This window comes from Melanotaenia boesemani, chromosome 11 (assembly GCF_017639745.1).
Source record: "Melanotaenia boesemani isolate fMelBoe1 chromosome 11, fMelBoe1.pri, whole genome shotgun sequence".
NCBI classification, from domain to species: domain Eukaryota; kingdom Metazoa; phylum Chordata; class Actinopteri; order Atheriniformes; family Melanotaeniidae; genus Melanotaenia; species Melanotaenia boesemani.
The window spans coordinates 23,609,753-23,851,865 of record NC_055692.1 but is presented as its reverse complement, the minus strand read 5'-3'; the positions used below and the strand labels follow the sequence as shown (position 1 = coordinate 23,851,865).

At 38.9% G+C, this 242,113-nt stretch overlaps 16 protein-coding genes across 35 annotated transcripts; 13 read left to right on the top strand and 3 right to left on the bottom strand.

Moving 5' to 3' along the window:
* The first annotated feature begins 9,411 nt into the window (after nt 1–9,411).
* Nucleotides 9,412–15,677, top strand: ube2d4 (ubiquitin-conjugating enzyme E2D 4 (putative)). Its single transcript, XM_041999878.1, has 7 exons — nt 9,412–9,691; nt 11,132–11,195; nt 11,345–11,376; nt 11,480–11,557; nt 11,684–11,789; nt 12,730–12,823; nt 13,059–15,677. The coding sequence occupies exons 1-7, from the start codon at nt 9,668–9,670 to the stop codon at nt 13,102–13,104; spliced, it is 444 nt and encodes a 147-aa protein (XP_041855812.1). The 5' UTR covers nt 9,412–9,667; the 3' UTR covers nt 13,105–15,677.
* Nucleotides 15,678–16,415: 738 nt separating this feature from the next.
* On the top strand, nt 16,416–30,597 carry dbnlb (drebrin-like b). 4 transcript variants are annotated; one of them, XM_041999403.1, is made up of 15 exons: nt 16,416–16,602; nt 20,586–20,641; nt 20,871–20,983; nt 21,072–21,146; nt 21,570–21,719; nt 22,201–22,278; nt 24,308–24,459; nt 25,808–25,862; nt 26,068–26,139; nt 26,432–26,555; nt 26,854–26,976; nt 27,279–27,353; nt 27,542–27,600; nt 27,688–27,775; nt 29,917–30,597. In XM_041999403.1, the coding sequence occupies exons 1-15, from the start codon at nt 16,520–16,522 to the stop codon at nt 30,051–30,053; spliced, it is 1,440 nt and encodes a 479-aa protein (XP_041855337.1). In that variant the 5' UTR covers nt 16,416–16,519; the 3' UTR covers nt 30,054–30,597. The 4 variants fall into 4 exon arrangements, with proteins under 4 accessions (XP_041855337.1, XP_041855338.1, XP_041855340.1 ...); XM_041999404.1 differs by lacking the exon at nt 27,279–27,353; XM_041999405.1 differs by lacking the exon at nt 26,854–26,976 and having other exon boundaries at nt 16,418–16,602.
* A 3,786-nt stretch (nt 30,598–34,383) lies between these two features.
* arid5a (AT rich interactive domain 5A (MRF1-like)) lies at nt 34,384–44,243 on the top strand. Its single transcript, XM_042000611.1, has 7 exons — nt 34,384–34,469; nt 35,592–35,647; nt 38,574–38,742; nt 38,868–38,920; nt 39,584–39,681; nt 39,769–39,928; nt 40,023–44,243. Exons 1-7 carry the CDS (start codon nt 34,466–34,468, stop codon nt 41,241–41,243), a joined length of 1,761 nt encoding a protein of 586 aa, XP_041856545.1. The 5' UTR covers nt 34,384–34,465; the 3' UTR covers nt 41,244–44,243.
* Nucleotides 44,244–44,849: 606 nt separating this feature from the next.
* On the top strand, nt 44,850–52,593 carry gins4 (GINS complex subunit 4 (Sld5 homolog)). The gene is made up of 8 exons (XM_041999098.1): nt 44,850–45,122; nt 45,261–45,347; nt 45,948–46,061; nt 48,463–48,560; nt 49,053–49,141; nt 49,276–49,366; nt 49,490–49,596; nt 51,383–52,593. The coding sequence occupies exons 1-7, from the start codon at nt 45,027–45,029 to the stop codon at nt 49,584–49,586; spliced, it is 672 nt and encodes a 223-aa protein (XP_041855032.1). The 5' UTR covers nt 44,850–45,026; the 3' UTR covers nt 49,587–49,596; nt 51,383–52,593.
* A 503-nt stretch (nt 52,594–53,096) lies between these two features.
* Nucleotides 53,097–54,543, top strand: zgc:77112 (uncharacterized protein LOC406459 homolog). Its single transcript, XM_041999097.1, has 3 exons — nt 53,097–53,139; nt 53,278–53,329; nt 53,537–54,543. The coding sequence occupies exons 2-3, from the start codon at nt 53,316–53,318 to the stop codon at nt 54,381–54,383; spliced, it is 861 nt and encodes a 286-aa protein (XP_041855031.1). The 5' UTR covers nt 53,097–53,139; nt 53,278–53,315; the 3' UTR covers nt 54,384–54,543.
* A 465-nt stretch (nt 54,544–55,008) lies between these two features.
* LOC121648762 (phytanoyl-CoA hydroxylase-interacting protein) lies at nt 55,009–63,031 on the bottom strand. Of its 4 annotated transcripts, none has more exons than XR_006012031.1 (6): nt 60,360–63,031; nt 58,073–58,249; nt 56,425–56,599; nt 56,122–56,239; nt 55,376–56,019; nt 55,009–55,330 (listed from the first exon to the last, which is right to left on the bottom strand). XR_006012031.1 is itself a non-coding variant. In XM_041999095.1 (5 exons), exons 1-5 carry the CDS (start codon nt 58,745–58,747, stop codon nt 55,473–55,475), a joined length of 1,041 nt encoding a protein of 346 aa, XP_041855029.1. In that variant the 5' UTR covers nt 58,748–59,934; the 3' UTR covers nt 55,342–55,472. The 4 variants fall into 4 exon arrangements, 1 of the variants encoding a protein (XP_041855029.1); XR_006012030.1 differs by lacking the exon at nt 60,360–63,031 and adding an exon at nt 58,724–59,934; XR_006012032.1 differs by lacking the exon at nt 60,360–63,031 and having other exon boundaries at nt 58,073–58,554.
* polr3d (polymerase (RNA) III (DNA directed) polypeptide D) lies at nt 62,709–70,292 on the top strand. 2 transcript variants are annotated; one of them, XM_041999093.1, is made up of 9 exons: nt 62,709–62,830; nt 63,554–63,712; nt 63,875–63,918; nt 64,005–64,159; nt 64,265–64,389; nt 64,477–64,636; nt 68,982–69,226; nt 69,303–69,455; nt 69,601–70,291. In XM_041999093.1, the coding sequence occupies exons 2-9, from the start codon at nt 63,560–63,562 to the stop codon at nt 69,715–69,717; spliced, it is 1,152 nt and encodes a 383-aa protein (XP_041855027.1). In that variant the 5' UTR covers nt 62,709–62,830; nt 63,554–63,559; the 3' UTR covers nt 69,718–70,291. The 2 variants fall into 2 exon arrangements, with proteins under 2 accessions (XP_041855027.1, XP_041855028.1); XM_041999094.1 differs by having other exon boundaries at nt 62,804–62,896; nt 69,601–70,292.
* Nucleotides 70,293–70,647: 355 nt separating this feature from the next.
* LOC121649420 (glycerol-3-phosphate acyltransferase 4) lies at nt 70,648–83,690 on the top strand. The gene is made up of 13 exons (XM_042000242.1): nt 70,648–70,784; nt 71,533–72,150; nt 73,974–74,043; nt 74,143–74,443; nt 77,291–77,365; nt 77,459–77,548; nt 79,648–79,741; nt 79,880–79,995; nt 80,192–80,247; nt 80,339–80,424; nt 80,559–80,687; nt 80,947–81,026; nt 81,966–83,690. The coding sequence occupies exons 2-13, from the start codon at nt 71,983–71,985 to the stop codon at nt 82,072–82,074; spliced, it is 1,374 nt and encodes a 457-aa protein (XP_041856176.1). The 5' UTR covers nt 70,648–70,784; nt 71,533–71,982; the 3' UTR covers nt 82,075–83,690.
* Nucleotides 83,691–84,851: 1,161 nt separating this feature from the next.
* On the top strand, nt 84,852–101,404 carry inpp5l (inositol polyphosphate-5-phosphatase L). 3 transcript variants are annotated; one of them, XM_042000278.1, is made up of 16 exons: nt 84,852–85,326; nt 89,625–89,666; nt 89,927–90,027; nt 90,489–90,576; nt 93,229–93,292; nt 93,850–93,953; nt 94,175–94,227; nt 95,732–95,851; nt 96,118–96,202; nt 96,307–96,402; nt 96,494–96,568; nt 96,833–96,906; nt 97,014–97,125; nt 97,590–97,658; nt 97,744–97,803; nt 99,776–101,404. In XM_042000278.1, exons 1-15 carry the CDS (start codon nt 85,267–85,269, stop codon nt 97,783–97,785), a joined length of 1,185 nt encoding a protein of 394 aa, XP_041856212.1. In that variant the 5' UTR covers nt 84,852–85,266; the 3' UTR covers nt 97,786–97,803; nt 99,776–101,404. The 3 variants fall into 3 exon arrangements, with proteins under 3 accessions (XP_041856212.1, XP_041856210.1, XP_041856211.1); XM_042000276.1 differs by having other exon boundaries at nt 99,757–101,404; XM_042000277.1 differs by having other exon boundaries at nt 99,623–101,404.
* Nucleotides 101,405–102,483: 1,079 nt separating this feature from the next.
* nkx6.3 (NK6 homeobox 3) lies at nt 102,484–106,659 on the bottom strand. Its single transcript, XM_041999933.1, has 4 exons — nt 106,508–106,659; nt 104,351–105,673; nt 103,700–103,869; nt 102,484–103,326 (listed from the first exon to the last, which is right to left on the bottom strand). The coding sequence occupies exons 2-4, from the start codon at nt 104,763–104,765 to the stop codon at nt 103,096–103,098; spliced, it is 816 nt and encodes a 271-aa protein (XP_041855867.1). The 5' UTR covers nt 104,766–105,673; nt 106,508–106,659; the 3' UTR covers nt 102,484–103,095.
* A 957-nt stretch (nt 106,660–107,616) lies between these two features.
* LOC121649182 (E3 ubiquitin-protein ligase NEURL3) lies at nt 107,617–111,201 on the top strand. The gene is made up of 4 exons (XM_041999814.1): nt 107,617–107,788; nt 109,615–110,124; nt 110,244–110,408; nt 110,542–111,201. The coding sequence occupies exons 1-4, from the start codon at nt 107,764–107,766 to the stop codon at nt 110,715–110,717; spliced, it is 876 nt and encodes a 291-aa protein (XP_041855748.1). The 5' UTR covers nt 107,617–107,763; the 3' UTR covers nt 110,718–111,201.
* A 3,099-nt stretch (nt 111,202–114,300) lies between these two features.
* sorbs3 (sorbin and SH3 domain containing 3) lies at nt 114,301–136,382 on the top strand. Of its 8 annotated transcripts, none has more exons than XM_042000041.1 (22): nt 114,401–114,416; nt 117,612–117,780; nt 123,246–123,316; nt 124,039–124,224; nt 124,362–124,434; nt 124,758–124,891; nt 124,999–125,062; nt 125,744–125,782; nt 125,859–125,946; nt 126,894–127,002; nt 128,904–128,957; nt 129,116–129,223; nt 129,852–129,907; nt 131,258–131,328; nt 131,754–131,815; nt 131,942–131,988; nt 132,211–132,325; nt 132,425–132,550; nt 133,691–134,230; nt 134,361–134,452; nt 134,544–134,650; nt 134,941–136,382. In XM_042000041.1, the coding sequence occupies exons 3-22, from the start codon at nt 123,296–123,298 to the stop codon at nt 135,000–135,002; spliced, it is 2,154 nt and encodes a 717-aa protein (XP_041855975.1). In that variant the 5' UTR covers nt 114,401–114,416; nt 117,612–117,780; nt 123,246–123,295; the 3' UTR covers nt 135,003–136,382. The 8 variants fall into 8 exon arrangements, with proteins under 8 accessions (XP_041855973.1, XP_041855975.1, XP_041855976.1 ...); XM_042000040.1 differs by lacking the exon at nt 114,401–114,416 and adding an exon at nt 116,718–116,846; XM_042000039.1 differs by lacking the exon at nt 117,612–117,780 and having other exon boundaries at nt 114,301–114,416.
* Nucleotides 136,383–136,699: 317 nt separating this feature from the next.
* pdlim2 (PDZ and LIM domain 2 (mystique)) lies at nt 136,700–169,138 on the top strand. 3 transcript variants are annotated; one of them, XM_041999982.1, is made up of 11 exons: nt 136,700–136,899; nt 137,119–137,144; nt 143,909–144,035; nt 145,814–145,965; nt 148,773–148,842; nt 149,481–149,629; nt 150,751–150,814; nt 163,179–163,297; nt 167,321–167,466; nt 167,850–167,961; nt 168,633–169,138. In XM_041999982.1, the coding sequence occupies exons 3-11, from the start codon at nt 143,943–143,945 to the stop codon at nt 168,823–168,825; spliced, it is 1,098 nt and encodes a 365-aa protein (XP_041855916.1). In that variant the 5' UTR covers nt 136,700–136,899; nt 137,119–137,144; nt 143,909–143,942; the 3' UTR covers nt 168,826–169,138. The 3 variants fall into 3 exon arrangements, with proteins under 3 accessions (XP_041855916.1, XP_041855915.1, XP_041855914.1); XM_041999981.1 differs by having other exon boundaries at nt 137,115–137,144; XM_041999980.1 differs by having other exon boundaries at nt 137,109–137,144.
* A 6,144-nt stretch (nt 169,139–175,282) lies between these two features.
* Nucleotides 175,283–210,328, top strand: adgra2 (adhesion G protein-coupled receptor A2). The gene is made up of 19 exons (XM_042000375.1): nt 175,283–176,302; nt 192,674–192,745; nt 201,159–201,230; nt 202,113–202,184; nt 202,284–202,355; nt 202,659–202,822; nt 203,194–203,407; nt 203,598–203,762; nt 203,865–204,063; nt 204,160–204,309; nt 204,422–204,583; nt 204,756–204,956; nt 205,101–205,290; nt 206,566–206,774; nt 206,860–206,987; nt 207,079–207,202; nt 207,291–207,439; nt 208,092–208,181; nt 208,330–210,328. The coding sequence occupies exons 1-19, from the start codon at nt 176,001–176,003 to the stop codon at nt 209,747–209,749; spliced, it is 4,155 nt and encodes a 1,384-aa protein (XP_041856309.1). The 5' UTR covers nt 175,283–176,000; the 3' UTR covers nt 209,750–210,328.
* Nucleotides 210,329–211,358: 1,030 nt separating this feature from the next.
* Nucleotides 211,359–226,723, top strand: rab11fip1a (RAB11 family interacting protein 1 (class I) a). 2 transcript variants are annotated; one of them, XM_041999408.1, is made up of 6 exons: nt 211,359–212,087; nt 219,833–220,269; nt 220,405–221,344; nt 222,558–224,306; nt 224,975–225,080; nt 225,324–226,723. In XM_041999408.1, the coding sequence occupies exons 1-6, from the start codon at nt 211,738–211,740 to the stop codon at nt 225,525–225,527; spliced, it is 3,786 nt and encodes a 1,261-aa protein (XP_041855342.1). In that variant the 5' UTR covers nt 211,359–211,737; the 3' UTR covers nt 225,528–226,723. The 2 variants fall into 2 exon arrangements, with proteins under 2 accessions (XP_041855342.1, XP_041855343.1); XM_041999409.1 differs by lacking the exon at nt 222,558–224,306.
* A 1,029-nt stretch (nt 226,724–227,752) lies between these two features.
* prlhr2a (prolactin releasing hormone receptor 2a) lies at nt 227,753–231,693 on the bottom strand. Its single transcript, XM_041999410.1, has 3 exons — nt 231,551–231,693; nt 229,847–230,327; nt 227,753–229,071 (listed from the first exon to the last, which is right to left on the bottom strand). The coding sequence occupies exons 2-3, from the start codon at nt 230,305–230,307 to the stop codon at nt 228,435–228,437; spliced, it is 1,098 nt and encodes a 365-aa protein (XP_041855344.1). The 5' UTR covers nt 230,308–230,327; nt 231,551–231,693; the 3' UTR covers nt 227,753–228,434.
* Nucleotides 231,694–242,113: the final 10,420 nt, after the last annotated feature.

Genomic DNA, 242,113 nt, shown 5'->3' with positions numbered 1-242,113 from the left:
CCAGGTAATGAATCACTAATAGGTTAAAGTGCTCAAAACACAGAGGACATTTAACTAGAATAATCTAACCTTATTGGGATACCTGCACTGTTCTGACTTGGCTGTCATATCTACATTAGACACTAAGAACTCACTAAATATGCAGCAGAAAATATATTCAGCAGTGGAAATGTTCCCTGAAACAGCTTATCACCATTATAGCCAAGGGCTGAACTACATGTATCACTCATCCAGTCTCACATTGTGCTCTAAAAACAAACTATCCAGAGATCCTCAAACTATTACCAGCTGTCACATCCCTGCACCAGTCTAACTCCTAACCCGATATGATGGGGCAAGACGAGGTGAGGGTCAGGCCTCAAGGAAGACTCATAACATGTAACTTAAACTGGGAGCATTATTCATAATTGCCTGCAGTTGAAAAATGAAGATGGCCATGTGTTGCACCTTTTGTCTCTCATGTTACCTTCGTCACTTTCTTATCTTACATGAGATCCTACAACTCTTCACAAAACCAATAACAGAGCAAAGAATATTAAGATACAACAAATATGTGAGGGTGGACGACAACCCAGTGTTTCAAGTCAAGCAATCAAGTCAGTCAAGTAAAAATACTTCCACTTAACAATACTTCTACTTCTACTTTTGCACTAACTCATGCACAGATTCTCTGCTGATTAAAAAAAAAAAAAAAAAAAACTGTAAAAAGAAAACAATCACATGTTGTTTAACATGAAACTATCCAGCTGTGTATAAAAGTTTTTCAACCAAGTCAAGTGTTCATTATCAGTAAAATCTTCACCACCGTCAGCACTGTCTTTCAGTGCGGGTAAACCATGAAGGCAGTCATGAGAAGAAAACATTCTCTTTTAAAGGTTTTACATACCAGGACACTGATAAAAAAAAAAAAATCTGGTACCTATCATGTCTTAAACGTTGAATACAACCTCAGATGCATCACGTTTTTATTAAGAAATGCTAAGCTAAAATTAAGAGACAGTGTGTGAAAAACTATAATCTTAGTGATTCCAGTTAATAAGTTAAGTTAATAAGGCTCTATAGAACTTTGTCTTAGTATTTTCTCTGTCTCTGTCTTTCTTTTTCTCTTTTCCTCCAATAATGTCCTCTAGAGTTTCTTTGCAGAATCAGCCACTGTGCCCGTTTAAAACTGCCAGTGTGTTTATATCCGCTTGCTAGTGTGTGATGTGGTGCATAAAGCGAAACTCAGCTGCAGCGTCATGCAGAATCCCAGAAGCAAAAGTTGTTGAGTGCAGTTTCTCAGCCTCAAGATGCTGCTGGGCAGCAACGGCTCCAGAAATGTCCATAATAAATGTCATTGTGCCATTAAACAAGTCCGGAACGTGAAGTTTTAAGGTTGAAAAGTTACATAGTGCAACTTTAAAGGCATCAGTAGCAGCCAGGTGTTGTGAATCAAATGCATCCGATCAAGTGATCGTATGCAGATGTGAGGATTTCTATAAAAACTAAAGTTGTGGCAGTTCTCTGGTCGGCAGCAGGTGTGTGTTAGCACAATACCAAGGAGGAAAGACATCAAAAATGATCTTTTAGAAGTAATTGCCGTTATTCATCAACCTAGGAAGGCTTATAAGGCAATTCTTTTCTTTTTTTTTTAAAAAAGAGTTTCTATCGGTCAACAGTGAGAAAGATTATAAAGATTATGATTCCAGCTGTCAAGAACAGCAGTGGACAGGTGATGGTTTGGGTTTGTTTTACAGCCACAAGACATAGGACATCATGCAATTGACCACTGACATCTCTATGTATAAAAGTATTCTCTAGTAACGAAAGTAGCCATCTGTCTGACAGCCTACACTTGACTGAAAGTCAGTCATGCAACAAGTGTTGCAACGTCCCAATCAAAGTCCAGGTCTCACCTTAATTGAAATGCTGTAGCAGGATCCTAATAGAGTTGTGTGTAAATGAATGCCTGCAAACCGAAGCAACAAGTGTGTCAAAATTCCTCCACAACAGCATGAAAGACACAATGAAAAATTTGTTCCTTTAAACTGTTGCCAGAAGGTACTTTTACAAGTTATTGAATCAAAAGGTGTACTTAGTTTTTCATGCACTTCTTGATGTTTATCTTAGTTTTTGGTTCTGACAGAAGGCAAGTCCTCTAATATGCAACAGTTCTGAGCACTTCCTTTGTCAAGGGGAAATTTCTATAAATTAATTCTGCAGATAAAAAGGCTACACAAAACATTAGGCAAGAAACAAGATTGTTGATAGAAGCTTTCAAGTTTTTTTTAATTTCCTAACCATCTTTGAGCAGGCTTTAGTTCTGTGCAGATAGACAGTAATGTAGAGATCAACTGGCACAGAACTTAGCAATGGAAAAAGCATTTTGAAACCATTTGCACTTATCTGATGATGATTAAACCTTTTATTACACTTGTTACAGTGGCTGGTGCACAGTACAGGAAGTCTAGGTTTGGATACCCATAATCAATATTCCAGATATCAGAAGGCTATAGAAGCCCCAGAGACAAGTCATCAGGTTACAAAAGAGATGAGTTCCCAGACTTGTCAAGAGGGAACTTAAACTAATAATTGTGCAACTGAAACTTACCCTAAACTTAACTCATGAGCATGAAAAATTAAAAAATTTAAATCTCAATGTAGACTTAAAAGCTAAGTTGGGGATGGAAATGAGGATAAAATTAGTTAAACTTGGAGGTAATTATTTAAGGTTGTCCTCTTGGAGTGGGACAAACCTCTGCGTTGTTCCCATAGATATCATGAAACGTCCTTAAAAGTAGAATCCTTTGATTTAGAAGCTGTTCTTTGTGCTGGCTGATTACACAGAAAATATTTTCAATAATGCAAAGATCACATTTTTCCATACAGATGTTTGGTTAATTTCTATTAGCCAACATGAACAATTGATTCATTACAAGTAACTGTTTCCATAACTGCTGATGAAGCATTTCTCCATATAAAGTAAATAACAAATTCCACAGCTATATTGTCACTTTTACATAACATTAAGTTTCACTTCTGCTTCCTCTATAACTGTACTAACAGATAAGAGTGCAGAGAAAAGCTAATAGAACCCAATGCAAAAATCATCTGGAATACCACTCAAAGCTCTAGTTAGCCCCATAAAAATGATAAATGTGTCCCTGTGAATACCCAGGGAATACTACGTCTACTCATCCCATTCCTTAGTACACTGAGGCACAGGACAGGTTGCAGGCCCCAAAACTCTCCAGTTCAAGATACAATAAAAAAAAACAGAAACTATCTTTCACAAACACAAAAACTAAAACAGGCAGACGCTTTAGCTGCTGTCAGTTTGTTGTTAAAGTGAGAGAAGTTTCATTAGAAGCAGCGGGTGTCTCTGTTTAACCATCCAAAACTTTTTCTTTTCAGATGACATATTTAATTATCATGCAAAAAACACAGGATTCATCTGACTCTTTATGTAAAATGCTATGAAAAGGTCACTGCAATCAGAGGAGCAGATTTGCGCCATGTCACAGCCAGTGTCTCAGCTCCACTTGTGTTTAAAACATAATGCATAATGCAACTACCCCTTTTCTATCTGCTTTTTTCTATTTTTTTTTTCATGATAAGATTAATTCTTTGTTTGCCGTTTAGACTGAATTGGACAAAGATATGCAAAGAATGTATGTAAAGAACAGAGCTCTAAAAATGAACTAAAAGCAATCAGGATGTTCAATATGAAATAGTCAGTCAGAGCATTGTTGTGGTTTCATTTCCTGAAACTCTTGATAATGACATGGATTTCCAATAAAGGACAATGTGACAAGAGGCTATTTTAGCATTTTGTTTTTTAAAAGGAGTGCGTGTGCATTTGTGTGTGTATGTGTATGTGTGTGCATGTATTTCTTTATCTTGCCTCACTATCCAACCTCTTACCTCCCCTTTTGGGCCTTTAGGAGCATCCTGTGACCTCTGACCTCCTTGACAATAGAGGCCAGGACATTTCCCAGTGAGCGCTGATGGAGCCAACAACAGGAACATGAGGGGTGCTCCTGGGAAACAAACTGTTTATTGTGCAGCAGGATGGACAGCCCCCCATGCCCCAGTCACTTTTACACACAATCACAGACGCTAACTACACACCTCTGCACAGTAAATCCAGTCAAACAACAGGTGGCAGCTTTAAAATCTGAACCTTGTTGCAGCAGTTATGCTCCGATGTCTCATATTTTCTGAAGAAAGCATCTGCATATGTGTGTGTGCGCTTGTATCTGGCTGTAACATAAGTAGAAACTTAACAAGGATATTTGCCTTTCACCTACGTCATGTCATGTTACAGTTACATAGATACTTTTTGCATCATTTATCATTAAATTCCATTCTGTCTGTTCCAGCAAGCAGCCCACAGAGACGTGTACATGCTGTTCCAGTTGTTACTTTCCGCCTCATTTCTGCACTGGCTTCAGCTGCAGATAGTAAGTTTATATTTAGTCAAACTTTCTATTTGAAAAGAGTACCATGTCATTTGTTGGTGCTGCCACTGCCTGTCTGTTTTGGAGGAAATCCCTTCTTTGTCTCTCAAGGAAGCCCAGCAAACTGGAAAAACCTGAATTTATCATTTGAGCTCAAACAGCTGGAAAACATTTGATTAGGGAGAGTCACCACTAAATGTATTAGTCAACACTCACACTAGTTATTACCATTGCTCTGGAGACTATTCATTGCAAGAGCAGCCCAGTAAAACAGTTTCCAGAGCCACCAATCATCATGCCAGAAGTGTGGTGCAACACAAAGACACAGAGGGCCCCAGGGATTGCTCTATAAGAGCTTAACCCCAAAGGATTACTGGTTCTTTATGACTATATGTGTGGTTCTGTCTGTGCTCCACATGATGTACATCTGATAAGGGTGGATCAGATGAGGATAGGCACAGGGGACTGGATCTGATCTCATTCCTTTTGCTCTCTCTGAAGAGACATTAAATCATGATCACCAGAGAAGAATAAAAAGAAAGAAAGAAAAAACTCTTAAATCATTTTTGGAGGATGAAACCATAACTGAGCCTCACTGAGTCTCAAGAGAAGCACAAGAAAACATTACAATAACAACTATTTTTAATATTAACATCACATAATATTGTTATGCTATACTTGTTTCATCCAGTTTTGGGAAATAAAACATGCATGGATAAGAACTTTATCTATTTTCATCAATGTCTAAAACACTGCTAAATGAACAATTATTTAACAAGAATGGCAATGATCTAAAAATGATAACTTCTCAAAATTTGTATTTATGCAGTTTTTCATTTAACATAGCATATACTGTAGTACTAATTAAATAAAGATTGTTTTTAAAATGTGGTATTTGTATAAAAAGCTTGAGTGAAAACCCCTTCTTGCAAACAAAAAATATCATGAAATTAATCCGGCATGCTTGTTAATTCCTTTTGATAAGCTTTCCTTGAATCTACAAAGTATATGATTGCGTTGTGTCAACCTTGTAAGATGATAAAGGAAGGAAAGAAAAAATAAAACAAACATTCATGTACCAGCTTGTTTCAAAAACTTTTAAATGGAATTTGAAAAGCTAAAAGTAAAGAAAAAAATGTATATAATTTGGGTAATAATTCTGAAACTTTCCAGGTCAAAGGCCATCTTAACACTGACCAGCAAAATCAAATCACAGCTAAGGAAATAGGCTATGAAACTCTGATTGCTCCATACATAATGACCCTTTTTCCAGTTGCTTAGCTCAAGAATTATTTGATTGTGCAGAGTGCTGACTTCCCTACAAACATGAGCACTGCTTGCACATATTGCCTGTGTGTATAATCAAATCAAGACCACTGATACAAGAAGTGAACAAATATCTCTTAGTATGTAGGAACAATGGATCTTTGTTCCATAAGAAAGTCCTCAGAAAGCTAATAGACTGACCGAAGGTAGAACACCTCTGGGGACTGTGAGCCTAGCTTGTGCTCAGCATTAATTGGTTGTGCTTTTATTGGATAATTTAGGCATTAGCAAGACCCATTTAAGTTAATTTTGAAAATGACAGTGAGCATATGTGCATTGTCATGGCAGCCATGGGAAAAGTGCCATTGAGGGGAATATACTGAAGCTCATACACCGCTTTAACATAATTGCTTCAACGAGGGTAATGCTTTCTGCTATACAGTGGAACTTTCATGTGACCATAAAGGCAGATCACGGGGGTCTGCTGAGTCTGTGGTTTCAAATAACAGCAGCATAGACTATATTCCTCAGGAGACAGGTCAACTGAGCTTCTACCCCCACCCATATCATCCCACTTCTGCCATATTCACACCTTGGGTCATACATTAGTTGGGAACTTAAGGGCACCATTCTTGTAACTAAAGACTCAACTTCCTGGTAAAGGTGAGAAACTTGCCCAAATGCTTCAATGATGCAAAGCCCTATAGAAATGAACACATATATTTATTGCTTTGAACTGTTACAAAGCACAACAAACCACTTGATAGCTGAAATCATTACTGTCACTGGCAGCTACAAATCTTGTTGGTTTAAACAGATAGTAGCAAGAAAATCAACATGATTTGAGATTTCAGTGGAAACTGCTGCCGTGTGAGCCTGGGAGGCTTTGTGTATAGAGGCTTAAAGACAACAAAGTGTGGGCTTGACTGTGTCTGAAAACCTCATGCTGATAAATGGCCTCTCCAAGTAGACAAACTCAGAAAACAAGGCCCCTGCTGCACCAGACCCAAACTGCTACCTCTGCTGCTAGCTGAATCTGATTACTGGCAAGCCCTGAGGACAGGCAGGTCATTGAGAGCACAGAGATGAGCAAACAATAAGATATTATCTGAAGGAATCTTCAGTTTACCAAAGGAAAATGGTCCCTCTCAGTGTCACATTGACGATAGGATCCTCAACCTGACACTGAATCAGCCATTTAAGAAGAATGAACACTGCGACCCATTCATACATACTCACTAAAATAATGAGAGCTCTTTTTTCACCCTTGTTTAAGACATATAAAGGGAAGCTCATGAGTCTTTGCTAGACAAGGCTGAGCAGAAACCGGAGCATGCAGCTGACTCAGATGAATATGCCTTTACAGTGATTGGGTATTGAATTAACAATTCTACAGACCTTTTCCTCTATTCTTTATGCACTTGTAAATAATACACTTGTTTGGTTTTCATTGTATACTCATCTATTGTTATGCACGATTGCACTTGAAAGAAATAATATGAATTCAAAACTCAAATTGGGTTGTTGCATGCAGTCTTTAATTTGAAAATAAATATAGTAAAAGCTTGAAGAAACACCTTGCGGCAAAAGCTTATCTTCACAATCTAACATAATGCACTTGTGTAATTTCTGTGTACTTGAGCTCCTTTCAAATAGTGACATCTTGTGGACACCTGGTTTCAGCTTACATGCTAAAGTTGGTGTTTAATAATATATTTTCAATACATATAAACTTTCTGATCATATGAATGCATTTAAACTGTTGTAATGACTGCATAATTACTTAAAGGTTGACACAAAAATATTATAGATAAAAAAATACTTTCACAAAGTGACTTGATACCCAATAAAAAAAATTGGATGGGAACAGGCCAGCAGTTTGCAAATATTTATTTTGAAACATATGTGCATTTTTTAATGCATTTGCAACATTCGGTATTTTTGCAGTTGTTGAGGTGTTTTAATTAATCAGATTAATTATCAATGGGTGTGTATCTTGACTGGGTAGAAAAATAGAGCATGCATGTATTAGAAGCAACCTTGCACTGGAACAAGTGTATATAGATATAGAAAATGGATGGGTGGATGTTTTAGAGATAAAAATGAAGAGAGCTTCGCCCATTTCAAATTCATGTTTCTCAAGGTGAAGTTGTATGTTTTCTAGGCTACAAGGCAATGGGTGTGATCAACGCTCCGGAAAATTGCCTTCTATAATCTTTTCCTTAGCTCCTTAGCCTTGACCTCTAGAAAAACAGACGTGGTTTAAAAAAAAGGTAATAGGAAACCTTGCAAAGGACTTGGTAACATATAACAGCACTGCAGTGACAATCTAACCACCTCTACACTAAGCTGTGATATTCATCTTTAGTGTTAAAACTACTCTTGTTCAAAACATATTTCACAAAAGCAAATTAATAACTTGCGTTTCATGTTCTTATCCCATTGTTTTTTAGAGGCTGTATATAATCATCTTACAATGCACAGATAGGCTATAATTTATATAATACTTCATCATCAAGTTTGGTCATTCAAAAGGGGTAAAGTAATCCACAAAATTTCAATATTTTGTTGTCACAGGCTGCTTACATTCTTTTCTCTTCTCAGTCAGCACTGTATGAACATAAACAAGCAATTCTTTGACTGTTGTGTCAAGGAATTGTGAGGCAGAATTGTCTCATTTCCTTTCATAAAGAATGGTCCAGTCTGTCCTATGCTTTATGACAAAGGGAACAATGAAGATCATTTTATAAACATTTACAGAATTCGTCAAGCTTTTTATCAGGACTGCTATTCCGATACAACCATTTTATTTTTTTTAGGAAGGTTCCTAAACAAAAATTACAAATCACTGGCTGAACCCCTAAGAATCTGGAAAAATCTTTGAATGCAGAAGACAAGCCTGAAAACCAAAACTGAAAGGCTGCAATCTTGAAGCACTCAGGCAGCACTACATTGCTTGATATTACTGTATGACTTATGTTGCTTGTTTTTTTATTGGTTGTTTTAATTATTACTGTCTGTAATGGAATTTGGAATGTTGCTCCCTTGAAAAAGAGATTTTGTAATCTCAGTGGGACTTCCCTGGTAAAATAAAGGTTAAATAAAAATAAACAACTGAATCTGAAACAAATCTCTTGTACAAATAACTTTGACTCATTGACACTTCTGATGTAATCCACAAATGTTAGCCAAAACTCCACTATATAAAGAAAAATAGAATGTAACTAGAAAATGTAATATCAGACTGGACTGACATGAAGTAGAAAACTGCCCTGTGGGTTAGTGAATCAAAATTTGCTAATCTGTTGAAAACCAAGGACACCTCTTAATCCAGGATTACAAGGACAGGATATCTGCACATCTGTAATGCAACATTAATACTAAAATGGCAACACCATGCTGACAACATATTTTTCAGGGAAGGCCTTTTTTATTGTAGCAAGACAAACCACATTCTCTGGAAAGCATTACTGTGTAGTTTCAGTTAATGACACTTTCTGGTAAATTTTAATCTTAATACAAAATAGGATATAAACCCTATATAAAGTAGTAGTGCTTCCACTTGTAGTGAAATAAGTTGAGCTCCAGTAAATGGACCCCGTTATAACTTCTGAAATCAGTACTTTGAATTACAACAATGCACGTTTTGGACTGAGTTTAAAGAAGTCTCGCGATATTAACCGTTTGCCTGGCACGGAGAGGAGTGGGGACGAGAGAGAGAGAGAGAGAGAGAAAGCAAAATATCTCGGCTGTCTCGTAGTCTGAAGAAAGATCAGTCTATATCACACAGTTGGCCGCATTGGTTTTATTAGAGCCCAAACATTCAAACTTGCTAAATGTCAAACGTGATTTCTTGACTTTCCCTAAAGAGAGAGTTGGAAGTACGCGGCCACAGAGTCAAAATTGTATGTGTCAGGGGCTAACTGTTAGCTGACAGGCTAACTAGCATAGCCATTGAAGCAATGGCGTTGAAAAGAATTCAGAAGGTGAGTATATTTTCTTCGTGTGTCCGATATACTTTATAGTGATTCTGGTTTATCAGTTTGGCACACTCTGTTTAAATAATATCAGTGCATAGCATTTTAAGAAAGTCGAATTAGCCATAGCAGTTTGTTTTTTGTGCCCTCTTTTAAAAATAATTCAAAGACAAAGGCGAGCTAGCTACCGGTAGCCCTGTTGGTGCATTGCTACAGTAACGGTGGCTCTCAGTAACCGACAGACTATTCTTTTATTTGGAATTTAGACGTTTGTTAGCATTAAAGGTTTGGTATTACTTTTGGGCAGTTGCTAAGCTATGTCAATATTGGGTAAAAGCTTCATCGACAAGGCAACGTTAACTTAGCTGTTAATGCTAACGTTTGTATGTGTGGTCTTTGGGTTGCTTAATTGGCATGCACAAGATTTGCCATTAAATTCCTGTCTTGCCACTTGACTTTATCCTTGTAGTTTGTCACCAACACTGTAGTGATGATGTGTTTAGTCGCCGAATGACAGCTGCTTAATGGTTGCCAAAATTGAACCCTAGAGTCAGTGTTGCCATATATGGAATGGCAAATGGGGCACGGAAGCAGGCCATGGTGTGTATTTATATAACAGAATAGATACGCTTCCTTTCAAGAGATGTTGAATAACGAGCTTAATTCTATTTAAGCATCTAGTGTTTTGTTTTGTTTTTGTGCTCTGTCGTGTTAGCTGTGATACTAATGGATCTTGGTCACTTGCAGTCATTACTTATTTACTGAGGTTAACGTAGAACAATATTTTTTTTCTATTGGTTATAATTTGTAGCAGTAAATTGCTACTTTTACGTTTTGTGATCTTTGTAGTCAAGCTCTACAGGCTAATCTAAACCAGTGATAAAAATTCTGATGGAGTCTAATGTTCTATGACAGTCTTTTTTAAATGTTCACAGCTGGGATTTGGACCTGCTAACACACAAACATTAAATAGACATGAAGAAATAATAACCTAGCTTGGACTTGAGGTTCAGCTCCCCCTTGTAGGCAGCTACTAGCTTTAATTTTAGATGGCTTAATTTACTCAAAGCCATAAATATTGTGAATCAAACCTATTTACAGCTCTAATTCCATGTTGCTTTCCTACTAGTTGTTTATTCAGAAGCACTTCTTTTGACAGTTTCATTGTTATGAACATCTTTTGAAATTATTATTGAGTATTTAGATTAATTATCAAACACCACATGATCATAGTGGGTGTATTTTTTTTCTTCTAAATAATAAAAGAAGCTCAGTTGAACATTTGCTCTAGAAGGATGGTGCTTAGTGTCACTCTGAAGTTAATATTGACATAAAAGGAATAGGAAAAGATGAGTAAATCAGTTATATTGGTATGACAGTTATACATAATTACTAGTCTCCATATATAATAATAAAGACTAAGTCTGCATGTGATTGTCTTGATTTCAGGAACTGTCAGACCTGCAGAGAGACCCTCCTGCCCAGTGTTCTGCTGGACCGGTTGGAGATGATTGTAAGTAGCAAAACAACTGCTGAATGCCTAAACATGGTATTTTGCTTTGTGTGACATCAATTTTTAAGATTAACTTGGTAGAGTTTCACATTGTATAACAGGAATTTTAATCCAACATTATGTCCTCTATTGTTTTTATTTATTCCCAGTGTTTCATTGGCAGGCAACAATAATGGGTCCTGTAAGTAACACATTACATCAACCCAGCTTAAATGCAGTCTAAATATGCAAAACTCTATTAAATTGTTTAAAACTATCTGAACTTGTTTCTGTTTTTATTTCAGAGTGACAGCCCTTATCAGAGTGGAGTGTTTTTCCTCACCATTCACTTTCCGACAGATTACCCCTTCAAACCACCAAAAGTAAGATTGTGTTTCATATGTTATCAGCTGAAGCAAATAATTTGTTTAAATTCACTCTGTTATGGCAGAGTGAATAATTGACTGCATAAGATTTTTTTTTCTGCTTTTTTTCATATTTTGGCACAGGTTGCATTCACAACAAAAATATACCACCCTAATATCAACAGCAATGGAAGTATTTGTCTCGACATACTGAGGTCACAGTGGTCACCTGCACTTACAGTATCAAAAGGTATGGTTTACTTCTGGGTCATTATTTTTGGAATTACTGTTTGTGTTATTAGAATTTTATTAATCGGAATATCACACTTTAATTATTACAAGATCATTTTCTACTCGTGTTTGTCAGAATTTCAAATTTCTAATTTTGGAATGGTTCGCTGAGAATCTAAAAAGTTTCCACAATGACAAAATATTTGTCATTTATTTACCACAAAATAAGTTTAAAACTATTAAAAAAAAAAAAAAACATTCATTTAAGGAGTTTCTTCGGCCTATGAGATGAATTCCTAAACGTTTCAGTTATTCTTTAAAGCCGTAACAATTTTCATTTTGACAAAAAGATGTGATTTAAAAGTGGACTTGGGCTCGAGGCTCACCTTAGACTTTTTGTCACATTCATTGAATCCTTTCTAAACAGTTTTGACAGGGCCCACTGCTTCCCTACTGGGGTATTCTACTTCAGGCATCAGGTCTTAAAATGTATGAGTTAACGGGTCTTAAATTGAGGTAAATAAAACCTTAGCTGAACAACACTTATCGTATTAACTCATGCTGTTTTTTTTAACATTGACAAAGCTGAAATAGACAAGCAGCATATGAAATACCATATGAAGCACATAATGCAAAATGAGCTTTCCCAATTTGATTAATTTACATCACAGTAGTTATGGTGCTTGATAAGGGTCATAAAAGTTTCACCATGTTCAGATAGAAAACAAAACGGTACCCGTCACAAATTTACCAGCCACCTGGCTTTTGACGCTGATTTTTCTATCTAAAAGCCTCATATTTTAGCCACAGTTGACAAGGTTGACATTTTTTAACTGGATATTTATTTAAGAAATTAAAATGGCAAAAGTTTGGCAAAAAGTATTAAGTGGCCTCCACTTGTATTGATTGAGTCTGTGAATTTACTCTAACTTTTAAGTTTCTGGTGTATTCTTCCACAGTATTATTGTCGATTTGCTCTCTTCTTTGTGATCCAAATCCGGATGACCCTCTGGTACCAGAGATTGCCCATACATACAAAGCTGACAGGGAAAAGTGAGTGCAAAACATAAGTGTCTTTACCACAGCCCTTGATTGATCTTGCTACCACACTAACTTCAATAAAAAATAATAAATAAATATATATATATATATATATATATATATATATATATATATATGTGTGTGTGTGTGTTATTAGTTTGCAAGTTAAGCTTATAACCGGTTTAAACTTCACATTTGTTTTGTTGTTTTTGCTATTGTTTCTTTTTTTTTTTTCCTTTTCCTTCAGGTACAACAAATTAGCAAGAGAATGGACACAGAAGTATGCAATGTGAGGACACCAGAGAGATCAAAATACAAATGAGAACAAAAGAACAAGAAAGGATTTTTAACTTGAGGCAAATGAGCAACAGAGGGGGGGGAAACAAAACGATACAACGGCCACGAAGGAAGTGATACAATGAGGTACAGTGCCACTTGGCTTTCCATGTGCTGAGCTGCTACCATGTGCTGTCCTTCATAACTTGTATGGATCTGCAGAGCAGAACGTGATGGACTCCTAAAGCACTCCCATATGGAATACAGGAATTTCTTCAGTCCCTAAAGCCACACTCGAACTTTACACTGTTACTCCTGCTATTGTGATTGTTACCTTTTATTCTTGCTGTTCATATATTTTACTTTCATTGTCAGTGAGTCATATCATTATGCTTCTCAGTGGCAAAATGTTTGATTTAGGAGATTTACTCTCCCTTCATTTCAGAGGTACTGTCTGTGTCCCACTGGATGTCTTGTTAGTACTGTATTTCCATGTATTTAGTGGCCTTTCACTGTTATGTTATTGGTATGTGTGCAATTGAGGCAGAATGTTCCACGTTGAACACAAAATGGCATAGTGCCATTACCAACAGCTTAACTGTTGGCATTTACTGTCTCTACCCCGAAACAATGTGAAATGCATAAAAAGGATTAGTTTCTATCATCCATTGCAATTGAAAATTAAACAGTATTTTGCAGTTTTGAGGACACTGGAGAGCTGCTTTTTATGAGTTGGCAGGCCCAGACATTGTAGGACTTCATTGGGTAAAGGTCAATTTTCATTTTTCACATATGCTTTCATTGCCCTTTGATCCTATATAAGTATCCATCAGTGGCTCATATAGTATAGTACTACTGTCATATGACTTGTTTTGTTTTGCTATGAACAGTTACTCTTTGGCATAAAGCTCAGCTGTGTGCCACCTCCTCAGTACAGTAACTCAGGTATCAAACCACATCGTCAGCCTTGACAAGCATCAAACTATGATTTAAAAAAAAAAGGAAAAAACAGGGCACATGTAATTCTAGTATAAATAGAACTCATCTCCATTCACCTGACAACAAGCCAGTGTGTCCTGAAGAGGCAATGTGATTTAACACTAGTCTTGTGTTGCACAAGAATAGATGCTGTGTAAGAAGTACTGTCATTCTCACTATATATCTCCAGGTTTCTTTGCTAGTTTCTTTTGAACAACCCCAGGTTTTGAACAACTTCTAAATATTGTTGTGAGACATAAATGATCCTGTAATGAAATGGCCTTTGGTTTCAGGTGGTGTCCCTTGTTCTTAAAATGGGGACTTGAACTAAGTTCACATTTTGCAGAACCTAGTCATTTGAAATCATAAACATGTAGTTACTTGAGGTGAATAAACACAGTAACTTGCCATGGCTGTTTCATTTGCTTTAAATAACAGGTGATGTGGAGCTTTGAATTTGTTCATTGTCATATTCATGACTGGGTCTGCAAATGTTTTGTTTAATTTTGGAATGAATAATTCACACTGACAGTAAAACATTTGGTCTGGGTGAAACATTTGTGACTTTTTGTATTGTATCTTTGAAAGCTTTAGTTTTAGGCTTATTTTTCTCATTTGTGTCACAAAAAATGGAACATGATTGTGATGTGACATAATGTAATAGTTTTAATATAGTCCATTGTAAGTGCAGGAAAAGGGTAGATGAAAAGTGATTTTTAAAAAATCAGGACTCGTATGCTGACGCTGCCATTATAAAGGGAATTGATGGATATTAAGAGAAGGAAGAAATTCTGCTATTAAGACATTAAATCAGTTCATACAGAAAAGTTCATAATTAAGCATGATGGATTCTTGAAACTTTGATTGTAGAATTAACACCATGATTTAAGCACTAAATATAGAATTTATAGCTGCTGTAGAGTAACTAGTCAAAACAAGTCTTGAAATACAGTATTATACTAAAAGTGTTTTGCAATTATAGCCTCTAAATGCAGGAAAAGGCTGCAAGATCTCAGTTTATGCATTTTCTTCTGTTAATCTAATGGATAAGCAGAAGAAAATGGATTTCAGCTGTATTACAACTAATTTGATCCCTGCTTGCATTGTAGTTCATCTGGCTGTTTATTTGAGTATCTTCCAACTGTCTCCCTGAATGCAGCCTCAAATCATAATGCAAGAGATGCTACATTGACTTCCCTTGTCCAGTGTGCTTAGTAGAGTTTAGATGGGCAGCTTGACATGCTTTGCACTCTGGAAAAACCTTCTCACAGCCATTGGCCAGATATCAGGGATTTCGTTACAATTCATCTAACACCTCTAATTAAAATTCTAGCCTTAACCCTCATTTTATATATCGAGAGGATGTGTCATAAACTGTAAATTTGCTAACAGGGCTGTATCCCACAAACGGGCTATTCATCTCATTTAAAGACATGGAAAATCTGCTTGAACAGTACCACAATCTGGCTTTTCTCTGAATGCAGAACCAGCCTTCATGCATCTTAAAATTTGAGGCAAGTGTGCTTCAACTGCCATCATGAACCTACATGTCTTCACGTAGTATAAACAAAATAACTGACCTTGTTATAACAATAAAACTAATCTTGGTTTATTGCTGTTTGCAGTTATTTGTGTGTGGGTGGGTATGATGGGTAAAACCTTGCAAAGAGAGGAGCAACTGCTTTTAAAGAAAATATATCTTCAATAATATATGAAAAAGTACAAATTTGGTTAAAACGCCAGGCAAGGACAATGAAAATGGCATTAAGATTTGGCACAGACTCAGAAGAATCACTGTATGAGCCAAGGAAGCACAAGGCAAAGGGCACAGTTAAGACAGGTAGAGCCTGCATGAGCATATAGATAAGTTTGCTCTCTCTCTCTCTCTCTTTATATTTGGAAAATCAATTACTATATATATAATGTCACAAGCCTCTAATGCATAATACACAAAATGTTGAATTTGGATTCCTTTTTGTCACAATGTACATTAAGTTATGGGGCCTTGAACACGTTTTTGCCTAGGAACTTATTTACTTAGAATAAGTGATCAGAGTGGGGCGCCACCACTTCGCTGGTTACCTGTGTGCTCTGCATCCTGGGGTACGTTTGCTAAATTTGCTCCCATGCCAGGTTTATACTGTGTAGACTTAAAGAATCGTTGCTTGGGGAGTTACTTAAATTTTACACACTTTGCTTAAGTGATGAACTGTTGTATCTTAATGATTATTAGAAATAATGCACTGATTCAAACCCGAGTTAGCAGTTATTAAAAACTAATATAAGATCCGCCCTTTCGAGAAGTCACGTTGTATCATATGCAGGATACTCCGGCAGAGATGTAGCCACTAGCTAAACTAGCCTCCAACAGCTGAAAGTCAGCATCATCGCCACTCCTCCTGTAGGAAGGGCGCTCCCCGGATAGCTAGCTGGCTAGCTGTACTCAGCATAACGATGGCAGTAAACCTCAGCAAAAACGGCCCTGCATTAACTGCGGCATATAAAGAAGTAGTAGATGAAAAGTCCAATACCAACTGGTAAGGAACAATGTTTTGTTTTTTTGTTTTTTTAAATTCGTGCTAGCTTTGCGCTAGACGGTTAGTTAGCTACAGTCTTTGCTAGCTTTCTGTTAGTCGTCAAGTTAGTTAACGTTAACATTTGTGTTGGATAAACTACCTTAGAATTAATGTTGATTAATGCAACTGTGTTAACTACAGCAGACTTTTTAGTTTTTTGATAAGTAATAAGGTTTGGGTAAGTCTACTTTGATCCCTTCACGGTCTAATTTTATCCCAGTTGGCAGTCCTGTGTCCTAATGTTAAAGATTTGCTAACGCAATAGCTTGTAATATTGTTAATTAGCTAACAATTTGACACCCTGACCAACTAAAATGGTTTGCGTATATTTTTAGCTTGAGTTTAATTATATCATTGGTGAGAATAGGGTATGTTTCTAGCTTCATCACCCACTTCCTGTAAAGATAGGTGTTGAACATGACCAAATAGGAGACCAATCCAGGAACTTCCTTTTTGCATTACTTAACGTTAGAGAAGTGTTACCTTGTGGTAAAAACCTTTTGACAATTGCTGGTGTGTTTAATGGTGACCTTAATTAATTAATCCAAGGGGTCATTTGCTCAGGGAGTCCTGCTCACTCTAATTTCCAATGAATGTCACACAGTTTTAAACATTTCACAGCTTTCTTTTCAGTATCTTCCTTGTGGTGCAGTATTTTTATGCATATTTTTCTAAGTTGTGCTGACAGGGGAAAGTAAAGAGATAATAAAGATGTGGTCTGTTGGTGACTAATTTCAGAGAGACCGACTCCCTTTTTCTGCAGAAGTGCTGCATGCATTGTACTGTGAGGAAGTACTGGTCTTCTTGATCGGTTTGTTCAGTCTCTTGAGAAACAACAACAAAAAACCAAAATAAAACTAAGATCAGCAATTATATATACAAAAAAAAAAAAAAACTTATAAAGGACTTAAGAAAATAATGTGCTAAAAAGTAATAAAACTGAATAAAATGAAAATAAAATAACATAAAATAAATTTATATAAAATTAAAAGATAAGCTAAAAAGGTAGGTCTTGAGCCTCTTTTTAAAAACAACAGTCTCTGTAGCCCTGAGCTTCTCCAGCAGGATGATCCACAGACGAGGGCAGCGGTCTGTTGTCCAGCTGCACTCCAAGAAACTTGTATTCCTCCACGACCTCAACATCTTCGCCCAGGATGTAGACAGTGTTTTGTTCACTCCTGTTTCTCCTGTAGTCAACAATAATCTCTTTGGTTTGTATTCAAGATAAGATGATTGTTACAGCACCATCTCACAAACTGACTGACCAGTTTTCTGTACTCAGCTTCTTGGCCATCACTGATGGACCTACAACTGCAGAGTCATTTCTGTAGATGACAGGACTCATAGTTGTATTGGAAGTCTGAGGTATGAAGAAAAATGTTGAGTCTACAGTCCCTTGTGGTGCTCTAGGTCTACTGACCACCATCTCAGACATTCAACTTTTCAGTCTCACAAACTATGGTTTGTTTATGTAGTCATAAATCCAGGAGGCTGTGGAGGTATCCACCTGTATTTTCATGGAGCATGGCAACGCACTTTAAAAATCAAAGAACATGATTCTCAAAGTGCTGCCTGATTTGTCCAGATGAGAGTGAGCTCTCTGAAGCAAGCAGATGACGGTGTTCAACCCCAATGATGATGGTGTTTTCACTTGCTTATTGAGGTGAGCCAATAACGGTCTCTCAAGCACTTTCATGATGTGAGATGTTAAGGCAACTGGTCTGTAGTCATTTGTTTCAGATGGTGGACATATTTTTAAAGCACTGGAACAAGGGAGCATGTTTTTCACAGCACACTTTTCTGACTCAGGCTGGTGTTGAAAAGGTGCTGAAGAATTCAACGTAGTTGTTCTGAACAGGTTTTCAGAACCATTGGGCTGACAAAAACCTATACCTGCAGCCTTGTTCTGGTTCAGTTTCTAGTGTTCTTTCTTCACCTGATTGCAGGAGACAGACAGGCTAGAGATGGAAACAGAGGAGGTCTCAGTATGTTATGTTGAAGGAGATGAGGTTGTGTTAAGGTCTATGGCTGTGCTGTAGGGTGACACGGAGAAAGTGTGACGGAAAAGCTGGAGACTAGGCTCATGAAAGGTGTGTGGTCTTTTTGACTGGAGGCAGGGGGTCAACTGAACCTATTTAAGAACATGTTCAGCTCATTAGTTCTGTCTAGACTTCCATCTGTCTGATCCCCCTTTAACTTGAAGCCGGTAATATTTTTCATTCCTAACTACACACCCGTCACGTTGTTGTGCTGGAGCTGACTTTCTAACGTTTTTATGTAGTCGTTCTTGGACTTCTTAATCTCTGTTTTAAGCTGTTTTTGCGTTCTCTTCAGTATTTCCCTGAATGTTTTCTTTTGGATGTTTTACAACTTTTCAGGTCAAACTGTTTTTATTTTTATTCTGTGAGCCATTCCGTCGACAATGAATTTCCATTGGTCTGCAATGGACAGTAAATTTTTCTAAGTTTCTAATGGTGATCTAGGGCTTGTTAATTGGGAAGCATCTCACTGTTCTTATTGGGACGATGCTGTCCACACAAATGTTTAAATCATTCAATCAGTCAGTTAATCAAATTAGTATAAATTATACATTCTAATCTGTCACACACTCAAGTCATTGCATTGATGTAATCTTCATGTGGTTCACAGAGGACATTCCAGTCTGTGGTCTCAAAGCACCCTCTCAGAGCATCTTCAGCTTCATCAGACCAGGTTTTAATAGTCTGTGTGATGACTGGTTGCTGCTGAATGATTGGTTTGTAGGTGGAGGTGAGAAGAACCAGATTATGGTCTGATGTTCCCAAAGGAGGCAGGGCAGAGAAGCTGTATGCATTTTTAACATTCACATAAAATAAGTCCAACATCTTATTTTTTCTGGTGGAACAGCTGACAAAGTGTTGGAATATTGGTAATGTTGCAGAGGGAGATGTTGGGGAAGTCTCCGGAGATCGCAATGAATGCATTATGATGCTGTTTGTAGCGTAGCAACGACAGAGCTGATGACAGGCTATGTCTGCAGCATTACCAGGGCCGTTACCAGAATAACACAGGTAAACTATGGATGAAAACTCACGGCCAACAGTTCGATGTCCCTTTTGCAGATCTTCTCCTTTACATTGAGATGTCCAAGACGGCACCAGCGGTGGTTAAAAGGCAATGCAATTCCACCTCCCTTTTAGTTTTATGCTGATTTTCTCATGGCAGTCTGCTTGTAAAGTCTTAAAGTAGTGTACAGATACATTAGATGTGTTCATGCAGCCATGTTCCAGTGAAGCACATAATACTGACCTTGTTAGCACTTTGAGCTCATCCATTTTGTTAGCTTGTGATCTCATGTTCATCAGAACGGTTTGAATTTTCCCCACTTTTCTCTCTGCCTTGCTTATAATAGTTTAAATAGTCTTTGTGGTGACAGGTTTCTGCTGAATGATTGGTTTGTAGGTATCAATAACTTCTAGCTTATTACAGTTATCTAGTATTGTCTTACTTTCCATTACCTATAATAATATATGTTTTAGTCAGATCGCAACCTTAAAATGCTATCGAACCCCCACTGGCTTCAAGAAGGTAGCTTTTATGTCTACTTTCAGAGTCCCTGAATCCCTTTGAGATAACTGGGAAATGGGTCTGTTTTGAACTGCCAGTAATAAGTTATCTTCATTGGGCATTTAATAGCAAAGAAAGTAAAAAAAAAAAATTATTGGTGCAGGGACAAGCAGCCTTTGAAGATTGCAGATGTGGCTTTCAAGAGGAAAGAAGAACAGGGTTAAAACTGCAGCAATATTTATACTTCTCTTCTTTGCTTGTAAATGTACTAAGTGGCGATGGTGTTACCATCACAGATGCTTAAAATGCGTGTACTAAATATATCTTGTATAGTTCGGTGAGAAGTGATGTGTATCAGCTCTAGTGTTTAAGTATCTTTGCTCTGGTGTTATCTACAGGGCCTTGTTCACCTATGAGGGAAACAGCAATGACATTCGTCTGGCAGAAACAGGGGGTAAGTAAATGACTAGATGTTACCAGGTTTGAGGATCTCAGCAAAAAATCATCAGATGTGTGCAGGAATCTCTGCCAGCATAGAGTTACAGTGCTGAAATACTGGCACAAAAGAATCGCTTGCCTCTGCTTGCTCAGCCCATCATTTGCAAGAGGGTGGGGGCACATGTCCACAGTTGCTCAACAAACCACAGTAAACCTTTGACATTTTCACAATGTTTATGTGTCAGATGGAGGACTGGAAGAGTTGGTTGAGGAACTCAACAGTGGAAAAGTGATGTATGCTTTCTGCCGAGTTCAGGACCCTAATTCTGGTCTGCCCAAATATGTCCTCATCAACTGGGTTGGTGCTTTATGTCAGTCTTTGTATGATTGACTGTTTTCTCTGAGGGGACCACCCTTTTACTTGTAGAATAATCATTTTGTTTCAGACTGGAGAAGGAGTAAAGGATGCCAGAAAGGGAATATGTGCAAATCATGTCCTCTCCATGGCCAATTTTCTTAAGGTAACGCTGAATGTTTAATGCTCCTTTTTAAATATGCCTTTTAATTTCTATTATTATCTGGAGTTACCAAGAAATACTTATGACATGGCAATATTATGGCTTTACAAAATGACATAAATTGAAATAAGTGTAGCCAAAAACTGACACACAGCATACCGCTGGTATTATCTTCAAGAGATTTTGTATGTGTAAGAAGTTTGAAAAGTTGTAAAGCCTAAAGTCCATGGCGAAATTAATTATTCCCTCACACTGTAGGATTCTTGAATTGTTGGTGACGTTCATGTCATACCTGCTTCAAGCAGGACATGTTCTGGGTGAATTGTGTAGGATTCGAGATTGGAAAAATAAATAATAAAAACAAAACTAGGGATACTTCCTGTGCATCTGTGAATTGAAAGGAACTTTTCTTTGATTCTGTTTCAGGGGGCTCATGTCACAATTAATGCCAGAGCAGAGGAAGATGTGGAACCTGAAGCGATCATGCAAAAAGTGGCTAAAGCATCAGGAGCAAACTACAGCTTCCACAAAGAAACCTCGAGCCGTTTCCAGGATAGTGGTCCTCAGGGGCCTGTGGTATGCACTTCTGTTTGTCTGTCTTTGATGGGGAAAGATAACCAGTGGAAATGATCTTAACGTGACTCTTCAAAATGTGTATACAGTAGAAATTTTATTTTATTTATTTATTTTTTTTTGGACGCATAAAGACAGCTCCTAAAAAAGGTTTTCAGATGTTTGAAACTGTCCTGATATAATGAACTAAAGTTGGTCATCTTAGTCTTTTTTCACTTACTTTTTTCATAATCAAACATTTTGATTTATTTTTTCAAACAAAGTAAATACTCAGTTGATATTATACATATATCCTGATATTTCTGTATATATGGTAAAACAGGAGAAAAATAAAGAAATAAGCTTTTTTTTTTTTTTTTATGAAAGTATTCAATTATTGAGGTAGTTCTGGTGTGAGACTAGACAAATACACCGCTGTATTTTCTAATAATGTTGAACTATGCCATTATACTTACCATATTAAGTAGTGTTTTTCTTCCTGCAGGGTTCAGTGTATCAGAAAACCAACGCTATGTCAGAAATCAAGAAGACCAATAAAGACAACTTCTGGGCACAGGCAGAGGTACACTCAAAGACTTTAATTAACCCAATACACACAAAAGGTGCAGAATGCATAAAGCATCTCAAAATCTTCTGTCGCTAATTTTATTTTTGTGTGGAATGTCTTGCAAGTTTTTTGGATCCCTGACTCAACAAACCTGCTGCAATTCCTTGAAATAATTACAAAACATTGCAGCTTTGAAACATTTCCCACAAAATGCCATTAACTCAGATGTTCAGACTCTGTAACAACTTATTGTGTGAATGCTGGAAGCATTCACACAATAGTTTTCCTGTTTCTCTTTATTATTATTCCGCCATTTTTCGGCACCTTTCTCCTTCCGCATTTTTGGTGCGATTTCAACAATTTTGGTATCAAAACGTTCAGGAGATGGGTGCTCGGACTTTTGGTACTTATAACTTTTATACTTTTTAAAATATTTAACTTTAAACACAAATATTTTGCCATTGAAATCAATGGAAAACGTTTCAGCTCATTCAAAAACTTCCGCTTCTTTCAAATCCTACTACTTTTACATACTTTCAGCTAGAAACACCATTCAAACTTTAAACAACTCACAACAGATTGGGCTATTTAAAAATGACTTTTTTTGCCGATATGTTTTACGGTTTTGGAGTTATGGAAGTTTAAAAATCATCAAAATCTTGATTTTCAACAAAATCTCTCCCACTCTAGCACACTCTAACTTTTCAGCCTGCTCTGCCACTCAAACAAATTCTCATAACTCCTACAATCTTGGTCGTAGAGACATAAATTATACACCAAAACGGAGGGATTTAAGTTGGCTTCGTACAGAACCAAGAATGACAAAGCTGGGACTTATAGATTTAGAGCTAGGCCTCTCCAAGCGAGCAAAAGTCTACTTTTGCTCCCATTGACTTCCATTCAAATCAGAGGCAGGATTCTGGTTCAAAGTGCTTTTTTCCTGTGTTTTTAACTCGCCACCATTTAAATTCTGTTCGAAGTAGGGAAGAATAAATTACATCCCTGCGTTCCCCAGACCCTCCTGGCGCTCACGGTGAAAGAATTATTTTCATAACTCTTATGGTTTTATGTCAGGAGCGAGGAGTTCGGGAGGTGCGCAGAGTGATTCGGCAGTTCAGCTCTGCTCTTCTCAGTCTGTGTGCCTGACAGTTAAGTGAGGGGCCGTTGTCATGACAACTCACTGAGTGCTCTCAGCTGTGAGCAGCCAGCTGAACTATTGATCCAGATTATGGACTTCTCACCTGGTTTTGTCCTCCTAATGAGTCCAAGAATTACTCTCTGTCCTCTTCTCCTGTCTCCTCCTTGTCCTTCTCATGACAACAGGCCACATGTACTCCTCGATCTCTCCTCCTCTGTCTGTCCTCTCATCATGTCCTTTGCTGCTCACTTACATGATGGACTGTGTTTAAACTGCCAATTCAACTCTGTTTCAGCCCTTTCTGCCTTTTACAATCATTTCTTCTACATTCAACCAGTTCAGCACCTTTAATATTCACTTTCAGCTGTAAATCCTTTAACTATTGACTTCAGCTGGTGCTTAAGGAAGCAGACTTCAGCCATTTTCAGCCATGTTTGACTATCTTAAGCACATTTTACTTCAACTTTACACCATTTTAACTACATTTAAACACCAGTTTGAGCTTTAAATGCTTCCAACTATTGACTTGGGCTTCATATATACTTCTTCAACAACCATATTTCAGCCCTTTTCAGCCATCTTCAGCAATCTTAAGCACATTTCAGTTCACCTTTTCAGCCTTTCAGCAGGTTTTAACTCCAGTTTGAGCTTTAACTTCTTCAACTTTTCACTTCAGCTTAATAAATACTTCTTCAAAAAAGACATTTCAGCCTTTTTTAACCTTCTTTAACTATCTTTGAGCATTTCAGTCCCATCGTTCAGCGTGACAGCATTCACACGTGCTGTTATGCTAATAACAGCTTTTTCTAGTTTTGGTTTGTTTTCACATATGTTGCACAAAGATTGTGCTCCCTTTAATCTTTTTAATGAAATTAGCAAATTGTAGAACCATTTTTTGACTTTTAGAAAGAAGAGGAAAAACGTCGACAGGAGGAGCGACACAAGGCTGAGGAGGAGCGCCAGAAGCTGGAAAGGGAGAGGAAAGACAGGGAGGCCAAGGAATCGGTACTGAGGGAGAAAAGGGACAAGGAGAGGGCCTCTCAAATCGAGCAACAGAAGTAGGTTGAAACTGCTGTAAAATGTGGATTGGTAAAGACTATAGTAGTACTAGGGGTGCATCGGTACATGTATTAGTTTTTGGATTTTTCTGTATGGAACAGAGGCGTACTGAGTTCCCATGCGGAGGAGTAACTGCCTTGCACTGTAGCTACAGCCTCTGGCTAGCAAATGTTATTGCTCGTGACAGTTTTAAGCTGAAACCAGAACTGGAAGACCCTCTTCCGTCGTTAAAATCTCCTGTTTGGGAGCACTTCAGCTTCCCAGGGAAGTATGCAAACGGACAAAGACAAGTAGATACGACAAAAGCAGTACGACAGTCTTGTGTCCAGCAGTGATCCTCTGTCAAGATTAGTTTGTTAGTGATTTAAGTTAATATTTGTACAAGTTTGAGTAAATTATCTTTATTTTTCTTTTGAAACATCCATCCCCTCCTTATAATATGTATGTGCAGATACTGTCCATTAAAATAAAGGGGACATATCTCTATTTATGATTCATATTTATGATTATTTATTTAAGAATCTTTTATTAGATAATTTACTGCAAGCAGCTTTCATTTTTGGTTTTGGTTGAATGTTAAACATCATTTAACATATTCCTGTTTACACCAAAGTTAAGCAGTTTTATGTTTTGTGTTTGTTCCCTTAGGCCTGGTACACACAACGATTTTTGGGCTGTTTTTGTTACGATAGGATTTGTCCCGATAATCCGCTCCGAAACAGGTCGTAGCCGACAATTGGGAACATGAACCATGTTTAATATTTTAGTGCCGATTTCTGAGGAACGCCGAAGACTCGTGCATTGTGACTGCGTGGATGGTGACGTGGCACAGAATGTAGCCAATCAGAGAGCGAGCTGGCTGGGGAACATGGAAGTAAATAAAGTCCGTGTTCACGCCGTCTCCAGTCTGTTATTTTTTTCAGTTGTGGCTTTTACTGTTAACAATAATCTCAGGACCGCCATCGTTCCCTCGTCCTATATATCCCCTTCCATGCTGTGTGTCGTGTTTTCCGATTGTTGCTATGTTTCTTCTTCTTTTACTTTTTGCCGGTTGTTGCTATGGTTCTTCTTCTACGTCTCAACGTTTGTCCGGTTTGGAGGACTAGATTGTAGATGAGTTGCGGGACAGCATCGTCATGTGTGTGTTCTGTGATTACATTTTCGGAGCACACCACACACATTACAATCAAAACTGATCTTTTTTTTTTATCTTCACGTGTGATGTCTCGACCAGATAAAAAAATCTTAAAACCATAGCATGTACTGAACCGGGATTTTAGCGTACTGTTACATCCCTAAATACTACCCATCAAAATTCTCAAGTAAAATTTTCTTTTGTTTTATTAGGAAGTACCAGCAGCAGCTGGAAGCTGAAAGTAAAGAGCAGGAGAAGCAGCGTTGGGTGAGTGTTACTCACAAAGTTGTGCTTTCAGCTGTGATGTCTCTTGACAGAGACGTGAAGACCTGGTGCTAAGTGTTGTAGCCATTCCACATGTCAAATTATGTTGATTATTAAATACATTTTGGTTATGCACACATCTTGTAAAGACTTAAGTCAGGAAGGTAGCAAATGTCAGCAGTATCATCATTAATATCAACATCATCAGGAGGACCAGCAGGAGAATGAGGCAGCCCAGAAGAAATCAGTCAGGAGAGGTGAATCATTGGAGAAGGCCAATGTGAGTTCCCCCTTTCTAAAAGCCTTCTCTTTCCTCGAATCCAATTTCTTTGTTCTTGCCTTTCTCAAGAAAAGCATTTGCCTCTTCAAACCGGAGTCCTTTGAAACTCAGAAGAACACGGATGTTTCCAGTCTGTCTTTCATGTCATCTTCATGAAAGATAGACTGGAACATTACAATGAGCATTTTTGTTTGTTTTATTATATTTTTTTCTCTATTTCTCTATATGCAACACTCACCACCATACTGAAAACCAATTTTTGGCATAGTTTTTTTTTTTTCTCTGTCTCTAGGAGGCTGCCTCTCTAATCTCTCAGCGTGCTGTGAACCCCAGAGAGATGTTCAAACAGAGAGAGCGGGGAATAACTCCCAGTGACTCAGATGTGCCCCATGCTGCCCCAGCTAGCCCTCAGCCAGGTATTGACCCAGCATAAACAAGTCACTTCTTAATATTGTTAAGATATCACAATATGTTTGTGGCAAATGTGACACACATTCACTCACATTACTGCAAAGCTTTGTCAGCCTCTTCGTCTCCCAATAACATCGGTTTCTCCAAGTTGAAACTTTCCATCAGACTGTTTATTGTCTCATAATAATGTTTAGCTCTGTCACCATAGTGCTGTCTGTTCCTCTGCTTATTCAGTCTGCTCTTTGTTTTTCTCTCTCATCCATCTGTTTGCATGTTTTGGGGTCATTGTGTGTCTCTGCTCAGGGCGTCTTCAAAGCCCTTTTCTGTCTAAGCAAGTGTATGAATCTGAGCAAGCCAGCTCACCTCAGTGCCAAGCTTCTCCTTCTCCTGTGCCAGCAGGCTCCGCCTCTCCTGTCCGTGCCACAGGTGTGAGCTTAACACGCACACATAGACGAAGAACACTTAGACCACTTATTGGGTTTCACACTCAGTCTTAACAAAACCTCAATGTTCCATTTTCATTGTTACACCTGTGTGTCATCATCCTCATGTGTCTTTAGCCAAGCTTGCATTTAGATTACTTTCTGGATTATTTTTATTACTCATTAAGTGCAACACACCAAACACGCCCCTATGCCTGAGTTTGGTGGTGGTGTTCAACCTGTGTGGACTTGTGAATGTTTTCCATTGTGTACATGCATGTCTGTGCTTGTGTTTTGGGTGATAAGAACCTGAAGTAGATGATGGTGAGTCCAGGTGTGAGTATGATGAGCAGGAGCCAGCCCCCCAGCAGGAGTGTAAAGGTGGGGCTCATTTCATGCATATCAGCCTAAGCCTTTTATGGATCAGCTTGCCATCCATTCCATCTGCTTTAATAGAAAAATGTTGTTGGGATGCAGATTTTTCTTCTTCCAGCTGCTTTTGCTGCCACCTGCTGGCAGATCACCACTCCTGCTCAGACAGTTATTCTCATGGCAGTTTTATTTTTCAGAGGAGGCACCGGCTGCCAACTCGTATGTCCAGGAGCCCGTTTATGAAGAGCCTGCTCAGGTGGGTGTTTAGCTCCTTGTATCAGGACTGTTTCCCTCCATCATATAAGGGAAATTAAAACAAAAGTTAATGATGTTTCTTGAGCAGGTGGAGGAAAGTAACTCCTATGAGGTGACTGCAGAAGACACAGCAGATAAAGGCATCTGTGCCAGAGCCTTATATGACTATCAGGCTGGTGAGTTTTTTTGTTTGTTTATATTTTTTTAGGTAAGATAAAGGGGTGGCTAGATATTTTTGACCAGTAGACCTTTTATATTACACTCATTTAATGGATTCTTTTTTCAAGTAAGAATCAAACTGAAGATGATGTGGGGTTCAGGATCCCTCAGAACTGGTCCCAAAAACCATGCAAGAACGATGAGCTGAGACTGATGATAGGTTTTTATTGAGCTGCATGAAACAACTATTACAATGACAATCCTTTCTCTTCATCAGCTGCTATAAGTCTGCAGCAACCTATGACTACAGGCTAAGAAAGTTATGCTACTAATAAATGCTGCTATTTTACCATTACCAAAATTGTATTCCACCAATGATCATTAACATTTAAATCACACATGCATTGTCCATAATGCAGCTACAGTTTGGCTTCTGTGTGCGCTGAAGTTTAAATAATCTGGGCTTGTGAATGGGATTATTTTTAAGAGTTAAACAGGCGGTTGTAATTTTGGAAGATGTTCTTTTATGGCTTAGTGTGTGGTGTGTATATGCGCTTGCATAATTTTTTTTTTTTTTTTTTTTTAAGAGTCTTCCAGACTTCCTGGCAATTTTTTTCTATAAAGAATGGACCATTCAGTCTTCACCAGCAGCCTTTTTTTCTTTCTCAATTTATGGCTGAATCTACCTATGTGTATCAGAAGCTGTCAGCCATGGGAAACATATTTTTCGTACCACATTTTGTTTTCTTAACGTTCTGTTTTGTAGGTTCTCAATTTGAGGCTTTCTTTTATTAGACACCAAATGTGAAGAGACTTCACAGGAAACGCAGGGTGAGAATAGTGACATGCAAAATATGACATGCAAAACAGACTTTTGGCCTCAATTATGCTATTTGGACGCTGCGGTTATGCGGCATATGCTGTAACTATTTAGCTACTGGTGCGTCCCCCCATTTCCTTTCGTAGTCTGCATTATTTTCTTCATGCAAATAATAAAAAACCATGGACCACCTCATGCTAAAACCCTGCTTGGTTTTATGCTTTCAAAAAGTGAGACTCTCATCATCAATAATGTGTTCTGTCCTTCAGTAAAGCCAAAGTTTAATTAACAACATATAGCCTTACTTTTTTTTTTAAGTAGGGACAGCATGTGGACATTGACCACCTTTTTCATGATGTTTTTTAATTCGGAATTAATTATTCAGAATTAAATAATTCTGGAAGTAGTAATTCCAAATGGAAGTTTACATGGAAAACACGATAAATTGCCTTTATTCAATTCCGCTTTAGATCTGCGGGTTGGGAGGAGTTCAGATTGGATAGGGGGCGGACTTGACGTATGAACGTCTACCGGAAGAAAACAAACGCCAGTTCCTGCTTCTTTTTGTTTCGTCTACAAGATGGAAGACCATATAATAAGAATTTTTTTTTTTTAATAATTTTTTTTCCCGCTCGACACTAGCATACTGCTTCACTTTGGTCAGCTGAGGAGGAGAAGGGAGGGTAGAGCACCGTACCTTTAGCATACAACTGTAATTGATTTTAAGCGGAATAAACGTATACATGATGGAGGAATTATTCAATTCGGATTTAAAATCAGAATAAACCAGCCACTTACTTGGCTGGTTTATTCTGGTTCGAAATTAGGTGTTTAGAAGGTCATTTTAAAGAGGATTTATTCTGAATTAAAGAGGAATTAAAACTCATGTAAACATGGCCGTTCACAATGAATCGGAATGTTCAAAGCCTCAGGGAACCCTGAGCTCTTTGCAGAAAGGTTGGGAAACACCAGCAGTGGAAATTTTTATAATAAAAAGCTACAAACCACAAAATCAAACTTATCTTACCACCTTTCCTGAAAAGTTGGCATGGTGTCTGTAATGTAAGTAAAACAGAATGCAGTGATTAACAAACCTTTTAAACTTTTTTATTTAAAGACTACATAGAATGCAAAGTAAGTGTTGCAACAGATGTATGTATGTAAAAAGTATATTTATTGTTGTGTAAATCTAGGAGTGATTTCCTGTTTATAATCTTACTGTAAAGTGGAAGTTCTAGTTTTATGTACATATGATTTTAAAACCACTGTTGAAATCACTGTTTTAAAACCACAAAGTCACTATGCTCATGCTCACGAGACTTTTCTCTGCTCTTTCAGCTGATGACACAGAGATCTCTTTTGATCCCGATGAAATCATCACTGGAATTGAGATGATAGACGAGGGCTGGTGGCGAGGGTATGGCCCAGACGGCCATTTTGGAATGTTCCCGGCCAATTACGTGGAGCTAATTTAGCCTAGCACACACACCCTGCACTTTCCCACAGATCACCAATGAATCGGGCCCCGAGGACCTCAGCAGTCAAACAACATAAAGCAAAGTCAGTCCTCCCATACAAGGGATAAGGCTGAAAACGAGCATACGAGGCTCTACATTGCAGACCAACAAACACAGATAAAAATTGTGAGCTAAAAGAAGATACCTCGTCATTTCAAGAAAGTAATTCCATTAAATTGTTGATGTTATACACAGCTGATGGCATAGTATAATAATTTGTGAAGACTCATAGACCAACCAAAATTTCCCTAATCCCCTCGCTGCCCCCAAATACAGTAAGTCTCTTTACCTGTAGATGTGATGCAGTACATCAGCCCTTAAGTCTTAATTTCAGTTGTGAGAATTAATAGCACTTCGAGATCACATTCCTTACAAAGTGGCTTCAGTTCTATTTCAGGTATGATTTTGTTGTTACTTGTAGCAGATGCTCCTGTCCATTTCAGGAAAAAAAAAAAAGTGGTACCAGCTACAGCCTAATTTTTCGCCTTGTTTTTGCCTTTCTCTACCGGCAGACTGATATATCCTTTTTTTTTTTTATGTGATTGAACTTCTATGTGAATTTCCAGCCTGTACTGATCTGACTGTGGTTGAAGTGTATTTTTAAACAAGCAGGTGATATTTGCTGTGTTTTGGATGTTGACTATAGTAGGGTAACGCATAAAACGGCCAAGTTCCTTTTTTAACTGTGAGAAAATAGTTTTCGTTTCAAGTCCTTCCTCATTTGGACCACGTCATTTCAACATCCTTTTCAGGGACAAGCTAAAGAGAAGATCACACAAATCAGCATTAATTTCCACTTAACTTGGATCTCGCTGGGCTGAGGTTGAGTTCGAGCATAAAACTGATCTCTGATAACTAATGTGACGTTATGATGCCAATAATGAGGTGTGTTAATGCAGTAATGCTGTGTTACAGACGATCAGTGACATTTAAACAGCTTGACAACAAAATTTATGCAACTTTTTTTTTAATCATAGCGCAAAATTGTTGCTTTTTGAAGCTTTTGGGGTCACAAAAGGAAAAATCTTTTGAAAGTGCACAAAAAAAGGGCATTGAATATCCATTGCATTATTTGTGGTTGTTTTTCCAGAGTCTATTGTAATGCACACATTCTTCATAATAAAAATTTAAAAGAGCAAACTGTTTCTATTTTTTTCCCTCAAAATCTAGATCAATAGTAAAGAAGTTAGATATGTAAGAATCTTGAGGGATTTCCAGAGTTTAACTGGAACTCAGACATATACTCACTGGCTTTGCTGTGTAGTCAGTTTCCTGGAATGTGGCGACAGCTGGGGAATTCACCTCTTAATGCATAGGTTTCATTTTCATGTGAAAATCTGATTTTACATCTTTCAGTTAATTGATGTTTAGGTTACTGAGATAAAATCAACTTTACTGTTCCGCCACTGGTGTTACCCACCGGTTTATGTGAGTTTTTTTTTTTTCTTTCTCAGAAGTAAAGTCAAATTCAGCTTTGACATTAATCAGCTTTTGTGCTCAGCTTATGTTTAACTGCCTGTAATGATGCAACATTTTAATAATAGGTTATTACCTTTCAGTATCCTGCCCTGTATTAAAGTTTTTCTGCTTGTATATAATTTCAGCTGTAGCTGTTCATATTTTGGCAAGAAATGAATCAGCTAATGTAGTTTCAGAAGAAATTCCACACATACCCACCTACTCAGTTAAACTATAAAGATGAAAATATCAGCTCCCGCTGTTAAGCTTTTACACCTCTGCTTTAAATATTCAATATACTTTTGAGGGTTTGTTGCTATCCTAGAAATAATGCTCAGTCTCATCTGAAGAAGCTAATTTTCCAAGTCTGCTCTGGACTGAAATCTTATGTTAGTTACACATTTGCTGACTGTTCCCAGGAAAATGAGTCACTTCAGATAGGAAATCTTTTCTGTTTTGAAATAATATTCTCTCCACTTGTTCTCATTTAGATTGCACTGCCCTCACCTCAACCTCATATGTTTATGTCAGTGAAAGTGTGAAATGAATAAGTGGGGGTTTTCTCAGTCTTACAGCCCATGTTTTTGCTCATCATCTCCACATTTGTTGGCTGAAGGGAAAAAAAAAGTTCTCAAGAGTTCTGCAAAACATATTGACACGGTTACACAGAATAGCGCCTGGTGCATACTATAAATTACAAAATTAAACTATTTTGAGCGTCACCACACTCAATATTTCCAAGTCATTATAGGCCTATTTACTGTATTGCTCTGTTTTTAACCCTCACCTAATGAAGTCTAGATTTAAATTTAACAAAAATGCATAGAATAAATGTCTGCCATCTAATCTAAATAACCAGCAGCTTGGGGCCGTTATTTGTATGTCTTAAGAAATAGGTTCAAATTATATGAAAGCTGCGAGGAGAAAGCAGAAGAACAGAGAACTCACAAAGTTCTTCAAAACAAAAGCAAAGATTATTTTTTTCTTGGGGAAAAAAACAAAACTGAGATTTGGGCAGTTTGTAGATATTTGGTTATTTTGACATTTAGATGTTAATCAGTTTGAAATGTCATTCTCTATCCGCAACAGGTGGAGGCACAGGGCACCCCCCTTTTTTAAAGACATCAAAAACATGTGGTGGAAACGTGGATAGTGTCAACTGCAGCTTTTCTTTACTCAACTGAATCACAAGATTTTACTGAGCTGAGACAGCTGAAAGAAGATGAAGGGGGGGGCAGTGCAATTTAAGTTTGACCTGAAGACAAGATCTCAAAAACTAGTTTTAAACCTATGGAGTGCATCAGGTTTTTTTTTTTTTTTGGAAATTCATTAGTTGTGCTCAACCTTGATTTGACTTGCCAACATCTTAAAACTGCAGACAACTCCCTCTGACTCATGATTAGCAGTCAGCAAGTAAATGACTGTTTTTTTTTACCCGCTTGCCACTCACTTTAAATGGAAAAAGCTGCTTCTGCATTGTTCTGCCATCTTATTTTTAACCAATATCTCTGGGCAATGGTCTGTAGAAACTGTTTTAAAGAAGTAGTACATTCCTTCTTCCTTAAAATCTTAAATCCATGCAGTAACAGCCAAGCAGCCTTGTAGCTTTCATTTACCCACATGTGCGTTGTTAGATAAAACTATTAGCTGTTGGGAGTCAAAACTAAATTAGATGCTTGTCTGTGACTTATAGATTAAATTCGGCTGCAGCAGTTAAAATTACAACCTCACATTTAAGTCAAATAAAGTTTTATTTTATTGTCTTGGACATGTTATATTCACAGATCAATGTCACAAAATCAATTGAAATTGTCCCTGTTTTGTAATATAATAAATTAACATTTTGAGTCCTGCATTTATTTTTTAGGCCACTGCGTGAAAATGAGATACCTGTAATAACAGAGAGCTTCTAGTACAGGCAGATCAGATGAGGTCTCCAAAATGGCCAGCTTGGGTTTTAAATGGTTAAAGAAGAAATATGTTTCCAAATGCAAATCTGTTGTGACAATTTATAAATGTTATACTTTATATGCAAGCAAATAATCTCCTTCTTCATGCATTTTTAACACCCCTCATGCACAATAAAACCTTATAGAAATATCACTCTGATTGTAAGTGTTGTAGTTTTACTTCCTTTATTTAAGAGTTTTAAAAATTATTGTTTGAGTAGACATCCAGGAACTGTTGTGACATTTTAAAGCATTTAAATCTTTATTTGGACATTGGTTGAGTGCTATTTTCACTTCCTCAATTTCAGAAATTTAGCTGAATTTGAGCCATTTCTGTGTCATGGGTGGCCGCATGTTTTTTTTTTAACAAGATATAAGTTCTGTCAGAAATAAACACATCCACATTGTTACACAAAGGATGAAGCTATTTGTTTTTATTAGTGAGTACTGTTTTCATCTCTTTTTCCTTTCTGTTGTACTGTAATATGGAAGAAGAAATAGAAAGTTGATAATCATTTAAAGTTATTTTTTATTGTGAATATAAATAGCAAAAATACACACAATCTAAAAAACATTAGTTTCATAAGCGTATAAACACAAGACAGCAAGTTAATATTCTTTACACTGAAGGCTCAATTTGACAGATTATCTTAAAATTGATTTAATCCAGCACAGCCAACAATTTAAATACAGCTGCTGTTTTCTTTTTTCTTTTTTTTTTTTATCTGAAAATCAGAAGATGAAACAGAGAAAACAGATATTCTGAGACTTGAGCAGTTAAAAAAAAAAAAAAAAAAAAAAACTCAGTTTCCCGGCCTCATTTGCAGTGGTGTCATCAGTCAACCAATGAAACTGTCCTGCGGAGACATCTTCCTATTTCGTGGTGTTGAGCTGAAGAGAGTGTCGCATGAATTACTGTCACAAAACACAGTGAAGCCAGCGACTAGAAGACAACTTCTGGAAATGGGTGAGCATTGCCTTTATTTTTTTATTTTTTATTTTTTTATCTAAAACCACAAACTATTCATATTTATTGAATCAGTTTGTTTTAGGCTGGTACTTTAAAAGTAGCTCTATACTTTTAAATATTGACACTTTTCTTGACTTTGTAGAGTATATAAAAAGTTCTGCTTTTTCAAATCTACATTCATGTATATTGTTAGAAATTTTTTCATTAAAGTCATTTTACAATCTTTTAACTTGTTAGGTATTTATTGATTAGAATACTATTTGTCTTGGCTCAAACCGCCGTAGCATATGTGTCTTTTAATACATGAAGTTCTGAAAAAGTACAGGCAAAAATATTTCATCTTGTGAAAAAGAGAAGTAGGAGGCTACTGAAAGCAGAATTAAAGGTTCAAGCCACAGCACAGGAAACAAGTGAACTCAATAGAGAAGCATATTGGTTTAGCACAAAAATGATATCACTGTGGGTGGAGGGCTACAAGGTGCAGTTGGTGAAGAATGACATCTTATTTTCTGAATTACACCTCACTCCCAGGCTTGAGATGTCAACATTAATGTTTCAGTTTCCCCAAAAATGCAAATGTAAGTGGTCCTCAATATGAGGATGTGTGAGAAAAGCAAATATATACTGAAGCTCTAAAATACAAAGAACATGTAAATGACATTACAGTATACACTTTTTTTTTTCTTTTCAGTGACAGGGCTAATTTTATCTTACCACCTCTTAAATACTGGTTCTCTACTGTTATCGAGGTGATATGCTTCACTGGAATTATATCCAAGAGTTGCCAAATACTGTAGTTTTAGTGTTACATTACTCTACAGTGCAGCATACAAGTGGTTGTGTTCTTGAGCAGGAAGTGGTTTTGCAACCTGTGGTTTTTATATCACACTCAGTCAACAATATATTCTACAGATTACTATTTTGTGTGTGCATGTGCGAGGGAGTACTGATCGATTAACTGGCTGTTGCACCAATTATGCAGAGTTCATATTTGGTCATTTCTGCATTGACTGTTTGCTGAGAAGAGAGTGTGTTTGGCCTTTTCATTGCGGTTTCTTTGAATTTAGATTCACACAACCAATTGATATTTTTCTTCTTTTCCTTGTCATTTGTACGAAGCTCAAGAAGACCAGAGTGAGACGTCACAACAAACAGCAGTCAGTGATGAAGAAAAGGTAAGGCCGAAACGGTTACAAACTTCAGTTACTGCTACTGAAATGTCATAATACTTGTGAAACATTGATCCTCTGGCACCATGATGGGCAGTTTCCATCAGTTACAGTTATTCTATGACTGCAGACAGGACTACTCAGAATGAGTAGTGTTGTGTTTTCGTTTCCCTTTTTTAGTAGATTCTAGACAAGTGCTAGGTGTGTGTATGTGTGTACAGCTGTTTAATCTTTTTCCTGATTGTGAAATGAGTAACAAAATAAACGTGATTCTCCATTTTTAGAGAGATAAAAAGCTCATGCGCATTTCTCACAATTCAATATTTTATTGTGCATAAAGAAACTTTAGCAGCCACTATTCTGGTAACTGAAGTGAGCGATACAATATGAGAAGCACAAATTAGCTCATCAAATTTCCAAGGTCGATGTTAGTTGAAAGCCTGGTGGTTTCTGTGGTGACTTCTGCCCTGCAGATAGCATCAATCCTTAACGCCACTGACAGTCATTGTGAGAATCGCATATCAACACACTGACATCATCACCCACACAGTTTTCCAAAAAATTTCATCGGTGAAAATCAACTGAATGTTTCACAATGATATTCGCTCTACGGTGAGGAGTGAGAAATGCAACTAAGGGGCTACACTATATAGCTTCTAGCACAGACGTTTCCTGTAGGCAACCACTGATGCATAAACCCGAAACTTTTGTGAATCAGACCGAAAAACAGTGATGATGAATATCATGTAAGATTCCAATAAAATGTTTTTGATGTGCTCCTCAAAGTCAAGTGATTTTAGATGCAGCTGCAAAATAATCATTTTATATGTAGATTGTATCACATTTATTGACCAATCACTGATTGGAAAATACATGCAGTATGTAATATGGCTTTCAAACATTTCCCTTTGAAGAAAAAAAACATAATCTATGCAGTGGGAAAGCAGATGCTTAAAGTGTTCTGATGCAGAATAAGAGTGGAAAGTCAGAGTTGCTGGCTGTTAGCTGGAAACAGCAGTGGAGCCACTTAACTGTGACTCAGTCGGGACTATCTGGGTTAGAGCCCAGCACCTTCACTATTACTCACTTTACAGGTTTACTTCTCGGAACCAGGAACCACATAGAGGAACTCGATTCAATATGAAACCGCCTTGAGCTGGTTTGTTGTACAATGAGAGCCAAAGCGTGTAGCTGTGATGATTCAGAGTATAATATTGACATCCACTGTGGTCTCCACTGACATCCAGACTGCTCAAATTGATCAGGGCAGCAATGATGTGAGAGTTCACATTTGAATATCTAGTATGAATTCTGAATTCTTCAATTTCACTTTGATTAATAATCTAGTCAATCACAAGCGACTTGAGACAGATGTGTAACTATACCTCAATACCTGAAGCAGGATAAGAGTGAAAAGCCAGAGCTGTTGGCTATTAGCTGGGAGCAGCAGAATGGCCACATGTAGCGGTGATACGACTACAGTGCTACTACGTGGGTGCAGGACAAAAAGTGAGCTCATTTCAAATATCCTTGTTGACAGATTTAAAATACTCTACATCAGAAAAGTAGAGGGTGTAATAGTCTATAACAAAGAAAACATTTAACCTGTTGCCTTGGACTTATTAAAAATAATATTGAGTGAACCTGCAATGACATGTTGTGTTGTAGTGCTATTTGTTAAAGCATTCAAGTAAAAACTGATTAGTGCCCACATGATAACAGTAATACTGTAGTACTGCCAGTAATTTACACCACCTGCATTAAATTCCCCGTGTGAAGAAGAAGAAAAGAGAGAGAGAGAGAGAGAAAAAAAACAGAACAGTTAGAGAGGACATCACCTTTTTTTAGGTTTTTCCCATCTATGGTTATATTACTTTTTTCAACATGTGAAATGTGTGCAAAGGTAAAAATACCTGAGTCCACATCAGAGAGTTTTTTTTCTCATAAGAGATGCTTTTTTTGGTGAACCGGGTTTTTCTTAAGTTACATATTTACATCAGCACATACCGCAACTGTTTAATGCCTGCCTACACACACACACACGCTTAAAGAGACTTGAGCTAAATGTTCCTTTTTAGACAAAAGGCTTCAAGATATGCTGCAGCAGTGTGCAGCAAACCAAAAAATAAGCTTGTTTGTTTTATATTAATGCAAGTAAACCTCTCTTTGAAGGCCCCAAATATAAAAACAGGAATTTCTAAAGGAGCCTAACATGGGCTAAGTTTACCGTCCTTGGTCATTTTGACTAAAATGAAGAAAATGCAATAACATTAACAAGTTTTTTTTTTTTAAGGTCCTGTCTAATACTTCTGCTTTTAAAATATTCTTTACTGAAGTTCTTATCTTGCTTGCCTTTACTGTTTTAGTTCTCTTTTCTTGAAAACCACAAACATTAACATTGTTAATATCTTATGCTTTAGTTTTGAGAAGTGTGATGTACCTCAATTCTTGGTAGCTTAAAATCAGCCCTCTTACAACACTTTCAGTAGCTCTGCAGAAAAACACCGACATACAGCAAACACATATTTTCCAGATGTTATAAAACATTATATAATCTTAGGAGTAAATATGGTTTATTGTTACCAGTATTTATTTTTTACTTTAAGTTTGTTTTTCAAAGTGACATTTGTGATACTGGTGATTGACAACTCTAGACCAAAAACCCCACAAGTCTGCTGCTTTTTCTCCAGACAGGATGTGCAGCGGTTATCTATTGAAAGTAGCGGTAAAACCCTACTCTCTGATTTTGATGTTTCATTTCAACACTTGAGTCTCATGAGATGACTATGTTTCTTTTTTCCCCATCTATCATATCATGCCTTCAACTGTAAAACGGGTTTCTATACAGTGTGGTGGTACATCACATTTACGGTAGAGGGAAAAGTTTGATGAGATGTATTTCTCAGAGACATCTGCTTTCTTCTAATGTCAGGCTTCTCCCTGCGTAATTGAAATTCACGACTCTACAACTGAATGTGAGGAAGAAGTGAGGCCCAACAAGGTGGCCATGGAGGAGAAAACATTTGTGTCACGTTTGTATTCTTTTATGAAGGACAAAGGTACACCCATAGAAAGGATCCCACATCTGGGCTTTAAACAGAGTGAGTTGGCATTCATCATCACTGTACTCGCTGTTTTATGGAAGTAATATTTATATGGAGTTGGGATGAAAATAACCAGATAATCATGTTTTTTTGTTTGCTTTGGTTTGTTTTTCCTCTTGCAGTTAATCTTTGGGGGATCTTTCAAGCTGTTGATAAACTTGGGGGCTATGATTCTGTAAGTTCCTTCTTTTTTTCTCCCTTCTGTTCATGAACCTTTAACTGGTGCATGAGGCTTTAGAGTTTATTGGTTTTTCTAAGTGGAAAACGAGCAGGTACTATATCATACTGGCTTTTACCACAGAACAGGACAATGCAGCTGCTGAGCTCTCAGAGTATCACACTCTGTTGTCTTTGATGTCCCCATTGTTGACAAGTTCTGAGAGTGAAACTCATATTGAAATGGAGCCAGATAAGGGCGACAGTTGACCACCACATAGAGACCGCCCACACAATGTGCAAGCTTACAAAATGAAAGTGCTATTTTTCTTACAAGAACAAGTGGATATTGCATTTAAAGTATAATCAGTCACAAACCTTAATTTAAGATACACGTAAAATTACAAGTTGAAGCTGGGATGCTTCAACCAAACCACATTATGACAAGTTATCTTTCATCATTTTATTAATATAACTTTAAAAAAAAAATCCTAAAAAAGAGCAATAAACACTGGAATATTTCATCAGATATCCAAACACATTAAAGAGCACTTATCTATTTACTCCTACAGAATGTGTTTGGCACATAGATTGTATATAAATTGTGTGGGTAGTTTGAACTGCTGCATAATGAAGCTAATGCATGTGTGTTAAACCTGCATTATTTTTCCGGCTGTCACAGGTGACAGATCGTCGACTTTGGAAGAAAGTGTATGATGAGCTAGGAGGAAGCCCAGGTAGCACCAGTGCTGCTACTTGTACTCGAAGACACTATGAGAGGTGAGAGTAAACCAGTTTACCACTTTTTTTTTTCCTTTTTCTTTTTAAATTAGGAATGAAATCTGACGTATGCTACTTATCTGACAGGTTGGTGCTTCCCTTTGAAAGACATATAAAAGGAGAGGAAGATAAACCCTTGCCTCCGAGCAAACCAAGGAAACCATACAAGAGAAATCTGGAGAGCAAAGTAAACAAGATTGAAGAGAAAAGGAAGAGGACTCATTCAGAGAGAGAAATGGATTCTGAGGTACCAACAAAAACCTCTAGTGGAAATCTAATATAACAAAATTGTGCTGGTTTTTACTTTTGAGTGATAAAATGTTCTCTGTATTATATTCCAGTTACTACCCAAAAGAAGTCCAGATGCATCCTGCCAAAGTGAAGCAATAATACATCCTCATATTGCTCTCTGGGCCCCTTCTGACAGATGTCACTCAGATTGTTCTCAGTCAAACAGAACCACCACCGACTGCTGCCCTTCTGTCAACGGCCACATTCTGCAGATCCCTGCATCCAGCCGCTGGGTTTCTCATATCCCAACTGCAACTGGAGAGGTGATCTCTCCTCTTGAGAAAAAGAAGCGAATGGCTCAGGCCAGTCTTAACATGCCACTAAGTTCTCAGAGAGAGGACAAAGAAAGGCCTTCTGTCATTCACTGCTCCCAGTCCCCAGCCCGGGCTTCTTCTAGCAGAAATGATAACTCCTCTGATGGCTCTCCCCTTCCTTTATCGTCCTCATCTTCCCGCAGTCCCTCACCTCTGTCTGTTTCATCAGAGGACGGTTTAGTAGAAATGGGAGATAAATCTTCACCAAGCTCAGGAGTACCCCACAACTGTTCTGGCACTGTCAAAATACATGAGGATAATACGTCTGTGAGTTGCAGAAGGACATCTACAGACCCTGCAGGACAGAATAAGGATACATCTCAAGCCAGCTCCCTAGCACCAACCACTGACTCAGTAAATGGCCAGATTAAAGACTCTGCCTGGAAGGCTAATTACAAAGGGACAGCCAAACATTTCACACATCCTTTCCTTTCACCCTCCTCTTTCTCAACATCTACCTCTAGTTTCACCAAAGTTATTCCAAAATCTGGGCAGCTTCTGCGACCCTCTCCTATCCGACCATCTTATAAAATTCCCCAGAACAGGCTGCCTCAGCAGGACAACTCTCTGACATGTAAGAAGCTGAACAGCATTAGTCCATGGCCGTATCAGGCAGAGAAGAGAGAGAGATCCAGGACAATGCCACAAAAAGTTTCTCCAACTCAGCATAGTCTGCCTTCATCCACTGCCACTCTGCCGACATCATGCGTCCTGTCAAGCTATGACAAATCGGTGAGGGACTCTCGGCGGCAGCCCCCATTACACCCTACATTTCTCTCCCACAGAATGAGACTACCTCAATCTCCGCTAATGTACCGTCACATGCCAGTGGGTTTAAGTCACTCTGCCCTTATTGGGCCTACTGTGTACCCATATCCCTACCCCATTCCTCTGCTAAATCCCCAAGCTGGATATACCATACCTGCCATGAATCCCATTTATCCTCACAAGTTGTGATTTTCTTTTGCCACATTCAGCTACTTAATGGGTAACTAGGCCTAGATATTTTGATGAGTCCTACTGTAGCTAAAATCGAACCAGTGAGTGGGAAATATTTCAGTCCCATATTTATGGTGTGATGTTAAAGCATGTTTGGTCATGCATGACAGAATTAGCCTATTTTAAAAAAAAGAAAAGAACAAATAGCCTACTGTGTCCAAAAACCTATTGCTCTGTTTTCTAGCTGTTTTATTACCACAAGCTACCTGGCTGAACTCCCGCCTGTTCTGCTCTGACACTGTCAAATGCAATAACCTTTCAGAACTTTGTACTGAGTCATAAAATTGTATTATCACCTGCTCAACAGATTACCTGCACTGCTAGCTGCCTTGTGCCAAAATTTAACCCCAGATCTGATCCTTTAACCAACTCAGTAACAAACAGACTTCTGCCACTCTTTAGGAACTGTTATGGACAAAAAATCTTTCTTTTATGTATTGACCAAAGCCTGTAACAACTTTCCACATCACATCAGAACAATAACATCACCAGGACTGTTTAAAACCACTCACAACCGCCATTTGGTGGACAGTTACAGCTGTGACCACTGATGTGGCCCCCACAGCACCCTCCAACTGCTGCTTTCTCACTCTGTAGTGAGTGATAGTATTGTCATTGAAGATGTACTGTGTGTTTCTGCAGAGCAGGAACCTGCTGAAAATCAGTTTTTGCTGAGTCAGGCCAGATTGCTTTTAATAATTTCCTGCATAAAATAAATAAATACATTAGCACCAGCTGATTACTATTATATTGCAAATGGATGAAAGGTCATATTCAAATATTTTTGAAAGTCACTATTATGAGTACAGGAATAAATGATCAAACTTGAACTACATAAAGGTGGCTTAAACACATGCACATGAGTTCAAGATGTTTGATTTAGTCTGCTTAAGTCATATCTCATTAGTCTTTGGTTGCACAGTTTCTTTACTTTGTTTTTGAAAACAAAAAAGTCAATACTTTGTTGTACTGTATGTGAAATCTATAGAACATGATACAGTTAAGTTTATATACACCTTAAACCAAAATATAAAATACGTGTGAAACGGTTCAAGGTCTACAGAATATACACAGATTGTATTTACTTTCTAATGTAATGAAAGAAAAATACAAAAGAAAAAATAAAATAATTAATATAATTTTTTTCTGTTGTTTTGATTTTATGGAAGTGTAGCGCTACCACCCATTGGGAAAAAATGTGGACCCTATCACATTATAATGTGATAGCTTTATTGTAACAACATGTAACGTGCCACGTTTTATTTTAAGAATGCAAAACAAAGTATGTAGAGGCTGCTGCAACCTAAAAATATTGGGGCTAAGACATTTCATGGAGATGCAAGAGCAGAAACATTTCCGGTCTTTTAGTCGAGGATTATTGTTATACTTCGATTTATTGTTGTACAAATAGTATGTGGGACAGCTATGAGCATGGTACCTCACCTGCTCATGTGCAGTGAATCCACGTGTGTTGTGTTGCTCTTGGTTAAAATGTACTAGTGGTTACACCTATGTCCCAGCTGTCCTCTGTAAAGCCAACAGGAGGACTTGGTGTGGTTTAAGGGTGCAATGTCAACATTATCACAGTGTCATCCAAGGTGTAACAGCAGATTCTCATCGTGTCTCAGCCCAGCATGAAATACAACTAAATCACATTTTGTAAATTAGATATATCTCTGATCTACTGCATGCACAGTTACCTCATTTAAAGGTTAAAACAATAGGGTGCATATTTTTATAATAAAACTTATAGCATTGTAATGTCATATCTTTCACATTTTACAATAACTGGAAATCCCTGCACGGGCTTAGGAACACTTCTGGAATTCACGATCTGTAAACACAGTTTGCTGTGTAATCCAAAAATTTGTCATAAAGCCAAATGACAAACACTGCTGACTTTTCTGAGCCAAAGCTCATTTAAAACGGTCCAAGGCAGAGTGATAAATGGTAATGGTAAAAATGTCTCAGTTTCAGCATCTGATACATTGATTTTGTTCTTATAAAAATAAAATATGGTTTTGTGAGATTAGTAAAACATAGTATTCTGTTTTTATTAACATTTACATTCCAACTTTTTGAAAATTAGGGTTGTAAATACTGCAGCAATATCACAGGAGATCTCAGAATATACTTTTCTTATATATTTTTTATATCATGAGCTATAATTGTCATCTTTTTTATTGATCTGCAAAAGGTGAGTGCAGCTCAGGTGTTTTCAACCCTGCAGGTCTGATGTAGACAGGCCTGCAGGATGCTGCTGTGGTCTGGGATTTTGAACATCATTATGGTGGCAGTACCACAACGGATGCAAGATCATCAACGGTGAAAATAACAAAGAACTCTGTTGCAAAAGCAATGAAGAGGAAAGAGAAAGAGGAAATACACATATTATATTATGCTGCATGCCACAAAATGGTTTAAAACAGCTGCGGCAACTGAAGCAGATGGCAACAGTTTTTTTAAATGCACAGCAGAGCTGAAAGAAAGAGTAATATGACACGCTGATTCTGCAGATGCCTGTGGATATCTTTATTTTTCTATTATATGTATATGTAATAATTTGCCTGTGTGACATTTGTTTCTGTTGTGTGTGTGTTAACTTGTTTTTATGACCATGACAGGGACGGAAACCTCACTGCATGCCAAGGTTTTGGGGCTTCCTGTAAATGTGGGAACAAAAATTTGGTCCCCATGGGTACAAAGGGATTACGATTAAGACTTTGTTTTAGGTTTAGAGTAAAGGTTAGAGTAAGGCATTCAGTTATGAAACTTAAAGTTAGAGTAAGAGGCAAGAAAATACCCCTGTGTCAATGGTAAGTCCCTGTAGAATGTAACTCTATAACCCATGCTTTCACTTTCTAAAGCAGTGGTAATTTTTTAATAACATTCAGAAATGTTTAAACACACGTTACTGGCACACAAGTCCATTCACTGAAAATCCTTTGAATGAATGAATGAATGAATGAATAAAAATTATTTGAATACATTGTATTGTATGGTGCTCGTCCTTGAGGGGAGGCTTGGCAAATGCAGGTGAGGAAATATTGCATTAGTTCTTAAAAGAATCATGTTTTTTTTTTTTTTTTTTTGGTCATTGTTGGAGATCTCAGTACTAAAGTTTTGTGGTATTTGACTATCTAGTGTAAAAGTGAAAAGGTGAAATTAGTGTGGTTTATTATTTCTCATTTTTATATGAATAGAGGCTTACTCAGAAAAAAGTGGTTCAGAAACACAGGCTAAACTACCAAAGTTGAAGTGAAGAAAGCGGCTTCCCGTGTCAATGCGTAGCCATTTCCCTGAGTTCCCTTTTTCAGGCAGCCTTGCGCCCTTCATCCTCAAGATTTCCGCGGCAGGAAAGGTAGAAACGTGATTTTAAAAGAAAAAACTGTCTTCTTCAATGTTTACTAACTACAGCTTATATGCTCTTTTCTAGTTTATCGACGATAAACTGTATTTCCTGGTATACATCACATCGTGTATTTGACAGTACATGCCTTACAAACAAAACTCAGGAGTTAACGAACTGCATAACTCTCGCGAGATTACTTCCAGAGGCGCGAATAAACAAGAGTTTTTTTCCGTACGTTGCTGCTGTAGTGTTGTCAGAAGTCGAAGCTCTGAAAGTTTGAGTGTATTAATTGGTTTGAGTAGCTTTAACTTGTAGTTTGTACGTTCAACATACGTTTTTTTTTTGCCGTTAAGCACTATTTAGTCCATTTGCTTTTAAAAATCAAAACTATGTCGGACGCTTTGTCTGATGACGGCAGCGACATCAACCAAGATAGCCAGGAGGATGTTATGACCCCAGCGGAACTTATCGCCAAACTGGAAGAAGTAAGCGACGTTAGTCTTAATTATCCGATTTAACAGTGACATCCAGGGCCGTAGACCTTCTGCAGCTTCTTCGGAGTACCACATTTAATAGCCATTTAGCACTGCTTTCATAGTTGTTCTCTTCTGTGTGACTTGCAGGCCTGGCTGAATGAGAAGTTCTCCCCGGAGCTGCTGGAGAACAAATCAGAGGTGGTGGAGTGTGTGATGGAGCAGCTGACTCATATGGTAACTAATGGCAATGGGGCTGATTCTGATCTTCACAAATACACGTCTGTAGTGGTTAAGAAAAAAAAAATATATGGAATTATTTAAATGAAAAGTATTAGAAATATGCTGGTGATTAATCATCTGAGCAAAATTTTCCTTTACTATTCAGGTGGAGCTAAACCCCACCGCTTTATATTCTTGAAGCAGTTTACATGACTATATTTAAGGAGAACCTATTGCTGTAACTGCAGGGGAGTTAAATAAAGTGAAAACTAGAATATCTAGAAATTTTGAGAAAGGTGTCAAAAGAAATGCCTAGACATAATTTGGTTCACTTTACCATGCTGTGCAACAAATAAATATTTGAATCTTTACTGATTTCTACCAGCATGACATTAACTGCATTAAAGCTGTGGATTCAGAGGTCGGCATCATCTCTTAGATATTTCTTTAATTTAAATAATGAAGACATACCTTTGGTGAACACTGGACAATAAGTGGATTCTAGTAACACAGTCAGAACATTACCCAAATCTGAATATTTTTCCAGACTTTGTAAGTCATATTGAATTAAATGATTATGGACCTATGACAATGCTGTACCTTTTCCACCAACAGGAATCCAACTTGCAACGAGTGAAGAAAGGCGACGCGAAGGCCAGCGTCCATCGTATGGAAATAGAAAGGATCCGCTTCGTCCTCAGCAGCTATCTTCGTTCTCGTCTGCAGAAGGTTTGTCTGGTGGAGACAGTAAGACAAAGCTCTGGGGCCTCATTTATCAAACTGTACGTAGCAAAGCAAACTACAGGTGGTGTCTGCGGTACAAAAAGCAAATGCTGCGGACTTCAACTTTCAGATTTATAAAAACCTGAGCACGCATGTCCCATGCCCGTTTCCGTTTACCAACTCTAAAGCGGGCGCACGTGAGGAAACGCCTTCCCACGCCCACACGGTGGCTATAAGTAATCAGGTGGATGATGTCTCAGGAGGGAAAAAGAGTTAAGAAGTGGAATTCTTCGGGGTGTGAGACAGAGATCCTGATGGACCACATTGACAAATGTAAAAATGTTTAATTGGTGAGCACGGCGTGGGCATCACTTGTGTTAGAAAGGTAGAATAGTGGCAGCTGGCGGCAGATGCTGTCATTGCAGTGTCAATAGGGAAGACCCGCCAGAGGCATTGGAACATACGACTAGATATCTCAGTCGGTAGGGTAGGGCATCCGTCTCCCATACGGGAAACCGAAGTTCGAATCTTACATGGGTGATTCGCTTTGGAGAAAGTGTCTGCTAAATGACAGTAATGATGCCGGTAATTTAGTCATTTGTTTTGATTTACAAAAATTTGTACAGGTACAGCTGAGATTGGTAGCAGTTTATTTAGTGTTAAATAATATTCTTTCTAGTTGCTGGGTGCTCCAGCTGGGTGGACGGTGCAGAGGGTCATAATCACATCAAATCAAATCAAACTTTATTTATATAGCACCTTTCATACATAAAAATAGCAACTCAAGGTGCTTTACAGATAGTAAAATCCCCCAGAACCCCAACCCAATAGCAGCAAGCCCCACCCCCCCCCACCCCTTTCCATCAAACACACACACACATCACAGAGGGTAAAAGCAAGTTAAAAGGACCAAGGAAACACTGTCGTAAATTCTGGGGTCTAGTGGTGTGGGGAAACACTGAGATAAAACACTGTAAAACCAAATCTAAAACAATCTAAAAACCAACCTGGGTATAAAAGTAATATTGCTAAGACCCATAAAATAAGAGAACCCGTGAAATAAGAGAATCAGAATGATAAAACAAATACATAAATGATAAATAAATAGAAGCTGAATACAGCCTGTGTGTTAAGAATAAAAAAAATGAATAAATACAATAGTAATAATAAAAGTAATGATTAAAATGCTAAACTAAAAAGGTGGGTCTTGAGTCTGTTTTTAAAAATATCCACACTAGGTGCTCCCCTCACATCCTCAGGCAGGCTGTTCCACATACGAGGGCCATAGAAATAAAAGGAGGACTCGCCGTGGGTTTTTGTTTTTACTCTGGGAACAGTTAAAAGGCCAGTACCAGAGGACCTGAGGGGTCTAGTGGGCTCATAAGATAAAAGCAAATCAGATAAATAAGGTGGGCTAAGACCATTAAGAGACTTAAAAACCAATAAGAGAATCTTAAAATCACTTCTGAAGCTGACGGGGAGCCAGTGTAGAGACTTTAAAATTGGTGTGATGTGGGCCCTCTTTCTGGTCTTTGTCAACAGACGTGCAGCTGTGTTCTGTACAAGCTGCAGCTGGTTCAGGTACCTCTTTGGAAGACCAGAAAGAAGAGCATTGCAGTAATCTAATCTTGATGTGATAAAAGCATGAATAAGTGTCTCTGCACTGGCTCGAGAGAGAAACGGCCTGATGCGGGAGATGTTCTTCAGATGATAAAATCACAGCTATTAACCAGGTGGACAAGGAGTTGTGGGAAGTAAAGACAATCTTGACAGAAATTGGGACAACAATTAAAAAAAAAAACATTGTGTAAGAATAAATAAATAAATAAAAGGAAATCCACCTCTTGTGTGTTTCATTAGCATTGCATCACTTCTAGACCTTCAGCCTCCTGGCAGCAGACTGTCCGCCTTATTTAGCTGGATGGATTTTATAACATGTACGTTTTGTTTCATAGTGATAGAACATATTTTAGTGGTTGAGGTTTTTATTAATATCATCTCCTTTTTTCTTTAAAATCCTGTTTGTTTATTTTGCCCATAACGTACGCTATTAGAATTAATATCGAATGTGCGTCTTAATTCATTTCTGCAAACAACTTTAATATCTAACATGTGGTGTGAAAGGTAATAGTGGATTGTGCACAAAAGTCTCACATTTCACAGCATTTTCTTGATTTTATTCTTTACCGTTGGTGTCGCTGTTTCCAGTTTCCCATATTCTGTGCGTTCGCCTGGGTCAGTTTGCATGGAGGTAGGAACAATTTCTCGTCACGTTTAGTTTTTAATAAATGTCAAAAGTTGACTATATTTGGCGTATGCTGGTTTTTGTTCTTACGCAAGCTTGATAAATGAGGCCCCTGGTCTTTTTTTGACAGAATTGACTGAGTTTTCTTCCATTTTTGTCTAGATTGAGAAGTTTTTCCCTCATATCCTGGAAAAAGAAAAGTCTCGAGTTGAAGGAGAGCCATCTGTACTTTCTCCTGAAGAGTTTGCCTTTGCTAAAGAGTAAGTATTCTATAATGATGCAAATCAACCCGCGGTCTTCATTAGCTTCCCATTAGTTTTCGGATCCAGTTTAAGATTTTATTACTTGTTTTTAAGCTCTAAATAATGTTGCTCCGTCTTATTTGAAAGAACTGCTGCACCAGCATGTTCCAGTCAGAGCTCTGGGGTCTTCTGCCCAGCTCCTTCTGGAGGCTCCACATTCCAGGCTTAAATCCAGGGGTGACAGAGCTTCATGTTGGAGCTGCTCCGACTCTTTTTGGTTTTAAGTCCCTTCTTAAGACTCATGTCTTTGCACTGGCCTACAAACACAATTGAGCTTAACATTTGTTTTAACTTTGTTCTTTTGTTTGTTTTATTATATATTATTTTATTGTGGTCATATTTTTACTATTAGTTTTTTTTTGTTTGTTTTATTGTTTAATTGTACAGCACTTTGGACAACTGAAGTTGTAGTAAATGTGCTATATAAATAAAATTGACGTTGGCTTACAGGTACTGCGCCAACACAGAAACCTACCTGAAGGCTGTAGCTCTGAAGCGCATGCCCCCCAACTTACAGTCTGTGGACATGCTCAGAGCAGGTAATAGCTTTTTAAAGATTATTAACATGCTGTCTGTCTTGGTCCATGCTGGAAATATTTCCATTTGCAAGCATGGGAGATGGTATGACATTTTGATTAACTTTTTATTCTCATTTGCTCTGATGTATTCCCAGTGCCTGAGCCCTGCTTGGACTCCTTTGTGTTTCTGCGGGTGAAGGAGAGGCAGGAAAACATCTTGGTTGAGCCTGAAACAGATGATCAGAGGTGCTTAATCCTTCTTTTCTTTTTATGTGTTGTTATTCATTTTAGCATCCAGAAGGTGGCAGTGTTACCTTTCTGCTTGGATATTATAACGACTGATAATATATTGGTTGTCTCCTCGATCAGAGAGTATGTTGTGGATCTTGAAGAGGGGTCTCAGCACTTGATGCGGTATCGCACCATTGCACCACTTGTTTCAAGTGGAGCTGTGCAATTAATTTGAACAATCTGAGGTGAGTAATAATGAGTCTGCACGGTGCTACCGTTCTTGTTAACTCGTAGTGCCCTTGCACATGCTCATACACACATCTGGCAATTCTTTTCTGCAGATCTTACATAAGCCACTGCTTTGCAGTGACATCTACATTTATTTTTAGCTCACATTTTTTGCCTCTTGGCAACAAAAAAGTGTTTATGTTTGTAGTATATGATACTTGGTATTTCATTTACAGCTAGGCCCAGAAATATTTGGACAATAACACAGTTTTAGGTTTAATTCAAGGGATTGAACAAAAATATCCTATGAAGCATTTAGGAATTGCAATCGTTTTTATGCAAAGTCTCATTTCAGGGGCTCAAAAGTAATTGGACAGTCAACATTTCTGTAAATAAAATGTTTATTATAAATACTTTACAGGCAATGACTACCTGAAGTCTGGAACCCATGAACATCACTAAACTCTGGGTTTCCTCCTTTGTGATCCTTTGCCTGACCTTTACTGCAGCTGTCTTCAGTTGCTTGTTTGTGGGTCTTTCTGCCCACCCCCTCTCTGAAATTCAGTCAGTCAGGTTAAGATCTGACGAATGGCTCAGCCATGGCAGAATATGCCTTAATAAACTCCTGGGTTGCTTTCACAGTATGTTTTGGGTCACTGCTCATCTGTACTGTGACTTGACATCCAATCAACCTCCCTGAATCTGAGCAGAGAGTGCATCCCTGTAACTAACTGTTAGGTTTCATGTGGCTGCTGCTGTCACATCATCAATCAACACCAGTGACCTGGATCCATTGGAAGCTATGCGTGCCCATGCCATCTAACTGCCTCCACCATGTTTTACAGAAGATGTGGTGCACTTTGGATCTCAAGCTGTTCTAATCCTTCTCCATACTTTCTTCTTCCCATCATTCTGGTACAGGCTGATCACACTTCTGTCCAAAAATATGCTGTTCTAGAACTGAGTCAGCCTATTCAGATAGTTTTTTAGTAAATTTTAACCTGAACTTTCTCTGATTAATGGTTTGCACCTTGTGGCGAACCCTCTGTATTTGTACTCATGAAGTCTTCTCTTAATTGTAAATTTAGATTCTGATACACCTACTTTCTGGAGTATTCTACATTTGGCCGGATGTTGTGAAGGGGTTTTCATCCCTATGGAAAGGATCCTGCCAACACCCACGTCAGTTCTCTTCCATGACTATCCAGATCTTTTTGACCTCCCAAGCTTAACAGTGCTGTCTCTTTCTCTCAGAATGAACCAAAACTTTTCTTTTTCTCACTCCTAACATTTCTGCCATCTCTCTGATGAATTTCTTCTTTTTTTTCTGCCAAAGGAAGGTCTGTTTTCATGCATGTTGTGGGTTGACAGCAACAGATTACAAAAAGAAATGCCACACCTGGAGTCGACTCCAGACCTTTTTACATGCTTGATTGATGATGGATTCATGAGAGAATTGCCCACGAAATAGCTTTAAAGTTAACCATCCAATTATTTTTGGTCTCTTGAAAAGAAGGCATGAAAGGGCTGTAATTCCTAAAATTTTCCTTCAGTTTGGATGTGAATTCCCTCACATTAAAGCTGAGAGTCTGCACTTTATGTCCATATTGATTAGATAACTGTATCTTGAATATATTTCGGTAAACAGCTAAAATAAAATTTGTCAGTACTCAAATATACCTATATGGACCTGACTGTAGTTACAGTACAATTCTTGAGTATAATACAACGGCATGTCCGTTGGTGAGTGTGTTTTTGCTCCACAAGATCATAAAAATGTGCATTTGCTTATTTTTGTAACAGAACCTTCACAAAGAAAGATCCATTTTCCGTCAGAGAACACTCCAGGAAGACACACTCTTCTTATTCACTGTCGTCTGGGATAAGGACTAACTTCTCTGATGCAAACAGTTATTTTACAGACTGTGGCTTCAAGACTTGGTGTGTTTCAATCCTAGTTTATATTAAGTGAAAAGTGACAGCCGAACCATGTTCGGCTTTTGCTGGGGTTTTGTTCGGTGGGGATACACCCATCATTTTGGAGATGTTGTTTGTAAGACGAAAATATTATCAGCTAAATTTATCACTATATCAAAACCACACATCATCTGATCTTATCTTTGCTGCTCACTAACGGGATGCATCTGATGACCTCTAGATGAAATTTAATCAGTGTACTTGGTATCATGACTCTTGCCATCCCAAAGCGTGGGTGCTCATGCGCATGTATGTGTGAATGTCAACTGATTTAAAGCTTTGAGTAACAGTCACTCTTGCATATGTGTTTTAATGTTTAATCATATTAATTCTGCAAGTCTTGACATTGGTCATGCACCCTTCAAATTTATAGCTGTATGTCATACCCTTTTCAACTTTACCCTTTATGGGATGAACATTGTCTTTGAGCTATAATTATCGTGATAGCCTTGTTATGTAAGAGTTTCAGAGGAAGCAATCAGTGCTTATCATTTGCCTGCATGCAGATTGCTCAGCATTTGGAACTAATAAGGGACCGAGAGAAAGTTGGCTCGTCAAAACTAAGATGCGTGTCATCCCGCTGTCGTCTTGATTTGCACTACTGATCCAGCTCATATGAATCCTGTCACTCAGTGTTGTTGGTTAAAACACCACATTAAAGTGTTTAAAATTGAAAGCGTGTTTCTTGCGATGTTGACATTGTTTTACAAGAACTTGAGAAAAATAAAGCCTTAGAAAAATTGACAAACTGAGTTTCCTTTTTTATTAAATGCTACTCCAAACATAATTTGAGCTAAAACATTTTTTTATATCTCAACATTGTATCAAAAACCCTTATGAATGTTTAACTTTTTGAGGTCATTTGAAGACAGAAAAGAATCACATTTGATGTCTAAATTCATTAAATCTGTGTCAACTATGTAGGATGGATTCTATGTAACTCAACATATGGATGTATTTGGACAGATTTCATAAATCTTTCTTGGTGAAATGACACTGTGACTGATTTGTAATCCGGCCATCCCGTGCGTCACACATGCCGTTGGACTGCAGGGCAGCGATCCCTTCAGAGCAGGAGCCAGCTTAGAGGCTTGAATCCAGGCCTGGGCCGCTGTGGGATAGGTGTCCACTGACAGGTCTGTGAATAGAGCCTGAGATGACTGGGATACTTTCCATAAAGCAGGATGGAATTACACACAACAGAGCCTCATTTGCTCCCTCAAACACATCAACACTAGACAACACAGGACTGAGGAGATAATACAAAAAACTTTGCTAACAGAAATCCTCTCATACTGGTCTGTTTTCATTAGTCAAATACAGTAATGTTTAATAGAAGTAGCACATGTAAGTTTAACCAAAATAAGTTTTTATGAGTGGTGTAAAATCAGTTAAATCTGAATCTAAAACATTAAAACAACACAGAACTGCAAAGCTTGGCTGATTGGTTTGGAGAGTGAGATGGGAGGAGTATACTACATGACATCTTAACTAAGGCAGTAAAAATAGGTCATCCAGGCAGATTCTCTTGTGGGCTGACGGATGACTGACTGCTTGATCCAACTTGCCGATCACAGGAGTTTGTAAGTGGGGATTTTTAAAATACTTGCACCTATGTCATCCTTGTTTGAGATTATAATTTTCATTGTGCACACAGAATACCTAAGTTTTAACAAAACATGTTTATAACTGAGATATAGATATTATCTTCTATTCTGCAGAACTCCAGCCAAGCTTTGAGGATAACATCAGCATAGAGATGTCCAGCCCAACGTAAGTGGCTGATGTGTGTGTTGATTCTGCGCCTGTGGGGTGAATTATCTCGCATCACTTCTTCAAAGTGAGGCAAAATAAAATGATCACATTGACTTTGATCTTGTAATGCATTTCTTCATGCACCTCACAAGCAAATTACATATAAGTTTAATCATATCTTCACAACAGCAGTCTTTATTAAGATCCTTGTTAATTTATTTTCAGTGTCCTGCCAGTGGTTGGCCTGGGGTCCATGGCCCAGTCAGCTGGACTTGTGGAGATTGCTGTCAGGCTGTGCTTGAACCAAAATAAACAGTTGTGTCCTCACATGTGGGTTCCCATCCTAAAGCCCCTGCGGCCTTGCATCCGTCCTCCAGTTTCAGAGCCGTTGTCTGTTGACATGTTGACCCAAGCCTATCTGACGCATCCTTTTCCATCTTTCTTGGATGACCTGGATGATGATGTTTTGATTCCAGTCAAAAACAAGCATGTGGTTTTTGCCGACTCGTGGGGATTCCCTCTAACAGATGTGCGACTATTCTCTGATGAAGAGGAGCAGTCTGATCTCGGCCCGCTGCCCTCGTTGCAGGGTTTAGGAAGCATGACGGAGGATGGCTATAGCTGCACGGTCAGCACCTGCTGCCCAGGAACACAGCTCAAACTGGGCTTTCCACAGCCCTCTCTAGATTTCCAGGCCTTTCGTGCCAAACTGGCAGAGAGCATGGTCATCCTGGAGAATTGCACCGTTAATGAACACGTCCTCCAAGGTACAGCACGAGTCAGGAATATTAGCTTCCAGAAGGATGTGCGTGTGCGCATCACCTTTGATTCTTGGCAAAGCTACAGAGATGTGTCCTGCACATACCTTCAGAAACGCTTTGGAGGACCACAGACAGATATCTTTGAATTTGACATAGCCATTCCTAAAGTGCTCGATGCTAAGAGAAAGATAGAGTTCTGTTTAATGTATCTTCCTGCAGGGCAGAAAGAGCCTTTTTGGGACAATAACAATGGACAGAATTACAGCATAATAGTGTGTGTGAACTCACATCTTTGCCACAGAAGAATCTAAATAAAAAGGCATGACAATCTCAGCCTATTAATGAGCACTATTTTATCATGTACCAGCTGTGAATTAAAGTGTGTATGATTTTTCTTTTTTATTGCGTTTGATTGGTTGTCACTCCAAAGCTTTTTTTAATCTTTCAATAAAAGTAGCTGTTTTGTTTAAACAGAAGACTTGGTTTAATCTAGTTTTCTCTTTCAGTTGTCTTTTGATATACTACAAATGTTCAGTCCACGCTTGAGTGTCGTGTCCAACATCTTGGCAAGTGTGAACAGCATGAATTACTGTTGTGGACAAGGGAAGGGATCCCTTTCACTGCAGGCGCTGCTAAGAGTGGGTCAGAGGTTACTAAGGCTGGCCAACAGAAGACCCATAGCAGGAAAGAAGCTAATCTTAGCTCAGCTCTGTTTACAGATCTCAGGCATGCTGTCAGAGCTACTGCAGGGAACTTAGAGATATCATCTTCCCCATTACCTTTCTCCTATATTCAATATCTCAACCCACTGATTAGCTTTCACTAAATTTATAATGTTCAGTGGCAAATAAATTATGATGGATTCCCTAATTAAAACTTTACAGTTAGTTTTCAAAGAAGCAAGAACTGGAGCTTGAGAAATGTAGCACTGATGGCAAGACATTTGGCAGTGACTTTGTAGAAAGGAATAATAAGTATTTAAAAAAGAAATCATGCTTTGTCTGAAATTCAGTCTTCTGTAAAACAATCACGTAAAATTTGCAGAGGAAAAACACATCATGTGGGAAAATACTGAATAAACATTTAGACATCTGGAGAGAGTTCTTATGAATTTCAGCAAGTACCGAATATTTATACTAAATTTAACATGTTTTAATGTCATCTTTCGTGTATGGGCAACAATGATTTCCCAAATATGTTCATGATGGAGTTGTGAATTTGCATTCCCAGGTGATTATAAAATAAATAAGTCACTATTCTACTCCAGGCAAGAGGAAAGCTTTGACTCAGCCCCAGAGGTGACCTACACATGATGGGCTCAACTGTTTTTTCATGTCCAACTTTGTATTTTTCAGCTCTATGGAGTCAAAAACATGTCTGTCCTACATCAAGCATCTTCCTCAGCGTCCCACACTGATGTTGCACACTTTACAGCTTGGGTCCTTCTTGGCGTTGGCTGTAGTTAGACTCATGAGCTGGTGGTGCCCGTTGATCTGCTCCACGCTGCCCTGGTCCAAATGAACCGGCTCTGTGAAGAGCACCTCAAGGATGACATCACTAGCATGGCAGTACAGAGGCTCCTCCCCCTGCCTCTGGGGAGCAGTGTATGTTAGGAAGGGGTTGGAGGACAAGTCCAGCATCGGGAGGCGGGTGCGACAGAAGACATCTCCCTCTGTGCCAACGGGGGCCAGTACCAGCACCACATAGTGATAGGCTGTGTACATACAGTAGAAGTCTGCAAAATACAGGGAGATGTTGGGGTTCAGTAGGTATCCAGCAGGGATCTGGAATCTCAGGGGTCCGTAGGGGGAGTCTTTGGAAGGTAGTCCAGTGTCAAACTCTGTGTTGCAGCTGAAGAAGACTCCCTGTAGTTTGCCATTGATAGGAGAGCCATGACTCCCACTGCTGTCTTTTAGGGCTGGACGCATCAGTCCTCCACATTCTCTCCTAGTTCAAGATATGAAAAGGAAGCATGTTTTGCACAAAAATGCTGGGAGCATAGCGATACAGTACGGATAATAATAATAATAAAAAAAAAACAGCACTCACCTGACATAGTCAAAGTAGTCTGGGTGCTGGTTGCGATAAAAAACAGAGAATTTCAACAGCCTCCCTGCTGAGCCTTTGGCTTTGTCAAGAAGCTGCTGTAGGTGTTCCATAGCGTAGTCTGCAAAATTACACGGTTTCAATTCTGTGTCACATTCAAATGCCAATGACTACCTGCTGCTGAGAATATAATTTGATACTCTGTCCATGTGCATGGCCATTACCTTACATCATTTTGATCAAAGCTCTCATAATCTGATGCACAAATTACTGCTGTGACTTTAGCTGTATGATGATACATCTTACCCCCAGTGCAGAACTCTATCACCTGGCTCCACTCTGACACCAGGTAGTCACCATCTGACTGTCTGACAGCAGTTTGAACAGCAACACAGTACTCTGTCCGTGGACTGAGAAACCAGTGTCCTCTAACTGCCATAGGGAGAGGCACAGCCTTGGCAACCAACTTGGTTGGCACATCCTGGAGAATAAAGCATGAAAGAGATGGTACCAGAGGCAATATGCAAGGCTATTACATGCTGCTGTGTGTTGAATTTACACTTCAAAGCAAGAAAAATGTAAATGCAACTGTTAAGCCAACCATTTTCCTCTAAAAACTTTGGTTTATTAGCATGATATTCCATTTCGAGCCCAGCTGCTGTAACTAGGATACATCTAATTGAATCAGCAGCTTTGTTTTAGCCAAGGTCTCTAAGTAACACAGCTAATTACTACAGTCTCAGATGTCCATATGTCCATGGCAACATCTGTGATGCAAGTTTGTTTGTAACACAGTATGTAGCGATCTGAGAGAGAACATAACCGTCATTCAGGAAGATCTCACTCAGTATTATTCCTACCTTGACTTCCCAGAAGCACTTTTTCAGTTATTGAATGCATCCTTAACAATCTGCCAGAATTACTGTCTGTGTTTAGCATCTTTTTAAACTTGCTCCTATTTTTATTCAACATTTAGGATAATAGTCTAAAATTAAATGAAAATGGGAATGGAAAAAAGAAAAAGATATAAAATTAGATGGGAAAAATGGTGGGAAAAACAGAGCTGAATGGTATACATGAATTAATTTAGTTGGATTCTTTGTGATGTGTGGAAGTAGAAATCACCTAAATGTTGCACCTAAGCAATGGAGTTAGAACTCAGTCTGATTACTTAAATACTAAATACACAGATATAATTGCACTACAGCATATTTTGAAACATGTTATACTTAGAATGAAAATGCTGATTTCTGATTTTTAACCAGAAATAGTAATCACCACATGTTCACCATTTCTGCTTAGCTTATTAGCATGCTAACATTCACTAATTAGATGGCGCTCTAAGTACAGCCGAGGTTAATAGGAATGCAATTAGCTCTTGTGGTCATGCAGCTAATGTGGCTAAAAGGAAAAACATCTGTGCTTCATACTTAAATTATGCAGATGTAGTTTATGCACTGAGTCAGGGACTACAGACACTGTATTAACAGTTTAATGTGAACAGAAAATATTTTTAATGACGTAAAACCGCCGTATGTCTATTTTTCTTCTTTTATTTTCTTTTTTATGAAATAGTAAGCTTAATGGTATGCATCGGAAGTAATTAACTTAACTGTTCTGCGCTGCTGCAGACTTTATCAGCTTTTGTCTGTTTTAGAATTAAACAATGTGCATGTGAGTCACTGGCCCGGAGCTGTTGACTGCTCATATTTTCCATTCTGTTTTAAATTGGAAATGACTGAAAGGGCGCAACCACACTGTGTTCAAACTACTGCAGAAAATCATAAAGCAGTCAGAACTATCCCTTAAACAAACTAAACTAAAATGCATGCTTTTTATCAGGCTTCTACTTGTAGTTAAATAAATTTTTTTTGTCTATAGCCTTGTGAAAAATGAACAGCTTGGCGCCCTACAGGCAGGGGACAGTACATGAGGTCATGCAGCAGTTTCAGACCCTGTGTTTAAAGCGGTTTGGATCTGTGTTTTCTTTGCGGCTCAGGTCAATAAAGAAGTGTGTGGCTCTGGCAGTGTCCTCAGGGGTCATGTCCCACATGATGCGGAAGGAGTCACAAGTCACTTCACAGATGTTGATATTGCACGGGGTGGAAAGAGGGGCCTCCATTTCTGTCATCTGCCATTAGAAAAAAAGATAAAAGTGCATAGTCAAATTAAATTGGACTGTTTAACAGTGCTGGATATGGGTGCTTAGAACAATGTCACAAGCTGTAGAGTTTATACTATTTATACTGTAAGAGCTGAAAACAATACATATTAATATATTTCAAACTGAATCAAATTCATCTCTCATTAAGCATTTGTTGTGCCAGCCTCTTATTTACTGTCTTAATTCCCTTTTTTTCTCTCCAGTTCCTCTACACTGCACTTAACTGGCATTTTTCATCATTACACAACTCAATATGCTCCCAGCTGGGTGACTGGCCTCTGTTTTCCCTCTGCATTTCATAATCCACCTACAGTAGTCTCCCAGCAACCACACATCTGCAGCCTCCCTCAGTCTTCTCCAATTCTCAGTCAAGGGTTAATTAACACACACATTACTGCACCTGTCAGCAACAATTAAAACTACAGAAAACAGTTTAAATACTTGTGCCTCCTTGCTCAAATGCATGCAGAAAAGCTGACCAAGTGAATTTAAAGCTTCAAATAGCTCTTTTCAGCAAAAGTAGGGAGGTTTAAACCCCAGTAGCAGCAGGTGATGTATGATGATAACTCCTTAGGTGCCTGTTGTCAGCAATCTGATTCAGGTGACTGCACTTAGCCTTGAGTGTTGGGTGGGGCGAGTGAGCTGTTGGTCAGTTTTTGTTTCATTACCTGTTACTTTCTCACATCTTGCCTAATGGGAAGTCACTTCCAATGAACCAGTTTTTGCCAGAGGCATCGATTCCCCCCTACTTTAGTTGTAATTTTAAGTCAAACTATGGAGCAATCATCTCCTCCAATATTTAAAGCGTCACTCAAATACCAACATTTCTGCACCAAAGCAGCAAGTTGCAATTTCCTCTTACTGAGCATATGTTAGATCACAGAAAAGTCTAAAAATAACATGCTTATTTTGTTTGTATGAACCTTCAAATGCCAGTTGTACAGCACAGTCATTGTGTGACCGTGGGGTCTGCTAGGTTGCTCTGCAGTCAGGATGATGGACAGACTGCACCAGCTCATTAAAGCCTGTGAACTGTGAAATTTGTGAGGTAGCTCGCTCACACTGGGAATGTGCAGAGGAGACAGCACGGTTGCATCACACACGTGCTTCTCCACGCCTCTGTTTTCCAGCTGCTGCTCTAATTTCTAATCATGGTGTCTTTTCAGCGACTGAAACTGGGGCAAGAGGAGATTCTCACAGGACAAGTCATCAAAGCCCCACACCCCTGCGTGTGCACCACTTTTCGGATCAGATACATGTGAACACAGTTAAAATACAGGTTTCCACACGATTCACACAATTCCACTGCCCTCATTTATAAGTCAGTCAGAAAAAAGGGAGCCAATTATTTCCACTTTTGTAATGACTTTGATAGACAGCTGCTCCAGCTGGCACCAACTGATAATTATGAGGATTACTGATATCAGAAAGCATAATTTATCCAGACATGCATACATCGAGTTGTTTCTGCTCTGTAACGTGACAAACACAAATTATGCTGCTGCTGCAGTGCATAAGGAGAGGGGCACAGAAGATTTTTTGTTTAAAAGTTCTTTGTCCTTCCAGGGAGAATTCAGTTACATTGTGATAGCTGTAAAAGGGAGAAAGGAAATGATCTCAGTACAGTTTTTAAGGTAAGATCTGAAAAAAGCCATCTCTGAGCCTGAAACTAATATTATCTGTTTGGTAAAGTTCAATAAACAAGCTGTTAAAAAGAGAGATCTTGTAAATTAGTGGGTTTCTCTGCACTATTCATGAGACTTAATACTCAGGAAAATGAGCACTGATCTCAACACATGAGCCAGCCAGTGCAGCTTCATGAAAACGGCATTGGTTGGATGTAATACAGACCCAAAGTTGTCAAAAATCTCGTCACACATGCACATCAGCAAAGTAGAGTGCAAATAAAACCTGTGCATTAATTTGATTTTATGTCTAAATCTTCTAAGAGAGTTTAACTCCTCAACATAACATAATGCACTCTCATCGACTTTAGTTTAACATAAAAGAAAATACAATTAATTTATTTTCCCAGAAATGAAAGCATCCACAAGCAGAGTCATTTTAGAGCACTTACATATGTGAGGCTTGGATTTGTGATGGGAGAAGAGTAAAGCCAGGCTGAAATGCCCTATATTCTCTCTCTTTTTGCCTCTTCTGCTATTGATGACGGATCCTCCTGGAAAACTGATTTGGAGGTGAAAAGAATGCACCGGCTCCTCTCTTCCTCTTTCTCCCGAATGTTCACTCTCTCTGTGTCACACAAACAGCCTAACCCCCCCACCCCCCAACACCTCCCCTCCTCCCAATCTCATTTTTTGCTCTTAGCGCTGCTTGATGTTTACTTCACTCCTGTGCAGCCACACAGGATAAATAGCAACCAAAGAAAAATAAAATAAATTAAAATAATAACAATAAAAGACAGAAAAAAAAAGATTATGAAGATGAAGGGAAATTTTGCAACTGCAGTGTGACCACAGTGGGACATGCACTCAACCTTGTCAGCATCACTCTTCTGCCAGCAAACCATACACAACACATCACTTGGCAGTAAATCTGCCCTGAGGCACAAAATCCTCACACACTCTAATATAGTCTGAAACACTCGGCCGCTTGCATAAATGTCAACCTCTCTGATATGGAGACATTGTCGACACTTGAAGTGCAAAGGAGAAAATAGCCATTTTTGCATTTTTTGTTCAATAGCTTATCCAAGAGATTAGGCTCAGAGTGATGCCCTAGTAAATGACAAAGAGCACCATCAAGACCTCAAAAAATATACATGTGCCAACTGCTATGCCATATGGACAAACTCCACAGGGCTTCTCCCCCCTGTTTATCTGGAGGCGAGGGATGCCACTATGTAAGCCCAAAGTAAGCAGATTTCCTCTGGCATTAATTTTCAGGGGGTGTTTTTGTTGTTGTTGTTGTTTTCTTTTTGATTTTTTATTTCTTTCTGGTTCAGCTTCATGAGATGATTTCATTCGGGATTCTATTAGAGATTAAAGAAATCCTTCTCAGATTAACACAATAATCTGCTGCTGAAACAATAGCCGTGGGCATAGGATAAAGAGAGATAACAATAGGATAAACTCACAGTGAGGGTGCAGTCCTTTCACAAACACATAATATTTGTTTCAGAAATGACCATGATATATTGCCATAATTCCACAGACTACACGCAATATCGAGCAGGTTCATTTATTTCCAGCCAGCCACAGATATGTGATACCCTCAAAGTGTAATTAAACTGCGATCATCCATCATTAGTCATGGCATGACAGGGTGTCCGAGTAACCCTTTCCACTCCAGATGTAAGTGTAGCTTTTCTGTGAGGCTTGTTAGGTGTGTTTAGAAAGGGCAATAATAAAAACAAGGGGAATCTAAGCATTTAGAGTTATGATTACACACAGGCAAATTTAATTTTTTCAAAACATTATGTAGCTTAAGTCTTGCTCAGGTTGATTTTATTCTCAGTGTGTTTGTTGTTTTCTGACTCTCCTCCTGATAGTGTGTCACACGATTTTAATAGAAGACAACTCTGGCCCATCTATGAAACCACACAGATGCAAGTTGTGAAGAATGAGGCTTGTCTCATTGTCTGGAAAAAGATGTGACCTTGAAGGAGGCAGTTTTCTCTCCAACAATTGAATATATATTGTATGCCTCTGCAGTAATTGTACTTTCACACACATGAAAATCATTTATCTGATGGTGTAGCATGCCAGCTGCCAAAGACATTAATTCACACTCATACTACTACAAATACTGCTTTTGAACATTTGCTAATGATACCCTGATTGGTCCTTCTCAACTCTGACACTTAAAACAAGACAGATTTTACATTCACAAAAACAAACTGAAAAGTGCATCCAGAAAAAGCATCTGGTGTCTATCTGTCCATTTGAGATAAGCTTGTCCAGGGAATTTGGTAATGTGTCTATATGGCTTTCTTCCTGTGTAATACGGTGTCATGTTACATTTCCAGATGCAGCAGTGGACTAGTGAGTGAAAATGTTTTTTCCAAGCTACTGATTGCCTCTCATGCAGAGCTGTCTGTAAACCACAAACCTTTTTTTTGCATGGAAAGACTAAGTCTATAGTTGATAATCTTTATATCCAGTTCTAACTCTCCCAGTTTTGTTAATCTTCTAATTTGATCATCTTCCAGAATGGATGACATAAAGTATGTATTTTAAAATAATTATTTAATAATTAATGACAGATTTAAAGTCGCGCTTAAATGGGCTGAATGTATTTTTTGTACATTGCATTTTATCTAGCATTTAGCTGTTCGTAACGTATATGGAACTTGCTGTTTCAGGGCAATTTTAAAAGCTCTTTATTCGATTTATATTTGATTTTTGCCATATAGTTGGCTGATCTTTCTGCGCATGTTTGAACCGCGTGAGCTAAGAAGGTGACGACAAAGCGGAAGTGTCATGGCGCCGTGCATCGTTGTTAGCACTGTCAGAAAACGCACTAGCAGCAAACAATTTATAACTTGGTTTGTAAATTATAAAATAAGGACCACGGAGGAAAAATAAAGTAAGCATCTAGAAGAACCTACCGCAGATAATATTGTTAGCGACACCACCAAACTTCAGTAAACTAGTATGTCCATATTTTCGTGTTGAAATTTGGACACGTGTTAGTAATTTTGCTGCCGGCATTTTGCTGGACATTGTTTAGGTCACTGAAAGTAAGCGTAGCAGAGGTGCTACAACTGGGGTTTGTGTGCTCTTCGTTGGGAATAATTGTCTCTTTTCAGAAAAGACATTGGTATTTTAAATAATTAAATGAGCAGATTTTTAAAGCCTAGTTAGCTTGTAATCATGGGTCTACCTGCTTTGTTCTAAATGCTCATACGTGAGAAGAATAACTGGGTCTAAACCCCTAATGTGTTTCCAGGATTTGCTGCTAATAATATTAAACCAATGTAAAGCTTTTAAAATACTTTCATATCAGTAACTACCTGTACACAGACATTGTTTACCTAGAAAACACAATCAGTAAAATACAACAATGTTGGAACTGCTGCCATTGTGTCATTAGAAATGATTGACAATGTTGTCATTATTAGTGGTTGGTTGTTTAGACTACAAACTACAGGCTACAGTTTTAGCTGGTTGTCAACAAAAATTGACAAAATTCAGCTGTATTTGGGGGAATGGATATTAATTGAACACTGATTATGTATTATACTGAAATTGTATCACTCTTATCTAAACACAGTTCACGCATTGCTTGTATCTTCTGCTTGTGCTATAGCTCAGGATGGCAGACTCGGGTGACCCTAGTGGTCAGCATCTCCCAACTCCTGGAGCCAGCAGGGGACTGCCGATGGGCCGGCGACCATCAGCCGGCATCTCTTCTGGCCGTTTTCCCACAATGCGATCGAGAGACCTCACCCTGGGAGGAGTAAAGAAGGTAAAATGCTGTGCATTACATCACTGTCATAATACTCCAGCAAAAAATGCAGAATGCTCTGGAAAACAAAAATGAACCTGTATCAAAACGAGGAGTTTAAATATTTGTAGAACTAACTGTAAATTGTCATTTCTAATGTTTCTATATTTGCTTTGTTTTTAGAAAACATTTACACCCAACATTATTGGCCGAAAAGTTAAAGAAGAGTAAGTCCATATGCATCCTGAGGCATTCAAGATTACATATTTAAGTGTTTCCTTGACACTCTGCGATTATGTGTCTATCAATACAGACTGAAAGTTGAAGGTGGGCAGAGGCGAGATCAGAGGGATGCCGGTCGAGGTCGGGGCCCAAGGGATAGAGGCAGGGGCCGCGGTCGCCAAGATACCATCCAGTCCCACTCAATTTTTGAGCAGGGCCCGGCAGAGATGATGATGAAAAGAAGAGGTGGGGGAGTGTGACTGGATAAGTCGTTTTTTGTTTTTAATAAATGCACCTCCAAATAATTTTACATTTTATCTTGGTTTAAGTGAATCCAATCATCATACACAGGTGGCTATGAAAGTGAGAGAGATGCTCCAAGCATGGGACCTTCACCCATCATCAATATTAAAAAAGAGAAGAGGGAGACTGAAGAGGAGACCAAAGAGATTTTGCGCAAGCTGGAGCGAGACAACGTGAGTCATTTGGTTTTCACTTATCTTAAGTATGCGTTTTGTACATTTCCACAAATGTTTCTTTTTATTCTTTTTGCCCTCTTGTAGTTTATAGATGACCCATTTCTGAGAAGTGAGCAGAGGAGCTGCCCTGTCCAGCTTCCCCTTGCTGTGTCAGGATGGGGATTCAAGGAGGAATTTAGTCATGTTGCTGTTAAACTGGAGAAAACGGAGATTGATGTTGAAGCCATGGAGTCTGCAGTTGTAGGTAACTGTAGATTTCTTTTACTCTTTTCAGGTAGCAGCTTTGAAGTCAGCATCTAGAGGGGGTGTAGGGTGTAAGTGTTGAACTACAGGGGGTTATTGCTTTCACAGCTCCTGTGAAGAAGCTGTCTCTGAGTCTTTTTGTGGTGGTTTTAATATTCCTGTTGGAAGCGGTACAAACAGTGCATTGCCCGGGTGGGTGGGGTCGGCTGTAATGCATATGGCCCTCTTCTGGACTTGGGTGGTGTAGATTGAGTCCAGATCTGGTCGACAGTGGCCCGCAATCCCCTGAGCTGTCCTCACCACCCGGGCTAAGTTCCTCTTGTCCTGTGCTGTGCAGCTGCCATACCACACCGTCACACTGAGACACAGGATGCTCTCAATGGTGGCTCTGTAATAGGTCACAAGCAGCTGAGAAGAGAGGACCGTCCCCTTTAACTTCCTGAGAAAGAAGAGACGTTTTTGGGTCTTTTTCACCAGGTGTGAAGTGTTCACAGCCCAGGAGAGGTCGGAGGAAATGTAGGCACCCAGGAACTTAATGCAGTCCATACGCTTCTCTGCCTCTCCGTGTATCCTGAGAGGAGTGTGCACAGTTGATGTAAAGAACCAAATTGTTCTGGGAACACCATTTTGTGAGACTCTGGACCTCTTCTCTTTAGTGGGTCTCATCATTGTTGGATATGAGACCCACCATGGTGGTATCATCCACAAACTTCACAACCATGATGGTGGGGTGGATGGCAAAGCAGTCATCTGTGAAGAGGGCAGAGCTGAGCACACAACCCTGCGGTGTTCCAGTGTTGAGGATCTGTGGTGACTTCCCTATCCTTGCCACCTGGTTGCCTGTTGGTGATGAAGTCACTGATCGAGGTGCAGAGTGAAGATGACAAATCTAAGTTTTGGATCTTCACAGCACATCCGGGAGAATGGTGTTGAAGGCTGAGCCGAAATCCACAAACAGCATCCTAACGTAGGTTTTGGGATGCTACCAGTGAGTCAGGGCCATGTGAGCTGCTATTGAGACAGCATCCTCTGTAGAACGATTCTTCCTGTAGGCGAATTGCAGGCTGTCCAGGCCAGCAGGGATGGCGTCCGTGATGTGATTTAGGAGGATCCGCTCTAAACACTTCATGATGACTGGGGTGACAGTGATGGGGCAGTAATCATTGAGGCAGGTAATGGCTGTGTTTTTTAGGCACAGGCACAATGGTGGAGGACTTCAGGCAGACAGGAATCTTGGAAAGCTGCTGGGACATGTCTAAGATGTCCAGAAAAACTTCCACCAGTTGGTCTGCACACCATTTTTGTGTCTGATCTGACACCTTATCTGGACCCACAGCCTTGTTGATGTTGATCCACCTCAGGGTGGCAGTCACTTAGGGGCCGTCCCCACAACGCCAGATTGCAGTAAAACCGCAAAAGTATTTTAGCAAACCACCCTTTCATCCCCACGAAGCCAGGGATTAGCCTCCATGAAACCGCCCATGTCTGAAGCCAGGTACCTAAGTGGATAGGTATGAGTCCTCTACCGTCTGCGGTACTGTGGGTACAGTGAAACTGCACAACTCGAGGATATGACGTCAATGTGACAAATGCGCCGATTCCCAGTCCACCCTTCCTCAAGTTTGTTTATGCTTCGTAGTCAAGCATTTTTTTAAAAGAAGAAGCTCAACTTCTTCATTAGTCCAAAGAAATGTTTCTCTTTTGCCTCGCAGTGAATCCTCAGCTATATTCTCTTCTCTGCTTCCAGTGTGTACTTCCTGCAACATGCAGTGAGCCTTTATCTGCGCATGCGTTGTTTTGCTCTAGCTTTGGAGTGTTACTCTTTAGCACCCCCCACAGCCGATCATGCCACAAGCTCTGCTTGGACTGAAACCATCACTGTGTAACTGGATACTGGATTTCCTCACAAACAAGATACAGTCTGTAAGGATCAATGGCCGCTCCTCCTCACCAGTGACTCTCAATACGGACTCTCCGCAGGGATGTGTCCTGAGCCCCCTGCTGTACACGCTGCTGACATATGACTGCTCGGCTACTCACCCAGGTTGTCATATTGTGAAGTTTGCAGATGACACAGCTGTAGTGGGTTTAATCTCCCATGATGACGAGTCAGAATACAGACAGGAGGTACAACATCTTCAGGCATGGTGTAAGAATAACAACCTTTGTTTAAATGTGGCAAAGACGAAGGAGCTGATCGTAGACTTTAGGAAGGGCAGCCACCCTCCTCCCCACTTTACATTATGGGCTTAGCAGTGGAGATGGTGTCCAGCCTCAAATACCTCGGTTTACATATTACAGACAGCCTCACCTGGTCTACAAACACAGCCAGCATTATTAAGAAGGCTCACCAACGCCTCTACTTCTTGAGGAAATTCAAGGTTGCCGGACTTGGCCTCCAAGCCCTCATCTCTTTTTATAGATGTGGGGTGGAGAGTGTTTTGTCACAGTCGATCATAGTGTGGTATGGCAACTGCTCTGTCCAGGACAGGAAAGCCCTGCAACGCATTGTGAAATCGGCTAAAAAAAATCATTGGATGTAGTCTCACATTTGTTGGTGAGATCTACAACAATCGCTGCAGGAGCAGGGCTTCTGGGATTATAAAAGACCCCTCCCACCCACGCCATGGACTGTTTGTTCCCCTGCCCTCGGGGCGAAGACTGAGGAGCATTAAAACCAGAACCTCATGGCTGAGGTCCAGCTTCTTTCCTGGGGCTGTTAGACTGATGAACAGAACACAATAACTGCTATTTTACTGTTTTATATATTTATTATTACTGTTTTATTTCTCTCTTGCTCTCTCTTTTTTTCTTTTTTTTTTTCTTGGGTTTTACCGGCCCTCGAGTTCTTAATTTCGTTCTGTCATGTTCATGCTGGAATGACAATAAAGCACCTTGAACCTTGTACTACAGCGGTGTCGGATGTTAAAGCCCTTCTCCTAGTTTTCGCCACCGTTTTCACACCTGAACCGGCTTCAGTGCCATGTGGACATAGCCTTAGTGCAGCTGCAGGGTAAGAGGCTGATGCTGCTATTCTGGCTGTGGAGGGTGAACAGTACTTCTGCTTCCTGTAGTGTCGAGACATGTGACAAAGCTGTTTAAGGTGTCAGACATAGCGGGGTTGTGGCTGCCCTGCTGGTGTCTGCGCTTGTACTCTGTGATGGTCTTGATGCCTTTCCACATGTTACGTGTGTTGTCATTGAAGTGCTACTCAGTGTGCTGCTTGTACCTGAGTTTTGCCAGTTGGATGCCCTTTATCAGTTCTTTGCAGGCCCCCTGCTATGAGCCAGTTTGTCTTCTGCTCTGTAGGCTGCATCCCGGGCTTTTAACAGGAACCGAACTGTGCTGTCCACCCATGGCTTCTGATTGGGGAAAAGCGTGATTGTCTTTGTGGATAGGACAGCTTTAGTGCAGAAGTGAACATAGGACATCACTTAACATAGGACAGATGCACAGACATGTATTCCTCCAAATCAGCGTCCTCTTTGAACACTCTCTAGTCTGCATGCTCAAAGCAGTTCTGTAATGGGCTCGACACACGTGAGGCGACGTCGCTCCTTCTCCATCATTTCCTATGGAACTTGTGTGATGAGGCGAAAATCGCTGCTCTCCTCCAGCCAAGCGACAGGCATCATTCGTGCATGTGAAATGTTCAGCTCGTTCACGTAGACGTGCACAGGAGGGCTTGCAACGCCACACAAGAAAATAGAAAAATGTTCAATTTTTGTCGCTATCACGTGGCACTACAACCAACCAGCGAGGGGCTTCATTAACTGACCAATGAGCTGAGAGCAGGCTAGACAGCGCAGTCTGCAAACACTTTCAACATGGAGGAACAGATCGTTTTAGATGTCTGACTTTCCCATAATTTACAATACTTCATGCACAAAATATAAAGATGTAAATAAAGTAGAGTAAACAGCAATATTTCTGTTAATTCGAGCAAAATCTTCTGACTCTTCATCTTTCATGCCTTGTCTGTCACGGACTGCTTTGAAAATGTCAAAATTCCCTCCACTATCGTAACCAATCAAATTTCTTGGAGAAAAGCGATCGGAGAGCGTGATGCGCAACGCTGCCGCCATGTATTCGGTTTCACCTGGGTGGTGATGAGTTTGGCCTGTCCACGTCGTTTGTCGCCTCCGTTGTGTTGAGCCCATAAGGCTTAGGAAACCTCCTCAGTCCAAACTTGAATAGTGTTAGTGGTGGATTTGGTCTTGCAGATCAGAGGTCTGTAGGCAAGGATTAACTCCACAGAAATATGCAATTATATGATATGGAATAATGCAAGCACCTTGTACAAATACATGACTGCTCTCTTCTAATACACATTACCTTGACCTCAGTGAAACAAGAGCCAGAGGAAGGTGACATAAAAAAGACTGAGGCAACTTTCAGGCGTCCTCCGCTGCCTGAGCCTGAAGTTCTTCCTGACCTGCTGCATAGATGGAGTCTGAGTAAAGGAGAGGAGCTGTTCTTCATTCAGCTGCCTGACTCGCTGCCCGGCCAGCCTCCCACCAAAGAGCACAGACCGGTGAAAACTGAGGTGCAGTCAGAGGATGGACAGTCCGTACTTCTGAAGGAATCTCAGGTACAAGTGGCAGGTGTTGTCATTTTACTACATGGTGATATGTAGGTTATGTTTCTTAATAGTGTTTTTTTAACAGGAAGAGGACACAGAAGAAAACAGCTGCAGTTTGAAAGATCTGCGAGAAGGTGTTGTGGGAAAGATGCTGGTGCGTAAGTCTGGTCGGGTACAGCTCATGCTGGGACAGGTGACATTTGATGTGTCTCTAGGAGCATCATGCTCGTTCCTTCAGGTATGCTGCCACTCTGTATTTTACCTTTCTTTGTGTCCAGCCTGATTTAGTTTCTCTACAGGCCAACTGTTTTGATCTTCCTAACATAACTGTGATATTTTGTGTACTTAATTTTGTGTATTCCTTCCATCCTCTCTTTTCTCAGGAGCTGGTTTCTGTCAATACAGAGGGAAAAACTGGCAACTTGACTGTGTTAGGAAATATCAAACACAAAATGGTTTGCTCCCCAGACTTTGAGGCTCTTCTGGAGAACAGTGCCTGATTCTCATAGAAGCAGAACCAGAAGCAGGACTGGGTCATTTCTGGCAAACAGATGCACTTGTGGTGATGTTCACAGTATAATAATTATCTGAACTTGCCCCTTTGGATCCTAGCTTCTTATCACGGAAGTTAATTCCCTTTATGATTTTTCTGAATATGTATTATTATAATAATGTACACTTATTTGAAAAATGATATACAGAAAAGGTTTTATTTTCCTCATGAGGAATAAGCTTATTACTTCATGGTTCAAAGCTTGAAAGCAGCTGCCAAGTTTTGTGTTGTTTTTGTTTCTGAAATTACTTGAAAAAAACTACATGGCTGTAAATGTGTGAATAAAAAGGCTTTTGTTACTCCAGTGTATACAATTTTAAGGGTTGGTTCACTTGAAATGACAGAAATGCTGTATGTACATTTCTTTTGTTGATTTATATTTCAATACAGATGTCCAACTATGCAGTTAAAATGTTGGTTTTATTTCTTTGTTATATATGTCTGTGTGTTGCCTTTCAGTTTCTGCTGAATTGAACATGGAAAAGGAAAATACTGGACAAATTTAAAAAAGGTTGCATAGACTGGAATATTTTTCCCAACCACAGCTCCTCTCTTTAGCAGTGATAAAGACTGTAGAGGTTTTTTTTTTCTCTTGTACAGTGCGTTCCACAGCTATTGATTTTATTCAAATGGATGTACTGTAACTTGATATTTAACTTTGCCAAAGTTTATTTTCCTTGTTATCGCTGGCAAGTTTGCATGATTCGTTTAAATATGGATTCGCACGCTCACTAATTAAAACGTAGTCCTGTAGCGCCCCTAGTGGTTAAATTAATAATAAAAAATGACTCTGTAGCAGGTTATTTTGTCCACCAGGGGTCAGTGCAGATCTGGATTTTGTAAGGGATTTGGCCGGGGCTGGACTTCACAAATACGTAGGCTGTTGCCTTAAGCTGCCGGTGGTGAGCTCGTGTTGTCCGGCGGGAGGAGTTTGGCTACAGTCCGGGAGACAAAGACAAAGTGATGGACGGGTGAAGTCCTACTGTATCGACTTTGGATTAACAGTGACAGAAGGTTGGTCTAATGTCTCCATCTCACACATCACGCATTTTATAGTTTGGATAACACTCCGCAAGCCATTTAGTTCTCGCACAAAATCCTCTAAAAGGTTGGCTCAGCATGTCAGCCTGCACTGTCGGATGAGAGCAGGCTAACGTTAGCAGCATGAGGAGCGGCACGCCAGGCGATAGATTTTAGCATAACTGTTAGCGCGGAGGCTAAAAGCTAACTTCAGCATAAGCTTTAATTTGCGCGCATGGGTTCAGCACTCTTCATTTCCAACGCATAACTGTAACTTATATCTTAATACATTTTAACTGTGTTTCTTGGCTTGAAAGGCTGCTTAATTTTACAAAGCCGTGGGTATCTGTTAACTGTTGGCGAGACTGATTTTATTCGGGATGGAGGCTTCCGTTATCCGTCCTACTGCATCATCATAGGGTATAAGGATGGAGGGCCTCCAGCTAACGTTATCTTTGCACCGCAGCTAATAACAGTAACATTTATATTATCTAGTCAGTCACAGTTAAAGACATACCCGAGTGTTGACATTCTCAAAGATTACTGGCACCGGTGTCTTTTCAGTATAATCAGGGGCTACTAGTAAATGTTAACACCGGTGTTTAAAACGTGCTCAGGAGATGCTGACATAAGGACACGTTTTCTGTCTGGCATTATTTAATTACATGTAATCGCTCATGGGGAATGGTTCATAACGTTGTAATTCAGATGGTCTTGACCGCCTGTTTATACATTTTTGCAGGTCTTTGACACTGAACTGCAAAACCCCCAGATCACCACCAGACAAGGAGACCACCTGCTGTTTCCAGTTGTTGTTTACATCTGTCATCAGCGGGACTCATCTCTCAAATAACAAAGGACATCTGCTGCAGGGACAGTCCGTTTTTTCAGTGCAACTCCTTCAAAAACCTGCCTATTTCTGGAATTTTTCCCCCTAATTCACAGTGAAACTAATGGAATTCAAGGAGGATGCCCCAAAGGGCAAAGTCAAGATGGTCGCTTGCACTTATATTGATTCTTCATTCAGTGTAAGAAGAAGCTCCATTCTCTAGTCATCTTGATGAAGGTTCCTTTGTGACAAAAGATAAGGGCCACTTGGGGCCAGGAGGTGGAAACCTGTACCTCCTCTGACACCAGCTCAACTCTGTATAATATAACAATATAAAATTTTAAATTGCCCCCTCACATCACCATGGAGCTTTTCTTCAACCCTTTTGATAACTTGGTGTGCATCCTGCTGGGTATCTCCTTCACCGTGTGGTTCACCCTGCTGCTGGTCTTCATTATTGTGCCTGCCATTTTTGGGGTGTCGTTTGGCATCCGGCGTCTTTATATGAAAACATTGTTGAAGATATTTGAGGTAAGAGCTTGCTGCCAAATAGCTGATTGTTTTCTGTTTGTACAGAAATGATAAAGCTGGATTTTTGCCCCAGTTTGAGGTGTTGTAACAATTATAAATGATGATGAAATGTACATTGTAATTACAAAAAAGAATAGCGTAGCTATGTTCATTTTACTGTACCTGCCAAGTATATTAAAAAAAAAAAAAGATCAATAATTAAACTTCACATTGATTATCCTACAACAGCAAAGTTAGTTTTAGAGAATCACTTCTTTTATGCGCAAGACTTGAGGCAGTGCTGACATTGGCCTTTGTCTTTAGCATCCAACCGGTGTCTGTTGTATTAACTGGCTCATACAGATTAACATCCTGCCCACAGGATATTCTTCCATTGTTATGTAACTACAGAAAACTGTGCTACAGACGTTTTCAGTGTTGGCTGTGACATGGGTGCGTTGCTTACTGGTTGGGAGTTATCACTTTTAAGAAATGAGTTCTTATCACCACTGATGGTGTAAACGTGTCAGCTGCACTGCTCTGGTGTAACATCAAAAGTGAAGCAAGTCATCTGTTTCTGTCTTGTGCCTCAGAGAGCAGCTCTTGTGCCAGAAATAAAATAATCAGTGGGACATTTGAGATGTTCTCGCTTCCCAGTTCCAATTGCTGGTACGAGATTTTGAGGGAAAGGGTCAAAGGACAGACGTAGAACAGTGTGAGCAGTGTTTTGCATGATTAAGTGCACTGCTGAAATCTCTTTTATCAGAACCAGTTCAACACAAGACCTGGTGAATCTTGTTATTTTGTTCCCTTTTTAACTAGAAGGAGCAGCTGGATACCCGTTGCTCACTCTAGGAATAACTGCTGTCAACTGCAGCTGCATTTTTATAGGATGACTCGGTAATACAGCTTGTCACGACAAGATTTAAAGGGGAAGGCTTATGGTTAGAGCTGTGTGTGCATTTGGTTTGAATTATGAGCACTAAGAGAAAGCTCAAATGCTCCCTCTGTGATGTGTGCTAAATTTTATTTATCTAAAAATAATTTCAGATAGTAGTAAATAAAAAAAAAAAAAAGAACATGCTTTTAGTTATTTGTAAGCTGAGAGATTTTGTCCAGAGTGAGATATGCAACCACAACCTGCAGGCACTGAACATTCTAAGAATATTTTTGCAAGTACCCCGTCTAATTCTGTTTCTGACACATGCAGAAACTGCTGCACAGCATTACTGTTATCGAGTACATGTCCAAACGTGCACCTTTCATGCAGCATCGGGTTCTTTACTATCTGACTGGTCTTTAAAAAGCTAACTTTAAAGTTTGCACGTGCTGTGGTACCGTAGCATGAGATTGTTGGCTAAATAAATCTCATCCAGCGTATCCCAGTCGACAACTCCCTGCTCTTTCCTTCTTGTTTTATAGCCAGAAGAACGCAGTGTCCTCTTCTTAGCCTTCAGTTTGTTTATATCTCAACGTAACAAGTGCTCTCAAAGTCCTGTATTTTCCTCTTTAAGATGAATCAGAGGATATGTTTGACATGCTCATCTCAGTTGCAGTTTTGTTCTCTTCAGATTACCCTACATTTTCTCCAAGCACTTGTCAGTTTGCTGAGTTTATAGTTGTATCAAAGCCATGCCTGTGGGGCTGTGAAGCAACTTCAAACCGTAACACTTTCACAGTGTCTGAGCTGACTTAAACTTTTTAGACATTGTCTTTCAGTCTGAAAATTAAAAAGTGTATTAATATGAGCAGCTTTATATAATATAATCTGTTAAATAAGGGCTTAGTCTTGTATTTTTTTTCTCTTCTCTTTATTTATGCAAATTTTCCACCTGTTTTTCTAGTGGGCTACACTTAGAATAGAGAGAGGAGCCAAAGAAAAGAATCACCTCCTGTACAAACCTTACTCAAATGGTAAGATATGCTATCATTGTCTGTTGTTGCACTGTGTGTTCAGTAGGTGTGTTAACATTACCAATGCTAAGAACATCCTGTTTGTCTGTATTGCTATAGCAATCATTGCCAAGGAGCCCACCTCCTTGGAGGAGGAGATCAAGGAGATCCGGCGGAGTGGCAGCAACAAAGACCTGGACTCAGCCCCTGAGTTTGAGATGTCTGATATCTTCTATTTTGCTCGGCGAGGAGTGGAGAGCATCATGGATGATGAGGTGACTAAGCGATTTTCTGCTGAGGAGTTGGAGTCCTGGAATCTGCTGACCCGCAGCAACTACAACTTCCACTATATCAGCCTGAGGCTGACCGTCCTATGGGGGCTGGGCCTCCTGATCCGTTATGGCTTCCTGCTGCCACTCAGGTATTAGGTGCACTTCAGACTCAGAGTTGGTTTAATATAAAGATACATTTTCTAAAAGCTTGGTGGTGTGTTAAGGATGTAAATCGAAACAAAAAGAAAACATAGGAAAATTCTTTTGACTATACAAAAGAAGGCTATATATAAAAAATAAAGCTAGCAAGCAGACGAACCTCAAGATTAAATACTATTAAAATTTAGAGGACTGCAATGCAATTATAAAACAATTATCACAGCATCTTTATGCATCCTCTTTTTTTATTTATGCATGACTTCCCCTGCCGTCTGAAAACACTAATTCACAAAATATAACAATCCAGAAATAATTGACTTCTAGTATCTTTTTTGTCATTGAAACCAATTAATGTGGGCAGTTAACTGTAAGCTTAATTTTGCCAACACCATTCCCAGCACTGCAGTAGAACTAACAAGACAAGACAAGTTTACTTGTAGCCGCAAAGTAATAAGCAAGTAATGACACATTGCAGAATTAATTTCAAGAACGTTTATACCAAAGACGGAAGAACAACCGATTTATTTCAGTAGACTTGCCGCAGAGTGAGAGAAACAGCTGAGTCAGTTGAGCTGATATCTTGTTTATTTCAGGTAATATAATGGTAATAATGGAGCCTGAGGATTTAACCATCAACTTGCAGGACCGTTCAGTCTGTCTGAACAGTTCAGTGAGCTATCACTCATGGCAGTGAAAAATGCTGCTCTCTACCAGAAGCAGAAGACCGCTTCACCCCACAAACTACAGTTCAAAGACAAACTACACATCACGGATTTTCAGCCGTTTTATGTGGTTAAATCATATGTATATATGCATGCTTGCAAAAGCACTAAGTTTAATGTTGTTTTTAATAAGTTCAAAATGTTTTAAGAAAGAAAAGGAAAAAATCAATTTAAATCGTATTTGGTTTGAAAAAATCAGATTGTATTTATTTTATTTTATTTTTTATTGTCTAACTGCAGGATCTGCTGCATTAAAGCGCAGAGGGCCCCCCTGCACGTGTCTGTGCACAGCTCAAAAAACTGCAAAAGGGGGGAGCATTAGTGGATGTGACATGGGTAACTTGCACAAATGTTTAACAACTTAACGGGCAGCGTGGCTCAGTGGGTAGAGTGGCCGTCTTGCAGCCTGAGGGTTGTCTGTTCGATCCTCCGCCTGTCGAGCTCATGTCCCTGAGCAAGACACCAAACCCCAAATTGCTCCTGATGGGTCGTGGTTGAGCTGCCTTGCATGGCAGCTTCCGCCATCTGTGTGTGAATGTGTGTGTGAATGCGATGCATCATGTAAAGAGCTTTGGGTATCATCCCAGGTACAGTAAATACAGACCATTTGCCATCCTTAATGCTTATTGTCGCAAATTTGTGATAAAATTCCTTCTTGCCTTTTGATTTGGTTTGATTTCTTTTTATCTAGTTAATTCATTTTATTTATTTTTTATTTACTGTTTTTTTTTTTACTGTTGATGAATTTATATAATCATTTATTTAATATTTAATTTTTTGTTTCTTATTTCTTCCTATATTTATTTAGTTTTTATGTCATTGTAAATAAATGCTGGCGTTGAGGGGTAAGCTTCATGAACAGCGTCCTAACATCAAAGTAATGTTTGTGGAAAGAGCCAACAGACTGAGTCAGGATAAAAAAAAAAGAAAACATTCGTCTGTTCCAAACAAATGGCCAATAGTGTAACCTAATTACAAAACTAGACTTTGTTGTTAGTAGTAATCCAACCACATTTGGACTTTAAAGCTGCTATGAGAATATATATGTACAACGTACTGAAGCAGCAAATATGTCCCTCCATGAAGCACAAATGAATTTGTTGGACTGATGTGGGATTTAAAATGTGTGAACTTGTCCGGTGTGGTAGTCCAGGAGACCTTGTAGATTGAAAAGTTGTTAAAAACAGAGACTGGAGGCATGCACTGGCTGCAGAGCTTTACAAGTCTCTGGTTCATCACATGTAGAAGTTCACATACACTGGAACACATTAGCCGGAAATTTGGTTTCCAGTCCACTTGTCAAGTATTTGGTTTGACTGAGGGAAGAAATGTATACACACAAGAAGATTAAAAAAAAAAAGCAGCAAAAACATAGAAGCTGGCTTTGATTTAGGGACATTACTCAAATTAAAGTTGGGTTTAGGGTTATAGGGAAGCTTTTTCTTTAATTCACACATTTGCTCATACCCCTACATAGAGCTGTGTTTATTTATTCATATCGTTTGGAGATTAGCAGTGCTTGTTAGTACAAGAGGCCTTAAATGTGTACCCACTGTAAGTAAAAGAGATCAGGCTCATCTTAGACAGTCATTGGGACAGTGACGCATTACTAAGCCTGGTTGGCTCATGTCCAGTTGCCAGTGGGGAGATGAATCAGGCCACTGCTGCACAGATGGACATCATTGTAGTCTCCTGTCCAGTTATAGATGCTCTTTAGCACTTTTTCTGTTAAATATTGGCTCTGCTTACCACCTGCCTGAAACCATCTCCTCTCCTTTATTTTTCTAATCCTCTCTGAATTTAGTCAGCACCTTCCCTGGATGACTGGTTCATCCAGATTAGTTGAACCTGTTGACCATCTTAAGCATTGCCTGATATGCCATCCTGTAGGTGGTTTATTCTCTGTGATGTCGGGGGAGTAGAGGAGGGCACAAAACTCTCATTTAAAGATGAAATCCCCAATCACCTGGGTAACATTACTGAATTTGTATGTGTGGTCTGGATAGTTGTTCTTCTTAATGATGCTTCACAGTACCGAAGCAGCACCTTGACATAAGTGTTTTACTGTAAGCTTCTGGGTCATTTAGCCTACCAAAAGTGCCATCTCTTCTCCAGGGTTACCCTTGCCTTCACTGGTGTAGGCCTCCTCGTGTTCCTCACCTCTATCGTTGGGCTGCTGCCAAATGGAAGGTGAGACAGAACACAACATCTTTGTTGAAATTTATCAAAATGATACTCTCTGATTTGCTGATGTTATTGTACTTTGTACCCTTTTTCTTACAGAATGAAAAATTTCCTAAGTGAGAAAGTACATTTGATGTGCTACAGAATATGTGTCAGAGCTCTGACTGCCATTATAACCTACCATGACAGGTAAAGAACCTTCACTGTCTTCCCACATTCCTGCAAGTTATGTGACTGATGTCTGTTGTGAAGCAGTTGACTCTGAAAAGATGCAGGAGTGATTTCATCTTTCTAAGTCAGATGCATACAAATGAATAGTGAAGCACTTAAAAGACATAATGGAAGTTAATAAATATTCCATTGACCATTGTTTTCAAATGTAAATTTCTGTTTTACCTGGACAAAACCACATAATTTCACAGGTATTTTTACTTACTTTGCTCAGTTGGTTACAGTTTTAAGCGTCTTGTTATTTCCACTGACTGTTTTGACACAATTTTGCTGGTTTTTTTAAATAAATGTTTATAGGTTTATGTGCTGCATTACAGCCTTCTGCTTTTGTCTTATTAGTTTTATGTAGTTTCTCAGCAAGTTGGCCAATTGAACAGTTTCTTTTGTATAATTTACCTTGATAACCATTAAGTTCTTAATGAAAATTTGAATTAAAATGCTAGCATATTAATTTACTATAAGTCTAGACAAGTCACCTTTATTAAAATAAGAACAACAGGTTTTTATTTATGTATTTACGTAATTACATACAGGCATAAATTTTCTTGAAATGCCGCCATGGTTCTGGTGTAGTACATGCTTTAAGTTCTGGAAAAACACATTTTATGTGAGCAGTGGTTTCTTGCCCCTATGTAAAGGTTTCTTCTACTTCCTTTTCGCTAGCTTGTATTTAATTATGTGAACCTCTGCAGAGAGTGTGTGCAGACACAGAAAGTATTAGCTTCCTATTTTTAGGTCTAATGTTGTTTGACACTTGTAAGTTGCATTGGATAAAGAAATATTCATTGGATACACATGTAGCCTCTGCTAAATGTGTAAATTTAATACATTTAACAAAAAACGGAATATGGAGAAAATTGCATAAATGCAAGTATTAGCAAACTATTGTTTTTACGTTATTGTGCAAAGCAAACATTTCAAGAGATGGAACATTACAGTTCTTAACTTTTAATTAAGATTAAGTTTGGAGTGAGCAGAACATTAAATCCAAATAATGTTCTTATCTCAGAAATGAGCCACAGCAGACCTCATGCCCTGACAGGAGAAGGGTTTCTGTCAGATTACATAACAACCGATGAGGCATGCTCAGAGAACAACAATCTGTGTTAGTGCTTGAAATCGGAGCCCCCTAGAGTGTGAACATGAAAGCAATGGTTCCTGAGACAAGGCTCAAACCTGTCTGAATGCATCTGTGTTGCAACAGTCATTTTTAGCTTATAAGTAGCACAAAACTGAGTATTCGTATACACAAAATCAAGATAAACTGTGAGAACCACTTGGTATGCTGTTATTTATAGATCATGTACAGGTGTATTTTTTTAGCTTGTTTGTTAGTGAGGGGAACATTTTACATATGACCTTTTTTGGAAAGGCATGAACCACGGCAGTGTTTTTATCTAACGGCCCATGTAACAGGATGTAAAAGAGGAAGTTGATGCTTTGTGTATTTGTTCATAAACTGTAGTAGCTGAGTAAAGGAACCACAGCCTGTAGGGGGTATATGTTTATGAGATTGTACATGGTATTTAAGAAGGAAGTATGACCATTAATGCACTCATATATTGTGCCAGCTAAATTATAAGCAGGTTTATATTAGCAAGTGCATTTACTGTTTGGATTTTAAAGCCATAACTAAATGAGTTTATAGTTTAAAGGGGTAAGAGTAAGTAATGGGCACAATGCGATGTCTCAGAAATTTAAACCAGTATGTAAGCATTCATTGAGCACTTCCTGGTTAGGATGGCTGGCTATTTAGCCCAGTGGGGAATAACGTGTGGAGCATGTTCTTCCCCAGTATAGTGCTAAAAATATTCACGTGATATAGGAAATGTTGCTAACTCTATTTAAGATTGTAACTCTATCCTTGGAACGTGGACTCGGTCCTGCATGCTCAGGGTCAGACCACTATGTACACTCAGTTTAATAAGCATGATTACCCACTGATTTAGTCAAACCAAATTAGTCATTGACTGTAATTTGACACTGTCACGCTCTTTGTTGCAGTTTCTAATTATGGATCCTGCATTGAATAATAGTTTTTCTTTTTACCACCTTAGTGAGAATAAACCCAAGAATGGAGGTATCTGCGTTGCTAACCACACCTCACCGATTGACGTCATCATCCTTGCCAGTGATGGCTGCTATGCCATGGTAACTATACTACTCTATTGCAACATGCTGTAAAAAAACATGTTGACACTGTTCTCTGTTCTGATTGCAGCTGCTTGTTGAAGTGACATTTCTACGAGAAATAGATGCGTTGCTATTTGCTTGTGTTTGTGTTGTTAGGTTGGCCAAATTCATGGTGGCTTGATGGGTGTCATTCAGCGATCCATGGTCAAGGCTTGCCCTCATATTTGGTTTGAACGCTCAGAAGTGAAAGACAGACATCTAGTGGCCAAAAGGTGGTATTACAACCTGTTTTTCTGTGACTGTTCTTGAGTTAGTTGCCGTTTTTAACTCAGCATGTTAAAAATATTTTTTTTTTATTTGACTGTCAGTGGATTTGACTTGATTTCTTAATTATATAAATGTAAAAGCTGTGTTTTAAACTTTTAGAAATATTTTTTATCATTAACCTACATCTTTTTTTAATTACAGATTAAGTGACCACGTAGAAGATAAATCTAAACTGCCCATTCTCATTTTTCCAGAAGGTGAGCTTCTTGTATTGAAGAATTGTATCGTTTCACTAGCTTTCTTTTAAAGACCTTTAAGTCCTATTTTATCTTTATCTCAATTTGCCAGGTACCTGCATAAACAACACATCAGTAATGATGTTTAAGAAGGGCAGTTTTGAGATTGGTGCCACAGTCTACCCTGTGGCCATTAAGGTATGATCTCTGCTTCTGTTTATTTCTTATTACTTTTTTTATTTCCTGCAAGGTGTCATTTTATCTGTCAGCGTCATTATTTTTTGTCTGTAGCCTGTACACTTGTACTGATCTTTCTAATGTGCTCCTCACAGTATGATCCTCGATTTGGAGATGCCTTCTGGAATAGCAGCAAGTTTGGAATGGTCAACTACCTTTTGCGTATGATGAGCAGCTGGGCCATCGTTTGCAGTGTGTGGTACCTTCCTCCCATGTCTAGAGAGGTCAGACTCCAACATTAACAGATTTAAAGATTTTTTTTCACCACTAGTGACCTTTATTTGAGCTTGAGTGGAAAGGGGTCAGAGAAGTGGGGGAAGTGGGATGGCATTTAGCAAAGGGCCCTAGGCTGGGATTCAAACCTGGGCAAGCTGTGTTGAGGGGCTTTAGCCAGAGATTTTATAGTTGATAACATCCTTTGTTATTTATTTGTTGTGACTACTTGTTTGCCAGCTCTGTATTCATTTAAGTCATCTCTGACAGGAGGGAGAGGACGCTGTCCAGTTTGCCAATCGTGTAAAAGCAGCGATAGCCAGACAAGGTGGACTGGTTGACCTCTTGTGGTAAGACATTGTTTACACTCATTCACTGCAAGACGAGTACTAGTGTAATCAGTAACATTAATGACTGAACTGAATTCAGGCCATTGCATGGATTGTAATTACTCTCTGACTGCAGTTTATTGGATCTCTCAGCAGAACTCGGTCAGTAAAAATTTAATACCAGTTGTGCTTTTCCTGCTTGTTGGTACTGCATTGTTAAAGTTTCTAGTGGCCTGTACATATTAATGTTAAATTCTGCAGTTGTGTCAATGGTTTTACTCTGTAAGCAGCGATTTTCAGTATTTATTTTAATGTTGACGTTTTTATAAAGTTAGTGAAGAAAACATTTTACTTTTAGCTCTATAAGCTACTGTAGTGATGAACAGAATAAATGGTGCTCTAGTCTGAGTCTTCCTACTGGATATTATTATAATTATTATCATTATAAAACATGAGAGGCCTCAAACTTTTGTTGTGTTTGAAATCTAATGATATTTTTTTACAATGTTTACTGCTTTACAACACCATTTCTGGAAAATCGATGCTGTGCAAAATGTGAATTCCAGCAGAATCTTTTGCAAATCATATAAGGTCTGTTTGTATTATAGAAAAATACCAAAAACAAAATCTTGTAATTAAATTTGGAAACTTAGAAATATGTCCAGCTGCATACGGAGAACAGTGAGGGGAATTTGGATTGGAGCTTAATCTTTTACAAGCAGATTGGAGGGTCTCATCACACGATAAAAAGCTGTGCATAAATTCCTCAACTAATTAAGACTAATGGCTTTCATATTACAGTGTAATTCTCTGTTCAGCCCAGTCCTGGATGAAATGTCTGCTGCATTATCATAAATTGCAAGCTGTGGTCCAATATATTGGTTTTACATTTTTATTAGAACATCAGTGTGTGAGATCTTCATAAATGTCCACAATAACCATGCATGAACTCTTTTGTAGGGATGGAGGACTGAAGCGAGCAAAGGTAAAAGATACCTTCAAAGAAGAGCAGCAGAAGCTGTACAGTAAAATGCTGGTAGGCACGCAGGAAGACCGCAGCCGCTCCTGAAGAGCTTTCATGAAAGTGGACTGGCTCATTGATGCAACTGGGTATCTCTGACTAAGTGAGTAGTCAGCAGTGGTGTCCCAGTACTGAAGCAGCTGGACTGGGAAAACTTCGCCCTGATGTCAACAGTTCTCCATTTGGCTTCCTCTGTCACTGCCTCAGCCTGGCAAGTTAAGCTGCATCGCAGTTACGGGGTCCACAGCTCCCTGTTGGATTAGCTTGCTTGCTGTAGAAATGAGAAGACAGTGAGCACGCAGAAAGTCTTCCTTGGTGGTAATCTTTTGAAAGGGGGGGAATATATGTGATCATCTCTCAATAAGTTCTGGTCTTTGTTTTGATAGTTGTGACTTTAATTTTCAACACTTTATTTGTTTGTTTGTATCACACTGTGTTTAAGTTAATGACTGGATTTTCCTTGAAATGTAGAAGAGGATTACTGTAGATAAAATCTAGTTTCTTTTAAATCTGAAACCTGTGACTGAGTTGGAGGTTTTCATTACTGGTGAGGACCTAAATTACGGGGCAAAAACGCCAGAATTTGTACATTTCAGATATTTTTATGGGCTTTTTTCCAGGAGAAAAAAAAATCTTGTATTTTAAGATTTGTGCTTTAAATTAAGACTTGTATCAACACATCACTGTAGGCAGAAAAGCACCTGATATGTTGCAGGGTTCTGTGTTTTCCATGGAATGTGTAAGTTCACACATTGTGAAGTGGAAATTGTGCACCTACAGCTACTTGAACGGAGTCATATTTATTTTAAACAGATACTCCTCTTGTCAGCTATGCAGCATAAGTGGAGTAAAGGCATTAAAGTCCCTTCATTAAAGCATTTCATTGAGATGTTTAAGCATTGTCCCCTTAAGGCTTACGGCACACAGGTGACATAAAGCCCATCGTAAGTGGTCACCTGACTGAAACACAGGCATAAGTGGCAATCACCGGATGCTTGTTCATACTAATACACTTCCAAACATGTTTTCATTGACATCTTGTTTGTGCAGTTAACATTCCTCCTTTATTTCAATGAATTAATGAACTCTAAACGTTATTTTCTTTAAAAGTCTTCCTCGTATTTAGCAGCCTCAAGGAGGACTCGAGGAGAAACTGCAGCTGTAATTTGGACGCAAGCATTGGCGGACAGCCCTGACTAGTCTCACTAGTTTGGTGTTATCAGGGATAGTCATTTAGATTGTGTCTAATCAGTTCATCAAATAAATGTTCAAGAATATGATTCTAACGTTGACTTTTGTGATTATATTAAATTATAAGGCTGTTAACACGGATACTAGTGAACATGGAGAAGTGCATGTCTTAAATATGCACGCTACAGGAGCTAAAGGAATTTACTTTTTCCACTGTATGTATAGTCATTAAATACCATATATGGTTCATACTCAGTAGAGCTACTGTTAGACTTTACCTCTCAAGTTTAATGTGAGCTAAATGGATAAAAACTGCATTTGCAATTGTTTTTGGAACATAACATTTATTTATTATACTTTATTGGCTTATTGTTGCTTTTCTGTACTATTTTTTTTTTTTGCAAACATTTCCTATGAAGTTTGTTGTTTGGCAGAATTCACTACAACACAATCTCACATAAAGATTGACAATTTAATTGTGATTTATTTATTTATTTTTCAATATATTTGTTTCTACAGGACTCAGTGTAGTTAGAGATCTGGTCTAAATAGGATTTCTTTTAATGGAAATGTGCTTCTTCCAAAAACTCAGGGTTGTCCTGGGTGCAGTAACCCACTCCTGCATCCTGTCAGGGAGATTTCCATTTTTAGCTGCCTTTGTCTCTAAACCGCTGTTGGAAGGGGCAATATTATTAAGCATCTCTGTTACAATAGGTTTAAATGGAGCAGTTGATGTTGATGAATGAATAAAGCACAAAGTGCTCGAAGAAAGGAGTGAGAGGAAGCTGGAAGAGGAGCTCAAAGGGTGGGTTGTGTAACCCATGCCATGGTTTAACAGTTCAGTAGCAGCACTATGGAGAGACGGAGGCAGGAGCCCAACAATCTAGGAGGAACCTAGATGCTGGTTGGCACAGATCCATCAACTCAAAAGAAGTGTTTTAGAGCTGCACCAGATAGTCGTCTTTAAATATTTTGTAATTAAACTCCTGTGAAAAATAATATTACAGTGCTGCTCTGCAGGCGATGTACTGCAGGCCATGAATTAACAAAAATAAGTTGCATTGAAGTTTGCTTTTTTGCACAGGACTTGCTGATTATCCTAGAAGCAGGATAAAGCTATCCTGTTATAAACATTTTTTTTATGCTTGTCAGTTATGAAACTTAAGTTTTGTAAAGAGCAAAGAGTTTAACAGATAATGAGTAGCTTGCTATTCTGTAGCTGACACAAAGGGGGTTTGTGGTATGTTTAATTTGTGATAAGCTAAGTAACCCATTTAGAATACTTTCAAATGTTTTTAACTTCCTCAGTTAAGTAAAACATTATGGTAGTATTCCCACAAGTTATTGTAAATATGCAATGATTAATTTAACATTTAGATCTAAGATGAATAAAAGAAAAAAGTTAAATTAGCTTTTTTTTTGCCTTACAAGTACTTCAAATGCTTCTATATCAGTATAATTTCATAGGATAACCTTCTTAAGGGCGGATTTAAGAGTCAGAACTCCAAGTTGACTCGGGGTTGATAATAAAAGTGTATATCCAGATGTGTCGAAGCATTTCACATTAGGAACGGGCTACATTTTCGCAGCGAGTGGGTGGAGCAGCGTAACTTCGTAACGCAACTCAGCTTGCTCCTGTTATTTGAGCGCTCGTGAAGGCGGCGGGCAACAGATGCCCCGTCCAGGCTGTGTTAGTCCGTTAAGAAGCCACTAGTCCAATTAACCCAGAGGGTAGAGAAAATCCACGCATGAAGGCAATTAGACTAACTTACTGCTCTTGGGCTTGACCATGAATATGAGCGCTGCTCCGGTGTGTGATGACTACCTGATACGACTACCCGCCATCAACAACCGAGTCGGATAACAAGAAACGCACCATCAATGAGATGCTGGTGTATTTTATGCCATTACTGACAGACACGATTTGGGCTCACACACGGTAAGCCTTTATAAGCTTCCGGAGAGTTGCTGCATGCAGGCCTGCACGCGCGTCATCTTGAGACGACACGGAGTTTCCTCGCGGGCCGTTTATGAAAGCAGCTGGTTAAGATGGAACTGTTCACTGATGTTCTGCTCGTCACTGCAAACGTCGGCTCGCTCTTTGACAACGTAAGTAAACCAGTAAAAGTATAACGATAACTGCAGCAGACCGCCGTGCACTCACAGGATTAGGTTCACCCAGAAATGAGCTGTTTGTGTGGGAGTGCGGTGAGTTTTACCTCGAGTGAGATCCATTGCTAGCATACATCTTTAGTATAAGGATGTTTACTGCTTAGGTGTGACACGTTAATGACTTGTTACTCTGTGATTCATGTGTAATGTGTCTGTAATACCTCACCGAGGTACTGGGTCGCGTTTCTTGATAAGTTAAACAGTGTTCTTGAATTCAGGAAAAAGTGCGGGTCGATTCATTTACACCTGTTTGGTGAATCACGTGACTTACTGTCAAAGTTTGAAACTCAAGACGCTCAATTTTTTGTGATACTGAAATATCACCCAGTCCAAAAATATTGAGACCCCAATTAAAAGTACAGCTATAAAAATATATTCCAAGATGTAAACAGATATTTTTTCTTCATACTGGTATAATTAGATATATTGAACATAAACTGATTTGTTACAGGAAAAGTGGTTTGTGGAACAAATTATTAGGCTAAAAGAGAAAGATTTTAGTGTAATACTTGACCACATATGGAGACCTTTGCTTTTTTCTTTTTTTTAAAAAAATACAAAGATGGTCATCATAAGTTTATTGCCAGTTCAGTTTAATTCAGCATCCATGACTCCTCCAGATTCCCTACGAGACTAAATCAGTCCTATGTGCACCCTCTCCAACTTTGTCCACTACTGTCTTCACCAACCCTCAAACTACAACATATTATGTGAAAATCCTGACTTTTAATATTAGCACAGTCAGGCTCTTGAGTTGCTCTCTGGCCAGTTTATAGTATTCTTATCGCACAGTAGGGCGTTTACAGATCCTGTGACATCACTTTATTACTATAATGTTATGTAAGATGGCATTTATAGCCCAGTCTCAGATGCATCTAGCCAAAGTTTAACATGTTACATTCTTATTTAAATGAAAGGTGTCATCATATTATCTAACTTGTCTAAGCATTCTTTGATATTCGGTACTTGTTTGGTTTTGGCCTGGGCTGGCTTGATGAAACTTAGAGGTGCTGTGTGGAGGAGGGCTCTTACAGTCATGGAAATTTGGCTTGGGACCATTTTTCCGTCGGGCGATATGGGCTCCAGTGAAAACATGCAAGTTCTCATTGTCGTAAACAGATGACTATCTCTCCCACGAGAATCTAGCTTTTCTACTTACTTAGGCCCCTCTATTCTTATAAACAAACACTCCTGAACATTCACCCAGAATAAGAGCGGGAACTTAAGCACATCACAGAATAAATCCTCTTGCTTCACAGTGGTGGACTAACAGTATCCTGTCAGAGCAGCTCAATCAGTGAGGCTTGTTGTTCAGAACCACTGTTGTACATTGTTATTAAGATATAAATCATAACCAAGTCTTTTTTATTTGAACACAGTATAGACAAACACACATTACCATATACCCTAATGGCTTTAGATCAGATCATGTGCCTGACTCAGTGCTAAATTTGGACACAGAAGCATAAACCTTGTATGTTCTTGGGTTGTAAATTGTAATGGTAATGTGCCAAACCACCACAGTAGTCTTGTGTTTGTGTTCATTAGTTTAAAAGGGCGATTTTGGTTGTAGCCTGAGTGATATGAGAGTTGTTCTTCAGGTCACAAAGACAGAGCTGCAGTCGTCCTGTCATGCAAATAAACTATGCAAAGCCATTTCTCTGGTTATACAGGTCCACCTGACATGGCACAAGATTGTACATCACTCCACAGCTACGTTGCATGGCAGACTAGGAATCACTTGTGTAAGAAATGGCAAGTTCAAATTTAAGTTTTAAGGAGGGATTTTGAGTTCACACAAAAGGAATTTCACATTATTTAGATTTTCCCCAGATTACACTAATCTTTTACAGTCTGTCCTTTCAAGGCAGTTTTTTTAAACCAACTGCTGCCTAGTTTAAAGGACCCAAAGTAAAATAATTAACTAAAGTTTAACAAACAAATAATATCAAATGTAGAAAGAGGTGAACAGATTTGAAGCTAATATATTCTTAATACTTTAATGGAAATCTGTGTTCCCAACAGAGAAGTAATGTGTGTAATTTTACCTCCTCTCATCCTCTTAGCCAAACACTCACCTGTCATTTCAACATGTGCTATTAAACACACCTCAACAGATGATGTGTTGAAGCTGACCAAATTGTTTTCCAGGTCATGTGTACTTGGATGAAAAGACATCCTGGAACATAGCCTATAAAACACAGGATGATATTTCCAGGCAATCCTAGTTTGTTTAATCCGCTCGAAGTTTGTGATCTATGCCTTCCTGACTTCAGTATAACCCGTTTGTCTTTTAGTTGGACTTGTTACGTTTATAGCTAGAAGTTGCCAAAAACTATGCCAGCTGCATCCACTGGAAAACAGTTTTGTCCAGATTACATACACCATAATTTAGTCTCTCTACTGTACAAGAAGCTTTTTTTAGCCACAACCCAAACAAAGTAGTTTTTAACTTAAAGACAGTAATGATAATAAGAATTATAGTTTTTTTTTTTTTTTATTTAATTTAATTTGCCATCGATTCACATTAGCAAGTTATGAATAATTACATCAAAAATCTTTTTAAAAATCTTTTATCTGGCATGTTTTCTAGCTGGCTCATTTTGTAAAACTACAATAAGAGTTTGTTTCAAACACATAACTTAATATTGTGATTTTATTCCCAGAAATGCTTCGTAATAATAAAAACTTCATTTTTGATGTTTGTGCAAAATCATGCAAAAATAAGAATATTCCTGTCTTTATTACATTCAAATGAGGTATTTATATAAATACATTTTTTGATTTTGATGTTGATGTATTGATGTCTAGCTTGTTCCACAGCAATTTAAATACAGTAGCCCAGGTGGGTCAAACCAAACATTGGCTCTTAAGCGTACCTTTTGGAGGTTTTTGCAGACAGCATTTCCTGCACATTTGGAACCAAAGGGGCAAGAAGGGGTGTATTTACTTGGTGACAGTTTGCAGTTTAGCTACTAGATTTCATTACTTCCCACACACTAGACCTCTGCAGCTACTCTAAAAAACATGGATAACTATCACATGTCTCTGAAGCTCCCAGTAGCCCAGATGAGCATGCTTCAACCTTTCAGTCTGCTGCTTCTAATTTTACAAATGTCATCTGATCTCATAGCTGCTGAAAATGTCTAAGCAAAAAAGCACTGATGGATACAACCAAATACACAAATAATATGTAAAATGTTTTTTGATGGAGACAAGAGATGTGCACTTTGAGATGAAGATGATGTAATGAGGATAACAGCACATGTAACACCTATAGATCATAAAGCATTTCTATAAGTTTTAAGAATTGTGAATTGTCAGATTTACGCTGCATTCATTACCAGATGAAACTGCTCTAGACAAACTGAGAGATAATGGATTGAACAAATCGCACTCTGGTCAAAATTTGAAATGTGTTTCATATTTTAAGATCTATTTTGTGCTTCCAGAGACACACTTGCATCGAGTGTGGGGGTTTAGAGATGGCAGCCAGTGAACAAAGCTCATTTTAGGATTGGAGGGTGCTGGGTGCAGGTTCTGCTTACCATACAATAAACATGGAGTCAAAAGAAGGAGCCAAAAATATGATGTACCTACTAGTAGATTTCTGCATCATTTGACAAAAAAGGAAAAAAAAAAATCCTATTAATTCATTACATTTTTAAAATCTTGATAATTATAAAACAAACATTTAAATATTCACATCTTTGAATTTGGTCACATAAAGCTGAGTGTCTTACAGTAACACAGACATTCATTTAGCAACACTGATTAGCCTCATTTGTTTCCTTGCACTGCATTCCTTAATGATCCAAGTTTACATCATCTACTGAACGTTAGTGGCACGGAGAGGCCTAATCAGTTGGAAATCCTTACCACCCAGTATTATACAATATGTAGAGAACAGTTTGTAGATAATGTATAGATAAGCCTCCCAGTATAACCAGTTATTACTCAGTGTTGGCTTACTGCCAGCTGTACGCCAAAAAAACCTAATAAAACAAACCTGTTTGTTTGGTCTGTCAGAAATACTACTTCTCTTTTGAAGTCTGTAAAATGTCTGATCTATTATGAAGTTTTTGTCATGGATTACATACACATGATCATACTGGTATGTGTATAAGAAATGTATTTGTTTAAAAAAAGTTTAGATTGTTATATCTACAATTTTCTTTTTTTATACTTACCACGATGACTTCAGATTTAACAAGTTATTCTCCATCATTTCACAGGTGGGTGATATTCAAAATGGATGGTTACAAGAGCTGTATAAGGTCAGTTTATATTATAATTATTAGTAGTAATATTAATCTTCTTGTTACTAGCAATTTAATTAGTCTAATGTTTCTGAGAAAAAACAGGTTCTACATAACATAAACAATAGTACAAGACTCATATAATGGACAAACTGCAAGACATACAAAACGGTCTACGAATGAACCGTAATGTTCATCCTGTCACACAGCACTGAGCCTCTGTTCTGTTCTGTAAGTCTGCGCATCTGATTCAGACTACCTGCGTTGCTTTGTAACAGACCATCCACAACTACAAGCCGCAGTTCATCGCCCTGCACTTCCAGGAGGTGGGAGGGAAAGACTACATGGTCAACATGGGTAATGCAGAAAACTTCTTCAGGTAGGGCTCATGTGCAGAACACAATCCTCCTTTCTAACATTATTTTAAATAGAGTCTTGTTTGGTTATAGAGACAGAGTATCTTATTTAATGGAACAGGGCTGCAACATTTATTTGTTTTATTATGTATTAACCTAGTAAGTGTTTTTTTTCTGTTTTTTTATGTCACACAGTAAACACACTTACACACACACACACACATATATATATATATATATATATAAGTGAAGTTGTGACAGTTGTGCTTATAATATACTGTACCAGTGAAAAGTTTAGACACACTTTCCCAATAAATCTGATGGGAAAGTGTGTCTAAACTTTTGGCTGGTACCTGTGTTGTTACTTTCTCAGCTAATGAAATCTTGACATTTCAATTGACAGTAAACTTACTGACTAATTGCACAGCTATATTTCTCCTCTGTGTATCCCAGTGATTGCTTTGTTGTGCTCTGCTCCTCTCAGGAACATTGAATCCAGTGAGGAAATGAAAGATTTTGACCGGGTTTGCATTTATGTGGACAACCAGTTCCAAGCAGAAGACAGCTTTACGGTAGGAAACCCTCAAACCTCTTTAAACCCAGTGATTACAGTATCCTTCCACAAGGTGGAGTCCTCCCTCCAAATAAATGAATCCTCTGCAGTGACTTGAGGGACCCTCTGTAGTATGAAAACAGAAACTGATGGTAAGGATTTAAAATGTAGGCTCCAGTGGACTTCACAAAAATGTCTTTTTTTTTTGTTGTTGTTGCAAAACACCTAAGTTGATTGCATGTTAAGATCATGCGTGAGAGTCTTAGTTTTGTATTATATGTATATTTAAGTCAAAATTTGGACATTTTTCACACACCTTTGCTCAGTTAAATTTTACTTCCTTTTAGCTTTTTAGTTTTAAGCAGTTTTCATGTACAAGTGCTGTAAAACCATAAGATGATTTGAGCAAACAGGCTGATCTCAACTTCTGCCTTTTGCAACTAGTCAGACTTCTTGTGTGAATGCATGTATGTCTTTTTTTGCTTTCATGGGTTCATAGTTTCATAGATCAAGGTCATAGTGCATTCTCAGACATGTTCAAAACCATGACATCATATCAGTGACATAGATCACATGGATATAGTGTGAAACAATGTGGTAGTCTTTGCACAGTATGTGCACAGTGAGGGGAGATGTTCTTAAAGACAGGTTTGTTAAGGCACTCGTGCTGCTACTGACACATCTTAATGCCGTCTGTTGTTGAAGCCAAAATTTGTGGCTGTAACTGAAACAATGCACGAGGGTGAAGTGATGCAGGTGTTGGATGCTATTCAGCTCAGAGTCTCAGCCTCAGTCTCCACAGCAGTCTTGAGGGCTTTTTCATGCACCCAACCTTCTTTTTGTGACTCCATGTTAATGGGTTTGTCAAGATTAGTTTCCCAGAAATTTTGACCCTCTTAGCAGAAACACCTCTCTAGTACAGGGAAGTGGCTGAGTATTTCTTAAACTATTAACCTTCCTCCTCCCAGGTGATACCTTCACACTGCATGCATGACAGTAGGGGTCAATGGCTGCATCTGTAGACTGAAAGTGCATGAAGTAAGGGGAGGGGGAGTGTCAATGGCCAGGTGTGAGAGATACGGGCCTAAGTCAATACATTTAACTCTAGATTAAAACTATTGATCTCGGTCCATTTGTACACGATAAATTAAGTTTGTCTGGGGACTGGAGGACAGCTGGGACAAAGTTTCCCCAGCGCTCCGGTGTTTGCACCCTCCACTGTTTTCCCTGAAATGGTTGCAGCCCCCCACCCCACCCCCCTTACACCCCTTACACTCCTTACACTCACACACACCAGCTAATGCCTCATTCTCATTTCGGCAGTGCCACCTGCATTGATTTTCAATTTGTTTCCTCTTGGCTGCGGATCATTAGTTATAAAGCCAAGAGAGAGTTTGGGGGGGGGGGGGGTCTTGTCTTTTTTTTACAGGGCCTGCAGAAGTAGAGGGAGCAGACTTGCATGCATTTCAAGTACAAATGGTGTTTTGATAAAAAATCACTTGAAAGTCAATATTTTTTTTATTAAACTGTGCACAAACCTGATTGATGGTGATAGGTGTTTGGCAGAGTATGTAGAGGAGGATGTGTATGTGTGTGCATGTGTGCACTGCTGTATATCACAGTGTTACTTATCCAAGAAGAAGCTGGTTTTAAATTATAGCTGAATTTCCTACAGGAATTGTAACTTTTTTTTCCCCAACTATGAAATTAATACAATATAACTTTTTATTTTTTAAAGTAACTTCTCAGAAACAGAAAACATTCCCTCTCAGACTCATTCAAATAACTCCCAGCTATGCTTTAACCTTAGTTTAGACAAGTTGGTCACTAATTGCTGTTCACTGAAGCCTGCGACAGAGGCACTTCCATTTTATTAAATGAGGATGACTTTGGCACTTTAGATAAATGATCTCTTCAGGGAGAGATCTTTCATGCTCTGACTGAATATGTGTGTTTGTGTGTGTGAAGGGGTGGGGTGTCGCACAGCATTCTGTCACGCCCCGAGATCTGCGCGTGTGCTGGCTGATTTTTCTTTGACTCCCCCCTTCAGATGCCGTGGCAGCGCTGGCAGACAGCAGGCCTACTGCTTAATACCTTTTAAATGGTTTTAATTTTCTGTCTTTATTGATTTCACAGGGCATGATTAATCAGATCAGTGGAGCAGGCAGTTAGTACATTAAAAATTGTCAGCCGCATGTCAGGGATGATTGGGCGTTTAAGTGTGTGTGTGTGTGTGTGTGTGTGTAGGGGGGACTGTATGTGGATGTGTTGCACAATGAAACGGCCATGTGAAACATTTTTTATTCTTTAAAGTTTCATGTGTCTTAGCGGACAGTAAAAATATACTGGGTTTAACATTTTACTCAATAGAAAGTTCACAGTTCAGCTCATGTGATGCCAAACTATTCAACCCATTATCTTGGGTTTTAAGAATATTTCTGCATTTCCCAACATGTTTAGTTGCTCTGGTTTCTTTGTGAGAATCCCCTGTACATAGATGAAAGATGTATTGTTGGATTAAAAGTGTGTTACTTTTGTAAAGTGAAAAACTGCAAAAGAAAATCAATATGTAAAACACATGTTTAGGCACTGTTTTACTGGTCAGAACATACCAAAATGTCTTGAGGTTTGGTTTAGTAATTCAACAGAAACTTTTGTTTTCTCTCCACAGGCTTTAGGGAGCATGTACTTCATCCACAAGACACTGAAAAATATCTATCAATATGACTTTAATGGTAAAATTTCTTCATTTATTTTTATTCTTATTATGCATTAGATTGTGACAAATATTTGTTTTCCTTTTTAGTAAAGATAGTTTTCAAACTCGTGGAAAACCTGTTTTTATGAGTAAATTCCGCCTTAAAAGGAGCAAGAGCACTGTTGCATATGATTGGCAAAATCCTTGTCATTTTTATTTTTTAATATAGGGAATTTAAAGACATATCTGTGTGTAATGATACTTCTATGGCTCTGGCTACCCCAGCCAGACATTTGCAAAGAACTAGAGTTTAAAGCGGAGCTGTTATTTTGCTGCTGCATAGTCCAGTCACGTTAGGTGTGAAAAAGCTCCACAGAAAAGCTTATGGAACAACCATAAACATCCTGGAGGTGCCACTCGCTGTGTGGCCCGTACCGATTGTCGTTCACCAAACGCAGTCTAATGGCCCTCTTATAGATTCTCTCATCATGTATGCTGCTCTGATGAGGTTAACACCAGTTTATTGATTGCTTTTTGCATGTTTTCTCACTCTTTTACATGTCACCACTGCTGCGCTGCCTTCCCCTCTCACAGTTAAGGATTTTAAAGCCGTGCAGGGACAGAACAAGTATGTGGGCTCTCTGGACAGGGTCACCACTGTGGAAAAAGAAAAATTCCCAAAGAATTTCTGGCCTGATGTGAGTATGTATGCAAGAGTGCACGGGAGAAGGAGGGGGGGTACTCATGGGCCAAAGAGAGATGGGACAAATGAGTCTGCAGGGGGCTGCTGGGGCTGTCTGCCTGCTCTGACAGGGAGATGAGACAAATTATGTGCAAGAATCAATAATTATCAGTTTGGCTCTTTAAAGACACAGCTCACTGCTGTTTAGTGAAGCATTTCAATTTGTCTGTGTTGCAGTTCAAGTGGTCCAGAAAGGGCTTCATGAGGACCCGCTGGATCATACACAACCAGTACGTACCCTCCAGCACTGAGACTGGTCTCTGCTTACTTTCATTTTTGGTTGTTGGCTGACTTCTGGGAAATCCTGTCTGTTATCAGAAGACCTTGAAAGGCTTGGAAAGACCTCTGAAAACACACAAAACTGACTTTCATGGGATCATTTCCAATAGATTTGAAAGACAGCGTTTTCATAAGAGCATGAACACCTGGACTGAAAGAATGAATGGCGTGAATTAATTAACATCTGATGTCACACGAATAAGAACCTGCGCTCTAATTTGTTATTGTGTTCACACATCGGTGAATGATTGTACTTAATTAATATTTATACAGGACATGACTTTTGCCATGCAATATTAACTAGTAATAATTGTTAACCTTGTTCCAATCATAATTTCACCATAAATCATTTCACATTCTGAACAGTTGTAATAAAATGTTGTCAGCACTGGTTCACGTGATTACTTTATATGATAAGTGTCACACCTTGTAAGAAATTCAGGTGCTTGGACTAGTTCAAAACAGAATTGTTATTATCTTTAGGCCCATCAACTTAGCAAAAACAGATTGTTAACTTTAACTGTTCAACAGCTAACAACTAAAGAGCCAAACATGTTCATTGTCTGCCAATGTGCCATTGTTCTTTTGCAGCTTGTTTCTCTTGCCTCTGTAAGGACAAAAAAGAAAGATCAAAACTGCAAATGGACAAAGCCTAAACTTAGCCCAGTAAGCCAAAGTTAACATATTAAATGTTCCCAACAAGCAAAAAGCCTTGAAAGAAATATACAAGCCTCAGATTTAATTAAATAACCATCTAATTAAAAATTTAATGACTGTGCTGAATACTTGATGGTATTTAAGTTAAATATTAAAGAAAACTGTGATGCAACGTTCAGCTTTACCTCAAAATTTACACAGCATTACACAGCATTTAAAAATAATCCCTCACTGTGGCGGCAATGCTTTGTTTCATCATCTAAAACCATTTCGTTTTGGGTTGTTTCATTTTAATTGTTAACAAAACCTTTCAAATGAATTATTTTGTAGTTAAACTAGATTAGATACAGTATAGTGAAGTATACTGCTAAAACCAGGTCATATAGAGAATATTAAAAGACTGACATGCACTTACATGTATGTTTGGAGTCCCTGCATTAAATTAAAGATAAATATTACCCTCACATGAATCGAAATAAATCACACAGTGCTGCTGCTACATGTAGCCTTTGTTTCTGGCAAACTGCTACTTTTTACTACTTGAGAAGGGCAAACAAACATGTGGCCTACAGTCAATAAAGCTCATTAGCCTTTAATTGTAATCCGATTTCAGCCAAAAAAAGAGTGAATGCTCAACACACACACACAAAATACAAAACAAAACACCAGGATGTTTGTGGACTCAGCACACCTACATCCATACTCGCCTATCTGATATTAGTTGTTGGTGCTATAAAGTTATTTCCTGTTTCTTTATCCAGCTGCCGCATGTTTATAATATTTTCTTTTTTTCCACAGAGGTCTAGACCTGGTTAACATCCACTTGTTCCATGATGCCTCCAACCTCGTTGCCTGTAACTCCAGTCCTTCCATTTACTCCTCCAACCGCAAAAATGCTCTCAGATATGTCGTCAACAGGTGAGGTCTGCAGCGACACGTAGCTGTGCAACAACATGATTGTCAAATGTTTCAACTGACACACTTGGGAAAACCAAAGCAAAAAATTAAGTGTCATTAAATTCCTTGTATGAATATCCTGGCTCATATTCTGAACCAGCCCTTTCTATAGTCTAAACCAGACATTTCTGGAATTTGCACTAACCTTGACCTTTTGTTAATTTGCACACACTCCAAGTAAGACTTAAAGGAAAGAAAAGATGCTTGACTCTAGCGTTTCCTTCCAGGATATCAGATGACCGCTACACTGCTCTTCCTTTCTTCCTGTTTGGAGATTTTAACTTCCGTCTGGACACTCTGAGTCTTGTCCAGGTTTGAAACAACGTTCATTTTTCTTGAAACTCCAGTGATGTAGAGACATATCAGCATGACAGTCAGACAGAGAGCCTTGTTTATGTTTGCTTTCCTGTGACCAGCATCTGTCCATCGAAGCGGACGTGCAGACAGTGAAGAAGGACAGCAGCAATGAAGTGGAGAAAATGATATGGGAAGAAAAAGACAATGACCACCAGGTGATTAAAATGATAATATCACATTAAAACATTGAATGATAATTCCTTTTTTGTCTTTGTTTTACTTTACTCCCCCTCATCTCTCCTGCAGGTGCTGCTTCAGATCGAGGAGAAGCTGTTTGCTTACCTGCACCAGGCAGTTTTCAGAGAGGACAATGGCAGAGCAGTAAGAGAACAGTCTCAGCTTTCACCCACTCTGATCTCATTAGCTAAACAAACAAGATACTCAGTCCACATCAGAGACATTAGAATAGATCCTGTCAGCGGAAACAAAGCACTATGAATAACAATGTAGTAAATAAAAAAAGAGGCAAACATAACTGCCACATCTGTGATGCTGAGCTAAGTTTTTTCCCAAGCTGAACTCACACGACTTGTATTTTTCGATTTTTCAAGTTTGGCATTTGCAATAATGGTTTCTATCCCTCAGCTTTTGAAATATGACAAAGAAGTCACAGCCTTTCACGATGTTATTATGGAAGAAGACATCAAGTTTCCACCCAGGTAAAACAGAGCAACTTGCTGCAAAGCAAATATATAAAGCCTCCCTCGTTCTACTGGTTTCCCTTAAACACACTCAAGTTTCTTTTGCTTTCTTGTCACACGTCTAGCTACCCCTACAGCGAAGACTACACTAAACCAACGCAGTACATGAACACTCGCTGTCCTGCCTGGTGTGATCGTATCCTCATGTCACACACTGCCCATGATTTCATCCACATGGTCTGTAATAACCCTCTGCATAAAATGTCTTACTAGAGAGTTTAGTACGGTGCGTTAGGATCTTTGATGTCAGATAAGGCTAATGCTACATGTTTACGTTTTCACATGGCTTTAGATGGAGATGTTTTTTTGTAACCAAAGGTTGTATTACAGTAGCTGGTCCATTATCTGTCCAAATGAAGCATCTGCATCTTTAAATATGTCTTCAAAATCCAGTCTTCTTTATACTGAAGCACATTATTGACACTTATTTTGTGGTAGTGGTTTGTATTTGTGGAAAAAGTGATTTTATGTGTAACTGCTCCAATGTGGACAGGATTAACTTGAGCTACTGGACATCATTTGACCGTACAAATGTAACTTAAACACAGATCTTTTAACCAGGTGTTCAGTCTCATTCTTGAATGTGACATTTTGTTACTTGTCCAGATATAAATGATCTACAAGTTCATACTTCTTTTCAGAGGGATGACGATGAGAAGAGTGTTGTTTACAACACAATAGGCCCTAATGTCTGTATGGGAGACCATAAGGTAAGAGTTTAAAAGGCATCTGTATTGTGCCAGTAATAAATCAGCCGTGTGGAGTGACTCACATATGTTTTTTTCCCTCCTATAGCCTGTTTTTTTGTCCTTCTCACTGAAGACAAATAACCACTGACTCTGATCTTTCTCAATGGTAAGAAGATGTGTTAGTGAATCTGTGTGTGTGTATGTGTGTGTTTGGTACAACATGTGAAAATGTGGTGCTTCTGGGTAGATTCAGAGTGATCACAGTAATCTTGCTCTTCTCCCAAGAGAGTCATAACCAGGCTGGCCCAGTGGAGTCCGAAAATGAACTAAGATGAAGTGCCTGTGGGACACAAGTACTCCTTTGTGTCCAGTGTAGTTAGAGCAGAGGCGATCAGCACCTTTCTCTGATCTATGTCTATTGAATCCTCTCCACTGTCGCTGTGGATGCACATTAAGTGCTTTGCAGCCCCTCGTTTCATTAATTACTGCCTGGATGGTCGGCCAGAGACACATTCATTGTGCCCAACAGCATATTGGCAGTTTTACGACCATGATTTTGTTTCGCTGCCATTTAAATTTATTTTTTTTTGGATGGACTGCTTTATCATGATTGCCCTTCTTTAAAATGGATCAACACAGGGAAGGCACTTGAGAGCTGCTACAACTAGCTCCTTCTTCCTTTCCTATCTGGCCATTATTTTCTCAGGATACACACATCTTACGGTCTTACATCCAAGATTTTTATATAGGTTACATATTGTTGTCATACTGAATTCAAAGTTAATTAAAAAAGTTACAGTAATCTGCATGGAGAGAAAAGAGGAATTTTACAATGTTTGAATGGAGTTTGATATCTGGGGAGTGTATTGCAAAGTAAAATTAATGACTTGGTAGGCACTGGAGTGGTTCACGTTAAGGGTTTCTGATTTTCATTTTAAAAAAATGTCCCATCATTTCACCAGTTCCGGTGCTGATGATATCCCAGACAGCAGTCACACTAAGAATGGCATTTACATGTCATCAGCAGAGAGGTACTGGAAGTTTATGACTGACACTGTAGCTAAACTGAATTAACTGATAATAGACACATGATAGACTGTCAAATAACTGACAGTAGGTCAGTGTTTTTACTATTATCTTAACGTCAGCCACTGTACCACATTTCGATGATGATGAAATGCTGGCATTTTAATCTTCAGCTTTCACCACAATACAAAGTTGAATCAGTGACATTTTTTCAGCATTTTATCTTTTAAATATATGACTGAACATGAGTTTTAAAAATCTGCCATTTTGACCTGAACTGTGTTTAGAACTTAAGAGAAAAATTCTCAATTCCTGTTAACATCTAAACCTTTTGAGCCAAACATTGTGCACTGCAATTTCACCATAATCAAATTCAGGATGTCTGCTACGTTACCATGGGGATCATGCTTTCAGCTGTAGATAAATCATCAAGGTCTGAGAATATTTACTTTATATTAATTTGCTTAGATCTAGTCAACACGTCTTCATTCAAACAGTTGGCTACTCTTATGAATAAAATGCCAGCTGATCAGTGTGATAAATGCAAAAAATCAAGAAGAAGAAACTATTAGTTAAAAAAAAACAAATAAATAATATATATATATATATAAAATATATATATATATATATATATATATATATGTACTACCGTTCAAAAGTTTGGGGTCACTTTGCCATGGGATTCAATAGGGAAGTGACCCCAAACTTTTGAACGGTAGTGTATATATATATATATATATATATATATATATATATATGCAAATAAAGATTGGCTGTGCTAAATTTGCTTCTTAGTACACTTCACTGACCTCTCTCCTACACGTTTGTTGGTATTGGGGCAAGATTTACAATGTGTTTATGTGTGTGTGTCATCTACAAGTCTACAATCACACCATTCCCAGAGCTCTGCCATAGTGGGTGATCAGTATGATTTTTACCCACTACGACCCACCCACCAGCCTCCTGCAGGGCGTGGGGCTTACTTCAGTCTGAGTTGTGAACTCTCCAGTTAACTCGCTGTCTCACTTCTGATGTCACTGCCATTCAGCTGTGGACCTCAGTACTAGCCCTGATTTGTCTGCGCTTATTCCAGACCTGTATCCTGTTCTCAGATCTTCAGTCTTCTGACCTGAAAGTTGGAAGTCATCATGAATGTTCCTGAAACTCCACCCCTGAGACACGGAGACTTCGTTTTTAATTGGACCAAATGAATGGACCTTAAAATGAATGTAATACATTTTGATTAGAGATTTTCTGATTTGCATTTGTGAATGTAAGCCTTTCTTGCAGCCAGTGTTTAAAAAAATGGTAAAAACAAAAGTATATGATAGATTTACTCATTCCTAACTGCCCCCAGTAAATGATTAAAACCGCCAGCTACAAATGAGGTCTTTTAGCTCATAGTTTAAAATCCAGTATTCAAGTTTAAAAAAATTGTGGATTTTCTCAAACTATCCAGCTGTGTGACTCAAACTGCTTTTGTGCTGCGAAAAGTCACTATACATGTGCAAACTATTATTACTGAGATATCTTGGATCTTTAATATCAGCTATTAGACATCAGTCCTGCTGACCGAGTGAGCTTCTGCTTTGTATGCAATGATCTGTTAGTTCAGGTATTTGTTTTTTTTTGTTTTGTTTTGTTTTGTTTTGTTTTTGTTTTGTTTTAGCCATCACGTAGCCTTTCTCACACACAGGAATTCTGCACTGTTTTCTTTACACATTTGCAGGTCGATGACCCCAGATAAGAAAGGATTTAAAGATTTCTCAGATATGTTTGTGCAGCCACATACAACAGCTCTAACTGTGTCAGATGTTTACTGATTATTTCACAGTCAGTTTCAGAGCAGATTTTTTAAAAATCTAAAGTGACTGAAAGGCGGGTGACATTTTACAGCAACAATAAAACACTTGCAGTAAGTTTCTTTTGCTACGAAAGCAGATGAATTCATAACCTAAGCTTTGAACTTGGGTGACATTATTTCTACTATATGTACAAACTATACATGATATAAGTGCTTTATTTGACAAACTACTCCTGAGCTTTGCCACGTTTTGCTGCCCTCACTCAGTCTTTGGTTCCTCTGAGCTCCTCAGCATCCCCCACCTGCTCTGGCTGACATCATTCTAATTTCATTGCCAAATGATACCAGCTGTCAGCCTCCTCTTATGACTTACAGCAGCAGTTAATGAACAAAGATGTTCTTATCTCCTGACTTGTTTAAAATCTTACAAATTCCTGTGTATACGCAGCATGTACTGTATACGCGTGTGCACCCACACATGTCACAGATGGCACTGTTTGCTTTTGATTTTCTGTATATCTTTTTTCTTTGAATAGTCTCTTCCTGTAGCATGAGTGCAGTAATAAGTTTTAAAATTTTGAGTGATCAGTTTCATGTTTTTGAGCTGGCGTTAATAATAATTAATTGTGTAAAATGTGTTTTTTTGCTTATTGTATTTGACTTCTTTTGTTTTGTGGTGTTGCAGTACACCCTTTGTATGCATGCTGAAGTTCTCAAATACATTAAGTTTTGATTGCTATGTCATGTCTGTACAGTCAGACTAAAAACTCACCATAACAGGAAACGGTGACGCAAATGTCTGTGTGGATTGAAACTGATATAAATTTTGTCACAGGAGGGAAGTTGGTTGTAAGGCCAGTATTATATTTAGATTAACTTGCAGTCATACACTACATCATTGTATTATTTCACTTTTGTAAATAAAGTGTTACCCTCAGCAATATGTTGCATTCTTATTTTTGGGTTGACATGGACGATTAAGAATCATAACATCCCAGTTAAATTAGCCTGCAGCTGGTCTGGAAAAAGCATGAGCTGTTTATAGGAACAGTGACACAAACCTTTACTGGAGTGGCTTGTGAAATGCAATTATTTTGAAGATGATAAATGACACTGGTGCGGACTTATGTTGTGGGTCAAATTAAAAGAAAATCGGCAAGAGTCATAAATTGATCACTGAGCCTGTACCAGCAGCCCAAGCTGAGTTTTACTGTTGGTCTGTAATGCATCTGGTTTCCATAGTTAAAGATTCAATTATGGTGAGCTACCCTCAGACAACAGAAAAGCTCTGAAACAGAAACCTGCCCTCTAAAGCTGGGCTGAGCCGACTGTTAGGCAGAGTTTAGTCAGACTGAAAATCTAAAGGCTGCTGAATTTGTGATTGATTCTCACTTTCATTACTGGTTCAGTCAAGAGTTGATTTAATGGTTTGACTTTGATAGAGCCACACTTTTAGAAGCATTTCTGGATGACAGCAGAAAGAAACTCAGTTGGAATTAATTCACATTTACTGGCTAAACTGGCAATAAATGTCATGCACAAGAACAACTACAATCCAAAGTATGATATTGTTTTAAATGAACGTAATACCTTGCAAGTCTTTCTCCACAGGATACCTCTGTCTTTTCTTTGGCAGCCTTGTCTGGCTCGATGTCAGCTGAGTGAACCGTGCAGAGGCCAAACTCGCTGAGCCTAAATGGTAAATGTTTTTTGATGGTATTGATTTTATATCGGAGCAGATTGCAGGGATCATTGTGTTCAATTAGGCCACCCCACATCAGTAAATCACACAAGATTTGACCTATAACCTTCTCCCCAGCCTTTGTGCCAATTTTCTCACTGTTTAATTTTAACTGTCACTTAAGTACAGACGTAACTCAAACTACTGCAGCCAAATGATGTTTGTGTAAGTCTGACTTGTCAATTATAAGCAGACAGAGCCCCCAGGTCTGATAAATAACTGACAGTAATTTATTGTACACATTTTCATGGTGCAACCAAATATTTTTACAGAGTAGTCTATGACAAGAGTAGACAGTGAAAAACAAAGCTATAGACATGTTATAACCAACCTCAAGTCAAACAGCAGATCACAGTTCATATTTACACAGTAATATGCAGGTGACGCACAAGAGGAGATCCTAAAACTCAGTTTTGTTTCTGCCTTTGAAACAAATTGCAGACTTTGAATTCCTGTCAGTGTCAGTATCTTTAGCGTGGAGTTATGTGGAATATAAAACATGTTTTTCTTTATGTCATCCTACCCATACTGAGCCACTTTTCAATTTTATTTAAATTGAAAATCCAAATAATCCCTGACTTTTTTTAATTTTATTTTAAAATGCAAAGAGAGCAGAAAGACTTATTTTTTTCTCTTCTATCACCAACAGCATCATGCGGATTCCTCCTCATTTTGTACAAAATTATGTGCAGGGTGTAATTCCACGTGTCTGTATGTAAACCATAAATTTGTCCTTTTGTTGCACTTCTGGATGACTTCTTCCTCACATGTGCGACTGATTTACTGATTAAACTTGTTTTGTTTAAAACTATTTATATTTATCACAGCATGCAGGTCTGCCGAGCAGCATGTGTAGATGTGTCCTTGATTTCAATCTGTGTGAATTGTTAAACGGGGTGCGGCCCGAGGCGCAGGACCGAGAAAGCCCTGCGGTGCTTCCGCAGCAGCAGGCGGATCTTATCGTCGTCAGAGTCGGGGTCCAGGGGTTTGTTGTACTCCTCGTCCTCCACCTCATTCTCCGAGGCCTCCCCGCTTTGCCCCGCGTGGCTTGCCTGCGTGGAGCTCGGCTCTGACGCGCTCTTCTTCCTCCACTTGGTGCGCCGGTTCTGAAACCAAACCTGACACACACGCGCACAGAGCCGGGTTTTACGAGCCTGTCTGTGTGAGTCGCGGTGAATAGAGATGGGTTCATTGTTGCAGACATTATAGAAAAGGTAACATCACTCATGACTCCTGCATGAGAGTGAAAAGATGTTTGTGACCTACTTTTGATTTTCACAACTTCTCTTTTAGAATGACACATTCCCGCCCTTGTAAATAGTCCCATACAGTTACTGTAGCACGTTTAAAAATAACATTATACTAATAATTACCTGTTTAAATTATGGGATTATTCAAACATAAATAAATGACACAAAATGCAAAATTTAACTAATAGACCCAAACTAGCATCCTTCTTCTAATTTAACTGAATTGTGCCAGTAATCTCACCTTAACTTGTGATTCTGTCATCCCCAGAGAATAAGCCAGTCTTGCTCTTTCTGGGCCGGCCAAGTACTTGGTCTGCTCAAATGTTTTCTCCAGAGCAAATATCTGATGTCCACTAAATGTTGGTCTGGTGTGTTTCTTCCTGCTGGGCATTTCCCCAAGAGGACCACTGCCTGTAGATGTCAAAGCAGTAAATAATGCAGACATGAATGTTTATATCTGAGACCATTGGTTGGTTTAATTTAATGTGTGTATGACAAGATTGGATTTAAACAAAACTACTGCATCTTACACTAATTTGACTGAATGTTGAGCAAGATGACATTTTTTTATAAATCCCTGACATATGTTACAAAAAATTTCCCGTTAATAACATTTGATTGAATTTTTAAAATGCAAACAAAACTATTCACATCAGTCTAATGTTTTTTTTTCTTTTAAAGATTAAATTTATGCAACTTTAAGTTAAAAAATGTTTTAATAAAACAGATATCACATAAATAATATATACACAATTAAAAATAAATAGAATTTTCTGGTCAAATAAAATATCTATTCAACTCCCTGTACATGATGTCTCTATCTGTGAATCTTTTGTTGAGTCCTGATAGTTGTGCTGTGTTGATGAGCAGGATGCAGAGAACTGAGACTCACTGTTGGTGCACTGCTGCCTTCCTCCTCTCCAGTCGCAGCTGCTCTCTGCCCAGCAGCTCACACCGCGACCCTTCATCGGGCACTCTGCCCCCGGCTTGGAGAAGCCACCCAGTGAGGCGTTGTAGTCTCGATTGTAGTACATGGAGGTGCTGGTTACAGAGGGGCCAAATCCCCCCATGGTGGAATATCCAGAAAGCAGGGTAGTAGTGCCCGTGGAGCCCATCCCAACCATGGAGCGGCTCAGAATGTCACTGATACCGTGAGGCGTCCCCGGCTGCAGCTGGCTGTTAAGGCCTGGGTTGAGCTTGTAGAAAGAGTTGGGCACTGAGTACTGGCACACTGGTGCCTTGAGGTCTGAGGGGAATTGGTTCAGGCTGTTGTTGAACAGGAAAGACCCTTGGATGTTTGGATCCATGGGAGGTATTTTACATGTGCCTCCAAGTATCAGCAACTCATCCAATAAGATCCAAATGGGAGAAGACCTCAGACAGCCAAAAAGGAAAATCTGTCAACCACAACAATATCTAAATTTGGGACCACACCCTCCGCACAAATATAAGTCTGAACCCCAGAGTCCCTGAAGTCTGCCAAAGTTGCTATCACATGCGCCATGCAGCACTTATCCGCAGCAGTTTGTTTTTATAGCTCCATGTCTGAAGTGTCGGTCGAGCCCTCTGGACACTGATTTTGATGTTCTCCTACAGACACATGCCTCCTGCAGACTCAGTCCTCAGAAATAATAAATAAGCAGCATCTGGAAATGGAGTGGCACCTTGATAAAGATAGGCCACATTAGAATGCAGCCTGGGATTGGTCTGGGTCTCACAGCTGTAATGCCTTTCTATTGGCTTCTCGATGAGAGCCAAGCCTTTTATTGGACAGAAGCAGATTAATAGTTTTTTGAACAGGTGGAGTGGGAACAAGTAGATTTTTTGATGGCCTGCCATGTTTGACCAAGTGTGTTGCTGCTGGAGGACAGAGAAGATGAGGATGGGGTTTTTTCCAAGCTGCTTTTCCCAGGCTAAATAAGTAAATATATAAAATATACAATATATATAAAGTAAGAAAAACAAAAACTTACAAGCCATTACTAATTATCCCATGAATATGGTTTGAATCAAGCTTTATTGTATCTGATAATGACAATAATCAACATGACAGTTTGTAGAAACAATTTTGAATTTTGATTTTTCTGTCCAAAACAGCCTGTTCTAGTCATCCTCAGTCTTGGTAGGCCCATGGTCCAACTCAGTCTCTTTTTTCTCTCTTTTCATTTTCTTTCTGACATGCAAGTTGGTGCCTGGATCCATCTCCAGCAGACAGCTGATTCAGACAATGCACACAACAGGCCGATTATCATCAAGTTGAACTAACAATTGAGAAAACAGTTAAGATTAGACACATTGAGGAACTTGTCCTCTCCAGGAAAATTTATCCTAATTCCGAGTGACATGATGCACTTTCTGTTATTTTTGATATTTGGCAATCACTCTGCGGGTTTCACTTTCTTGTCTTTAATCTTTGACTGACTATTTCTTAGGAAAGTCATTCAGTTTCTTTTAAAAGTCAAGCTTATTAGATGTTTTCTGATTGTTTTGAGTCAGACTTTTGCAAAAGACAAAACATGAAAGCAGCTATCTGTTGAAACGAAGCCTAGTTGGTGCTAAATCATTTACACGGGTAAAAACAAAAACTGTCAGGCTTTAATTAGTGCTTTTGAGGAGACCGTCCACTCAAAAGCAAGGCTTTAAATGATGTATGTCTTACAGTGACTCATAATACAATCCAAGTTTCCAAGAATCCAAGAGTCATGTCTATCATCTCATTTAGCTCACAATATTTACAGATCCTCACCTTAATAATATAAAGCAACATCTCTTAATCTATGAGTATGAATGTAAAGCCAAAAATAAAATAAAATAAAATAACTACTCAGAAAAGTTTCTCTCTCCTATTTGAGACGTAAATCATTGTAAAATCCCTCTTATTAACTGCACTGGCTGGGAAAATAACTGATCCAATCAGGCAAACCCTGAACACAGCAAACTGAGTAACTGTCTTTGATCATTTTACTCATTTACAGCATTGTACTTCCCAGACTTTATCTCAAACACACTTCAGATTCTTGATGTGTTGCAACAGCAAAGTTTTCCTCACCCATTATGTAGCTGCCGTCTCTTTTCCAGTAAATCGTGTGGTGACGTTTGGCTTAACTTCAGGTTCTTTCCAATTTCAAACGTTAAGTGTAATTAAATAAATCACTATTCATAAATAGGCGTAGCTATTAACTTTCCCCACTAACATTTTGTATATCCACTATTTAAAAAAAAGTGGATAAATTAATAGGATTTGTGACTTGTATAACAAGAGTAAAGTACAGTATCACACACTACAGGATGTAGTTTATCTTACAGTCAGCTGTAATTCTGTACATGTTTAAACATGGAAAACTACCAGCTGGTATATTTGAATTGTGGCTGGCTAATATCTACCAAGCAAGGTGGAAGGATTTTTAGGATAAGTCATGTGAATGTGGCTCACATTGTAGCAGACGACAAGCAAGTAAATTTCCAAAAGTGATAATCTCATTCAGGATTTCCTGTCAAAGCCTCACTCTACCACATGATCTGCAACTAAACCAATGAGGTTGAAAGGAATCTAAACATGTGTTCTGAGGAGGGCAACATATCTCTATCAACTACTAACCACGAAGGGGATTTCAGTTCAGCAGAACTGAATGTTTCATCACACAACTATGTGTGAAGTTTCTTTGAATTAACTGTCAGTTAAGAAACGATATCTAGATGTTTGATGGGATTTTCTATGATGTGTTTCTACAAGCCATATCATTTGTCTGATTTGAAACCTGTATTACTAACTGATGCCCCACTGCACTGCATTTAATGAAGAGCTGATTGTGGTCAAACCTACAAGATGTGAAAATCAAAACAAACATCTCAGCTGAAGAATAAAGAAATATCTCAGAAAAGCACAAACACAAGAGCTTTGTGGGTCAATCTAAATTTCAAACTAGTGACAAAGAATGAAAGTGAAACGGATCTGAATGGGGACAAGAGTCACACAGTATCCCAGCTTTACTTTGACTTTTTGTTTATTATTCTGTTTTTCAGAGAAATGACATTAGACAAACAGGAATGCAAACCCCAAATTAAATAAAGTTGGCAAATATCCACCATTTTGTTGACTTCAGGTGAAATTCCAAAGTCTACTTTCTTTCTCCTCCTGCCCCACAGTCCCACCCATTTTGCTTTGTCAGTGATGTTTGTGTTTTCTGAACCACACGTGCAGTCTTAAAGTCAAACAACACGCCTGCTTCATCATAACTCAAGCTGAAACAGACGTGAGCACAACTTCTCTCAGGACGATAGAAGATTTCTGACTCCTCCTTCAAGATGATAAAAGACAGCGAGAACTCTGGTGAGACATTTTACTTTTGGTCTTTATGAGGATTTTAGAAGTAGGTTAAAATATTGCTTTAAACAACTGTGTGATAGTGTGTGAGTTAAAAATTGTCAGGATGATTTTAATCAAATACAAAATGTTAAATGTTTCTATGAAAGAGCTAAAATGTGCATATTTTTATAAAAATATGTCTGAATTTCAAGCTCAAACAAAACTTATAATTCTAAAACAGATGTGTTAGTGTAGAATAAAAAAAAATACTGTAATCTTAAAAAAGAGATTAGATTCCTGCTTGATGGAGACAAAAAGCTGGAGAAATGACACACATTGCTGCCTTGTAAACCAGTGACAAGCGGATGAGGAAGACTTCAAACGAATTGCAGGATTTACTACTACTACTACCATAAAATGCTGACAATGCAGATAAGATGAAAGCTAGAAACTGTATTTATAGCAGGAAATACGCATCTTGCTACTTACACGTTAAAGGGAAACCTAATGAGGGAACCTGTGTGAGTCACACCTGGATGTCACAAAAGACTGCAATTCCTCTCAATGTGAATAGATGATGAAGATGAAGATGAACTGGTCTGCAGGAGGCAGATTTGACTTTTTTTTTTTCATGTATGATATTAGTTTTGCACATCTACAGTGACTAGAATCACCATGCCAGGATTTAGGCACCCCAAATTCACTAAAGTGTCAGGAGGTGTAACTTGTCCACAGTCACATTTTAAATCCCCCTCAAACATTATCCTCAGAAACAGTGTGCTCCATAGGTACTCTGACAACCTGAGGAATTATCTAACTGATGGCTATAAAGCAAAAGAAACTTGTAAAATGATAAGAAATTATTTCTAAGTAGCTGTTTCCTCTGCTCATAATATAATTAAGGAATGGTAGTAAACAGGAGCAGAAGTAAAAAGAATCATACCTCATTTATTTGGAGAGAAAATTTCAGGTTGATTTAGCATCATCTTCATACTAGATTCAAGAAAAGGACACATTTCGAGTTCTTTGTCACTGGTGTTACTTGGACTTCTTTCCATCAATGAAATGGGGAATAGTTTGTTGGTAGAAGGCAGAACAGATCCAAGCAGATCAAACATCTTACCATCTGCTGTCACAGTTCACTGAGATCCAGTGAAAATACCAGCGGAAATCAATTAAAAAGAAGTAAAATGGTCATCTCGCTACATACATGACAGAAATGTGATATCACTAACTTTATGATTTCTGGAAAGCTTGAGCTTTCTTTGCTTTTCACAGCTACAAAAGGCTTAAGCAATGTTTTTATGCTTCATGTACATTTCCACAGATCAGTGCTCATTAAAAAAAAAAAAAAAAATTAAGTGATAGGATGCCAAACCCTCCCATGTTGTTTACAAGTGAAACTATATAGAGTTATTTCCCCATCTTTAATCAAAAGCGTAATTGTTTGATTTGAGAGCAAGATTTCTAGTTTTTACTTTCAAATAAACTGATCTCGTTTCTGAAGGAGCTGTCTGTCAAACATCCACCAGCCAATAGAATACTAGATAAATGCTGACTGAGCAAAATGTCACCGCCTACTTCAGGGTGCGCTTTTTTTTATACCCTCTATAAAACTACAGGGGGTTGCAAGTTTCATATTTACTCCTGTACAATATGATGTGTTGTTATCCAAATAAAACCTGCTATCAGTCTGATTACTGTGATCATGCCTATAATAAACTAGCTTTCTAAGAGAATGTTGACATTTTTATGAAAATGTTATCTTTACAAATCTGACTTTTAAGAATTTTCCTTTCAAAGACATACCTTGCTCAGCAAGAATTAAATCTGTTTTTGCTTTCCTGCAGCTCTTGAACCAGCAAAGCCACACCGATGCAACCTGCTCTGCCTCGGTCCTCTGACCTTCCATTCCCAGGCTGTGGGAACCCAAACCCACCTGAGCCAGGGGGGTCGACATGCTGAGAGAAACAAGAACACGTTCAAGAATGGCCTGGTATTTAGCAGCCGTCCAGTGAAGATCCAGGAAAGGATTCGTGTGAGAGTGCAGAAGGGTGCCTTTAACTGGCAAGGAGCTTTGCGTGTGGGCTTCACCAACGTGTCACCTTCAGCCAGATCTTTACCTCTGCCCAGCTTAGCTATCCCTGACCTCACCAGCAGCCCCGGCCACTGGGCCGCTCCTGTGCATGAGTCCTGCTGTCTCCCAGGTTCAGAGCTGGAGTTCTGGGTTTCTGCAGGTAGCAGTTTATACTGTGCAATCAACAACAGGCAGCACAAGCTTCTATCAGGAGTGGACCTCAGCAAACCCCTTTGGGCCATGATAGATGTCTATGGGCAGACTTGTGCCATTTCCCTCATCCGTAAGTTCATAACGGTTTGTTTGATTTACAGCTCGTTTTTCTTGTTCCTTGTTAGCAGAACATTTCACATGTGCCAACATTGAGAACAAATATCTAACTACTGAAAATAACTGTTGCAGACTCAGAGAAAAGGGGGCTGTTTGGCATTAGGAGATCTTGTCCTGCACCTGAGGGTCTTGCTACAACTGAAGATGACAAACACCAGAGTTTAAAACTTGATGAATCAAGACTCAGTAGAAACAGTGATGACTGCATATCCTTCCTAAGCATGGAACTCCCACCAGGTATGAAAAGTCCCCTTCTGGCAACATGATCTCATTTCACTTGCACATAATTGCAGAAAGAAAAGGATGATGCAATCAGCTGAAACTGTCAGTCTGTCAGTGTTTTATTAGTGATTCTTCTCTTTCATCACAGAGATAAGATGCGTGGTGTGCATGGTGAAGGAGGCTAGAGTCAAACTGCCATGTGGCCACCAGTGTTTGTGTAATAACTGCAGCGTCAGAGTCATGCAGGAGTTTAACAGCTGCCCACTGTGTCGCCAGGTGATCCGCTCTCTATCAGTGCACAGTAGCCTTTTGGAGGTAGTTTGAGCTCCAAAACCTCAAAGAGGAAGCATCAAATGCAAACTACTGACTGACTGTAACAGAGAAAACACTGTGAATGGAACATATTAAATGTATTCCTGCAGGTTTCTGAGGTAAGATCAGGAAACCTTTACTCAGTTTGTAAATATTGTACATTGTGTGTAAGAAAAGTATACTGAGGTGTACATGTTGAACTACTGAACTTGAAGTTTTTTTTTTAGGTTTGAAGAAAAATTAAGAAAAATGTGTAAAACTTGAACTTTGACGCTGTCTCTTTCTTAAAACAAGATTTGTTTATGTCTTAGAATGATATCATGTATGTAAATAGTATTAAAAGAATAAGAATAAAATTACATTGTTTTAACTGTACAGAATAATTAAATTCTTTGTAATGTAACCATAAAATCAGCTGATTATTTATTTTAAATGAATTTGCCTGAAAATAATGTTATTTTACTGAATGTAAATTGTGACCAGAAAAATAAACTACATGACATCTATTTTAAAAAGAAATGTCTCCTTTGTTTGTATTTTAACTGAATGCTTTGCAAGGATTCTTGTAACATTATGGCTATTAGCCGATGAGACTTGTTTCCTGACTAAGCCCATCTGATTCAAGACTGTTTGTTCAACATAGCTCTAAGGTGGAAATTATTGCAGCCTTCCAGATAAGGGCAGATTGTTCAACAGAATTTAAACAGAAACGTGTTGCAAAGACAATGAGCATGTGGCGGAAATGGTGACACTAACAGTCAGAGAGATGTTTACTCTACAGACACACAACTGATAACTAAACTTGCAAACCATTTCTCAGGTGGTGTTAGCAAAAAAGACAGAAGTACTAGATAATAACTTTTCCATCTAACACGTGATTTCTGTCCTGCTTTCTCTTTAGATGTGAAAGTTCAATAATCAGTTTCATTATGATTAGTTTACTATTTTAGTTTTTGACAGCTAGTGTATGAATTCCCTTTTATCATCAACAAAGTAAACAATTTGCAAAGCTGGACCTGTCCATGGTGTGCTGATGCTAGATGGGATGGGATCCAGCCCCCTGTGACCTTGAACAGTATAAAACAGAAAGATAAAGCAGGAATGGTGATAGCTAGTTCAACTGCATGTAGGTGCAGGTTGTCTGGATATTGACCCTGTAACTTGTAAGTGATGCTGTTTGCTCCATGTCATAATCTGCCCAGCATATCTTCTGATGGTCTTTCAAATGTGAAAGTTAATCAGCTAGTTTCGTTATGATTTCTTTACAGTGTTAGTTTTTAACAGCTAGTGTATAAAATCACTGTTATCATCCAAGTAAACGATTAACAAAGCTGGTGTAAATGAAGCAAAATGCTGCTCAAAGCTCAAATGCTAATGCTGCATGAAGTTAACTCCATCAGTAGCCAAAGGCTTTAACAGTAACAGTGCTTTTTTTCTTTTTAGTCCAAATTTTAAAAAAGCTTAATGTGTAATAGAAGACCAGCGGGCTGCTGATTTGCAACATGCAGGTTAACTTTCCACTTAACATGTGCAGCATTGTTGCTACGAAATCTATTTATGGTGTGATAGATATCTGTAAGCAGGCGTGTTTGTTTAGCTGGATAGTTTGGAGGAAGTTCATGACTTTTTTTTTTCTTTTATATTTAAATATTTTTTTTTTATTTTAATGTTATTTATTTAATTTCTTTCTTTACGTTTTAGCTTTTACATTTACATTTTGAATTTCATGGAATCGGTTGTTTTTGTGTTGGCCCTGTAACTCATGCTGTCTTTTGCCCCCATGTCATCAATTCTGATGTTTTTTCAAACATGAAAGTTCAGCAGTCAGCTAGATAAATCATTATTTGTTCACAGTTTTAGCTTTTAACACCTAAAATCACTGCTGTCCATGCTGCAAAGAGATTATTAAATCTTAGTTGGCTGCTGATGTGTGAAACGTGAGCTGACTTCTTGTTTGTTGTTTTTCTAAATTCTTCAGTCAGAAAGCACAGAGTCTTCACTGTTTTTTTAGTTAGTTTTTTTTTTTTTTTTTTTTTTTTGATAGCTATCAACATGTTTCCATAGAACCAGCAGTTGCTAAAATTACACTTGAATGGGTAGGGATTGGACTGGGTAGTTCAACTGGTTGAGCTGGTGCTGGCTGTCAGAAAGGATCTGCCACATCCTTGTACAGGCGCTGGTTTCTTGTGGCCCTCTGCAGGTTAAAGTACCTATTATATTGCTTTCTTTTTGTTAACATAAGTGACTATACTTGTGATGCCAGGTACTTATAATCAAAAAGCCAGATGATCTTGATTTTTTTTTTTTTTGTATTTTTTTAAGCTTTGGCATCAGGATACAAACAAATCATTCCTATTATAAGTAAATGTCAAAAGACTGGAAAATATCTTTCTTAGTTACCACATTCCATTTCTGCTTGTTTGTTTGTTAGTGTGCTTTGAAATCATTACTTCAGTTTGGTGATGAGTTGTGAGCTCTGGCGACATCTGTCTGTGTCTAAAATAAAATGCAGCAGTTTTCTGTGTGGCCACTGAGAGTCAGTGTAGTACTATTTATCATGAATACCAATTCATAAAACAAACTCTAAAAGACAAAGAAGAATACATACTTTTGCTAAATATCTTTCAATCATTGCGTTGCAATTTTTAATTAAATTTTTTTAGGGAATGCTTTCTAATTTTACAAATACTGACAAAAGAAAAAAAAAGTGTAGTCTGTCTTCACTGTCCAAGATAAATTTTAGGTTTGCTGTGGAGGTGCTGGGCAGCATGGTTTTCTCCTGACGTGTGAGCAAACTTCAAGAACAGACACGAGTGTGACCTTTGTGTTCTGATCACACAAGCTACCTGTTAAACATTTATCTTGGATGGCAGAGCTGAGCTGCTGCTGATCTCAGGGTTAAGGAATCTGCCAGATGTCTGTTTCACATAACAAGCAAACGTGGGAGTGGGAACCAATAGATAAACTACTCAGGAGCTTAACAGAGCCTTCACACTTGCACACAAATACAGTTAATCTATATGTAGACTCCAAAAGGAGACATGCAGCACTACCTTGGGCTGTGCTTCCTTGCTTTTATTTTCCAGAGAGGGTAAGTGGAGTAGAGAATGGAAATACTGATACTTTCAACTGTTTGCTTGTGTGTTTGAAAACGTCTCTATGCTAAAATTTTAAGATAAGAGTGTTCCTTGTGAGATTGAGCAAGTCATCTGATCTTGTAGACGACTATCAAAACGTCTTTTGTGCTTGATACAAATATGAAACACTATCTAAAGAGCTGAGACAATGAACAGAGTGGGTTATTATAATATGTATGCCACTCAGGCCTATTTATCGAGATGGCTATGTAAATTGTCTCCTCCTCAGTTGCAAATAGAACACTGGAGGGTGGTTCTACCGAGCCTGTGGCTGTATGGGAATCGCTATTATTTCCAGCTGTGGATGGAAACTATTACTGAGCGCCGTCTCTGATGAGCTTTAATGTGCATGCTCACTCACACACATACTCACACTCCTACGTACAGCCAGTCAAACATTCAGACCCACGCTGTATCATTCATTGAAGATAAAAGCCACCCTGTTGGCCTCAGAAAGAGAAAGAGGGAGGGAAAACAAGGAATGAGGAGCAGCAGTGGTTCCCTCCTTCTTTTTCATTCACTTCCTCTCTCCCTCTGTATTGAGGAGACCTCACTGCGCAGCCAGCACTCGTCTGTAAGTACTGCACAACTTAAAACCTCTTTTTTCTGTGACTAGTTCAGCAAGGGTTAGAGTGACAAGGAAATAAATATTTACTTTGTAGAAGAAGATAACATTTTTCCTGCTTCTCTGTCATGTTATTCTTTGTTGTTATTCCTTGTTATTTTGATGTAGATGTTCATTGTTTAGGAGAATTGCTAGAACAGATTTGGGCATTGATGGAAACCACTGCAACAAAAATGATGTATTTAATCTTTACAGTTATTTTATCATTATGACTTTTTGAAGAATATGTGTATTTAGTTTTGTTGACAATGCTGCAGCCATTGACTGAAGATGGTTATCGTCAGATTTCCATCCCCAAAGCTGAGTCCTCTTTCAGTTGTTGGAATATTTCTGTATGAGTGGAAGTTTTCAAATAATTATTTATAATTGTTTTTTTCCCACCCAAGTATGAAAATAAACCCAGTGTGGATTATTTCTGATTTGTCTAGTTGTTTGTTTGTATAGCACAAATTCTACAGGCAGAAAATAAATCTGATGGTTTTGTCTGTGTTGCCATAGACATTCCACAACCTGTGGCACTGGATGTGGCATCCATAACTTCTTAATCTGTCCTCCACCCCTATGATGATGCTTGTTAATCTGGACTCATATCTTCCTGGTTATATCTGTGTTTGATTATAGCTTTGTCCTGTGATTTGTACAGACTTGCTGTCTCTTGTTTCAAAAACCCAGTGCTATAGTCACCAAGTGATGTAGTTTTTCATTATGTAACAAATTTATGTCATGGTTTATTCACTTGCTGGAATCTTTGGCTGTTGTCCTTTTCATGAGTCTCTGTAGCAACGTCATGGAACTGTGTGAAAGGACAGTGGTTGGTCTTTACAACACAGTAAAGGTCTGCTGGAATCCATCCATCTCAGTGAAGGACTGGAGCACAAGATCCTGCACCTTCCTTCCTGTCTTCATTATCTCTGTAAGGAAAGTAAATGGAGCTAGAAATAAGGAGCCCCTATGTATGTTTTTGGGAACAGACAATAATTCCGTGTGAAAAGGTGCTGAGTCACGGGCCAAACCTGTTATTGCCTCTTGCATGATTACCTCATTTAGCCTCAGAGTGACAGGATGTCAGATGTGGTCACAGCGGGGTGACAATCTGCTCCAGCGGGACACAGATTATGAGCTGAGCTTCCTCTAGGGAGCTTGAATTGCCCAGCTTGCTGCTCATGTTCACCAGTTTAACTGTTTGGCAAAAACAACCCTGTGAGGAGTACAGGCCTGGTAAAAGGATATCTGCTCTGAGCCCTGCTCTACCAAGCCAGACCACTGAATTATTAAAAAGGGCTGAGTCCTTCAGTTTCAGGGTCAAACTTGCCAGCACATAGATGTTAAAACAAGTAAATACATCACTCATAAAACACTGTCCTTCTTTAAGTTTGCCTCTGAATCACAACTTGAATATGGGTGAGATTACAATTGTTAACAGATGACCAGACTGACTAACACCAAAAGCTGTCAGCACATTAGATATCAGGCTGTGTGTCTTTATTGGCAAGAACTGTGGGAAAACTGGAAATCCTGGTTTTATTTAGGTAAGAATCTTGCAGGAGAGGCAGCATATTTTCAGTCTATGTTCATTCCTTTTAGCTATCATTGGCTGCATGGTTTGGCCAACTATAAAGTTAGGATTTGACTGACGTATTTGCACAATACAGCACATCTCCTACTTTGAATAATTTGTATGTACAGTGTCTGTCAGGCTATAAGTTACTTCCTCTCATCTCGGCATCCAAAATTATAGCTTGTGTGTGTGTGTGTTCATTTGCAAGTCTGTGATCATGAGAAAAGAAATTTAGGAAGAGATGTTGTCAGTGGTTGACTATGTGGCATGGAGTAATCACCTTGAAACAGTTCCAGAGCCACAGGAACAGAAAGAGCTCCTATTCTCCCTTCTATCCTTTGGCTAGCAAGTGACCTGGGTTTTGTGCACACACATATACGCACACACTCACACACACAAGTAAAGCACACAGTTGTATTGGGGAGATAAAGTTAGTAAGGGACATGATGAAGTCACTGGGTGGTACTTAGGAGGTAGAGGTAATAAACTATTTGCATTCAGGCTTTAGTTAACCCCATGCTGTGAAATATCACCTTATCACAACAATGGGAGCACTTTACTGAAGGAGGTGCCCCCTGAACTGACAAGCCAAGTGCTGGGTGCCTTTTGAACGTAGGCTGAAGTGTGTTGCTATGGCGATGCCTGTCAACCGGGAAGTCCTCTGTGGAGGCAGGCAGAGCGAGGGCTGGGAGTGTGAGAGAGATTGTGTGTCCTGGTTAGTTTCAGAGAGAGAAAGTGCAGAGAGGGTCCACAGAGTGGTTTTCATGTAGGACTCAGGCAGAGAAAGAGGTGCGAGTTTACTGGTTGGTGCCACTTGGAGGGTAAGTATGCTCATTGATGCTGAGATTTAAAAAACAGGGAGTGATTGTAACTTTTGTGGTCGTATAGAGACATTTGTTGTTTTGCAAGTGTGTTGAGTAACTTGTCTGACTGCTCAGGGACTTACTTGCTGCTTCAAAGCTTTATTGCCAGAGGAGGTTGGTGTCTTTGCAGTGTATCTGAAAAGAAGGTAACACATGCAAGCTGTGTGGTTCTGGTGTTGAAACATACAACAGGAGTTGACTGACTGAGGTTTTGAGCAAGCAGCTCAAGCCACACACACATGCATACACGAGAGTCAATGTGGGTAGTTTCCCAATATGTCATCTCTTGTAGCACTGCCCAGTGGGTAGGTGTACACTGGTAGCTGCCAGGTGAGCTCCAGGGAGTCTGAGAAAATAATTTGCTCTGTCAAGATACTTTTCCTTATGCTTCTGCAGATTTCAAGCCTAATGGCCCCAGGACTGTCCTGTCCAGGCTCCCCTCACTGTCGGGGTGATTTCCACAGTTGGCCCTGACCCTCTTTGTGATATTACTGAGCCTCCAGCTGCCATTGCTCATAACTGCAGTGTGCAGAAGATGTAAAATGACAGGCTGGGGGATTTGTGCCATTTTTTCTTCCTGTGAATGCACTTTGAGTGTGGATTTTCTCATTTCTGTCTGCAGATTGTTCACATGCTCAAAAAAAAAAAAAGAAAAAAAAAAAAGAAAGCAAAACGGAATGATCTCAAATGATGTGATTTCTTTTTATTTTTTCACAAGCGCAGATCTGATCAGCCTAATCAGCTTGAACTTTGTGTTTGGCTCATCTTGTTGAGGGAAGCTGTGATTTATTGACTTGGATCTTCTCCTGGGAACACATTGCTTCTTCATTGACAAGAAGCACACACACAGACTCCTCCTGCTGCTCAGGCTGGAGAAGCACCATACATGGAGGTGAAATACTTTCCTCCCTGATAAATGTGTGTATCCCCTCAATAACTGCATATCATAAACTCGTGGCTGCAAGACCTTGTATGGGCTCCATCTGCACACTTGCTTGGCTGCTGAAGGGCATTGTGGTTGTGTGATCAGCTTCACAAAACTGACCTCTCACATAGCTGCACAGTGACTCATTTAATGTGTTTATGTAATCCCTGTGTTATTTACCTAACAAATGTGCTGGTAATTAGCATCTAAGAGCTTTTTAAGACAAAATGGTTTTGGTTGGTTGTACAACCCTGTTGTGTAACTGCTCAGGCAGCAGTAATATGTTTGTGAAAGAGTGATAAGACTTTACTGTTCTATCAATTCAGAGCACAGGTCCCAGTAATATCCAGGAAATTAAAATCCCATCAGATGATCAAAGTCTTTCTATACTGCATGAATACTGCACAATGCACGTAACATAGCTTAAAAACTGCTGACTTGAAACTGCTACAAAACAACTCCCGCCTTTTGGAGTCAGTGATTAACTATATGTTTCTGTTCTTAATTCTTCATGGAAGAATTAATTCATTTCATTAGAGACCTTTCTCCCTGACTTTCTGACAATGTGATCCTCCCTCTGATCGCAAATCACAAGTCTTTCCTGGATGGTGATCACAGAAGTTCATGGGTCAACTCTGCCACAGTTTTTCATTGGACTCTGTTTAGTCACCTTGACAGCCCTTTTCTTTATGAGAACAATGCAAGAAGCTCTCTGTGTGTAGCAGAGAGGAGCAGAGGGTTAGGGTCCTGTTTAGTGAGACCTGGTCTCACCCTCCTATGGAAGACTGCTTACTTATGAATGTTTGCTTGTCATCTGTGGTCTTGCTCTGGTGCTGCAGGAAAATGATCTAACAGATAATTTAGTTCTGTCATGTGTTTTTAAGGTTAGAATTTTTTGCTTGTTTTTGCAAAACTGCAAGTGTTTTACTGTTGTGCTGTAATATAAACTTCCAATTTTGATTAACAGGAATCACAGGGGTGTGGTGAAGTTCACTGACCTAGTAGCTGCTGAGTAGGTACACTAGGGTTCAACAACTTCAGATAACAGCCTGGTTTCACATCCTCATACTTTGAATAAAAAGTAGAAAAAATAAGTCCTTTTCATTTGGCTAAATTAACTTCTTTTAAGTTAATATTGTGTTGCTGATGGAGTCATATTATTTTCTGGTTTTGGATGAGTGTACATTTAAACATTTAGACATCTGGCTCAGTCCTTAGAGAGACCATCTCAATTTCCTGGGGACAGAGGCTGAGATTTTCATATAAAAAATCCCCTGATTCTCATTTTGCATGTCCTCAGCTGCACTGTTCTGAATTGAATGTGGAACATGTGAAGATAAGAGGCAAGCTGGATATATAAAATCTCAGTGTCATGAAAGTATGTCTAAAGCTGAACATCATCTCTTCATCTGAGGTGCACATGGGGCCTTTTATGGCTGTGTTTTCCTTCTTCCCCAAATCCGATCCAGTGGTGATAACGGACCTGTCACCTTGCGGGGGTGCATAGCTTGTAAATACATAGACAAAGATAGCATCAGGCACTCAGACACCAGCAGTTCTAAAACCAGATCTCTGTGTAGTAGCTTGGAGCTGCCTCCTGTGTTGAATCACAGTAATTTAATAAGAATGCACTGAGTGTTCAGAACAAACCCAGGGAGGGCCAGATTTTTGGAGTTGGCTTTTCCTGTAAGACATCAACACAGATTTATCCTTATTAGGTAGGATTGTGTTAGGTGCTCTCAAAGGGGGTTTGCATGTGATGCTGGAACAGTTCAATGATGGATTTTGCTCCCCAGTGAAGTGAGATGATGTTAATGTTATGACATGAGCTTAGTCATCAGAAGGTTTCTTGGATGAATGAGAATACTTAAATTATTCCTCTTAAAAATGAAAAGTAAACATGGCTACAAGGTTGATGTAGGTATTTGAATTATATAACCCCCATTTCGAAAAAAAGTTGGGCTGATGTGTAAAATGTAAATGAAAACAGAATGCAATTATTTGCAAATCTCAAAAACCCATTTTTTATTCCTTCATATTAGACATTTTAACAGTTTGTGGAAAATATTAGCTCATTTTGAAATTAATGGCAGTAACACATCTTGAAAGAGTTGGAAGACAGACAACAAAAGTACTAAAAAGGTTATTGGTATAAATCAAAAACATGTGGAGGACCTAATTAGATTAATTGGCAACAGGTCAGTAACATGACTTGGTGTAAAAGGATCCTTTCAGAGAGGAATAGCCTATCATAAGTAAAGATTAGCAGAAGTTCACCAGTCTATGACAAAGTGTGTCTAAAATTGTGGAATAATTGCAAAGAAACATTCCTTAAAGTAAAATTGCAAAAGATCCCACCTTCTATAGTGTATAATATAAAAAGATTCAGAAAATCAGGTGGAATCTCTGTATGCATAGGACAAGGCCCAAGGTCAAAACCTGTGATCTATAAGCCACCAGGCAGCATTGCATTAAGAACATTTTTCATCATAAAAGCATCATTCTCTACTGGAAATCACTGCATGTGCTCAGGGCCACTTTCATAAATTACTCTTGCATTGGTGAGGCCAGCTTACACATCTGTGTAAAGCTGAAAAGTACATAGAGGTTTTTATAGCAACATCTGCTCCCATCCAGATAACGTCTCCTTCAGGGTAGGTCTTGCACATTTCAACTAGATCATGCTAAACCACATACTGCATCCTTCACAACAGCATGGTTTTGCAGAAGAGTCTGGATGCTAAACTGGCCGGCCTGCAGTCCTATAGCTTTCACCAACAGAAAACATTTGGTGCAACATGAAATGAAAAATCTAGCAATAAGGCATAGGATTGTTGAGCAGCTAGAATCCTGCATCAGACAAGAATGGGACGACGTTAATCTTCTGGAACTCCAACAACTGCTCCCCTCACTTCCCAGACGTTTACATTGAGATGTTAAAAGAGGAGAAGATGCTACTCAGTGGTAAACATCGCCCTGTTACAGCTTTTTAGAGATTTGTTCCTCCCATCAAATTTAGCTAATATTTTCCATGAAATGTTAAAATGTCTCAGCATCAACATCTGGTATGTTGTTTATGTTCCATTGGGAATTAAAAAGGGATTATAAGATTAACAAATCATTGCATTCTGTTTTTATTAACTTTTTAGAAAGCATTACAACTTTTTTGGAAATGGGATTGTATATACTTCTCATCCAGTTTTATTACAAACTTTCATTTACTATTTTTACTGCCATGTGTAAATAAATTGAACAAGATCAGATGTGATTAAATAAACTTAATATGAATCCATAACCAAAACCTTTGGGTAAATATAAGCAATTAAATGTTTCTTTTAATTAATCCTTCCTAAAAGTCAGCCATTATTTTTCTTTTCTTTTTGAGTATTTAAGTGGAGAATGTTCCAAGATCAAGCTTTGAAAAATGTAGTAAAAGAAAATATTAGTCCATAATTTTAATGCTTATAAAATTATATTAGAACTGAACATCAAAACTATCTCACAAGGATATAATTAGAATATCTGTGTAGTTGTATAATCCTTCGGTAAACACTGATGAGCTCAGTGATGTAAGTGAGGCAAGGAGAGTCTGATTGAAGATTGACGGTTGCATTACTGAAGCTGAAGGAGGCAGAACTTTTTGGACTTTTGTGAAGCTGCAATATTAAATTGATTGGGGGTGTCTTTGATTCTGTATTATTATACTTGAGTGGTAGCAGTAAAAAGAAAAGGAACCTCTTTGCTTTCTTTTCAGAAGAACTTAAAATTGACTCATCAACACATTTTAAAGCTGCTGCCTTCTTAGAGGAGATCAGCTGTAAACACAGACCAATATGTCAGACACTGTGTGAATGAGTTTAAGCTATTATATCCAAGTGCAGCTTATTTGCAATGCTTCCCATTAGATGGATAATCAGCTGGCTGTGATTGCTTTCAGGGGATGACAGGTCATTTGTCATGCCTGAGCAGTAATGCCATTGTTGTTGTCACAATAATCTGGTTCCCATCTTTTCCTGTTATGTAACACAGTTTATTGGGAGATGATGATTCAGCTGAGTTATATTGTTGTCTGAAATTCTGAACATTGATTCTATCACTGCATAGGTTTTGTGCTGCACAGAAACACACAAAGTGTATAGTTTTCTTGGTCGAGACCACAATGATTATAGACTCTAATGTTCAGCAGCAAATTCCACATGGAAAACTCATTAGTTGCAAATAGTGTTCCTGTTGTACCCTGGTCCAGACTCTGTTATTACTTTTTTTTTTTTTTTTTGTCAAGCTTTAAAGCAACTTTTAAATAAAATAAATAAAAGGCAAATCCTTATTTTGACCTCATAAAATGGTAAAAATCAACAACTATTATATCCTTGGTTTGGTTTCTGGAAAAATGCTAGTTTCAATCACAATGTAAATGCAACAAAGATTAAAAATAATTTAACAACTTCCCATTTCTGAAACCAAGGTTTCATGGATGCAGAGAAGCGATGGTTTACACTGTCATTATAGACCATTTAGCTGCTATAGGTGCCTGCCACATTCAGGAGTGGAAATATTCTCCCTCTCGCTTTCAGCATGCCTTTGATGTTCAAGCAGCAGGCCTAATCTGTGACTCTGAGGTGCAGTTTATTAGGGCCTGATCTCTACTTTCAGTAGCCCAGCTTCTCCATCATCCAGCCCCTTCATGTTAGGGTCATTATAGCATTGTATGACTGGGAAAAATGAGGCAGGCATGTGAGTGACTCATTGTTTAGGGTGGGTTTTTCCGTAGTTTCAAGGAAAAGCGGGTGATGCTGACTTTCCCTCTTTGGAAAACTAGTAGGATGTGATAATGGAACAGCTGTCAAGTCTGCCGGGGGTTTAAATGTGTATTTATAGCTGGGAAGCTCAGTTCTTCTCTTCACAAAAAGCAGCTTAAAGGGTTAAAGAGATAAATTTAAGGATGATAAGATTGCTTTTGATAACTTGGATTGAATATTTCCAATAAAAACATTCCCTCCTAAAGAAATGGAAAGCATCTGTTTACATTAGTTTTGTACAACAAAAAAAAGTTTTTGATTATTTTGGTAATTCACACAATTAATATCTGTATTTATGTGTTATTTTAACTAGATAGATGCTCTATTTAAACCTCTATTAGAAAAGGAGGTTTTTCTGTGCAACTATTTGTAATAATTCTCTGTTAAAACAAAGTGTTTGGGATTTAAATGTATTTATGAATCATGATTTAGCATCGTTATAGTACTGCACATATAAAGAAAAATGCATGGTGCATGCCACACCATAGTCTGCTTTGACAAAAAGACACAAAATATGATTAAAATACAATCAAAACATTGCATGCCTTCACATATATCTTTCAGCTCATTAGGATTATATTTCAATGATAATGAAAACTAACAATTCAATAAATAATGTGTATGTCTTTGCAGATAATTGATGTTGGGTACAAGAGTTTAATATCTGTCACAGAAGGACTGTAATGGATCACATGCAGACTCAGGTAAATCCAAATCATAAATGAAATATGTCTATAAATGCAGAGAAGTTGTTTAGCAATATGGCTAAATTGAGAAGAAGAAGAAGAAAAGTAATCACTGCAACATTAATAAGTGTGGATCTATTTCACAATAACATGCAGTGCAGATAACAGTTGCACTGTTACTCGAAGCCACACAGCTCTTTCTCATGACCCTTGGCAACCACTCAGGGAGGACTAAAGCACCTGATTCAAATACATAATGTTCCAACAGAGGAAGAAATGGCCATCATGGGCTGGCAGGGAGGGAAAGGATCACCATGGAGACCACTGGACTTAGAGGTTGAAATTAACAGGCCCTCCCAACTTCTCTGACCCCAGCTCCACCCCCCTAACTTGCAGGACTGGTGAAAAGGGAGCAAATGGGCTCATAATGGTCCTCTCCTATTTCAGTGTCCCCACTCTGCACCTTGAATGAGGCCTTTCTGCAGTTGTGGCGAGAGAGATGATAAAGAGGGTGGAACACCACTTCCCACTGCTCGTACTTTAAATAAATTAGGGGCCTTTTCATCACACTCCCCCCACAGAGGCCAGTTATTCTCCAGAGAATAAATGGTCCGCTAACAAGTTCACATGACCTCCCCTAGAGAGTGTTGTTTACCAAGGGCCCACAAGAGCACATGGAGAGGAGCAAAGTTCACACATTATTTTTGTTCATCCATATTTCTAATTTCCTGTGTGTTTAGGAAAGTGCGGAAGTGGCAGGCCATCTGAATGGCTCCCAGAATATTTTCTCCAGGGTTTCTGGAGTTTCAAGCCAGCACATACTAACTTCTCCAGAACTTACCCATGAGGTGGTCATCTCCCCTGGTCTCCCTACTCCTCCTCTGAGCCCTTTTCGCTCAGCGAGGCTGCCATCTGGAGAGGTCAAGGTATGTAATGGCCTGCAGGCTGTATTAACATGCTAAGATTGAAGAAGGGGAAGACAACAAAACAAGTGCTCCTCCCTGTGGAAATTTTAAGCACAACATGCTATAAAATTCAAGCTATGTACATGTCTTGAAACCAGGGGCCAGAGCTGAATGGAGGAGGCTCACCAACTCTGAGCTTTGGATCGTATTATGGACCCTCACAGTCACAAGGTAAGATTGTGGTTTTTGAAACTGTGTTTTGCAGTACAAGTTATAATAATGGGTTCAAAAATCAAAAGAATTTGAAGGTAAATTTCACTGTAAGATGACATTATAAGAAATGTAATAAAATTAACCTTAAAACATTTGCTTTCCACTGCATTTTAAATGTAAATAGATACAAAAACAAAGCTCAGTAGCTTGGATCCAGGATTTTGCATTTTATTTTAGGGCTGAACAAGAGATACATGCTTGTTTACATAGTTTGAAGCCAAATTTAGTAATAATTAAAACATCAAAATGACTGAAGTCTTGCTGTTGTGGTAATATCACAGGTGGACTGTCCAATGGTGTCCAAGTCTCTTCTACTCTACCGCGCAGCTGGGCTCCTAGCAGGGATGGAAGGCTTATCAAGTTCTCAGGAATAGGTCCAGTGGATGAGACTGGGATGCCCATTGCGTCCAGATCTGTAAGATAAACACAAAACTTTTCAGTTATTACACTTCATCCTGATGTGACCTGACTACTTCAATAGGTTGATTTACTTTCTGCTCCTCTCTACTTTGTATGTGCCAGAGCGTGAATAAGCCTAGAGACTGGTACAAGAGCATGTTCAGACAGATTCACAAGAGGCCAGAGGGTAAGGACACTCCTCCTCCTCTTCTCACACACTTAACTACAGCAAATTCCACTGTGTCAATATGTCAGGTAGTGTAAAGGTGATCCAACTGATTATTGCAGCAGAAAAGGAGAAATAAAGAGCCCTAAAGAAAGAACCCTAAAGCGTTATGTCATTTCAGCTTATGAGCTCTGACAATAATCCAGCTTTTTATCTCAGCCCCTCCCAAATCCTGCTGATCATGTGTCTTTATTATGTGCTGTATAATAGAAATTTGTTCACTGTTAGCTGTGCACCATTGTAGGGCATTCTTTTATGTTTTTCTGTCTTTGGCATGACAAATGCAGGATTTAACTTGTTGATTAAGAATAATCATGCTGGAATACACAACTGGAAAAGTGCATTTACCCAAATATAAGTTTTTAAGATAATTTGACTACACATAACTGATTTTATGCTATGCTGTACTTTGACTGCCAAACCTTTCTTTTCATAACTCTGATTTATCAGCTGAATCTGTAGACTGAGGTTGAATACACAAACATGTTATCATTTATGCAAAAGTATGACTTGATAAGAAAAAAAATCATAAAAAAATAAAATGACCTCCACATTGTTCAGCTTCAAACATCAGTTGTGACTTAAATATGTACAACAGTTTAGTGGTGTAGAAAGTCTAAAAATAAAATCTTTGCTCATCAGAGTCTGAGCTGGAGGATTCTGAGCGGTGGTCGGCAGAAGGTGAGTAAATCCACAAAAACCCACACCATTAATTTTTTACTTTACGACTGATCTGCACTGGTCCACTGATCCACAGGGCTCCAGTTGTCTGCAAAAACAGAAGAACGCAATGAAGCAGACAAAAACCTCTTCAGACTAACACCCTATGGAGCCCTACCAGACTGGTGAGTTTACCATGATTTAATATTGCTACTTCACAGTCATAGGAGGTCTTTTCATATCCCCTCAAGCAAGAAGAGAGGCTCATCACATGGCACTCTGACATGACTGACAATCACTCACTTCACACTACTTGGGCAATTTAATAAAACCTTCAGTTGACAAAAGATACATGCTGTTTCCAATGTGGTAAGAAAATTAAACTTTGAGCTCCATGGAGGGAACACATAAAGAACAGGAATCAAACTTAAAGGGCTAGATCTACATTCCTGCAAATGCACCACAACTCACTCCTTGACATCACTTGTAACACACTTGATGTCATTTTCATTATATAGAAAATGTTCTCTGCCAGCATTGTCTATGTCACAAGGTCGTCACCAAGATTTTTGTAGAAGGAGAAGCTTGCTGGAGAAGGGAGATTTTTACTAAATTCTGAACCAGTAGCTTCCTTGTGGCCAAAACCAAAAAACATATAGAATGAAAGTTAAAAACAATATGTATATGAGCTTTGTGTTGACATGCGACATCAAGGTTTTTGTGTGGAGTTGGGAGTAAATGTGATTTTTTATTTATTTATTTTTGCTCTTTTCTGAGACAGATAGAAAAGACTGTTTTCACCTCTGGAAATATCAAAGCTACAGGTCGTTAGCTTAGCACACATGTAAAAACAGAAGAAATGGCCAGACTAGCTTAGTGCAAGACGTGAACTATCAGTATTTTTGGACCGAGCAACTTTTTTCTCTATTCTCACGATTTTCTGTATGATACAGACCAAAGTCGATGTCTTGTTTAAATACCAACCAACAGTCTGGCCAAGTTCAGTGGAGGGAAAATGTGTGGGTCAGACAAGTTTGGATTTGTTGTTACAGGCATCTCACAATGAAGCCGTGATTAAGTTGCTGTCTGCGGTGTGTGCGTGTGTGTGTGTGGTGGTGGTGTTGTGTTTCAGGAGCGAGGATGTTGATAAGCTGTCAGACCCGGGAAAGCAGCACCCTCAACCAAGAAGTATATTCGACTTTGAGCCAGGAAAGAGCACTACCTCAGAGAGCAGCAACAAGGTATGAACTTACACAGGCTCACACTTTGAAGACAGACTCTAATATAAATGTGATAATTCAGATTTAGTTTCCTTTGGCATTGTTCTTGCCTCTGATTATTGTAATTCTTTGTATAGTCTTGTTTTCCCAGAGGATCTCTAGATCAGGTCTATCACCTTTTTCTTTAAGGATTAAAGTCTAACTCCTCGAATTTCATCTTCTTACACAAGGTATCCAGTAACTTGTGCTCATTGTTGGTTGCTTATCCTTGGATATGCTCACTTCTTTTATTCATGTTTCCAGAATTCATTGTTTAGCTTTTCAGACAAGAAAAAGAAATGATTTATGTGTGTGATTAATAAGGTGCTGAGGTTAAGCATCAGCAAGGCTGTTATTTATTATCCCGTGTGTCCTGTACTGTCTAGGCACTGTTGCAAATGAGTGTGTGGTCATTTGTTTGCTATTTATGTGTTAACTTTTTTTTATACCCTCTGTGAGTTGCAGAGCAGTGTCTTTTAAAGTTTTTGCTTTTTTTTAATGGCTCTTGAAACAATGTCCCAGATCTGGTGTGCATAATGTGTGTTGTGTTTACACATGCAAAGAAAAGAAATCTTTGTTTCCACTCCCCCATGAGAGCTAATGTGTCTTGTGATCTGTATTATGGTGTTAACCTCTTGTGGTGTATAATGGCTCACAGCATGGGGAATTATTTAATTTCCTCTTCATGACAGTGGTCAATGTTGTATCCCCCAGATAGTATTATGAAAACCACCTCACAGAACATATCTGTGTTTTGCTGCTTCTTACTGACATTATAGTCTCTGATCGTAACAACAATGACTTCCAACACAAGGCTGGATTTAGGGGGGTAGAGGTTGACTTGGACTTCACAGAAATAAGTGCAGCCAAGTTTTCGAAAAAAAAAAAAAAATAAATAAATAAATAAATGAGAAAAAGAAAAAATAATAAAGCAGTTATCTGTTTCCCCAGCAGCAGGGCCTTTTAAAGTAATGTTTGATATAATCAGCCACTAGTGGTGTCAAGTCTTTGTAAGAAGAAAGTGAACAACGTATGCTGTGCTTGTTAAAATGAGAAATATATTAATCTGTATGTCTGTTTCTATTGTGACCTATTCAAATGTGTTTTGGCAAATTGTAATTGTTCTCCCATATTTTTTAAAATGTAACTCAGTAACAATTTTAGCATGGAATTTTTTTAAAACTGAAATTATGATCTCAACTAAGCGAATTATGCTGTGACAAAGATTCTGACCAGATCCTGAGTGGTTCATTACCGCAAAAGAGGAACAGGACCATCTAACAGGTTAATGCAGGACTACTCAGTTTGGTGCTTTGAGGGCCAGGGTCCTGCAGGTTTTCAATGTATCCCTGCTCCAACACACCTGACTCAAATCAAATGAACCCAACAGCCCATGAAGTTCTACACAACGAATCATTTATTTGAGTCAGGTGAGTTGGAGCAGTAATACATTGAATAACTGCAGCCCCTGTAGGACTGAATTGAGTAGCTATGTGTTAATGTATTGGATAATAGTTCAGCAGTCATCATCCATGATGGTAGAAGAGTGCATTTGTGCCCATGGCATTGTTTATAGTGCATCATCAATACAGGGTTTGGAGCAACATGTGGCACCTTCCACACAGTTGCTTTCCAAAAACATTTATTTATTTTAATATTTGGGATTTTACACAGCTTTCTTACTTTTTTTCTTTTACGTGGAGTTAAAATTCCCGAATAAATGTATAAATAAACTGTACAAGCACTTATTATGAGGTTTTCATGTTGCTATGACTCTGGAATGTTTTCTGTTTTGCCTGGTTGTTTTTGGCCTTATGTGACAGATGTTTCAGTAACAATTTTATCCCTAAACCAACTTCTGGTATTTTTTTTTTCTTTTGCAGGCTCTGCTGTCCCCCCAAAAACAACCTGATAAACCAAAGTCCCCTTCCATTGAGGTGAGCATCTACCACACGAATTATATTCAAAGTTTGTCAATTCACACTACCAAGATTTATTTTTTTAAAGTTTAGAACATCCATCATTAGCTCCAAAGCTCAGAGTCTGTAGTCATGTTTTAATTTTGCATTCCACCTTCATAACTGCTGGGGCTCAGGCCAGTTTGGTATCTGAACTGAGTCGATTTGAGGCTGAGCTGGACTCGGAGATTCAGGGTCTGGAGAGGAGACTTTCCCAGAAGAAGCAGCGTCGACGCTGGGGTGAGGTACTGAGCCCCCCCTCCTGACTCTCTCTGTTCAAGTATCCCTGTAGCAAAATCCAGTTCAGCAACATCTCCACGCTCCTGATAAAAGCTGCGTATCAGTATGATACTTCTGCTTGCTTTGAATATACTGTATGCATTTTTTCCCCTGTTTGACCTGGATGACCAACTCAGAATTGCCTGCCTGCCTTGCACTCTTATTGAGCTGCTTTCTAAATCACCTGCCTGCCAGTTCCCCCCAGCAAATGTAGACCTGACTGCCAAAAAATTAAGACTTTGTTTTCTTTTAATTGTATTTTTTCATAATGTTGTTTAGCACTTCCCTTTCTAGCTCCACTGCAGCTTGCCAAAAATGTTAATTCTCATGCTTTTCTTGATTTTTTTGTGTGTGATTGAATCAACTTCATAGGCTGTAATTTGACTGAAATCACAGACAGCTCAGACAGATCATGAGCAGTGTTGTTGGTAGTCTGAGGAGGATAGGACCCAGGGGATTTCTTTGCTCCTTTGGGAGTGGTCAGCACCTCTACTTTGTCTGAGTTGTTGTGAGATTTCCTCTGAACTGTGAAGTACAGAAGGCTGAGGGGTGCTGCAGGGAACAAACTGTGTTCAGTGTTCACTCTGCTTGTAGGAGGCCAGAGGCAGGGATCCAGCAGCTGCTCCAAAGACTGGCACTACCAACCACAGGTTAGTCAATGACAGAAATAAGTGTTACTATGTGATTGCAATGTAGAAATCTAAGAATGATTACTCTTTGAGGCGCTTGCTTTGAATAGAAGTTTTACTAATCTTTTAACATATTCTTATTTGATTGGATTTTGTATTTGATTTTAATTTTAAATTGGAATTGGATTTTTCTGATTAGATCTTTTTCCTTTATTGTACAGTAATTCATATCTTTGCTTTGTTACACTAATGAGCAAATTTTGCCTTTAAACATTAACAAAGAGACAGATAAAAGTAAATACAAATTTCCCTCACAGATAAGTGGACATCATAAACAAATGTGCATTTTATAAGAGTATCTAAGCAACTGAAATTAGGCGAAAAATCATGGTATGGCTATACATGATTGGTAAGCCTTAGGCATTACTTATATAGTGTTTTCTTCTCTCTAAAGAAGAAGTTCATGCAAGCATAGGCTACTAGAAAATCCAGGATCAATCTTCACAGCTTTCCTCTTAGTGCAGCTCCCCTTCTTCTAATCCACTTTGATATTGCATCATCATTTAGTGGAAACTGCTGCATTCTTCCTGCTCTTTTAGGAATTCCAATGCTGTAATTCAGCCATTGATACCTGGCTGGGTGCCTGTTACGTGATCATGTGACTTTATGAGCTAGACGCTCTGTTGGGAAATAGTTAATTTAACAAGTTCAAGTTCAGTATTTCTCTTCAAAGAGCAGACAGCATTCCACATTTCTTACCATGTGTGTAATGCATTCTTGGAGGATTCTCACTGTTGTTTGATAAATTGAGCTCATGGATTGTGACCTTTTCCAGTCTTAAGAGGATTTTACTGGGGATGTGTGAATTTGAAACATACAGTATCAGGGATCTTACTTGTGAGGGGTGCCCAGCTGCAAACGGAAAACAGTGAAACACAAAAATCACACTGTCTGGAAACATGTAGATGAGTTTAGAGGAATCCAGGCAGGCTGGAAGCTTTGGGTTTTGGGTTTATCCCTAACCCACAAACACACAGGCTCGTGATTCTGTTCATGAATGGACTGTCAGGGTTGTAAGGATAATTGAAGCTACATGCCTCATTAAAACCAGATTTTCAATTCAAGAAAAACAAAGACCCACACACTGGCCCCTCTGGCTATCCGATTATTTCTCTCATCTCCATCCAATGTATTTAAACCAAACAGCTGTGTACATTAAACCTGCTGAAAAATACCACATACGCTGTCTCCTAACTGACTGTATTTATCTGTGTCTGTTTTTTGCTGTCATGGGAAACCCCTCTCCCTGATTGGGTGACTCACTGACACAAATGTAAACATAAAAGGGACTTCTTTTCTTCACTTTTTCAGCAGTTCATCAGCATCAAAGCAGCCTGTCCAGGCCGCTGGTGCAACATCATCGACATCTGCTCCTGCATATGGTAAACATGGGCTTCATTTTATTTTGAAACAGCAATTCATATGCACAGTTTATCTTTATGTCTATCCAAAAGTGTGTTAAGAAAACAGGCTACTCTCATGGTTTTCCTTCATTGCTTGTGTGTTTTCTACTTTGGTATTTCACTTGTTAAAAGAAGCCGCTGAGAACGTGGAAAGTCTTTTCAGGTTCTTCCTGTAGGAACAGCTGGTGATGGGTGGGGAGGAAGTCCACAAAAATAGGAAGTGAGACTTGGAAGACTGATTAAAGATTAGCTCTGTTGAGTCTTTTCCTGAAAATTTAATATCCATTTTAAAGTTTGGTAGTTGTTAAGGCTGTTATAGCATTTAAATAGTAACAAATTTTAAAACAAGAGAGTTCATGGATTAGACCCCTGTAACACCTCTGCATCTTCTTTGTGTTCCACAGTAGAGCGTCTTTGCCCTGCAAATGAAACAATGGAGCTCCCATCAAAAAAAGAAGAGAAAAAGGTATGTTTGTGTACTTTCCTGTTTTTTTTTTAGGGTTAAAACTTGTCATAGAGGGCATGTTATGAATTGTTCTCATGATAACTGCAAGTCTTTGTAAAACACTGAATGATTGGTTTGTGTTTCCAGATGAAAGCAGCGAGAGCCAAGTTTAATTTCCAGGCTCAGTCACCCAAGTGAGTTGTATGAGCTGATACTAAAAAATATGCCTTTCTTATATCATCACATGCCTTTCTGAAAGAAAACTTCAAGTTGTAAGAAGCTCTGTGTCAAAACTGACCTTGAAGTCTGAATCCTTTTCATAATGTACATATGAAACAATATTTACACTCTTTGGACTCACTTCGTTAGACTGAAGGATGCCCATTTTTGTCATTTATCATTATTCTTCTCTTCAGAGAGCTCACACTGCAGAAAGGGGATATAGTTTACATCCACAGGCAGGTAGATGCCAACTGGTTTGAAGGAGAGCATCATGGAAGAGCTGGTATTTTTCCCACATCTTATGTGGAGGTGAATTTCTTCATGTTTGTCATTTCAAGCTATTTCACCTTAATATGTTTATATCATAGACCAGGAGCTACTGACTAACAGTGTGCATGTCCCTGTTAGATTCTGCCTCCCACAGAGAAGCCGACACCTATTAGGTCTCCTAGTCTTCAGGTGTTGGACTACGGGGAAGCTGTAGCTTTGTACAACTTCAATGGCGACCTACCAGTTGAACTTTCTTTTCGTAAAGTGAGTGGTTCATTTTCTATTATGTCTAACTGTATTTATTTTGGTACAAAAGCTCATATCTAAGGTTAAGATTTTGGAAAAAGACAGACTGATGCTTTTGTTCCTCATTGGCCTCATAACATTCTTAATTGCTTTCTTTTTAAAAATTATATAACAAAAACTGACACCACTGATTTGTTTGTATAGTAAATGATCAGGCATTGATTAGTTTAGTTTCACATTCTCTTTGGAAATATCCTGGTTTTGTGATTAAATTCACTGATCAACATTTCTAAGACTTATTGAGAAATTATGTGTTGTCTGTCTGATTTGCAAAAAAAAAAAAAAAAAATGGATGTATCAAAACTATTTATTGGAAGGAACCAGTCTTTTTATTTGGCGAATAAAAGACTTTTGTGGCCAAGGTAATTGACTGCTTGGAAGAGCTTCATTTATACTGTATATGCATTACATGTTTAAATCTTTATGCAGAATATTTTCTACCATCTCCACTGTTTTCCCAGGAACTTTACAACAGATGAATGCTAATTTTTAATCTTTTAACTCAGTGTTAAACATCTTCCTTTTCCTGAGAGTCAAACTTATATTTATTGGCATTTTTATAAATATTATCTATGCATGTTGGCAAGATAAGTTAATGATGCTGTCTGTCTAATTAGGATGACAGCAAAACCAAAAAGCCGAAAACGTTTCACAAAACACAACAAAGAAGAAAATACAAAAACAAATGACAAAACACCAAAATACTGAAGATTTCACAAAGCAAAACCATAGACCTCATTACACAAAATAAGCTTTGTGGATAACATTTCATAAAACACTTCAACAAGACAGAAAGCACAACATTAAAATTCAACTTTTTCTTCTGGTTTTGTAGTTATTTAATTTTTTGTTTAGAGAAATGTCAATTTATTTTGGTTTTGTTGTTATTTTGTGATATGTTGTGTTCAGTGATATACTTTCTGCACCATATATTAAAATATTTGTTTAAATCAAGTTGTGTTATCATTGCAGTATCTACAGTGATATATATTGCATGTGTGCAGCTTTTAGTTTAGTTTTTCTGAGATTTTATCTGTATTTTTAGTTTAGTTTTTTGTTTTGCAATATAATCTTTCTAAATGCTGTTCTGTCCTCCAGGGTGAGGTGATCAGCATAACCAGGCGTGTTGATGATAAATGGTTGGAGGGCAGGATCTCTGGAACAAGTCGAAGTGGCATCTTCCCAGCCAATTATGTCCAGGTCAACAAGATGCCCCGAACCAAATACTCTATGGATGAGTACTCACCGGGCCCCATGTCTCCCATCTCACCTGGACCACAGAGTCCAGGACGCCCAGTCCACTCACCCTGCTCACGGTCACCATTGCACCCTTTCAGTCCCACTTCCATGAGTCCCAAACCTGAGCACTCCCCTGTGAAACCGTCTTCACCTGTTCTGTATGGCAGTCCAGCTTCACAGTCACAATCCCCCAACCAGACACCTTTACCCAGTCGTCTGCCCCACAGTACTTCCACAACTGCTTCACCCTCCAGCCAGAACAGCCATTGGGTTGCAGCACACTTGGCCAACCAGAGCTCCTCAGTTAGAGTCGTTTCTCCTTCCACTCAGTCATCAGCATCTGTGCACAGAGCAGGAGCTCCCTCAGCGAACACTCCCAGATACACTGATCCCCCACAGGTCTGCTCTCACTTGCAGCCCTTAGAAATTCACAGCATGTTCACACCTGTGCTGTCACTGTTTGTCTTTGGAGTATGACTCCTCATTTATTATGTCATAATGTCTGATATGAGGTTTCTGTTTTTCCCAGGGTGCAATACCAAACCCAGATGCTCGTTCTCATGCACATGTCAACTCACAAGTGCCAAACAACTCTGGTTCCACAGTGGTGCCACGCCAACCGTATGTCTGTTTGATTTCATTGTTGCAGAACAGACTAGTTTTGGTCAGGCTGGTTTATAATTTCTTTTTTTTTTCATGTTATCAATTTTAGATACAAAGCTGTTTACAACTACAAACCACAGAATTCAGATGAGTTAGAGCTCAGAGAAGGAGACATTGTGCAAGTGATGGAGAAATGTGATGATGGCTGGTTTGTAGGTAAGGACTTTTGTTGCAAGTTAAAATGAATGATGCCTGATTATATATTAGATAAAGTTTTCATTTTGGACTACCATTTTTCTGCAGAACCTTTTAAATAGTTTTTTTTATTTTTTTTATTTCAAAGTAAATATGAAAAGTCATGAAGCATTTTTGTGTCACACCCCCCTCTAGTGGACATCATGAAATCTTGCAGTTGTCATTAGAACTAATACGTTTTACATCTAACCATATCCACAAGTTTATTTGTTTATGTTTTGTGACCACAGAGTATCCTCTGCTTTCTGTAGGTACGTCAGAAAGGACTCGTGCTTTTGGAACTTTTCCTGGGAATTATGTGACACCAGTTTGACTTCCTCACTCACTGTTTGTCCACATGTGAAAACACTCATAAGACCAGCAATGATCAAAATCTTTGTTCCATTACCTGACACACTTCAACACCTGGTTTAGTGAGAGCTGCATGCTCACTCAGTTTCCCAGAAGAGAAGAGGTGTACATCATGTAGTTTCTTCTCTCACCAACCTGCATGTGTGTGCACATACACAATATCTGTGTTTGTGTGAGTTTCACAAAGACTTGAAGAGTGTTTTCACACACCACTTGTAAGGAAAGAATGTAAGCTGATGTGACTGTTTCAGTTGCAAATAATGGACTGTTTTTTTTTTTTTTTTTTTTTTTTGCTCCACAACTATTTGCAGCTGCAGGAAATTTGCATTCCTTCCCGCTGAACAGTAACATTCGCTCTGAGGTCCTGATACATTGCAATGCTGCGTTCAGCTTTTTGTCTTCACCATGCCATCACAAACCATTGCTGGGAGTTATGAATGAGGAATTGTGTACTTTCTGTTGGATTATTAATGATTCCTTTAAATATTTTCTCCAGATTTTCTTTCAGATCTCTGAAAAACCTGCAGTACTTGAGGAAACAGCATCAACATCTGTACATAGTGCTCAAAATAAAACACAATAAGGGCTCAGATACTGTATATCAAGATCTGTTCCACAAGAGTTTAGGAGTATAAAAATAACTAATCTATGTGGTTGTTTCTTCAGTAAGATTTCTAATAAAGAATGTTAAGGTGTTTAGGGGCCTCAGAAACAATGTAATGATCTGCCAAAGGTGAAAGTAAAGACATAGATCACATTCTGGGTGCTGTAATAAAAGTTTATATCCTTTGAAATTAAACTTCAAACCTCTGTTAAGTTAAACAACATAACTTGTGTTGTATAAGAACTGAATCTGCACATCTCTGGAGCTGATGGTTGAATAATTATTCTTATGTGATGTGACTGAATTATTGCAGTTTGTGCCAAAACTTATCTATAATGACATGTCACAGATCATCTGTCCATAGAACACTCCCAGGTCACTTTATTCCTGCTCTGTTTGCTGCTGCTACTTCCTATAATGTCTTCTCTGTTAACAGTCTCACCTTTAACAACAGTATTCAGAAAACCCTCTGTATTTGTGCCAGCCAGGCAATTTTTCAGACAAGTTTCTAAGACTAAGTAGAGACCTTTATCATTAAGTTCTTTTGCAAGTTTATGTAACAATTTCCTGATTTCACTGTAAAAAAAAATATCTAATTTAGACACATGAGATGATTGTACAGATTATAACAGTTTATAAAACTGAAAGTATAATATATATTTGCTTTAAAAAACAATGTATTACATTTGTATGGTACGCAATTTATTTAGAAAATCTATTAAACAGAACAGTGTGATACCTATTGTGTTCAGTATTCATTTTTAAACGTTTTAACATTTATGTCGAATCCGAATTTAGTAGTGATAAAATAAGGAATGTACATAGTTATATTTTAGTGACGCTTCTAGAGTTTGACATTATGACGATTTAAACGGTTTTATTGATACTTTATGAGAAAAAAAAATGTCATCTTTTTCAGCTTGACATGTTTTGACATTTAGTTTTTAAAATTGTTGACTAATGACGGGCCAAATAAACCTGCGAGGCCAGGTGAAAGATGCTGGCTCCAATTAATTGCAGCTGGGGCTGCTGTTGGTGTCGCACGCGCTGCTCCACTCTGTCAGCAGGTGGCGCGTGGACGCACATCTCGGCCGTTTCTAAATTAATAGCTCAATTATCTCTGCAGCAGCCTCCTCTCCTCCCTCCTCAGCGACGCGACACGCCTCTGGTTGTTGCCTCTGTCAACCTTTTTATTTTGGTTACGGCACATGGCTCCGCGACATAGTCCTTGTTGTAGCAGTGCGCGCGCAGTCAGGTAGGGTTCGTGCGTGCCATCTTTACATGCAGATGAGAAAAGGGATTAGCTACGTTTAGTTGTTCTTGTATTTGACAGAGGAAAGTTGTTAAAGCTGCTTAGTGCTTTGTGTTGTTCGTGTTTTGATACAATAGTTGTCAGGCTGAGGTGAGCTGGGACCTGCTGAGTGTTGAAAGTTTTTTCTTTCTTTTTTTCGCCGCCTGCAATAGGTGAAGAAAGCAGCTTAAAGTACATCTGTTACCTTGGTAAGTGGATTCAGTTAATAGAAGTATCTCAATGCCCATGAATCATCCGAGATAAGTGAATTTGATTAGCTGGACGCAGCTTAATTAATTACTCAGCATCTTTGTCTGCTGGGCTGCACATTTCTTATTTTATATTCGTGGGTTGACCTGTATACAGCAGTTTTAAATGTAGCAAACTCTAATATTAATATTATTTATCCTGTTTTATGCCTATAAAAAGTATGTGAACTTCGGACACTATACTGAAGGCTCATTCATATTTTCTGCACAGTCAAAGTGTACAGTACCTAAATATAAGTTGTTCTGACTAATGATACATGATAAAAGTGGAAATTGAAAATAAGTCTTACATTTAGGCTCCAAATTGAGAATAACCCTCAAGCACCCCCTGGAGACTTTCCATTAGTCTTGTATTCAGGAGAGAAGTAAAGGTAAAGGCTGGAGCAGTCACAGACCTCAGAAACACTCACACATTTATTGATCAGTTTGTTGGTTTTTTTTATTTAATTTTTTTTTCTTTTCTCAGTTCTCCTTAAAGTATCCTGTTCAATGGGATTGACTCTGAATTAACTAGTCCACTTAATTTACAAAACGTGTGGACAAAATATCTAAACATGGCTACACTCCCCGATTTTCAGTTCACCGAATGTGTTTAGAAATAAATAGAACTGGATATGAGCCCAGTAGATGGGGAAACAATTTGAAGTGTTTTAGAGTACAACCCAGAACAGTCACAATGAAACCATCATGTTCTTTCATCTCCAGTGTTTGAATGTATTCTCCATTGTAGCACTGCTCTGCTGGCCTGGTGTGCATGTCCTACCTACCCTCCTCACATTGTGTTTTGATGGCTTTGCTGCTTTTTTACACAGTGAACACTCAGGAACCAAAAGTAGACCACTGTAATTTTGGATGGAGAAAATCAGTAGCTTTTCAAGAAAACGGAGAAAGGCCAACTCTTTATCTTCTCACTCAAATTTCTTTTGTTTTGCAGTTGTGGTAAGGTTTCACCACCAAATATTTTTAGCCTTGTGTCTGAGTTTTACATTTTGTTCTTCTATAACGGGCAGCTTTACTTTGTCATACACATATACTCAGGAAGTTGGTGTTAGTCTGAAAGATGAAGGATTTTCTTTTTGGATCACATAAGTGTGGTTTTTTAATTTTAGGAAAGGCAGAGACTGTTTTGACTCTTGTTCCTTTCACTTAGTTTTGTGGAAATTTGTGAGAATATGTTTCTTTCATTATCAGAAAGTGTTAAGCAAACATTAGTTGTGTTCCTGCCAGGTTTGCAGTTGCAGCATGGTGCATGTTATGAAATACGTTTTTTGTTTTTGCCACCGCTTACCAAAAAGCAACACGTTAAAGAGGATGTGGTTTGGCCTTATTCTCTAGAAGTAACGTGAGATGCATTCAGTGTGAACAGTAAGATCTGTAAATCAGATGCAAAGTGATGAGTAGAGTCAACACTTAGATTCACAGAGATGAAGAGACACAATTTAAAAGGAGACAATGTTTATCACTTTGCTGCACTGCTACAGTGGACAAAGACTGGCAGAAAGGGATGATGTATAATTTTAAAGTCTGTTGTACTGCAGTAAATAAGTTTATTAAAATACTTTGAAGGTTATTTTACAAGAAGAAACCCATTGGAAGGATCCACCCTTAAATTTCCTCCTGTCAAGGGAGTAACCCACTAAAATTACAGGTATGTTTCAGTACGTCAGTAATTTGATGACTGATGAGTAATTAAAAACAGTCACAATAAACAGCAAAATGTCTCATGGTTTCACACCCTTTTTTTCTTTTACATCATCAAACATTTGTTATTTGATGTTTTCTCGTCTCCTTAGGGACTGCAGCTATATTTGACCATATGGGTGTGATTTAGAGAATGAAATAACTTGATGTGCAATCTATTAGGTCCAGAAGCTTGCTATTGCATTCCTTTCCCTTTTATCAAGAGGGTGTGTGTCCAGGTAGGTGTTGACCTGACAGTGTACTGCATAACAGAGGATAGAGTCAACAGCAGCAGACTGCATCGCTGACATAGCTCGTGGAAAGTTTACACTCATGTTTAGCGACAAGTGAGAACCTTGACAAGTGTATGATTCATAACAGGAGTATTCCCCTGAAGCTATAGTAGTTCATCTAGGAGTGTTTCTTCACATCAAAGCGCTGTCAGAGCTCTCAGTTCAGTGTGTTGATCTGTGTTCATTGGCCATTGTTTTTATATTAGCATGTTGGAGATCCAGTGCTTGTTAATCTTGACTGAATGCGTTTTGACAGAGTTCAGGGTGAGGGAAGTCTCTTAAGGAGAGATTATGAGTTTATGCATGTGGCCAGTTTAATATGAGAGCTATCTACTTAGGGGATCTAATGCCATCCACCTTGAATTAAAATTTTATTTCCTGTACAGTACATATGGTAACAACTTGTTTTTCCACATTTAATTCCTTGTTATAAATGAGGTGCTAATCCTCAGGGTTGGCATTGTTAAATGCAATGAGTTTCCTGCTATGTTTATTGTTTATTTAATGGTTGGTTATAACACAGCATGTTCTTGAACAGTATTTTTTAAAAAATATTGTTTTCAAAAAGTACTTTTTTTCCTTTTTTACATTATGAAAGACTCATTTAACTGTAAACACGTTCACTGGATGGAGTTAGTGTGGCATAATGCTGATCAACGTTAATAACTCATCAAAGCAGAGGCATAACTTTTGCCACTTTCGTAAATTACGTACAGTGTTCCAGACTTGTGCTAGTAGCTTTCACTAATTTTTGCTCAAGCAGTTCATAACTGCATGGATAACCATGCAAAATCAAAGACTGCACATCAAATAGATGTGTCTGTTCACTGTGAAAATATGGTTTACCTTTACTCTGAGAATATAAAAGCCCTCATGTGACATGTTTTTATACACTTTCAATTTAACAGTAAAGTCAAAGTTTTAGAAAAGCCAGTGTAGTTATGATTTTGGTAAGATGATATCCATTTTTAGCTGAGTAAATTGAACTCTGAAAGTTGTCAGCATGTTGTACTACTAGAGGCCTGTTCTTCCCCTTCATAACTCCTGTTTCTGTTTTTGCCTGTAGGAACAATCTTTCAGACATGACAAGTGCCAAAAGGCCTTAAACATGTAGAGTACATACATGGCAGACTTGAACTTCCCTCAGAGAGCAAGAATGTCCCTGTGAAAATAGTGAAGTAATGCTGCATTTGAGGACACCTCAAAATTTCTGCTCCCAGACTTGGGGAAAGTCAAGTAAAATGTCACAAGAAGTCTAATTTCATAGTAGTGAGCTTGGTAAGTTTTCTAAAACCTCGGGTTCTGTACTTGGTCATTTCTCAAACAGCGAGGCTTATGCAGTAGTTGCCAGATCTTTGTTTTTCCAGCAAATGCAAAACAAATATTTGTCTTGTTTGATCCAGTCAAACATAGATGACACTCATAAGTGGCAAAGCAACCCCAGAGTTAGCTATGTACCATCCTCCAAGATAGTAAAGCTGAATTTTTGTCTTTTACTTATCGTTTAAAAACTATATCTGAAAATTGAATGATTAACAAATGAAAGTGGCCTTTTGTATTTAGATATCAGAAGCATCATATTAAACTTACATTTATAAGTTTTATCCCTTGCATGCAAGTGTTTCCATCATATAGTCAAGCTGTCTACATGAAGGAAAGACCCTGTCTTGTTCTACAGAGCATGATTTATACAGATGGAAAAGGAGAATCACAAAATTTTACCCAATATAAAGGAGAGAATTTCTGAAGAGGCCTGACAAGGAAATCATATCTTCCACAGTATCATCAGAGTACAGATACTCCTGGTAACAGTGTAAAAAATATGTGGATTCAAGGAAGTAGCACAAAAAACCCTCGTTCTCATTAGAGATTTATGATATAATAAATGTTTCTGAATTTTTAAAAAAATCTTATCGTGAATATTATTCAAAAACTGATGAGACTATATTCGCTTGATTTATGTAGCAGACTCACATCTGAATATGGCCAAATAAGAAGCGTATTTGAGAAATTATGCTGCCTCTTGACATCTGTCAAACATGACACCTCACTGTTGGTCTGCAGGTACACGATAAGTCATAACGCTATTCCAGTTCTCCTCATACTGGCCTCCTGATGTGCAGCTGAGGATGGACTACAATAGAAATGACTTCATGAATAGAATTCTCGTCATTGTGTTGTGTGCGTTAAATTGTGCTGCCAATTGATTTGGCAGCAAAAGCAACTAGATGTCACCAGAAGAGAATTTACCTTTTATGTGTACTGGCAGCTGCCCAACAGCATCTTTGTGGGATAGAGTGGTTTCATCAGTCTGTGTTCAGCACTTTGCTTTATGTGAGCTGCTGTGCAGTCTGTTATAAGCTCATCAGTCAGCCACCAATTAAGCAGAGCCCATGAGTGGGCCACTTATCCTTACTACTACAGTGTTGTTTCTCATATGTTGCCTGTTTAGCTCTGCTGCATCCTTTCATCATGATGTTCACTATCCTTTTTATGATGAGAATTAGCAGGGTGCTTGGCTGCTAATGTTCACTGTATTGGAAAGGCTGCGGAGACTCATGGAACTAACTGAATCTCCTAAAGGCTGGGAAAATTTTGAGGCGGCTGCTCTCTGTCATTATCTCAGCTGCACTTATTTCTGCAGGCCACAGCAATTAAGAGACCCTAATGATGGTGAGTCCAGTTAATTGGCCTAGACACTTAATGAGTAAGTAGGTATGCACTGTTTGTCCCAAACACTTGTGGAATGTGCAGACAATAAAGTGGGCCAGTGTTTGAAGGGATGTAAGAAAGTAGCGTTGCTGCTGTCCCATATCTATGAAACCTGTTTGTCTTACTTACGTCTCCTATTTTAAGGAACTCTAATAACTGTATTAAACGGTTAAGTAATCATTGACAGGCCTTTTATTGCTTGTTTACAGAGACATTGATTAAGATCATAATTAACATTCCCCATGGTTACTTTGCTTGTATACCACATGCTTGTACATTGCTTGATAATGGGTATATTTTTAAATATTGTAGTTTGACCTGACCTTTAAGTTGTAAACTAGTGATACTCACATCATGTAACCAGATGAACAAAGGTCCAATTAACATCTGAAGCTAAATGCTAATCTGCTTCCATTTTGTTACAATAGAAAGATATGCTGACTTTACATCAAGTTAAGGTTTTGCATTTACTTAAGAAGATTAGATTTGAAAAACTGCTGTGGTGTGAGCCCAGAGATGCAGTCTATACTTAAAATGGCTAATGTCATCATCTGTGAATGCACCTATATATTACTTGTTATGTCTTTTTAAAATAAATAAACCAGTTCTTGGGAAAGTGATCACAGGTAAAATGTTAGGGTGTGTTTGCATTGTGCAAGTGTTCCAGTCCATAAATATCTTGAATTATGTTGTAAATGTGTTAACTGTGAATCACTGAGTTTGTCTGATGGCTGTAACTTAGCCATCAGACAAACACTTGTACACTTGTTGTATTGAAAGTTGTGGAAAATGGTCCTTAAACACCTTTGTCCTTTTTACTTAGAGGGACATCAGTGTCAAGTTTTACAACCCAGACTTTTGTATCTCACAGACAGGAGCTTCATCATTTAACATCTTGTAATTCTGTTCATACTGAAGTACAGTAATAAATCAAGGACAGCCTGTATAAAAGGAAAAGAGGAATTTAAATCAAGCAAAATCTGCATGCCACACACACCGCATGAACTATATTTTTTACCAATCATAACTGTAATGTGTAATAATTTCCACTCTGAGCAGTGATTAAAGCCCTCCGTGTGGTTCATCTGTTTCTCATTCATCTTTTCATGCAACCTTCCACATTCCTGATGGATAAAATTGATCTACGAAGGCATGACAAAATCTCGAGACATTTTTTTCACAATAGTGCTAAAATAAAATTAACTTTTCACTTGCTCCATATCAATAAATAAGAACTGAAGTTAAGCTGTGAACACGTGAGTTGTTAATTCTAGTGAAGACTAAGTGTGTCTATAAGAAACCAAGCAATCAAGTCTTTGTTGGGTTTGTCTAAATTCTGAATCTACAGTGATTGGAATTTAGACACCAGATTTATAGTGATGGATTCATAAATATACAAAAGACTTTGAGGAGCACAGAATCTGTAAATAATCTTGCAGACCCTGGCCATATAAACGGCTAAACAAATCAGCTGAACAGCTAAACAAGTTTGTTTCTGTAAACTGCTATGTATGCATGTCTGGAAAAGCTACCATATGTGATGCATGCCATATCAAAGTAAGCCATTGTATAATCAATCCATATACATTATGTATATGTATAGATGGGCAGTTAACCACAATAAAATGCTTAGATCCCTGTGCTCTATGTTTTCATTACATTTTGTTTATTTGTTTTCATTGTATTCCAAAAGCATTTGGATTTAATCAATCTCTTTGGCTCTGCAGGCAGTTAAGCAATGTTAGTCATGTGTCTTTGGTTTCAGATTCTTCCCATTCCTATTTGATGTGGTTGCACAATTCATGTCAAAGGGACTTAGACCAGTCAAAGTGAAGTGGTGCTGGAGATGAAAGGAGACTCATGCAAATGTTCATTGTCTTCACCAATTGGTCAAATGTTAAGCCTGACTGGCAGAAATATGTGGTTGAAAACATTCAGCCTAGATTCAGCATAGATATGTGAAGGTCTGAGCTAACACTCATAGTATCATATTTTGTCTTATTTCTTTTCTTTTTTTAGGGATTTGACTAGAAAGAGTTGATCTGATCCCTCAATGGCACTAACGGTGAACCTGATTGGCCCTTCCCCATGGGGCTTCAGAATATTAGGAGGAAGGGATTTCAAGAGGGCCATAACGATATCCAAGGTACATGTGAAGAGAAGCATTTTTCTTGAACCTTGCCACACTTTTCTCAAACCATATCCTCTGTTTTTACTCAAAATACAACTTGTAATGTGTCATGCAAAGCAAACTTCCTAACCACCTATCTTTTCTGGTCAGTGTTCAAGTCTGTGTCTGTGTTGTACCCATTTCCTTGTCTACTGAACCTATTAGAATAAAGTGGAAGTAAACTGCATTAGAAGGAAACCACTGATTACAGTTACAGTGGGAGGTGAAGGGTTCCTGATCTTGTTTGTTCATTGGTTTCTGTGCTACTGCTCGTGTATTGCCACGTGTGTCAGAACGGTTGTTACTTAAGCATGTGCCTGTTGTTTTTACTGACCATATTTTCTCAGTCCCTGTTTTAAAAGAAAAAAAGTTGGAATACAAGAGGTGGAAATATTATTTCTGTAGGCAAACGCATCCAGGAAACCTTGCTCAGACAAACTTCTGCATGCCAGAGACACCCTGACCTGCCCAGTGCACATCCTGGTATTACAACACAATTTTTTTTTTTTCTTTTTTTCTTTTTCCCTTTTGTAGCAAGACTCCCCCAGTAGCTCCTCAGACCATTAAGAATAAATTATGGCAATCTATGGCAGGGTACCAGTGCTTCAAACAGCGTGAAGTTGTATTTTAACAGCTTATGCTGGAAAAACAGGTGTGCTCATAAATAATTGGTTTTAATCAAATTTTGCTGCTCTTTCCACTAAACAACACCAATGTATTGTTTAAAACATTAACTTTGCAGGTGACAAGAATCTGTTGTGAAAGACCAGCTTCATCACAGACTTGGTTTAATCCAGCTTGAGAAACAACTTTTTTTACCCCACCTCTGGATATGCAGCTATGGCTGGAACATCCCAAGGGATTGGCATTCACTCAGCAATGACATGGATGCCCTCTTTTTATTGCTATTGGCCTTAAAGATGGCTTACCCCTGTTCTACTTTGGCACAGACACTAGAAAATAACCCCCAACTGATCTTAGTTTATGTGAAATCAGGCGTATCTTATCAGACAAGGCATGCACTATTGTGGGTCACCACAGCAATGCTCATTTGCCTCTCAAGTGGGCTCTAGACGTGGCACCTCTGCCCTCATACTTTGTGTAACTGACCGACAACCAACCTGCTGACTGGCATTCTCTCTGCATCACTTTCCACCTAAACAGGATTTAATCTTTGCTGATTGGCTCTATTTATTATTTTGTGCATTTAGTTTTTTGTCTTTGTCTGTTTTTTTAATTTGTAAAGTGAACAGTATGACACATACCGTTCCAATCTCTTAAAGTTTAAGCACATTAACCTCCCGCTTTAGTTTCAGGTTTGTGTGACTGTGGTAGTGGCCTAGATGTTATGTTTTGACCCATTACTGAGGAATTCCCTCTGATGTGGTGGTGTAGCACAGTGCTGAAGCTGGCTGCAAAGGTCAGGCCCCTTTAAACCATGAAGTTTTGTCACACTTACAATTTCTCCTTGAGCATCACAATTGTTTATTATGTGGGCCAGCACTGTCTTGATCCATGTGTTTAGGTGGGCAAAATCCTGTTACATGTGCTGGTATTTACAATAAACACTCTTAAAATGAGTAGACACATTTGGGTTGGAATTTGAAACAGCTCTTGACATTTTATTTTTCATTTACTGTGTCAATCACTATTAGCTTGTTCACACTTGGACTATACTTAAGTGTTTATGCTTAGCATCCCTAAAGGGTTAGGTTCAATAAGACATAACTAAAAGTCATTCCTCTGTTTAACAGGTCAACGGGGGCAGCAAAGCAGAGCAAGCAGAGCTACAACCTGGAGATATAATATTGGAGATCAATGGGGAAAACACAGCGGACATGCTGAATGTGGAGGCCCAGAACAAAATTAAGAACTCAAAGACCCATCTGCAGCTGGTGGTGGAAAGGTATAGGGACATGCCAATCTGCTATTAGATAAATATGTGTACTACAATTACTTAAAGTTTTAATTGACTTTTTTTCCAGTTTCATATTTATTTCTTTAATTATTTTTTTTTAAAGTGTAGTATAGTGTTTAGCAGATATAAATATCTTCTATGTCCCTAATTGTCTGTTTGTTCCAAGGCCACAATCTTTTTACGCTGCTTTTAACGCTATCAAACAAGCACTGAACAAACAAAACAAGTGATTGTAATCAGGGGAAATGCCAGCATGTATGAGAGCCACACTGTTCCCTTCCCTGGTCCCTCCTAATAAACTTTGTTTTGAGATTTTCCAAGACCTTGTTTGGATGGCAGGTCTTTGGCTACCAAAAAGCTTCTCCTTTAGGCCAGAACTGCTGCTGGCTGGCATTTTGATTAAAGGTACTCCCTTAATCCTCATTTGGCCACTGTTGCTCCCTCTTTACTTTGTTTTTGTTAAATAAAGTCTCCCTTTCTTATTTCATGTGCAAGCATTCACACACATACCCTTGCACACGTGTTTCCACGTATTTCCTTCTCGGATGTCCTATGTCCATGTGAGTGAATTTTTCCCTTCTGACCTCATGTCTCCCACCAAGCTAGAAACACCATTTATTTTTTGTCTGTCCAGTACAATGCCACTGTGTAGATCTGCTGTGTTTTTAATCCCACTGTTAGTTATTGGTGGTTTTCAGCTCCTGAGACTCTGATTCACCTCACACACTTCTGTCCTGATGCAACTCCTCAAGCATATTAACAGTTTAACTCATTTCAGTCATACTTTCAAGAAGATGGTAATTGAGTGCCAGAAAGCTATAATGCCTACTTTGTTCTTTGCTAAGGGAGCGCTCTTTTATTTTCCAGCTAAGCATCTGTTTGGACTTTGTCTCAAACCAGCAGTGACGGGGGTACTGGTTGTGATCACGATGGTGTTTCTCATTAAAAGAAGCTGACATTAACCCATCCCAAGAAAAGAAAAAAGTTTTTTTTTTTTATCTTTCATCTGTTGTGATATCCTAATTATTAGTTGTTTGCAAATCCACCAACACATTTATCCCACGCTGTTATTCAAAATATACTCGGTTAACAAAGCAGCTACACTATCGCTGTCTTAACCCCAAAGTATTTTTATCTGACTTTGTTTGAAACGTCTTGTTTAGATTTCATGGTTCATTGATGCCTTGTGTATGATGTCATGTTGACCGAAGCATTTGCCACTTTCTGATCTTTTTCCGCTGTGTAATGGAGGGAAGAGTCAGATATTCCTGGGCGGAGCAAAGCTATGCTGGTACAGCACAAACATGGCTTGTACTATCTATCTATTCTGGTCTGATGGATGTTTCATCACAAATGTTTTATTTCTGTTTTAATTGAGGACGAGTGATATTTCAAACGTTTCGACACACTTTGCGGTTAAATATAATGGGAACGTGTCTTCAAACTTTTGACTTGTACTGTACATGTAAAACAATGAGACTTATAAAATGTATTTGTTTAGTTGGCAGTATTATTGAAACTTTATCAAAAGTTGTGGTATTCTTTTTTTGGGATGAGGGTAAACAAACTTTACAATGTGGCATCCAAACAGAAAAAGACTATAAACTCAGAATATTAAATTTATTGATTGATTGACTGATTGTCCCGCTTCCATAACATTTTAATTGAATCATCTTAAACTCTGAATCTGAATTTCATCACTTATAGGACTGCAATGAGAATTTTACATTGCACATTGTTTTTGGAGGCAGGTAATTCCAGGTAGCAAAGATGACAGCAGTGAACAGCTTCAAGTGCTGATTTAGGTCAGCTTTACATATTTTTAGTTTAAAGTCAGCATTTTTAAATCAAATTCTTCTGAAAAGAAACCTATTACCTGATGTCCCTGATTAAAGTCTAGACACCTGATTTGCTCTTTGGCTAAGGTTATTCCTCTTTTAAACATTCTTTCATCCTTCGCTCTTTTGATATACATGGTATAGAGTAGAAGTTTAAAGCAAACAGTGGTCATAGTCAGTATTATGGTTTCAGCTTTAATCACAGAGTTTTTTCATGCCTACAGCAGGTCATGGAGTAAATGTGTCACACAGATGCTGTATTAATTTTTTGTCTTCTTGCCTTCTCCATACTGTATATGGACGCAAGGCCACAAGAGGTGTGCCTTCTGGGTGATTTACCACAGGCATTTCAGCCTTCCTGTGTGCCTGTTTTCCTCAGACTCAACCATGGAGGTTGTTAGTCTCTAGTCTTACAGCCAGAGAGCCACTCCATGTTTGCACTGGCATTCATACTGCTCAGATTTTTCCACTTCCAAATTCAGTAATTGTATTGCTTAGAATCTGTTTTCTATTTAATAACAAAAGGTGCAGGAGAGGTGGGAGAGTGAGAGTTCTTTCAAAGGTGGAAACAGGGTCTGCAATACTCATCTTCATCAGTAATCTCCAAGAATTAATGTCAACATTTGCCAGAGCATTAAGCAAAAGGGATATCAAAAAGGTTTGTTTTTACTAGCTCGCACTAAGAATAAGGTTCACTTAGACTTGTGAGCTTTTAGAAAGTGGATTACTTTTCCATCATTCAGCATTTTCCTTGCAAGTTCTTGTGCAGGATATTCCTTTTAGGTACTTGGCTTAATTGTCTGACATGAACTTCCTTACTGCCACATTTTTTTAATACTTTTTCCCTCTTTTATTACATTAGTAATGGAATAAGACATTTACCCAGATGCATGGCTGTGGAATTGAACTTTTATGTTATGTCTTTTACAAGTTGAATTCTGTTATCTGCCTTTCAAGACCTGAACCTTCCAGTCCTGGACAGACCAATGGCATCAGTACCCCTGAACAACTCACTGGGCGCTTCCAGGTCTGTGCTGAACTGAAAAATAAATGGGTATTATCTTAACTGATCTAGACTGCTGCTTAAACATTTTAATTTAGGTTTTTTATATGATTTTGTTAGCTCACCCTTTTAACCCATTAAGGCCCGACCCATTAAAAATGGTAAGAAAAGTCCAATTTTTAAATAGAGGTATTTATTTGGCCCTTTAACAAAATGTAAAAAAAAAAAAAAAAAAAAAAAATTAACATTTTCCATTTATTACCATGTGATATATTACAAATATTATGTGGTTTTCTGCTTCTGGGTATCAATTAGGGGACAGAAGACAAGTGTCAGATTGTGTTCAACAGGATTTTGAGCAAAGTTTATACCATAAATTGAAGCAAAATGTCTCAGAAACTGTATGTAATGAATATGTCATGTCAGGCTCTTATGGGTTAATAACGTCACTGTTTGTGTTTCTCTTTATATTCTATTATGTAAAGCATGATACTATGTAAAGTTGCTTTTATGTATGAAATACACTATACAAGTGGGCTTGCCTTGCTTTACAAAACCACCTTTTGTTAAATAAGCTAATGGCATTTGCCTTGAAGTTACATTAAGTAAATTACACTCTCTATATAACTGCTTAGGTTTATTTTAACCATATTTATTTGTAGGAAGCGGTCATAGTGAGTCGAGATGAGAACCAGAACTACAGAGAGTACACAATCTCAAGCCCTGCGTCGTTGTCTCCGGGACCTTATTCCCCAGATCCTCCTGCTAGCCCTGACAGAAAGGATATGCTGACACCGACCATAAACAAGAGGTATACCTCCTTACTTGATGATTTTGATTTCATTGTAATGCTCTTCCTCAATCAGGTATTCAGTTCAAATTAGACTGCAATGCAAAGCTTGGAAAACCAGATATAATCAATTCTCTGCAGTCCTGGTGCATACTTAAATATGAAAATGGTAACAGAATGGTTTCCATGGTAGAAACCAACGTATTTGTGTAGTTTTCTGCCTTTTCCAATTACTTGAAGTTAAAGATTGGGCGGTCAACAATAAGGGTTCAGCATGAACATGGACTAAGAAGTCATTTGAAAGTTCCACATTTCAGATGGACAGGTAATTTTTATTAAAACACATCCATTCACTGCACACAGGCCTGTATCTGTACAGAAGGCTGCAGAAATTGCTCTTCTGACTCCACAACAGGCAAGTTAATAGGTATGAGAGTGACCCACAGAAAGTGGAGCCATGGGGTTGTACTGTTGCAACAAAGGATATGCACAGGATATCACATTCCTCCCTTTGCATTCAATTTAACAAAAGGCAGAATGTGGAATTTTCACTGTGCTTTCTCTGTACATGGACACTCTCTTGGGCAACTTTTAATGGACCACAGTTTGTCCTGCTCGTCTGGACTGTTGAATTTTGTTCAGCACTCAGTTTTATCCATATAGTTAATTTAATTGGTTTGTTTTGCTTTTTCTTGTTGATCACTTGAATTTAATTTTCACTGTTTATAACTTTGGCAGTAATTTTAGTAGTTTAAGTTCATTTTTATTTATAAACTACAATGGTCCACCAATAGGTTTACAGTGACGTTGGACATTTTGGTCTTATTCTGCATGTGGTTCTTACAGGACTAGAACACATGAAAATGTTTTAATTAATACATTATATATATATATATATATATATATATAGTCACCATCTATTTAAATATTCAATTGATAAATTATCACTGGTGCCTTTTCTTTTAAGGATCATTTTAAATAATTGAAAAAAGATAAACACTGAGTTATAAAAAGGTTTCATGTAAAAGTGAAGGACAAGCAAGATGGAGAAATCTGTGTATTTGTGTCATGTCTCTATATACTTACTATAGATTGCTCTAAAGCCTTCTATGCATCACTGACTTATTTCTGTCCTGTTACAGAGTCCAGCTGCGCTCATGGTCACCTGAGGACAAAAGTAACAGGCTGTCAAGACCACTGTCTCAGGTTGGTTTTGACTAGATCCGCCTCTGGGTCCTTTGTAACTATAAATGCTAGCAGTAATTCTCTCTCTGAGAGCTGTACTCATGAGCTGCCCATCATTTGTTTAGTCACTGGTTTTCCACCCTTCAAAAGTGTAGCTGAACTCCAGTTACAACATGTTTCTGATTAGATGGAGAAAACTGGTTCTTATCCAGTGTGAAATTGCTGTAGTCTGCAGCCAGTTTGTTGTGGTCTTTGTCTGAATTATGTTGTATGGATTTTTGATACTTTCTATTTTAGATTTGGATTTCAGGATTATCAATTGGGTGCAAGGAGCTTATTACTGAATCTGTCATTCATCTGTCGCTGGAGCTTTAGGCTGCATTTCACTCAGACAGTACAGTTAAGGGTTTGCCTTCTACGCTCTTTGAACTGTATTTATTTTGACTGCACCGACCCAGTTTTAAAAGAATAATATATTTGAATTATTTGCCTTTGCTATTAAATTGTTCGTTGCTGATACCCCAGATGTTCCCTAGGATGGGTTTGTGGATTGTGTGCTGCAGGTCACTGTGAGGGCAGGTTACAGACAGGGTTTGACATCTTTACAACAGGGTGTGCATAAGCTACAAAGGTCAGTCTTTGAAAATATTTGGCATTATTCCAACAGTGGTGTGGACGGGTTTCATTCTGAGACTGTTTCAAGATAGAAATAGTTACTGTGTGTCAGAACAATGCCCTAACCTTTAGCTGTCTCAGTGGAGACTCATTAGTCTCAGGGTGGTAAAATATAGAAAAAAGCAAAAATACAGACTTAGGGTTATAAAAGTTCCTTTAAAACTATGATACATTTACCCTTCCAGCAACAAAACCAGGAGGGGGGGGGGGCGTGACTGGGTTGCCTGGAAAGGCTTCAGTGAGTTAAAGGGAGAAAATGTTGTGGGAAAGTTCATCATGAGCTATTTCAGCTATGCTTACTTACTTGGTCTCATGCATGGGTCCCACTGAAGACTGAACATGTGAAATGACAAAGCAGGAAAAAACATACAGGACCTTTTGTCGTGGCAGAAAGAATTTCAGACATTTTTGTAACTTTGGACGTTACATAAAGTTAGATAAATATGCAGAGGTTTGAACTTAAAAACATTCAAGCATTTCTCCCAAGAGGCAGTTGTCTGGAAGGTCCAGCCATAAGATTGGAGTCTTTATTTGCATGTTGAAAGCACAATGTCAAATCCCTGAGATTGTTGGCTCATGTTGAGTTTCTATGTCTTTCACACTAGAAGGAGGATGGACCAGTCTGGCCATGCTCAAACTTCCGACCAAGTGGGTCTTTTGGGGATGTTCAAGAGTTTTTCTGAACATTCTTGACCAGTTCTTACTGAAATAAAATACTTCTGTCATACATGACCTGCATGAAATTAGGTCAGACAAAGCATATAGTCTTTAGTAATGCAAGACAGATTCTTTTCTGAAATACTACAAGCCATATGTTTAGTCTGTTTCTAAGTTGTTTTACAGCACTGTGACTGTGCAGGATGTATCCATGTCAAGACAGAATATAGATAGTGATATTTCAGAGCTAATGCTCTTAGTAAATGAAGAGACACATTCATTTAGCTTTATTTAATGGCATTAGCCACTACTCATTGATTACAAAAAGAAAAGGGATACTTTACGTACAAAAAAGAGGGGTGGATTGGACCTAAAACTTTGTACACATAAGATGGTTGCCAGGCAGCTATGATAGATTAGTTTTTGTCAAATGCACTTTCTTGGACCACTTCTCTAATGACACAATTTTATCCTGATTGGCTGAAGACTGACGAACATGCATGACACATTATGTTTCTTTTTTTTTTTAAGATGTCATCAACCATTATCTGGTCTGTTTGTCTTCCACAAGAAGTATTGAAGTTATTACATGTCAAGAAGTTATTACATATCCCCTTCAGGCATCCCAGTATACATATAGACTTGGGATGCAATGGTTTTAACTTCCTGCAAGAATTTTTGTTACTAAAAAACACATATTGCTACTGAACATCTTATTCAAAGTCTGTTTGATTTAGTTTCTTTACGCCCTACAAGTCTTGTCTTGAGTTTTCAGGCACAGTTGTCAGCTCTCCCATCCTGTAGTACATTTATACTCCATCCCTGAAGTTACTTGCAGGTCATTGCCAGTTCAAGTCAAAATTATGATTATTGCTCAATAATTTGTTCAATAATTCAGACTAAATCTGATTTGTGAATCTTTTTTCATTAGAACTGTTCTGGTTTCAAAGTTAATTTTATTTATCATTATGAATACATTTCAGCCTGTGAGAGCAGGTCTATTTCATGTAACATGCTTTTTTTGGGATTTAGTTTAGTGGATACAAGCTGTTGCCAGGAGAGATGAAATAACAAAAGATGCTGCTGTGGTGCTTGTGGTGCAGTTTGGGAATTGTAGGATTAGTGTTCAGTGATGTCCTGACTTTAAAGTCGGGACAGCTTAGCCTTTGTATTCACTGAGGAAGAGTTGCTAGAATGGTCTTTGTTTACAGCTGGGTTGTAACATCCCGTTCCTTGGCTTGCTGATGTGCATCACAGCTGATTGATGTTGCATCAGTCTTCAGTGTGTTATCACCAAAGCCCTTTGAAGCCACTGTAAAGTACAATTGTTTTTTTCAGAATCTAAAACTGCATTCAAAAATCCTCTGAGCAGTTATGTCTTGACGTGGCTGTCTGTAAACTGTAGTAAATTTACCCAAAAAAATGCATTAAGAGCTGTATTTTTGCAAAAATGAATGGGCTGTTCTTCCACCATCTCCACTCGTTTTGAAAATTCTTCTTTCCCCAATTTTTCTTATGCAGAAATCCTAAGTCGGGTTAGTGGATGAGTTTTTGTTGTTGCCTGAAATCTTCCTTTTGGGGAGCTCTAGTTGATTTTAAAGTGATGATGAGCTTCCCTCTGCAACACTGTTTTCAGTGAGTGGAGTTCTTCCATGGTGCTTGATGAGGAAATGGCTGGGGTGGGGAAGAGTCCTGCCATGGGCTCATTGTGTATTATGCTGCTCTGGCTGGCATGAACACAGTAGCCCAGTGAGCGCTGAGATGTGGAGCATCCATGACAAGGGCCTCTGTCCTGCCTGAGAGGTGTAGAGTGCTGCTGTATCAGGTGATTGACCTCACTGAAAAGCCCTTAAAAGGTTTTTCCACCCTTATTTTGGCTCTCAGAATTTAGAGAGTGGGGTGTGCAACAGAATCCCCCCTTTTCCATGGTGTTGGATGTCCTGAGAAAAGGCCCCATGTACAATAGTAGCTGTGATGGCAGATGCTGTGAAAGGCTGGTGCTGCTATTTCCCTCTTGTCACAAGCCTTGTTGTTGAGATGTGAGCTGTAATGGTGGGGGGCGGGGGGGGGGGGGGGGGGTCTAGCTGGAGCTGCGTGGACACCAGGGAGAGACCTCTGCCATTCCTAACCTGTTTGTAGGCCATTGCACCACCATTGGAGAGTCCAGTCACTTTTAATCACAGCAGAGTAATGTTTGGTTCACTGGAATGTTTTTTTTTTAACGTCATCAATTTTAACGAACCGCAGGCCCCGGCGAGAACTGTGAGGAAACAATATATTACTTCTGAAGTGGCTGCACATTTTATTGACATTCAGTCCTTTATCTCAACATATTGTTGATCTTAACAGAACTGGATCTCTGCTTTTACCCAAGGAAACACTGGAGAGTTTTGTCCTGGTTGATGCAAAGATGCTTGGTCGAGTTTTCTCCCAACAAAACCCAACAACCTGCCTTTTAGACCCAATTCCCACATCACTTTTAAAAACATTTTATGATTTCTTTCAGTATGAACTTTTAAATATTGTGAACTACTCTCTTCAGACAGGTGTTTTCCCATTTGTTTTCAAAATGGCTCCTTCTGAAGAAGAGTAATTTAGATCACTCTGTTTTTAATATTTACAGACCTGTATCCAACCTACCATTTTTAAGTAAAACCATAGAAAATTTTGTTTTTATTCAGTTAAATGACTTTTTGCATGAAAAAAACAATAGCTTGGAAAAATACCAATCTGGTTTTAGGACAAACCACAGTACCGAGACGGCCCTTTTAAAGTTCGTTAATGACATCAGGTGTAATTTTGTGGCACGGAAACTTTCAGTTCTTGTTGTTCTACTGGATCTAAGCGCTGGCTTTGATAATTCACATGGCATTATGTCTGAAGGGGCTGGCTGCTGTCATGCTTCAGAGCGTCTGTTTATATCATCAAGAAGTGACCATGAGATCTGTGTTTCGCTAAACAAGGCCAAAATAAAAAACTTCTTTTCATGAGACATGACCCGTCTCTCAGCCATTAAGACCAGGTTCTCTATGTGGGTTTTAATTGCTGCATTTTGAGGTTCTTGAGGGCTTGTTTGGTAGGCTTCCTGATGCTGTGCTCGGACACAAACGTTACTGTATATATATTCTCCCAAAAGTAGGATGGCCTGCTATGGCAGGATGACACACGATTTCAGTTAATGGTAAACCAAACTTTTCCTCTCAATTTTAAACTGGGTGGAGTGGGCTTGGTGGTATGAAATGTGTCATCAAGTTCTTTATCCAAAAAAGGCAGGGTAGGGTAGGTATTCATCTATACATTCTTTATTCCTTAAATTTTTGTCCATTATTTCTTCTTTCAGCAGGCTGGCTTGCACACCAGCAGAAAAATTTGTATTGCTTTATTTTCAAGGTTGTGGCAGATTGAAGTACAAAGCTGTGGTCATTGCTTTGGAGCAGAAGCAAAGACTTGGCATTTGGGAATAGAATTTTTTTTTTTTTTTTTCCAATTGAGCCAAAATGGGAAACTTTATATTGCACACACTGTTGGTTGAAAATTAAAGTTAGTAGAAAGTGGAAATTTATAGGGAGAAATGTGCCTCACCTATAGTGGCTTCTCATCCAGCATTAAATACACAGATGCGTATCTTAAAATTGAGTATGATGGTTTTCAGTGATGCGCTATTTTAGGTCTGACGTGAGTGGGCCTCTTGTTTGGTTTGGCATGTTGGTGCTATGCTAAGCCAAGCCAGTGTCCAGGGAGCACTGCTGGCTGTGGCTTTAGCAGAGGGATGTTTTTTGCTTTTCTGCACAGTGAGCTCTGTGACTGGCCAGTGTGAGGCCTTTTCACGTGGACTGGTTGCCGTTAAGCTTGGGGTCCATTGTGGCCCCTTCATGGGCAGCATGCCTCTCCTCATCCCCACTGATTGATCAGCCTGTCTGTTTTTCTTTCCCCTGGAGTGGAAAAGCAAACTGGGGCACTTTTGATTCCCTGTGCTTTCCAGTCCTCTGGGTGCGCTCTTGGGGACCGCTGGCCTTGTAGATTTTACAGGAAAATGTTGGCGGGGAGAAATGGGCTCTTTTTACTAGTTGGTACTGTTTACGAAGGTGGTTTAGTGGTATGTCAACATTCCAAAAGTTGTTGTCAAGGGAACAATGTTAAAAACTGCCCCTCAGGGTATGCATGCCAACAGACATGTTAGATTATATTCCCTAGCTTACATCATATAACACCTATGTTTTAGAGTAGTGGTTTCTAGGGCTGTGTTTGTTGGCCATAAATCTTTTTTTGCTAGCTAAATGACTTCTGCAGTAAAAACTGGAATAATTCTGCTACACTGAGATACTATAAATGTATAGCCTGCCAACATTTCAGATTTATGTTGGCCATAATTGGAGATTCCTGTTGGAATATGAGCGCAAGTTACTCAGTTTCACTGTATTACATGACAGCACAGAGTCTGCTTTGTCCCTTTCTGTAAGTTTTTGTTTGATGGATTGTGATGATCAGGCTAATTACCATTAGAACTACTACAGGATAAAACTACTGTGGGGGTGGGGGGTGTTTACTAAATTTGCGTTAAAAATGGTAGAGAACTAAAGCATTTTTGGTGCCTGCCAATATTAGTTTGCCTAAATTACAAAATACCTTTTTGGTCCTGGTGGAGGTATGCAGGCTGGGACAGCTCTATAAGTAGGATAAGGGTAATGCATATAAAACCAGCTACATGTTTGGACACTTACTCTTTTAAAATGACTGGGTAGGTGTTGAAATATTGATGAGACTCTTAACTGCTTTACTGGCCTGAGCTGTTTTTGACAGGATTGTAAGACCCTTTCCATTTTAATTTTCACATAAGCCTTTCAGGGAAGCGGACTTGTAGCTAGGGCTGTCACGATTAGAAAAAAGAATAGTGTAATCTGTTATTTGACCTAATTGTAATCATTGTTGCATAATTGGTTCATGCTAAGCATTTTTCAGAGACGGGGTGTCACTCAATTTATTTTGTCTGACAGTTTTGATAATCTCATTTAATTTCAGCTTGTCAGTTTGTTTTTGTTGTCCTTTTTGTTTTATAGTGGAGAAAAGGGGCATCATATGATGATGAATTAAAAGAAAGTCCAGTAATTTGTAGTCCAATCATAATGAGCCCCAGATGTGCAATGAGCTTGATGCTGTTCCAGATTAAGCTTTTTTTGGTTTTATTTTATGGGGTGAAAATGTGTTGCTCATGGCGCTCTTCATGTATAAATAAGCCCTCAGACTGATATTTATCCCTCATTGTGTCTCTAAAATTTGGTGGCAGTGTGGGTAAATACCTCCCTCAGACCACCTACGTTATGATCATGTGAGACTGCTTTTGCTTCTCTCAGGGTCTGAAAGTATTTACTGTGCAATTCCATCATAATTCACACATTCAGGCTTAATCTCATTTATCGTTCTGGGAGTTATTTGCAGCTTCTTGAATAAAAAAAAAAATGGTCAAGATGTTCTTGTTGTCTGACGTGTTTAGGAGTAAATACTTAAAAAAAAGCATTAAGTTAAGATCTGGTTCTTCTTCTTCTGATGGTGTGTGGCCGTGGTAAATGAATGAGGAACGGATGTATTTGCCCTGGTCTCCACACGATCTTTCACACTTTAGTCCTTGTTCTTAATGTTGCGCTATGTAAGCCTATGCCAACAATTCATATGTCAAGTGCATTAGGACTGAGAAGATTGAATACTCCTTAAGCCCTCTTTGTGCGCTACAGTAAGGATTGGGTTCTGTACAATGTATGAAATTTTACTATCACTATTATTTTAAGAAAATCCTGCACTACAATTGAGAAAACCAAATCCTCTTAGTATTTTACTTTGAGTGAATTCTATAATGGGTTGGCAAGTTTGGTTCTAGAGAGCCACAGTCCTAGATCCTTCGATGTTTCCCTGTTTCAACACACCTGATTCAAATCAATGAGTCACTGAGCAGAACTTAAGCTGTTGGATCCATTTAATTTGAATCAGGTGTGTCGGAGAAAGGAAACATTGAAAACCTGAGCTGGCCTACCCCTGTTCTTAAGGGACTGCAGTCAATATGTACTCTGACACACTGAAAGGCTGTTCCTGGTGTAAGCCTCTCACTGGTGATGTGTTTCATGCAGCATGCACCTTCCTTTGCAATCAGCATTTTTCCTCCCCTTTGCTACACAGAATCACCTCCAAAGAAGCAATATACAATGTACTCTCTGAATTAAAATTTTTTTGTGATGCAACAAAGCAGTCCTTCACTGTTCTCGTGGTAGAGACCCCCATTTCTGTTTACTGTATCAGAAATTACTGGAGCTGCCATCTTTCTCGTGTGCTGACACAGCGCCCTGTAGATGCTCTGACTGTGTGAGCTGCTATGTTTCCACCAACAAACTGTTTTAGTCACATCATTATTGCAGTCAGCACTATAGTTCTGACGTCTCAATAAAACAACAGTGAAGTGAGGGAGAATTAAAGGTAAAGACTGTTTTAAACAACATAATGTCTCATTTTCAGCGATATATTGTGTTTGTTACAGAGTGTGGATGCTGTAATGCACCATCGTTCAGATGTAATTAAAAGGCACAAGGCATGGGGCATCAGTGGTTACTGTGAGTTTGTCTTTGTTCAGGACCTCCAGCAGTGCATGCTGATGGATATGAAAAACATTGTATACTGTTCTGATTTTTACACAGCTCAAAATATATAATCTCCTTTGCCTCATTGTAGTGCATCATTCATATTTGTGGTGAAGACAGATTGAGCAGTTATGGCACTGTCTCACAGCAGCACCAGGCTTCCCAAAATATAAGCTGCTCCAGGCATCGTATGAACTGCTGTCCAATGCCCTGTAATTGAAGCTACAGGGTGGTAATGATGATGCAGAGTGGCTTGCTTGGAGCCAGACTGAAGACTCCTCTGCTGGCACTGCCCCAAATGTCTCCCATCGGTCTTGATCTGAAACAGCTGCCTTTACTTCTGTTGGCTATTTCCTTGTTGTTGTTTTTTTTTTGTTTTGTTTTGTTTTGTTTTTTTTTTGTCAAGCAATAGCCAGTCATAGACAAAGGCTTAATTGTATTTTACTGTGATTGTGTTCTGTTTGACATTTTCTACTTTAATGGCCTTGTTTTGAGCAGCCAGCCTTATGCAGGGTGTGCCTTTTTTCAACCAGGTGTACTTTTTGCACTATAAAGAAAAAAACTGGACCCAGAATTACATTCATTTACCATCCAAACATGTCATACCATATGAGGAAGCAAACAGCAACCTACATAATCTATTATCTCCCATTAGCACATGGAGCAAACTGAGCTCAGGCTACCACACAACAACCTGAATTAATAAATTATTGCATCACTGTAAAGACACATTTTTCTTTTTCTTTCCTTTTTTTTCTTTTACTTTTTCTTTTTCTTCTTTTCTTTTCTTTTCTTTTCTTTCCTTTTTCAAGAGTATTCTGGCTGTGGCATGTAAACTAAAGTTTATAAGCTACACAAACCCTGCAAGAGGTGAAGGTTGGTTGAACTACGTAGTGAGCTTCTTCAGCCAGCATGCTAACATGCAAACTTTGCCAATGACCAAAGAATCACTTAGCTGAATTATTAGTCAAATACTCAACATTTCTCAAGTTCGGTGTTTTTTCCAAAGTACAGGTAACATGAGTGTCTCACTGAGATATGCATTTTCAGAGCAAGGTGCCTCAAACAAAGTGACAGGATGTGTGGTCTTGGAGATTTTGAGTTTAAAGTTACTTCAGTTACAGAAAAGGGAATTTATTTATTTTCTCTTCATTAAAAACAATTCAAGTCACATGTATACCATTTTTTACTCCAGATTTCTCTGTTGTCCAGAGCCACTTACAAGTTTAAAACTTACAGACTTGCATTTTTTTTTTGTTTTTTTCACTTTCTGTAATATATTTATGAATTTCCCTGCAAAGGGATTAATAAAGTATTTTTCATTCATTCATAATCTTCTACATAAACAATTATCCGTAAATGCCTAAGTATTTACAAATTATTAACACTGATTTTTTATTTTTATTTTTTTTAATCTGTTATCAGAATATGTGAATGTGGTTTCAGAGTCGAGTGGTAGTAACCAAGTCCAGGTAGAAAACACTTTGGACTTGATGCATGCAAACTTCACCCTTTTCAAACTAAACCTCATATTGTTTACCCCATGGGGGAGGGGGATTTAATTTTAAGTTGATAATATTGTTTATAAATAACTTTTTTGCTCCGAAAAAGTTATTTTACGATTTGTTTGTAAGGCATTAAAAAAAGCAAATGAATAAAAAGCAAAGTTTGTGTTTGCATGCACTCCTTCCCTATTAGCAACACACTTAAAATGGCTGGTGTATAGGTTTGTAATGAGTGGCTGGATGTGTTACTGTATGTGCATAGTATCCCAGTGACTTGCCCTAATGATCTTGGGTTTGTTGACTATGAACTCCTGATTACAGTTCAGTGCAGCTTTAATCAGAGCTTCCTCTGCTTGGCAGCCACAGGAACCACTGAATATTGGCTGATATTCTCTTGCATTCTCTCCCATCTTTGGCCATGTTTCTATCCAAGGCTAAATAATAGGCCTTCCTCAGTTTGCCTGTGCCCCTCCCTGAGTGTGATGGTGCATAAAACATGGGGACATTGTTGGCACTACTATGGTGCAGTTTATCAAATGCATTGTAGCTCTTAGATCAACCGTAAGTAATGGTTTGATGGCTGGCATTGGAACAATGGTTTTAGAACAAAGGTATTGTAAAGAGCCTACAGTAGTTTCAGACCAGAGCCGGTTGTGCCATGGCTACTGCAGTAAAATTCTGGCTTTAGATCTTGCAGAATGGAAGAAGGTGATAAGTGAATTGCTTTGATTGTGCAGTTGCTTTTTGTGTTTGTTCTGTTTGCTGCCCTTTTTTTTTTGTCTGCGTTTTTCTAAAGTTCATTGCATTCCTCTTGGGTCTCATAGATCAGAGATGTGATTTTTATTCGTAGATTCTTATGCTGTTAGAAAGCATGAAAATCCAGTCAGTATCCAGACACTTATATAAGACCCTCTTGGTTTGCATTAGTGTGGATTCATATGCACATTCTGTGTGGCTTCACTAGCACTACCTGAAGGAATCTCTAAAGCATGTATGTCCATCAGGTATATGCCCTTTAGATTGTTTCACTGCAGGAGAGGACATAGATGTCTGTGTTCTTGTACTCTGATAATATGAAATGCATGATCTTATGAGCCTTGAGTTATTATGCTAGGTTTATTCTGGAAGGAATTGCAGGGAGCAGCTCCATGACCGTTTCTGGTAAAGGCTTTCTGGCATGCACTACTAATCTGGCCACTCACTAAAGAAAAAGAATAGGAAAATTGGACTAAATTGAGAACAGAAACACTGTTGAATTGAAATTGGGTATTGGGCATATTGGTTACAAAATCTTTGACCGTACAAGCTACTGTGTCGGGCTTCAATATACATCTCAAGACCAGTTCAAAGAGTAGGGTGGAGCCATTTCTGTTTTGGATGCAGCCTGTGTAACACTAATGCCAGCTGGTGACTGTTAAAGAAGAAAAACTCAACAGTCTTTATTTTGAATGGTGTTCTCTCGAGTCATCTGTGGGCTGTTTGATTTGCTGGACTGTGACCAGAACTAAAATGAACTTATGACTTTGTTTACTCAGAAAACTTTAAGTTGTAAAGGACTTTCCTTTTGTAAGCAGTCATCTTGTTGATTTGAAATATTCCAGTATATGTGTATGCTTCTGTGGTCAGTAAGTGGTCAGTATTACAGGTGGATAGGGTTGGATACCGGACTGCAATGTACTTGTGGAATTCCTGACAGTAAAAGTGTCTAAGATGATATATGTGATGTGTAGACTTGTTGTGGTGTTGTGCCTGGTGTTGTTTATGAGCATGTTCCTTGGACCATTTGTCCCACTTATCAACTCACCCAAGTTGCTTTTCATTTTGTTTTTGTTGAAAACTGTTACAAGTCACCGACACATTTGCAGAGACCTTCATTCACAAGCTAATTGTCATCAGTTGCTATGTAGCGCCCTCTTCTGTCAATTCAAACACTTTCCACCTAAAAAAAAATCTAGGCTTAGTTTGTATAGCAAGTGTTTGCTTTCGCTAAATGTGCAGCATTTTCTTTTCTTTTTTTTTTCAAAGGTCATCCTAATTACCACAAATTGACAAATTCTGAAATTTGTACATCATCTGCAAACTATTGAAGTACAAACCTTACTATCAAACCAACGCTGCTGTTAGTGCTAAATATTTCAAGCCTTAAAATCTATCCTCTATCATAGGGGTGGTCAACGTCTGTCCTAGAGAGCCACAATCCTGCAGGTTTTCCAAATTTCCCTGCTCCAGCACACCTGACTCAAATTAAATGGATCCAACAGCCTTTAAGGATCAGGTGTGCTGGAGCAGGGAAATTTGGAAAACCTGCAGGATTGTGGCTCTCGAGGTCCGATGTTGGCCACCCCTGCTCTATCAGTTGAGCAAGTGAAGCATAATTCTGATTATAAATGGTAATATAGAATCTTTTATTTTTTCATGTAGATTGCTGTGATTGAGACATTAGCAGACAGGAATACTGGGTGTGACTTTTATAATAAAAACTCAGGGCATCAAACACAGTGAGAGTATCATTCATGTGGTACATAGAATGAAAGAACCTTTCAAAAGGGGTACAGTTCTTCATGTAGTCTCCTCCCATTTGGCGCTCATTAAGCTACTGATAAATTTCTCCTGTTTTCATTTTGACTGGACAGCTTCAACTTGTCATGCATGTGATCTCATATTTAAAGCTTCCTGTTATGCTGCCACTTTGTTCAGGACCCAAACACTTTTAAAGCACTTATCCACAAACATTATGAATGGGCTCCTTCTTCAAAGCTATACATTGCTTTTTTTCTCTCTCTCTCTGATACAATTGCATTGCATAAAGGTTTATCACTTTCACTCTGTTTTGGTGGAGTTGAGTGAATGTCAGCCTTGCAGAAAGGTTCACTTTCATGCCTATTCATATCCTCTTGTATTCTTTTGTTGTCCTGTTTCTCATAGGAGTTCTCCCCTTTAGACTTGAGACATAACTCAGTTTCCAGCAGGACCCCTACCCCACCAGGACGCTACTCACCCCATAGCCCCATTGATCGGGATGTACCCATGTCCCCTCGACGCAGGTAAATAGCTTTTGCTCCATTTAGTTATTGACTACATTCATACAAAATGGTAATCCTTTATTTTTAAATTGTATACTAGTGTCAGTGTTGGAAAAAACGTCTGCATCTACAATCTTAACTCAAAGACTTGATACACAAGTCTAGCTATATTCATTTATTGCATTGGTTTTCAGTGGTTTAAAAGCTTAACAAAAGTTTCTCTTCAGTCTAAAACAGCCTAAAGCTTCTTTACAGTGTTACAAAGGCGTACTGTCTAACAGAGCACATTCAATTTACAGGTAGCCATTCAGTGCCACCTACTGGTCTGTAGCAGTCATTGTACAACCACAGATTTCAGCCTAAAAATGTCAATATATCCTGGAGGTCTTTTTGCATTCCAACTATGATGTTTAATATGTTTCTCAATACTTGCTTCTACTTGCAAAATCACTGTGGTAAACACGTGACTTTACTCCATCGTGTTTTTGCTGCTTATAACACCATGGAGACACCACCTTACACGTGTCCACCACATGCTTTTATTGTCAGTGGTGAAAAATGTGGAAAGCTGTTTTAGGCTTTTTAAATATAGTTTTGATTTCATCAGACATCTATGTCTATAAAAATGTTAAAATTTTTAATTAAGTTTATGATGTGGGGCGTTTTCATAACTGGAAATATTGTAAAGTGATACCTGAGCAGGATGCAAAGGAGGCCAGACATGATACAAAGAGTATACTGCAGAAACTGTTTTGTTTACAACAAAAATCTATTCTTCAGTTCTTGAAATTCAACAGAAATTACAACTAAACTGAAATTTAAAGTATTATTCATTTCATTTCGACACATATAGGAGGCCTCACAAGACTCCCAACTGACCCATAATAAGAGTATGCATAGTCGGTTTTTATCGTTTACACCTGCTCGCTGAAGTTCTGTGGAGAATTACTTACTCTGTTTACACATGGGTTCAGTGTGTGAGCACTGTGTCACATGGTCGCAAGCAGCTATAAAAACACTGACCGTTGTAAACACACTGTGGCTGATTCAGCAAAGAAACACAAAAAGACATTATTGGAGGAAGAGAGGGACAGAGCAAGAGATGAGACAAGACTCAAGATACAGGTATGACTGTCTTTTACCAGCTGGTGAGATCTCTCAGTAGAGGTAGGATGCAAGATGGGTGCTGAATTGGCTATTAATAGGGAAAATCTGCAAAAGTTCTCTAGTGCATTTTTAAAGTCCAAACGAGTGAAAAGAAATATTTTAGTTCTTTTGTTATTTAGCTGTGAAATTCACTGGTGTTGTGGAGTTGATTCCTGGTGCATGGAGATGTTTGTACTTGCATGTAGTGCCAATAAATGCTAATTAATTTTCAGACTCTGGAAAATGTCATAACATGTCACTCTCCACACCCTCTTTGAGATGTTCTCGTTTTAATTTCCCATTGGGCAGGTGCTCCTCTCTGAGCATTGCTTGGACTATATTTTTCCTCAACAAAAAAGAACCCATTTCTTTTTGTCCCTTTCATAATCCTTAGTGTTCACACACTCGGCTGAAGAATCTGGTGCCTGTGTTTGCACAGTACAGGATGGTTGACTTTGGCCCCTTTTCCCCCCTGGGTATGGCTTGTGATATGACATGTCAGCAACTGTAGTCCATTCCAAAACTCTATATTCCCCAAAAAAAGGCTAATTACTTTTTTCCCTGATCAGCCCCCTTGTCTGGAGCCCCCAGCCTTCACAATAAGCCTCTCCCTGATACTCTTCAGCCAATCACAGTGTCAGTGACACCCATTTACACACCCCTTTATGCCGCGTGGCCAATGGGTTTAAGCCCAGGGGCACACCTTTCAGTCAGAATCTTGTTTTTCTGTCTCGTCTGGTTTAGATAGTTATGTGTTCTGTATTTGTGTGCTGTATGCTGTAATATTTTTCTTTTTCATATTGTTGAGGAGTCTTGGAAATAAAAGGACCGTTTCTGGAGTTATGCATCTATAGCTTTGTTCTCTTTTCTGTTAATGAGGTGAGTTTTGTCATTTGGCTTTTCTCTGTCCAAGTGGTTGTTTTGTTGTACTGCCATGAAATCAGTTTAAGAATTTTGGAGTTTGGCTTTGTGATCTTAAATGTGTTATGGCTACAAGCATGTTGTGTGTCTGATTTGACTAGATTGCCATCATTGCCGCCCCAAGTGAGGGTTTATAAGATAGTAGCATATGGCTCGGTTGTAGATGATGTATGCGTCTTTATTCTATAGATGTTGCATTAAAAAAAATTAACTCCCATATCCTAAAGTTACAATAATTTAAAGTCAAATCGTTGGCAGTTTGACCATATATTCATGGATTTCACTGCCTGTTCAGATGCATGCCATTTACTTGCCCTCACTTCTATTATTAGCTTTGATTTAATTGGTTTTGAGATTGCATGTCAGAGTAGATTGAGTTAAAAAGGGGAAATGGATAGCCAAGGGTGGAGTGGAGCATGTGGAAAACTTGGAGGTTGTGCTGCAGAGGTCTGTTTTCAATTTGAACCATGCTCATTGACACAGAGGAAAGGCTCTGAGCGTCTGTTTCGTTCTCGTTGCTGAGACACAAACTTTAACAGAATTATTACACTTAAGCCAGTACACATCCAAAAAATGCATATGCAGGCACATACAAAGCTTATGAAACTACTCTGAGACTACTTACGAAACTACTCATCCATCAGTTTTAGGACATTGCAGCTGAACAGTGATACTAAACATACAACCAATGCAACAGGGGAGCTGTGCAATGCCAAGCTGTGAAGTTTTCTTTGATTGGCCTGGTCTGTCACACGACATTAACCGAAGTCCAGTATCACAGACTGAATGCAGAATTGTAAAACAAAATACTGACTGATGTCCATAGCTCATAAATACTATCATGATATAAGGACTTCTGTGAAACATGACACTACTATCTAAGTTTGTTGATTTAAATTAACATTTGAGTATAATATGGATATGGATCTCCTGATTTTGAGCATGTTTTCATATCAGATACTGAGGCTTCTGTTTGTTGCTAGTCTCATTGAACAACTTCTTATCTACTGTTATTTTGCCAAATATAACACTTTGCAGATTACATACATGTTTATACTGTAACATAAAATAACAGCAGTATCAGTGGTTGGGTCATTGACTTGTTGTTTTTCACAACAGGTGTTCACTGAATAATAACTAAATGAGTGTTTATGCTGTTAGTGACAACAGGTGAAGCATCCAATCTGGTTTAGTTAACTCATTTTGGCTGACAAGCTGGAAACAGGTGGAAGACTTCAGACCACACCTAGCCTGACTGGATTACTCAGCCAACTGGTTCCAACTGTCAGCAAACACTTGCATAACCTTTCAGGCAAATACGTGGACTTTGCACTTTAACTTTGTGTATTTTTGCTTCTGTTATTAAAACAACACATCTATCAGTCACTTTATATTTTACAATGTGTTTTTTTTTCTGCAAGAGCACCAGCAATTGGTATTAAAGTGAGCGAAATATTATAATTTCCCACCACTTCAAGGGTAATTTGCTAGTAAAACAATAAGCCTTCCTAATTTATCAATTAGTTGAAAGTGTCTACTTGGGTAAAAGCTTCCTCTCTTTTTCTGCCTGACTTGTACAACGACTGGAAGATTTTTAAAATGTATATTTATTTTTTATTCTGCCTTATATTTACTATATTTAGGCTTACTAAATCATTTGCATATTCAAGGTTGATAAAAGATTGATGTGCTGTTATATCAACTGTAGTCTCATGTATGTTTTTTCCAAAATGGTTTTCTGTTTTTTGTTTGGTCCGTTTTTTTTTTTTTTTTTTTTGGTCCTTTTTTTTTGTTGTTGTTTTTTCTTGTTATTCAAGTCATAAGAGCCCTTCTGGTAAATTGATCATGTATCATTCACCATTCATCATTGTGTATATGATGAGTGATTGGAGACAGTTTGGCCTCCTCTCTCTGATGTACAGCCTAGTTTGACTGTAATAACCTGTGACATATTGTTTTGCGTTTCTTCTGCAACAGTTCCAGTTCTGACTTTGCTATGCAGAGGTTCGACAGAGATTCAGAGGTGTACAAGATGATCCAGGAGAACAAGGAGTCCCGTACAGCACCTCGCCAGTCCAACACTTTTAAGATGCTACAAGAGGTCTTGGAGGCTGATGAGAAAGGTTAAAAGCTTATATATTTTTTGTCAATTATGCATCTAACAGAACAAGAAAGTGCAAGTAACTGTCTTTCATATGGTCTTCACCTGTGCTGGATGGAGAGATCCATCCAGTTTGCAGCTCACATTATGATCCTCATATTGTGCAACATGTGTGTCCTCCTTTCCTCCATTTACTTAGATTAATATTGGTGAAAATAAAGTCACACATTGATAACATTCTTTCATGATGTGGTAATGATCAATGTTTTGTCCCTCATGAAACGTGTCCCACGGGGAATAAATGATGGGAGACAAAATCTCCACTGGCAGAGGGCAGTGGAGATTGATTCAATAAAAGTGTGTCAGAACATTGTAATGAGCAGCTTTGTGTGTGTTTGTCTCCAGAGGCAGCGCTGCGGTTTCCAGGAAAGCTCTCACCCAGCGTCCCAACACCAAGTGCACCGGTAGGAGGGGTCAGCAAATACCACACCTGTGAGAAGTGTGGCACCAGCATTGTGTAAGTATTCAAGCACCTGCAGTTATACACTCATAACCAATACATAGGTGGATAAATCATGATAAATTGGCAAAGCAAACAAAGGTTTTACACATGACCCTCGTGATATTTAAATTTGTGTGGTTGTGGTCTTTGTTTTTTTTTTTTGTTTTTTTTCCGGGGATGTTGTTTGTCCTGTGTGGTGATAGAACTGACTGCACTGAAATAAAATTGAAAAAAAAATAGCTTTAGACTGCCCTGCAAGATACATCCTGTTGTCCAAATGTAATTTTCACAGAGAAAAACTAAGCATAGCACACAGAACAAATAAGACTAACAAAACACTCAAACCACAAGATGCAGCTAGAACACACATGATACAGCATAGAACATGGCACAAGTAGCTCAAAACAAAAGGAAAGAACAGACCAGAAGGGAAAATAAAGAACAAAAATGTATATTTTTCATCACGTTTGACATGACCATCTTAACTTTATTTTGGTTATTGGAATACAATTGGAAAATTAAACAATAGCAATATTTATGGAAGGTTTCTCACTTTTCTTGAAGACACAATGAAACGTAGTGTTGATTTGTGTTGACATTTGAAACTCTCCCATTGATTTGCCTTGAAAATGTCTTGGAATTTGCCTTGTGTGTTTTGGTATCTGACTACTTGCATTTGTCCACAGCACACAGGCAGTGCGCATCATGGATGATCGCTTCCGCCACCCAGAGTGCTACACTTGCACAGATTGTGGGCTTAACCTCAGGATGAGAGGTCACTTTTGGGTTGGAGATGTGATGTATTGTGAGAAACACGCCAAAGAGAGGTACCAGGGCCCAGGCAACTTCCCTCAAACCACCGTTTCCCCTCGTCAATGAGTCTGTAACGCTATACCCGCCCCGCTATGGACAAGCACGGCTGCTTGTCTGCCTGAAATTCCACCTCGTCTGACTCCAACTCCATCTGAGTTATAGACCTTTGGATGATGCATGGGGTGGAGATTATGGGGAATAATTGCTGATCACATTTAACCATATTCTTGCAATATTATATATATATATTTGCTTTACTTTTAACTATATGAGCCTCTATGGTCTCCTTAGGTTATTTTTGGCTCCCACAATGAACAGCTCCCATGGACTCAAGCCACAACACATTGTGTTAAGGCCAGGTTTGCATTGACCCTCTGAAGATGATAACATTTGAATTTTCTGCTGACACCAAGGGACCACACTCCAACCGACTCTGCATGCCATGTCAAAGGTGTGCTGTACACTCAGTGCTGCTTGGGTGTGTATGGATGCATGCTTTCACATGCAGAACTGTGGTGGTTTCTGCATGCTGTCCCTTCATCTGTGTGCATGGCTGTGGTTGTTTGTGTGTGTGTTGTGTTCATAAGCAAAAACAAAAGTAAGAGAATATGGTGGGGTGAAGTTGTTACAGACGCAAGGAGTTTGTGAATTTTGCGGTAGATTCTGGCCCAAAGCCCTTAAATTTATCTGTAAGCTGAATTTATGAAGGGAAATACTGGGAAGACAAAAACATACACCACCAATCAAAAGTTTAGACACACTTTCCCTTTAAATCTAATGGAAAAGTCTGTCTGAACGTCTGACTGGTAGTGTATTTGCGGACATTTTTGGCTTTTTTGTTGCTTTTGAGGGACTAGAATTATTTAGTGTACCAATATTTTGGATGTTTTTGTGATTTGAAATGTTTTCTATAATATAGATCATTTAAAATGCATAATGTATGCACAGGACATTTTGGTGAAAAGAATTTATGATACAACACTTGTCCAGTTACAGCAATACTCAGAGATACACTTTAATGTTCACATTTTATGTGGCACTTAATAAAATCGCACAACACAAAGCTCCTTCTGTCATGTTTGTTGAAATCTGTCTTCACTCTGAATGTTTTTCTGAATTGTTAACTCTTAACATGCTTTACAGCTGCACATGAGGTATTCCATAAAGATTGCTGCTAACATAAGGAATAGCATAGTCTAAATAATGATTCACATCCACATTACATCCCCCGTATATCACTGTAGTCTACAGTTTATCCAAAGCCTTCATTACATCCATATCCCTCACAACATGAGGTGATAGTTCCTCCTTCGCCCCGGAAGCTGTCAGTTTCTGCACAGTAGACGTAATTAAGCAGCAGTGTGTATCATAAAATGCAGCATTTCTTAGCCATATGAAAATGCATATAACTCCATATGATGCTGTTGGGATGGTCAGAAAATGTCGTGTAGTGTTGCTTCACAATCAGGGTAATATCTGTATGTTGCTGTACATGTGAACATACTTTTCTATGGAGTAATATTTTTTTTCAAATCATTTCTGAACCATAGAATCACATTCTAATCACTAGACAGTGTGAAACAAAAAAAAATATGACAATTTTAATCAGCAGTAACTAGTTAAAATCAACATGTATGCTTTTCCAGGTAGTATTACTTGTGTTTTTTTGCATTGACTTGGCGAAGGGTTTGATCTTTAACTACCTGGCTTGATTAGTTTAATGTAAAAATGTGTAAACCACTTTTTTTTTTTTTTTTTTTTTTTTTTTTTTTTTGACAAATCAGATTATTTTTTTGCAATGTTGAATGTTCACAACAAACCACAAAAAGAGAAAAATAGTTTGATTCCCACTGGCACTTTTTTTGGCAATCCTAGTGTAGAGGGAAACCCATGGCCTCAGTCTGTGTACTGTATGTGCAGAGTCTGCGATTCACAGAACAAACCAGATTTCTTTAAAGCTGAACAGAAGTTGCACAAGTTGTGAGCTTGCTTCTTGTTCCAATTCTTATTAAGGGGTTGGTCATATAACATTTTCAAATTATAATTACTGAATTCAGTGCATTAAAAAAATGGCTGAAAACTCAATGGTGCTGCAGAAAGATCAGTTTGGTGAGTAATAACCAGTGTGTTCTCACTCCCAAAATACCCACTAGTAAGCCTTTTTTTTTTTTTTTTTTTTGCTCTTTCTTTCTTTGTCCTTGTCACATCTAGAACACACTATTTTATTCTAAGGAAGGACCATGTAATTCACCGCACTTACTGGGAGGAGGCACCGTTGTTACAATTTCCAATGGAACCAAACTAGAAGAAAATTAGAAATAGAATAGGAGCCACTTTCTTGACAGCAAATTGCATTTTTGTAACATAACAAGGCATTTCTTTATTCTGAATAGCACCTTTACACAAAAAATTGTTTAAATTTATGTTAATTTGACTTAATTCTAACTGTTGAGAGATTTGATGAATCTGGCAACCATGTTTTCTGTTTTTTAAGAACCCAAGATGAGTTGTGAATGGTATAAGGCTAAGTGTGTTAAATACTTGTGAAATTGCTCATTTTATTACTGGCTTGTATAATAAGTAGTATTAACTTTTGGTTGAAATGGATCCATACTAGATATTAAAACCAGAACAAGTAGACAAAACCATTTTAAAACAGTACTGTTTTCTGAATTATGTTGGAATTGGCACTACTTTTATTTATACTACTTCAAATATAATTCCCATTTGATAAAGTTTTCTAAGATGCCACAAAAACTTTACAACTTGTTAAGTTAACATTTATTAAACAGATTCAAGTAGAAAGGAAATCCAGTGTCTTTTTAGACTAATTTTGCTGTACTTAGAAAAACAGAAGATATCTGGATTGTAATGCAAACAACATTGAACGGAGAGATGAGAAAGGTTTATAAACTATAAAAGCAAAAGAGCTGGAAGATTCTACGATCAGGAGAATAATTGTTGACAGGTGAAGGTGTTAGGGAAAGAAATATCCCCCTAGGCTTAGTCTTTCCAAGCTACTACGGGTTGTAGCTTACCGCTCTGGGGCAAACTTGGTCAGAGAATGATTTGTAATTGAAAAGTATTTCTCAAGCAAAATTGCAACACCTTGGTCTCAATATCTTTGGTGCACAATATTCTGAGACGATTTACAGAGTCTGGGGAAAATGGTAGTGAGAAAACTAAGGATGAAGACCACAGCTGGACCTATTTGTGACCTATGAGCACTCAGGAAACACTGCAGAAGACTGTAGGCACTGGCTGCCTGCAATCCTGATCTGTCTTCAACTGAAAACGTATTCTGCATCATGAAGGATCGGAGGATGATGACTGTGGACTGTTGAGCAATGGAAATCCTCTGCAATAAATTGTATTATCAGTTCCCAAATAATTAAAAATCATATACAACACATTTCTGGAGATTAAAAATCAGAAACTGGGCAAACATAATGTAAAACACACACATATTCAGATTTTATGACTGAGTTACTGAGCACATTTTAACTCCTGGAATTGATGTTACTAACTTGTTCTTGATCATTATCATCATGAACTTTTAAATGCTCTTAAATTTCATACATCTTCAGATATATAAAATAAAAAGCAAGATGTTTGCAGTGAACAGCCTGACATTCAGTAGAGACATTTTTACACCAAATAATGAAGCAGAATATGCAGTCAGTGTGCAGGTTAACACTTAAACTTAATGGACATTAACTTAAAAACACTGTCTTGTGTGTGTTGGCACTTATTAAATTGTTAAATGTACATTTGCTGAAATGTGCATGTTTTCATGACCTTGAATAGATTTGCTGATCTCAGTGTAAAAAGCAAGTTATTTGTTACTACTGTATGTGGACTAATAAACAGCAAAACTTAAAAATGCAAAGTCTCAACACTTAAAAAAATGTCAAAATGAATTCATTTCAGAGTTAGTTTTCACTTCTTATGAGATGTGTTGTAATACCAACAATAGAAAAATGTTAAAGAATCAATGTCCAAATTGTATATATACTTTTCTATTAACTTTGTCCTGTCGTATATTTCAAAGGTCAGAATTAGCTGTGTAATTAAAAGGAGGGGTAATGTAACACTTGTGATAAAACTTTTTAATTACAATTTTATTTTAAGTTCATTGTTGGCATCAGAGTCCACATTTGTTTATATTTTCTAAATCAATAAAATTCTCCTGGGAAGACTCAGAGAATCGGTTCTTTTGACTAGTGCCTCATTAGATAAAGTTGCGGATTTAAGTTTTGATTACATTAAGAACATTCTGGAAATGGGTTCTAATTCCTAAAGGTCAGCAAATGTTTGGAGTGAAAACGTGGTTCAGATTACAATTTCAATGCAGTGTCCTAATTTCCTCATAAAAGTCTAATCAAAATCCTTTGACCAGGATGAGCTACAGGACTGTGTGGTAAATTGATGGAGGAGCTCAGAGAGCGTGAGCTGTGTGTGCTGCTGATTACACCACTAGATGTCATGGCCTCATCAGGAAAGACTGGGCATCCAACAAAGGTGGCTGGAATTTTTCTGTTTTTCCACTGGCAGAAACACACTCCTTAACCATTTCTGTATCTCTGATTGCACTAAAACTGCTTATTTTTGGATTATTTCTGCTGATTTGGAGGATGATATAAATATTCTGTACCAACAAAGAATCATGAAGCATCTCTCTTTCCATCTGTCATCACTCATCTCTGTCAAAAACTTGCATAATGTCCACTAAAATCAAACAGAAGACATTATCTCAGCTCCACTTTTTGTGCCTCCAAGCTTTGTTGCTCCCCACCTTTCCTTCCTGATGTGCTCTCCTTTCTCAACACTCCACCTGGAATGGAGTCCAGATGTGAAGCAGGGAAAGGAGAGACTGCTTGCTTAAGCTATAAGGAGTGAGAGGGGCTGTGGAGTGAAAATGTTGGAACGACATTAAAGTTTGTCTGGATGCCATTAAGTACAATTTGATGTAATGTGCAGTTCGGGACGTGACATTTAAAATGGAAACTGTGCTCTCCAGATGAGAGAGATTTGGGCCCTGTGGGGTTGGAGGGGGGTGTTGTATATGAAGCTTTATTTAACAACTTGGATAAACAGCCCTCTGTTTCACTGTTGAGCGGGCGCCCATCTACTACTTGTGCTTTCTTTCAATAATCATGCTGGCTCTCTCATGCTGCTCCAGTGTGCAGTATCATATACAGGAATAACAAACCAGGGGTCCGCTGTGTGGGTCAGAGCACAGTGCAGCATTATATTGCCAGGCTGCTTGCATGACTGAGGTGCCTGCAGTTTGGATATGTCGGCGAATACATGTCAAGCCCAATTGCATAAACTCCCTTTTCAAAATCTTTCTGCTTCACCGCCTCATATTTGGAAATGCTCTCCAGATTTGAATCGGCATGGTCTCCATCCTCCTGGGTCTCTCGTATATCAAAAAGTATTTTTAAAACAGAAATCTCTTACTATATTTTGGGAACTTTCCATACAGACAGGAAAAATGTGAACCAGAAACCTTGATGAAGGATACAGTCAAGAAGGAGGGGGGGCATATTTTTCAAAGGTTTCTTTCAACAGAAGAGTTGAGTTCATTCTGGAATATTATTTTTTTCTCATTGAGTAAACCTAGGTCTAAGTTAACAATTTTGCTTATAGCACATTCATTAGAATGAGCCCATGTTTCATCCACAATGACAACATAAACAACACTCGGTAAGCAAAGAACTGCACTTTCAATCTCAGTTGACTTTGAATTCTTAATGTTTATGCAGTTAGGCTCATTAGAAGTTCAATGCTGAGCTTCTAATTTGCTGTTTTTGCTGAACTAATCTGCTGATTTTGTCCATGTGGACAACAGCAAAAATGCCTCATCACAAAGTTATCACCCACAATAGGGCAGCTCAGTGTTTGCAGATTTTCAGGATGAAACCCCTGTATGTGCATGAGTCCCTCTGCAGTAACTTTACTGAGGTGTAGGCCATAAAAGTCTTTGCTTCCTCTCTTTCCCGCTAATTAAATGAACAGTCTTTGATCTGCAAGTCACACAATACACAGGCCTTCAGCTTCCATTCATAACTTAAGATTGCTCTCTAGGTTAAGCCACACATTGAAATCAAGACCTTCCGGTGTTCTAGATGGAAACAGCTCATTCAAAACAACAAGGAGCTAAAAACACCCAATATGTCATGTAAACAGTCGATGCTTATCTACTCCTCTTTGCATCATTGTACTTTTTTTTCCTGTTTCCCTTTTATGACTTCATAGGGGTGTTTGTGATTTCATTGTCATAATGTTATAAACTGCAACAAATAACTGAATAATGAGTTTAGTGCAAATACATACAAATGCTTAGAAAATGAAATTAATTTACTGATTTATTTGTGTATTTGCAGTCCATTTATTTTAAAGTTCTGTGCATTCGAGTGCGAATTAAGTCCAGGTGGCTTTAGCCTTGGTCACGTGGGGAAGTAAGACGAACGCGCTAGGACCGCGGGGACCAGAGCGCAGACGAAGACGGAATGGGCGCACTTGGGGTAGTAACTGAGTTTGCAGTGACAGAGACAAGCAGGCAAAACCGCTTGATTTTGGGAATTACACGGCAGCCGAAGAAGACCAGGTCACTTCTTTTTCCGATCTTATTCCTTTTTCGCCCATTTTAATTTAATTGTAAGCTGCGCGTGTGAGTGTGGGGATCTCCGAGATCAGAGAAAGTGCTGAGGAAAACTTTTAAGAGCAGCGAAACAATAGATAAAATTTACACGTTAAACTTTATTCTTTACTTCTTTTTATAAATGACAGTGACACTGGATGTGGTTGGGACTGCTCAGTCGGGGATCTTCTCAACCCCTTGATAGGCTAGTAGAGGGAAAGATAACTGTAATCTGGGCACTCCCAGAACCCTGAAAGAAATGTGATTCTCTTCAGGTAATTAATGGAAAATATTACACTTTAAAACACAGAACTACATCGGTGAAATAGCTTTCATAAACAATCGGATGGACACACATCCCTTGGACTTATTAACTTTCTGTACTGAAGAGATTTGTGCGCTGTGGCTGCCATGACATAACGGGACACTTAACGGGAAAATAAGCTGCGGAATATTTCTGCAATGACCGGATGATGTGTGTTCATTGTTGAGCATAGGACTTCCAACTGGATCATCCATTCCACACATAGAAACTCATTTTATTACTTATTGTCCTGTCTTAAACACTTTGAGAACTTCATGGTGGAGATATGGGATGACTGGAGGCGGGGGTGCAGCTGAGGTGAGATCCAGGAGAAGGACAATGTTTGCGCCCGGCATTGGCATCCCTTTGCTGCCGGGGCATCTGGTACTGATGCTGCTCCTGCTGTCCGCCTCCGAGCTAAGGCTCTCCCAAGCTTGCCCTGGGCTACTCGCCTCCACCAGCGGCTGCAGCTGCACGGAAGAGCGCTCCAAAGCGCACGGTGTCCAGGCTGTGGGGAGAAGGGTCAGCTGCAGCAAGGCAGAGCTAGTTGACCTTCCGGATGCTGGCTTGCTCCCCAACAGGACAGTCACACTGTGAGTTGGTACTTTATTTTACATTACCCTCTAAGCCAGCTTAATATCATTATGTTACTATGATCATTCTGTTGGCTCACAATGAGTAATTTAAATCTCTTATGTGTCACTTCAGAATTATTCCTGACATATTACCATGCATTATAGACATTTTTAGCAGAAAAAAATCTATCAAGCAATAAATTTATATGTAGTATTAAAACGAGTGTTTACATCAGGAAAATATGAATAGACATTGAAACTTATATCATAACAAAATTAACAAATTCTGAGGTATTTGTATTGTAATCATGGCCTGCGTCCTCCCACTTTTAACTGTGCTAAAGACCTAAGGCAGTAACATAGCTTGTTATAGGTCAAAAGTTTACATCTTGATCTACTCTAACCCAGCAGTAGAGGGCTGAACATTGCCTTTCTGTAAAGCATTAAAAGCTTCATCATCAGGACCTGCCTCCTCAACACAACTCTGTCACTTTAAATTTGGTTCAGCCAGACACTCTGCTCAGCTCACTCTTATGCCCTCCACCTCCACCCTATGCACATGGTCCAGCTGACTCGGCCTTGCAAAACTGGAATAAAAAGAAACACACTGAGTATTTCTGTCAGATTTTTTTGCTTAACTGGTGGACTGGCTCCCATTTAAAAGGCAGCAACACCCTGTCTCTGTCTTCTGGCAAAGAAGGGGAAAAAATAAACCAATAGAGAACAGGACAGCCCTGATCTAGGCCAGTTCAGTTTGATATTTTTAATTATGAGGCATTTATTTGTGTGGTCTGTTTGGACCAAACTTGAAAGGGCCCTATCATGGGCCAAAACACACTATCATTCATGATAGATTGCTGATCTATTAGTGACACATTTTTTGGGGTGGTGTTTTGTTCCGTTGCAATGAAGCACTTTCTTCACAGCTGCTCAGAGTTTCTTAAGATGTTGCTCATTCCCACAGTGCATTGCTGTCTGTACTCTGACACAGTGGGAAAAAGTGCAAGCTGCACATGGGCACATTACAAAAAAAAAAAAAAAAAAAAGGGAAACATGTTTAAGTGCCCAACGGAAAGAAGCATAAGAGGTAAAGCAAGGGGATTTGTGCCCCAGGAGAGCTAAAGCCAGCCAGCAGTCCATTTATAGGTCCTTGTGTTTCTTGCTTAATAAAAGCAGGATAAACATCTGGCAAACACATTGCTGTAAACTCCAGAAAAAAATGGCTTGGGTGGTAGTGGTTGAGGTGATTGAAGATAATCTTCTATTCCCGCACCTACTAATTTTGGTTGAGTTGTTTTCGTGCAGATGTTTGGCATTCTGTGACACATTTAGGAGGCGCAAACAATTCCACTGGCCATTTTCATTACCTTGACTGGGAACACTGGCGCGTGGAAAGTTTGTTTTCCTGATGATTCGGTAAGTTCTAAATGCGCCTGTGTTCCCAGTGTTGCTCATGACATTAGCTCCAGATGTGGAATGTGGGAAGTTGTGTTGATATTCGTGTTATTCCTGACATTCCTCCGACCGTTCAGAGACTGCAGACAGTATACCAGGTGCAGCGGGGAAGCTTTTTTCTATGCCCGGCCTGAGAAGCCAGCCCTGCTGCCCTCTCTCCTGGGGCAGCATGGAGGAATGCTCTTCTTCATGCTGAGCAGGCAAAGGCTGGAGGACACCAGGTCCTGGGCTTCCGGGGCCGGCTGCTACGTGTAATGCACAACAGCTGGCTCCTGTGAACATTCCAGCCGAGGCCCCTGAGCCTCATGGGAAATCCCAATAGGGATTTGTTTATTAAAACTATTAGTTGGCTGTTTGTTATTCCTGCCAGCCAGAAAGGAGCACACAGTCAACCCAATATTATGAACTCCTTCTTTTGCTTGTCAGGGTCTGAGCTGCACTTAGATTAGACTCAGCCGATAAACTGTATCATTTCAACAAACTCACACTTATCACTATTTACTGATGCATAATTCTTTTCTCCCAGTCATCTGCCCCACTTTCTCTCTTTTTTTTTATCTATAGCCTCTCGTTTCTCTCCCCTTCCCACCCCTCTATCATGAGTTCATCCACATGCAGTAACTCTCAACCTAAATATTTAGTCGTCTTGGTAGGAAACTGCTATGTCCAAACTCCTTCCAGATGTGAGCCTGCACAGGCTTGTGTTTAGGCCTAATTATGCACGGCTGCAAAGGAGCTGGATCACTGGGTTAGGAAGAAGAGCAGGAGGGTAGAGAAGAGAAAGTAGATAGGACTGTGAGAGTGAGAAGAAACATTTTGGGGCAAAAGTAGGAATTAACTGGGAGGTTGATAAGAGGCCAAAGTGAAGAAGAAAGTTGAACATGAGAAGCAGAAGAAGTAGAAAGAGGGAACCAAGAGGAGAACAAAGAAACGAGAACCAAGCAAGAAAGAGAGCGAATGAGAGGGGAGAAGCTTGGCAGGCGGTTCAGAGGGATGTGCCCCTGGAGACCCAAAACTCCCCAGCTCCTGACTAACAGATCTTCAACACTGGGGTGAGAGGGAGGAGGAGGAGGCAAGGCTCTACAGTGTAGCAACAAAGCTTCGCTTCCAAAGCAGTGCGCCATGTCTCTATTATTATAAGTCTTTTGAAGATTGTATAGCAGAAAGATATGTTTGTTGGGAAATGGGGGAAATTCTTGGGGAGGAATATATCTTTTAGATTCATACTGTCCCAAAAACACAGAGAAATAGCTTCTTTTTACAGCTGTGTGGTAGCAGCTGTGTCTGTTTCAGTGTTTTAATGGATAACAGACAAATGAAGGGTATGTACAGTGGCAGTTTATGTGTGAATGTGCTTGTGCTTCACTGCTTGTGGTTTTTACCAAAGTCAAAACTCGACTCCTCCCGTTGCATTTTCTGTTGTCGTCGTTGTCAGTGACTGATGGTTTTGGCTTAGTGGGTGCCATCCTTAATGAGTGGGCACAGATGCTCAGGGTGGGGGGTCAGCATACCCTGTCTTAGTCTGATGCCCCTTTGCTCAAGACAGCTGCAGCTGATCCCTGGGTGAATGTTAGCGTTGCTGGACTGTGGTCAAGGATGTAGGATAAAAATATTCTAACAGGACAATATTTTTATCAACAAGTGAATGGTTGTAGGAAACATTTGTAGGGAGTATCAGTTTCTAGGTGTGGATGAAGCTGTTCTTTAACAACTATACTCTGCATCAAGGCTGTACAGTGGTATAAACAGAAAGACACAGTTTGCAGGTAATAAGTTTAGCATAACAACTGATAACAGCAGGAAACAAGTAACCTCACCTAACTCTTCCAGAAATTAATCTGAATCTTTCTTCAAGGACCCGCAAACCTCCCTTATATATGGCTGATTAATATTTATATAAACTAAAGTGTAATTTGTTTCCCCATTTCTCCTTAGGCTAAGCTAAGCAACTGCTACCTGTACAACTAACCAAAGGAGAAAAGCATAGTTTCCAACTGTGTGGAACTATTTCTTGGTCCTCATTTAGTATTGTTTCTTTCCTCAAAAGATATACAACTGAAATTATTGTTTTAATTCAGGATGAGAAAGTACAGCAACTCACTTTTTCCAGGCTCTCAGCAGCTTTTTAAAGAGCCCATATCATTCCCACTTAGAAGCTTGGAATTAAAATTTTATTGGGTTTAGTAAAACTATGGTTAAGTTTAAAAAAAAAAAACCTCCTCTCATCTACCACCTGAAAGTCTAATTTTAGCGCCTGTCTCTGTAAGGTATTTCTGAAAACTTAGTCTTCTCTGATAAATAGAAAATTGTTTAATTTTTCCTTCAAAGTTTGGTGAATTACAGAAGACTGAAGACAAGATTCCCACAAATGATGTATTTAATTAAAATGCAGACAAATGGAAGCAATTATTTCAAAACTTTTAAAAATAGTTTTACTGTTGTTATTACTTTATTTATTTAACTGACATTTGTGAGTCAAAAAGGCTGGTTTTACTCCCTACTTGTCACACCGACACTTTGCCAGGAGTTTTGAAGGTTGGGAAAGATTAGGATAAAATGTGTTCATGGTTTGCAGAAAATAAAATAGTAACTTGCTTTTGTGCTCGGGTGACTGGGTTAGACTACAATAATTTTGAAACAGCAAATACAACACAGGCAACATTTAACCAATATCCCTGTGGAATGAAGCATCTGGTGGAGATGACTGCCTTGTTTAGATGCACAATTCCACATTTGTTTGATTTTTCTGAATCCACGTTTGGTTGTGTTTAGTTGACCATCATGCAGTTTGTTATAGTTTACTACATCTGATGAGTCCTTTGAATTTGTGTCTTTTCAAATCCCACTCAGCACTACAATATGACTCTAGTCACCATTTCATCTTCTGAGTCACATCATCATTCTCCCATTTGTCTGACCTTAAGTCAAAATGTGTTGAGATGGGAGGATGTCGACAAAATGTTCCAAACCATCATCTTATCAGCTGGGAGAATTCTAATAGCAGGCAGAATGCTGGACCCTAGGCATTCCTGCAGTGATAGGATTTATTTATGTGTGGAAAGGTGTTGAGAGAAGGGGGAGCTGGTTCTCTTCTGCACGCTTAGTGGGGCAGTGGTCAGCAATAAATCAAAAAAGCAAACAAAGGCCTGACACTGGATACTTAGAGCTTTAGACTGCAGCTGCAGCACCTGCCAGTGCCACACAAGCACTGGATTTTATTGTGCCTTAGCAGGTCAAGGTACCATGACCATAGTGGGACTTTGGCACACATCTGCTGCACTGCACTGTAGCTTCCTGCCTGTTTGGATCATGAATGCATATTTTCACTTGTCACCTTGTTGTGTTTGTTGATTAAATTGCTGCGATATTTCAAAACTTGGCAAAAACAGTGATGTGTTGTCAGAGTAATTTCATACCCCCAATTGGCTTTTTGTTATTTTAGTTTTTCCTTTCTCGTCACTCTCTTCTTATCTTACTCCAAAAATGCCTGACTTTGGCTTTTCTTTGCCAGCGCTAACTTCCCTCTCCCTGTGTCTGACCACAGCAGCCCCCAGAGTTCCTGCTCGGGGTCGGCTACACATGGATACAGATGGAGATAATGGGTGTCTATAGTGGGAATGCCTGTGGTCAAAGTGTGTGTGGGTCTGTGCATGTTTTTGTTCCTGATATACTCATTCTTGAGAACTAATCCCTAGCAGTAGAGCATTTACTGGATTTCAAGGGCTCATAAATATGATATCTAAAGTAAAAAAAACAACAAAAAAAAACCAAAAAAACTTTATGCATTCACCTACATATTGTACATATAAAAAACAGTGTGGCCAAACCCAAAGGGAAGGGCTGAGCTGCATAAAATCTCTGAGACAAAGCACAGACTGAAAAATACGGACACTACTTATTTTGCAGTATGTGTCTTAAGCAATATTAAAGTTTCCTTCTTTTTCTCATCAGTTTGGATCTAGAACCAAATTCATGAAGCCCTGCCCAAATAATCCACTTTATAGGTATTCTGATAAACATCACATCAGCATTTCTTTAATCAATATCTCTTCAAACAGAATCATATAAGACTGTTTCCGGAGAAGTCAGGCTGCTTGTTACATTTAAGAATCCCCTGTTAGAAACCAGTATTGCTAATTATTCAATTCATAAAGCTGCTTGAAAAGGTATTGAATTACACTACATGATCTCATGAGATCCTTCCACCCATCTTCTATACCTGTTTATTCCAATGCAGGGCCACATGGGGGCTGGAGCCTATTGCTGGACAGGTCACCAGCCCATTACAGGACCTCAGAAGATAATCAGCATTTTCGTGGCTCCATATTTACACTATATTATACTTTGTGTCAGTCACTATATATTAATTAGCTTCTCTCCTGCTCTTCCTCTTCACTGTCCTCACCTGCACTCTGTCTTAATACACTTACATTCTTAATAAAACCACTCTCATTTTTCTTTTTCTGTTGTAAAATGAGAAAACAAGCCTTAATGTCTGACTGAAAAGCAGTCTTAACTATGTTAATCGTGGTCACTTTCAAGGCATTTTGAGGTTGCTGCTTTGCTTTGATAAACCTTTATATTAAAAATGATGGCATGCTTAATAAAAGTTAAAAGTAGCAACTAGGTTGTTATTTCCGCTTGTTCAGTGATCACTCAGAAAGGAAGTTAGGAAGGACAGTCCCTCACTTTTTCTCTCACATGGTGCACAGACCCCAAGCAAATCATAAGGATAACATCGTAGCTTACATGTGCAAGTAGATCACTTTTGTTACAGCTTTGTCTATGCTGCTAACTTTGTGTAAATCATGTGGGAAGACTATTGGAAACTGTGGAAATTGCGAAGCGCTTTGAAAATAATCTGTCAGGTGATTGGATTGACTGGGTGAACCATCCATCTGTCATGGCCTAGCTTAAACATGTGAGATTAGTGAAGTAGATTCACATTCATTTATTGTATCTGTAAAGATGCTGTCATGTGCATTACTAGTCAAAGTTACAAAGCAAGTTGTGAAATTAAGCAATAAATGTTTATCACAATCTTTTTGAAGCAGTAAATCACTGTTAACAGATATAATAGTGTGTATTCATGCAACTATAATCAAACCATTCTCTGGAAAACATGTTGGTCTACCATACTTTTGTAATACCAGCCTCATGGTTGTTTAATAAATTGTGGTAAATTCTGTTGTCGAAACTGGTCAACGTGGAATGACAACTTTAGGATTGGGTCAGTGAACACTCAATGTGATTAAATAAAAAAGACCCACAGTGAGAAAAAAAGAAAAGAAAAACAAACTAAACAAGCTCCAAACAAAAGTTTCCAGTTTGTTTCTCTCATATACCTCTAAAGAAATCAGAGTATCTGGGGCAGAAAGATTTTAGCCAAAGAGCCTTTTTTTAAAAACAGCCTGATTTCCCAGCCGTCTTCGCTCCGTAGCAGAAAACAGAGACTGGTTATGAGACAGAACAATGAGACAATGTTTGCCAGGCATATACCACATTCCACTCACTGTCTCAAACAGCTAAATTCACTAAATTGCCTCATTAAAATTGTAAAAACACTTTAAACAGTGATTAAATTGACCATTGTATTCCTGCTCTGCAGCCATAAACTTTCCACTTTGGTCTGTTTTGATGAGTCTTTGACTCCAAATATCTCAATAACTTATTGTTACTTTACACTAAGGGCAGTTGTATTTCATCTTGTGTTCCTTGAATGTTAATATTTGCGGCAGCTACTTGTTTATGTTATTTAAGGTCACTGGTTGTTTCAGCTGTAATAAATTGCACATAGAAACACACTCCATGGACAGTTACTGTTAGCAAAACTCAATGAATTGCCTAATAAGAATTACTCCAAGTGGGGTAAGTGTATATATGTGTAAGCCTGTTTGCCTGTGCACACACATATGTGGGAAGGGCGTGCATGGCCACAGTGCTCAAAATAGGCTTCAGTCCTCCCCTCTCTAATTAGAGACATTTCAAAAACCTAGATTTTAATTTTAGACTAGTAGTTTTTGGACCACATATGCACACACACATACACACAAGGAGTTAAACATACACACTCTCCATATAAATAAATCTGATAGGTCACACACATGTGCATCTAAATCTATACACACTCACACACAACCGCAAACCACAAAGCCTAACTCCATGGTGCAGCCTGCTAACCCAAGCACAATGCGGCATACTCTGTAATAAGTGGTTGCACATATTAGATGCAGGAGCACACTCCCCATACTGAGCCTTAGGGCAACTATGATGGTAAAGCCAAGTAGTGCAAGATTCTTTACATGCTATAAATTATATAACTCAAAATTATGTCACTAACACATATGACAAGAATGTGTTCCACTCCTTCATGTGGTTTTCTCTCCCTCCGCTCCCTGTTTGATGACTGAATTACTCAATCAAGCTCTGCAGAATGATGAAAAATATTTTGCATGCAATTACATGGATGCTCCTTTCCATGATAGGCAGTAAATAGGGCTTGTAGCTTGGCAGTGTTCCCTGGTAGCTGCTATAGGCCCTCTGGTAGGTCAGGCACAATGGGCACATTCACATCTTGACATGCATTTGCTGCTAAAGTGCCTGTTGTGCTCAAGGGCATTTAGTCTCTGTGTTGCACTCAGTGTCATGACTCTCTGAGGAAAGGCTCAGGGGGCAAGGTGCTCCTGGGACTGTGGTGTTAGGTGGCTCTGTCTTTTTTTTTTTTTTTTTTTTTTTTTTTTGTACAACGAAAGGGTTAAGCTATTTGGACGGACCCATGCACTGAATAGCCAGTGCAGTCTGGAGGCCTCTTGTAAAGTACTTATTGTAACAAAGATGACACAACCACCTCCCAGTCTGAGAGATCTCTCTGCTCATGCTCTCTTTGATCCCTCTTCCATCCACCCTCCTCTTCTCATCTCTGCAAAAGTGTCCATTAGCAAGAAAGAGACTTCGAGGCGAGGGTTGGGCTGGTATAGGTTTTTGAAGCTTGATGCGAAAAAAGTCAGAAAACATGGATTTGTGAACAGCTGCTTTTAATGTCATTGGACTGGATCACTTTTATTTCATATAAACCATCAAAATAAACAGATTTTTTTTACAATATTAATATAATGTCAGAACAGTAGCTAAATCTATAATTTTGCATCTCAACCATCTGTACAGTATTAGTTTTTCTGGGCTACACACACTGGCCAAACAGAAATCTTTACAGCTTTTTTTTTTCTTTTTCCCCGCATGTCCTGAAATGTCAATTTACTTTCCCCTTAAACTATGACCACACAAAGCCACACTCAGTCCAGCCAAACCCCAGTAATCAGGGACTAAATTAAACATTTTATTCAAAACATGTTATCTTCCATCAGCATGAAACTACAGATTACTTCTTTTATTTAAATTACATACAGAAGTTGCCAAGAACAAAAATACATTCGAAATAAAGATTACAATAATTTTAAAAACGTTATAAAGACAGTGTCAGAAATGTACAATCTTGTCAAACGTATTAATTATATACCGCTTGTTTGGTGAAACTTTGGTTTACATTTTTTTGCTATCAATGAGACTGACAGAGATATAAATATAGAATTCAAGATTTATTTTTCATTACTGCCTTTCTGTTTACAGAGATCTATGCAGGTAGTGGTAGTAGACTTTCATTTTCATTTTACATTGTTAAATAATAATCACCTACATCTTTCATGTTTGTCTTTATTTTTAATGAAGATAAAATACATATAGGCAAAAACAATATAGTAACACCAACCAGAAACATATGAATGAAGATTATTTCAATATTAGCTATAATAACTCCTCCATGAACAAGAATTTGACTCCTACTTGTCAGCAGTTTTCATAACAAGTCCAGCTTAGGGGTAAGAAGAGTCATGTGTCCATTTGCTTTTTGGGCTTTTTCTTTTATTTGATTTAAACCTAAAATGTTCCTACAAAGGAGCTTTGGGAAGCAGCTTTGAATCCATTTGGAAATATTCTTCATTTTGGAAAAAAACTACATCTGATATCTTTACTTTTATCTTTACTGTGATTCACTGTAGCTGTTACTGTGTCTTGAGGTGGTACTGGAGCCATTTAATTGAAACATTGATCCTATTTTCTTAGCAAATATATGTGTTTTTAAAAAATCTGGTTGTATTGAGGTATATTGTACTGTAAATCAATATATATGGTCACATCTTACTATCATTTGCTATTGCACTTATATGTCTACACATATCAGTCAAATTTAGTGATGTCTAATTTCATTTAGCTGTTTCAGCGTCAGTCTCCAGGCATTGTTCATGCCCGAACACCATTAAGTTTGTCCTTACAGGAGTCCAGGATTTGTAATTGCTTGGGTACATTTGTGTGTAAATGTACATTTTCAGTGGTTTTGCAACAGATTTGTTATGACGCAGGTACAACAACGTTATCCTCTTTTGCTGACATGTGTCAGCACATATGAAACTCAAAGCAGTGCTTTGTTTGTGAGGTTAAACTGCTGTGTGATGCATATTTGGCCTGACACCTGATTCACTGGACCTGGCATTCAGAAGGAGTAAGCTACAATGGAGAAACTGTTGAAAGCCAAAATAAGTAACCACAGTATATTGTTGATATTGTTGCTGCATCTTTCCACATTACTATTAGTGTCACGTCCTTATGTGATGTGTTTATAAAGAGAAACACTTTCTTGTCCACTCAGCTCTTTCTTGTAAGTAGCTCAAATGGGAAACAAGATTAAAAGCAATTGTAAAAAAAAAAAAAAAAAAAAAAATGGTTAAGGTTCTCAGCTGTAAAACACATGAAACTGCTCACACAATACTGTGGGGTGACAAGTTGTGTGCAAGAGGGTAATCAAATAGCTCCCAGCAGAGTTCAGTCCCTTAAGGCTCAGTTTGTATTAATCTTTATTTTCATGAACTTAAATACTGCTGTGCACAGACCAGCATGTGTATTATCAAATCAGAATGTTAATTAAAGCAGGCTTAATTCAATAATGACTCTTGGAGACCCTCATTTAAAATCACTCTCATTATCTGGCTCCCATTGGTCTCTGAGTTAAACTGGATTTTTGCCACGCTACCAATCTCTTTCAAGGGTTCTTGTCTTTCACTTTGCGTGTGGTCCTTCAGAGTAAGAGACCAATTCAAAGTTAAATTATGTTTACACAACAGCCCAATGGGGTGTTCTTATGTTTTATCACACTGAACCAGTGTTGTTCTGTGTCTTTTGGTCCTCAAAGGTTAGATCAATGCCTGGATGGGCCAGAAGGTTGAGTGTCTAATTATCTCCCTTGTTGTTTCATCACAGAATTAAGCTGATGTTCTGCTTGTGATGCTTGTGAAGACACTGCTGTTATTAAAGAGCTGATTATAGTAATAGTAATGCGAGTAGCAGCTTAGCCTGTAGATGAATCCTTATTAAAAATAAATCTTCCATTAAGAATATTTTTCTGCTTGTGGTTTGCTGTAGATTCCTGCAACTACACAGAGCTCACTGCCTGAGTCCAGCTAAATATTTAGAGGCCAACACTGGCCAATTGAAAACAGAGCTTTTTACTCAAGTGCATTTAATTCATGTCCCACACCAAATGCCAAACCAGGCTGGAGCATTTCCTGCACGTGTGTCCAGCTTATAAAAGAAAAACAAAACAAAAACTAAAGTATTACATGTATTTGGCAGAAAGAAAGGATAAAGAGTGAAAGCATACTGACATCAAACTCTTCATGAGACCAGCAAAGAGGACAACCTGTGTTGTTTGAGTGTATGGCTTTCTGACTGTGGTCAGGACATTAGATAGAAGTGTGTCAAGTTGTGATCTGCTCCTTGTGTCGGTGCTGCACAGTGCACAGCTGACATTCCCAGCTCCACCACAGAGACAATTCCTCAGTGAGCTGATTGGCTGACAATGACCCAAAACCAAAAGCAGCTTCGCTTCAGTTTACATCACACATAGGTATATTCACATGCATATTCACACCCACATCAGGACTGATCCCACAGTGCTGGTGCAGTATCTTAAAGTAGTACTGCTATTCAATTAAAATTCAGAGAGCAGAGTGGAAGTAAATCACTTAGCAAATGCAATTTGCGACATGCTGTCATACCCTTATGTGGTCCTCAAAGGCTTTGTGGGTTTAGGAAGTAAATTGAGCAAACTGACAAAGTAAATAGCGTGGTGCAGGGACGAGCTGCTGCGGTTGACTAAGTATAAGACTCTTTGTATTGTTTTTATTGTTTTTGCCTTTACACACTCCTTTGCATAACATGAAAACCTAGTAGTAGGTTTGATTTGATAAGTTGTGCACACTGTGCAACTGGTTTAAAACATTGCACTCATCCTGTAGACTTTTGTGTCTCATCTACTGAGACATTTGTCATCATTTTCTAAATAATGTAATTATTTTATAGCTTGTACATCTGTAAAACAATATGATTCTCAACGTTCAATGTCCTGCACAGGCAGATGAAGTTACCTTAATCAAATCTACTGTATAAACACTAAACAGATATGCTGGTAAAGTGAGAGCTGTAACAGAGTATAAAAGATGGATATATATATAGTCTCATTGTCATACTTGAAGGTAATACACTAGATGCTAAAATGTCAATTGATTTGGCTGAATACACAGGTTTGGTTGGTTGTTTGCATACACACACCATAGACATGTTGGTAAGATCAGCTTTCTTTAATCAGTCCTTGTGTTGACACTTTTAGTTAGCACTGACATGCTGATGGAGAGTTCATTTGACCACTTTTGATTTGAATTGGATCATTTGAATTTGTTGGTAACTCAAATCTAATTAAAGCTTTAAGCTAAGTCAACATCATTAATACTGTTGAGGTAAAACTTTCAAGAAACCCTCCTAAACTTTTGATCTAAAATTGGTCTGTTTTTGTTTGTGTTTTAAGCCATTGTCTCGGTGGAGCGCCAAATGTGGCTGAGTTTCACATGTCTACTTTGCTCCGCATTGCTACAGTTTGTCAGGGTTAAATACCTTTACCCTTCCTGTCATATCTGTGGTCACTGTGGACAAGGAACTCAACTGTCTCATTTTAGGGTTTTGCTTGGCCAGCTCCAAACTATAACTGAGCTTGAATGTGGGCTTTCTTTCTTAGACAGCAGCCTTTCAGTCCAGGTGACGTTAACCTCACTCAGCTTTAGTGTTTCAACAGTTTTCATTTCTTAGCAGACCCATGCCTTAATACTTTCAGGGTCGTTCATCATCATTTAAAAAAGCAACCACAAGATGATCTTCAACTCTACATTTAATTTTCTGTTGTTCTGTATTTGTCAACTCATTGAGTGTTTGTCGGATGAACCCTTTTCATGTTGGCATATCGAGGCGGTCAGTCCTAGTCATTAGAAGTAAGTGAGGAGGCCTTGAGAAATTAGAAGACATTTTGGAACTTTATTTACAATTTGAATAATTTATGTGCTGATGTCAGAAAACCTGTGATGAACTGAAGCTTGTGCAACCCTTGTAAACCCTTGTCCCTTGTACTCCATGTGAACATGCAGAAAAGAAGCTGCTGTCTATGCTTCTGCTTGACCTGTCTCTTTTTCATATGACCTTTTGCTTTTTGATCCTTGTGTAAATGAATTACATTAAATGGCTGAACAAGATTCTGGAGCCTGACATGTGGCCCTGTTCTTTTTTTCATGATTAGATGGATTCAATTAGCTCATCTGATTTCTTAGAAGCCTTTGTGGTCTTAAAGGGTTAAGCGAATAAGAAATTGTAAATGCAGTTCTGAGATAGCATCTATAGTCTGGACTGAATTAGCACAGTTCCATGCACCATACATCTGATAGTTCTTGAAAGCAGATTATGTCAATCTGCCATCTGATACTGTATATCACTTATGGAGCACAGAAACAAACCATTCATGGACAGTTTAGCGTCAGCTGTAAAACAGCACTGAGCAAAATAACCTTCTAGGAGTAGTAGTAGTGTACCTCTGTGACTGAGAAGCTACTAATCGTAAAGTTCTGTTAACCTCTGTATGGTACAATGATGAAGAGATGCATCCTCATATGCCTCAGCTGTCACCTGCCTCTGGACACTGATCCGTCTGTCTGATGGCCGTCCAGGAAGCGCTCTCTCCCTCAACCCCTGACCTCTGAGACCAGTTTCTGAATAAACAGCTAATTGGCTGGGTTTCCTGTTTAGCCTGATGGGAACGCTGACTATTTCTGTCTGTTTACAGAGTTCTGTCTGTCTCTCTTTCTCAGAGTTGAACTCCCTGTATTGTTTATGAAAGAACAATGTGCTTCACTACAACTGTACTCTAAACATGCAGGCTTTGGGAATTATGCAGTAGTATTCAGCCTCTGCAGCTCTGCTACATTCCTGGAATCTGCATCTTTTGTTGTCGCAGAAATTCAGTTAGCTCATTTTGTTTATTTGTGCATGTCAGCTTTCAAGGTGTAAAAAAAAAATCATATTAATAAGCTAATTAAAGTATTGTGTGTCAATTTTCTTTAGATTAAGGATCTTAATGAATGAACATTTACAGGGATGTGCTTGTTATAGTATGCTATACAACCTGAGCAAGTTTGTAAATAAAATACTCATTGCTGTTGCTATAATTACATAAAAGAAATGTTTTGTCTTCATAGGCATGATCCGTCAACATATGGACACTCAAGCACACCAATAGCTATTGACTAATTGTTTTCTACATAATAAACCTATTTAAATAATAACAACAATAATAATAAAAAAAACTATCTGTATCTAAACTGTCTGTGTTTAATTAAATGGCTTGTGTCATTGCCAGATGTGACTTTCTCCTTTTCTGTCTGTGTTGAATTATTCAGGCAGTTCCGGATCTTCTGCAGCTTTCATCTTGGGCCTGCATCCATTTATAGGAGCAATTCTGTGCCCAAAGTTGAGTGAGAAACCTTAAGGCTCAGGAGTCATGGGTTCAAATTCAGGCTACGCCACGAGAGGGCTGTTCTCATCTAACATGCGCCCTTGAACGTCATCGCTAACCATGATTTATTTTAACGACTTAGTGTGGATTTGTGAACATGATATGTTTTTTTTTTTTTTTTTCCTTTTTTTTTTCTTTGCTCTCAGGGCTGGAAATAAAGCTTTGATTTAGATTGATCAGTTTCTGAGGCTTCGAGTAAAATGAGAATGAATGAAGATTTTGTAATAGCGGTTCTTACACATGTAATAAAAAAATATTTTGGATTTAGATATGTAATAAATCAGCAGTGCCCAGGTTTCACCATTACAGTCATTATCAGTAGAGCATTCCCAGTTTCTTTAATATAGCCCAGTTTAAAAAAAGATTTCTCAGGTTTTTAATTTTGGTAAATAATATACTATTGGAAGTTATTGACTGAAGTGTTCAGGGTAATTGAAAACGAAGATGATTTACTTTCCATGTTGGTTTTTCCATCTTCAAATTGTCCTCATATTGTGGCTGCCATTAAAGCACTGAAGTGAAGAGGTAAGTCAGTCTAGCTTATGCCCGTATACCAATATTGGACGATTAAATCTGGTCATTAAGTAAGCTGGAAGGCACAGAGCTGAAGGCAGTGTTTTTATTGATGTGGCAGGAAACAGAGGGGCTGACTGCAGCTGCTGAATCTGTAAATCTCACAGACTGTTCGCAGTCAGCTCCCTCTTTTAAAGGCACACACAGCTTCACTGTCTCGATTAAGAACGCACTTAATGTCACAAACAGCCCATTAAACAGCATGTGGTGGGAGGGAATATAATGTGAAACTGAAGGGTGTGTTAATAATGGCGGCCTAACGCCAGGGCAGGGCCCTGGCAGGTCTGTGGATCCAGACACAGTTGTGATATAAATCCTGGAGTCTCTCTTGCAGATTCGCACAGATATTGTTCTTGGTTTTTGACTGAAACACCCACCTTACCTTGTCTACACTAACACAGAACTGCAGTATTTTTCCAGTCTTTAGCTTCAAATAGAGGCTAAACGTCACAACAGCCACAGACATGAAAGTGATACCAATCCTGTTTTCTGGTGTAAAAAGTGTTGTTCTTTGTACGCCCAGTTTTTCAACTCATCATCTCCTTTCTTTTTTTTTTACGTTACGGGAATGCCACTTTTTGAAACTTGGCAACGTATAAGTTCTTTTAATGCATCTTCTCCTCTTGCTGCTCCTGAGCATGACTTTATAGCAGTATAAAATATAAATACTATCTTTAAGATAAGAGTAGACAAGCAGTTAAAAACGGATCTTCATAACCATCCAAATGGTTTAATGTTTTCTAAACATGTTACTGATCAAAATATATTAGCATGGGTATTTTGAGTTTTGGGCAGCTTTGACGGCTAAGCTGGCAGATTTCTAGCAGTATTTTCATATTTAGCATTCAAAAATGAAAATTTTATTGGTTTTCTCATGAAACACTTGGCAAAGAAGAAAAAATGATACTGGACCCAAAACACACAAACAGATGTTTAAAAGTACACAAAATCCAATTTTGAGAATGGCAAATTTACCAGAGCAAAGAGATCACTGAAGATTTTCCAGAGAACGATTTTAGCCTTACTCTCAGTAGGTCCCATAGCACTTTGCTCTCTGGCCTGATAAGAGCCCCATAAGCTAAATAATGTGCCAGCAGGGACAGAGCTAATTAACAAACCCTGTGCCATTTTCTTTTGATCTGGGAAGACATCCTTTGATGTGTGAATGTTGAATGATTATCAAGATCATAGCTTCACTTCTAATTTTGATGTTTTATTCTGTCTTAATGTGAGTTGGAAACATTTCTGGATGTCCGTCAGTGTCAAGTGGACACTTCATGAAGCTTTACTCCATCTCTTATGTGCCTCACTTTGTGATTTAACAGTGAAACTGATGTCCTACATTGGTTTCTTTGCATGTAAGAATTTCAATTGTCCTCAGTGAAATATTTCTAAAAATACTTTGGTTTTGCTTTTTCCAGGATACTGAGCCACAACAAAATCCGAGTTCTTAGAAATGGATCCTTCATTGGACTTAACACTTTGGATAAGCTGTAAGTATCATGCTTCTTCTTGTTTTCTTAAGTCAAACTCCTGCATATGTGTGAGCTGCTTTTTGACTTCCCTTAAGCCTCGCAGATACAAGGATATCAGAGAGCTTTGAGCAGATCTGAGCAGCTCTGCGTGCATATAGCCAACACTGGGCTTTAGTCCAGCAGGGAGGATGATTCACTTAGACTGGCTATCACAGAATTATGTTGAAAACGTCTCATAATTATACTTCAGCCCTTCATTATTGGGTAAGCCCCACTCCATAGGACAAGATAAGAAAATCTTTAGCAGGAGGTTTGTGTTGGCAGCTTTGCCTGTAGATTGCAGACAGTCTGGCCCTCCTTCATAGCATCATAATCTGTCTGAATGGGGTGTGAGAGACGTGATAGACAAGACTGCTTCTTGGGCAACTGTGACATTATGCACAGGGCTCTTGGTGACAAACTGGTAAAAAAGCACGATGGGAAATGCCTGTGACTCCTCAGCTGCATTGATAGCACATTAAGTAAAATCATTGTGGTTTTGTGAAGTTTTTTAAATGAATGGCCATGGATACTCTGATGCTTATGTCCTCTGTTTTTTTTTCTCACTAAACCCCAATTCTTTGTAAGGTGTGCTATTTCACAAAGCACCCTAGTAAAGCTTTATGAGAAAAACACACATGTAGCAGCTCCAGTGTAGATACTGTAGTCTGGCAGACACTTATTTTCTTGGGGAGGGATTGTGGGTATGTTAAAGGGATATTACTTCCACATGCCACTCGGAGCTGCCACCCATGAAGCTAACAAGCTTGAAAATGTTGAAAGAAAGACAAATATGGTAATTTGCTGCAGTTGTTAGCTTTTTAGTACCTACCTACTGGAGCTCGCACCAGACATGCCGGTTGAGAACAAAAGCCAAAATTTGCTGAGATTGCTGTGTTTTTTAATGTCTGGCATGAGAACACCAGGGGTGAGTAGTTTCAAGGCCAAGTTGTCAGTTCTCACCTCAACAGTCTTGCACCACAGATGCAGATAAATCTGTTGGCAGGAATACACAACAACAGGGTCCTGGTGCCAATGCAACTTATATAATAGTGAATATAAATATAAAACAAAAATAGATCTGTAGCTTGAAGCATTTTATGTAAAATGACCTGATGCTGCTTGTTTTTCTAAGTGCCGATGAGGCTCCCTATAGCGCTGCAGAGTCAATAGGTCGTGTAACCTGATCTTATTCATGAACTGGCCCCTGTACTTGGAGCAGGGATAAAACTAATGAGGGGACAAGAGTGTGAAGTAGCACTAAAAAACCTGGGAGTAAGACACAAACTAAGACAAACCCAGCACTTGCTTAAGGTCTACAGAAGATGTTGGCGCCCGGTATAAGGAGAAGACAACGTAAATCATACAGACCTTGTTTCCCTTCTTTGCCTCAACCTCTTCTGGCTTTGTGACACACAGCGGTGGAGGTCTCTTCCCTCACTCTGACATCTTCAACCTTTAATTGGGCCCTGCACACAGCTTATAATTATATCTGAGCTCATGGGAAATTTGCTGTCTGTTGTGAAAAAATTCCACATTGAAATTCACAGTTGCAGTGATGGAAGGGTTTGAAGGGGTTGAACTGAGATGTGAAATTTAGTCTCAGTTGACTTCATGTTCTTACTGAGAAATTTCAGTTTTGTTTTCTCTCTTCAACCCAGCACGGCTCTTCAGGTCCTCTCATTGTTCCCAGTTTGCCGTCTACATGTGCTTGTCATTTGCAGCAGTAGTGAACACTTACTCATATTATGCGGTCAACGCTGTAATCAAAGGCCAGCCCACTAGGACTAGGTAAACACACATCAGGGAATTACACTGCATCCCTGCCCTGACGTGACAAGGATAAACAAAGTTTACTCCCCTAACTACACACACACACACACACACACACACACACACACACACACACACACACACACACACCCATTCCCCATATGCACACTCACTCCTGGCCCATAACTGTTGTGACTGTGTACTGTAACTCCTGAGTGTGTTTCCAAGTTTGGGTAGCCCCTCTTCTCGCTCAGTCATTTCAAAGGTGTCTGGTAATTTTCTCAGCACACACACACTCACGTCAACATGCTCACACCAGACACGTATTCAGAATTGCATGCACCCTGATCTGCTGTTGTTAGGTGTATAATTCATCTCCTGGGCAGGCCATCGTCCTTCAGGCTTGGCCCAGACAGTGCAGCAATCACACACAGTTAGCCCTTTCATTGCTACAAACCTCCTCGTAGGCACTGTTGCCTTCAAAATCTGCCAAACCACCCAAGTACAGAGGAGCAATTTAGGCTTGTTTGTTTTTGCCCTTTTACCGGACCGCTGTGTTTTTGTAGCTCTTTTAAATAAGCCTGCCATCCAACAGCTACATTTGGCTCTTGGACTACCTTGTATCTTTCCAGTTCTAGGGATGAATACACCAGCTGGATCATTCTGTTCTTCTATGGCAGTGACTGCAATGTGCAAAATAAGTCACATTCACTCACAGCACCAGGCCATAGAAACTGTACTAAGGTACCTATTAGAGGACCTCCACCTTTCTGCACACCCTTTGTGACAGAAGGTTTTGCTGGCAGCCGCACTAACAAGCCAAGAACTTTATGAGTTGTGGACAGATCCCAGCAGCCTGTCCTGGGATGATATGAGGCAAAGTAATGAGAATAATGAGCAAAAAGGGCCGAGGCTGATTGGCTCTTGTCCAACTGGGCCCCACTGCACCATGGGACACAGGACAGGCAAGGCAGGGCACAAGGGGCCCTCATTACCAGGTCTGTTCACCCAACATGGTGGGAGGGAGAGGGAGCAAAGGGCAGCACTGATGATGGATGAGGGAGCAGCAGGGCGTTTGTAGTGGACAGGTCTGAGAGGCAGAAGTGAGGCTTGTGGTTTGGACTGTTTGGAGGCCCGAGGTGTTGGCAGTGTGATAGGCTTTGTCAACAAGAGAGACTGAAACGACCTATACAGAAGGAATCTACTAAATATGGCTGTACTTGCTGCACTGCAGAAAAGTATGTGCAGAAAATATCACATAAAACACACAAAATCTTATCAGTGACTTATTTTAACTTCATTCAAGAGCAGGAAGTAAGGCGTTGGATGATTTGTGCTTGTAATGTATCAAGAACTGAGGGAAGTTTCTAATGTAACCTGTGACCAGTAAGTCACACAGGGCATGAGAATGTCCAGACATGCTAAAAAGCACGGTTTTAACATTATAATTTTGCATATCTATACCAGTTTACAACTTTTTTTAGCTTGATAGCGTTTGCTTTACGAAAGGAGAGAGAGGCCACTCAGACTCAGTGCCTGAGTCTCTCTGAAGCCAACCTTGAAATCGCCTCTGCCATTCTGAGAGGCTGGGGTTAGGAAGAGGTCCAACTTAAACAACTTTACCATCTGACACAGGGGAAGTGGAGCCGAGATGGCTAAAGATGGTATGATGGTGGCTGAAGAGAGGGGGAAAAAAGAGGAAGAAGGGGGGAGAGGGTGAAAGAGAAGGAAAGCACACTCCTGCACTTTGTCTTGTATAAATCTGAGGTTGTTTTCTTTAGCAGGAGATTAACATTATTTCCATTCAGGCTAAGCAAATTATCCTGATGAGTTGGAACATAGCTGAGGTGGGCAGCGCTTTAGCATGTAAGAACAGTGGAGAATGCGTAGGAATGGTAAGGAGCCCCTCTGTCTGGACCAGTTTGGAAGCAGCCCACCTCTCTGAAGAAAGGGCAGCTGTAGAGTTTGCATATGGAAGTCTTGTTCCCGCCTCACAGGGGGAAAAAAAGAACATTTGTGTTTGTGTGTTTTCCTGCACATGCCATTGAGTGGCTCCTAGTTAGGCAACAGTTTTATAATGAGAGTGCATGACATTAAGGGGTGGAGTGGGTGAGGAAGGGGTTAAGCGTGCTGGAGAGTGGAAACAGAAAGGGGGTGCTGCTGGAGTTGATAGACTCCAGATGTGTCTTTTAGATAAACTGAAGGAACGGGGTGTGTTTGTATTGCAAGCCTAGCTCAGTCATGGCTCTGGGGGTTTATTGAAACAGTGAGCAAGCCCCTTCATAAGCCCATTACCAAATTGTACGCTTTATATGCCAGTAACTCTCTCTCATACACTTTGGGCAAACTTGATATGGTTTCAATGGCATTTTTCTCTGGAGGAACTTGAGATTTCTCTGGACTTACTTCCCCCCACTTCCGTTTGTGTTCCTTCTCTGCTTTCTTTCCGCATCTCCCTTCTCCCAGCTTGCTGGGTCTTTCATTGTTCCTCCCATTTGACACTCTCTACATGCTATAGTCCACCTACTGGCTGAAAATATCTTTTCAATGATAATTTGACTGAAAGACATTTGCTTCAGTTTCCCCTGTCCGTTGTATTTTATCAGTAATTCTCATGGACAAACTGTTAATATTATTTTATATATATTGTTATTTGCTGTCCAAGTGAGGCATTTGACTAAAAGAAATCTGAACATAATCAATAATCTAAAAATATTACTGTATGATTTATTATATGTTTTGTTAAATTCATAAGTGGGCCTTCAGTTTGTTTGGACACTTTGGTTGCTGGAAGGCCTCGGGAAAACCACTTGGATGCTCAAAAAGCCAGAATTGGAATCAGTAATGGTTCCAAAGTGGTTCAAGAATTTTCCTTGGCAGAATATCATTTATATCCTTGTGTTGCAGATTATAGAAACATACAATCAACTCAGGAAATTTTACACTTCAAATAAATATATGTTGCTATTTCTGTGAGTCCCACTAACAACTATGCAGTCTGGTGTGTGGTTTATGGTCCTGTCAGTCGTGAGCAGATGTGAGGATGAATTTGTTATCAGAAATACATAATCAGGTGTGGCTGACTACATGTTTGAAAATAAATATCTTACTCACGTGCCTGCTGGCAATTCAGACAACAACAGGTTTATGAATATAACAGAAATGTGTATTTTTTTTAGTTATTTTACTTTCAGGCTATAGTGAAGCATTCATGACTGCAGAGAAAAAGTTGATCAGGTGTATCCAATATAAGAGGAACCACAAAAAAAATAAAGAAAATAATCTGGGGAAGGGGCAGCAAAGCAGGAAATTAGTAGAAAAACAAGAGCTCTGCAAATCCTGGTTTCCTGTTTTGGGGGAAGGCAAGAGAGCATTTGGAGCCTGCGTTACAGAGCCCCCATTGTGAGCAAGTGTGTTGTTGAGCAGGGAGGTGGGGTCCACGGGCCATACACAGGGACAATTTTGCTTAGTTTTGAATCCGCTAACCCACCTGCCCCTCCCTACAGGGGAAAGCTAGCTAGTAAAAAAAGGAGAAAAAGGAAACTGTAAAAATAAATGAGCAAGGGCCTCTGCTAGAGACGCCAACCAGACAGGAAGTGACACGCAGCACAGAAATGGTCTCCAGTGACCTCTGTCAAGAGCCAAGGTGGCAGTTAATTCCATGTGCTTTTTTTCCCAACTTACCTTTAATCCATAAATATATTTGTTTGTCCTTGGGCTGATGCTGATATTGATCTGTGTCAAGAGAAAAGTATAATTTAAGTACAGAAGTTATTCTTTCAATGCCATGTCTTTATTTTAAGATCAGGAAATTCTTGATTCCAGTCTGTTGATAATGAGTAGCCGTTCCCTGTCATTTTCCCAGCTCTCTCCAGGCCCAAGGCCCAAACAATGTCACCACTCCAGTCCCTGCTGCTGTGCTCCTGATAATGGAGCACTCCATGTCTGCAGTGCTTTGCAGACTATGTCTTCATTATTACCCTCTCGCTGCACTACAAGCACATCGCTCCTCTCCAGTCTGCATGGGGCCCAGGTGCTTATCCCCTATACCCACAGAGCAATGACTTAAGAATGGCAGAGGACCAGCCCCATTTATTAGGATGAGTTTATGGAGGGATAAAGGGACATTCTTAATGGCAGCCTCTGGTGTTAGGCATAGCAGCAGCAGACAATGGAGCCTTTTTGGCTGGGAGTGAGCTTGAGTCTGTCACAATCCAATCATCCAGGCCACATGTGGCGAAGGGTATAAAGCATTGCACTCAAGGTTACAAACCAGATCTCAAAAAAAAAAAAAAAAATCTGGCTGACTGAGCTGCTACTGAGGAGGATAAAAAAATGATACAGTGGAAATTTGTAGGATTTCAGACAAGCGTGAGGCTTTGAAGTATTTCTAGTCTCTGCTATCATCCTCTTGCTTGGTGACAGCTGTTGTCATCAGTGTCAAGGCCACTGAGCTGTGAAGCTGTTGTCAGAGAGGGTGCTGGCAACTCCAGAGGGCACAGAAGCAAGTCATCACCTAAGTGTGAGGTGAAGCCTGCTAGAGCTGCAGTTACTGAAAGTTTTAGATAAAGCGGAACAAATCAAGAGGTGTGCAGGAGAGTGGTGGGGCAGCAGTGCAGATTTAGCTTTCTGGTGGTGAACAGGAGCTAACATTTGGACCAAAGTAAGGTTGAGTGCTTTGCAGTACTTTAAATCCTGTTGTCTCTGATAAATAAAGTTGTCTTTGACTTTGACTTGACAAAATCTGCAGAATATCTTTAGTGTGAGCACAGATATGAAAAAAAGAAACAATTAATTTTTACCTTTGAATCAAATAAAACACATACAGTCTGGGAACAAGATCCATACCTGTTAACCTATTTGGGTTAAAAAAAGATGATTTCTTCCTTCTTTTTATATCATTATAAACCTAATTGTAAATGCACTTTTGAAAGTGTGTTAAGCGTGTGAGAATGCATAAACATAAAGGTCAATGTTACACATTAAATGCATGCTTGTGTGTATCTATGAAAGGGCCAGACAGGGAGGGAGACGGACCTTAGAGAGAGGAAATGGTGGGCAGTGCCTCATCTTTCAGCGCCCCACTAATGAGCCCCGCGACACACAGACTGGAAACAGCAGTATTGTTCTCCCTCTGCCCTGGTCAACAAATCCTATACAGCTACAGAAACACAGAAACACATGCATACACAGAGTGGGACACACGATTACAACATGCAGACCTACAAGGCCACACACATACTTGGGAGTATTGTTATTTGTTATCAATCATGCTGAGTTTTATTTTATCTTGCTTTTCTTTTACTTCATGGCTTGGAGTAGATAAATCTACCTTTTCAAAAAGCTGTGAAATTGTTGAAAAATGCTTTGTTTGATAAGCTGGCATGAACTCAGAGAGCAAGGCAGAGCTATCCAAGACAATACTTTTAGTAAAACACAACAGACTTCGGCATTTTGATCTGAGTTCAGAATGTTTTTGCTCCATCATTATAACCTGTCTTCCATCTGTGAATCCAAATATGAGCAATGGCTTAGAAAAAAATGGACCAACACTAAACCCCTGATCTTTTATGCCACACATGTTACAATTTTTGCTTGAAGGCATTTTCTAAAACAATTTTCCTGCCTTGGTTTGACCAAAAAAACCATCTGTTGGACAGTGAAACAATGGTTAAGAGATGCTTGGGGTTGTGCATGGCGTAAGGCAGTGTGGTCAAGGGAAGCGATGACAGACAATCCTTGTAGCAAAAAGGAGAAGAAAGTCCCCCAAGGTTTCCATACCAAAGAGGCATCATGGTTAAAGGAGAAATAGACAAAAATACTGCCACTGCAAAGATACTTGTAAACTTGTAAACGCCTGCAAGGAAATTGTTTTCTGTCACAGGTCTGACAGAGACAGGAAGTTGGGATCACATGAATGATATGTCCTGATTTCCCTGTTTTACCTGATTTAACATATTAATCCCCTTTGGCTTGTAAAAAAAAAAAAAAAAAAAAAAGATTCTTGGACTCAAAATGTGAAATGGGTGCGGTGGACATATATGCTGAGCATAGTATGAAATTAGATCTTCAAAAGCAGTCAAAGAAATTAATATTCACGGTTTTCCATGCTCACGCTTATTGTGGGAAGAACCTTTCTGGAAAAGCAAGAAAGAATACAGAAGCCTCTTGGCAGCAGTTTTAGATTAAACTAATATTTTTATTTTCTTAAGAATTTTCATTTCACTCGACCTAAATCCAGGTGGCTGATGGGATAACATTTCTATATTTGAGCAAAAGTATCCTGCTGTGTTCTGCTGGAGGAGCCAGGTTGTAAGAACGAGTCCCTGCTCCCCTACACTTTAAATTTAAGGATGCCTTTTCTTAAAATCTCAGTTTCTGTCACACTTATAATTCTTGAGTCTTTGATGCTGCAAAACCGCTTTACAAACACGTTGCAGTGGAGACAGATTTTGTGACCATTGACCTGATTTTGGCAAACTGCTTCCCCATGATTTCAGACAAAACATACCAGACTGAATATATAACTTTAAATAAGAAAACAAATAAGCAAATCACAAAATGTGGAGCAATCCTTTTGTCAGCATCATTTTCATAAGCATCTGCTTTCTCTTTCCAGGGACCTTAAGCACAACTTAATCAGCACCATCATGCCCGGAGCTTTCCAAGGCCTGTCTGAGCTTCGGAAACTGTAAGTAGATATTAGCATGACTCACATTCCTGTTGGGTTTAAGGCAACAAATATACAAATATAAGTAATAAACATAGTCTCAGAGATTTTGACTGCAAATTTGTTTATGATTGCTTAGCACATGAACAGTAGCTGAGTCAAACTCATCTATACACCAGTTTTAGCATCTCATGACTTTTAACATGCACTGTATTGAGCTGCTGGTGTCAGCATGAGCATAAAGGCCTCCTTTTCTAAATGATGTGGAAAACCTGGGATGTCATCCCTGTCACTGCTGAGGAAACCTCAGGGCTCTGAAGAGGCTCCTCACAAGTCATTCAATGTGACAAAGCAGCTGCTTGTCGCTTCCTTGTGTTTCTGGACACCTAGTTTTGGTTGTATCGTGGGTCGAAAGTGTGTGTCTGTGCCGCACCGCGTGACTCCCCATCCCGCCTCCCCCTACTTGTATTTTCCCTGCAAGGTCTGGGGCTTCTCAAAACAAACAGGGGGAGATAAACACATGCTCTGGACAGCTCTCTGCTGGGTAGTGTCAGAGGTGCAACAGAGCAGATCCCTCTCTGGCTGCAGCTATACATCACACTCAGGGGTGGACTTGCAGAACAGGGGCCCTGCTTTTACCCCACTGTTGATAAACCTTTTACTCAGATCCTATGGGGTCCTGATAAGGAAAAATATCTGGAACTGTTTTTAAAATGTGTATCACTTGAAAAAGGAAGTTTGCATTCTGTAGTAGATCCTGGAAAGATATAGAACTTTATGACTATTTAACAGTTAATCTGACACTGAATGAGTCAAGCCAATATAATCTGTTGATGAGGAGTTTAAGGCATGTTCCTTAATTTGAAAATGACTAACACATTCCTCCATTTTTTCATACTTTAGCGACCTCTCCAACAACCGCATTGGCTGTCTGACTACAGAAATGTTCCAGGGGCTGACCAATCTCACTAGACTGTAAGAGACAGATTGATTGGTTCCATAAAACTATTGTACTCTCAGAATTGTGGAAAAGCTGTTCAGAAAACTGCTCATGCCTAATTTGTGATCTTTTAGAAACCTCTCTGGCAACATCATGTCGACCCTCAATCCAGGAGTGTTGGCGGAGCTGCCATCTCTCAAGCTGGTGTGAGTTTTTATGTAGCGTGACTAGGTTCATTTTGTCAATTTCAATTGTAGTTGTAAGAATTCTTTTTGATCAGACAAAGAGTTTTTTAAGCTTTCAGTTTTTATGTATGGCAATGTGGGTCCTTAAAAAAGCAACTGGCAATATAAATTTGTAATATGCAAAAGAACTGTGACAGATTTAAAGAAAAAAAAAAAGTCAGGTGTTTTTCATGTACAGGTATGGTTCAGTGTCTTGATGCTCGAGGTAAAACATAGGCAGAGTTAAACTTGATTGTGATGATTGATAATTATTTCTCTATCCAGGAATTTCAACTCAGACTACTTGTCATGTGATTGCGGGTTGCGATGGGTTCCAAACTTCTTTCGCAGTAGTTCAGCGCGGTTGGGGGACGAAACCCTGTGCGCCTACCCCAGGAGCCTGAGGGGAAAGCCTCTGCGTGGACTGAGGGAAAACCAGCTGAGCTGTGGTGAGAGCTTGGCTGGAGTGAGACACATGAATGAGATGGTTTGCCACTTTATTTCAGAGAGCGCAGCCCTGTGAGCAAAAATGACAGCGCACACATAATAAAGCTCAAGATCATTACAGCTATTTTAAGAGTTCTATCCCAACAGCACAGCAGGGACATATTTCTAAAAGTATCAATGAGCTGTGTTGACAGCTAACCCTGTGGGTTGTATTTACGAAATGTTGCAGTCTGCATCCAATCTGCTCCAGAAAAGCAGACTCATAATAGCTTCTGTGGAAATATTTAACTGAGGTTGAGTTCTCAGACAGCAGAAGATATGATTCAGAGTAAAATATAACGGCCACATCATCTTCTCCCACCATGTTGCTCAGATGGTCCATTGGAGCTGCACACCCTGTCGCTGCTGCCTTCCCAGCGTCAGGTGGTCTTCAAAGGTGACCGGCTCCCCTTTCACTGCACCGCTGCCTTTGTGGACAAGATCACCACCTTACACTGGCGTCACAATGGACAGGCGGTGACCTCTGACCCAGAAATGGGTGTCCAGCTGGAGAACAGTGTGCTCCATGACTGCACCTTCATCACCAGGTGTAGTAACTGGAGTTACACAGCCCCTCTTAGAGTTTTATCTTAACCATAATCTGGCCTGATGACACTGTTTTTCTTCTTTCTCAGATGTTTTTAGTTAAAAACAATTGGTAGTGCATGAATAACCAAAGTTCAGCATGTGCTGATGAAGTGTTGTAATAAGCTGTTGATATTTTCATCATTCATTCAGTGAGCTTATTCTATTCAACGTCCATGTGGAGGCCAGTGGAGATTGGGAGTGTGTGGTTACTACTGGGCGGGGCAACGTCTCTCGAGCTGTTGAAATAGTAGTGCTGGAAAACAGTGCCTCCTTCTGTCCGGAAGATAAAGTTGTCAACAACCGTGGGGAGTTCAGGTTAGTTGTAGTGAGAAATTATCATCTATCATGCAAAAGACTTTTTTGTTGATGTAAATTGAAGTTTCAGCATCTTAATTAATCTTTGTTTTATTTCCACAGGTGGCCAAGGACTCTGGCAGGCATCACCTCTCATCAGTACTGCCTACAGCTGCGATATCCCTCCCTGTCTATGGAGGGTGGAATGGAGCAGAAGAAGGCCTCTCGATTCTGTGACCGCTCTGGAAAGTGGCAAGAGGGTGACTACTCCAACTGTCACTACACCAACGGCATCACTCGTGTCCTGCATACCTTCATCCTAGTCAGTATAGCTGTCGGTGCCACAGCACATAGTTCCTGTACAGTGTAATGACATGACTGCCCATGACCCTACTGCATATATACCTTTGCATTTCAGAGGCCCATTAATGCATCCAATGCTGTCACTGTGGCACATCAGGTGCGAACATACACTCTGGAGGCTGCAGGTTTCACCGACTCTGTGGATGTGCTGTATGTGGCACAGATTTTGGAGAAGTTTTTGGAATATGTCAGACAGCTGAGAGAGGTGGGAAAGATTCGGTTTAAATTTTAAAACAGTAATTCACATTCATTTCTTTGTCATGTTTTCCTTTGATTATTCCTTCCTTGCAGTATGAATATCTGTGTGCTCATTCTAGTTGTCTGAGGTGATGGTTGAGATGGGCAGTAACCTGATGCAGGTGGATGACCAGATTCTTGCACTTGCCCAGAGAGAAAAGAGAGCCTGTAGTTCTATTGTCTACTCTCTAGAGACCTTGGCTTGGCCTCAGCTACACAGTCATGCTCAAGACTTTTCTATGGTGGGGAAAAACATCAACTTGACGTTTCAGCTTTTGAATGTGTTTAAGTACTTGTACTTATACAACAATGACAATGATTTTGCCTGCGTCATAAAACAAAATTATAGGATGTCTAAAAACTCTGTATATGTAGAAATATTCCAGATACTTATTTTTATTTTGATTTGAACAGGTGTCTAAAAACATTGTGATGGAAGCCCATCTAATTCGACCGGCCCACTTCACTGGTATAACCTGCACTGCGTATCACCGTTGTGAGGTATTAGCAGGCCATCCAGGAGTGGAAACGTCAGAGTCTGTCCATGGACAACAGCTTCATTTCCACTGTAGCACTGGTTCCCATAACACCTCTCTCAACAACTTTCCCCTCAAGGTGAGGTCTTCTTGCCTCACCCTTTCCCCCCTCCATTACTATGCCATTAGCAACCATTTGTCTCTACATTGCCTGTTTTTAGGGTCTCATTTTGAATGTCATCACTAAAAATATGATTTGCATGTCTTTTTTTTTTATCTCCAGAATTCTATAGCCTTGGCCTCTGTGACTCTTCCAGCTACTCTTTTTCCTCCTGATGCTGCTGAAGACTGTAAACTACAGTTTGTAGCTTTTCGAACAGGCAGCTTTTTTCCTCTGTCTGGAAACTCAAGTAGTACTGTTGAATACTCTCGCAGACGAAGTGTCAACACTCCCGTCATCTTTGCAGGCCTTGGTAAGAAAAAAACTCAGCATCCACTGCAATCTATCTTTGCATATTGATTTCTGCATTTCAAGAGAATGTCCAGCCTTATAGTTTTGTATTTACAGATTATTTATGTACTATTTTACATTCTATAGTATGTAGTCTACTCTCAGAAGCTGGAGGTGTGTCCACAGAAGACCTTTATTAAGTGATGTCGGATCAGTGTAAATGAACTGCAGTAACTGGTCAAAGAGAGCTCATTTAAACCATAGCCAACTGCTTAAATGCACACCGCAGATAATAAACAATTTTGACCTTCCAGCTTTCTGCCAAGTTACCAACATGGTTAAAATGTGAAACTTTTATTAATATAACAGCCATGTCCTGCTGAGGATTCAGCAGAGGTACACTGAAATAGTATAAACTTAACATAAGCTGTCTTAAATATCTGTCAATGTCTTTAAACATCTGTAAAATTACCAAGTAAAAAGGAGCCAGGTGTTGGTGGTGATCCTCATCCTCATCACTGTTGCTGTGCACAAAATCAATTTGCCCTCACATTTTTGTACTGTGGGATTTTCACTTCACAAACATTTCACAGCTGCTGTGTTTGAGGTGGTGCTGCATTTAATTCTCTAGATAAAAATAATTCTTAGTTTCTTCGTCTCATTATTCCTTTCCAATTTAAATAGACATCCCAAGTTCTGGAAATTCTGGTATTAGGGACTATGCATTTCCGTGATGAAGGCAGAACAGTTAGCTAGTTGCTAGTCTAAGGCTAATGTATTGCGTTAGATCTGTTTATAACCATCAAGTGTTAGGGGTGGGCTTATCTTTTGCTTGCCTTATATACTCAATCCTACTCAGTTCCATGGGTCTGCCAATTTAAACCTCAAAATGCAGTAAAACACAGTTTTCCCTTAAGCAATGGCTAAAATCTAACACATATATAATACATTTCAATGCAAATCTCTGAATTTTCTTTACTTGGAATTTAAACAATAGAAATCAGACAATCATTTTCACTTCCAAGGTGAGACTTGCTGCAGTTTATGGATTAGCTAACGGTATAAAACATCCCATCATTTGATAAATCACTTTGTATAACTTGCTTTGCTTAAAACTAATTTTAAAAAGAAGAAAGAAAATATTAAAACAGTCATCAGGCCAAGAGAAAATACAGTGTGTAAAGTATCACTAACTGACTACAATAGACATACAAAAATGTTTGCATCCACATTGTTTCAGTGGAACTGCAACTTCAGTATAGTGATAGGTTGACAAATTCTTCTCTTTCTGTGACAGACGGTTGCAGCATGTATAACTACTCTGAGCCTATCTGGGTGTCTCTGCGCCACTTGTCACCTGGCACTGATGCTGTGGCGGCCCACTGGAGCCTTGAGGGACTGGAGAAGCAGGAAGGCTGGAATCAGGAGGGCTGTCAGCTTGTCCATAGTGATAGCAGTATCTCCACGATGCGCTGCTCTCTGCTTGGCAACTATGGCGTGCTGCAGGTTGGAAAGACTTGAATTTTCCATTATTCATTCAGTAGCACCATGGCTGAATGAGACTTTCATCTGTCTTATGTGATCTTTCAAGGAAGTGCCTGAGTTTCCCAACCCCAATACAAACTCTGTGAGGGTGCTCCATCCTGTGGTCTACGCCTGCACTGCACTGCTCCTCCTTTGCCTCTTTACCATCATTATTACACACATACTACATCACAGGTACTGTAGCATATGTGCAACATACTTCTAGCTGGTACTGGCTATTCGTTGCATCATCTCATAAGTTTTTTTTTTTTCTTTGCTCTTACAGCTCGATTCATATATCAAGAAAAAGTTGGCACACGTTGCTGAATACCTGTTTCCACATCGCTATGACAACAGCAATCTATGCAGGAGGCATTAGCTTGACCAGCTATCCTGTGGTTTGTCAGGCAGTAAGTTTTAAGTCAGTTTTAAGTCAGTTTTAAAATAACTATTAACTTCATGCAAGCTTGATGTCTGATTCTGCTGCAAACACGACAGGTGGGTATTTCTCTGCACTACTCCTCCCTGTCAACGCTGCTGTGGATTGGTGTCAGTGCCAGGGTAATTTACAAAGAAGCTGTGTGGAGAATGCCACGGCAGACGGAGGAAGATTCTCCTGTACCACCTACTCAGCGACCCATGCTGAGGTCAGTGAGCAAGCCACATAACACCTTCACTCACTTTCCTTACTGTTTGCTAGCAATATGGTTTATGTTTTAGACAAATGCAAGAATTCTTGTGCTGGACCACCCAAACTGTGCTGCATCAATGGCAGTCATTGTGCCCACTGACCAAAGTCACTCTGTTTTTCAGAACCTTGGTGGGGCAAATAAGCCATAAGGCCAAATGAAGTTAGAGCAGGGGAGAAGAAAAAGTGTGACACTAACAGAAAAGAAGTCATAGACGTTGTCATAAATCTGAGCATGGGGATTCAAAGGGGTGCTCTGACTTGTCCATTATTGCCTTCTATTTCTCAACCCACTTTCCTGCCCCAGTAATATTAAAACTGCAGTCATACACTATGCTGCTTTGTTGCCCACGCAGCCACAAGAGGTCAGGCTGTGATAAATCACTGACTATTGGAGTCCATACCGACTATTGAAACAGTCACTAATAGAGTGACAGATCATAAAGCCTGGTTCAGATAATAAACAGCGGGAAAACCACACAGAAAAGAAAATGACAGCTTAAAAACAAAAACAAATGGTGGAGCAGTACCCCATGGTGCAGACCAGAGCTTCACTCTATGTCAGAAACTCAAGAAATTATTTTTGATGCATTTTTCCTCTATTATTCAAGGTTCTATTTAATAGCTGATGGAGTTCCTCTTATCATTTGTGGGATCACTGCAGCTGTCAATGTTAACAACTATGGAGACAACAGCCCTTAGTGAGTTTTTTCCTTTTTTCCTTCAGCCATTTGGCCCTTGACTTTGTGTTGTTTTGTTTGGTGCTTAAGTGAATAATTCTAAGTTGAACACACAAAGACGTCTTTGTGTTTACATTGATTCTTCTTCCATCCATTCTGCCTCTTGCAGCTGCTGGTTGGTTTGGCGCTCCAGCCTGGGTTCTTTCTTTGTCCCTGCGGGCCTAGTGGTGTTGGTGACCTGGATTTATTTCCTGTGCACTGTGTTCCGCCTGAGGCATCGTGTGACCAAGGAATGCACAGGAACCACCCTGACCTCCCCTGGAACTGAGAGCCATCCTGGACTGGCAGGAAGCACCAGCCTGCTCTCCACTGACTCAGTGGTGGGACCTATAACCCCAGCTGCTCCTCCAGAGGACCAATACTCCCTGAAGACACAGTTCTCTGTGTTGGTAGCCACCCACTTCCTGTTTGTGGCTCTGTGGTGTTGTGGGGCCATGGCAGTGTGGCTGGCAGGCCACATTAGCTTGCTATTCAGCTGCCTCTACGGGGTAGTTGCTACAGCTTTGGGGGTGTTTCTAGTGGCACATCACTGCTTTCGACGTCTGGATGTGCAGGCATCATGGCTCTCTTGCTGCCCAGGCTATCACCGCTCACATCCTATGTCTACTTACACACACACCTGCACAACTGGGAGTGGAGTGCAGACCTCAGAGCAGGGATCCCAGCTTTTTATCAGCTGCCATCCACCAGCTGACTCTCATAATTCCTCATCAGCCAGGTCATCTTCCACGCCAAGTGGGATCAGCAGTGTTGGACCTGGGCCTTGCAAGCTCACCAACTTGTTGCAGGTGGCACAAGACAGTCCAATCAACACTTCACGTGCCCCTACAGGCAACAATACAAGCACGAGTACTGACAACATCACCAAGCCAACGAACAATGTTCTGCCTTCTATTAACTCTGCAGTTCATGTACATCCCCAGAGAAGAAAAATAAGTGGCAGAACTAAACAAGGGAGTAGTCAGTATTATCATCGGGGGGAGGGGAGAGGCCACTATCGTCTTAAAGCTCTAAGGACTGCTGGTGGTGGGGGCAGTCTTGGAGCTTTAGGACCCCCAGGTTTAGAGCACCTCAGTTCATCACATGGTGTCTATAAACAAGCCACAAGTGAGAATGGTAGCATCCACCACAGTCTCTCAGAGAACCAGGCCAATTTGCTCACAAATGGAAAGCGAGTAGGAGAGTCAGCGGCCACTAGCCCATCGGAGGGAAGTGATGGGGGAAGCAGTGGGAGCCGCAAACCCTTCCCTCTTCCACCCTCTGTGGCCAGCAGAGTGGCTATGCATGGTGCTCAGAGACGATGCTCCAGCAGAGACAATTTAAAGGTGGCAGCATCTGCAGAGAGAGAAACAAAGCGCTGCTCCTACCCTTTGAACAGTGTCACCAACACCGTGCCAGGGGCTGCTGCCCCAAATGGCACCCTGAAAACCTCAGTGCTAGAGCTCGAGCAGGACATGAGTGGCACAGACCAGTCCCAAAGTTCGGTTGGAATGAAGAGTGGTTTGTGGAAAAGTGAAACAACCGTTTAAACTTACACTTACAGGTGAACATCTATGCATGACCTTAGTAAAATGATTGGGTTATATTTTAATGGTCTCGTAATGATTTTATAATTTAAAATATAATATCATGCAGGCATCCAGGACCCACAACTGGTACTTTTGCCTCTGTAGCAATGTAAGTTTGCTGTGAAATATTAAGGCAGGTTTTTCTTTTTGTCATTTTCAAGCATAAGATAAACATTTATTTTATTCATTAGAAAATATGTAAAAGATTTTTCTGAAGTTGGCATATGATGTTAATTTTGGATGTCTAATGAAAGCTTTATTGTCTTAGTTGTAATTTTTCTATGCATATCAACTATAGCATGAAATGGAATTTGAGATGGTCCATTTCCAAATTACAGCTATATGCATTTAATCTAAGGGCAACCTTTCACCCTTATGTTTGCTTCAAATGATTGTATGTGCTCATGTATGCACTTGTTTTTCGAGTGTGTGTGTGTATGTGTTTGCGTGTGTGAGTGTTTGTGTATATGGACACACACAATGAAGGATGACTTGTATGACTGTGGCTGTACAGAATTAAAAATGTTATGTGAGACCTTTTGAATTTAGAAGATGTTGCCTTTTTTTCTGTTCTCTCATCAGTACTGATAGAGCAAACCTTATATAATGAATTCAGAAAGTATAAAAATCAGTCTCAGATTAGTGAAAGTAAATGGATGAGTAGATCAAAACCAGAGGATAAAATGTGGGTTTTTCACATCCGTTGATGGTATTCATGTCCAAAAGAAACCCTCTCTAATCTGAGTAACTGCCCCCTCATTGAAAGCAGAGAAACTTTTCAGCCATTGTCAGGAATTAAAATGCTTTAAGCATGCAAACTAAACAGACTTAACTCTAAATAATAATAATAATAATAATAATAATAATAATATATTGCCCTTTCCAACCCCCAGGTGACCAATGTGCTCTGTAATATCAGTTTAGCGGTGGTGTTCAAAAAATTTTCCAAAAGATTGTCCTCTAAATATTTGCTATGTATCAAGTGCTTGACCAAACTGTAAACAGTATGAGAAGAATTACAAAAGCCTGAGAAGTACTTCTGTTTTTTTATCTGTGTGATACAATTGCTATTGAGGAGATTGCATAAACAGGATATAGCATTTCTACCATGCAACACATTGTCATGGGTTTTGCTATTATACTTCAAAACAGATGGTGTACAGTCTGATGTGTTTTATTGTCCTACATCTGTAGTTGTTGTATATTCTGTAGGTAGCATGATTTTTTTTTATTTCATGTTTCATGTTATATATATATATATATATATATGTATATATATATATATATATATATATATATATATATATATAGTCAACCAAGTATTCAACCTTGAAAAAACTTGTAAATTAATTAATTAATTGTTGTCCTAATTCATTTTCTTACGAAAAACGGTACACTAATTATTGATCAGTCCTCGATAACAAAAAATTAACGGTACGAGTTTTCAACGCCCTCTTCTTTCCTTGTCCAATCACTGGTGGCATTGAAGAAACTGACGTAATTTTCAGCCAATCAGTAAGCTATATGTAGAATATGGGTGGGAAATCATACCATCAGGGAAGTCAACTGTGAAACTTGGTATCAGAGGCGTAGGCTAAGAGTTGTTATTATGAAAGCCTCTTAAAAGAAATAGCCATAGTGATGTCCTGGTTGGGTCACGTAGGCTAGTATTAGCATTGACTTGATTAACCAAATGTTAAGTCAATTCAATGTTATTAGAGTCTTACGAATAGCTTCCGAATAAGAGGGTGAAGCATTACGACATCAAACTCAGCTTCCTGAACTGAAGTCAAGCGCAAGGTAACCGAAAGCGACGACCGCAGAGGACGCCGAAGGTGAAAAAGGGTTCAGGAAAAGGTTGGGCAAAACTCGGGCAAAACTCGGACGCCTAGGTTATCTTAACCGGGTAGTTAAGACGAACTTTTAGTTAAAGTTTAAGGCCTTTCGCAATGTCACTACTTGATCAGAGCCAGCAGTGGTTTCCTACGAGTGTTCAGGTAACGGTTCATCAAGCTCGTAACCTGCGTGTGAAGGGCAAGAATGGCACCAACGACGCCTATGCCATCATCCAGGTGGCCAAAGACAAGTTTTCTACATCTGTGGCAGAGAAATGTGTCGCTCCAGTTTGGAAGGAAGAGGCTTCGTTTGACCTGCCACTCTTCCACCCTGGAAACGCTGAACGCTGTACACTCCACATCATAGTCATGCACCGAGCTCAGGTGGGGCTCGACAAGTTCTTGGGCCAAGCAGTGATAAACCTGCTGGATCTTCATGACAACAAGTCTCGCAAAAAGACAGAGTAAGTGACTGTTTCAAAGATAGTTCTAACACATGGGGCGTGTTTGTTACTTTTTTTTAAATTTATTTTACTTGTTCACGATTGTTAACAATGGTCAAATGTAACATAAATCCATTTATGAAAGAATTATGAGCCTTTCTTCGGTAGGTTTAATTCAACATTACCCTTGAAAAACACTGCACACATGCAGAAATAACATAATACACTGTAGACTTCACTAAAGAAATGGCAAAGCTTACTTTAATTATAATAACCCAAAACATAGGTAATAAAATAAAAATGAAAAAAAAAAAAAAAAAAAAGACATGACATGACATAAGTCCCACTTTCTTTCCTCATTTGCATTTATTTTCCTACACTAGTAAGGCGAGACTTCTTTCTCTAAAAAAACAAAACATTCCCATTTCCCACTGAGTGGTTAAGCTTTAATCAGCCTTAAAGAAACAAGTCTCTCAAAAAGAAGCTTCAGCTAAACTGGATCCTGATGTAGTTTTACTATAACAGATTTCTTACTTATATCATGGTACAGTGCCACAAATGTTAGTGAAACCCCTTAATTTTTACTAGTTAATTTACTTTGATCTTACCAGCAAGCTCCACTGAAATCAATAGTCTCTTTTGAAGAGGAAGCTGATCAAGGCATCATCATTTCATGTCTATATTCTACAGCCTATCAGAGGAAAGGGGATTATTTAGTGAGTTTCTATTGTTAAGCCACAGAAGAGTTCTTACCTTGTAAAGCTAATCAAGATTTGTTTGGGAGAAATGATGCCCAAATAATTCAACCCTACTCTTACACATTTTGATTGTAGCATTAAGATGTGTGTAGGTTAGATGTTCAGTGTGCAGGATGTAGGGGCATCTAGTGGCTCAAATTGAGAACTACAACCAACCAAATACTCCCCTGTAAAAACGGCTGTAATGCAGCATGGCATTTAGTGCGACCCACAGGGGTTTGGGGATATAACACATGAGTCTATGCTAATGAAAACATGTCATATTCTGTAATTTTAATAGAATCTCTCTTCCCTGCTGCGTGTTGGTTTCAGACAGGAAAAATAAAAAAATATTATCTGCCTTGTCCCTATTTGTTGGACCAACCATAAACATTTGCCGGAGAATTTCACTTTATAAATTGGCGTGAACACTGCCACTAGCAACTTGATGATGGAGGCCTACCTGGAAATCATCTTATCTTTGTGCTGCTCATAATCCGACACATTCCTCAGGGCTATTCAGTTGCATAATGCATCTGCTCACACCCAGATATGCATTGACATGAACCAGGATAACATGTGGTTTGACGCAGCAAGGGGTGGAATATGGGTGCAACAGGATTCAAAATAAAATCAAAATAGTTTTGAGTTGAGTGACACACACCCTCCAGAAATAGAGACGGGTTGATGTAGACAATGTGTTCACACCAGCCTGGTCACAGCTTCCTTAATTTTAAAGCGACCTTTGGAAAAAGTGTGTGAGCTCTCTGTTATCACTCATCCAAGGACTGCCTTGATATCAGGCTGGAATGACCTCACTTAGTTGTTATTGTACCATCATATCTTGTGTTTTCACAGTTTGTTTTCACAATTTCATAGCAAAGTTAATTTCTTGCTTTTTCCTTATGATGGCTGAGTTCTTTCATTCTCCAACTTCGCCGTGCTCCCTCTGTCTCCTTATAGATCTAGCATTCACTCTAGGTATTGGATGTTTTTGCCTCGAAGTTTTTGGTGCTGGATTACTATACTGCTTCCCTGTTGTGCTGACACAGGGTGTGACATTCAAGACTTTGCAGTCCTACTGAAACAGATATCTACAGTTCTCTAATAAAAAAAAAAAAACTGTTTATAAGATGAATGTCTATCTTTAAGCTTTAAGATATGCTTTAAGAAGTCATTCCTTACCACTAGTATACAAACATTAAAGTTAATGATAAAGTAATAATCTGTATTATCTGCATCATAACATAATGGTAAATAGTGGGATTGGTGTAGTGTTTTAAAGTTGTAATGCGAGTAGGGATGGGCCTTCGATTAAATTGTCTAAATTGATCATCAGGAGAATTAACGATCGATTTTTGACTAATCATTAATATTTTTATATTAAAATAGGCTATATTAAAATGTAGTGAAAATAGAAAAAACACAGCATGTTTCGTCACTGATGTCTTTATTACAAGATGAACAGCTCTAGTGGCAGTTAAATGGGATTCATTTAATGGTTTCGCTTGAAAATATGCGCTCTTAAGCAGTGGAGCCTACAGCTAGCAGCTGGTGCTCATAAACACAACTGACCTTATTGTTTTCTTCAAAGTAATAATAATTTGTATAAAAAAAAAACATGTTAAACAATAACGTAACCAAAACCATAATAGTCGGATCTGACAGATTTTGCCAAATGCAACACAAACTATTAAAAAAAAAAAAAAAAAAAAAAGGCACAGAGTTGAGGAAGAGGGTGAGAGAGAGATCAGCGTACCTAACAATGAATTGGGCTCATTAACAAAATTTCATTTAAAAAAAAAAGCAGTAACTCACACACAACTTCAGCGCCAGTCTACAGGTTTTTGTTGAGAAAGATGAGCATATTAACATCTTCTGGGGTCAGACGTGAGCGCAGCCTGGTGACCGTCAGTCCAGCCACTGAAAACACCCGCTCTGAGGGGACTGACGTTGCTTGATACGAACTCTGTGCTAACACCGAGCTGATGCTAGGTTGAGACCGAGAGCAGGATGCACCACCACTAACCAGGGTCGGATGTGTGTTGTTCAAATGGTGGTTCATTTGGGTGGTGGACAAGTTGTGTGTATACACAGCTTTGCAGCGTTGGCAGTGAACCGAGTCATTTTTTAAATCAAAGTGGTCCCATGCCACACTTCGCCGTGACCTCTTCATGATTAGGCTACTTTTAAAATATACAAAAACTCTTAGGTACCTGAGTAGGCTTGTGGTGTTTTTTTCAAACATTGCACTCCTGTGGTAAAGTGTTTAATTACTGCACATAGCAAAATTCATTGTATTCCTTCAAGACTCACAATACGCAACAGAACATGCATTAGTTTTGTTGATTTAAGAAAAATGTAATTGATGAAATTCTTAATGAACAATTAATCAATCGTTGATTAATTACGCCAATCCCTAAAGATGAGGTATTTATATTGTAAACAGGATCATTACGAATAATAACTTATTTAATACTCTGTGCTTTCTATTAATCATTGTCATGAATCAAGGGAAAATGTATAGATAAGGGGTAAATAATTTTTTAAAAAAAGAGCATGGTGTTGTGATGGGTTTGATGTACCACTAGCGATGTTTCTGTCTTCATTCTACTTGAGGATAGGACACCATTTTCCCAAAAGAAACTTTGCCATTTGTTATATTCACTGTAGTGAAGAGTTGAGATATGTGTGTCTGTGTGTGTGTGTGTGTGTGTGTGTGTGTGTGTGAGAGAGAGAGAGAGAGAGAGAGAGAATTTGCATCATTTTCACACCATCAAACCATTTTAGTGGCCTCCCATGCATTAGGGAAGGGGACCTTGATTTTATGGAGGGAATGACTTTTTGTCAGGATGGAGATGGTTTGCTGTGATCTAAAATTTATCAACAAAATTGCTCCCAAAGTGTAGCAGTACTGTTTTAGAGTTAGATGGATTCAAGAGTGTTAAAAAACTAGTTGATTCTGGTCACCAGTGGAGTGAATAGTGCATACGTCCCTAAGAGAACTGTTGTATCCCCTCGCCACAGGAATCAAGAGTTCATTTTTTTTCTCACTAGTGTCTCTATTTGAAAGGAAATAATAGATTGCAGATAAAAGCAGCTGCTGACAATTTTGATTCACATGGATTTTAACTTTTTGCTTGCTAGCTAGTTAAGTGGACAATTAGCACCTTTGAAGTTGTAATGTGCCTGTGAGTCAGTGTAGCAGAATTATCTTTGTGCCTTGCAGTGTAAGCTTTACAAATGATGCCATTTCTAAACTTAATGGCGGAGGGTGAAATGCTCCCACAGTTTGGATATGTTTGAGGTTGATGCTATTGTACTGCTGTTCATTTCCCACAAAGAACCTACAAGTCAGAGCTTTCTGACTTGACATGAAAAACACATGCAGCAGTGTCACCAACTAATGGACTGTGAAATTTTTTAGCAGCTATTTTTATCACTATTTATAGTCCACTGCATTTATTATTCTTTTCACTCTTAGCATTTAATGGCTACATTACAGGGGAGTTCATTTTTTTCTAGCTTAAGATATTTTGTGGTGATTGGACAGCTAGAACTGATCCAGTGTCACAGACATCTGAGACACCTCTGTTTGTTGTATGCACAAGGAGGACAGTGCTGGTTCTCAGATTCCTGACCTGACAAACGATATCCTGTGTATTAACCCAATGGAATTATCTTCAGTGAATTCAAATACAACCTTCTTGTTGACATAACTTTGAATTATGTTTTAATTAAAATAGAGAACCATGGATTCAATCTAATATTAATGCATTACATGAGTTAGTGTGTAATACAAACTACAAGATAAGTTTAATTGAGACCTATTTTTATGGTTTTGTAATGCACCTAATTATTTTATTGGCTGAATGCTTTAGGGTGTTGCCCACAGTCTAACAGTCTCTTGTTAATCATTACATGTGAATGAGAAGTGCAAGTGACATTTAACAGAGGAAACCTGTCCAGCAGGAATAGCGAGCTTGTCCATCAGGGGCAAGGCTCTGTATTTTTTGCATACAATACAGTACTTGGAACACCCAGTCAACCTATTAATAAATGCATCAATGCATTGTGTTTTTACAGTCATTTAAGTGCAAACCCTGGTAGAATGGTGCTAACCAAGAACACTGAACACTTTCTTTACTGGCTTGAGAAAGTTTTACCTACCTGTGCCTGTGGTTTGACTGGGTTAGTGATTGTTTGACTTGGCGTTCTTGGTTTAGGAGGGGAAATACAGAATGTTTGAGTTGCACTCTTTGTCATTCTGACTTGTTACATTATGTTACCTCCCTGCATGTTTAAAAGTGTTTGAGGAATGTTGGTTCACTCCCAAGCTTGTTTCCTGACTGTTATCCCTGTGTGGATGTCTGCTATCAGACAAGAAAAATGATCCTGCAAAAATAAATACATTATGAGCTGTCTGGTTGATATCTTACCTGTTTTGTACAGTAATTGATATGTTCAAGGTATCAGTTTAGCTGGTCCAGAGGTAGACTGAACATTGATATGGTCTATATATTACTGAGCTGCATAAAAAAACAAGAGAGATTCATCCAGATAACCTTTATTTAAAGCGTAACAGTTGTACGACTCTGCTGCAGAACACTAAAGTTAAAAAAAAAAGAAAAGGGGAAGGCTTGCCATTATCTGCATCTTTGTTACACTTTTAGTGCATATAATATTAGCAAGGCATAGATTATAAAAACAGAAAATACTTCTATGTTGTGGCATTAATTGCTTGTTTTGGTATGACTTAAAATAGGCCTCTCCAGAATACTCCAACCTTTCCCTTGCAGACAATTAGTGCTGATCCGGTACAACAGAAAGGACGTGGGGGTGGGGGGCCAAACAAAGCTGTAATTGTTAGGCTTTTATCAGCAGCTGTTGCAGTACACCCTACAGGAACTGGAACAAACTGTACACTAGTTAATGATATGTATCACAGTTAGTTATAACAAGACAGCACTTAAATAGCAGCAGATGGTAAATATTTGATTTCACAATTGCTTTAAATCAATCATCTTGTATATAACCTTTCTTTAACACTACCTGAGGATATCCTATACAGTGCCTGGCTTGTAGAGCATATTTGTCAAATCAAATCAAATATAATATAAATAAATATCATCAGTATTGAAGCATTTTCTGACCAACAAAGCTAACAAAAGTAATATTCTAATTATGATTATATACATATGTGTTATTACAGAAGCCAAAATTAAAATGATCTTTTTGTGTTTATTAATCCATTTGTTGTTTAAGTTCTCTTGCAGTGTTAGCAGACCATAAATGATAAATAGGAGCAGTGTGGTACTGCATAGTAAGAGGCTACATTGGGGTTGGGACCAAACTCAAATCTCATGGCAATTTAAAAATTTCAGTAAGTGGGAGTGGATACTCACTTAATAAACTGGATGTCCCGGCTTCTCTGTGTTGCTATCTTTAACCACAATGACAAGTGTCAACAAAAGAAGTTGGAAAAAATATTAAATCGGGCTTTGCAATACAAAAATGAAACCAGAGAGCTATATCTGGACAGATTTCTCTGTGCTGGGATTAAGAAAACCATCCCATTCAGGGGTCATTTTCATACCTTTACCTCTACTGAGACTTAAGAGTTGGATAGCTCTAAGCTGTGCCATGTCTCACCTCTAATGAACAAACAAATAACCATTCTGTTCCAAACACATGAAGTTATTGAGGTAAAATGTGAATGTGAAAATGTTTACATACTTTTGATGAATTAACTTAATAATTAAATATTAACACTATTTTATAGTTGTGAGTAATTATTGTGCTGCACCAAAAATTAATAAGTTACTGTAGTCTGAAATATTTTTAGTATGACTGTCAAGTGATTAAAATTTTAGTCTATTCTCGACTATGCCTGTACTTTGCTCGTTTTTACTGCAAGCTAATGCATACAAATATTAAGTGTTAATCGACCTTCCCTTGGGTAAACATACGATGTCCAAAGGTCAGTAAATGCAGCATGTTATGTACCTCTATATGTTGTTCTGTAACATCTGTACCATGTTCTAAATCATTATGCAGAATTTGTTCAGCATCATCTTACCAACCATATACACATTATCACATGGTGATAAAATCTGCCATAAAACCACCATATGTTGACAAATGGTACTTATTTAGAGCTTTTCTAGTCATCTTGACAACTCAAAGCGCTTTACACTGCATGTCACATTCACCCGTTTGCGTACACACTCATACATCAATTAAACAGCTGAAATTGATGAAAAAACTCTGATAAAACTGATGATCTGGCTAAAAACACAAAGGTCTCATTTGTACCCCCCTTTTCCTGGCCAGTTTTTCTGCCTGGCCCCCCCTTCAAAACTGCAAAGCTGAAGAATAAATTCTTTCTACCACCTGTCAGCTGCTGTGTTTGAGAAGGGTCTTGCCAAAAAACAATACTTTGGGGTAGATATGTGTTGATATGAACCATAAACTGCTAGATTCCTCCTCCTCACCTGATTGATAAACAAGAGAGACGATACTTGCGACAGAAAAGCCGATCAGCTGATCACCGTAGGCCATCATGATTCATGGAACAGGAGACGGAAAAAAGGAACGGAGAGAAGAGACCAGAGAGTGTGCCGGTGATGTGAAAAGTGTAGGTGTTATAACACCATCATCCTCCAGGGGGGCGACATCCATGTGTTGTTCCGTCATTGTTCTTTTCATTTTCTTAAATCCATCCATAGAGTCAGCAGGCTCATCTTTTGCATCTTGCCTCTTGCCTCTCTCTCTGTCCCGCCGTCATAACGGTGAAATGACGGATGTATTGGGCTTGTTATGCAGTGCATGCATTAAAAATATTAACACGATTAATTACAATACTTAGTTACGACTATTAACGCATTATTTTTTATGCCCCTAACTTTTACATAGTTATTTCATATACCCTTTTCTCAGGATTTGCAGCTGTAATTATTTCAACTAAAGTAATTTGTGATCTTCCAGCAATTCATTTTTTAATGGGACTTATTCTTTCTGTCATTTCAGTTGGTTCAAGCTGGTGGACAAGACTGGAAAGGAGGACAAGGTGCGGGGGGAGGTGCTCCTAGATATCCAGTTTATGAGAAACAACATGTCAGCTAGCATGTTTGACCTTTCAATGCAGGACAAACCACGCTCTCGTATCTCCAAACTGAAAGACAAAGTCCGTGGGAAGAAAAGGGATGGCTTCTCTGACTCTGCTTCAGCCATTGTTCCTTCAGTCAGCCAGGTCCTCACAGACAGTGAAGGAGAGGCTGATGCACAGTCACTAAATCATTCTCCGGAAACAAAAAAGAAATCCAAGCTCAAAACCCTCTTTGCCCCTAAATCAAATCTACAGCGCAACATCTCGCAGTCCATGTCTACACTTGGGACACTTCCTGAAAAGAATTCATCCCTCACTGGCAGCCGCTCATCTGGCCTCAATGTAGATTCTCCTGAAGGTAATTTAACCTTTGTGCTCTCTGTCTGACCTGTATGTTGACAGCTCCGGCTTTCATCTGTTGCACAGCTTCAGCTGAATTATGTGTTTTGCATGTCAGCAATGACATCAAGCTTCTCTGTCTCTTTTCCCACAGTCAAAAAGAAATTCAAATTCCTGGGACACAAGCGAACAGGCAGCTCTGACAGTAAAGTGTCTCTGGGTGCGTTCTCCTTATTGGGCCGGTCCAAGCAGAGCAACAGTGATCTGAACAACCTGTGTATCAATGGCAGCCATGTGTACACTGAGGAGGCAGAGGCCAAGAGTGGGTCTACTCTCAGTCTGAACAGCTCAGGCCAAGGCTCTGCGGAGGATGTCCGCAAACACACTTCTGATGCCTCTGCAGATTCCTCTATAAGTGTACCTGTGCCTTTCTACAGGCGTGAAGCCACAGATAAATCTTTAATGGAACAACAGCGCCATCAAGAGGAAGAGAAAAGAAGGCAGGCAGAAGAGAGCCGTATTGCAGAAGCAAGGAGGTTGGAGGAAGAGGAGAAGTACAGGGCAGAGGCCAAGAGACTGCAGGTTGAAGAGCAGCGTAGACAGAAAGAAGAACAAGAAAGGAGAAGACGCATCCTTGAGGATGAAGCGAGGAGGAAGAAACAGGAGGAGGAAGAGGAGGAGGAGAGGAGAAAGAAAAAAGAAGAACTCAGCATGCTAGAAGCAGCTGAAAATCAGAAGCTTGAGGTGGAACGTCGAAGAGCAGAGGAGCAGAAACGTCAGGAGGAGGCCTCCATGGCGGACAGGCTGTCGTCTCTGTTTGGAATGATTAGAAAGAAGGAGGAGAAAAAGGACGAGGTGCAGCAGCAAACCAAAGAGGAGCAGTTACCCACCCCAGCCCCTCAAAGCTACACAAGAGGTTCAGATCCACCTGCCCCCCAACATTCCACTAACCCATTTGAAGACATTCCCTTCAGCTCAGATCCTCCAACTGGCACTAATAAAGCTCCAAGTGATGACCAGAAACAGAGTCGCAACCCTCAAACCCCATCTGTCTTCCTCAACCGCACTGCTAAAGTGTCTGCTGTCAAACCCAGGTACGCCTTCTTCTCACTCTGCATGTACACTAAAGTTAGCTACATCAGTGTTATGTAATAAATAATCCTTTATTTCTGCTCTGTGACACAAGAGTTGCCATGAACCTTTTATGGTTTTGCTTGGCTGAATTTTGAATTTCTGCTCACACAATTGCTATTTAAATAATTGCAGCATTTTATTTTAACTTAAGGAAGGCTTATCAGTAACTGCAAAGCAAAAAAAAGGTATTTGGTGCATTGCTGTAATTGCAAACAGTCATCGATATTATTTTAGAAAACTAAAACCTTTTCTTTTGAAAGTTTTTTGTATTTCTTTTTTAAACTGTCTGTCAACATGAAAATTTGGGGCTTCTGCAACTTCTTTGTCAAGTTTACAGTCACAATGACTCGACCCCGTCACTCTCTTGAGTGACAAAACTTTTGCATTCCTTCCACTGGTTGTCAGACCAGCTGGACCAGTTTGGTCTGGGAACAGGTGACAATCAAGGTGCGGCTGGTGTTTGTGAAGATGTTGTGGAACAAGTTGAGGACTGAACAGAGTTGTTAAGGAGTCATAAGGAGTGACTGAGCCACAGTCTTTCTACGTGTCTATGTCCAGGATGACTAGAGATAATTTTTAGTTCTTGTTATTTTTGAGGGTTTTTTTGTAAATATGTTTTTGTTTTGTTTTTTTACTGGATTGGAGATTCTTATAATGGTAAGACTGTTACATTTCTGTTAGTTGTCCTTGTTTGAGTGCTTGGTAGATAGCAAATAACACCCAAGGTAGTCAAGGTTGTTTATCATTGACTTCTCGTGTATTTTTTTGTACATGTTAGTGTGTTGTTGGTCTAAATATTATGACCTCATTGAGATGTTTGAACATAGTCATAGTGAGTCACAGCTAAAAATAGAAACAGTAATCTGCAAGATAATGAATATCAGAAGTTTTGTCTATTAGTTGTTTTAAACAGTGGACCATTTTATTGTGACTATTTTTTTATTTTCTGATTATTTTTTCACTAAATACATATGTATTTTTTTAATAAATCTTTTTTTATTAAAGAATATTGATGTAAGACTATCATAGATAGATCATCACAGACCATAAATCATAGCTGTTTCCAGCTTTTTAACATGTGACATCCTGGTCCATTTGGTGATGGGTTGTACGTTGCTGACAGTGACTTTGGTCACACTGACCTGTAGGTCTTTGTTTTACACTCCTTGGCAGATTGACTCAAACTTTGGAGTGTGAACCTGCTGACTGCCAAACCCCCAGTCAGCTAAGTCCATCCTCAGCCACCTCTGACTCCACCGTCTCTTCTGTTTCACCTGAATCCCTCAATATCTTCTCCAACCTGCATTTGTCTTTGGCTCCACCTAACAAAAGCCCAAGCATATCCAGTTCTCCTCCTGGCAGCACAGAAAATTTATCTTCTGTGGCATCCGTAGAGTCTTTACCCACCATGGCAGATCAGAAAAGAAGAGCCCTCTTACCACCCTCATATCCTGTAGATGGGAACCAGAGTAGAGGAAATCAGGTTCCTGTCAGAGAGATAAAAAATCCTGCATATGTGGAGGCAGATGGATCACAAGAAAAACAAATGTCTCTACCACTTCCTGATTACGAAACGCTCTTTCCTCAGAAGAGGCATGGAGTGAAAGGGCAGAGCCGATGGGATCACATAATTGCTGAGGTCAATCAGAGAAATAGAGACTTTCCACCTGAACTTCTGGGCCCAGAAATTAGCGTAGATGACCCACAGGAATGCCAACCAAGTCCGAGATCTTCCATATCGCTGGAGAGTCCTGCTCTAGGAAATGGTCAACAGACCAAGCCTGTTTCAACAAAGAAAGTTGCAGCCCCAGCCCCTCCTAAACCGGTGGCCACTCCACTCCTTCCACCAGTTGTGGATTCCAGTCAGAGACAGAGCCAGAACATCACTCCCCAATCTGTAATGAGGCCAAATCCATCTGCAGTCTCAGCACCGGGAAGAACTGACACCTCAGGTGGCAGGATGTCCGTAGGAGACAGAAACGAACTGCAACCCTCACCTGTACCAATATCTGTACCCAGACCATCAAGCCAAATGGGTTCTGAAACAGCTCCATTAGATGATGAAAGGAACGTGCAAGGTGTTTTGAATAAAGAGGCACCAACTGCTAAACCCAGGCAGAGGGTTCTTGGCAAGGAGTCAAAACAACAAAAGGAAGCTGCTGTGAATGTTGACAACCAGACCAATCTAAATGTGAGCAGTGGGGACAGAAAGACAAAGGAGAGCTTTGCAGACTTTGATTCAACTCCCAATACAGACAGTCTTACCAAAGATCCATCGGTACAGCAGAACCAAAACCAAAAGGTAGATGACATTTTCACTGGCATTGTGCAGAAAGAGCTGAAACCTGAAGATCTGGGGAAGACAGCTGATAATTTTGATAACATTTTTAATGAAGAAAAAACAACTGATCCCTTTGCAAATTTTTTTAATGACTTTGATTCATACCAACAGAGTGACCCCATGAAAGAGGATAAGAATTCAAAACAAGTTAGTCTTGCTTTTCAAAGAAAAAATTCCCAAAGAGGAAAGAAGATTCCTTCATCCACAAGTCATTCAGATAATAAGACTTTCATGTCTCAACAAGAAACATCATGTAAAGAGGAGGGAACAACTTTACCCACAGCAAATCAAGGTTTTTCTGCAAGACATATCACCGGCTCGTTTGTCGCTCTGCAGCCTCAAGCTGATGTGAAAACACAAAAGAGCTTTTATGCAGGAGAGGATCCATTCGGAGCTGAACCTTTTCATGTTCCTTCAGCTTTACCTTCATCTCTCCCAGTAGTCATGGAGGAACCAGCATCACAAACAGGAAATTTGTCAGGTGGAAAGACACTACTGAGAGCATGGGTCTCGCCCTCTGAAGTTCAGTCCGCCAGTACTCAGAATAGCAATGGAAGTGGGCTAGCCTTTACTCCACGCAGGTGAGCTTCACCATGCTCCTTACACAGTTCACCTTTGTGGGCTTTTTGTCCCATTGTGTTTGGAGGCCAAAAAAAACAAACAGTGGTATTTTTTCTTGGGTATTACTGTAATTGTGGGCTCTTGGCAACTCTCCTTATTCTGAGTTAAATTTGTAGAATGGAGGATTAACAAACGTTAAACTAGATTGTTTGAAGGGTCCAATTTGTGGTCATTTAAAAGTTCTTCATTCTGTTTGGGCTATCTGAGTTTAAATGTTTTTATTTAAAAAAAATAACACATGGTTTCACTCACACTTTGCATTGGGGTAGCACAACTTATCAACGTCTGTCTGATATGCTTTGTTTCTCTTTAACTGTTTCTGTCTGTAGAGCCCTGCCTCCAGTCAGGGATTATCTGATGTTAAATATTGAAAAGAAAAACCTTGACTAAGAACAAAGCATTTCAGGCAGTTCAGGAGTCCTCTGTGGGAGATGATAATAATCTTTGGTGTGCAGTTTGGACTTTTTAACTTTCAGGCAAAAAAAAAACAACAACCTTTTTAATCTTTATTTCCCACTGTGAATACTTATCTTTTCTTCCATGTTCCTGTACCTCTTCTACTTATCTGCATAAAATTGTTGTCTTTTTGGACTTTATAGTAAGGTGTAGTTTTTTTTTTTTTTTTAAGGCCTCATCCCGTGAAGCCCATGAGCTCAACTGAGAGCCAGCAACATGTCAGCACTCCTGCTATGAAAGAGATAAAGGTGCGAGACAACACGCCAGGGAATTTCAAGGTCAGTCATGCTGGCATAAACGACATACTGAAATGAAAACTACAGCAGATTTTAACTATTCTCTCACGACCATATGACTAGTATTTACCGTAGGGGCAATGGTGGGATGAATAAACTTTTTTTTCTTTCAATCTTCAGAAATTTTTTTATTTATTTATTTAAAAGCCTACTAGCAGTTCCAAAGTGACCCCCCCCCCAAAAAAAAAGTAATCTAATCTATTTCCATCTCTTCGTGCTTCTCAGGTGGCAGACTCAGCGGCAAGCGGGCCTTACAGTCAGCTGACGCAGGAAGAGCTGATCACTCTGGTGGTGAAGCAGCAGGCTGACCTGTCCAGGAAGGATGCAAAGATCGTTGAGCTCGAAGAGTACATTGACAATCTGCTTGTTCGCGTCATAGAAGAGAAACCTGCTATCCTGCATGCCCTCAACTCCGCCAAGCAAGTCTAGGTGAATGTTTTATGGAAGGAGAAAGCCTCTCCTGATGATTCTCGTTTCACGCGTGTAGTGTTTTTGCTGTTGTCACTGTGTACCAGACAGTACCACTATTTAAGGTCTTTGAGCATATGCACTTTTTAGTTACAGAGTAAGAGAGATTTTACAGAGATGGAAATTGTATTTTAAGTTATCAATAACAAGTGAGAAATCTTTATAAGCAATTATATGCATTTGTTTTGACACTAAGGTACTACAAATTGCTTGAAAAATTTTAAAAAAATCATAATTTTATATATATATATATATATAGTAGCTGATGAAATCTGGGTTGAAATTTATTTAATATACATTTTTTCTGTTTGTTTACCTGTTTTCTGGCCTTTTTTAAATTCTATTATGGACTTTATGCAACTTATAGATTCCTAATGAATCCTCTATTACATAACCTTATACATTTGTTTCCTATCTGAGCATCATGAAGACCACTAAAGTCTTAAGTTGTTTTTTGTTGATCTTTTAGAAAATCTTTTTAAAGAGAAAGAAAATCCTTTAGAACATCTTTTAAGCAGATAATTACCAATATTCAAACCTCTGTGCTGACAGAGTGGAGTGTTAATTGGTCATTTAGCCTTTGAAACGATGTGTCTACTGAAGCTGCGAGGGGGTGTTATTTAGGAAATGAGCGACTACAAGCAATAAGCGTTTCTATGGTTGAGTTTGAATTACACAGCAGCTGCTGCAGCGTTTTCCTTGTGGTTGTATAGCCTGTTCACACAGTTTAAGTTTTATGAAGCAATAGCATGAAAACTGATCACTGTGATATTTGTTGTGGTTACGAAATAAAAAGCAATAAGCAAAGTAATCAGCAGCTATATGTCAAATAAAAATGGTAATGAGCATTTTGACTTTTGCTTTTGAGCTACACTAATGGATGCCTTTATAATCAAGCTATTTGATATGTCAACTGAAATTAAAGTAATATTTAACTTCAGAATGTACAGAAATGTGCCTTCAAGCCTTTTTTTCTGAATTTTATATAAGAATTGAAAGTTGGAGAACTGTTGGTGACTCCTCCTTTTGAATGTATGTAGTTTCATTTTTCAAGTGTTTGACATGAAAATAGAACTACAGCTGATGCAATCACCTGAAAGATGTAATACCAAGCAGTTCGGTTTTTATTTGAAATAAAGACACTAATTATAACACCAGGTTGTCTGGAACTGACGTTATTTACAGTTATTCATCACTTGGAAAAAAAGGTATTTCACACACGGATAAAGTACTAATCTGGATAAATGTCAACATGTAATATTCAAATAAGTACCACACTGCATTCACAATTTGACTTTTCTTAATAAAAATGTTTTATGTTTTCTATGTATTAATGAATTAAAACAATATTCTAACAAGAAAAAACAAATGTGACCATGGAAAGATACTGCACATGCCCGGCTTAGCACAACTAATTGACACATTCATGTTTGATATCAGTAATTGGCCCCACCCCCCAGTTTGGTAACCAAACCAAGTAACAATACGGATGAACAATGATAGTTCCTTCATTATGTCAGGAAATCCCTCTCTCCTAATTCAATTACACAGCATGCTTATTAAAACAGGATGCTATCAAATACAATTGTCAATAAAGTTTGATCAAGAAAAATAATTATTTTCCAATATTAATCAGCAATGATTTACAACAAATTAGTCTCCTCAAACTGTAACTACAAAGCTGTAAATTTGTCACTTGGATTTTGTAAAGATTCTATATTTCTTCTTACTTTTTCTATTAAAAGACAAAACCCAGAATTAATACAAACATCAAAATATACAGTTTAATATACAAGACTTTTCAACTAAAATGCGCTCATCTAAGAGACATGTCACACATTTAGGAATTAAATCTAACACTATACAAAGTCACAGGCTACTCTGTGGGATTTCATTGGTACAGACACACATGGCAGATGATCCGTCTACAAGCTGCTTTGTGGTTCTAGAAAAATGATCCGTAGATGTGGAATAAAAATAATAATGAGGATACCTGACTGCTCCCACTGAGCCATTATCTGATGATTTTCATTCCTGCTGAAGGCTTTTCCAGCTGTGGTCACCATGTTCAAAAGTGAAAGTTCTTTCTTCAATCTTTTATACACATTAATTAAGCATCAAACATTGGCCTGTATTTCATATGGACCGGCTAAAAGGAAAAGGTGTTTGCAACTCAGGACCTTTCATTTATCTTCATTTCTCTTGTGTAATCAGCAAGCTTCACTGTTATAAATGACCCCCACAGCAATACAATCCTGTGGTAAACAGATAGCTTGCCTTGCTTTTGTTCTTGTACATTATTATTATAGCAGGAAGCTTGTTTTCTTATTATTAATGCATGAAATTGTATTTTAACATACTGAGGTTGTACTGATTTTTTAACCTACCAGAGCAAAATGACTGGGAAGAAATACATCAACACCTAACATGAATGCCTCATTTCCAAACAACACTTGAGCAAATTGTAAATCATTCTTTATTTGGTGCAAACTTCCTATTTCGTGACTTAAAACAACAGCAGACAGCTATCAGCCAAGTTTGAACTAAAAATCAACACTGAAATAAAGTGCTCACTGGTTGCTCCTCATCTCCAACCAAACTGTAAGATGGTGAGCAGTGTTTTATTTTATGTAGACACCAGGGATTGACAGGGGAAACTTGGCAAAGCATGGAAAACATATCTCGTTTATAGAGGAGATTTTTTTTTGTGTGTATGTGGGAAAAAAGTTAGAGATGTCTGACAGTAGGCCTCTTGAAGCTGGATCACCACAGAGATTGAAGTCACAAATTTACATCTATCATTCAACATGAATGTCATCAGAATGGAATTAATGCACCATTTTTATAGCAAAAAAAAAAAAAAAAGCTTCACAAAACCACGCTGGCAGTGGCGCAGTTGTTGGCAGAGATGCCGATACGACGGCGGCATGTGAACATCTTGCGGAGCTCAGCACGGAAGCGGTCATGCAGCCAGGCATAGAGGAAAGGGTTACAGCAAGATGAACTCATTGCGCACAGGTGACACAATAGCTGGATGAGCAGAAAGTAGCGCTTATCAATCAGATCAATGTCAATGTCCCGCAGAACGTTAAACACGCTGATGGGCATCCAACAGATGCCAAATGCTGCCACCACCAGGCTGACCAGCCGGAACGTCTTGCGCTTACGTGTGCGCTGAGCCTCAGCCTGGCTCTGGGTGTGATGGCCGGGTATGACACAGTTCCGCAGTTTGACTGAGATGCACAGGTAAGAGATGCAGAGCGCTGACAGAGGCAGGACGTAGGTGATCAGGAGAGTGCTGTAGGCGTAAGCCAATCGCTCCTTCTCCTGACCCATCCAGAACTCCTCGCAGATGGTGAAGCCTTCGTTTTTAAACTCCACGTGGTAGGTGTGAGCCACAGCTGGAGCCACAAGACCACAGGACAGCAGCCAGACCCCAGATAGCAGATAGGTGCATGCTAAGACTGAAATGCGCTTCTTCAGTGGGTGCACTGTGGCATAATATCTGAGAGGAAACAGAACGAAAGAGTTACAAAATATAGATGGAAAGTGTCGTTTATGGGTAATTCCAAGCGGAGACATCATTCTCTAAATAGTGCTTGCCAATAGGTATCAACACAAAAATTGCCAGATGCTGTCAAAGTACCACAGATTACACATGCTCATAAATGACAGTCAATGCCAAATTATCAGTTTCCTGGCCAGAAAAATACAATTTTATATTTGTGGCTTCACAAATATAAAATCCAGTTTAACTCAGTCTATGTATTCAAGGTCAGACAGAGCACAGTTTCTACTGCCAAGCAGTAGAGCAAACTGATATTGTCTGATAAATAATTTTCATCATCTCTGTCCTTCCTTTAGACAGATTTACATTTGAATAAACCAAAAAGGATGGCATTAGCCGTTAATGTCTCTTAAAAGCCACAGAGCATGACAAAAGAGCTGAAGTGCAGATAACACCCCAAGATTAGTTTTATTAAGGATTTTGGATATCACTTCTTAGAAGAAACACTCCAGTGTAGTTCAGGCCTTTTATGAGGACCGTTTGGAAAGAACTGAGGCTCAAATCATTTTAATATCTTTTATTATGCTCAGTGCTTCTGTGGAAACAAGAATCTGCACCCAGCTGTACTTACATTTGCCAGGGTAATATTGAGTAACTGTCCATAGTGCATGTTCTCTGCTGAGACTGTGCTGCACTTTGATGCAGGTAGCTTAAACAGAAATGCCACTAATGTCTATTTATAGTTAATTTCCACAGTCCGCTGGCCCCTTACCTGTCCACACCGATGGCAGTGAGAGTGAAGACTGAAACGTACACTGTCACTGGCTGGATGAGGTACACCAAGTAACACATGAAGCGGCCAAAGACCCAGCCGTGAGGGTTGAAGGCATAGGCCAACGTGAAGGGAACGCATGTGGCACACATCAGCATGTCAGAAAAAGCCAAGTTTCCAATGAAGAAGTTGGTGACATTGTGCATTTTGCGGGTGCGGCAAATGACATAAAGGAGAAGATAATTGCCAAAGATCCCCACCAGGGCAACAAGAGTGTAGCAGGGGATGATGAGCAGCTTGAAAGACTGCAGCAGCTCGACGCCCACAAACTGAGGGCTGCGCTTGGAGGAGTTGTTCTGCAGAGCCACCTCAAATACCGGACCTGTGTCATTCCCACTCACATCATGCATCACACATGAGGAGGTGAGCTCGGAAGCACAACCGCTGCCTGTTCCCTCCATCCAGAAAGGATGGTGTCAACCTGCAGGAGAGATATTGTGTTTACTATACATTCACAAATTGTTTGTTTGTGCATACTCTTGTCTTTGCAATTTATTACTATATATTTTAGTCTTGTGGAGCTCTAAAAAGAAAATCTGAACTCACATAAACCTTCTGTCATTAGAAACAGGGTTTTACTGGCTAATGTTTAGAAACTACAAGGGAGTAACTGCCGCATCAGGTAGCTGTTTGGTGCTGTTGAGTTATTTCAACAGACCTTCTGCACAAACAGTAAATACTGACGTGAACGCTGCTGCGTGACTCAGATGCTCAGGACAATCATACAGCAGTGTTTATGTTTACATCACAGGAGGCGTTTATTCCAGATTGATTATTTTTTGCTCAGCCGATTAACTTTGAAGGATAACAGTATTATCAGCACAATGATCGCACTGACAGGACTAATGAGCATTGTTAGTAAAGTGAATTCCTTGCTTCTTATATTTTAAATCTTTACACATAAAACTTGCTTTGACTTTATAGAGAATATCCAAATCAACTTAGAATATTGATCTCTGTGTCATCAAGCGTGGATAACATGCAACAGAAAAGGTCATATTTACAGAAAAAAATTGCAATTGTTTCCTGTGTTATTTTTAATCCATTGTTTCTCAGCATGTCATTTTAACAACATGCAGGCTGCAACAGGAGCCTGGTGCTGAGTCGAAAGCCCATCAGCCTTTGATTCGTGGTGTATTCAGCCCCATGACAGAGTTTGGAATAAATAAATCAAACTTGTAAGGAAAAATGGAGGAGAAAGTCCCCAAAACGCTCTACGATGTGATGAGGAGCAATTTATTTTATATCAACTCGTTCAAACAGAATAAAAAACATACATGGGTATATTTTAACATCTGAGCTGAGTAATAATCAGGAATGAAAAACATTATATGCTCTCTCAGTCTCTCTAAAAGCGACGCATCACGTCCAGTTTAGCCAACTCTGCGCTGAAAAGTGCATCTATCGGGGACACAGGCGCTAAACCATGAGCTATTTTAACACCTCTATAAAGTAAAAAATACATTTGAAATATATAGATTATTTCTCTTTTAGATCAAAAGCTGGTTCCGTGCGTTTACACCCACCCCTTTCCTTTTTCTTCCTGTCAGATATCCGATATTCTGACTTTTAACCATGCTTAATACATTTTAAATAAAGAAAAAAAAATTCTGTCTCGGCTGGGTGGCAAGGAATCACACCTACCTTACGTGGATTTCTCAGGATTTTTAGATGCAGAACATCACCTCAGAATGTATCCAGCTTAAGCTTCTTTGCGCTTCTGGAGAGATGCGCGCATTAAACGAAGACATGACTCTATGAGCAGCAGCTGAAGCCACGCAACCAAACCTCTCTGGTACAGATGTGTGGTAGTGGTTGATAAGCGGGAGATCAACAAGCTGACGGGGATGGCTCGCTGTTGTTGCTGCCTTGGGCTTGACTGACGGTTATCAAGACATGAATTCGTTTCTGACATGGGTCAGGTTGAACCCTAAAACCATGGCACGACTCCCACACTTCCAACAGAAGCCCCGCAGGCTGAAAATAATTTAGTTACATTTTTCTTCATTCCTCACCACAGGGAATGCAACCTGTCACAGAGCTGCATCTATAATAAGTCTCTGTGTAAGGAAAAAGAAAACATTAAATCATTTACTTGTTTCAATGTCCATGCCTTCAAGGTCATTCTGCAGTCTACCCAAGTCTCTGCCACTTTCCTCCAGTCCCTCAAACGTCATCCATTCATGGTCACAAATATTTACTAAGAGGACAGAGGGGCAGAGTGATATGGAGGTGAGGTAATGTGATTGCTGAGTGGCCTTTGTGAGAAGGACATTCAGGTCAAGTGCTAGGTATGGTGGTCTATTTGTGCTTACAGAGTTTCCAGGATGGAGGGAAAACTGCTTCACCCTGCATGGTGTCATTAGCGTATTGATTCTGAATCAGCAGCCCTATGTGAAGCCAGGCTTAGTGTATACCCTGATGTGCTGCTCACAGTGATTGCTGAATGTAACACTGAATTTGTTGAGTTTCAGCACGTTCACAAAGCAACAAGAGTTTAGCTGTTATTTATGGAGGTTAGGTGCACTGTTCTTTCCACATGCAGCCTATCGCAGTCCATTCCTATCAATCCCTTAACAGCAGGATTTAGCTGGTTAAGGAGAAATCAGAGCTTATATTTGAGGTTAGAGCAACTGAAAATATAAAATAACTGTACAAATATAGCTTTTGAGCAACAATAATAGCATATGTAGAGGAATGAGTCCGAAAACTTTAACTTAAAGAACATGGAGAACAAAATCAAATCAGCATATTGGCTGAGTCAGGGGACAAATTTCCGAGTTAACCTTTTATCACATATAATTCTGGGTCTGTCAGTGGGAAAACATGACTCTTTGACAAGTTTACATTGAAGCTTTTTCAGGGTTGTTGTGTTCTCACTCAGTATTCTGCTGATTTTTGTCCCTTTAACTGAAAAGATGAGGATTTAATCTGGGTTTTAACTACACTGTTAAAGTTAATTGCCTTATCTATCAGACAAAGGATTTATTTATGAAAACTTCACAAAAATGACATCCGTGCTAAAACAGAAATCAAGGAATAAAAAAACAACACAAGCTATAGGAAAGATTTACATCCACCGCCTACATCTGCTAATTAAACATCTGTTAAAGCCCTTCTTACTTGTTCTCATGGTTAGTCTCAATACAGCAGAACCTTTTTTGTTGAATAGTTGACTGGATTTACTTAAGCCTGAGGAGAATTTTAAAAGTTATTTCTAATGTTTCTAATAGTCTGATCAAGTCAGCTTCTGACATTTATCCATCCATAGACTGAACAGTAAATTGAGAGCTTCACCTTTTCGCTCAACTCCTTGTTCTAATCCCGATGAGAGAGTGCATCACTGCAGATGCCTGATCCCCCCGTTTATCTTCCTTCTCCTACTCGTGAACACGACCCCAAGATACTTGAACTCCTCCACTTAGGGTTGGACCCCATTCCTGTCCCAGAGAGGACACTCCCAACTGCTTCACACTAGCTGTGAATCACACTAGCGATAGCTGGAAATCATGGCCCGATGAAGCCAACAGAACCACATCATCTGCAAAAAGCAGTTCTGCTGGGGGACTTCGGTGCTCATGTGGGCAATGAATATGAGACCTATAGAGTTGGGAGAAAACAGCCCCCTTGATCTGAATCTGAGCTGGTCCAGTGTTTTACAACCTTGACGAAAACCACACCGCTCCTACTCAATCTGAGGTGCAACTATCCAATTGACCCTCCTCTCCAGGATTCCTGAATAGACTTCCAAGGAAGACTGAGGAGTGAGATTCTTCATGTCCTCTCAAAACTCCTCCCATGCCTGAGATTTGCCTCAGCGACCCCTGTGTTTTGCTTAGCCTGCCAGTACCTGTCAGCTGTCTCTGGTGTCCCACAGGTCAAAAAGACTTGATAGAACTCCTTCTTCAGCTTTAAGGCATCCCTCAATGCTGGTGCCACCAGCAAGTTCGGAGATTACGGCCATGACAAGCACAGACAACTTTATAGCCACAGCTCTCTTCACCCCATTGGCATCATTGGACAGTTTAGCAACAATACAACTACAAAGTCACTGAACTGTGGCCTAGAGTGTCCTGGAGACAAGTGCACACTCTTATGCCTGAACATTGTGACATTCATCATCTGGCAGGATTTATTCTTGCAAAAGGGTCTTTGTTTTATTTGAGTCCACAAATTTAAGCTATGTAGAGGAAAGAAAGATCAGACATCATGCAACAACTAGGGGGGTTCCTTTTTTGGCTCCAGTTAAGAAGTAATGATGACTGTTTAATTTTTGTTAAAATCACAGACAGGGAAATATCTCAACAGGTTAGACTCTCCCCACCCCCATATCATAGTAGGGGAAATGCTGCATTTGGGCTCTATAATCCATCTAAGGCAGTGGTTGATGAGCCATATAGAATTTAGGGCTCGACCCCTGTAAACTTTATGTATCAATTCATCACAAGACCTTGTAAAAAACATCAAGTCAAAGCCATTAAGGCTGGTCACAGTTAAGCAGAATGACATTCATATTAATTACTGTTGCAGAGAATGACACTGTTCAAATTATCTTTGAACTTTTCATGGTCCACTGGAAATCAACAAAGCAATTTTGCTGCAAGGCAGTTTGGCAGTAATTTGACATTTGGTTTGTATAACAGTCTCTTTTTGTAAAAAAAAAAAAAAAAAAAAGCACTTATTCAGCATTTACTGAGTCATGGCTAAGCACCGATCACTGCCAATCAGTACATCCTTTTCTAAACCCAAGTGCACTTAAAGACACACTGAACTCCTGAAGTCAATTACTCCTGTGGTAATGCCTGCTTTGCTTCCACTCTGTGGTGCTCACAGGATTGCCAACTTGCTGTGACAATTCAAAGATCTCAAGAAGCTCCACAAATTTCAATGAACAGTTATTTACATTGCTGTCATTTGCTTATCCAGAAACAGCCTGGACTAGCATCAGCATTGGTGCTTGGATGTTTCTCTTAGCATGCAGTGTGCTTCGTAGCTCTTCTAAGAACATACAGCAATGTCTGTGCCTGAGCTTCTGTGAGAAATTCAAAATGAAATGATGATTGCAATATATAAATTGAGTTATGATTCCTTTGTGAAGTGGTGAAATGATTACTGAATGGATGATAACTGTCCTTATATATTGTCCTCTCAATATTAAGTTAGTTTTGCTAATGAAACACTACATTATGAGCTTACGTGTGGTAATTGATAGTTTTCACCAAGGTCTCATCATTTAATAATACTTTTTAAGAGTATATTTTTCCACATTATTGGCACTAACTGTACTATAGGGATGCACATAAACAGTCTGCCACATTTGAAACCTGTGTTGTAAGGAAATAACCACACCACGTTGTGCACGCAAACATGCCAAGCTGCAAATCAAAGAGGCGTAGGTGGCTCTAATGGCTCAAGCGCTTCATGACATAGTATGTTGATTATCTTGGTTATTCACTCAGGCTCACTGAAATGAAAAGAGAGAGTGCACTGCCTTTATTAAATCCTAAGTTAAAACCTGTTTACAAGAACTAAACAGCATGTGGTGACAATAATGGCATATCTCAAATGAAAATAGAGCTCTGGTGGATATAACGTTGGTAAGATAAAAGAAGCGTATTTTCCAAAAGAGCATTTTTTTTTTTTTTTTAGGAAAACCAGAATCAGAATTATATTCAATAGAGGGTTATTACCCCATGTTGTCACATGAACAGTGATTTCCTGTATTATTCATACACATCATTAGAAGATGGCTTCTGTTTTGAGCACAGGGGGAATACTCAGTATGAAATTATTCTGATGAGAGCCCCTAAAATTATTGAATACAAATCTAATATATGGAATATATATATATGGAAATTCTCAAACCTGTATCATCCAGGAAATGAGTTTTTCAGGAAATGTGATTTAAATAAGAATCATTAGGCTCTTGTTTCTTGAATGTATCTCTGTTTTCCTTTTGAGAGTCAGATATGATTATAGACATTAGCCATGCTATTCAACAGTGCCACAAACCTTTTTATGGGAGAACATTTGTTATAGGAGCCAGAATATGTTACATTGAGTTGTGGAACTTAAAGGAATCAGTAGTATTTAAAAAATCATTTGAGCATATATAGAAGTTTCAGACAGAAAATGAGATTCAGTCAAATGAAGCTCAGATTTTTAGTCAAGGTTGTTTACTGAGGAAACTAAGATGAATTCTTATGGGAGCTGAGTGAAAAGCATGTGCTGTCAACATCTTTTTAAAAATTGATTCTTGAGTCACAGAACAGCTTCTAACTCAGTGCCTCTGTCATAATATACTGTACTGTTTGTATGTAGATACACAAAAATAGGATCTTATTTGTTTCTTTATTGGCATAAATATCAACACAATAAACCGTTGATTTTATAAGACTACCTTACACTATTATCTTTCTGTAAGTGTAATTATGTAAAAGTGTGTAAATTATATCTACTTTAAACATTATAGTTTGACATGAAGGCTATTCCAATTGAAATGCAGTTCCTTTAAATTGATCTTTTTTTTCAATTCAGGATGTAGTTTTTTTTTTCTTTCTCCAGATAAACTGTTATGCTTCTTGTTTACTCCAAAAAACAAAAAAAAAAACATTTCTAAAACATTTACAATTTTTCAAACAGCCTTCTGGTCAGACCATATGGGCCTTGTCCATCTGTAGACCGCAGCTTGCAGACCAGAGTTTTCCTCTCTGCTGTCACCCACCAGCTTGTGCATGATCAGGACGGGGGAATGAGCTGAGGAGAAGATTCTATGTTATTTCCTGGTTTTGTTTGCTTGGCATCTTTTTCTGGACTGGCTTTACATGACCACAGTTGTGATGGACTAATGTAAGTTAAAATAAATTTTGGATTAGAATTACATTACAGTGAAAGGATTGGACGCTACCTTTAAACATGTTTTGATTTAATTTTGTTCACAAATCAGTTCTTTGAACAAAAAAAAACTGATTTGAACAGAGAGGCACTAATGCTCCTTTTTCTAGAGTAATGGTTTCTCTGTACAACCCAGTTAGTATTTCTTTACAATAAAACTCCATACTCCATAACAGTCATTTGTTTGTGCCATTTAATTGTCACAAATATATTGTACAGATAAATCTCTGATTTATTTCCAGTCCAAGTCAATGTCCTACTGATTATCATCCTGCAAAATAAGCTGTAGGACAGTTTGTTTTTCATTAAAAAATATAACAGAATCCCTCCGCAGTTGTTCACTACTGCATTGATGGAGTAAAATTGGCCTCTTTTATATTCTACTATATCTATACACAGGAAAAATGACTATATCCCTAATCAAGTCTCATCATGTCAGAGACCTTCACAAACTGCCTTATGTTACATTCACTATTGTACAGACTTCTGATGTGAAAGCGAGAGGAAATTAAACAAGCCCTTATTATGTTGTACATTTTCCTCTGCCTTTATCAGCATAGTGACATTTACTCTGTAACACAGTAGCTGGATTTGCAACTGTAAATACATTAGATGATGCTGAACATTTTAAAGTAAACCTAATGGGTTTCACGCAGATCAAAATGCCCCCTTGAAACAGATTTTAAAATCTTAATCAATGGTCACATATTCACTGTGAAGAGGTCAGAGCCAGACAAACGGACTCAACACTGTAGTCAAGATAAGAGCTGTTAATTGCGCTAACATTGAGGCAACCGGTGGATTGGGTCTCCTGTTTAAGAATAATTCAACCTGCTGACATGAAATGAAAAAAAAAAAAATAATAAAGTTACACAGTAAGCATGGTGGAAAATGTCATACTGGAAAAACAATAATTATATCTTCAGCAACCACATTTTAGTCTGGAATATTAATCTATTGAAGACCGATTTAAGTCAAGAGGGAATTATGTAAAAACTTATCTGTAGAGGTATATAATGAGCTAATCATATTTCATAAACAAATTATTTCTAAATTCAATTAAAACAGAGCCAGGGTGACAGACCTTGTTGCAGTTCATTAAAATGCAAAAACATGCTGGAAATGCCCGTTAGTTATTTCTAAGGATTATACAGAATTACACAGAAAAGCAGGAACCAATGAAACTAATTATGGGTATCCCAGTTTTTCATTTTGTCCCCATAAGAAACTTGTGATGTCAAGAAGTGAATATACAGCACTATTTAATTTCAAAGCTTTGGTTTATTCTTTTTATGCCAGTTAAACAGGAGAATCTGCTTTGTTGAGTCAGGGGATTGCACTGACCTAGAACAGCCTAAAGTTTGAGGTACACTCTTAAAATGGCTCTGATCAGCATACATATCCTTGCCTGTGAAACACAGTGGATGACATTTCTTGATGCAACATATAAAGAAAACCCCCCTTTTAAGAAGAAGAAAAAAAAGTGCATTTGATAAATAAAACAAGATTTTGTCACAAATGTATAAAGCCTAGTTGTCTGAGGAAAAGTGGAACAATTACTAGTTATCCACTGATACAGTAGTAAAGATGGCATCCAAGCCACATTCTTTTAATACAAAATCACGTCTCACCATTCAACAAGATGAGTTACTGAGTGTTGTGGCCAGCACAAGTGTTCATGCAGATGGCAGCACCCACGTTGATCTTAGTGTTTTGACAGCTTTAGACAGTGCAGATAAGAGGAGAGGGTTCTGTTTTAATATGCACACAAGGCATCCAGCAGCTTCACCTGTTGAAGGGAAAAATAAGTTAGCCAGATATAAAAACAACACTTGACTTAATCTAATGCTGATGAAAAACCCAAAAATCCAATCTGAAAACATCAGAGGATTTCATGGACAACAAACGGTAGCCAAAACAAATCTGAACAGACTGTGTGTTTCATGGGGGTCCGACAATATTCAACAACACAAAAGAAAAGGAAATTGAGTTAAGATTGAGTTGCAGTATTCTGTTATAAAAGCAGAACAGCAACAGCCTGTGCAGTTTGTTGTTCTTTTCATTTCACAAACTACAGTCTGTTCACTTTGACATATGAGCTCACTGGTTTTTTTTTTTTTTTTTAGAGTCGCTTTCTGCAAGCAGACATTCTTAACCATGCTTATTTTAGTTTCTCCCCATGTAGTACACAGTAATAGGAAAATGTGAAAAGAGGAACTACATACCCAAAAAAGACACCGGCAAGCATCTCTAAATCTCAAAATCAGAGCATCAGTGAAGGCAGCATTTAGAAAGAGAAAAGTTCTTGTCTCTGTTAAAAACAGAGTCAAGTCAGCAATGAATGAGTCATTCCTCATTTGTCTGGTAAAACAATAACAATAATAAAAAATAGTAGCATCTTTTGAAGAGCTGAAATGTACTTGTCCGTTACCATGATGACTTTTCTCAGAGAGCCAGGCAGATGCAGAACAACCACCCTCTGCATATAGAAGCTCTGTCTGTATCCTCAACAAGCTTCTTTAAACAAACTCCATGCCAGTTGTCATCCTGGTATTAATATTTGCAGATATCTTGGGTCCCTGTTCTCTGGGAGACACCAGTGGAGACACAAGACACAACATTTTATAAGATGCCTAAAGCAGACCAAGACCTACAAGTATGTAATTACAGTTCACTGTACATTCTTCCAACTTTTATCCTTTCATCCTCGTGTCTGAGCTGCACTTCTTTTATTCCCACTGCTGTTAGATTTTTAATCTAAGTAGTCAGTTCAAAATACTAGATCTGTATCTTACATAAACAACATGTAGCACTGCTTATTTCTAATCTATTTTCATTTTTATTGATTACTATTTATATCATCTTTAATTTAACTTTCTGTCCTCCACTGAACCCTGGTTTGTTTATTTTTTGACACATATCCTTATGTTTACTGCCTATAGATTTTTCTAATTTGCTTCAATAAAGTTGGCCAAATGGGAATCAGATTATCATAAACATTCCTATTTTAAAAAACAACAACAACAACAACAACAATAAAACAGCTGGAGACAATTAGCATATATGTACTAATATGTGCATTAAGCTTAAATGCACATATTAAATACATTAATGGCTTCAATATAAATCGAGATTGTTTATGCTTTTTACATATTCTGAACATTCTCTGTCTGTACAGTGACATTAATGTGGTTTTCTCACAATTCTTCACTTCCATTCACAGTTCTGTTTTCTCATCTTCAACTACCCACACCTGCAAAAATGAAGTGAATTGCCAGTGTCTGGAAACTGTAAAAACTGTCGGCAAATGTCTGACTTGCCTTCAAATATCATGTATTCACTGTTAGTTGTCATCTATCGATGTTCAGCCCTTTATATTTTTACCTGATTTTCCAATGTATTTAACTATAATAATAATAATGGATACGATTTCTATATCCATTATTCATTCAGTTCTCGTTCATACTTGATGATGGTTAGCCATATGTGTGGCCACAACTGATGGAAATGAGGCAGCCAATCCACTCCAATGGGCAAACAAATGGTCATATTTTGTTATTTAAAGTTGCACAAATGAGTTCTCATCTTACAAATATGATAACAATTTAAACTAGTGGTAAACACACACCCCCATCACACTGGGATAGTTTGCAATATGTTTTTATTGGGGCCTTTAAAGCATAACTTTATGTGTAAAGTTTTAAGGTTAGGAACTTTGCTTTTAGGTTCTGTACATGGGGAAGCCATCTTTCATGTTCCATCACAAGGGCAAAAAAGGTGGACTGGCTCACAACATCATGCTGGTACTTTGAATATTTAGCTTCAAAATGCAGGTCAATAGTAAAACCAGAAGTCTGTATACCAAACCCCTGCAAAAAACAAATCAGGGAACACCAAGACTTGAGCTATATGGCATGTTTTGTTTTACAATAACTGGATATAACAGTGAAACATTTTTGATTCTTCTCATAACTTCAAATCAGTGTTTTTCAATCTTGGTCTTTGGGGACCACACCTGACTCAAGTGAATGGCTCATTAGCAGGCTTGCAAAGAACTTGATGAGCAGTTCAATTAATCTGCACCAGAGTGGGAAAGACCTGAAACATGCAGGACAGTGGTGCCCCCAGACCTCTGTAATAAAAACTCCTATTCATAATAAAACTGCCAGAACAACGTTTAAGTGATATGAAATTACTTAGCAAAAAAAGCAAACCTGCCTCATCAATACAAATGTCCCGTTGTCAACTTGAACTCTCACATCTTGCATAGTAAGGATGTTAAACACAAGACTTAGCCTTATACCAAATGTGTAATAAACACTTTTTCTGTACCGTTAGTCAAAGTCTGTAGTTTGCAGTATTAATTTATCAGACAGAGAGAGGACGATTACTCTAAAGGAAGACAGGCATTGACATTTATTTATTTTATTATTTTAAGATTCCTTATCAGCTGTAAGTGTTTTTCTAATAGGCTACAATGACATAATGATCAATGTCATATTATCTCAAGAGTAGTCTCTAAACTTCAGTCATATAAAATAAGAATGTCCTTCTGCTATACTGTCATCAATAACCCGCTAAGTGATTACCACATCAAAAGTTTACTCAAATATGATGCTTACTGGTGTTACAGTTCCTACCAAAAATAACTATTTATTTAGTTAGCATTACAACAATATTGTCCATTTTTAAAACTCAATTGCTTACAGATCTTTTAGAAACACTCAGGTTCAATTAGAGTCCTCATCTGTTCCATCTGAGATATAACTATGGGATTCGGTGAGAGGAAAATTAACCAGGCTTTAAAATAATAATAAACTGAAGGTGCAATCAAATGAGTACTGTGTGCCACTGATACTGGAGCTGCTTTCCTAGAAATGCTAAGTGGGTGGATTTTATTTGTTTTTATTTATTTTTACTTAACATTGTTCTGTTAGCTCTGAACCAAGCCAGACCGAACAGCTCACAAGCTGCGAGTCTTTTGTTTATACCCTGTTGCTAAGTTACAGCACGCATTTGGAAACAGTCACCTAGGCAACGGTGATGGATGAGTTTGTCACTCAATAAGTTGTGGGTCTGCTGAGTTTACATTTGCCATCACAGTGAGCTATCATCAAATAAGCAAGGCTGCTGCAAATGAAAGGATCAGTTAGCAGTTTCAGTGAGGACACAGGCACGACTGGTGCTTTTTGCTGCACCCTCGGTCACAGCAAATCACGTAAACTTGACCTTCATTTCCTCATTAAGCATCGTTTGGGGGTTCTTCAGCTATTGCCACTTCTCATTAATTACCAAAGAAACAAGTGGCAGCAT

What these genes read in the sequence shown, in the direction of transcription:
- ube2d4 (XM_041999878.1), top strand. Translation starts at nt 9,668, where the DNA reads ATGGCGTTGAAAAGAATTCAGAAG. An exon ending in CGTTGAAAAGAATTCAGAAG is followed by an intron (nt 9,692 to 11,131) that starts GTGAGTATATTT and finishes TCTTGATTTCAG; the next exon opens with GAACTGTCAGACCTGCAGAG. An exon ending in TACAAAGCTGACAGGGAAAA is followed by an intron (nt 12,824 to 13,058) that starts GTGAGTGCAAAA and finishes CTTTTCCTTCAG; the next exon opens with GTACAACAAATTAGCAAGAG.
- dbnlb (XM_041999403.1), top strand. Translation starts at nt 16,520, where the DNA reads ATGGCAGTAAACCTCAGCAAAAACGGCCCTGCATTAACTGCGGCATAT. An exon ending in GAAAAGTCCAATACCAACTG is followed by an intron (nt 16,603 to 20,585) that starts GTAAGGAACAAT and finishes TGTTATCTACAG; the next exon opens with GGCCTTGTTCACCTATGAGG. An exon ending in AGCAGGAGAAGCAGCGTTGG is followed by an intron (nt 25,863 to 26,067) that starts GTGAGTGTTACT and finishes CAACATCATCAG; the next exon opens with GAGGACCAGCAGGAGAATGA.
- arid5a (XM_042000611.1), top strand. An exon ending in CAGTCAGTGATGAAGAAAAG is followed by an intron (nt 35,648 to 38,573) that starts GTAAGGCCGAAA and finishes TTCTAATGTCAG; the next exon opens with GCTTCTCCCTGCGTAATTGA. An exon ending in ACATCTGGGCTTTAAACAGA is followed by an intron (nt 38,743 to 38,867) that starts GTGAGTTGGCAT and finishes TTCCTCTTGCAG; the next exon opens with TTAATCTTTGGGGGATCTTT.
- gins4 (XM_041999098.1), top strand. Translation starts at nt 45,027, where the DNA reads ATGTCGGACGCTTTGTCTGATGACGGCAGCGACATCAACCAAGATAGC. An exon ending in TTATCGCCAAACTGGAAGAA is followed by an intron (nt 45,123 to 45,260) that starts GTAAGCGACGTT and finishes TGTGACTTGCAG; the next exon opens with GCCTGGCTGAATGAGAAGTT. An exon ending in GAGTTTGCCTTTGCTAAAGA is followed by an intron (nt 48,561 to 49,052) that starts GTAAGTATTCTA and finishes GTTGGCTTACAG; the next exon opens with GTACTGCGCCAACACAGAAA.
- LOC121648762 (XM_041999095.1), bottom strand. Translation starts at nt 58,747, where the DNA reads ATGCATTTGAGCAAGGAGGCACAA. An exon ending in ATTTGAGCAAGGAGGCACAA is followed by an intron (nt 58,250 to 58,723) that starts GTATTTAAACTG and finishes TTCTAATGGCAG; the next exon opens with ATGACAGAAATGGAGGCCCC. An exon ending in CAAACCGCTTTAAACACAGG is followed by an intron (nt 56,600 to 58,072) that starts GTCTGAAACTGC and finishes TTTATTCTCCAG; the next exon opens with GATGTGCCAACCAAGTTGGT.
- polr3d (XM_041999094.1), top strand. Translation starts at nt 63,560, where the DNA reads ATGGCAGACTCGGGTGACCCTAGTGGTCAGCATCTCCCAACTCCTGGA. An exon ending in GGCCGAAAAGTTAAAGAAGA is followed by an intron (nt 63,919 to 64,004) that starts GTAAGTCCATAT and finishes CTATCAATACAG; the next exon opens with ACTGAAAGTTGAAGGTGGGC. An exon ending in TACTTCTGAAGGAATCTCAG is followed by an intron (nt 69,227 to 69,302) that starts GTACAAGTGGCA and finishes TTTTTTTAACAG; the next exon opens with GAAGAGGACACAGAAGAAAA.
- LOC121649420 (XM_042000242.1), top strand. Translation starts at nt 71,983, where the DNA reads ATGGAGCTTTTCTTCAACCCTTTTGATAACTTGGTGTGCATCCTGCTG. An exon ending in ATTATAACCTACCATGACAG is followed by an intron (nt 77,549 to 79,647) that starts GTAAAGAACCTT and finishes TTACCACCTTAG; the next exon opens with TGAGAATAAACCCAAGAATG. An exon ending in CATTCTCATTTTTCCAGAAG is followed by an intron (nt 80,248 to 80,338) that starts GTGAGCTTCTTG and finishes TCAATTTGCCAG; the next exon opens with GTACCTGCATAAACAACACA.
- inpp5l (XM_042000278.1), top strand. Translation starts at nt 85,267, where the DNA reads ATGGAACTGTTCACTGATGTTCTGCTCGTCACTGCAAACGTCGGCTCG. An exon ending in TCGGCTCGCTCTTTGACAAC is followed by an intron (nt 85,327 to 89,624) that starts GTAAGTAAACCA and finishes ATCATTTCACAG; the next exon opens with GTGGGTGATATTCAAAATGG. An exon ending in CTCAGATATGTCGTCAACAG is followed by an intron (nt 95,852 to 96,117) that starts GTGAGGTCTGCA and finishes GTTTCCTTCCAG; the next exon opens with GATATCAGATGACCGCTACA.
- nkx6.3 (XM_041999933.1), bottom strand. Translation starts at nt 104,765, where the DNA reads ATGGATCCAAACATCCAAGGGTCTTTCCTGTTCAACAACAGCCTGAAC. An exon ending in AAGGCAGCAGTGCACCAACA is followed by an intron (nt 103,870 to 104,350) that starts GTGAGTCTCAGT and finishes TGACATCTACAG; the next exon opens with GCAGTGGTCCTCTTGGGGAA. An exon ending in TGACAGAATCACAAGTTAAG is followed by an intron (nt 103,327 to 103,699) that starts GTGAGATTACTG and finishes CGTGTGTGTCAG; the next exon opens with GTTTGGTTTCAGAACCGGCG.
- LOC121649182 (XM_041999814.1), top strand. Translation starts at nt 107,764, where the DNA reads ATGATAAAAGACAGCGAGAACTCTG. An exon ending in AAAAGACAGCGAGAACTCTG is followed by an intron (nt 107,789 to 109,614) that starts GTGAGACATTTT and finishes GCTTTCCTGCAG; the next exon opens with CTCTTGAACCAGCAAAGCCA. An exon ending in AAGCATGGAACTCCCACCAG is followed by an intron (nt 110,409 to 110,541) that starts GTATGAAAAGTC and finishes CTTTCATCACAG; the next exon opens with AGATAAGATGCGTGGTGTGC.
- sorbs3 (XM_042000039.1), top strand. Translation starts at nt 123,296, where the DNA reads ATGGATCACATGCAGACTCAG. An exon ending in TGGATCACATGCAGACTCAG is followed by an intron (nt 123,317 to 124,038) that starts GTAAATCCAAAT and finishes CTGTGTGTTTAG; the next exon opens with GAAAGTGCGGAAGTGGCAGG. An exon ending in TGAGCGGTGGTCGGCAGAAG is followed by an intron (nt 125,783 to 125,858) that starts GTGAGTAAATCC and finishes ACTGATCCACAG; the next exon opens with GGCTCCAGTTGTCTGCAAAA.
- pdlim2 (XM_041999982.1), top strand. Translation starts at nt 143,943, where the DNA reads ATGGCACTAACGGTGAACCTGATTGGCCCTTCCCCATGGGGCTTCAGA. An exon ending in GGGCCATAACGATATCCAAG is followed by an intron (nt 144,036 to 145,813) that starts GTACATGTGAAG and finishes TCTGTTTAACAG; the next exon opens with GTCAACGGGGGCAGCAAAGC. An exon ending in AACTCACTGGGCGCTTCCAG is followed by an intron (nt 148,843 to 149,480) that starts GTCTGTGCTGAA and finishes ATTTATTTGTAG; the next exon opens with GAAGCGGTCATAGTGAGTCG.
- adgra2 (XM_042000375.1), top strand. Translation starts at nt 176,001, where the DNA reads ATGACTGGAGGCGGGGGTGCAGCTGAGGTGAGATCCAGGAGAAGGACA. An exon ending in CCCAACAGGACAGTCACACT is followed by an intron (nt 176,303 to 192,673) that starts GTGAGTTGGTAC and finishes TGCTTTTTCCAG; the next exon opens with GATACTGAGCCACAACAAAA. An exon ending in GGAAAACCAGCTGAGCTGTG is followed by an intron (nt 202,823 to 203,193) that starts GTGAGAGCTTGG and finishes CATGTTGCTCAG; the next exon opens with ATGGTCCATTGGAGCTGCAC.
- rab11fip1a (XM_041999408.1), top strand. Translation starts at nt 211,738, where the DNA reads ATGTCACTACTTGATCAGAGCCAGCAGTGGTTTCCTACGAGTGTTCAG. An exon ending in CAATGTAGATTCTCCTGAAG is followed by an intron (nt 220,270 to 220,404) that starts GTAATTTAACCT and finishes CTTTTCCCACAG; the next exon opens with TCAAAAAGAAATTCAAATTC. An exon ending in CTAGCCTTTACTCCACGCAG is followed by an intron (nt 224,307 to 224,974) that starts GTGAGCTTCACC and finishes TTTTTTTTTAAG; the next exon opens with GCCTCATCCCGTGAAGCCCA.
- prlhr2a (XM_041999410.1), bottom strand. Translation starts at nt 230,307, where the DNA reads ATGGAGGGAACAGGCAGCGGTTGTGCTTCCGAGCTCACCTCCTCATGT. An exon ending in ACTGCCATCGGTGTGGACAG is followed by an intron (nt 229,072 to 229,846) that starts GTAAGGGGCCAG and finishes GTTTCCTCTCAG; the next exon opens with ATATTATGCCACAGTGCACC.